The sequence below is a fragment of the Dysidea avara genome, chromosome 3 (genome assembly GCF_963678975.1).
Source record: "Dysidea avara chromosome 3, odDysAvar1.4, whole genome shotgun sequence".
NCBI classification, from domain to species: Eukaryota; Metazoa; Porifera; class Demospongiae; order Dictyoceratida; family Dysideidae; genus Dysidea; species Dysidea avara.
In genome coordinates, this window is record NC_089274.1 from 10,445,466 (window position 1) to 10,670,163 (window position 224,698).

Sequence of the window (224,698 nt, forward strand, 5' to 3'; positions counted from 1 at the left end):
TTGCTGCTTCTCAGGCTGGGTGGAGGAAAATAAAGACAGCCAATATTGAGAACCTGTGTACAAGAATGCAAGGGGAGATTTTATCCCCATTGTGCGTGAGACCTTAATTTGCATGGTGTCTGATCACCAATTGCCCTATATATAGTCATCCTTTTGAATTGCTGACAAAATCACTGTAAAAAATGGTCTACAACCAAAAGTTTAAGATGGTTGTGGCAAAAGCCTTAAGCCAACCAATGCTGCTGCCTAGAGAGTGAGATACAGCACACAAGCATGCTTGCATGGTCATGAATAGAAGAGCTATCTACAAATTGTAGAGATGGCTGATGTGGCTGTAGCCCTTGCTCCATTAGATTACCTAATTCACTTTAAGTACATACATCATCCTTGAAAACAACTTTTCAGCCACCCTCCTTCAACCAACTCTCACCTTATTAAGTTAAACCTCACCCAGGAAACAGTACTTGTAAAGTGGATGTATTGGAATTGAATGCAAGTAAGTTCCATTGGTGAGCTACAGCTATCTAAATAAGCATTTGTTAAATAGGTGATAAGACCAAACAGTCATGCACCTGTATCAATTCATTGCACTGATTGCAGATCACACTGAATAGGCATGAGTCATTCTCATGGATACAACTAATTTTGTGTACACCACAGATGTAGAGATACAAATTAGTGCCGCACAATACGCCAAGTAGTCACTATATCAAACCCTACTACCCCTGTACAGACAGGATGGGAATACCGGTATGGCAATTCCACAAAGCAAATTCCCCACTACCATATATGCAGGAAGTATGCCATTAGTTTAAAATGTTATTTAATCAGGAAAAATAGCATCAGCCAAAAGGCTGCTTTTCAGCTATACCTTGAGAGCACAATAAAACAATACAATGTAAGTACCTACTTACACAACAAACAAAATATCACAACATACAAAAAACTCTTTCACAGTTTTAGCACTGTACAGCGCTTTAGGTAGCCTGTTCCAAATGGCTGTGCCCCTGTATACCAGAGATTGTTTTCCATATTTAGTTCTAACATTGGGAACAAATAATCTGTGTAAATTTCTTCCAGAACAACCAGTAAAATCCACAGCATATGAAAAAATTCCATGTAAATAAGGAAGAGAAATCTTGTTGAGAATCTTGAAAACCTACAAAGCTGTATGAAAACTGCGCCTTTCAGTTAAAGATGATCGTAAGTTAAAGTTTATCAGAAGAAAGAAATGGTGACGTAAATTTAAAATGGAGTATTTCTAAATGATGAGTACCAGTAGAATTTGATGGTAACCAGTCCACACAGTATCACAATATCCAACACTGCATGGTAGAATATAAGATAAAGCAACTGTAGAACTCTAGAGGAAGCTGGCCTAACCCAATTTATAGCAAAAAGTTTCCTTCTAACTCCACCAAGAACATAGTGAAATGTTGATCTAAATATAGAAACCTAAATTGCATACATAGTTCTTTTTCAGATATGATGCTTATAGTGAAATAGAACATGCAGTTCTAGAGTCTGTAACTTAAGTAAGTTGGCATGAGTTTTGAACCTATAATGTTATTGGTATAGAGCCTTCTGACCTTCCGGCAGGTACCGTCAATACTGACTCCATTGCTGGGTGAAGATTTATTGGTATATATCGCCATCCTGACAATTTCATTCAGCAGGCACCAGCATATGAGCAACATCCTTTGTATAGATACTGATGTAATTGAAAGTCAATTCATTTCTGTACAACAGCCATTTAGTAGTAAATTTGCATCAAATATTCCACCTCTATAGAGTCTGATACAAATGGTGAAACAGAAATTCGATTTTTTGTATTCAACAAGGATGATAAGAATCTCCATATTGTCTGTGTCATTTGTATGTTGTAGTTCCCCAGTTTGTTACTGCATCTCCAAATGTATCAGATGATGAAGTCTATTGGTTTATAATGATGTTTGATAAACTTCTTGTTTCACTGTAATGTGCACAACAAAACAAATCCATGATTTTAAGAATAAAAGAGAATGACAATAGTTATGTAGTTTGTGTGGCCCTGAACAGGGGTGAATCTAGGATTTATAAAGGGGGGGGGGGGGGGGGGGGGGCTAACTCAAGGTACTAATCTCTTGGGTGGTCCCAGCATGCAAAGCATACTGGAACTAGGGGGTCTGGGGCATGCCCCCCCCAGGAAATTTTTGAAAAATAGATGCTAAATACTGCAATTTGGAGACATTTCCACATAAAATGCATATTTCTGCCTGTAGATATTTTATGTACTGCCTTTAGATATATATAGCTCTCTGCAGCATTTGCTAATGGAAAGTTTTGGGTAGGTTCAGACAACCAAGCACATGATGCACCCTCTCACAATTATGTGCATGATAGAATAATAATGTTGAAACTGGAAAATTTTGAAATTTGAATGATACAAGATTGAATCTGTGAACATTTTCAATGGAAATTGTCTACCTGAATTAAGTATACTGGTACTGGTAATACTACACAAGTAAATGAACAAGCCTTTTAAACAGACCAATGCACTTCATGTATAGGCGCAGGCAGATTTGGAAAAATTCCATAACAGAACCAACTTTATGCTTACACTGAATGTTCTATTAGAGTAGTTAGGTGACTGGTCTATTAGAGTATCTCAATCTTGTACACCTCCAATGCTGATCCGGATCCTTGTTGCATAACCTTTAGCATAAATCCACTGATAATGCCTTGGAAAGATGTTTATAAGAGTATTTGTATTATTAGTGATCATATAATTATGCTAAGACAAAATTTCATTATAATCCTCAGCATATTGATCAAGTAAAGCCTAAAAGCTAAGGTGGGGGGCTTCAGCCCTAAAGCCCACCCCCTAGATACGCCCCTGCTGAAGATGATGCCACTAGTACTTAAACCAGAAATGGATAATTTTTTTAAATAATAAAGTCCGATCTTCAAATGGTTTTCTGCATTTACCTAGGACTTTTTCGGTCAGGACCCTCAGTGAATGTTATCACATATCCTGCTAATTGTGGCAATTATGATGTTCAAAAATAAACTCCCAAATGAAAAAGTGACTGACCACTTTCATCTATTTTGTGCCAGAATTATAAAAGCTGAAACCGACTCAACCCAATATATAGAACTGTCCAGAGAAGATGACTTTAAAGCTCAAAAAGTGTTACGGAGAATCGAATCGAACCTTGAGACATTACAATCATTGGTGGTAATCACCTATAGATTTGGTATACACATCAAGAAGTTATTGAAACATGCCAACTTCACTTCATGTAGTGCACACCATGCAAGAAGGAATGAGTGCAATTCCAATTTGTTATTCTTGTGGCATTGCTCCCCCTGTGTTCGCTTTATTCGATATATATGAGGTTAGTTTATGACATGCTCAGAAATGTTCACCATGAACACAAGGCCCAATGCAGATTTTGACAGAATGTTTTGCTTTTCATGTTCAATTTTGCAGCTTAAGTATTGGCTGTTTTGTTCAAAAAGTAATACACTGGTTATAATGATGTTGAGCTACGTATGTACTGTATGTAGCTGTACTTGATATAATGCATATACATAATGTTACATAGTGTTTGGTAAGTGTATACACCACTAGGAACCCATATAAGTGCTATAATTTGTCTTGCAGTGCTAATGATGGGCTCCTCCAGGGGCGGATCTAGGAGGTGGGCTTTGGGGGCTGTTCACTTTTAGGCTTTACTTGATCAATATGCTGAGGATTATAATGAAATTTTGTCTTAGCATAATTATATGATCACTAATAATACAAATACTCATAAACCTACCTTATAAACATCTTACCAAGGCATTATTATCAGTGGATTTATGCTAAAGGTTATGCAACAAGAATTGGATGTGTACAAGATCGAGATACTCTAATAGAACAGTTGCCTAACTACTCTAATAGAACATTCAGTGTAAACATAAAACTTATGGAATTTTTTCCAAATCTGCCTGCGCCTATACATACAATGAAGTACATTGGTTTGTTTAAAAGGTTTGTTCATTTACTTGTGTAGTTATTACTGGTACTGGTATACTTAATTCAGGTACACAATTTCCATTGAAAATGTTCTCAGATTTAATTTCGAATTTCAAAATTTTCCAGTTTCAACATTATTATTATTCTATCTCATGCATGCAATTGTGAGGGGTACATCATGTACTTGGTTGTCTGAACCTTTCCATTAGCAAATGCTACAGAGAGCCATATATATCTAAAGGCAGTATATAAAATATCTACAGGCAGAAACATGCATTTTATGTGGAAATATCTCAAAATTGCAGTATTTTAGTGTCTATTTTTCAAAAACTTCCTGAGGGGTCATGCCCCCAGACCCCCCTAGTTCCAGCATGCTTCACACACCTCCACCCAAGAGATTAGTACCTTGAGTTAGCCCCCCTTTTATAAATCCTACTGTCCTCATGCCACTGACTTGCAGTTTTGGTCACAAGCACAAAACAGTAAAGTTGTGTATATACTCTGTAGATACATCTTTGCCAAGAAATAAAATAACGGCAACTGCCAATTGATGCTTCATATATGTATAAAAGCTTTCCTAATAAATATAACCAGCATGGGCTATAATTGTGGATGCTACATGTCTTGAGCATCAATGCTGTTCACTTCTCTGTATAGCTAGATGACCATATGGAGTGGTTATACATAAATGTAGGATCCAGATATATTATACTGTATAATACAGAGATGATGATTTATGTAAAATTCACGGATTTATGTAAAATCCACACTATACAATGATTAGTTATAGCTAATATTAAATGTGTTCATTTGTACTCATAGTCTGTAGAAGATGACATTTCAGAATCTTGTTCAGATAATTTACCTTCAGAAAAATGTTTGGGTACAATGTTTTTAGAAAAGTAATGTTCAATGTCTTCAAGTGACTTCCCTCTAGTCTCTGGTATGAAAACTAACACAAATATCACAGAAAGTGCACAAATTAAGGAAAAAGACCAGAATGCTCCCCAAGGTTCTATAAGTTTTTGATACTCTTTGAAGAATCCTGTCACTAGTGCAGCAAACACCCAACTAGCACCACCAGCTATACCCATACCAGTTCCACGAACACGTAGAGGGATTATCTCTGATAGCAGCAGCCAAGGTAAGCCACCCCATGCAATAGAAAATGACATCACGTATACTATTATACTAGCAATTGCTAGTGGGTTTAAGTTTTCTTTACAATCTGTACTGCCTGGTTTGCAGTAGGGCTCTGAGTTTAGGTAATAGAAAGCTCCCATTGCTCCACTACTGAGAAACATACCAAAGCCACCAGCAGCTAAGAGTATACGTCGACCAGCCAGATCAGCTAATACTACACCAATAAATGTTCCTAGTACTTCAGTTCCTCCGACAGCAAATGATGACAAAAGTGCAGCATTGTTTTTGTACTTTGTTAACTCAAAGATGTCTTCAGCGTAAAAGATAACAGCATTTATTCCACAAAACTGTTGGAAAAACATTATGAAAATTGACAAGACGAGCGGACGAACAGTCGAACTGGCACTGAATATCTTTAACAGTGTCATCCCACTAAGATGTTCTTCATTTTTTACTTGAATCTCAATCTCTGTTTGTTCACTAGAAACATCATAAGAACTTCCTCTAAAGGATAACAAACTGTCATGAGCTTTTCTGGCATGTCCATGTTTGATAAGCCACCTGGGGGTTTCCAATAGTGTCATAGACATAAACAAAAAGACAACTGTTATCCCAAGTTCCACTAATGCAAGCCAGTAGTAGTCTAATACACTGATACTGCCCAGACCATATACTGCAAATATTCCTATTGCAACTGATAATTGAGTTGTTGCTCCAAACAGACCGCGTAAATGACTTGGGGATATTTCTGCAATGTATATCTGTGTAGGGAGGAATAAACATGGTAATTACAATGAAAACTGAAGCATGAAAATTACATTACATTGTAGAAGATACCATTGCCAACATGCTTTAAAGCAGAAATATCAGTTATGAAATGTCTTGTGCTGGTGAGTGTGTAAATATAACACTGCTAGGCTTATGGACAACAATAAAAATTTGAGCCAGATTGAGCAGGCATTCCTGGTCTTATAGCCATATAAAAATAATTTAGGATTTATTTGCTGTGCAACATGTGTATTAATTCCAGCTCATCTCATCAAGCAGGTGTGTTGCATATAGATAAACATGCAGCCTTGTACATTATTAGACAGAGGTTCTGGTGCATCAATTAATAATTAATTAATACTTTAGAAACCACATTACAAACAATGAATGAAACAGCATGTGATTCAGTCTATGAAGAAAACGCTTAAATCACTTATATTGTGCTTGCGTGGGAGGATCAAAGCGATGCCACGTGTCGAATTGTCCATATAGTACTAATCAACTGCATAACTGTACTGTATGAGTCATACCAAGAGTATATAATAGAAACCAAGAGTATCGAACCGGTGTATTACCCAGTGATTAATCATTGCGTAAAGTAACACGAATATTTCAGTAATTGTTCATTTTCATTGCCATTAAGGGTTGCTGTGTTTAGCCCAGTTCAGTCACTAAACCAAGCAAAAACATGATATCGTTAAAGGGAATTAGCTAATGTTAAAGTTCTGGCACTGCCAAGCAGATCCCTGAAGGCGTGGCAACACGCTCGTTTGTGCAACCGTTGTTTTAGTGAGCTGGAGTGATCTTGGGTCCTTATTACACTTTCTTTGTACAATAACTGTTGAATACTTGGCTGAATAACACGGAAAACTGGTGAACAAAGACCCGTTGCCACACACGCATTTCAAATTACCATTTCACGTAAACAAACAATTACTGAAATATCCGTGTTACTTTACGCAATGATTAATCACTGGCTAATACACCGTTCGACACTCTTGGTTTCTATTATATACTCTTGGTCATACAGAACTGTTATGCAGCTAATTGGGCAAATACAGTACAGCTATGTGGAGAATTTATTTATGGAATGTTACGTAAATAACACACTATAAATTGTTAAAACCAGCCAAACTAATCCTACAAGTTCGTTCTATGGCTAGGAATAGATTGTATAAACACTTATTGATCGTCTGATCACAAAGCTTTTTAAACACGACTCCACTAAGACAGCACAATTGATCACGTGTGTGACATTGTAAATCGCTAAAATTAACCAAACTAATCCTATTAGTTCGTTCTACGACTAGAAATAGATGAGTTAACATTTACTGATATCCCGATCACCGAAAATCACAGCAGTTTGAGTACTAGAGAAAATCGCTCTGAGCCTGACGACCAGGAAGTACAGTATAACACTCAAAGCACCGCCTTGCTTGTGTGTATGAAAAAATACAGCACTCGGGGGTGTCTTGAGGCAAATATAGCACTCGGCTTCGCCTCGTGCTGTATTAACCTCTCGACACCCCCCCTCATACTGTAATTTCTGTACACACGCGCGGCGGTGCTTTAACTATAACCTAAGATATAGCCATGCTTACTTTTTCTAAACATGGAACCCATTATGACCCAAACAACTTCATTTGTGAGAGAAAGAAAGAAAAATGCATTCATAAGTTGGGTATACTTGTTTTTAAAACTTTTTGTAACATTATTCTGACTGGTGAACCCACACGTACTGCATTAGAATGGAAGGAATGACACCAGCTCATTGTTTTTGTCTGAATGTGCACCCCGACTATCAATTACTGAATTAGTTATATATTGGTTTCCAGCTTTGTTACACTGCATTACAAACAAAGAACACTAAAAGAAGGACTCTGCAATCAATCTGGAAAACTCGGACAATTCCTGTCAAATGTAGGAAAGCCATCACGTGGTGCTACCGTGAATCGACACCTCACACTGTCAGCAAAATAAATGGGACATAAAGGAGGACACAGGTAAGCCTGGATTGTATGTACTATGGTATGTCAAAAAGGCACCTGTTGGGCTGAAGCAACACCAAACAGTGCAAAATCAAGCCCGTAGCCTTAGCAGTTATCGAGTTAAGCTTTTCTGAAGGAACATGATCAGTCAGGCAGTTATTTGGTAGAAAATTCCACTAAATAAAAAAAATTAAAATTTTGTAGCAACTTTTTGGTAGTGTTTCAGGTCATACTGAAACTTTTTGTGCTTGGCTATACCTAACCAAGGCACCATGAAGGTATTGTGAGGCTGGTTTTAGGGTGATACTTTTGGCCAGAAAAACCCAACCTTTTATTATCCCTAATATACAGTACTACTGTACTGTATGATAGTGTCTTTGTTTCAATTATAACTTGGTCATATGTGACCACCTCAGTGAAAACCCGTCTAGTTAGTTTGCACAACTTCCAAATTTCTTTTATTTTCTCAGCATTATCTACATTGTTCAAGGAATGGTTCACCAAAGTTTCAGTCGATTTATGGTGAGTAGTTTTGGAATTATAGTGCTAGACAGTATGAAGAGCAACGAAACAGTGAATATACTAAAAATAAACTACAGGAGCTTACATCCACAGTCATAACTTCCGTTTGGATTAGTCTACAAAGTTGGGATTTGGTTTACAATGTTCACCATGAATTGGCAGATTGACCAAGGTTAACAAACGCATGTGACACGCAAATGATTGGGCTACAGGAATTAAACAAAGATTTTCAAACTCCTCACAAGTAGGCGAAAATAAGATGGTGTAGAGGTTTAATTGAATTGAGTCTTCCTTCTCTGAGTAATGGCTTGATTAAAACTTGTGTTGTAACATGTGTAATTTCACCAATTTTTTAAAATTACGTTTTTCTCCAAGCGCATGCCTGTGCAAACCAGACGGGTTTTCGCTGAGACAGTCACATATCTGAATCACATTCTCACTGTAGTTTGGATCAGCGGGTCATCCATGTAAGCAATTTTTGGTTTTGACTGTGAACACACAATAAACACTAGAAGCTTCATTTCAGGAAATTTTATATTCTTAGATGATTGAGCACTTGCAAAAACCATAAATCATGCACCTTTCTTTACTGTACAAACCTATTAACCATCTTAAAGCTCTGGAAATTCCGAACTATTTAATACGTATTTGTAGAGAAGCACCAGCAGCCTTAGACAATTTTACCACTATTAGAAGTTGCAAACATTAAACAGTTTTAATTTTCTTCAACCAGAAATACCTTTACCCCCACACATTATATCGATTCCTATTTTATTCAGAGTAGTCTACATGTGCCTATGCCACTTATCTAACTAAAATATTATTTCCTGGGACTAATATGTAATTTCCTCCTGGACACCATCAGCTGTACTGGTTGCCCTAGCAACAACTAATTATACAAACTAAACACTTTTATTTATCTGCTGAGAAAATCATTAGACACCAAAGGAATGCAGACAGACAGCTTTTCAGCCTTATATAACACAGTACATCTATAGTTAAAGCATATAATTTATTATAAGCAATAAGTATCTATAACTGCATGCTCTATAGCTCATTATGTTGAGCCACCTAATTTAATCTCGGTCCTTGCAAATACATAATATACCCACCGGTGCTGCCAGTGATGCAAATCCAGCTCCAAATCCAGTCACAAATCTCCCAGCAAACAGTAATGGTCTAAACAACACACCAGTAGTAGCAGTGGACAGGATGATCAACAACCATCCAATAGCTAATGGTAAACTGTTCACCATCAGAGCTGACTTGCGTCCAATGGAATCAGCTAACCAGCCAGCCACAGGTGCCCCAAACAGCGCACCAACGGGCATGATTGCCTGCAAAACCCCATTTTAATATTATACAGTACATGATCTACACTTACCCCGAATATGTCCTGGTAAATGGTTTCTGTGAACGATCGGTGTTCCTCAGTGTATCGCTGTAGATCAGTTAGTGCTGGGGAAGAGTAGGCTAATATATACCCAAAGCTGAACGAAGCCATTACAGCGACAGCAGTAGAGTAGCAAACTGGCCACACTCGTGATCTACGTCGTTCCAATAGCGGCTCACTCTCCGTGCTGATGTCCATTTCAAACGTCCCCCGGTTACTCGTTCCTTGTTCTTGCTTACTTCAAAAGGTCACAAGAAAGGGGGGCTTGGAGTTATGACGTCAAGTTGTAGTAACAGCTGCAAAGATCTCGTTTGAATCAATTGTGGGTTTGGATAATTTTTGTGCTTCGTTTCGTAGCTGTTGCAATTTGATCTGTTTAAATACTTTAACTACGACAAAAACACCGATAAATATTCAAGTTACAGAAATTAGATTGAAATTTAGCCCGGTGAAAGAACAGGCTTCCCGTGATAATTTCACTTGTGGGTTTGAATTTCGTGCAGAACACGTGTATCTATGGTCTAGCAGATTTGTTCACTTGTCACCGACTTACAGGTACTTTACATGTTTTGCCGTATTTGTGTAGTTCTGACCCATAATATCGTTATTTTGGTTACCTGGTTTGTTTGTAACATTTAGTGGTACTTCCTTTAGGCCACTCCAAGAAAATTCATTGTTTCCCATATCCCGCCCGCATGCAGATTCTCTTCCCGTATGGTCATTCATTATTGAACATTTTATTCATTATTTATCCTGTGATGCATAGCAGTATAACTAGTTTAGCATTCAGAAAGCCTATTTAGCTAGCTTTTCACTGTTCAGGTTCATATTTCTACTGTATTCTTACCTGTAAGTTAGTTCATATGAATTTCAAATTGAATATTGGATAATGAACTCCCGCCCACATGTTGTTGTTTTTTTTAGGTCAGTGAAATGGGAAACAAGGAATTTTCTTGGAGTGGCCTTGTACTGATTAGAACATTTCCTTAATTGTGGGCAGAGACGGTCATTCATTGTGGCTAAAACCTTGAGCACTAAAGCCCACTAAATGCAATGATGAAAAATTTTGTGAATATTGGAAAATCCATAAGGCGGAAATGGCTGTATAATGAAAGTTGTGGCTGCAATCTAGGAGTTGACCAAATATAATCTGTGTTAGGTTATTATTAAATCCCATTTGTTGTGTTAAAATACATACGTATGTGTGGAATGTATGAGCCAATGAAATGTATAGAAAAACAAATGGTTGTATTCACTGAACCGATTGTGCTTGTTTTGTTTGTTGCATTTGCTAGTCCCAGAATCAGAAAGCAGTGATACTCCAGTAATCTTGTGTTCTGGTGTTTGTCATTCATAGAGTTCAGGATGGTTTTGGCTATTTCCTTCAACTAAAAATAGTTCCGTAGAGCTGGTCTTTAAAATCACGTTTACTTCGTATTTCAATCTAGGAACATGTATTACCAAGACTCTGATAATAGTAGGGAGAGGGAGAGTGTCTAATGCTCTATATAAAACTACCAGATTTTAAAATACAAATACACCTCTGTAATAATCCCTTATCTTAGCCTGGCTAAAACTTGAACACAAACCACTATACAAATTAGCTCAGTGAAACTAGCTGGCCGGGTTGCCACAAGGTGTGTACTTTCAACTATATTTCATCTGACTGCTTCTTATGGTTGGCTTCTTCCATGTTAACTAGCCACAAACATGGCTAGCTCACTTACATTATGATAGTTGTTTACTGTTACCTTTCCTAATAACAAGAGTAAATTATTTGCTCTTGCTAATATGAACAGAGTAACTTCCTTTTTGTACTGTTACCTTTCCTAATATGTTTTCTGGATTATTGTACATGCTGTATACATACCATTCCATACAGAACATTCAACTACTCTAATAGAATGTACATCCAGCATTGAAATGGACGGGTAAAACAACTGGGATTTCAAATAAATCTTTATCACTGTCACCGATATGGAGGAAGCAATGGAGTATCATTTCCCCAGTATAATTCGTCTGTTAGATATAACCACCATTGGACCATATCTAGTAAAACATCACATCTTACAAATGGACGAGTATTACAATGACTACCATTGTGCATTAGCACATCATCAATCGGACAATGCTAAGTTACTGCCAAAGTTGGCCACAAAACTTAGAAAACATCCACAGGGATTTATTGATGCTCTAAAGGATTGTGTGGAACATGAAAATTGTGATGGTCACCGATCACTGCTTGATCAGTTGAATGGTCGTGTGCGAACCTCCCAGCAGGTAAGTGTTGTTAGGGGAACTTTTGGTGGGGTAACCGGAAACCTAAACTGTTCTAGTTGACAATCTCTAAAATAGGACTGTGCATTATTATCAAAACCTATATCTCAATCCAATGAAAACCATTTTGTCTCGATAATCAATATTATCTCTATAAGAAGTAATATTATGTGGCACTGTGTAGTAAGCATATTCTTACATTTTGTTAACTTAAAATCATGTGCTGGTCCTTCCCCAAATAGTTTCAACACCTTACTGGTAATTTGACTGCTGTTGAGGTACACAGTAGTTACAATTCATGATAGTACTGTAAAGTCACTGTCTTTTGATAGGTGCCTTTTTAATCTTCCTGTTCCTACATAGAGTTTTGTCATAAATGATACATATACAGGTCAGGAAGCAAGCTAAGTCTAGAAGACGATTCAACAGCCTCAGAACAACTAAAGTAAATGTATTATTCTTATGTTGTGTGCATGTGTGAGTGATTGTGTGTTCACAGATACAACGACAACAATCACATCATGGAGGATACTCAAGAACATCAGCAGTGTCTGTAAGACTGTCACTTCTTTGGTCGCTCCATGTATAACCGATCTTCATTGTATGTCACAGACACCAGTTAATAAACGTGAGCTGTACATTCTTGAGTCTGTATCAACCACTTCACAAGAGGAGGTAGACTTGTATGTTCTGTAGAAGTTGTGGTAGATATGTGACTGGGTTGTGAAAAGGTCTTTTAGCCTTTCCAATTTTCAGAGTTTTGACTAATGTCTTTTCATGGGTTTGACCTATCACCTTGACATTACACCAAGCAATATGTACAGTGTAGCCCAGTTTCAAGCTGGTACATGTAATTGGAAACACTATAAGACTCCTTTTTCACACTGGTCACATGTTATCATGAAGTATTTGTTTCAGTTGTTTGTGCTTCCCTGAAATGTGTTATGACCCCACAATTGTAGAATTATTTTTGTAAAATTTGTTCCTTTTTGTCGCTGTACATATAACACATCTACACGCTTAACAGCTGAAATGACCCACGCATTCGCACAAGCATTATTAGGCATTTACATAATGTACGATGGGTAAAATTCATATGAGTTATTAAAAATTATTTGAGCGCAGCATCAAAACGCTTGGTATTATCCTTGTTCACCAAAGCAAGTGGAGTTTAAAATTTTCTCATGTCAATTCACTTGAAGAAATGCAATATTTGAGCATTAGTCACATTGAATGTGCAACTTGCTATATCATCACTTTCTCACAGCTTTAACTAAGGATTATTGATGTGCAACTTACCCAGCAATGGATTCACTTGGTGTGGAATGTGCCATTATTAAGGTGGTGGTATACTGGAAACCCATTTAATGGGAAGCCTTATGAAGTGAAGCCATAATATTACCACAAGAATTTGCTTTATTAGATCACGCGATTACACTTAAAGCATGTGGCTTTGTTGTAAGAAGAAATTCATCGTTGTTTAATATGTAGTAGTAAAGAAGACATTCACAAAAGTAAGTAGTGTAGTATAGAAACTTAGTTTAAGGGGATTTGTATCCTTTGCGCAAAATTTTGGCGGCAAGCGTAATTTGTGGTTTTAGTATGGTATCCCAAATAGTGAGGACAGTTTTTCTGTGTCAGTTTTCTCTAGTATACTAATGAGTTAGACCTCTGTATTTGTGTTAGATGGTATAATATACGGCGTAGTGACCAGTAGTGTAAAGAAACGGCTTCTATTGCTGTAGTGAGTAATATTCGCGATGTTTTCACAACTTTGCTATGCCACAAAAATTATAATGGTTAATAACTCTTGTGTGTTGAAAGCTACCTAGTCTTCTCTGTTACTGGGCACTGGCTAGTAGCCTATACTAACATACAGTGTGGTGATCACAGATCTGTAGGTGCTCCCTTCGTTGAAATTTGATGCCAAGTGGTTATTTCGAAGGTGCATTTTACCCGTGGCGTAAATCGGTAAGTAAAGATCTCCTTCTCTGAACTTGTAGCCAGTAGTAGAGGGTACATTACTTCTTCAATTGCAATTTGACTTGTGTGTGTAACCTGTAAGGTCTGTGTGCTAGAACTAAATTTAAAAGAGTACCGTATGGAGGGAAACTTTGGCGTCATTAAAATCTGGTGAATTTGGCGGATGACCATGAATTCGCCAAATTTTCCCCATCCAAATATTTTGATGGCGAAGAAAATAGTAAACCAAACCTAGAACTACTTAATTTTCTACTCGACCAAAGGAAAAGTGGGCCAGGCATTACGCTAGAGCCAAGCCTGCCTCGTAGCTAGTTATTGTGCACGTGGTATCCTCAAGCTTCACCTCAAAACGGGCATGACAAGTAGCGAGTCCTACCATATTAAGTACGATATTCACTATTCCAGACGGTGTAGATCTACTGTCTATATATAGTATTATCTTTTAGTTGGTAGCTGACTCCAGGCGCCGAACTGCTGAGAGGTGTTGCACTCCAGTTCTCACTTCAAGCACAGCGATTAGTGATCTAATTAATTAAATAGGGTGTGTGCTTTGCTAAACAATTCGCCAAATTTTATTTCGCCAACAGTGATATTTTGCTTGATTCGCCAAATTTTCCCCCCTCCAAAGTTTCCCTCCGTACGGTATGCGTATTTTCAGAATTTCAATGGCTTCCAGTATACCGCCGCCTGAATTAAGTTATGGCTGTTGAAGCATCTGTGGTTTATTTTGACTATACAAATTGATTTCTGTGTTGTTAAATTGTCATATTGTAGTGGGGCTAAAGCTTCTACTTGGGTAATCTAGATAAAGGGAGTGGTGGCAAGGGGTGCTAGTAACCTCGGGGATAAAAAAAAAATTCATGTATCCGTAGCTCCATAGTAGTTGAATGGTATAATTAACCATTTCTACTGTGGAAGCTTCCTCAGGGTAAGGCATCTCCCATTCCTAATTTGAGTCAAATCTGTCCAGCTATCATTGGATATACACGTCTTCAAAGTTTCAGTTCTTCATATAGCCACGCAGTCTCGGACAATTCCTGTAGTAAAGGGGGAAAAGTTAAAAGGAATTAATCAAGGCCAACCATAAGCTGGCTTTGGAACTTGCAATTACAAAAAGAAGTGACATCCACACAAAAACAGCCAAGCTGTGAAAAATGGTGTGGCCTTAAAAAGCCTAGGCGAAAAAAAACAAAGGTGGCGGCCAACAAATGGCTGCAATGATGTTAATGCTAATGAATTTTAATAGTGTGCATTGTTATAATTTATTAGTGTTAACATCATTCACAGCTTGGCTGTTTTTGTGCAGATACAGTACACGTCAAAAATGTTCCCATTCCATTGCATTTCATGGCATTCTATGGTGATTGAGTGGTGTTCTGTCAATATTCCACTACCATTTCAATGCCATCCCGCTGTCGTTTCAACACCATTCCTCTGCCATTGCAACAGAGCAAAATGCTATCAAAATGGGAACTTTTTATGCACACTGTAGTATGTATGTATGTATGTATGTATGTAAATTACAGTAGTGTGCATATATCAGTGTGTATATTTATCAATAGAATATTGAAGATCACGTTTATTCAGAAATGGATCAGACATCAGTGAGTTGATTACCTATGTACACATATGATCTTCAGCTGTTTATTTGTTTGTTTGTTTTTTGTTTTTTTTCTCTTTCTTCATGTGTTTGGTGGTAAAGAATGCTCTCTAGTCACATTTTGTTGGTAGATGGGTGACATAAATGATTAGGCAGTTGCTCTGTTCCAAGATAGTGGTGTTGTGGATAATCTGCACCATGACAGAATTTTGGTAGCCAACTTGTTTTGAAGAATTGAAATTGGTGAATATTTCCAGACAGCATTTTAATACCCAAAACAGTAAAGTGGCTGACAGTTTGATTTTCAATGTCCACTTTCTCTTCTTATTATCAAGAATGCTTTCATCATGATGAATAGAATTGTTATAATATGGTAGAGACTATTTTGAAATGGATGAACTCTTCATCTAGCACATTGGTTCACATGATTTTATTATTACAGGCACCTGTAGGAAACTTAGAAGCTTACAAGATTGAACATGTGAATTACAAGGTTTGTTTCTTCTTTTGCTGTGCATGTGAAAATTGATGTATTATGTAGGACAAGATTTACAGCGAGCAACTAAGTCAGTCAAAATCAGTAAGTATAAATGTGTCATATGTGCAAATCATCAAAAAGTTAATAATAGTAGTGAGAGTGCTCAGTAGAAAAGATCATACATACGATAGTACTGTATAGTAGGGACCATACAGTAGGGACCACAAAGGTTTGGACGTGGCCCATAAATAAACACCACTTCAAAACCAGCCTCACTTTTCCCTGAAGACGATGAAACAGAAACGCTTTCAATAAGTTGCTATGAAATTTAATATATAAAATGGAATTTTCTAGTAACTGACTGACTGACTAATGCCTTCAGACAAGTGTAACTTGATAATGGCTAACTAAGGCTATGGGCTTGCTTTTTTTTTACTGTTTGACGTCGCTTTAGTCGGACACGTGCCTTTTGGCATATTGCAGTACGTACAATGCATTCTTCATGGACTTACCAGTGTCCTCCTTTGTGTCCCATTCATCTTTGCTGACAGCGAAAGGTATTGATTTGGCAGTAGCACATGATGGCTTCCCTTTGTAACGGAAATTGTCTGTATTTTTCAGAGTGGCTACTTTGATTGCAGAAGTGGTTTTCAAACGGTTCTTGATTCGTAATGGATTGAACATAGCTGACAATGAAGTGTATTGGATACCTAACTTTTCAGACGCCATTTCTTTTTGGTATGCATGGGTTCATCAGTCATAATACACAAAAAATCTTTAATTTTCAACTAGAGTAGGAACCATAGCACATCGACGAAAAGTATTGAAATAAGTTGGAGTATTGCATGATTTTAAATCACAGTAAAACAATAAGAAGTGTTATGTCCCTATAGTGTATTTCTGTTGTGGTATCTTAAGCGCAGTAGGGATATATCACTTCTTATTGTTTTACTGTGATGTATTTAATATTGTGCACTACTCCAGCTTGTTTCAGTACTTTTTAGTAATGTACTATGGTCCTACTTTAGTCGAAAATTTCAACAAAAAAAGTGTACTTAGAATATCAATAAAGTCGGTTTAAAAATGAAGTAGCATTCTAGTGATAAAAAGTAGTGAAACAAGACATGATGGCAGCTTAGGGCCTACTTTACATGCCAATTTAGGGATTTTTTTCACATTGCTACAATGTCAAATTGGGATTTTCCCTCATAGCTATGATCATCTCTTGTTTCGCTACTTTTTATCACTGAAACACTACTTCATTTTTAAATTAATAATTTTTATTGCACTAGTTGGTTATCCTTTTTTTAAATGAGCATTTCTATGGGTGCGCCACAATTACTTTGTAAGCCCAGCTTTGCTACTACTAATACTAATACTACAGTCCATCAAATTTTTTGTGGTGTCTAAATGCATTCCTTCAAGGGAAGTGTCAATACAGAAAATTAATGCCTTGGCATAGTTCCTGGCATGGAAAAGCAAAGCGCAGAGGTAGACATTCATCGGAATCACAAAAGGTGCATCCCACCTGTGAGTTTGTTGTTGTGGCATAAAATGGTTGTCTTGCCCTGCTTTATTTGGCTTCTAACCTTGCAACTGTGGTCACTTGTGGCAGGCAGACCAATTTGATGGTACACCTGTAAGTTTTTGATGCTATTTGATGTTGAATGGAGTAAGACTACGTATTCTGTAAGGGTGATTTTTGTTGCATATGATGTTTCTATGGTGTTTTTTAGATGCAGAATTTTTAGCAATGTGCGTCACTTTTAGGGGGAACCCTTTCAGTTTGTGGCTTAGTGTAGTTTATGAACTGGACTCACAGACTTGAGGCTTGAAACAGATTGTTATCATAAACCAGGCATTATGCTCTTGTTGTACTGCTGGAGTCCCTATTATCTGCTGACATCACTCTTCCTTATAAATTGTGAAGGTCACACATGTGCCAATTTATTAGAATAAATGCATTTGTGTGTCAGTAGTAACAGAGACTATTTACTGTAGATTTAGAACTTTAGCTCCTTTATTACTGCAGTACTTGTTGCTGAATCTTTGGGATTGACTAGGGCGTCACTATTCAGTGGACTGGACTACTGGACTGGAACACTGGACTGGACTACTGGACTGACATATTTTTGGTTTTTGCACATTCTATGGTTGGATTTACGGAGTCTTGCTAGTAAGAACTCTTTGGGCACCTGCAGCCCACTTCTAAACGCTTCTAAACACTGAAGACAAACAGTGGAATATGCGAAAACTGTCTCTTAATAATTTCGCTACTGTTCATTATGCCACTATACAACACTTATTCCTTACCTGGTGTGTAGTAATGCTGCAGGCAGTGCAGGGAATTCCGGCAGTGAATGTGACAGCAATAGTTAACCAGCAATCAACTAGCCAGTAGACAATATCCTTCAAGATATATCCTTAGAGCAAGCTTGAGGAGCAAGCTAGAGGAGCAAGCTAGTCTCATTAGTCTTGCTCTCACTAGTCTCGCTGTTTCAGTGTAGGGGCTTATCAAATAAAGATTATAAGCGCCCATGCTGAAAAATCTCTAATTGGTAAGCCCCTGCACTGACTAGAGAGGTCTGGCCATGCTGGCGAGACTAGCTTGCTCCTCAAGGATATCTCGAAAGGTTGTCTACTGGCTAGTTGATCGCTGGTTAACTATTGCTGTCATATTCAGTTCCCTGCACTGCCTGCAGCATTACTACACACCAGGTAAGGAATAAGTGTTGTATAGTGGCATAATGAACAGTAGCGAAAATATTAAGAGACAGTTTTCGCATATTCCACTGTTTGTCTTCAGTATTTAGAAGTGGGCTGCAGGTACCCAAAGGGTTCTTACTAGCAAGACTCAATAAAACCAACCTCAGAATGTGTAAAAACCAAAAATATGTCAGTCCAGTAGTCCAGTCCAGTGTTCCAGTCCAGTAGTCCAGTCCACTGAATAGTAACCCCCGGATTGACTATGTGTACATGGCCACTGATGTACGTAGTCATGCGTGTGTAGCCGGTTTAATTAGTTTGACTATAGCTAACTATGCATTTCCTATTATTAAGTTTATCTGAGCTTGTTGTTAATGGCCATGTACCACCCTACTAAGCCAGTAAGGACAGGCACACTTAATAACCTTCTGATCTAGAGCTATATGTGATTGTGCAACCGAAAATGACCTCAATATGAAATCATTTTATCATATCCATGAGAAGTATACATAGTGTAGAGCTAGAAAAATGTTTGGTGGCTGAAAGAAGGGCCTTAGGAACCATGTTTGTAATTCCCACGGTAGAATATTTTATAGCAATACTAAGGTGTCAGCATGTCTTTGAGATCATGAGATGTTGATCAACATGTGACCAACCTCCTACACCTATGGTCACATGTTTTATAGAATATTATATTAATTACAGGGGGTGTAGTAATAAAATTTGTGTTCTCACACACTAGGAACTGGTACATGGAGGTAGTCAACAGTCTCAACAACACTCCTATATTAATGGAGGGAATGAGGTGGAGTCAACTGATCATGATGTTGTGTCCACTTCATCTGATTCTAGTCATGAGGTACGTATGTAGCATGTATCCACTACATACGGTTTCACAAGTACCGTATATCAATTAAATTTGGCGGTGAACTAAATTTGGCGAATTGGCGATTTGTCATTAAACCGCCAAATTTAAATTTCGTCAATATTATTTTCAAACCTTGGGTCAAGCAGTTGTTGAAGCATAGATAGTATAGTCATAGGTATGACTATACTTGAAGTATGTTTTTGACATGGATACTGCTGAAACTGGTAAATTAGCGTGGTTCCACACATGCAAATGGAGGTGGCTTACTGACTAGACTAGAACTCATGCTCGATTAATGGGCATGGTTCCACGTAAGCTTGCAGACAGCAGCAGATATGAATTCATGCGCAGCCATTGATAAATGGGCGAGTATGCCTACAGACAGCAAATAATCCTGAAAGTGGATGTGGCCACGAAAGAAATTGGAGCAGTACAATAGGCGTCTATGGAAGCAGGACCCAGCACAGCATCGTACTTACGCCATTCGCCAATTTTTCAGTGAGAGAATTTCACCAAATTAAATTTTTGCCAACTGCAATTTGTATAGGTAATCACACACATTTGAGTGCAATTAGGGAATAATTGTACGAGTAACAGTCAAAATTGCACGAGGCGAAGCCGAGTGCAATTTTGGCTGTTACGAGTACAATTATTCCATAATTGCACGAAAATGCGTGTGATTGCCTACTAATCACATAGTGACCACCCTTCATGGTTTGTAGTACACATCTATCCAGTTCTGTCTGGCCATTAACTTCTACCAGGTGATTGCATCATCCTTCTTTGTATTACATCATTTGTTGTTGCACTTAAAAGGCTTCACGTGTCAGCAATTCTGATTGGCTACTCAAAATGTCTACATGTGTTGCACTTAAAAGGCTTCTATTGTCAGCTAATTTGATTGGCTATTCATTATATCACTTTCTTGTTGCACTTAAAAGGCTTCTGTTATTCTGCTATTTTATTGGCTACTTTACAGTGCAATTACAGAAACAAGGCTGTGCGATTTGGGATTAATTGCACTCCTACTATTGGGACTAATGTATGGGAAATTAAACCACTATGTGATTATGTAGCAAATCGCCAAATATTAGTTTCGTCATTATTTGTTGTCATATGGTATATAAATTTCAAGAGCCACTATTTTATAACTTCTTCTAAGCAGGTGACCAGAGGAGGTAGGAAGCATAATAAGCACTACGAAGAAAAAAAATCATGTTAATTGCATTCTTGAGATTGTATGGTGGGGTATAGTGTTGAAGGAGGGCAGCAACAATGAATGGTGACCGTGATACTTATTTCTAACCTTCTTGGTGGCGACCCATTGTTGCTATCGTTCGTCTGGAAGCTTTCTAGTCTTGTGTGATTGTGATGCCCGACTAGGGCGCACGCCACTACAGTCTTAGTGAAATACGCTGCATAGAATGATTTCTTGGGTGTTTATTCATACTGTGTTCTTAAATGGGACTCCTCTCTTTATTTTTCTAACTCATCAACAAACACATTTACTCCATCCGTGGCCTGGCACGAGATCTCGCATGATTTATACGTAGCCCAAGTTTATAAACTAACCTATTCAGTGGGGCTCAACAGGGCTTATTGTGCCAATCCCATGTACTTGTCATATTTCATCAACTGGGATGTATTTCAGCACCCAAAGAGGCCCAGTACACTTTTGAATACAAAACCATTGGGCTCACATGCACGTTTCCAACCTCCTCTTGATTGTGACCTCATTAACCCTAATTAGATTGTAGTAATGAATGTTATGACTGTTTCACTTGTTGCATGAATCGTTATAGAAACAATCACACACAACACCTTGTATTTTCATGTTTTAATGCCAAGTTTGATGTAAGTGTAACAACATTTTTGTTATGTACATTTCTACAGATTTTCGGCACCCCAGAGAATATGGATCACAAATCTGCCGATAACTCTTTTACAGTTCCGGTCCCAATTGATGTTACCTTTGAGAACAAATACAGTGAAATATCTGGTCAATTACAGAATAGTAGTGAAGTGAACATGTTCACTAGTCCACCACATGAAGAAGAGTGTGAAAAAAGATACAACCAATTGAAAAGTGAAACACAGAGTGAAGTAAATAAAATGGAACAAAAGTTTAGCATGGAAATTAAACAGTTAGAATCATATTTAAAATTGTACAAAGCTGAGGTGGAACAGTTACAATCACAAATACAATCTATCACCAGCGACCTCAGCTCTAACATGATAACAGACAGACATAGCCAATCTACAGATAGCAGTTGTGGCTCTAGTTTTGATATAAGTTTTGTACATAATATTAGCCACGGTACTTGTTACTGTTATGCGCAAGTAGGAGCTCATGTACATTGAAAAAAAAATTTTTTTTAATGTTTTATGACTGATGTGTACATGTGTAAGAATGCAGTACAAAACACTAAAAAATTATAAACTTGTCAAGGATGTATTATTACACATCAGTTTCAAAGTAGCCCAAGTTGGAAGGTACAAGTTTCTTCTCTCCATTATTTGGTGCAGTATATTCACGATCACGGGTAACTGGTGACACTGCAGGGGCTGTTGTGGTCTGTTGTTTCTTCTGCATGTCTTGTAGTGTTTGTTGTACAAAGTCACTCTGAAATAGAACATGGAGTACTTTTAAAGTTATGTTGTGCAAATTTTGACCCTACAAGTATGTAGTGGTGAGACAAGTCTTTGTAGTGTCACATTAATTTATTGTATCAAGCAAAAATATTATGAAGGATAAATAATAAGGATTTTATGAACATAATAACATGCATTTACACAATTGGTAGTTATCCCAGTTTTTACAGGCAGACTACAACAGTACAGAAAAGAAATCGAATAAGCAGATGTGACGTGTATTTATGTAGCCACCTAGGCCAGAGCACCTAGTGATATATGAATTAGTACATGCTAGGTTTGTGGGCTAGCCACTGTGTCAAATTGTGACCTGCTCTTTGTGGGGTTGTTTGGTTTGTGTGTATACCAGGGTTAAAATCAGGTTGGTCACCTGAGCCACATTTTGTCCAGGTCAAGTAGGTATTGTCTACTTCATAAAATGACCCAGGTGTGATAAAGATTAATTGGCAGAATGATGTGGATATAAGCAACATACTCGGAGTGTCATTCATGACTAATTGCTTTGAATAATATAAGCCTGAGCCTCTTGTACTTTTGAAATTGCTTATTATGCTATCAAGCAATTGTAATGTTCCAAAAGTTTCCAGATATGTGTGACTGGCTGAACAAAAGCTGGTCATTTTTGCACATTCCTCAAATTCCATTTTATTGCCTCTATGTTGTCTATAGTAACAAAGTAACTGTTATAGTGCTAGACAGTTGGAACAGTAAAACTTGATCTGTTTAAGAGTCTTGCTGTATGAACACGAAACAAAAAGACTACTGTCCGTGAAAAGGCGAATCCAATGACATTAGATTTTATTGATTTAAGTGCTGTTCCAGTGCATACCAAAGCGATTAAAACTTTTATGTGGCACACTTATTTTTTTTACCCAGTTTAAACCAAACATCCAAGCTGTGAAAAAGGTATAGCCCTTAGTGAAAAAAGACATTTGCTGCAATGATGTTAATGCCTATCATTTTTATGGACATTAACCCAAATCAGTTGCCACCTTTGATTTCAAACTCTGTTTTTTAATGGTGAATTCTTCTAAAGCCACTGAAAAATTATTCTATGATGATTAATCTACTTATACACCTAAGTGCTTTGCCTAGTAGGCATGGCAACTAAACATAATATGTGAATGAATTTGGCAAAACCTGGCTTTGATGCACTTTGATGCACAAAGCTTTGTTAGGAGATGGCGATTTTAAGTAATCATTGTGTAGTAACTTCCCAGTACCTACAGCTGTGCAAACAAAATTTGTACCAATTATTCATTTATTTACTAGCTATCACTGTGGATGTACAAGTTTCTGATACCCAAAATATTCCCTGTTTTGGGTGGCTTTTTTTGAGTGGGCAATAATATCACAGGTGGTAGTAATAGGGGCAGTGGGTGGGGGGTGGGCTTAATATAGGAGTGTAAAATGCAGCAAGAAGACGAATGGAATTCAGAGGCCAAGTTTGGGCCCTCCAGGGCCCTCCATGGCTCTTAAATCACTCCAAATTGATTGAGAATACTATTGGTGAGCTCTCTGTGAAATTCCAGCTCACTACACACCATTACAACAAAGCCATGGCCATTTAATGGCGCCAATCTTCCACTCGTGGCTTTGACAGGGTCGGAAGAAAGCTGCTGCAGAAACCAGACTTGCCAGTCTTGAACGAAATACAGAGTGGAATACGATAGTGTGTTAGACAAGCAATCCATTTCTAGTTAAATCGTAAGTTTGATTTTGTGTGTGTGGAAGCCGGGTTATATGAAATCCGGTCACATATTATTTTTATTAACAAAACTCAATTGTGTGATTGTTACAAGATCTGGATTACAGGGTCAATGGGCCAAACTTTAACTTATGGGGTCCCTCTTCCCTGCTGTCACTCAATTTTAACACCATGTACACTTTTAATATTTACTTAGTACATATGGTACTGCCCAAGCGCAACGCTGCACTTGCTTGTACACGTAAACGCAAGCAAAACAGTTGCCACACCCCTTAATTTGCAATTTTTAAAATCTTGAGTGAAATTGTACTATACAAAATTAATATTATACTCACCTGGATAATAGAATTGTCCACAGGATCATCCTCTTGTGCAGGATACATCTGACAATATGGGTCATCAACATTACTGATCTCAATGTACTCCTCTTTTTGTTGGCTGGTCAACATGATGTCCAAGTCATTTTGTAACTCAGGAAATTCTGGTCGTCCTTCTGGATAGTGTTGCCAACACTTCAGCATTATATCATACCTAAAGATGAGATGTGCTAACATACATACATACCAATCACAACACATACACATAACATACAATTCCTGAGAACAGTTTCTTGGACAGTTCAGTCTCTTCTTTGACATAAGATATGGCAGTATCTCTCCATTACCAAGTGAAGGGTAGGGATAACCACCTATAGAAGATCAATGATGTCACATGAGCTCAGTGTGTTGTGTGGTGGGGAATACTATCTGATATTTACAAAGCAGTCTAAACAATTAAATGTAGAAGAGACGCTTGATCCCAACTAATCAAGGGCATTATATATCACTTGTAAAACCACTTTTTGGAATGCACTTTTATGAAGCACTTCATATGTGTGTATGTGACCATGTGTGTATGTATCTGATGTGTACACAACTAGTGATTCATGCATTAAAATACTTGTCTCACTTTTGTACAGCATATAATAAACCTTGATGTCTGACCTCTAAATTTTTAAACATAACAGGGCTGATGGAAGCACTACGGCCACTGCCGTAGCAGATTTTCACATCCCAAGCCAGTCATGTGAGCGCATGCCTAGCTAAGCTAATATAGCTATAAGATAGCTCCGTATAGTAGTTACATCGTCATGACATACACTAATTTATATGTTTCTAGAGAGACACCAACCATTCTAACCTTTAATGCAGTAAAAGGATGTGCAGCCGACTTCACGTTACCACTTGTTTATCCTCTATTATATTCGTACGTCTAATGATCGAAGCACGTGATGACCAGTGCGGTGGATGTTCTTCCAGCTCTGCTGAGAGGTAGGTTATTATTATTATTGGGGGTACAGGCAAAAAGGCAAAGCCTGTAAAAACCTGATCAATTGTATAAACGAAATTAGACTTTACAACATATAGAAAGGTAGTGTGACAGCTAGGGAAGTTACAAAAGTCAGTGTATGTATGAAGTAATATCTTAAAATCAACTCTTAAAGTGCTAAAATTGCTTCAGAATGTGGTTTACAAACACTAAAAATTCGAAATTTTCCTGAGAGAGCATGCCCCCAGACCCCCCTAGAGGGGCATGCTTCACATGCCAGAGTGCTTCGCACACTCATCACAATCCCTGAATCAAAACCTGGCTTGTTGCCTGACCAGCCACTAAGAGCTTCCACCGGCCCTGCATAAAAATAACATTTTGTGTTCTTCAGGATAACAGTTTAGTATCTTTTACTGTGATTAGCTATCAGATCAGTTGCTACAGTAAGATTCTTTCCAATATATTACAGCCAAAACTTAGTAATACCCTACAACTTTTAAAACTTAAAACGAAGTCTCAAAGCCAACCATAAGCTGGCTTTGAGGCTTGCAATACAAAAAGTGATATCTATATCAAAATGGCCAAGCTGTGAAAAAAGGGTGTAGCCCTCCAAACATCATTAAAATTATTTACAGGGTGACTCGTTTGTAGCTAAATTCTTTACATGGTGACTTGATTGAAAAAGAAGAAATAGAAGATCAAGAAGGACATTACGATGAATTTAAAGGGCGCACATCTCATGATGGCTGGGTGGATTCAATCCAAAATTAGAATGAGAGGTGCCCAAAGTTTTTATAACAAACAAGGTTAATAAATGTTCGGGCACTATTGAGCTATGGATGGATACAAGAAAACGGCATTTTCTTGGTCCCTGTACAACAAGAAGCCACACTGGATCATGTGTCATGACTATAGCCTATTTTAATATTTCTGTAGCACTCACATTTTTTCTGAACACTTCTAATACAACACACATAGAATGTTCAAGAATTTCCACTGATAGATCTACGAGATTATAATTCTAGTGTATTAAACTAGAACTGTACAGTGGGAAATTTTTAAAAGGTCAAAAAAAAAAAATAAAAAAAAAAAGAATAATGCATTTGAAAATATTTTTTTTGTAATTTTGTGAATCTTTCTAGTTAATGGTGCGGCATGATAAAGAGGAACTTTTTAGAACTTTCAATCAAGAACCGTTTTTCGAAAACTTATCCTTTTGAAAATTACCTGTTATGTGGTATAAGGTAAAAAATTAAGTGAGACGAACAACAGACAGTGGAGGCGGAGTGATAAAGGGCTTAGACAAATAAGGGTGGAGTGTTCCCTGGTTGAAACCTGGACAAAACGTACAAAAGTTTTTCTGAAGCTTTTTGTGCCCATTTATCAATTCTCGGTGACTGTTCTATTAGAGTACATGCTGCAGGACACACTATCCTGTGTCCTGATACACACCTCTGAAAATGGTTCTGTAGCTAACTTCATTAGGCTACTCATGATGTACAATTATATCCACTCAAAAACAGCCAAGCTGTAAAAAAAGAGTGGCTAATTAACATCATTGCAGCCATTTCTTGGACGCCACCTTTGATTTCACAACTTTTTCACCCAGGCTTTTGAGGGCCGCACTCTTTTTTTACAGCTTGGCTGTTTTTGAGTGGATTTCACTTTTTTTTGTATTTTCAAAAACCAAATCCTGCACCTTTTTACTGGGATATGATTTCCAGGCTGTTGTATAGCACTTACTATGATGATTATGATGATGATGATTGGCGCAAGTCAGTCGAATTAGTCTGCTTGCAGACCGCCTGGGGGCGAAACTAAGTTAATACTACAAATATACCACTGATCGATACGAAAATGGCTCTGATTTGATGAAATAGCTACTAGATTGAACCTCAAAGTGTTGCAACAATAGTATGGTGCTAATGCTCTAATAGAGCGCACGTTTTTGTTTTTGCTGAAATCATCTAATAGAACGCACATAGAATGTTCTAGAACAATCTAGATTTTCTATTGGTAGATCGGTTTTACTTATTAAGCTAGAATTTTCATTTATAAGAAATTAAGTGAAGTGATCAGCCAAGATGGCAGTGGTTCAGTGGTTAAGGATGCAGGCGTTAGGTATGGAGTAGTGGTGTGCAATATCAGGATTTTCATTTCGATACGATATCGATACGATAATAAGGTAAATATTGAAATTTCGATTCGATTTTCGATAATTTTTAATTGTGTGGGTGGAGTAATTGCATGGGTGGCTGGTATTTATAAATATGCTTCAAATGCAATTTACACTGCAAAACTATTGCATAGAACTGGTAGACAAGCTTTTAAAGTGGCTAGATTGTACAGAACCAACCTTCATTTCTAGCATGATTGTGCAATCACACACTAAATGCTGTTGATTTATTGAAACATTCTTCGATATTTTGATAATTATCGAAACTTTTCGATAATATCGAAATCTACTAAAGTGGTATAGAAATCGATACGATAACGATATTGACAAATTATCACGATATCGATTTTTTTCGATATATCGCACACCACTAGTATGGAGGTCCTTTGGTTGGAACTCTGGTTATGATGAGTTCATTTTCCCCCGACATTTTTTATGTACCTTTTTTTTTTGCCCCCAGTGACTGCTCTATTAGAGTATCTCTATCCCACGATTTTACACTTGCTCGGTTTTTGCTTTATAACTTTGTAGCTGTAAGTCTGTTGCTGTTCTAACCACCAAAAAGGCACTCCTACGTGATCCGCCTATGTACACATGAATTTTCAAGTTATTCCCCTCCTCGGTTTACCCTGTAGCCGTGACAAAAGTTTCATCTTTTTTTACATGAATAAACGCTCATAACTCCTTGGATATTTATCAGATTCATAGCAAACTTTGCATGCAAATGTACCTTTATATGCTCTTTAATTGTGCCAAATATCGATACAATGAAGTTACAAGTTTGTGTTTTATAGCAATTTTTTGCAAATTGTGCGAAAAGAAACCAAAGCCCCCTACGGCGAAGAAAAAAAAAATGAAGAAATTAAAACAAAATTTTGGCCACTCATATCTCAGAAACAGCTACGGAGATTTCCTTCAACTTTGGTATGTGGCGTGGCCTACCTGGCGGGAATCTCTGTAGTGAACTAGTTCCAATCGGATAAGGGATCATGAAGCTACAAAGGTGTGAAAATCGTGATTTCTTTCTTCATGTGGTACATGAAGCAAAGTTTTGATAGAATTTATTTATAACTACCAAGCCATTGATTAATACCCCCAGTTCTTAGAGGTATGAAGAATACGAACAAGTAGCCTATGCCCCTATAGTATGCTGAAAGCAGACTAGCTTATACTAGACAATACATGAGGCACCACGACAGTGAAAGAGTGGTGGTCTGGCTATGCAAAAGTAGCCACAGTGATTTGTAGAGGTATCTAGTACAAATAAACATTGTGAGGTAAAGAAAAGATGGCAGTCTGGAAGTCTAATTAACACACAAGTTCTATTTAGAATAAAACATTCTGCTCACATGGGTGCATAAAGATGACACCTGGTGTGTAGGGCATGAACTTGGTATAAAAAGCTCATAGCAGTCATGTACTACGGCTATGTAACAAACAGCACATTTTATCTTTGCTTTAATATGCACAACCATTGACAACAACAACAACAGATGGTATCATACCTAATGTACAGATTTCCCATAGAGTGATTCCAAATGCCCACCTGTATAAAGCATGTTGTATCAGCACATACAATAGCAATAATATGTACACAGAGACAGTGTGTGATATGTAAACATTGCATTGTGCCAAAGTGCATGCATAATTTCATATTACAAGGAGACAAGCTGTTCTTATACTCTACTCACACATCAGATTGATGGGTGAATGTCCTATCTAAGATTGATTCTGGAGCCATCCAACGAATGGGCAACTTTCCATCAGTAGACTTTGTGTAAACTGAACTGTATGCCAGAGATCGGGCCAGGCCAAAATCAGAAACTTTCAGTCTCTTTCCTTCTCCAACTAAAACATTTCTACATGCCAAGTCGCGATGTATGATCTTCAAAGACTGGAGGTAACTCTGTGGGCAAAATGTTAAGCATAAACGCCACCAAAATTAATATAGATTGATCTACTTACTAACAAGGTTAGTAAAGGAATGCACATAATATAGTATGGTTGTGTGCTACATACATATGTCAGTGTGTAGATATACGCCCTCTCCAAAGTACTGTATTACCAACTTACTCCTTAGCCACATAATTATCACTGTTGGACAGAAGAAGTAAACATTAATTTTGCCATCATTACAATACAGGGAAATGGCTATATATTTGCTACACACATTACGCAAAAATATACTAAAGGTTGATGACTACTAAAACATTCTGTATTTGTATACGTACAATTAGACTCATACCATTCCACAGGCTATTTGCCATGCAAATTGGATCAAGTCAGTTGGTTCAAGGTTCCCCAGAGAAGCATATGGATCAAACACATCATCATCATTGTTAGGTGAGGAAACAGGATTGCCAGGCTGACCAACATATTCATTAGGCATCGTTTGTTGTTGTTGTTGTTGATTGCTTTCTGTGACTGCAGTATTCTGTAAAGAAAAGAAACAGTGATTTGTTATTGTGCACAAGTGGAACATTAGTTATCTAGATCCCAGTTCAGACAGAAATAGAAATTGTATTAGAATGGTTGGTTGTTCTATTAGAGTACACTGAATTTAGTATTGCATCATTCCTTACACAATTTCAATCCCCAATGAAACAGTACTGGTATTATAGTACTCACCTCATAAGGAACAACATCCTTTAGTTTACTATTTTGTTTACCAAGCTTGGCATAAATATATGTCCTTGTTCTGGCACGAATACTATGAGTCTAGATTCACATACATAGTACTAACACTTCTCCATAAAGAACACACTTCTTACAAGAGTCCTATTTGCCTTCAAATACTCCAACAGATTTCCATTGGGTACCAGTTCTAGTACCAGAGCTAATGGTTCTTGTACTGAACAACATCCTATCATGTTCACCACATAAGGGTTTTTTCCCGTTGACACTCGTTTCATCATTGCAATCTCTTGAAGAAACTCCTTTTTCATGGATTGGTCTGAATCATCTGTACAAACAATACATAATGCACTGTAATACAACAAACACTAGCATATATTTATATGTATATATAAACAATCATGTTCACATCATTGTAAGGTGAAGAATAAATGTGTAATAAGCATTACCATAATACTTTTTATCTACCTCTAAGTACTTTAACAGCAGCCAGAGTGGGTCCAGCTGATATTCTGGTTACAACAGCCTTGAACACTTCACCAAAGTTTCCTGATCCTAGTTGTTCTTGAAGTACCACCACATCTGGTGACAGCTCCCACTCATCAATTGGTAGTTCATCACCAATATCAAGATCAATAGGAGTACAAGCAGGTGGAGCATCAGTGTTAACATCATATACCTGTGATTTATAAAAGTACACTAAAAAATCATTTTAATGTTGCAATTATGTACATTTAACATCAAAGGCTTGGAATGACATACTTTAGTCAGTGAGCACCATCATGTTAAACTTAAATCTCTAAATGTTCTGTAATCATCACAATTTACTAAATCTCCCTCCAAAAACAGTTTGTTACACTGTTACCTCTGACCAAGGTATAGGCCGGTGGGGTGCACATGTTGTTGTATTACACAGGAATCAAGAAAACATGTGTAATACATTTGTAGCTAAGTCGTACTACAATGGTGATATACCATTTTACAGTAATACTCCCTCAGGGTGGGAAATTTTTGGCCTAACATTGGATTACATCATATCAATTCAGCTATATTAGATAAAGGATACACACTTTCTAAACACTAGTTAAAGCACCGTCGTACATACAATATGGAATCTGCCTCGTGCTATATTAGTCTCTCGCTCACACCCTCGTGCTTTTATTTTCATATTATACAGGTGTAGCGGTGCTTTAACTGGTTTAAAGTGCTGTCTTGTCATCTTGCTTGGAGCGTTCATTTCGTGAATTCGAACCGCGTCGGTTTTCAGCCATCAGACAATCAGTAAGTGTCTATGTAGTACAGTTGTGGTAGTAATACAAGCAAATAGTATCTTTTTGGCTACTTTTGGCGATTAGACATGTTACGCATGTGATCTTGTTTTTTGTATCAATTCTTTATTGTCCAAAACTGTACTTTATTGCGATGCAAATGGAAAATATAGCACACTTGAATGTGTTACGGAAAATAAAGCACTCTTTTCGCTTTGATCTCGCCAATGCAAAGTACTTTAAGTTCATCTTACATTCTTTGCATTTTGTTCTGATTACATAATTTCTTATCCTTTTTCACATACTTTAAAAACTTTCATACCTTGTGCATGTTTTAAGTGATTTTATTAGGTAACTAGTTGTGGATAGCCAAACCTACATTGTCTGAGAGGCTTTTAAATAGCTTAGAAACCAATGTTGACCCATTCTAAGTAATTTAGAAAATTTCCTAGGTTAAGAAAGAGTGAGAGAAAGTGGCAAACTGCATGTGCTAGCAGTGGGATTTATCCTTATATCGAGTTGATTGTGTCAGTGCTACTGCACTGGTGTGACATTCATAACTGTTACATGACTATAGTGCCCAGTATCAAATATGTAGTTGCTATTCCAGGCTAGAAAGATGCTTGTCTTTGTTCAGAAAGTAAGCTATTAAGTAATAAGCAAATGGTGAGTGCTAGCATCAAGGTAACTTCGAGTTTGTTGTCAGCGCCACACCGTGATGGACATTGGTATTGAACACATAGCTGAATCCAAACTTAACACTAATGATGCCTGTCTTGTCCAGAAAGTAAGCTAACAGTAAGGACATGTTGTTTTTGGCTTTGCTGATTTTCTTTGTTTGATGAATGTAGTAGGTTATATGCATATGTTTAAGGCATGTCAGAGAGATAGTACACAATTGATCTTGTTTCACTGATTTTGCAGGGGCGTAGCTAGAAATTTTAATTAGGTGAGGCAGGCCTTGCAATGCTTTATGATCGATGCATGCAATCTAGTGTGTAAGCACAATCAGTATAAGTAGCATGCTCCAGCTAAGGGGTCTGAATTTTTGAAAATTAAGAGTTACAAGATTGAATCTAGTCCTACTTATATGGTAATTGCAAAGAATGCACATTGTGATATTTTATGCATGTTGCTCAGACCTTGACTTGAGTAATATATATAGGCACTAGTAACATGTCAATCCAGGCAGTTTAAGTTATGCTCCCATGGGAAAGTGAGATTGATTGTGAGAGCTAACAATTTAAGTTTAATTTTTATTAAAACTATTATATTTACTTGACTGTTGTATTAGGGTGAGTTCTCTATTAGGGTAACTGCTCTATTAGAGTATATCGATCTTGCTTGACCAGGTTTTGAACAACTCAGTAGCTAACTCCCTAGAGCTGCCCCTGGATGGACTCTTACTATGTAGAATAAGTTGCATATAAATTTTGTTAATGCAAGCTTTCGATGTATCTAAAAGGTCCAATGTAGCTCTCAGTTCAGTGACTTCAGTCACCAATATTTGGTGAGGCAACTGCCTCACCTGCCTACATTGTAGCTACGCTTCTGTTTTGTCTTAGTCTATGGTGTAGAAAGGTGAAAATCCTATCCAACATCTATTCATGTCAAACACGATGATGCAATTTTCAACTCTGTACATTGTTGCATTTGTAAGCTACAACATTATTGTAAGCACCTGTAATTCATTTTCCCTATGCTTGCTGTACAAATTGATCTTTCTGTTGCACCTACTTTGTAGGGCTGTAAGCCTTAGCACAAGAGACATCACCAGTTGGCTAAGTAGATATAAATAATTACAAAATTTTACGTAATATTTCCTTTGATGTCTGAGGTTACTAAATCCAATAGAAACCTGTGGTGGGGTTACTAAATAGTGTGGTCTCTCCAGTAGTTATCTTCATTTCTGTTGGTCTACTGCAACGAAACTCAAGATATTCAGACTCCTATTGATAGCCAGGTTTTTACTGTTAGACCCTTTCTTTACAAAGAACAAAGCATTTTAAAATTTTATGGAATTTTTATAATATGCTTGTATTTTACTGATTGTAAACACTGTAAATTAGGCTTGCACGATTATGTCAGGTTTCTGCAGATCCAGTCACATTAATGCTACACTTACTTCATGATATTTGATCCTGTTCCTACGCCAGTAGACACAAAAGGCACATATGGTAACTAGAGCCAACACTACTAAAAATCCACCAATAGCCCCACAAACAATGGGTACTACAAGTGATGAATCAGATGAACTAGATGATAGAGTTGGTGTTGAAGACGGTAACACTGTTATTTCAGATACTACAACAGGATCACTCCACTGTCCTTCTGTTAGTGTTGTAACAGCTCTAACCTGTAAGTATGTACACATAAATATCACATACACATGTAATCACGGAATACTTTATGTACCTGGATAAATGGTTGGGCACTTCGACTGTGTATGTGATTCACGAAGGCAACAGGGTTATCCACCTAACAGACAATTATACATATGTGTGTACAGTACTACAGTAACTTATCATTGTAACACTTTGTAAGATGTGGTACATGTACACAATCACTAAGATTTTATTCTTAGGAGACATTTTCATAAAAAAACCAAACACAATAAATGCACATCACTTACAAATATGTGCACACCTCACGTTTTGTGTACTTGCTAATATCACTGATAGCTTCTGTTCCATCTAATTCATCACCCACATGACCAACTATTACAATGTATTTAGTTATGTCATGTTGATAAGTATTGTTTGGAGCTATCCAACTGATATTAGCAGAAAATGTAGTACTTGAGTTTGATGTGATGTTATAGGTAATTCCCAATGGCTTGGAGGCAGGACACACTACAAATATTACAAATATAAACATACATAAGATCAGAACAAATAAAGTGATCAGAACAAATACGTACGTACAATATAACATGGCACAGTATTTATTAAGTTCTAAGCAGGTTAGGTTATCCCTTCTATGTCAGATACATGTGTATGTGTGACTTACAAGTATATCAAGACACACAGTAGTGTGTTGCATGGCCAAGAAAGCCGGCACACTACACCGTGTATATATTTATAGAAAGAAAGAAAACACGATTTTCATGCACACATAACTCCATGACTTTTTCTTCCAAAGCACACCATTTTTGCATTTTAGCTCTCCAGCAGCATACAGCAAATTTGATTACATTTTTGTCAGCCATTTGTAAGATATGGACATTCAAAATTTCATTTTTTTCTTTTGTCTTTTTCTTCTTAAGCCATACAGGGGTCTATAAGGGCTTAGATTTCTTTTTCACGCACTTAAAAATTGCAAATGTGTAACTCAAATAAAGAGGGTATAATGGTGAATTCATGTACTATCTTTGCTATGAATCTGATAATTATACACGGTGTTAAGAATATTTATTTGCATAAAAAAACTGAATTTTGTCACAGCTACAGGGTAAACTGCAGATGGAAGCAACTTTAAATTTGGTGTGTATACAGGCTAGTCATCATTGCGGTGCCTGAAAAACAATGGAGTTACAGTTACAGAGTTACAAAGCAAAAACCAAACAAGTGTAAAATGATGGGGTCAAAATACTCTAATAGAGCAGTCATTGTGAGGTAAAAGTGCACAATAAAGTTGAAAGAAAATGTTACAAGGGTTTCAACCCGGATCTCCACACTTAACACCCAAATCCTTAACCATGAGCTACTGCTATCTTGCTAACTTAGGTTCTTCTTTATAAATGAAAATTCTAGTTTAAATCTGCTTATTAACAAACGCTTAAAATTTCATAGATCTACCAATGGAAGTTCTAGATTGTTCTACGTGTGTTTTATTTGAAGTCCTCAAAAATGTGTGCTCTATTAGAGTATAACAATAATATAACATGCAATACATTAATATTTCTGTCATATCATTGTGTTTGTATAGATAAACAGAAATGTACCAGTTTTGGGCAACTACAGGGTCTTCCCTAGTACCACTCTACTTTGTTCAAAATTACTTTGTTGTGGTAAAAAGGAATATGTAAAATTAAGAAAATGACTTTGATGTTGGTAGCAACTTAACAGTTTTACCACTCTACTTTGTTGCTGGGGAGAACTCTGTTAAGTCATTATTTAACTACTGTATAGTAAACTTGGGCTTAGCTTGTTACATAACTTTTGTAAGCTGAAAATGGCATCACATGTACATAAACATGTGACTAATATGTATAGCAAATACATAAGAACAGCTAGCTGTACCCGGTAAAGTTAGATTAAAAGAATCCTTCAACACATGATCAAATGGAGAAGAGTCTGCATCAACCTGCAAACAAGCGTGTAACATAATCCATATATACAACAGACACACATCCATAAACACATGCAATACCATACATGGAAATTTATTTCCTGTACACATATACTGTATAATACCTACTAACCAAAATTATTTCAAACAAATTTTCTATTGCCAAAACAATACACTTGTGGTCATTTTGTGAAGATTTTAATGATGTCAATGTGTTTATCAAACATGCATTGCATGACACTTTTAAAATGAACATTCCGCTCAAAAGTTGATTGCTTATCTGATTGTTGTACTTGAGCGAGTGACTGACAGCTCAATTAGAGTACAATATGACTCCAATTTCTGTGAAGTATGAACAATCAGCCAAGAAACTGTAAATATATTATTTGTGACTGGATCTACGAAAACCGTTCTTATCGCCCAAGACAGGAAGTTTGATTTTTTCACACAAACACAAAGCTTAATGAATGCACTATCAAGTTTCACTGCCACAGTCGACCAGAGTAAAGTGGTCTGCTTTTGCTGGCTGCTTTTCTAGAGCACAGTGGCGAGCCGTACGAGTGGTCTGGGGTCTTGATGGAGCCCTGGCCGACCAGGAGATGGCTGTGTGTGGCTGTACAGCTCTGTGGTGTTGGACAATGACCTGTGCTGTAAATTTCCTTTCATTTTAGCCAGTTCTGAGCCCTGAATGGCCTATAACTTGGCCTAATTCATCCTAGCACGTCTCTTTTCAATTTTTGAACACCATCTTTCCCTCCTTCCAGGGCCCCCGCCTCCCACCCCTTCTGGAGCTCGCCTGATACAGACAACCTCGGTTTAAAAACTATCTAAAATGGCGGGAAACTTAGCTGTTGACTACTTCTTCAGTGGATGATCAGGAAGGTAAGAAATTGTTGTGAAACGTGTGAAAATTTGGTATACGTAGCTACCACCATTGGCCAGCTACAACACACAGAACATTTAAAACCGACGTTTCTCGATACTTTTAAATGGGCGATAAGACCGGTTTTCCCAGAGACAGTCACATTTTATGAATTGCTGCAATTATGTGCAGTGTTTATTTTAGTTTCATTTTGGCTCAAACATTACATATTAATTATGCTGGCATAATGCTTGATGCTTATGCCAGTGCTAAAATGGTGCAAGCCTAGTAAAGAATAAATTACGCTCTTCAAAACATTAATTATATACGTATTGGGCCATGGGAATATTTACCATCAATCATTATTTCTACTGACATACATTAATCTCATGGTCTCCTGGATTCAGATTAAAATCTGTGATGTGACCAGAAAATGTTGTTGCCTCATTCTATAAAAAATAACATTGTAGTTAACAAGATGAGAGGTACTGTGGGGGTAGTTATATACATGAACACTCACACAAGTTGACACACAATCTGCATCACTTCCATTGGTCAGATTAGCAACAGTACAAGCTTCTTCACATGTGTATTTCTGTTAAAATAATAAATAACTACATGACATTACTACAATTATTTCATGATACAACACACAGAAATACCAGTGGCAGATCAGTAGGAGGGTGGAGGTGGTGGTCACAGACCCCACCTCTCTACTAAAGTGGGCCTTAGTTGTTAGTCATTGCCAGTTACAAAAAAAAAATGTTTTACTGAAAGAAAAATAGAACATTCCTTTTACCTCTCTTTATTGTACATGCGGTCACCTAAAGCTACTGGTCCAGCACCCCTTGCCTCTGAAGTAATAATTGCCTTGGTAAGGTTTGAACTCTTTCCTAGCATTTTAAGACTTCCACCATGGCATAAAGTCATTGCTGGGGAGTGATTACAACTGTATTTGTGATCACATACAACACAGAACTACAGCAGGTACACTGGACCCTTTCTTTAGAAAAGACTGGATCCACTACTGGATACAAGTACTATAAAGACACTTACCACATAATTTCGTCCACACTGACAAGTGTAATTTCTGATATCTGGAAAACTAGGCTTTGTTAATCTTGTCTAAACAAAATGTAACCAGAATTTTTAAAATCAACCGTGAAGTTATTTAGAGACTACATTGAGCTATAACTATCATGGCAAACATGATTCATAATTTAAATGCATTATAACAAGATTACATGGTAGTCTGTCGTGTGGTCCAAGAAGCTGGCACACCACACTAGTGTACTATTAACAGGAAGAATAAAATGTGATTTCACATACTATAGAGTCTGGTTGTTAGGCACATCCGCTTAATAAAACTTCCCAAAAAAATTATAATTAAAATGATTTGTTAAGCACATGTGTCAATATGAAAATAGTGTTTATAGATTACAGTATATTGTAGCTGGAGTAGTGTGGTTTGCAGTTAACATGTATACCAATATTTGGAGTTCAGTTTCTGTACAGATCCTACAAGTTCCATACAACATAAGACCGTTTTGCTTGGAAAGCATAGTAAAATTCATGGCCATGTACCAGGTAAAATTCGAGTCTCGCACAGTGGACAAACCTCTAGTATTTCTTCTCTTGTACAGTTACACAGCTTTATATTTGTCTGCAAGCACTTATCGAGGGTGGATCCAGGAACTGGCAAGGGGAGGGGCACAAACAGGCTAAGCTGTAGATGGATGGGAAGAACAGATTCTCTAGTTAGTTTCTCTATGTTTTAAGCAGGAATAATCACCTCTTTGTAAGGGCCTTACTGTTGGGGCTTTACAGATAATTGTCAAGTCTTTATAACTGTTTACAAGGCTTCAATGTTTTAGAGGTACTTAGTACACCTGAAAGACAGGTTGCTTGACAGTTGGTTTCAGGTGAGTCAGTTTGCAACAAATGGTAGTGATATATGTATATTTCTTCAATAATTGATTTTGGCCTGATAAGCTTTAGCATTTCAATCAAAAGAGCATGGCTCCTCTACAAGGAGGACGGGAGAGGGAATTTGCCCTAAATACCCCTTGCTGGATCTGCCATTGCTTATCAACCATAATTACATGCAAGAAACAAGTATGTAGACTTAATATATACATGTGCGTAACAACCAGACTCTGCTTGAGGTATACATAGCTCCAACATACCACGTTACTTTGTAGAATTTTTATACTAAGGCAGGTCACATACCAAATTAAGAAAAACTGTCCAGCCATACCCGAGATAAGTATGGGCAACCAAAGCCTTGTTTCTTCTTCTCTTTCTTTTTGCACACTTCACAAAATAGTCATAAAAACAAATAGGTCATCCAATCATGCTGAAATTTGGTACACATAAAGAGGAACTAAAGACAAGTTTTTGTGCAAATTAGGTACATATTAACAGAGTTATGTATGTAAGATGGATTGCTTTTAGGGTAAGCCAATGCAAGAAACAAGTTGCAATTCAGTCTGTAGATGAAGTAACTATTGGAATGCAAATGATTCATGGTTTGAAGAAATTGGGATAATAGCTATGGAGTTATAGCACAATCAAAAACCACAATTAAGTTTCATAAATAAAAAAATGAAGCCTTGCCATGCCTATTACACCAACCACAAATCAAGGGGGATGTCACTATAACAGCCACTGTACTTCAGTCTGGCAGTAAGTGTTGTAATGTTTCTACAAGAAATTGCCATATAAGTGCAAACAGTACAGTGCTACTGTTTAAGTAAGGATCCCCCCCGCCATCTTTAAAAATTGTCCTAGAATATGTTACGCAATAAAAATCACCTTTATGGAATAATATTAGTCCATCTAACATCAATTAGACAATGGCATGCAGCGTTTCGTTTGATGTGTGGAGGTCTCTTATTTGCGAAGAAACCTGGTATCAGGTGTCTTACTGGTAAGACACCCGACAGTTGTTTACAATCACAATGTGGCCTACAGTAATGCAATTAGCCTTTTGTGAACAATTAGTATTTTGCACATCAGTAAATACCAAGCGATTGTGAGCAGATTATTACAAAGAAATTACGCTCAGGTACGCTGTTATCGTGGGTAGCTCAGCGGATTTATAGACCATCGTGGTACAAGCCATTAATTCAGTTTGTGGCCTTCGCCATATTAAAGCACGCTCTGTAGACCATGCAAGACAGCTATGTTGGCACTGGCTATTCCCATTTGCTGCCATTCACACGTATCTATAATGCCTCAAACATACTTTTTATCAACTTTACAAACCTTCAGTTATTCGCGCTTCATGGCTTGCGTGCGAGCTTGCGCGACCTCACATCCTTTGCTCGCTGAAATACCCTAGGTGTTTACAATGAGAACTCTCTATACTAACTCACTGCTTCTATGCCATTGTCTAAAACACTTAGACACTCACAATAGGCCTCTTCGAGGATTTAAAAACCATCGGTGACGTCAATAATTACCTCGGCTGCGCCTCAGTAATTATTGACGTCACCTCAGGTTTTTAAATCCTCGAAGACACCTATTGCGAGTGTCTAACTATTACATACAGTATTAAAATTAAAAACAAAAAAAACACTTACAGGTGGCTGGGTATAGAACCTTTAAAAAATCATCAAAACTTGAATTTTGTCTGCCTTGAATTTTTGTCTGTCTGCCTGCCTGCCCACCTGCCTGATAACAGTCACAAGGCTGGAGGCCAAATGAAGCAGTGCATGGCTACCATTTTATGCTACAATAACTAAATCACCAGTGACATGTGCCTTTCAGGGTTCTGATGAGTGTGTGCCCTCTATGCCTTGTCTTTCCAATCAGGATGATCTTCGTCCTTCTCCATGCAATGAAACCATATTGAGGCTTTAATCTTCCCTATCAACACTTTCCTTGAGCAGCATATTTAGATGCTGCAAACCTATTTAAGCACTTACGTTTTGTAGATACCTGAACTTCAACACAGATTCAATACCACACCTATTAATGCGATCTTGGTTGATTAATAACGTTTGATCACCAACAAGACCACATATCTTAGCACTTGATCACAATGACACACCCCATTATTAATGGTTTAGCTGCATTCATGATTCTAGCACAGTCAAAATATGAAATAGTGACACAGTCCCTGGTAGGTGAAAGACTGACTTGAGATACTCTACTACAGCAGTCACCCTATAGACACAACTATGCACGAGCTATGCTGTACTAGTTTCATTGTTGACACTTTGACTTACTCATTTCAGTATTTCACAGCATGTGTTGTGCATACATAAATCAATGAAACTAGGCTGGAAAACTTCACCTTGCAAAGGATCTGAGCTTTAATAGCAAAACACTTCACACTTGAGCACTTTGTATACCAATGCTTGGTTAAACGCCATGGCATTTATTACTTAAATTCTAAAAATCGATGCAATGACTATTTGAATTTACCACCACTCGATGCTTTAAAATGATGTTGAAGCCCTTATTTTCAAAATCAATCACTGTACCACTCAAGTTGTGAGTAAATCTGGTATTGAATCTGGTAGTAAATCTATTATTGAAGGTGTGGCACTTAACCAAGTAAATACAGTATGTGTAATATCATACAAACACAGCAATAAGAAGGTATGTATATATCTTACAATGTTGAACGGCATCAAAAAGTCTCGACGTCTTGAACCAAGATGATTATCATCATCGAATACACGTATTTGCAGTCGTTCTATCTGCCCCAACACAATTGGGTCGTATCCCATAGAAACATTTACTACAAGCTGGTAAGTACAGTCTGGAAAACGAACTGTTTCAACATTGGTAAGTAAATCCGGTAACTTGTCCAGAGCACTACAACCTACAGGATACAAAAGGCTTGACAAATTTGTAATTATACAAAAATTGATGCAGTGACAATATACAGTAGAGCAATAAAAGGTGGTTAGCCAGTATTACACAATCACATTTCATAAGAACTCCAATCAGAAAACCATAGAAACACTGGCAGTTAAAATTTATGAATACAGATCATCACCTGGATATGGATTTACCTGTAATCCCTACTTTAGCAAAATTGGAAATATAACAAGTAGAATAAAAAATTAGAATGGATTAACCCTTAAACGCGCATAAGCCTATTTTATATATATAGGCAGATTACGCATGGTCTTGAAAACGCATAAGCCTATATATAGGCTTTTACGCATGGCTGTAAACAAAGCGCTGTAACTTTTGAAGCGTTTACCATATGGTTTTGTAACTTGTGCCATTCTACTCGTGATGTAATAAGCATTAAAATGATACCTAGGGGTTTACCCTACGACCAAAGCATTAGACCAAAAATCGCCGTGAAAATAATTTTCAATAACCACAAAAAATATATTACATACCTTTAGAAAATGATCCATAACTCCTTGACAGTTGGTCCGATTTGCTTCAAACAAGTACTATTCGAATGGTCATTCAATGGCGAATCAGGCCATATATAGCTCACGTGACTAAACCCACAATCGAAACTACGATTGAAGTGAAGAATGTGGCGCGAGACATCGATCTTCTTCGTTTTATAACAAGTAAGCCATTGTTGTTACAGTGCTTATTTAGCCTTCCCCAAGTAGACCAATAAATATGCTTTCTATTGATATATGGTTTTAGGCTAATAGATTTAGGAAAGGCTGTCTTACCTCACCATATAAGTTTGCTTTGTGTAAACACGCATTCCATAAATGTTCTGTGCGCATTCAGGACTAATTCCTTAAAAGTTTCATGCGCATTTAAGGGTTAAGGATCAAACAAAAAAGTAGTGAAATAAGGGAATAGCTAAACAGTAGTAAAACGAGAGGTTATCTATACCTGCAAGTATACTAATGGACATTTAATCGTCTATAAACATGACTGAATTATATCTGCAACCTCTCTTTTAGCTATTCCCTTGTGTCATTACTTTTTTCTTTGATCCATAATCCAATATAAAATTTCAAATTTTTCCCTCAACTTGTTTGTTTGCTTTCTTATAACATAATTATGACTACTGAACCCACGCTTCAAAAGAAAGAATGGTGCCAGGCATACCATAAAATTTTGTGTCTGAATGCATGCTCCAACAAACAATTACTGAAAAGTGAAGCAGCCATTATGCTTTATTTTCAGCTATGTTCCTCCCACTACAAAGTGTTACTAACAAAGAACAGTGCGAGAAGTGTCCCTGCAATCATTCCAGTTGCCATGGAAATACGGGTGATAAGCATGATAGCTAGTCAACACAGTCAAAGGAAGCCACATTGTGTTACTGTAAATCTACACTTTGCCGTGTTGTCAGCAAAAAGAACTGGGACACAAATGAGGACAAAGAGAAGTCCATGGTGTGTGTGTTGTATGTACTGTGGTTAACAAAAAGGCACGTCTTTGGATGAAGTGATGTCAAATGGTGAAGAAATCAAGCCATTGTCGAGTTATGCTTGTCTGCATGGAGACATCAGTTAGTCAGTTAGTCATAATAAAATTCTGTTAAATAAAAAATTTATAAAAAAATTGTTGGACAGGTTTAGGATTGCTTTGTGGACTTGGCTATGCCTAACCAATACTGTCAAGCTGTTATAAAGGAAAGACGAGGCTGTTTTTTGGTTAATAAAAAGTCCAAACTACTGTGATCCTTAATATACAGTACTACTGTACTGTATGATAAAATAGTTGCACAGAATAGCAATGCAATGTTAATACATATGATCCAAGTTTACAGAGTGGCTATTTGTATGACAGTGTCGTACAAATTTATTTCTTTTTGCTATTTGTATGGCAATCATCCATCATAACTCTAGAATTAAACATACTAGCTAGTTGTATGAAGGTAAACTCTTTAGTGAGATCAAGATGAACTAGGGTAGTCGGTAGCGGTATAGCAAAGTGGTACAACTCTAGTGTGACGTAGGTGGTCCTAGGTGCAATCAATCCCCCAAAGTGTTATGCTTTTTTGCTGGGGGCCTTTTTTGTCTAAGTTGATTTGATCTCTCATGACTGCTGTACAAAAGGCAATGGCCTTAATTGCAATGATCTCTAGTAACTTGTAATTTCTATTTTTCATTTACATTTGCTTGCATAAGAACATACGTACATGCTGTATTGACTAAAACACAGCAAGGCGTCGTATGGCTCAAGAAGCAACAAATCTGTTAATATGTTAGTGAGAAACATATTTTATGCATATGTATGTAGGTAGGCGATTCTGTGTTTCCTTTTTCCAAACAAGACACTTTTCACAGTTAATTAAAATAAGTATGCAATTAATCAACTCCAGCACTTATTGTGATATGAAATAATTGCAAAACTTAGAAAATAGTACATTCTTCTTATAACCTACTGCTAATAGATCATAACATTATTCAACTTTTAAAACAATTGCTATCAGCCTAGAACTAGTATCATAAGTCATGCTAGTGAAGGTAGCTTAACGACAGGTGCATATTGTAAAAAGGCACACAGCTAGCTCAGAATATAATATATAGCGTGTGATTACTGTCCAGTAATCACTTGCAATTGTAATTGTGGTCACAATCCCTCAGCTCTATTGTATTCACTATTTACAAACTGTACATTATGCTCAACAACTTACTTAGTAGTTTGGAATGATTTCGGAATTCATAGGTGGGTTCCCTACCACTTACCCGGATCTATGTAAATAAATACTCATAATAATTATATATCTATAGCAAATGTATTACAATTACATACATGAAACACTACAGGAGTTTCCTGATTTAATGGAAGCAGTTTAACAGCAGGTGAGTTAGACTGAAGTGTATAGTGTAGTTCATTCTATATAACAACAAGATCATACAATAATAACAGTGACAAGGGAAGCATACATGTGAATTGTTATATACAAAATTATGAGTGATGTGGTAGCCTATCATGCTGCAACTGGCTGTTAGCTGACAGTAATTACTTCACATACACTATACAACTCCTACAAAGCAAAGTTCTTTACATATGTGAGGACAAACCAATACACTTGTTTCTTATCTCAGGATTACATACAGGTGTATGTGATGCGCTGAACAAAAACTGGTTGCTTTCACAAAATTCTATTTTGCTCTATAAAAACAATATGAAATAAAAATAACTAGGTAAAATGTTGTGTGCCACATAAAAATTTACTCATGTTTTAATCACTTATTTACGCAGTGAAACAAAGCTCAAATCAATAACACCTAAACACCATCAGATTCATCTGTTTATGGAAAGAAAATCTTTGTTTTGTGTTATACAACAAAAGATACGTGAGTTACAGGTATGTATTTACAATGTTGTAGAAATAGAGTTTGTGTTTGTCATTCTTTTAATATTGAAATGGCCTTCTTCTTTGTGCACACAGAGGAATACAGGGGAATACTGTAGTTTGATGGATTTGCCAGTACATGGTAAACAGATTGAGTAAAGTCTCATCTTTGTAGCTTAACTGTTTCAATTGCAAGTTAGCTTGTTTCAATTGTGAATTATGATCAATTTAAGTGCCTGTGATTTATCAGCTATACTGTTGCTGTACAAATTGAATTTCTTGTTGTTCCAAATGTCTAGTCTATAATTTCAAGACTGTTCATCACAAAAGCCTGAAACTTTGGCAGTCCACTCCTTGGTCACTAGAGTAGCTCAGCCAGTCACATATGCACTGTATACAGCACACGTAGTGTATGATTATATCTAGAACACGCAGCGTACGTACAGTGACACTTGAAAATGTTACATTGTCTCCATGTAATCCATTCACTACAACTGCCAAGGAAATTTCAATCCCTGTAACTAAAAGACATAGAATAATGTATGGTGCATTGTCACCTGTACATATTTTATGTATGTGTACACTGTACAGTGGAACCCCAATTATCTGGATTCTCAGTTAACCAAACTATGGAAATGACTGCTCTATTAGAGTAGTTGAATAATATTTTACCAATGTTCTTTATGCTATTTTAAGGCTATTTATAGCTATTTATACACATTTTCAGATATATGGACTTTTCAGACTTATGGACCACCCCTGGTCCCAAGGTGACAGATAACTGAGGTTCCACTGTACCTAAGCATATTAATTAGACACTGTTTTTGAGATATAATTATAACCATGCAGTACCACACTGTATTACATAATAAATACCTAGTACATGTACGTATGTCCACTACACTGATAACATACCAACAGGTGACTCAAATCTCCAAGTGACGTAAGCATAGGTATGGTTTACATATCCTGGTCTTAGATCTAAACTATAACATATATTGAAATCAGTTGGTACTGGTAGACCTGTGTGAAGAGATATATGTGTAGATGGTTGTATATACGTAGGATCTCAATTATCTGAATATCAAAGGACATTTATTAGTATTGGAACAGATCAATTTCATGATTTAACCATTCAGATAATGGAGGTCACACTGTGTATATTTACTTAAACAATCATCAGTGGTAGGGGAAAACCCTGATACTCCATTCTTGTTAACAACAGCGTAACTCCAGGTAGACTGGTTGCAGTAGTGAAGATAATATGGCTGGAAAGAGTTATCATGTGATCTCTGAAAAAGAAAATGATACTTTATTCATAGCCACATAGTACATTAATTTTGATACACACATGATCACTTACAAACAACTATTGATTGTCACCAATTAAATCATAAGCTGTCTCATTAAAAAAGACGATAACTTTGAACGAAGGATATTCTATATTGTAAGAGATCAAGATACTCTTATAGAGCAGTCAGAAATTCTTATAGAGAAGTCAAGTTGCCTTTGACTAAATGTATGTATGTTGGTCTGTATTAAGCGGTCACTTGTCTAATACACATAACAGTCAGCCAAGAAATCACTGAATCACTGTATAAACATAATTTCATCTCTTATATAATGAGCAGTTAATAACTTGTTCAGCCAAACAATGTACATTAACATTTACACTTCCTGCCTTTCATTGAATACTATACACCACTAGTGCTACAATGTTTAAGTTTGATTAGGAATCATAGTCATATAAAAGTAGTGAAACAAGCAGGTCAGCTATACCTGCAGATATACTAGTGGACATTTAATCCCTAATTCAGTCTGTACCCATGACTGAATTAAGTTCCCTAGTATATCTGCAGGGCAGGTATAGGCGGCCTTTTTGTTTCACTGCTATGATCCCTAATCAAACTTACTTTATTGATGACTGGTGAAGCAGCACACAGTGTCAAGAGAAAGTATGGCACCAGACTTAGTGTTTTCATCCAAACATGTGTCCCAACCATCAGTTACTGAAAAAGCGAAGTAGCCCAAAAGTGTCTTTGAAGTGGCCAAAATTGCTTACAATAAATTGCAACAGAATTAGAAGAAAAAAATTTAACAATTTTCTACTGACTCAGTCTGACTGCCAGACTACATAATTAACTGCTTGCCTGACGCATTCAGACAAGTGTAACTCTATAACAGCTAAGGCTATGGGCTTAACTTTTTCACTGTTAGATATTGCTTCAGCCCAACAGGCATCTTTTGGAATACTGCATGCATCATGGACTTTACCTATAAAGTAAGCACCATTTTTTTCTTTAAATGCCGTATGCTCTGGTTCACCAGCCATACTGTGATATTGTTACAAAACAAACAAGTACAAGTGGAATTTTAGTTCAATTAGGGATCATAGAAATAAAGAAGTAGTGAGGTTGCCTACATCTGCAGATATACTAGTGGACTTTTAATCCTTAATTCACCCTGCATGGAGTAAGTGACCACTAGTGTATCTTCAGGTCTAGACAACCTTCCTTGTTTCACTACTTTTCATTTCTGTGGAACGTACCTTAAATTCCACTTTTCCTTATACCTGTAATAATAATAGTCAGAAATTTTGCTCTAAGGTAACCACTATACACAGGTTACACTGTATATAGGGTACATGCTGTAGTGATACCAGGGCCGCCCACCGGGGGGGGGGGGGGGGGGGGGGACTGGGGCATTTTGCCCTGGGCCCCAGCCTGAAAGGGGCCCCAGGAGGCCCCACAAAGGACCCCTTGAATACCTGTATAAAAGATTGATATACTCTAATAGAGCAGTCAGATTTAGATACTCTAATCGAGCAGTCACAGTATTCTTCAGAGGAGCAGTGTAGCAAGCTTATAAATAAGGAAATATGGTTGGTGAGGGGAGGGGTAGCTATTGTCATTATCAACATGTAATGACCTTTTTTTATTTTTTTTTTGGTCTTCAACTTACAGCTTGGGTGAAGTTGTGATTCAGAGTGGAAACCTCCTTGCGCCTGGGGTCCCACTTCAACTCTTTGCCCTGGGCACCTTAATTTCTCTGGGTGGCCCTGAGTGATACATATAAAGTGCAAGACAACTTTGCAAACACTTTGTTTGGATTACAACTATTAGTTCAAGCTGATGATAACCTTAAAATGTAACCGTATTACTAATAACCCACCTAGTTCACACAATTACACTTTCTAAATAAATGAAATTTTAATAGGTAAAATTACACGTGCTTCAAAGAAAATATGTTTTAAACTAAGAGAAGCAAGTCTCAAATCCATTAACTTATACACCATCTTATCTGCCTGCAGATCAAGAGTTTGAATATCTTTGATTTGTTCATAGGATATGCATGTCGTGTGTGTTTATTTACAAGGCAGTAGATGTAAACAGACATTTCCATAGATTTAAAACACCTACATACTTGCATATGCAAGTTGTTACAAATCCCAATGCTGTAGACAAACAAAATTTATGGATGCACCAGTATGGTATTGCTCAAATGTAATGTCGTCTTGTGCAAGCACAAGCGATTAAAAAATGAGCTAAGTAAAAGGCATGGCACTCGTTTTGCTTGTGAGTATTCATCCCAGGATACTTGCGAGCGAAATGGATGATGGATGCCACACCCTTTAACTAGCTCATTCTTTAACTGCTTGCACTCTCAAGAGACAACATTACATTTGAGAGGTACTGTAGTTTTCATCACTGTGCAAATCAATTTCTTTACTCTGCTTACTGTCTGTACTCACCATTAAAAAAACACTCTTGGACACTGTAGATAATGATGAGACAATAAAAATAAATTCAGAAATTGTGTAAGCTAGGCAGGTTTTTGCTGAGACTGTTGCAAATAACTTTGCTACTGTGTTTACTATCAGCAATGTAGTCAAGTTCCCCAGTCTATATTGGGAGTATTTAGATATACGTGTATAGTGGCTAAGTAATCGTGTGCACTGACATCAAAGATTTAAATGACATGATTCATCATTTTGGCCATAATTTACTAGGAATTCAGCTGTCAATGGGACATATTATGTACTGTAACTCTTAGCATTATGTACATACTGTACTGTGTTTACCTGCCAAAAATATGAAGTAATGTTTGTTGCAATAGTAGTGAGTTTAATAATAGTAGTTATGGTATCATCACTGACAACTTCAGATGGCAAATTCAGCTGATATAATCCAAAATTTACTGCGGTGTATGTAGCAGCATCTGATGGGGTGGGTGGAACAGGACCTGGAACAGTTTACCATACAAAACATTATACTGGAAGATATGTGAACACAAGAAAGGTGTAGATCACACAGTATATTAAGCATCATCAAGTAATTTAACTCATCTAAATTACCTACGTATATATGTGACCGGGTTTGTGAAAAAGTGTATTCCACACGTACATCTCTAAGCCTATGACTTGGAATACAATATTTCAATAAAGATAGTTGAAATTTTCCCCATCCATTAAGCTATGTTGTTGCTTACTATGCTGTCTCATTTTAAGTCAATGGCTTTTCTATCTGAAGGTGGAGACTCCTAATTGCAATTCCAGTCACAAAATCAATACACTTGCATGCATCATAGTGAAAGTGAATTTGATCAAACACATTGTTTCTATTGCACATTAAACTGATGTAGTATTTATGTAATATCTTGAGTATAAGAATTGTCATGTACACACTACAGTGGCATAGCTATCATTGAGACAATGCTAAAGTAAAAATTAAGAAAATGAATTTAACACTGTAAAAGAATGAGAGACTTTGGTCACCTACACTTGACTTTAATACAGCAGGTGGACGTGTCTTAAATTGTCTTCTAAATTTTCTGACTATACTTCCTTGCAATACTATATATATAATACACTGAACACACTAATCAGACACATCCATGTTTTTACCTGTAACATTTTGCAGGGCATTAAAGCCATCTTCACATGCCGTTTCAATAGATGTATTAGAGTTATTCTGAAACAAGACAACTGGTGTAAAGGAATACGTTCAGCACTGTATGTAGGTACATAATGGTCTCACGTAAACACTTTTGGTTAGTGCATGATACCCACAAAGCAGTGTGTACAATGTCATCAAAGAGACCACACACATGCACGCATGCACACACACACACATATAGATTGCTGATGCGTTTGAATGTGGGTCTGTCTCTATACACACAAGATAAAAATGTCAAGTTATAACAAAATACCGAATAATGACAGTGGAGAATTTGCTGAGAAAAAACAGAGTATAAAAGATGCTTTCCTTGCCTAACTACAAGGTACCTAATTCAAATACATGATTAAGAATTACATGATTACACAAACAGTATAATTAATTAGTAATCAGTGAACACTTCAGCTAGAATCATAACTGACATGGTAAGGATAGATACATGCCTATAATACACCACAGACAAACGTACACACATGAAATGTAAAATCAGATGTGGGAGTTGTGCCTGGTTAGCACAATAATCACATTCATGATATGCAACACAGCTACAGGGCATGGTAACATCCCACATGGTTAACCTATGAATCTAGTCTACATTCTGTGGTCCAGAGTGTAATATTCCCACACACTTATGACGGACAAGTACTGAAGCCACAACTTACACAATATTGAGATTCCATCAATGAATCATTAAATGCTGTATCTACACAACTTCTGGTACACTACAAATATACAAGACTATCAGATGTTATATAGTAATCTTAGCCAACCTGCTGTACTTCATAGAGGTGTCGATGAGGCCTCTGTGTAAAATAGGCACATTAAATGTATGTGATACTCCGTGTTACTATGATTATATATAAGTGGTCTGATTTTATGGAACATAATCATATGTTGCATATGGTTGCCACAGGTAACATGCCACACTATACATAATACTTGTCTTCATGAAGTTATATAATCTGGTCAACATTTCATCACATTGATATTATCTGTCTTTAGCTTTGCATAGTCACATCACTTACTTTTCTTTTGTGTGTGGGTGGGTCTGGTACAATAACAAAATAATATCACACAGTATACCAAAACTGTTGATTAATCTTGTTAATGTACATAAGTGTGGTAAAATGTTCATCTCCGAAACTTTGTAATAAAGCTACCTGCAAAAGCTGTGAAGCTTTGTTAAAGATGTAATAGCTATAGCCCCTGGTACAATGCTTAGGCAACAACTTTGTAAAGGTTTCCAAAGTTTTAAACCTTTGCCTTAGCCCTAACATGTGGTACCTATTATTATCAGTACTATGAGCTAGAGTTACAGGCATAATTTAGACCTAGATATATGTGTTACAAGTGTAACATAGTACATAACATACTAAACTCATGCACACAATTCTGTAAACATTAATACGTAATTATATTGTATCACGTGATTGTAATTTGCATTGTGTGAACACGTGTAAGATTAGTTGCTCTAAGATATTACAATGGTAGCAGAGGATGGGTGAACAGCACATCAGTTTACCGAAGCCCTTTTCGAGTGGAGACGCCAAGGTTCCAGAGATTTGAAATATTTTCTGCAGAAAATGGATGGAAGGCGGAAGACCAGGCAATTAAGCTATCAACATTGCTGGAGGGGGAAGCGCTCGCCATTTGGCTTGAGCTCACTACAGAGCAGCACTCTAACAAAATTCATCAGACCAGTTATACGTGACTGTATCACATTAATAACAGGATCTTCACATAGTCCATAAGGTAGTGGAACTCCGTTAAAGTACCATATACCCAGTGCAGTATTATTTTCAATATCAGTAGGTCCTAATCCTGATACACAACAAGCAATTAGACCCTCCATAGTGTTTCTAACTGGTATGAAAGATGTAGTTGGTGTCCAATGTGCCAGATCATTGCGGCTTGTCACAGCTTCTGGAGACCAGCTGCCTATTCTCAGACATATAAGAACACATGCTAAGCTGGGTGAGTTTAATGTTATGCATGATTTTGTGGTTGTAGATAGCCTAGTTACACCAGTGATCCTAGGATTGACTTCCTGCAACAAAATGGGCTGGTTTTGGATTTTACTTGTACACCAGTTATGGTTCGTAAAAGACTCTGCTATAGCTGCAGACCATGTTGCTGTGGCTCAAGTTATTCCTATTTTTGAGGATGTACATTTAAACCAGGCCCATTTGTGCATGATTCAATCCCATGTGGTAGATGAGTGTGCTATTCCTGACTATAAGGGTCCAGCAGAATTTGATACCCCTGAATGTGGCAACCCACAACTAGAAGACATTGTAAAGGAGTTTAAGGCTGTATTTTGCACTACCCCTGGCAAAACCAATGATGCATATCATTACATTCATACATCAGGTAACCCAGTAAGAGTTCCACTTTGACGTGTTCCTGCACACTACCGGACTAAAGTAATGCAACAGCTTGAGACAATGCTTGACCAGGGTATTATTACACATAGTAAAAGCCCTTGGATGGCCCCTGCAGTTTTGTACCCAAAAAGTCCGGTCAGCTTAGAATATGCGTCGACTACAGAGAACTCAACAAGCGTACTATCAAAGACTCGTATCCACTACCACTGCCAGACGAAGTGCAAGACAGGCTTGCTGGGTCCATTATATTCTCTACACTTGACTTGCACAGTGGATACTGGCAATTGCCAGTAAATCAAACAGATAGGGAGAAAACAGCTTTTTGCCCTGGCCCCAGTTTGGGACTGTATGAATTTTGCAGGATGCCCTTTGGGTTAACTGGAGCTCCAAGCTCCTTCCAGCATCTAATGAACAAGACTTTACAAGGGTTGCCATTCATTACTATTTACTTGGATGATATTTTGGTGCATTCAGACAGTGGAGAATCACATGCTCAACATCTAAGGGTGGTGTTTCAACATATTAGAGATGCAGGGTTAACACTTAGGGGTACTAAATGCCACATTGGGTTGTCCAGTGTACGCTATTTGGGACATGTGTTTTCAGCTCAGGGCATGTCTGCTGACCCCAGCAAGATCCAAGACATCACTGATTGGCCAGTTCCAACTAATGCAACTGAGGTTTGTCAGTTTCTAGGCCTGGCATCGTACTACAGATGATACATCCTTAATTTTTCTAATATTGCTGTACCACTTCACTTCCTAACCCAAAAGGATGTGCCATTTTCATGGGATTCCAAATGTGATGAGGCCTTCCAAGCTTTGAAAGCTCATTTAGTACAGGCCCCTGTTCTTGCATATCCTTGCTTTGACTCTACTGCTGATGAATTTGTCCTACAAACTGATGCCAGTGCAGTGGGACTAGGTGCATTATTAGAGTAAAATGGTCATGTTATAAGCTGTTCTCTTACATCGTCCGAACGTAATTACAGCGTGATACAGTGGGAATGCCTTGCTATTGTTTTTGGCCTGAAACAATCCTGCCATTATCTTTTGGGTAAGTCGTTTCAGCTTTACACAGACCATGCTCCCCTACAATGGTTAGCTGAGCAAAAGATGGAGGGCATGTTATTTCGCTGGGCTTTGGCCATGCAAGAATATACTTTTAAGATTATGTATTGTAAGGGCTCTGCTAATACCACTGCTGATGCACTGTCACGATTGCCATCAATTCCATGTGCTTTAACTGTTTTCTTACCATTACCAGAGTTGCTACAGGCCCAATTGCAGGATCCCACAATATCTCATGTACGTCATACTATTTTGCAGTCTTCCAATGTACCATCTGACAAGAGATTGAGCCAGCCTCCACTACGCAGATTCAAGCAACTCTGGAAGCAATTGCTTGTTGCAGATGGTGATACCTTGTGCCACAAATACTCACCTGGACCACTGGAGCCAGTTGTCACTGTACCTGTCCTTCCTCCAGCAAGAAGCTTTAAGGCTGAGTCATGATGTGCCTACGGCAGGCCATCAAGGGGTGGACAAAACCTTAGAGAAGTTGCACAAGAATGCCTACTGGGTCAACATGGCATGAGATGTTGAGCAATACTGTAGAAGCTGCACTACTTGTCAGCAGTCTAAGCTTAGCATGCCACCACGTGCCCCACTTCAAAACATCCCAATTGGTCGACCATGGCAAATGGTTGCTGTAGACATATTGCAAGTTCCCCTTTCTACCAATAATGATTGGTATTTACTTGTGCTGCAGGATTATTTTACTAAGTGGGATGGTGCTGTTCCTCTACCTGACCAAACAGCAAACCGCATTGTAACAGCACTAATAAAGTTTTTCTGCACGTATGGTCCACCACAAATAATTCATTCCGACCAAGGGTGCAATTTTGAGAGCACTATTCTCACGCAGGTCCTCCAGGCATTTGGTATCTGTAAGTCCCGTACCACCCACAGGGTGATGGAATGGTGGAACGCTTCAATAGGACGTTACTACAACTATTAAGGGCTTATGTTACTTCACAAAGTGACTGGGAAACCTACTTATCCCAGGTCCTATATGCCTACCGGACAGCACATCACAGCAGTACAGGAGTTTCTCCATACTTGCTCTTGTATGGTAGAGATCCACCAGCACTGCAAGGGGCCACCCAGCTTGCCTATGATTCTCTTTCTTACCCTGCTGTAATCCAGGCTAGATTAGCCGAATTACAGGATTTTGTTCATGCCAACACAGCACAAGCAGCTGCTAACCAAAAGTCCTCATATGACCAGCACACTAGTTCATCATCATTTAAACAAGGGGAACCTGTATGGCTATCGGTACCTGGCAAGTTGGAGCCTTGACGGGAGAGGGGATGGGTTGTCAAGTCATTAAAAAGTCTTGTTAATGTAGAGATTTGTGATGACAAGCAAACCAAGGTTGTACATACTAATAGACTGCGACACCGTTGTGTTCCAGGCACATTGGACACTGCCACTCAAGCTAACCAGAGGGATGATGGTGCTAAGAATGACTGGTCTCCACCAGCAATTGAACATTTGATTTTACCACCAGCCGAAGTTTTTCTGGATTCAACACCGCGCTACCCCCAAAGACATCACCGACCACCAGACAGATACCGCCCTTGATGTAATCGCTTGTGGACTAGCTTTATCTGAGAGGGGCAAGTGTAACATAGTACATAACACACTAGACTCATGCACACAACTCTGTAAACATTAATACATAATTATATTGTATCACATGATTGCAATTTGTGCGTATTTTCATTGTGTGAACACGTGTAAGATTAGTTGCTCTAAGATATTACACAAGTCTTTGCTGCATGTTATGAAAAATACAAGCTTTACATACAAAACACCCAAATATTATAGATGGTTGGTTACTTTTCTACTTAGCAAGGAATAGTATTAGATAGCAAACCTCTATATAATAGACATTTTGGGACTGTTGAAATTGTGTTGATATTATAAGGTGTCCTCTTTTAAGGTAAATGGAATTGGTAATGTCTGTAGAAACCACAGAAACTGTCCTTCATAGAGATGTTAAATTTACAGTGTCCCTTGAATTGGGGTCCTCAAGTGAAGTTTCATTGCACAAGTACACAGAAAAATTTGGAATTTTCAACTAGAGTAGGGACCATAGCACATCGATAAAAAGTATTGAAACAAGCTGGAGTAGTGCACAATATTAAATCACAGTATAACAATAAGAAGTGTTATATGCCTACTGTGCTCAAGATACCATAATGGAAATGCACAGAAGGGATATAACACTTCTTATTGTTTTACTGTGATTTAATATCGTGCACTACTCCAGCTTGTTTCAATACTTTTTATCGATGTGCTATGGTCCCTACTCTAGTTGAAAATTCCAAATTTTTCTGTGTACTTGTTTATTAACTTTTTTTGTAAATAATTATTATGACTGGTGAATCCACGCATACCGCATCTGAAATGGCGCTGTGTGCCACCAGCTATATCAATTATTGTCTGAAAAGTGAAGTATCCATTACGCTTCATTGTCAGCTATGTTAAACCCGTTACACAGCATTTCAGATCAAGAACTGTTCGAAAAGTGCCTCTGCAATCCATGCATACCGAAAGAAATGGTGCCGTGCGCCCCAGTTATATTAATTACCGTCTGAAAACTGAAGTATCCATTACGCCCAATCCATTACGCTTTGTTGTCTGCTATGTTCAACCCGTTACATAGCAGTACGAATCAAGAACTGTTTGAAAAGCACCTCTGCAATCAAAATAGCCACTACAGATGATTTCCGTTACGAAGGGAAGCCATCAAGTGCTACCATCAAATCAACACTTTTCGCTGTCAGCAAAGATGAATGGGACACAAAGAGGACACTGGTAAGTCCATGAAGAATGTATTGTACGTACTGCGGTATGCCAAAAGGCACCTCTCTGGCCGAAGTGACGTCGAACAGTGAAAAAATCAAGCCTGTAGCCTTAGCTGTTATCGAGTTATGCTTGTCTGAAGGCATCAGTCAGTCAGTCAGTCAGTCAGTAGAAAATTCCGTTATTATTTTTAAAATTCTGTAGCAACTTGTTGAAAGCATTTCGGGTCAATCTGAAAGCTTGTTTGGACTTAGTTTTACCCAACCAATACTGCCTCATTGTCATCAGGGAAAATTGAGGCTGTTTCTTTGGGTGATTTTATTTCGTGGACCACGCCTACTCCTTTGTGGTCCTTACTATACACTACTATTGTAGTGTATGATATTGCAAGTTGATTTTACCTGCCATGGTGGATATAGAAACTGATATAACTTTATGTGTATTTTGATGTTTGCTCCTGTATTTGTATCAGATGCCATGTTAATATAAATAGCTTGAGGTCAGGTGTACCATAAAAAAGTATCTTGGGTTAATGATCATCATTTCTTGGGTAGCTTGTACACTAGACAGTTACATATGTGAGTAGTTCAAGAAAAATCCAATATTATATTGCTGCATTTCAGGTAATATTTTATAAAATACAATCATAATTTAGTCCATGATGAATGTCATATCAACATAACGAATCATTTTGATAAGTTTTGTACATGGTGATGTCATAATGATGTTATAACAATTAAACTGCATTTTTTCAGATTTGTTTAAACAAAGTAATATTTGGATTTTACTTGTACCACCCACATATGTAAATGAAATTTATGTGAGGGAAGGTAAAAGGATGGTTGTTGACAAATTTATTCTCACTTCGCCAGGTCATTTTTTTTTGTGTATCAGCTGAATAGCATTGACATTCAAAATTCTGTTCAGACATCTCCAACATTAAACACGACTATGAAATTCTTAGACTTGTTTACAAGCGGTAAGTGTGTTGTCTATAATGCTAAGTCATAATTAACTCTTCTTGGTAGTGCTATGTAAGAAATGTTATCATTTAGAAAAGAAAGTGACAAATTTAAGGATTGAAATTTCCTTATCACGTGCTTAAGCATCTTATCAACATTACGTACCACTTACCCTTAGTCAGACAGTGGTTGGGCATGTCATTTTAAAGTTGTCCATAGAGTATACAGGGGAATTTGGGGAAACAGGGGAAACAATGGCTGTTGACAAGATTTTTGACTGATCAGTGGGACCAAGCAAAAGCTACAAAAAGGACAAAGTAGTTAAGCTGTTTTAATGCATACTTCAGAATCGAGGTTAAAATGTAAATTTTTGAAATGTTACAATTTTCAATAGTCTTTTTGATATGCTGAAATCTGGAACAAAACTAAGTGCTGTACTTATGTTCATCAGACTCAATATAATCACGAATGAAAAGGTTTACATGCCTACGTGTTTTATCTTGAGTGTGTGGATGGTAAAACGAAATAATGCCATGTAAAAATCTATATCACATTAGCTAATACAGTGTTCTAGTAGTAACTACACTGCTCAATTACCCACCCATCAATTACACGGTATGCTATTCATAGTCATACCCATTAACAAATTGTTTATACCAGTCCTAATACTGCATTTAACTAGACACTCGACTATACACAAGCACTTACACATAGTGAATAACATCTCGCGCTAGTCACGAGCACATTAAAGTCTTTGCTAGGTCTAGAATCATTAGCTTCCAACGCCCGACATGGCGTAACACAGTCACCCCTCGCTACGCTGACCGATGTAAACAGAAGTATACTGGTACGGATGAACAATGCCAATCTATAAAACATGTACACACTGGAGTTCTATTTACGATCTGAACTTACTCGTGCCTAGGCCACCAGGCAATTATACTTTCCCGCATCCTTTAATCATTTCAAGCGACACGTAAACTTTCCATAAAGGAACGCCTTTGGCTCAGGCACGTTGGCGTCACAATAAATGCCTACTTCATGACGTAAATTTGACGGGCGCCCCTTGGGCTAATGCCTGGATCTGCTGATCGTACGTACTAAGTCATTACCTCGAGACGAGCCTCAAGAGTAGATCCTAGCCGCAGGTGTACGTGTGTGTTCCAGAAACCCCTTCTAAATTTTTAACTTGTAGGCTTGCAACAGGAACTAATAGTTTGGCAGCACAAATTTATTTTACTTTAATCAGTATTGCTTTACAACACCAGATGCGAGATTACAATGGCTATGTACAAAAATAGTGTGGTGGTGTTGAGGGTCAGATGGTCACATGTGCCAACTGCCCAAACTAATTACTTATAATACTGGTTAATTACTTAACTACTGTACATGTAGACAACATACAAAGACACTTACTTAGGTACACAAATGATTAAAATTTACAATGCAGGAGAGTTTAGAGCACTAGCTAGTGGTCTTTTTTTTGTCTTTTTTTTTTGGTCTTCAACTTGCAGCATCTGAAAATTTCTAGATTCCGCCCCTGACTACACTATGTGACCAGCTATAAACCATATTTGACATTCAATGTGAAGCATATAATTATTCTGTGAATGCTATCCCACTAGGGACCTGTGAGAAGACTTAAAGCCTGTAAAGTCAGGAAGTCAGAAACATGTAATTGACAACAGTTTATACTAATGTTCAGATCTGTTGGTAGCTGGGAGCTGTACCTTGGAAAAATCCTGGATAGTCCCTGAGCCATATACATAGCTGTCTCTATTCTTATTGATTAGAAACTTTTGTCCTTAAAATTTTTGGCTATATAGCTAAACAGGACAAGGATATGATATAATGAAACATACAAACAACCAAATTTGTTCGCAGAAATGTGTGTATGTAAAAAAGTAAGGCCTGTCATTCCACTTCATTATTTATCATAAAATAGTTGACAAAAGATAATAGTATTCATACATATATATCTACTCCCTCAGTTATCGCTGTTGTGTAGATTGTGAACTTTAAAAATTAGTAGCAGTAGCCATAGCAAATAATGAACAGTGAACTGAGGCCACCTCTTCTGTTAAAAATTGAAGAAGCGGCTGCACCAGACTATAAGCTATGGTGACTAGTCAGTCAGTAGTTACATATCCAAATTTCTGATAATTTTAAGTTTAATAGTTTTGCATTTATATTAGCTACATATTCCATTAGCTATTATAAAAATGCTCTATTAGTTTTGACTGCTCTATTAGAATACATCTAACTCTTGGGGTATACCCTTGCTCTCCCTTAATCCATTTTTGAACAATCAAAGTAAGTTTCATATTATACTGTAGCTATATACTAACCTGCTTGCTCTGCTCCTATTTATTTTGCATATTTGTCCTGTCAAACTAAGTGTTCCTGCTGCAAATCCACAAGTTAAAAATTTAGAGGGAGTTTCTGCCTTTCTGGAACCCTATAATATGCATGCTCTGGGTCTGTTGTATGCTAAAGGTATGCTAGCATCCAGTGCTGGCACCCATACATCTTTGGCAAGGAAAAATGTAATTAATAATTAGATGTACAGAAAAACAACCAAGATATTGATTTACACAGTTTATACCAAAAGATGATCCTCTATGATGCGGAGATCAAGCATTCAACAGACTACTAGCACAGGCTTAAAGAATATGTTGTCACGCTGTATAGTAGCCATTTTGCATAGCTTTTGACTTCTTTACACACAAAAGAATGATACATGAAGCTAGCTGTCAAACAATCTCCTCTTCAACTTTTGGAGATGTTGCTCAAAAATTATTATTGCTTCATTTTTATACTTTATGTCACAAAGCCATCATGAATCGATCCCTTGTGCATGCCCAGTTAAGTATACAGGATAAAGATAAATCCATGATGCATAGTTGTACATACTGCAGTATGTCAAAAAGCAACTGTAGGGCTAAAGGTATCAGGCTGAAGCAGTAAAAAGAAATTATCAAACCCATAGCTGTAGCTGTGTTTGTTTGAAGGCTCAATCAGTCAGTCACTAAGTTAATCAATTAGTCAGTCAGTTTTGGATTGTACTGAGTGGGCTTGATAATACAAGGTACCATGAAGGTAGTGTAAGGCTGGTTTAAATTTTGTGGTAAAGTGCAAACCTTCATGATTTCTACTATACAGTTCTCCTGCATGTACTGTATATAGGCATTCCAGTATCCGAGATTTTTAAATAAAAAAATTCTCCGTATATTACCCAATAGAACCCTGGCACAAAATAACAACTCGTGTTTAACTTGGGATTGCTCCATCGTCCGACTCCAATGAGGATGAAAATCGCTGTGGGGTTTGTCCACATGCTGATCATCATGAAAATCTTAGTTTTATCGTGCGCGTTACCTATAAGTAAGTTTTGTGTTGTTTTGTAATCTTTTCAAGCCATGCAATGTATGTAGAATACTTTAAAACTTTTAAAACGTACTGTTGGGTGGAAGGTAGTCACTGGTGCTTACTTTAAAGTGTGTAGTTACTTCGCTCGGGTTAGCGATTTTCAGCTCCAGAACAATTTTCTGATGGCTGTGTCATCAGCTCAAAAGTATAAACCACTTCAAAGTCGGCCAACAATGCCATAATTGAAACCACAACTCCACCTTAGGTATTGTTGCATCATTGTGGTACCTCCACTGTAGTTGTTTACCTTTATAAGTTGTTAACTTGATGGTTTTACTTGAGATAGCCACTTGCCGCCTATGGGTATACACCATTGTATTGAGAAGTGTGCAGTGGATGTAACATATTTGCTCACCACAAAGCATACAAAGATCACTGAGATCCGATACTATCTGAAGTTACTCTCATTACATGTACAAACTTGCAGCTAGAAGCAACTATAGTTTCAAGATAGTCCAGATTGCTAGATGGCTTCCTGATTCAATTGTGCCATTTTCCCCTTTAAAATGTATGGGGAGCCCTGGAGAAAAAATGTACCTTTTTTCAGTTTTTAAGCACTGTGCATGCCAAAGTAGCTAATTCCAACCCAACAAACCATATATTTCTGAGATCAGCAATCAATACTCTATCTATTGAGCATATATATAAAAAACCCATTTTTCCAAAATTTAAAAATCGGGCTGGAATGCCTACTGTATGATTATATTACATCTATTTCTAAAATTTACAGTATTTACTCCTTAGAGTTAGAAAAGAGTATTGGATTTGTTGAACATGCAGCTATACACTTCAGAATGATTATTGTAAAGTGGCACCTTATTTTATAACAAATAGATTTGCTTCATTAACTTATGTACTGTACTGTACATGCTATTATATGCTTACTGTATGTATACATTTCATACAGAACATTCAAGTATACTCTATAATAGAACATACATTGAACATTGAAATGGACAGGTACATACCGTAATTTGCTTTTTTCCCGTTATAAAATAATTTTCGTTTGCAAAAACTTGTACGAAATTTTTAATAGAAGATCGAACTACTCTAATAGAACAGTCATTCACGTAAATCATACGAAAATATTTTTACAACGAAAATTTTTTGCACGAAAATAAAGCAAACTACGGTAAATCATGGCCAGGAAACAGAATTCCAAATAAATATATCATTTTCACTGATGAAGGAAGCACTGGAGTGCCACTTTCCCAGTATAATTCTTATATGTATTAGATATTGGATCATATCTAGTAAAACATCAACTGGACAAGTCAGTGTACATTTTATCAATCTGATGATGCTAAGTTACTGCCAAAGTTGGTCAATAAAACTTAGCACAGGGATTAATTATGGATGCTCTAAACTGTAGCCTAAAGGATTGTATAGAACATGAAATTTAAAATTGTGGTCACCGCAACCACTGCTTGATTAGATAAATGGTTATGTACAAACCTCTCAACAAGTAAATGTTGTTTGGGGGACTTTTGGCACAAAAACCTTTAAAACCATTCAGTTATTACTTTTAAATCTTTAGGTTGGCATTTTTGAAGCTGTTCTGTCATAAATGATTAATCTCAATTACCACATACAGTCGGCCATCCTATCATGCTGGTCTAAATATTTTACAGATAAAAGTTTGCTGTTTCTTTCAAAACCAGTTTGCTGTTTCTTTCAAAACCTTGACATACATACAACAAAAGAATAATACATTTACTTTAATAAGGCTGCTAAATCACAATCATCTTCTAGACTTAATTATGCTTGTTTCCTAACCAACCTGAATGGATGCATATAGTGCAAGCATTGTAAACAGGAAGGGTACAATGAGGCTGAAGCCAAGCATGATTTCCATTAGGCTCAAGAATTTACAGCTCATATTAACTGGTGTCTCAAACATACAATAGAGATCAGTCATACATGGAGCAACCAAAGAAGTGACGGTCTTACAGACACTACTGATTTTTCTTAAGTAACTTTCATAGCTGTTGTGGTTCCTTTGGCGCATGCCTAGACTGCATGTTGCGGGGGATCAAGGCCCCACTGGGTCAGGGATTTTTTTCTGCATTCTTCAACGTTTCAGTTACATGTTTCTGACTCCCTGTATTCATAAGCCTTCTCACAGGTCCCTAGTGGGATAGCATTCACAGATATTGTCATTTGTTGTTAGTGTATTTGTGTATACAAGATCACTCCACAAAGAGGAGGTAAACAGCCTCTGTATCAGACTGTATGTTCTGCTAGATATTATTCTGAAGTATCTGTTTCAATTGTTTGTGTGCTTTCCTGGAATGTGTTATGACTGCACAATTGTACATATATATACGTTGTACAAGTATTTTTATCACTATATGTACAGTGTGTATGACAACCCATCTACATATACATATATAGCAGTCTTGTGAATGCATCTCTATCTAAGCACGAGGTATAGATTCACATGCATGCATGTTTGCACAAGCAAAAGTAGAAGGCTCTCTTATTACTCACTTTTGATAAATGGTGAAGTACGTACATGTGAATTATTTGAGCACTTGTTTTACAGTGATGGAAGGTGGTGCATAGCATAAAAATCCTTGGTGTCATCAATATTGCTGGCCAAAATAAGAGGAGTTTGAAATTTTGTTTTTAATGTCATATGCCACGTTGGATGTGCATTCAAGTTTTTTCTCAGTTTTCAACTTAGTCTTGGTTATAGGAAGGAATTTTAATGCACAACTTACAAAGCAATGGATTCACCTACATGTTCATGGGAAATGTGTTGGTGTAAGTTTGAACTTTTGTACAATACTTTATAAGTAATGACTATCATCTGTTGCTTATTTTTATCAATATTACCACTGTATGAAATTGATCTCTCTCTGTTGATACAATACCACTTTATGGTGCTGTAGATTCTAAACTTTGATTCTTGTCTTCTTGGGCTGAAGTTTCAGTTGACCGCTATTTAGATACAAAATGTAGCAAATAAGAATTCAAAAGAAGTATGAACATGTGAGGATCGAGTTTTACAAACTGGTCACATTTCTAATTGTATGTATGCTCACTTCATAGTCTTAATGATACGTTCAATTATTAGTGCATATCTATCAATAGAATATTGAAAACCATGTGCTGGATTAGACATCAGCGAGTTGATAGCCTATTGAATCTTGCCAAGCCACCTGGATTTATTTATGTGTTGAAATATCAAGAGGTTGATCGATGGCATGATCAACCAACCTGAGGAAGCCTCCTACGCCTATGGTCACATGTTTTAAAATATTTTATAAACTGTTCCTTATGCATGTGCAAACTTTAATTTTGTGATGCATATTGAAACAATTCTGCAGACAACTCTTTTACAGTTCCAGTACTACTTGACATTTCCTTTGAGAACAAATGCAGTGAAATATCTGGTCAATTAGTGAAGTGATGAACATGTTCACTAATTCACCACATGAAGAAGAGCGTGAAAGAAGATACAACCAGTTGAAAAGTAAAACACAGAGTGAAATAAATAAAATTGCACAAAAAATTCCCGTGGGGTAGAATCTTATTTAGGGAGCTGGCTTGATGGTTATACAAAACTGAGGTCAGACAGTTCCAATCACAAATATAATCTATCACAAGTGATCTTAGTTCTAGCATAATAACACATAGGCATGGCCACTCTATACTGCATGGTTGTAGATATAGGTTTTGTATATGTACACAATATATGAACCCAAACAGCTTGTTACTGTTATGCACAAGTAGGAGCTCATGTACATTAAAAATATTACACGTATGCTTATTACTGATGTGCATATAAGAACGCAGTACAAAACACTAAAACTTATATACTCGTCAAGGATGTATCACACATCAGTTTCTAAGTAGCCAAAGTTGGAAGGTACAAGTTTCATCTCTCCATTATTTGGTGCAGTGTATTCATGGTCACTGGTAACTGGTGATACTGCAGGGGCTGCTGTGGTCTGCTGTTTCTGCATGTCTTGTAGTGTTTGTTGCATAAAGTCACTCTGAAATGGAAACAAGAGTTTTCTTAAAACTACGCTTGTATAAGTTACTCTGGTGTGTGAATAGTGTTGACAAACTTCATCATGGACAGTCAATATGCATTTTATGGGCAAAGTGGATTTCATAAATTCTATGTATGTAAAATTTCACAACTGATAACTATTACTACATGTATCCAAACAATATCCTTTTCAACATGGTTAATCTTAAACACTTGTGGTATACTAGTTGACTTTAATTGGATGGCAACAGTCCCAAAACTGATGGTACAAGCAAAAGATTGACATGAATTGTAGCACTATTAATTTTTCTCTTCAGTTAGTAGTGTACGTAGCCACACTCCATAACCAGATCTATGAGATAGTTACCATGGTAAGTATATACCCTTTAGTGTGGGCTTGCTACAGTATCAAGTTGTGTGAGTTTACATTGTTTTGTGTGCTGACTAGCTGAGTTGGTATCTGATGGGCTTGTCTCGTAGATTTGCTTGGGGGTAACAGTTATGTGACAAAATATAAGATCTACTAGTTCTCTCTCTTTTCTCCCTTAATTGCTCAAGCTTTCGTACAAAGATTGCATAGTAAGTATTATTTATGTTATTACATGCATTGTTAGCATTAACATCATTGCAGCTATTTCTTGGCCGCCACTTTAATTTCACAACTTTTTCACCCAGGCTTTTTAAGGCTACACCATTTTTTCACAGCTTGGCTGTTTTTTGTGTGGATTTCAATTCGTTTTGTACTTTATAAGGCCCCAAAACCAGCCTATGGCTGACCTTGGGGTTTGTTTTACTTACATTTCCTTTTTTTTTTCTATACAGGCACAATGATGGTTATTGAAGACAGACTTATAAATGTATTGTATTGCAGATATTTGGTAATATTATTGTAATACTCTTATAGAGTGCACAGTTTTTGAGGACTTCTAATAGGACATACATAGAATGTTCTTGTACTTCTATTGGTAGATCTATGAAATTACAAGCACTTATTTGTAAGTAGATTTAAACTAGAATTTTCAAATGATTTATAAAGCGAAAATTAAGTGAGGTGATCAGGTTCAGTGGTTAAGGATGCGAGTGTTAGGTATGAAGGTCCCTGGTTCGAACTCTGGTAAGTTTTTTTCAACATTTTTGCACCTTTTTACCTTGCGGTGACTGCTCTATTAGAGTATCTCAATCTCATGATTTTACACATGTTTGGTTTTTGCTTTATAACTTTGTAGCTGTAACTCTATTGCTGTAGTATAGTGTTTGCTATTATAGTGTTTGCGCATGCGCATGTTGTTAATTAAACAGAATACAGTCAATGAAATGGCGGATGAATCGTACCGTAGTCACATGGCGCCCAACGTGGGGCGGGCAGTCGTCTAAACTTTGAATTCCTTGGTGCCAGGTTAGAATAGGCACCCGGAAAGGTAACCCGCCCAGTAGTTTGAACAGTTGTTGTCGTTTCGTTGATTTAGAGATTTCATCCGTCACACTGCCATGCATGGCTGACCTGGAACGATTGAAGGCACGGAGAGCAGCTAATCGAGCCGTTGTCACAAGATTGATTAATGAAGCCACTCCTCTCTTTAAGGAAGAATTTACCGATCGTGTCAGAGTCCGTTTCAATACTATCAGTACGCAGCTGGCAGAGAAAATGGCATTATTGGAAACTTACAACCAGAGCATATTGGACAGTATCGAGGTAAATGATATCGAAGCAGATGTCTTAGAATCGGAGACTATAAGTGATAGAATTGTGCAAACAAGAGGTGAGATTGATGCGTATTTATCGAAGACAGCTGTTACGCACGTGACACACCCTGCGCCTATAACTAGTCCGCCACAAGAAATTAATAAGGAAGGCGCTTCTCTTCCTCCTTCGCTTGCTAGTGAAATCGAGTGTAATTCGTCATCTGTTAAGGATCCATCAGTGGCGAAGTTTGCTGGAGCAAGGCCTAAATTGCCGAAGCTGCATCTGCCGAAGTTCTAGGAAGACGTCACGAAATTCAAGAGCTTTTGGGATAGCTTCGATAGCGCCATTCATAGAAACCCTGACCTCTCTGAGATTGAGAAATTTAATTATTTGAAAGCGCTGTTAGACGGACCGGCAGCTACTACTATACAAGGACTTTCATTGTCCGAGGCTAACTACACAGCAGCTGTGGAGCTCATTAAGGAACGATACGATAATACTGCACATATGGATGAACTGATAAAGACACCAGCATGTAGTGGAGACAAGGCGGCACAAATCCGTGCTGTGTATGATAAGATCAATGTACATGTAAGAGGACTCGATTCGTTAGGCATTGGAACAGGGCAGTATGGTAGTGTATTAGTCCCTGTCATCATGGAAAAATTGCCACAGGATGTAAGACTCCAGATCGCAAGAGTTACCACAAGAGACGTGTGGGACATAGAGGAATTAATGCAAGTGATCAAGTCCGAGGTAGAAGCAAGAGAGATGACTGAGGGAATAAAGATAAATGAAACCAGGAAACTTGATAATCTTTCAAGGAAGAGTGCCATGCCCACAACTTCTTCTTTTCTTACTAAAGATGGAGGCTCTAATGAACGAAGATGCATTTATTGTAAGGCTGACCATTATTCCGCTAGTTGTTCAAAGATTGGTGAGCCAACAAGGCGTAAAGAAGTACTTAAGAAAGAAGGTAGATGCTTCCTCTGCCTTTCAATTGGGCACTGTGCCAATGATTGTGGTTCACACAGACGTTGTAGAAGATGTGGGAAAAGACACCATCAGTCGTTATGTGAAACAGCATCTATCCGTCCTGACAAGAGTACTGAAGTGTCCCCTGATAACAGTGGTTAAGATGTCATTGTTAATAACGTTTTAAGGAGTAAGTCCTGTGTTCTTCTACAGACCGCTCGTACTTATGCTTACACAGTTGAGGAGGAATTGATACCAGTTCGGGTACTCATGGACAATGGCAGTCAACGATCGTCTGTGTCACAACCGTTGAAATCAAGGCTTGGAGTAAATCCATTGAGAAGAGAACAGCTAACTCTGAACACATTTGGTAATGAGCATTTTAGTAAAAGAGAATGTGACTTGATTAGAGTTCGACTAGTAGGAAAGTATGGTGGAGATGTAGATATTGTGGCACTAAGCTTCCCAGCCATACGTCCACCTCTGCAAGGACGAATCGATATTGAACAACACCCACAATTGCTCGAATTGGAATTGGTTGATGTTTCTACTGATGAACACGTTTCTGATACGATTGATATGTTGATAGGGTCGGACCACTACTGGGATGTGGTTACTGGTGATATTGTTCGCAGTAGTGAGAAATTAGTAGCTGTGAGCAGCAAGTTTGGCTGGCTTTTGTCAGGTCCTATCCACTCTGTTGTGAAGGAGAATGACTATTCCATATCAAATTTAATCTTTGAAGGAAGTGAAGAAGTAGAGTCAATGAACCATGGCACTGACTTAACCAGAGAATTGCGGCGTTTTTGGGACACAGAAGCCATTGGCATCACAGAAACCGTTACTGACCTCGAAAAGGGCTCCTGCTTTACAGAAATAGCATGATTGGAGCATTGGTAGATACAAAGTGAAGTTGCCATGGAAGACTGATTGTAGACCTTTGTCAAGTGGATATGATATGTGTGTATCTAGGCTGCGACAGTTACAGTTGAGGTTAAACAGAAACAAGTCCTTGTTTGAAGATTATAATGGCATTATTGAAAGGCAGTTACAAGATTCAGTTGTCGAGAGAATTACTGGAGTTCGTGATTCTAAAAATTGCCACTATTTACCTCATCATGGTATAACACGAGAAGACAAAGAAACCACTAAGTTACATATAGTATTTGATGGTTCAGCCAAAGATGTCAAGACAGTGTATTCATTGAATGACTGTTTGGAGAAGGGACCTAACCGAATCCCTCACATATTTGATACATTGGTGAGGTACAGAAGGAATTCAATCGGACTCGTGGCTGACATTGAGAAAGCCTTTCATCAGATTGTTATTGTTGAGTCAGATCGTGACATGTTACATTTTTTGTGGTTCGATGACATCAACAAGGACAAGCCAGAGATAGTTCAGTTTAGATTCTGCAAGTTGGTATTCGGATTAACTCCAAGTCCTGCTATTCTTGCCGAGACAATTCAGCATCACCTGACACGTTACTTGTTAACTGAACCACATATGGCTGATTTGATGGCTGATTCATTTTACGTTGATGATTTTACTAGTGGAGCAAGTACCATTGAGGAAGGTATGGAGATCTATCAGAAGGCCAAGGCATTAATGAAGAGTGGAGGATTCAATTTGTGTAAATGGAAAACAAATTCTGTGCATTTGCAGAATAGAATTGACCAAGTAGAGTTTGACCCAGCATTAGATCAGAAACCTGAGCCAGACACGTTAGTGAAAATACTAGGATTGAGCTGGGATGTCAGCAGAGATGAGTTTTATTATGATCTCCAAGAAATGATTTCATTTGCCAAATCTTTACCCCCCACTAAATGTTCCGTTTTAAAGGTATCAGTCAAGCTGTTTGATCCCTTGGCACTACTTAGTCCATTTGTTATAAGTACTAAGGTATTGTTCCAACGGCTCTGTATTGACAAGATTGAATGGGATCAGGTTCTAGAAGGAGAATGGTTGAAGTGGTGGAATCAATTCTGTGGTGGATTCTAAGTGTTGTCAAGTGTCAAAATTCCCAGGTGCTATTACTTGCCAGATGAAACAATAGTTTTGAATCAGATCCATGGATTTTCAGATGCTTTTGAACGAGCATATGCTGCAGTTGTGTATCTCAGGTCAGTATATCGTAGTGGTAATATCAGTGTTTCTCTTGTAGTGTCTAAAACTCGGGTTGCTCCCTTGAAAAAGCAAACTATACCATGTCCTGAACTGCTTGGGGCTAACATTTTGGCTCATTTAGTGAATCGTGATGCAGGCAGCTTTGCAAGTGTAGAAGTATGTTGTTGGACGGATTCATTTACTGAACTGTGCTGGATACGAAACAGCAAAGCTTGGAGACAATATGTTCACCACAGAGTGCAAGAGATACGCAGACTGACTGGTCAGGGTATTTGGAGATTTTGTCCTGGGTCATACAACCCAGCTGACATACCCTCACGATCATGCTTGGGCCAGGAATTGATAAATAGTGAATTGTGGTGGAAGGGTCCAGAATTTCTTAGAAAACCACCTGAATTATGGCCAGACATGCCGATATGTTATCAATCTAATGTAGCTGATGACAAATTGGTACGAAACCCTCCACTGATCACACATGCTTTAGTTTCAGCTACAGGTAAACACCCGACTTGTACCGTTTCAGATGTTATTGACATAGCATGTTATAGCTCCAGAATCAAGGTTTTAAGAGTGACTGTGTGGGTTCTCAAGTTCATCCGTTTGCTCATGTCTAAAGAAAGGAATGTAGACATGAAGCTTGAAGCAAATGACCTTAAGGAGGCTGAGCGTTTGTGGATTAGAGACATTCAGAAGAAGTGTTTTGCGAGTGAGTACAGAGAACTAGCATCTGGAAGAAAGTGATATACAATGGCCAACTGAAACTGTTCATTAATGAGGACCATTTGATTTGCTGCCAGGGATGTTTAGACAATGCAGATTTGCCATTGCCCTGGAAGAACCCAGTTCTGTTGCCCACTAAACACTACTACACTCAACTTGTGGTGAGGGAAAAGCATTATTCTGTACATCACAATGGTGTTCAAGAAACACTCGCTGCTGTTCTGGAGGGATACTGGATTATACGTGGTCGAGAAACAGTTAAACAGATCATCCGAAGGTGTGTTGTTTGTCGAAGACATGAGGGCAAGCCGTACGCTACTCCAGCAGCGCCACCATTACCAAAGGAGCGAGTAAGTAATGGGCCACCATTTAGTAATATGGGCATTGATTTTGCTGGCCCTTTGTATGTAAGAGAAACAAGCACTTCAAATGATCAAATCAAAGTTTATGTTTGCCTGTATACATGCGCAAGTACCAGAGCAGTGCATCTTGAGTTGACTAAGGAGTTATCTGCTGTGGCTTTTCTGCAATCTTTCCGTAAGTTCTGTGCTCGTAGAGGAGTCCCAGCTGTCATAATGTCAGATAATGCCAAAACTTTCAAGCATTCGTCAAAGGAAATCAAGAAGATAGTGCGGTCAGATCAAGTTCGTGAGCACTTGACAAATTATAACACTGAATGGCAGTTTATTGCAGAGAAAGCCCCCTGGTGGGGAGGGTACTGGGAAAGAATGGTACAGAGCGTGAAACGCTGTTTAAGGAAAACAATTGGACGATCCTCTTTGACAATTGATGAAATGGGTACCGTACTTGTGGAAGTTGAAGCTACTATCAATAATAGACCCCTCACTTACATGTATAATGATTCAGAAGGAGTGTCATTTACCTTGACTCCGGCACACCTTATCTATGGCCGTAGATTAGTGACAAGACCAAGTGATCAATAGTTTGAAATAACTAGCACAGCTAAGAGCCTAACCAAAAGAGCGAAACACCAATTTTGGATATTGAGTAACTTTGTGAGAATGCGGCAGCGTGAGTACTTGATAAGTTTATATGAGAGAGCTTTGAACTCAGGAGGACGACACAATAACATCAAAGTTGGAGACGTAGTACTTTTGAGAGAAGTTTGCGCACTTTGGAAACTGGCTAAAATAGTGGAACCCATAATGGGAAGAGATGGACATATTCGCTCTGCTAACATACAACTGATGAGTAAGGATAAGGTGACCAAGCTGCGTAGACCTATTCAACATCTGATACCCCTTGAAGTTAACAAACTGGATTGATTTATTACGTTTTGAACAGATTTTGTTGTATGTATTAGGTTTATTATTTAGATTACCTGGGGTAATCAACCCCCCGGGAATGTAGTATAGTGTTTGCTATTATAGTGTTTGCGCATGCGCATGTTGTTAATTAAGCAGAATACAGTCAATGAAATGGCGGATAAATTGTACCGTAGTCACAATTGCCATTCAAATTATCAAAAAGCACTGCTACTGATGGTCACCCTATGTACACACGTTATTCCCATACTCATTTTACCCTGTAACTGTGACAAAAGTTTGATCTTTTTTACATGAATAAATATATACTCATAACTCCTTGGATATTCATCAGATTCACAGCAAACTTGGTACATTAATTCACCTTTATACATTCTACAGATCAAGGCATGCTTATGTTAAGACTGTACAGTAATTATTATTTATGTATTTAGCCTTCATGTAAAGATTGTACAGTAATTTCCTTTGGTAGATTTAGACTCAACTTCACATACATAAGTGTGCAAAGATAGGGGGTCTGGGACAAAGCTACTCCATGAAAAATACATGCTCTGAATTTGTGACTATTTTATACACATGGTCTGTTTCTGCTTCATTATGTATTCAGCTACACCTCCAACACAGTGCTGATTTTTAATGAGTGATAAAGTCTTCTAATTAGTGTATCAAACGGTATGATCATACCGTTTAAGTAGGAATCCAGGTGAAATTTTCGAAATTCCTCCTTTAAAAATCATCCTAGAGATATCTTACAAGACGAAAATCACCTTTACGGAATAGTACTAGTCCATATAATACATAAAACAGCATTAAATACAAAAAAACGCTTACAGGTGGCTGGATATAATTTTTTTTTTAAATTGCCAAAACTCAAATTTTAGCCTCACTGCCTCACTGACCAGTCGCAAGGCTACAGGCCAAATGAAGCGCACGGCCACCATTTTACGCCACAATAACAAACTCACCAGTGGGATGTGCCTTTTGGGGTTCCGACAAGTGTGTGCTCTCTGCGCCTTGTCTTTTCTTTTATCTTCAATCAGGCTGCTTGTCTTCTTCTTTATCCAACGAAACCATATTGAGGTGTTAATTTTCCGTATCAACACTTTCTTTAAGCAGCATAATAGACACCACAAGATTATTTAAGGCGCTTAGACTACTCCACTGTATGGAGGAATAGATTATATTCCTTACTGATATAATCTATGATGGAGGGTACTGTACGGAGGTACTGGTACTAGATAGCTTCACGATAGGTCACAAGATCACGCCCATTCTTCATTCTATGCATTATCGATCTATCGATTGAAACCACGATGACACACCCCTTTTGCACTAGCTGTATTTCAGTGACCACACACCTTAAATTTGGAAGGCTGACTCGACATACTCTATAATCGATCGAAACCACACCCTTTTTGGGCAAGCGCACATCTTGCAGGCTGCCTTGAGATACTCTAACACAGCAGCTACCCTAATAGAACAGTCACATGTTTATAACTACGTAGCTGTATGCCTTAACAAAAAAACTAAACAAACTAGTATATTAAAAATTATAAATTTAAAAATAAAGTAGGAATCCAAGTGATAAAAAGTAGTGAAACAAGAGAAGAACAATGGTAGCTATTACAGCATAGCTCGGTGGGAAATTCCTACTTTGGCATTGAACACAAATAATGGCTATATCATGCTAAAGTAGGGATTTCCCAGCTATGCTGTAATAGCTACCATTGTTCTTCTCTTGTTTCACTACTTTTTATCACTTGGATTCCTACTTTATTTTTAAATTTATAATTTTTGATATACTAGTATAAATACTACATCCAAGACCAACTTGGTATAAAATGACATAAATGAAATTACAAGATAATATCAATGGATGTAGAAAACCATGCTGAAATTGTTCACTGCTGAAATTGTTCATAATGTACAAATATTATACTCACCTGGATATTAGAATCATCCACAGGATCATCCTCTTGTGCAGGGTACATCTGACAATATGGGTCATCAACATTACTGATCTCTATGTACTGATCTTTTTGTTGGCTGGTCAACATGGCATCCAACTCTTTTTGTAACTCATGAAATTCTGGTCGTTCTTCTGGATAGTGTTGCCAACACTTCAGCATTATATCATACCTACAATTAATACCGGCAAGTTTTATACATGGGTTAGTACTTGTGGCACTCTTGTGACATTTTGTCTCATGTATGGTGCCACTGCAGTATTGTTTGCAAGCAGTGAATCTGAAGGTACAAATTACAAATTAATACCATGGTTTTTCAAATTACAAATTGTAACTGGGTATGTGGCAATGCCTCTGCACATATTAAGACACATATTTTACCACAAGACATTTAACTATGTACACTGCATTGCATGTTAACAACTGCACACATAACATACAATTCCTGAGAACAGTTTCTAGGACAGTTTAGTCTCTTCTTTGACATAAGATATGGTAGTATTTCTCCATTACCAAGTGAAGGGTAGGGATAACCACCTATAGAAGATCAATGATGTCACATGAGCTAATAGTGTGTTGTGTGATGGGGAATACATATCTAAGATATTAAAAATTATCCCTTTACAGTAACAGTAACTCTATACCAGGGCTAATTGTGAACTGTTCGACTATCTAACCTAACTTGTGAAGTTATCTGAGAAAAGAACAAGGTATTGTGTGTGTCTCTGTGCACGCAGAGAAGGTATAAAATCTTTGACAGTTCAGGCAGGCAGCAGTCAGTCAGTAGAAAATTATTTCAAACAATTTTTTTTTCAAATTCTGTAGCAACTTATACACTTTCTGTATGACAGGAAATTTTGATGAAAAAAAAGTTGACAAATTTGATAAATCAATCAAATTTGTCAAAGTCCATAGGCGCTCCTAAAAGTATGTGTGTAGATCATCGATTTCTTGACTTTCATCAATAGTAATTTTATTTGTCAAAACTGATTGATGGAGTGTGTGCATTCATCAAATTTTCCTTTTGTCACAATTTCCTATCATATGATAACCAAAACTGTCAAGGCACTATGATGGCTGGTTTCTAGTTAATATCTTTTTGAAGAAAGTCCTAATATACAATACTACTGTACCGTATCAAACCTCCCAGCAATGATACTAAACTCTAATCATAAATTGCTCCTCCCACACATGTGGCATGTGAACTAATATCTTCAAAAGGGAGTGGATGAATATGGATCAACTTGAATAGCAAAAAAACTTATCTTGGGGAAGGAAGACAGAAATGTCTAGCATGCACATGACTCACACCTACAATTCATGCATTAAAAAATTTGGTGTCATCTTTGTATATTGAAACCTTGATATCTGCATCTTAAACATTCTGTGTTTCCCAGCATAACAGTTTAGTATCTTTAGCTACAAAATGAAAGTTCCATAACTGTTTAAACTAAACTGTACTAGACTATTTACATCTTTGTCATAGAAATAGATAGCTATTCAACCATTGACAATAACAACAGATGGTATCATACCTAATGTACAGATTTCCCATAGAGTGATTCCAAATGCCCACCTGTATAAAACATGCTGTATCATTACACACAATAGCAATATGTGAAATTTTTTTGAGAATCATAGATGTTTGCACACACAATTGGAGTTAACTTTAGCAGATAGCCAAGTCACACCAATACACTATATATTTGCATGCCACTACTTTGCTCAGATTGTGTGTCAGCCACTGGGTACACTCTATATAACACCACATAAATGCAGCTGGAACATGAGGCTAGAGACATGGATATACTTTTGGTCAGCTCCTTAGATGTTTTCTACATGTGTTTCTTTCACTTTAAGGTGGGTCAGGTAGTGCTGAGGCTTGTGTGCTTGTACATTTATCTACCCACCACCTATGGTTGCATGCTTGTGTTATAGCTCATGTTGTGGCAAGGTAATACCAGTAACTAGCTTACTATGATTTAACACTATGGTTGGCCACATTCATGGTGAAAATTCCAAACACATAGCTTTAAGCCTCTTAAGCTAGACTACACTGAAACCAGTAAAAGTTCTCAATTTATCAAATGTGTGAACATCCAGTAGTTTTTTAAAACTTGGTTACATATGTAAAGTGTGTGGTATGTACGTATGTGTTGTACTGTGCCAATGTTCATGAGTAATTCAAAATCTACGCAATTTACAAAATAAACTCTATAACAATCAACTCACACATCAGATTGATGGGTGAATGTCCTATCTAAGATTGATTCTGGAGCCATCCAACGAATGGGTAACTTTCCATCAGTAGACTTTGTGTAAACTGAACTGTATGCCAGAGATCGGGCCAGGCCAAAATCAGATACTTTCAGTCTCTTTCCTTCTCCAACTAAAACATTTCTACATGCCAAGTCACGATGTATGATCTTCAATGACTGGAGGTAACTCTGTGAAGGGAACCAAGATGTACAGTATGCAGATATAGGTCAGGGTGGATGATGTACAAAATCTACAGATTGACATACTAGCAAGGCTGGGTATGTGGTATATGCCTGTATGCATCATCAATGAATTTACAGTATTATGTGCCATGAGTATATGTAAGCTTCTAATGGATTAGTGCTGTACTACAGATTTCCTGGCTTAGAATATGTGCACTTAATTGTACATTGTTTTCATATTTCAGAACCCATTTGCCTATACAATTACCTTTGCCACATACATATTCATTATCATCAACCAAAATATTTGACTAAAATTACTTTGTTACATGGCAGAGGAAATGGTTATTTATATAATGGTTGCACACATGCAGCAAAACACCATACAGCAGTGGTGGATCCAGGGAGGAGCACAGGGGGCACGTGCTCCCCCTCTTCCTTCATCCCTTTCAAAAAAAATTGCATGCAAGATTGAGATACTCTAATAGAGCAGTCAATCACTCTAATAAAGCAGTCACAGTGTTCGTCAGGCAGTGTAGCTTAACTATGAAGCTATGAATAAGGATCCGAATAAGGATCTTTATGTACTGTATACATTTGGTAAAGGACAGCTATTACTGCTGTGACCTTTTTTTTTTTGCTCTTCAACTTTTCAGGAAAGTGCACCCTCTTTTCCAAACTCTGGATCCACCCCTGTACAGTTATGTACTAATTTTATTCTTTAAAATCTTACCATTCCACAGGCTATTTGCCAAGCAAACTGGATCAAGTCAGTTGGTTCAAGGTTTCCCAGAGAAGCATACGGATCAAACATATCATCATCATCATTAACTGGTGTTAGAACAGGATCACCAGGCTGACCAACATATTCATTAACCATTGTTTGTTGTTGTTGATTGTTTTCTGCAACTACAGTATTCTGTAGAGAAAATAAATACATTTGGAGCTTCAGTGACCCTAGATCAGACTGAATGCAACAAATAAGAGTATATAGTTGAGAATATTTGTTTGATTTAGAAATGGCATCATATATTTTTATGCTATTAGATCACCATGCAATCCCTGAAGTACATACTGTATACCTGAAAATTTTCTTTGTATGTATATTTCACGGCCACATATTTTGTCAAGATTTAAATGTCATGGATGTCCCTTAGCCCAGGATTTTCGCATTTTAAATTTCAGGTGGAAATCAAAGATTTTGTACTTGACCGCATGGCTACGAAGGGTCAGGATTGATTTTATAAAGACCGATTAACCGATTGCTAAATGTCTGCACCAAGTAGGCAATCTCTGTGTGCAGCATAATCTAGTCTTGTAGTAAGTAGGCCAGTTTTTTCATGCCACTTTAATATTGGGAATATGTAATACTGTTTGCAAGCATACAAGGAGCCACGTAAATATATCAGTTGAAGTTTGCAAGTGCACATGTCGAGACACATAAATTTTCACTTGATAAAATTTCACAGTATATAATTTTACCAACTGTGAAATATTATTACGTACCACAAAAATTTCTAGGTATATGGTGTCACTGTGACAGCTATAACAGTTTGATTCAATACTATATTGAGCGCATGTACTCACCTCGTAAGGAACAATACCTTTTAGTTGTTTACTATTTCGACTAGTATAAATGTATGATCTTGTTCTGGCATGAATACAATGAGCCTAAATTCACATGCATATAAACAACATTATTCCATTAAAAACACACTTCTTACAATGGTCCTATTTGCTTTCAAATACTCCAGCAGATTTCCAATAGGTACTAGTTCCAGCACAAGAGCTAATGGTTCCTGTACTGAGCAACATCCTATCATGTTCACCACATAAGGGTTTTTCCCCATTGACACTCGTTTCATCATAGCAATCTCTTGAAGAAATTCCTTTTTCATAGAATGTTCTGATCCAGCTTTGTAAAATAATACACCATGTATGTAATACAGTGTGTAAGACATGCATTTGTGGACAATTGCAATTACCTTGTTCATGGTAAACTGCCAAATGGAACAGTACATTTATTAATGAAAACTGTAAACTATTAGTCATTCACAATGTTCCATCTGCCTTGCTAAACCAGATGCATGCCTACAGCTGGTCAAAGGCTGGTTGTGGATGCTCACCTGGGTCCTAAAATTGTATGTTTATTTGTTTGTATGTTTGTTTGTCTTTCTACACCCATGTGAGCAAAATGGAATATGTTAAAAGCAGTCTGTATGTGACCAGTATAAACCTTCCTGGAAGGTAAGCTTTTGCTTTGAGGTGGTTTATTTGTGCAATGGGTGAAGCGAGTTCCCAAAGACAATATGAATGCCTTTCACAATGGGATACTGAAAAATGGGCATATCTAGCTTTTTAGGCTACCAGAAACAACAAATTCCTTTGAGGCAAAATGGGCGTGCTCCATACTTATATGAATGAAAATAAGGGCAGTCTTGAGGCTTCAAATTGTGTGAGAAAACACAATAGACACACTATAAAACAGTCGAAAAGATACTACTGTGTGTAATTTGTGGTTTGTTTGAGTCATGCTTCCTTAGCAGTACATTATTTACAAATCTAATTAATCAATAACACCACTAACGTAAACTACATTATATACATGGTCGAATAATTATCTGTTTCGTTAGAATGACTGCATTGGTGCATGGTTTTTAGTAGTAGCACAACATCAACTTGTGTTCATTATGGCAGGGTGTGATATGTGCAGAGCAATTCTCTGCAGGTATGTACAATGATGCTCTGATTCAGGGAAATTTTGGCATGTCAAAATGACCTAAACCAATATGAATCCTTGTATTGGACATTTTAGAACAACCAATGACACATAGCAGCATACCACAGATTCTAGACAATACTTGGAAAGTGCAAGGAAGATTGATTCAAATGAGCTTGAGTAGAGGGTAAGGAAATTAACTTATTAATGGTTGCAACATTATTGATACTGAATATTGTGAGTTGAATGGTGGACATTGAAAGGATGAATGCACTTGGGGGTTCTGGTGTCTTGACCGATCCTCACCGTGTTAGTGTTACAAATGAAACTAGATTTAGCAGTACAGGAGTTAGTTTGTAAAATTTGCAATTTGTTGTGATTAGACAAAATGTGACTCACTGAGTGAAAACTTGCATGTTTCTTACAGTCCTTTTGATTGCTTCATTATTGTCTAGAAAGAAAAAAACCAATAGGCTGTTGGAATTTTAGCCTCATCTGTTGAATATTCTTGGAGCTATACTGATACTTGCTCTATAATTTTGTGCATGGCTATGGCTATATGTGACCCAGTCTGGGAAAAGCAGGCTTATTGCCTATTTTAAAGTATCAAGATATGCCAGTTTTAAGTATTTAGTGTGTTGTAGCTCGCCAATGGTTGAAGCTATGTGTACCAATTTTTCACACATTTTACACCAATTGCTTACCTTCCAGAGCATCCACTGTGCAAGTAGCTAGCAGCTAAGTTTCCACCATTTTAGATAGTTTTCGAACCAAGGTTGACTGTATTAGGCGAGCTCCAAATGGGGTGGGAGGCGGGGGCCTGGAAGGAGGGCCAGAGGCTGTTCAAAAAATTGAAGAAGAACGCGTAGGGATGAATTAGGCCAAGTTATGGGCTATTCAGGTATCAAAACTGGCTTAAATGAATGGGATCTTTTAGTCTTACTTTTATCCTTCCATATACTATAGTGACCATAGCACAGTATGACTTCAATCTTCAGGCATGCACGTTTCACAATGTTATTACACCAACATATTGGAATACACGTGTCTTGGTACCAGGCAGGTAGTTCAGTGATCTGTACTCCATTGTAAATGAGAAGTCACCTGCCACCAGGAGATGGACTGCTCGTAGAATGGTATGCACAAAGTGTATGCATGTATGAAAGTAGACTACTGTTGTAAGTAAATTAGTCTGGCTTAGCTGTGTGTAAGTGAATTAGAGCCATACCTTGGTGCTTGGTGTGCGTATATCAGTAGTAGGCCGGTGCAGCCAGAATGTATAAGTGGACAGCCCTTGTGTATAAGATTCATAATCGCTACAGATCATGACCTTACTCATGAGTATATATGATTAAAACCAAAATTGTAATACATATGTGAGAGTAGCTAGCTATTTAATATCGGCCATGAATTGACGAAAAAGTTCACAAACAAGTATAAGAAAAATAGGAATTTTAAACTACAGTAGGGACAGCGTAGTACCACTGCAATAAAAAGTACTGAAACAAGCTGGATTGGAGTAGTACGTAATATCCAGATACTGTAAAGCAATAAGAAGTGACTATCCCTACTGTGCATTTTGATTGTAGAATCTCTGTAGCACAGTAGGGATATTCACTTCTTGTTTTATAGCATCTGGACATTATGTACTACTCCGATCTAACTTGTTTCATTACTTTTATTGCAGCGGTACTACTAGCTCTAGTTTAAAATTCCTATTTTTCTTATATAAAAAGTCAATTCCTTCTGAGTTAGGTATGCATAACTGTATACTATTTGTCTATTAGGATTTTTATTTTTGCAGAGACTGTTCTATTAGTGTATATCAATTTTTTCATGCAAAATGTGATAAGCTGTAGTTGCTCAACTTAGCACCTAGAATATGATTTCCAGCCTGTTTTCACAAGGTTTGCTACCATAGCACTTATTAATTATTATGATGACAATTGGTGTGAGTGCGTAGTGTACTACCCTATTGGTCAGTACCAACATTTTTTGCTATAATATTGGTGATTTGATGGAATACTAGAGAAGTTACAATAGTATTGTACTACAGAGTTTATTTGCTTACTTTTGTAATACTCTAATAGAGCACACATTGTTTTGAGGAATACACATAGAATGTAGAACAATCTAGATTTTTCATTGGTAGATTGAAATTATAAACTTTACTACTGAGTAGATTTTAGCTAGAAAATCAAGCAAGATAAACAACCATGATAATAGTGGCTCAGTGGTTAAGGATTTGGGTGTTCAGTATGAGGTCCCTAGTTTAAATGCTGATAAGTTTTTTTCCACATTTTTCGTGCACCTTTTTTATCCCACTTCGACTGTTCTATTAGGGTATCTCAACCCTGTGATTTATTGTTTGGTTTTTGTTAAGTATAATAGCTGTCAATGCAATTTCTTTTAAAGCATTAAAAGTTTGAGCTATGATGGCTAACCTCTATGCATACCAATGTTTTAGTTATTCCCATAAGCAGTTTACCCTGTAGCTGTGACAACAAGTTGGCTTTTTCAATGCAAATAATTGTCTCTAGCTATGACTATTTATCAGATTTGCACCAAACTTGGTAATTGATTTTGCCGCAATACATTTTTAAAGCGCACAATACAATGATGCCAATACTTGTTTTGAAGATAATCATTTTGCTATCAACTGCATGCAAGGTAATAATAATTCATACACATACCTCTAAGAACTTTAACAGCAGCCAGAGTGGGTACAGCTGATGTTACAGTGGCCTTGTACACTTCACCGAAGTTTCCTGATCCTAGTTGTTCTTTAAGTACCACCACATCTGGTGACAGCTCCCACTCATCAATTGGCAGCTGTTCACCAAATTCAAGATCAATTGGAGTATATGGAGGTGGAGCATCAGTGTTAACAACATATTCCTGTGAATCAGACATGCTGCATGTTACTGAAGGTTAACAAAATACATATAGCTCAGGTTAAAGTAAGTTGCTTGCAGTAAATATTCCAGATCCTAGTTGTTGTGGTTTCTTTGGTACTTGCTAACACCCTATGATCAGGTCTGGTATGTTTTAGCACCTTATATATTTAAATGTCAAGATTACGACTTCGTGTGTTAACATGCTTTTGAGATCTCTAGTGGGATAGCACTTGCAAAGATAAACAAAGGCTTGGACTGGAATGAGATTATTTAAGTTTAGCCAAACTTATAACTTAAATGGTTGTAGTTACTCTCTGAAAATCAAGACACACAGTATGTCGTGCAGCCCAAGAAGCCGAGCTGAATATCAGTATGTAGCTGGAATAATCATCATAGAAAGTCCTTGCAGTAGTACAGAAGAATCGGATTACAAACCACTGAGTTATGATTTGAAAGGCAACTACGTGTAACAAATGCGAGATCAAGATTCTCTAATAGAACAGTCACCCTAATAAAGCATTCAGCTGCATTTATAATTTATTACATCGCATATTATTTTGTAGGGAATTCAGCTACAAACAAGTCACCCTGTAGTCAGATCAGCTAGAAGAAGGTACCTAATAGAGAGTTCAGCTACAAAGAAACCATCATGTAGAGAGTTCAGCTCAAACAAATCACCCTGTAGAGAATTCAGCTACAAACAAATTGCCCTGTAGAGAGATCAGAGCTAGAAGAATTTACCTTGTAGAGAGTTCAGTTACAAAGAAACGATCATGCAGAGAGTTCAGCTGCAAACAAATCACCCAGTAGAAAGTTCAGCTATGAACAGATCACCCTGTAGAGAGTTCAGTTAGAAACAAGTCATCCTGTAGAGAGATCAGCTAGAAGAAGTCACCTTGTAGAGAGTTCATCTACAAAGAAACCACCATGTAAGAGAGTTTAGCTGCAAACAAATCACCTGTAGAGAGATCAGCTAGAAACAAGTCACCCTGTAGAGAGTTCAGCTAGAAGAAGTTACATTGTAGAGAGTTCAGCTACAAAGAAACTACCATGTAGAGAGTTCAGCTGCAAAACAAATCGCACTGTAGAGAATTCAGCTACAAACAAATTACCCTGTAGAAAGCTCAGCTAGAAGAAGTTACCTTGTAGAGAGTTCAGCTACAAACAAATCACCCTGTAGAGCGTTCAGCTACAAACAAGTCATCTGGTAGAGAGATCAACTAGAAGGATCACCTTGTAGAGAGTTCAGCTACAAAGAAATCACCCTGCTTCATCTTTTCTTCTTCCTGTGGTAAAGAAAAAATGATAGGTTAAAAAGCCCTAAAGCCGGCCATAGGCCGGCTTTGGGATATACAAATACAAAAAGAAGTGAAATCTAATCCAAAACAGCCAAGCTGTAAAAAAAGAGTGCGGCCCTCAGAAAGGCTATGGTGAAAAAAGATAAGTGACACAAAATTCACCTGAATTGTCGTTATTAAAATTTTTACCATTAACCTACCATCACAGCCATTTCTTGGCCGCCACCTTGGATTTCACATCTTTTTTCACCATAGCCTTTCTGAGGGCTGCACTCTTTTTTTCCAGCTTGGTTGTTTTGGATTAGATTTAATAAACAAGAATTTATATTGCTGTGTAGTCACGTAAATCAACAACTTACATCATGATACTTGATCCTGTTCCTGCGCCAGTAGACATAAAAGGCAAATATGATAACTATGGCCAAAACCACAACAACACCAACTAGAATTCCAACAACAATAGGTACTGCAGATGACGATTCAGATGATGTCTGAGATGGTAACGATGGAATTTCAGATACTACAACAGGATCACTCCACTGTCCTTCTGTTAGTGTTGTTACAGCTCTAACCTGTAAGTACATGTACATTGTATAGTGTAGTACATACATGTAGACACACAGGTAAGTCAAGAGCACATGGTAGTGTATCATGCAGCCCCAAAAAGCCAGAATATTATTGAAAAGAAGAATAAAAATGCAATTTTCACGTATACATAGCTCTGTGTTCTGTTATCTTAATTTTTATAGCACCAGGTAGGGCAGACCATACACCAAATTTCAGCAAAATTGCTTTGGCATTCCAGAGATATGGAAGACCAAAAGTTTCAATCTTTTCTTATTTTCCTTCTCCACCTTTTGTGTGTTACAAAAATGCTATAAAACACTAATGCATCATTATAATTGATTATTCACATAAAAGACTGATTTTCTGTTATGCCTAAAGTGTAAATCACTTGACAAAACTAGTTGAAAATCAATCTGCAGATGGAGTGCTATTTCAATGCCAACTTTGTGTAGTTTGAAAGAAATCAGAAATATAGCCATGGAGTTATGATGTAAAAAAACCAAACATGTGTAATGATTACACGATTGAGTTTTGTAAACAAAAAAAACCATTTGATGTCATGCCTATGCCCAGGCAAATCAGATGAACTGAAAATTGATTTGTAGTTTCAGTTGAGATTATACTGTAGTCTTGCATGGCCAGACTATTTTGAGCTTAGATTATAAGTGCCCATGACTAGTGTAGTCATCTTATTACAAAGTCATCCAGCAAAGAGCATAAGTCTTCCTATAGAAGAGCTTGGCTACAAATAAGTCATAATCAAAATAAGTCACTCTGTAGAGAAATATGTAGTGAGTTCAGCTACATTACTGTAACCTTGTAAAGAGTTCAGCTATGCAACAAGTCACCATTTAGAAATTTCAGATATGTAACAACTAACACGTCATGCTGCAGAGAATTCAGCTACAGTGATGTTGCAAGTCACCCTGTAGAGAGTTCAGAGAGTTCAACAACAAACAAGTCATCCTACATAGAGTTTACCTACAAACAAGTCACCTTATAGAGAGTTCAGCTACAAATAAGTCATCTTGTAGAGAGTTAACAAGCAAACTTGCAGCTATACAAGCAAGCCATCTTGTAGAGAGTTCAGCTATATACCAACAGGTCACTCTGTAGTGAGTTCAGCTACAATTAAATCATCTTGTAGAGAGTTAACAAGCAAACTTGCAGCTACAAGCAAGCCACCTTGTAGAGAGTTCAGCTATATACTAACAGGTCACTCTGTAGTGAGTTCAGTTACAACAAGTCATCCTGTAGACAGGTTAGCTAGAAACAAGTCAGCTACACCCTATATGGTTTAGCTACATAACATTCTGCAGAGAATTCTATTAAGTTACCCTATTGCTATTTGATAATAGTTTATCAGAAATTTGACACATGGTCACATACAAATAGAAAATAAGTCTATGTGTTGTTCCTGGAAAAATACAAGTAAAGAGTAAGCCCTAAACATTGCAATTACAAAAACAAAATGATACCTATACCAAAACAGCCAAGCTGTACAAAACATTACCAGAAATTTAGTACATTTTTTGGTCGTGTGCATTAGTATAGACAACATTCATATAACACAATCACTTTTGAATGCGATGTTTTTAAAGTTATGCATATGTTGGAATAAATGTCTAATGATTGAAACCAACACATTCCAAAGAGTTTGAAGCCATTTAGTCCCTAACCACAATATTATCTTGCACTAACCTCAAAATTTGCTTCCCACACTTCAAAGCCATGCTGTGTATGTAGTGTGTGTGTGTGTGTGTGTGTGTGTGTGTGTGTGTGTGTGTGTGTGTGTGTGTGTGTGTGTGTGTGTGTGTGTGTGTGTGTGTGTGTGTGTGTGTGTGTCTATGGTTTAATCATGGCACATTTATACCTCATAAATTAGAGTGTTAACCACATCAAAGGGATACTCAAAATAACTGTTTGTGTGCTTTAACTTTCTCAGTTAAGGAACATTGTGTGAGATATTAACTGTTTGTTTCTTTTTTTTTTTCAATTTCTGTTGTAATTTACAAGTACATGTTCCTTTATAGCCTGCAGCTTGTCTATACAAAACCATTCATCCGGAAGCCACAAGTCACCGACTAAACTGATCATTGTTTATAATGTGCATGCATGTGTGTGTGTTATTGCATTTTTAAATTAATTGAGTTGATTGACTATAATGTAGTCTGTATCACAACGCGTACGCCATAAGTGTCTTGTCCTATAGGAAGCTGGTCTATCACATCATACTTCAGTCGTTTTGCTTTGCTATTATTGCTAGCATAACTAGTCGAGCAATTTTTGGTCCAAATTTACACCAGACTTAACCTTAGATGGGTACATTCTCAAAAAATCTTCTGTGGGGGCATGCCCCCAGACCCTCCTAGACGAGAGCATGCTTTAGCATGCTCTAGGTTTTGCACTGTGTATGTGCATGCTCAAAACTCCTTAGTTTAAAACAACATTCATCATAATCTGCTGATTTTATTACAAGCATTTTCTAGTTCGATGTACGTGATTTTAATATACCCTGAAAAGTAGACTATCTCATTTGGCACCAGTTTCAGCTAGCTACTACTTTCGTAGTTTACTTGCTGGAGAAAACAGAACACCTATAATTAGTTGGATTGAGCTTTCTAAGTAAGGTCAGTACTGGATTTGCCTATTAATGACGAATGACGTAGGCAATACGTGAAAGACTGAAGCAGTTTCTAATTTGTTGGAGCATCGCTGGACAGTTATGGACGGCCTGGAACCACAAGTAGATGGCTGTATTTAGCGAAGGTTTTAGCCTACGCGTTAATAATAAGGTGAAAATGATTGGTTACATACAGATTCAACTGACTTTGTAGGGTGAGTGTTTATTGTATGTTAAACCCATACATTTGGGCCTACTGAATCATAGTCTGTATTGCCACAAGCAGACGGACTTCAATCCTACCAAATGGGTCATTTAGCCTCTATTTATACATATTTCATTACCTTCACTACAAAGCGGACATTGTACACCGCTATTTGAGATGTATTGCCAATCCAACACTGTGTGTCAATTTAATTTTTAATCAGTAGGCTCATTCCTCAAATTTCTGGTATTGAGTGCATCTTCCCCTTAACAAATGAGTGGTAATATATATTTTTTTGTAAATCAAAGGTGGCAGCTAAGAAATGGTAGGTTAATAACAAAAAAAAACAATGACTGTGTGAATTGGGTATTAAAATTTAGTAGGAGGAGAAAACACAAATGACGCTGAATTGTCGCCATAACTTACCATCACAGTCAATTCTTGACCACCACCTTTGATTTCACAATTTTTTTTTTCATGCTGGCCTTTTTAAGGGGCACACTCTTTTTTACACCTTGGCTGTTATGATATAGAAATATGCTTTATGCACTGTACCTGGATAATAGGGTGGACATTTTGTTGACGTAGAAAGGGCTTCACAATAGTATCAGTATTATCCACCTACATACATATTAGACAGAAAATTTAAATCAATAATTATTTAACAAAAAAAATTAAGTGAGGAACCAAGCAATAAAAAGTAATGAAACAAGAGATATATGAATAATACTATAGCTTTGTGGTATAACCTTACATTGGTCAGCAACATTATTATATACAATTTGTTCAATGTCAATTGAAAGCAGATAAATTCCCACATAACTACGTATGTTGTAACATTGCAATATCATCAATCATATATTTTATTTTGTTACTCTTTTATGATTTGGATCCTAGTTCATTATGACCAGATTTGCAAAAAGGAGTCTTCCACAGACATGAAATTTACCAACTTTGACAATTCATAACTAATAGGTATAGACTTGAAATTTGGACACTAACAAAGCTCAATAGATAGAATTTCAGGTTCATATATTTCTTTATCACTAAGTTATGGTCTTCCTAGTTCATAAATTGGATGTGTGTGAAAGGTCGCTTTTTGCAAAACAAAGTAGTCTATAGTCTAGTTTGTCTAGTCTATTAATAGTCTAGTTTGTTCACCTTTTTTGCTATAGCATGGCTATCATTTACATTTGTAACTGACTGTTCTTTTAGTGTTTTCTGTCACAAATGTAATCGTTATAAGTACAGCTAGATAAATAAGGGTGTAAATCATTGACCTGTGGTCCTATTATTATGAGTGCAGCTTCCATCCAGTAATTATTCTAGCACTGTTAAAAAGGGATGAATCTTCCTATCCATAAAATTGACAACTACACTGTCCTTTTATTTCAAAATCACACACAAAAAATGTCAAATTGTCAATTTTAGACAGTTAAAATTCCCCTACTTTATAAAGTTGTCCATACATCTTTATACATATGTTCACTTAGATTCAATCTCAGATAGTTAATTTAAAAAATTACTAGGTTATGGTGCATATACAATTATCAAAAATTCCTACTTAGCCATTCATTATAGATAATTTGCTTTCAAAATGCACATGTACACGTGTGTGTAACTATCAAAACTATCCTCAAATTCAATCGCAAAAAGTGTACTTTTAAAACTTTCGTAGTCATATTCAAATATATAGAAATATACAACCAAATGAGAAATACCCTAATGTTTAATCCCAGAAAGCCTGATTTTAAAGTTTTTTTTGCTTTAAAACTGGTCTTATGACTGTCAAAATCTTAGACAATTTAGTATTTAAGTTCTTTTCTTGGGGACATCCACTTAATTAACTTGTGTTTGTACTGTAATATTGTGCAATTATGGTCACTATGATGTAACACAATTATTGTCTTGATTATTCAATAGAAAATGGCACAGCTGTACAATTAATGCATATGTTTTTATGAGTCTACTAATTAACATTTATATCATGAACCATGATAGTGGGTTCATAATAGGGATCGCCCATGTTTTTTGCAAAAACTCTAATAGAACACATGCCTAAAAATCACCTTGGAAGGCATCCTCCAACTCAAAACAACCCTCTGGTGGTTATTTGCAATTAGTGTTGGTCCACTAGTAAGTATCAAGTGAAAAGGAAACAGTATGTGTATTTGGGACAAAACTGAAATTTGTCATTTTGTTCATATTATTATCATGAACCATGATAGTGGGTTCATAATAGTGATCGCAAAAGAATTTTTGAAAATCCTAATAGAGCAGTTACCTAAAACCAGCCTTAGAAAGCAGACTCGAGCATAAAACAACACTCAGAAGGCTTATTATCAAATACTGAACTCAGACAAATGGTGATATAGCAGTAAAAATGGTCTAGACGAAATTTGGAAACATTCAAAAATTGCGAATTTTATGCGAATTGTTCATCATGAACCACGATAGTGGGTTCATAATAGGGATCGCCCATGTTTTTTGCAAAAACTCTAATAGAACGCATGCCTAAAAACTACCTTGGAAAGCATCCTTCAACTCAAAACCACCCTCTGGTGGTTATTTGCAATGAGTATTGGTCCACTAGTAAGTATCAAGTGAAAAAGAAACAGTATGTGTATTTGGGACTAAACTGAAATTTGCCGTTTTGTTCATATTATTATTATTATTATTCTTATTATTATTCATAATATTACTTTGTTTCACTCATGTACAGCAAAAGTTATCCACTTTTTTGCCCTAAAAACTATATAGCCATGCTTACTGAGTCCTTCCGCGTGTCCATGACCTATTAATAAGCCCGTATTCCACAGATCGCCAACCACCCTATACCTCGAAAATTTTCTAAGTTCTCTTCGCCATTACACTATTGGCAGCAGCTCCGTATACTAAAGAAGCCGTATAACAATAAAATTACAGGATTCCATTGTGTGAGCTTCTGTGGGTTTTGTTGCAGAGTTAATCAAGTACTCAACAACACTTCTTAGACTTAGAAGATCGCGCATAGCGTCTCTGCGTGGTGAGTATAGTCTACTTCTTCCTGTAAGCGCACGGTCGCAATTCACTACGAGCGACCATACAAGCGCTCTCTCAGAGACATAAAGAAGTGATAGCCCTGACACCAGAGATTATTCATTGTTATGAATATAGTTTCTATAAAACATATTTCCTTTCCACATAAAGCCTAAAGTTGGGTGGAGTTAGTATTAGTGTTAATTAAAATATTCGTGAGTGCCATAATTGTCTGACCACATTGTGTAAACAACATGGTTTCATGCTGTTGATAACCAATGGTTTACAATAGACATTGCAGCTATACACAGTACCTGACTGTTGTTATGAATGATGTGTGTGCATGCACATTAGCTTCAGACCTTCAGTGCTGGTCACTGTAAAGTGTTAATAACACATAACGTTTATGGGAAGTCATGCATTCATATACATTTCAACACAGCTAGATTTCTTCACTGTGGTATACTCAATGAATACAATACTCACATGAACAACAAACTCTAGCTACACAAACTATATTGTACGTAGCATTATATTATCATTTATACTACTGTGCACCAGTGAGCCAATGTTGTAGTCCATGCACCCATCGAAAATCTGTATATGATTCTTATTGTGTACGGTCTTGGCTGAAATAATAAATACACAGCCACTGACTATTTTAACTTATAATTATATGCTTGTCAGAGTTCCATGTCTTCAATTGTCTTATGACAGGTAGCTATAGCTCAGTATCATACCATTTGGTGTGTGCATATTCATGAACACTTCATTAGGATGCTAATGTGAGTAAGAGACTAGAGTCCTGACACATGTTGTAAGACAAGTTAGACAACAGCTGCTCACTGTTGTGTGTAATGTATAGTCTCGTCCACAGCCAAGAGCAGTCAGGTAAATACTCTAATAATGCAGTCAAGTGTGTCTGCTGATAACAACAAAGCTTACACTGAACTTGACAGCCACTAATTGTAAACTGCTCTACGTATATCTACAACAATTATCATTATCAGTAAAACAAATCCATTAGGGTTAATAAAAAGTACACAAACTAGATGAATTAAAATTGGAAATTTTAAAATGGGAATAGGGATCACTGAAAAAAGCCACCAAACAAGAAGGGATCGCTGGGGTGGTAATGCAAACCACAAATCCCTATTTTGACTCAGTTTTTTTTCAGCGATCCCTATTCCCATTTTAAAATTTCCAATTTTTATTCATCTAGTATATACAACATGCACATTAAATGGCACACTAATATGTACCTGATATATTGAGTACTTGTTAGTATCACTTAATAATATATGCTCCACTCCAACTAATTCATCACCCACGTGAGCGACTATTACGGTGTAACTAATTATATCACGTTGATATGTATTGTTTGGAGCTCTCCAACTGATATTGGCTGAAAACATAGTAGCTGAGACATTGATGATGTCATAGGTAATTCCCCATGGCTTGGAAGCAGGACACACTGTGTAGATACAATTACAGGTGTAAAAACACTGTACAAGTATACATGATTTTCATGGGTTGCAAACTTCCATTAAACTCATGAATGACTCTTAGTCTATATTTAATCATATATTTGTTATATAAGTGAATCCATTATCCATGTAAGATTAATTACTAATTTTCTATGGCTGGATCCTATTGACAGCCAATGCTTGGCTTACAATGCTGCAGGCAGCTATGGACTATGTATAAATGTTAATAGATGGCTAGCTACATAGATAGCTAAGATTTGTGCATCATTGTAGCTTTTTCCTAACAGATTACTAACCATACTGTTCACATGTGTTGAAGACTCTAGCTAGTGAGGATATTTTTGTGCTTCAATGATACATGGTGCCAACTACAAACTGAAGCATTGTGCATGTAAACAAAGAGACTATATACAAATAAACATGAACCACTATTAAGAGCAGTTTACAGTGACAAAAGCAGAACACATGCAGAGAAAGTATAACCATCGCTTACTGTAATTGTGCTGAACTAAAACACTAAAATGTGACATATGTTATACCACAGATTGTTTTCTGGTAGGATGTTTGATTACAGTAGATGATTTGAGCCTGGTGACTGTCCTATTAGAGTATTTTGATTTAGTGTTACATAGGAAATTGCTGTGAGTTAAAACAGTTGAGAATTTTGATGTGGTAAATCTTAATCCATACTCACACTTACTTGCACACACACATACTAATACAATTTTAGCCCTATGTATATAGTAAATATGTACATAGTAAAGTGGTAGCTTGATAACACACATAACACAGTTTATAAGTTTGTAGTAAACTTTACCTGTGAGATTAATAGTTGTCATGTTTTCCTCCAAATGATTGCCATTAACACTGAGATCGGCCTTGTCTGCGTCAACCTACAGTAACAAATAATAATAAGATATACAGACACAAATCTATGATGATTTGTATTAAAGCATTTGTGACCCATGACTGCTAAGTGAAAACCCAATTTGTTTAAATGCATGGAAAGTTGGAAATTAAATTAATGCTGCAGTACACAGTGAAACAATTGATAAAACTTATATCATGGCAAATGGGAACATCTTTGTTTCATAGTTATTAAGAAAAGTGGTGGATCCAAAGGGGGGCACAGGAGGTACATGTCCCCCCTCTCTTCCCAAAAAACATTATACAAGATCGAGATACTCTAATAGAGCAGGAGTAGTCAGTCAAATATTCACCATATACACTTTTGAGAATCATCCATAGTTACTGAGTATGAAAAAACAACCATCTGCAGCACTATCTTATGCATGGGCACGCTTAGCCAGGTAAGGATATTTGCAAATGAAATGCATATGGTCTTGTGTATGCCATTCTTTAGGTCCATAATAATTATAGCTCTACTTAGCTACTACTCATGGCTCTCACTTATCCCTTTACAACTGTTGATCAATGTAGTCCACTTAGAAAGCAGTATAGTGTACAATATAAGGGAAAATTATTGCTCGGACAGAATGGCCAATCAAAAGTAAATTTGATTGGCCATTTCTGAAATTGCATGGCCATAAGATAGAGGTGTATTATCCTGGTGTGTGAAACACACCCCGCAGTGCGAAGCACAAGCCTTCTAGGGAGTCTGTGGACATGCTCCCCCAAGGAAATTTTTGAAAAAGGATCACTCTGAGATTGAATCTGAAACCACTTTCAGCTACTTATTACTGAACTTTATGCACATACATTTTATAGAGAATTAATTGTGTTTATTAGTAATACATGTACAAAATTTGTATTGCTGCATACATATTTTACAAAAAAAACCTATGAATCAATGTATTGTACAGCCAGTTTGTAGACTTAGCTGGGCTAAATGATTTGTTACAAGTGGTGTTGAGTCAACACAGATTGAAATATAACTATCCAACTAGCTATTGTTAAAGTTTCTCTTGTGAATTGCAATACATCAAAACGTACTCTCGAACTTGCTGTGTGCAGAACACTTTTATCACCTGACTTTCATTCCACTCTCTCCAGCTTAATATTGTACCTCTACTTTGCAAATATTACTTTCTTTTCTCCTGGAAAGTGCCACTCGTGTAGTCAGTGTAGTGATCACTTCTTCACAACATCGACTGTAACCCACAATTGATAATTGGGGTAAACATGAGGTGTAGTGCTCTAGCTTACGCATGCACATCAAGTTGATGCTTCGACAGGATTAAGACTTCACGCAGTGATTAAATAGCTTTGGTAAGGAAAGGTAACAATACGATAATAATAATAACTATAATAATACCTGTTATAATGACTAATAATAAAGAATTACATTTGTGAAAAATTTGATCGGCACAAATGGCTGACCAACGGCTACATTGATTGGTCAACAGCATCAATTGGTCAGAAAATGGCTAATGGCTGACCATTATATTGTACTCTGCAGTATGATCTAGGTATTTGTGCATAAATCATTTTTTTTAGTCTTGAAATAGCTTTAGCTTCTGAGGGACTGTGCCCCGCTCCATATACCTACTACACTGGTGCACCCCTTGCCATATCCTGGATCCACCCCTGAAGGAGATGTGTATTTATTTGCATTGGTTCTTTATCATTGTCGTTTCTTAATTAATGTACTTGTAAGCATAGAGCTCATGGTGAATGCAATGAGATGAATACCAATCTGTAGACTATTGTACTCATGACTGATGATTAATCAATTAAGTGCCTAGAGTTTATTTTCAGGACAAACTGATATTATTTTGATTTTTCTGCTGTTTATGACACTATAACTCCAAAAGTACTCAAAAACAAGACTAATACTTACTATAAAACCAAGTTTTTGCTCAGCAGGTCATTCCCACTGAACCAGCTGAAAAATCTCATTGCTCCTTGTAGAAGCTATTGTTGTCAAGCTACAAGTTTTCTTAGTATAGCAAGCCTTAATCTACAGTTGTAACTTTGCACATGACCTGGTGTTAAGGTGGCACTGTGGTCTTCATTGATAATATATATAATTTAAACCTAAAAAGTGTAGCATGCAATCAGTTGGTGTATGTATACCTATTCCAAGCAAAAAATAACACCAGAAGAGATGTACTTCAGAAGTTACCTTTTCTTTTTATGTCAGTAAACCAACAGGCTGGTTGCACATACACATATATGGACCATCTTCATACCTCAGATCAAAGCCAGTGTATATATATATACCATGATCACGTGAAACTTCAAAGGCGCTGCTGGTTACCTATAGGGCATATACACCCCAACCCACAGGTGAGTATATATATACCTACCTGAGGTGAGTATATATATACTCACCCAGGTAAGTATATATACTCACCTGGGATGTCACGTGACACATTACTGTGTCACGATTATGGGCTGATATCCCGACGTGGGCGGGCGAACGACGCCCATGCTAGCATGACTAATCACCCAGATGACTCAGGCTAATAGCCTTCATCACGCTAGGTGATCAATCACCCCAGCCAGTAAGAGTCCAACCACTGGACTCATTTTATACCCATATCTAGCGACTTCGATGATGGGTGGCAGCAAGTAATGTTGCTCCTACGTTTGTTGATATGAACGGACAAGTCCTGGCGATATACGGAGATATGTTTACTAAGTCCCACAATCAATTTGATTCTTCATTGTGAGAGCTGAATTGTGAGAGGAACGTTTCCAGCGTGTCTACCATGCCAAATTATGGCGAATTAAGTGTAAGTATATACTTTAAGTTGGTTTGTGTGCATATGGGTTGTTAGTAAGTAATGTAGTGCGGATTAATTTAGAAACATGGTATATATCATATGAACCATGGCTCACTTCGGTGTATTGCACTTATATACACCCCTCCTCATCAGTCATCGGAAGTTTACTGTTGATAAGTGCAATACACCCCGTAGCCATGGTTTATATATTACATATCACATTTATACCACTAGTTCAGGAATGCTGATGAGAAATATACCACTTTATTATGGGTATTCAAAGGTGCCGCTCAGGATTTTTACATTGCATATTGCTTGGGTGATATCATGGGAACACATGGCTTTGATGCCCAAGATACAATATGCTTTGACCTATTATATTGAGGGACATGGAATGTTAAATTGTGGGTTTTGGTTTACAGGGGCTCAGTGTAGTTGCAAAGTTTTGACTAAATTTGTGCAATCTCTTATACAATAAAAAGCTTTGTATACCAAAGGTATTTGTGGTCAGAGCTATATCATGATATATTGCCCTGTACACAAAACAATATCATAATATCACCCAGTGGCTAGAGCAATATGTGAAACATAACTCTGTGGTTTCCTTTGATCTGAGGTGTCAAAGTGGTATATACTTGGGATTCACCTGATTTACATAATATGTACATATATATGTCCCTGCCCTTGGGCCTGCAGACCTTGGCTTGGGCATATGTATATCAGGCAAATTCCTTGTGGCTATTGTGCAACTATTAAATACATACAATTGGATATACGTACATACATACATACATACATACATACATACATACATACATACATACATACATACATACATACATACATACATACATACATACATACATACATACATACATACATACATACATAATACGTACATACATACATACATACAGTAGTAATCATGCTAACATACAATAATTTGATAAGTTTGTGGCTCCTGTACAATAATATCTCTAGTAGAAAAAGTTGTTGCCTCATTCTGCAATACAAAACATATATACATATTAGAGATATGTATGTATTTGTACATGCGTATATATATATATATATATCTATCTAAGTATACGTATATGATACGTACATAATACTTACATATTGCACAGTTCCTAAAAGTACAAAGTATATACCCCTGACTTTGATTAAAATAATGTAGTAAGTTACAGTTGCATAATTATTCCTCCAAATATGTACTTCTTTTCGTTGTGACCATGACATAATATTTGGTTTTATTGGCATCGCTATCTACGTACAACAGAGAAAAGCTTGTACTAATTTCTTGCTTCTTACTTACAGCCATATCCACCTGGGATGCTTACTTTTGGCACAAGGGTACCACTAATATAGAGTAATCAAATTTCATGGCTTTATACGATTGTCTGAGATATGTTCTAATATGGATGATTACTATGGAATCATAATTATTATAACCAGTTCATTGGTAATAATACACTTGTAGATACATTTACCATTGTACAGTATGAACAATAAATAATCATGCAGTACGGTAGTACTGTATAGAAGGAATCTTGCCTATTGATATTACCCAAAAACCAGCCACCATGACAGTTTATAGGTGTATTGGTTAAGCATAACCAAGCCCATAAATTTCTTCAGAGTGTCTCTAAATCCTACAAGCAATTTTCTACAAAATTTTACATTTACTGAATTTTCTACTAACTGACTGACTCACTGACTGCCTGACTGATTAACCAATGCCTCCAGTCAAGCACAATTCAATTATGGTTAAGGTTATAGGCTTAATGTCTTCACTGTTTGGTGCTATTTTGCCAAAGATGTGACTTTTGGAAACCACAGCAGCTACAATCCATGCTAATCATGGGCTTAGCATTGTCCTACCTTGTGTTTCTTTCTCCACTTCTTTATAGGTGTTGATTTGCAGTAACACATTATGTCTTCAGTGCTTTTAATTTTTGTAAATTGATTGCAGTGGACATACTATTCTTCATTTGTAACACTGTGTAACAGGTGGAACGTAGCTGAAACTGATAAGTAAAATGACCGCTTCATCATGTTTCAGCAATGCGGGAGACTGAATCATAGCTTTTGTAGTGATTACATATGTGCTTCTCATACTACTCTTTGATTGTAACCCTGCATAATGGGTGGGACATAGCTTAAAACAAAGCAAAATGGTCACTTTGTGTTTCAGTAATTGATAGTTAGGGCATGAATGAAATTAATTTTTACTATGCATCTGGTGCAACACTTTCCTTTTATATAATTAGTCAATCAGTTGAAAAATTCCACTAAATAAAGAAAGAAATTAAAGTTTTGTTGTATCCTATTGGAAACATTCTGTGGCTTTTGTAAAGTATCAATGCAGAAAATTAATGCCCTGGTATGGTTTCCTTGTATGAAGAAGACAATCATGTAATTGAAGATAAAAGGCAAAGCGCACACTTGTTGGATGGCACATGCCACCAGTGAGTTTGCTATTGTAGTGTGAAATAGTGGCTGTACACTGCTTTGTTTGGCCTCTAGCCTTGTGACTGTGGCCAGGCAGGCAAGCTGGCAGGAAATTCAGGTTTTTGTATTTTTAAAAATTCAATATCTGGTTGTCTGTGTTTTCTTGTTTTTAATGCTGGATTTGAAGTTAGGTGCACTAAGACTTTCGTGATTTTTGTAGTATATGATCGGATGTTTCTATGATGGATTTTAACTGCAGCATTTTGGGTGGTGCTCATCATATTAGAGGGTTAGGGGGAACCCTACTAAAAAGTACTACAGTATTGTCTGCTTATTGTAGTAAATCATGTTATGCAATAGTTAAATTTAGACTATGTATATGATGCACGATATTCTTAACACTGCTTTTAGTACACAAGTAACACAGTTGGAGACTTTTATGATGGTCAGTTCAGACAAACAGTCTTGTTACACAGATTGGACAGGTTTTGCTGTATGGTACATATTATGGCATGTAAGTCAATCACACCTACTTACACAAGTTGACACACACTCAGCAAGATTTCCACTGGCCATGTTCATAGCACTACAAGCTTCTTCACATGTGTACTTCTAATATAAGAATAAACACATTGTTAGTAGGTTATAATCTAATTAATTTGCTAAATATTTACTTTAAAAAATGCATCAACAAATGTATAAATTTTATTAAATTGGAAATTGAAGATGTACACCACACATTATTGTTTTTGTATCTCACTGACAATGTCCACAAATTATGTGTATGAATTGACACATACTACAGCCACCTAAGCCTACAATTTACAGCAGAATGCATGAAATATAATGGTGATACATGCAATTTTAAATTACATGAATGTCTATGAAGGAATGTGTCAATGACAAAAGTCATCACATTTGTTAAAGCGAGAGCAGATTGAATATAATGTTTTTATGTTAGTGCTCTAAAAATGTAAAAGATGTGCACTTGTTTACGTGCTCACATCAGAAGTACATTTTACTATCGTAGTTTTGTCTTAACCCTGAAGAACCCATAACATACACACAGAAAAGGATTCATTTGTTAAGTAGTAGGAATCTGTTGGTACAAGTTAGAACTACTTGTTGGTTTGCAATCACAAGTTAATGATTGATTAAGCACCTGAAAAAAATTTTTTTTTGTTGTTACCACTTTGTAAGTCAGTGTTTAGATCTGTAATTTCTTGCTTTTCGTCAACTTTAATTTGTCAAAGCTGGGTAATTGTGAATTCGTCAAATTTTCTTTTCGTCAATATTTCCTACTGTATGATACTTACTGTAGCTTCTAAATTTCTTGGCTGCTAGGTAACATTTCCTTGGGTATCTAACTATTTCCTGGAATTTGAATAATGCATGAAAGTGTGGTTGTTGTTTTTTGCAGATCCAGCCACACACAAGTTACCACAGCACATTATATTTATAGAATTTGGTGTCTGTACTTTAGCTGCCTTATCCTTGCACCTTATGTAATTTACTGGCATACTACGTACATACACTTACAGTGCAATAGTACTACAATTGTCATCATAATTATGATATACCATATATGTGACTGAATTTGACAAAACAAGGCTTCGACGCACAAAGCTTTGTTAGGAGATATGGCGATTTTAAGGAATCATTGTGTAATAACTTCCCAGTGCCTACAGCTGTGCAAACAAAATTTGCACCAATTGTTCATCTGTTCACTAGCTATCACTGAGTGGGTGTATACATTTCTGATACCCAAAATTTACCCTGTTTTGAGCAGCTTTTTTCGAGCGGGTTATAATATCACAGATGGTAGTAATAGGGTGGGAGGGTGGGGGTGGACGGTGGTCTTAATATACGGGTATAAAATGGAGTAAGAAGACGATTGGAATCCAGAGGCCAAGTTTGGGCTCTCCATGGCCCTCCATGGCCCTCAAATTACTCCAAATTGACTGAGAACACTATTGGCGAGCTCTCTGTGAAGTCCCAGCTCACTACACACCATTATCACAAAGCCATGGCCATTTAATGGTGCCAATCTCACACTCGTGGCTTTGACAGGGTCGGAAGAAAGCTGCTACAGAAACCAGACTTGTCAGTGCTGAAGGAAGTACAGTGTGAAATATGATAGTGTATTAGACCAGCAATCCATTTCTGGTAAAATCGTAAGTTTGATCTTGTGTGTGTGGAAGCCTGGTTTTGTGAAATCCGGTCACATATACATACATACACACATACACACATACACACACACATACATACATACGCACATACATACATACACACACACACACACATACATACATACATACATACATACATACATACATACATACATACATACATACATACATACATACATACATACATATATACATACATACTGTACATTTGTACACATACATACACTTATATGTACGTACCACATAATCTTGTTTACACTGACAAGTGTAATTCCTGATGTCCGGGTAGCTGGGTCTTATCATATTGAGTGCTGTCTATAACAATACGAATCAAAACATTTTACAGAATTGCTTCAGAGAGGAAGGTTAACTAATAAATCCACAAAAGAACGAAGAATTATTATGTGATATTACATAATCTGCTAATGTAATCATACAGTATGTTAGGAACCATGGAGGGTTGCATTTTTCACAATAAATAATACCTGGAAGCTAGCCTAACACTATCTTTGGTTAAGTATAATCAAGCTCAAAGGTGCTTTCTGTTCAACCCAAAGCACTACCAACAGATTGCGATGAAGTTCAATATTTTTCAGTAGAATTTTCTACTGACTTCAAACAAGCTGGTGTAACTCATTATTGGCTGAGGCAACATACCAACTTGATTTTGTCCCAGCTACGTAGATGTTGCTTCAGCCTGACAGGTATCTATTAGACACATGCATGGCTGTGACACTCCTGGTTTGTTCTAATGGCAATTCTAAAATGCACAAGCTGGAAGCAGAAATTTTAAGTATACACACTTAACAAATGCAAGCATGCCATGTACCCTTAACAGGAAATATACATGTAACACTGGAGTTGTGGTACTACTTTCTCATCCATCAATTTGGGTATATTTTAATGAAGTTTAAAGACTTTAAACATAGTTAATGGTAGGAGCAAACACCATACACACCTTTGCTAGCAAAAGGAAAGCATTATCTAGAAACAGCATTATCTAGAAACAGCATTATTTGGAGTAACAACGCATGTGCTGCAAGTAACGTACACGTGGTCAGTTCATCACCTTTTATCTCTATTCAACACTAAATAAAAGAGCTGCATCCAGCCATCAGTGGTACAAAAATATCATTGTTGCAGCATGAAAAAGGGAAGTGTGGGTGGGGGTGAGAAACTATGTAATAAGTAATATTACACTTAAAGCATTTTGTGTCGTTTTGAAGACATATTTGGGCATGATTATTGTATACTGCTAAGGCAATATCAGTCTGGTAGTAACACAAACCATGGTGATTCCAAATATTTAGTACTATTGAACAAATAATTTCCTCACATGGATGGCACCAGCAAAGCAACTTACAATGTTGAATGGCATTGTATAAACGTGTGGTTTATCTGGATTCTCAGCGTATATTTCTAGTCGCTGAATCTGCTCCAGTACAATTGGGTCATATCCCACTGAAACATTGACAACAAGCTGGTAAGAACAATTTGGAAGACGATTTCTTTCAACACTGACAGAAAAGTTTGGTAGCTTATCCGAGCAATCTGTGGTACAGTATATAAACTAAGAATACACCCACCCACATACATGCACACCTGTTAGTTACTTACATACACAATATTTTGATCAGCTATAGAAAATGTATTTATAATTTAATAACAGATACATATTCATACATTTGCTGATGGTTGGCTTCTCGTGTTAGAGACTGTACACTGCATGATGCTTAATAGTATTTTGGATTTGGTTGTGAAAGAATTGGAATTGTGGTCTTAGTTGATTTTGTCTATCCATGATGTATCAGAATACATCACTCACTCAGCTACAGTACATACGTAGTTAGTCAACTGTTTGAAAATTTTACAAAGTTTACTGATCACATACAAAACAGCCTAGCTGTAAAAGGGTATAATAGAATAACTTGCTGCAACAAAAAAAGTTATGATATCAGAGTGAAGCAATATGTGAAGTACTCCAATAGCAATACAAACCAGATTTTGTACAAACAGGCTATAAAAATGCAAAAAGAGTCTGGGAAAATCAGATGACCTTTCTGACACAACTGCCATGTGTCACAATGATTCAATTAATGTTCATTTTTATTAATACTCTGTCATGGAATTTCTTTACAGGCTGAGTCATGTAGCTGCGGTCATCCTTGCAGAGTGATCTGGGAAGCAGTTTAGAATGATATATATATAAGGAAACACTAGTCATGATTATTATCCATAAGGCTTAATGCATTTCATGGAAGTTACTCACGAACTGGGCTCATAAATGTGACTTACAGACTGGATTTCGAACAGGAATAATCCAGGCATTATCTAGCTTTGTACAGCTGGAGACACCATTGCCAAGTTACAACCGCTTGCTTTTCTTAAAAAAATCACATGCACAAATTTATTTAGAACACGTAAGAAACATATGCATAGTGGTGGAGGCTATTGTTATAGTGTAAATTCAATTCCTTCATTGCTCCAGTAACACTGAAGATTAGGCTTCGGTGATGGAACTGAAAGTAACTTAGTTATGTATCTACGTACTTATCACTCATACCACACACCTACTCAGTATTAATTACTAAGTTTATACCTAACTATGTACATATATACCCACTATAATTATGCCTTTCAAGAGCTATTAATAGTCATTATCATCTTACTAAGCTATAGTATAAGGAAGAGAAAGATCAGCAGTTGTTGCTTAATAATTGGTGTCTCCAGCAATACAAGAACTATGTAGATAATACTTGGATTATTGTTAAGAGTTTATTCCAAGCCCAGTCCATCAGTTTAGTCCATCAGTTCAGTGTGTGAGCCGGTCCAGTTTGTTAGTCCAGTCCGCATGATATAATTCTGCCTACTGATAACGATGTTCTGGAAACATTGTATGCCATTTGATGAACATATACACATACACAATCAATTTAGGACAAACAAGAAGCAGTGTCTAATGAAGAATACAAAGTACTTGGTAACACACAGCAACTTACTGAGCTGCTCGAATTTACTTCGGAATGTTTTATTCACAGACTCATATGAAATCTGCATGGATAATCAAATGAATGGAAATTATATAACAATCTACATCACATACTGTAAAGTCTATAAAGAAGGCTTCATCTGAAAGAAGCAAGGTTGAGTTAGATTGTAGTGTATATTGTATTTTATCCTGCAGAACAAGATAAATGACATAGGTTAGTATGTACATTACATTAATAAATATTTATTGTTAATTAATCATTGTAAAATATAATCATGTGTAAGAGTTCTATAATACACAAGTACACAGAAAAATTTGGAATTTTCAACTAGAGTAGGGACCATAGCACATCGAAAAAAGTACTGAAACAAGTTGCAGTAGTCCATGATATAAATCACAGTAAAACAATAAGAAGTGTTATATCCCTACTGTGCTTCTGTGTACTTGTTTGTTAACATTTTTTGTAAATAATTATTATGACTGGTGAACCCACGCGTTTTCCGCATCTGAAATGCCACCACACGCCCCAATTATCGTCTGAAAAGTGAAGTATCCATTACGCTTCGTTGTCAGCTTTGTTCAACCTGTTACACAGCATTTCGAATCAAGAACTGTTTGAAAAGCACCTCTGCAATCCATGCATACCGAAAGAGATGGTGCCACGCGCGCCCCGGTTATATCAATCATCGTCTGAAAAGTGAAGTATCCATTACGCTTTGTTGTCGGCTATGTTCAACCTGTTACACACCAGTACGAATCAGGAACTGTTTGAAAAGCACCTCTACTATCAAAATAGCCACTATGACAAATACGGACAATTTCCGTTTCCGTTCTTGTTTCCGTTACGAAGGGAAGCCATTTCGGGCTAATGCCAAATCGACACTTTCGCTGTCAGTAAAGATGAATGGGACACAAAGGAGGACACTGGTAAGTCCATGAAGAATGCATTGTACGTACTGCTGTATGCCAAAAGGCACCTGTCGGGCCAAAGTGACGTCGAACAGTGAAAAAATCAAGCCCGTAGCGTTAGCCGTTATTGAGTTATGCTTGTCTGAAGGCATCAGGCAGTCAGCCAGTCAGTAGAAAATTCTGTTGAATAAAAAAAAAATTTAAATTCCGTAGCAACTTGTTGAAAGCATTTCGAGTCGATCTGAAAGCATTTTTGGGCTTAGTTTTACCTAACCAATACTGCCTCATCGTCGTCTGGGAAAATTAAGGCTGTTTTTTTGGGTGATGTTATTTCGTGGGCCACGCCTACTCCTTTGTGGTCCCTGCTATACACTACTATCATAGTGTATGATTATGATATAACATAGTGTTGTTCCAGTATCAGCTGGTTATTACAGCTCTAGTTTCAGTTAATCTTTATTAAAAAATACAGTTCCAATTCTAGTTCTGGAAGCATAAACCTTTAGGATTACAGTTCTAGTTCCAGTTTTGGAACCATAACCTTTAGAATTACAGTTCTAGTTCCAGTTCTGGAACCATAACCTTTAGAATTACAGTTCTGGTTCCAGTTCAGGACCATGACATTTAGAATCATTCTACAATTTCTATAACAACATTTATTTTAACTTAAGTATTAGCTACCAAAAGCCCATACTGAATTATGTACATAGACACTCATTAATAAGTTATATGCTAATGTTACCGGATTTAATCGTTTCATGTTATGTAGCTAATTATTAGACAAACAATTATATAACACCACTATTTCAAGTCCTTTGAGGTAACTAATGAGTCTGAATGGTGGCATGGTACAAAAAGACCTGTGATAGCTAATTATCAAACACTGCACATTGCAGACATAACAATATGACTGATCCAGCATTGTATTTGGCATTCTCTAGTTGATCAGTTGTTTCAAGCAGTATTTTAGTACATGCATACATGGTTTAATGCATACAGCTTTTTCATGAAGCTATATACTAGTCTACATTGTGCATTTTTGTCAGCAGAAAAAATTCTGATCTTGTAAAGAGCATAAAATCTAATTGGCAAAAAAAACTGTAGGGTTATATGACCAATTCCAGTTCCAGTACTTGATAAAATTTCTTTATAGTTCTAGTTTTAGTTTTGAGGAAAGCAAGATTATATTTCTAGTTCTAGTTCCAGCCTTAAGAAAAGTAAAATTATTGTTCCAGTTCCAGTTCTAGTTCTAGAACTGAAACTGGAATAAAAAGGGCTGGAACTGGAATTATTTTAGTTCCAATACTGAGTACTGGAACAACACTAATATAACAGCAGCAGTTGTTTTGGTGCAATGTTATTGTACGTATAAATCATTTGTGCCTGCGCTTGTTTTCAATAGCCACTCCAAATACTAGAGGTGCAAATATTAGTACACAGCATTTCATCTCTGTTGAGATGTAACCAGACTCATCAGCAGAATATTCCATATTTACGTACTTGTCCTACAGAAGGTGGTTATCTCCCTAGTAAGGAACGCAACATCTCACTATTACTACTACTTTTTTGTACAGTACTACTTCTTTGTTGAAGAGAAAACCAAGTAGGGATGTGCTCGACTAATTTCAGTAATAATGATGGGGTAAAAGAACTGAGCATCATTCCAGCATTTCGATGCAGTTTTTCAGCATAATTACACAGATTGAGATACTCTAATAGAGCAGTCACTTACTCTAATAGAATGATCGGCATAGAACAGTTCAATACACATTTACTAGTCACTAAGCACCTTGCTAGCAAAATAAAGCAATAGCTTTCCAACAAATTCATACAACCAGATTTAACAGTTTTTATTGCTTCAAAGTCTTGCTTGCTATGCAATTTAATTACGCAAGTGAAGAAAGAATTGCAATAATTTTGAGAATCAAGACACACGGTAGTGTGTTGTGTGGCCAAAAAAGTCGGTGTGCCACACTGTGAGTATATTTACAGGAAGAAACAAAATGCAATTTTCACACATATGTGCTCCCTTCTTGAATTGGAATCATTTTTATACTGCTCCACCTTCAGCACCCCGTGTATCACGATTGCCTTATGCAATCATGAAATGTGAGCCTTCAAATTCGGCTTCATTTATTTTTGTTTAAGGGGCTCGGGGGGCTTAGATTATTCTTTTTGCACACTTTACAAACACCATTATAAAATGCAAATGCGTACCTCAACTTTCTTGAACTTTGGTGCACTGTAAGAACATATTATGGTACAATCACATACCAAGTTTGGTGCAATTCTGATAAACTATGGACAATTATTGCATTAAAAAGGCTGACTTGTTGTCATGCCTACAGGGTAAACTGCTTATGGGAATAACTTACAATTTGGTATTTGTATACGTAGGTTAACCATCATAACTAAAAACTTTTGTCGTTTAAAAGAAATTGAATTTACAGAGTTTCAAGGTAAAAAAACCAAAGAACTATAAATCACAGGGTCGAAATACTCTAATAGAACAGTCACCACAGGGTAAAAAAGATGCATGAATAATGTTGAAAAGAAAAACTTACCAGCGTTTCAACCAGGGACCTCCATAGTGAGCACCTAAATCCTTAACCACTGAGCCACTGCTATCACAGCTGTTCACCTCACTTAACCTCTACTTTATAATAAAAATTCTAGCTAAAATCTAGCTACTCAATATTATAGAAAAAGTAGATAACTCATATATACCGGATCACCAATGAAAAATCTAGATTGCAATCCTCGAAAAAATTGTGCTCTAACAGAGTATTATAAAAGCAATAAATTAAACTCTGCAATACAATACTGGTTTCATTGTAACTTCTTTCATTGTAACTTCTTTAGTATTCCATTGAATCAAAGTCAATATTATAGCCATTTTGGTACTGATCGGTAGGGTAGTATATACACTACCATTAAAACCTATTTGCGCCAATCATCATAATCATAATCATCACAATGAGTGCTTTGCTAGTGAAAACTTGCGATAACAGGCTAGAAATCTATTTGCTTTTTTAAAAATTGAGCAACTGCAAATTATCACATTTTGCATGAAAAATCGAGATACTTTAATAGAACAGTCACAGCAAATTCCTTGTATGCCTCACGTAAGTTAAAGGATTTTAGTTTGTTATAAAGCACTATTGCATAAAAATACAGGCATGTAACGGGCTGGGCCCCCCACTACAATGCAACAAGTTTCCTTCACTACAATTCTTATTAACGCATCTCAATACTTGTAAATATATGCGTACATAACACATGACATACACTATAGTGATATACACAGTACAGCATGATTCTCCAACTTTGTTACATCATTCCCTCCTTCAGGAAGCTTGGTCCTCCAACCTTAACTCATTAGTGTCCACATCTGTTAGACATGCATGTACCTTCATTACACTGCTCAGCAATGCCTCTTCTAATGTTCTTGATAGCACTTCCACTACATTCATTCACCAATGTTCTTGCATATTTGTCACAACCCCAGCATCTCCAACATAAATCTCCCTTCAGTCCTTGCTCAATTGTTACCACAATCATCACAACACTTCACATGTTTACCACAGTTATGCAATAGTAAAAACTGACTAATCACTAAGTACTCATTAGTAGGAACCACAGACTCCACACTTGGTGCACAGACCCCCTTAACAACCGCACCATTTATTGAGGATTAAATTACACATATGTGCTCATATATATATATATATATATATATATGTAATAGTTATACCATGGCTGCGAGGGATTTTGCTGATATATACACCCAAAGCCCGAGGGCCACAGGCCCGAGGGCTGCGGGTGTATATGTCAGCAAAATCCCAAGCAGCCATGGTACAAGTGATATATATCACTTGGGGCACACTAATAGGTGAAAGAACTAACGAGAACTCATCCCATTTGTTTTTTACAGTAGCATCTGAAGATCGATTGTGGTTTTAATAGCGTGGGCTAATAGCCATCAAAACGTTGTCCATACGTTAAAATGTCATTAATACGTTGCTATGCTTCAACACACAATGTTAGAAAACTTGCGATTGTGGGATGGAGTTTACATTGTTATCATTTTTGTACTAAGTTAAGCCAACTAACTTCGCTATTGGGACAGTAAGTAAGTTATTATATTAAGTTAAGTACTTAGAACTGTAAGTTACTAACCTATTTCAACGTAGCAGTAGTAGCTTTGCTGTTCCATGGTCTGTTCAAAGGCTGATACGCGGTGGGTAGAAATACGCATCCACAATTGCCCAAACAATTATTTTGTGCCTTCATTATCCTTTAGTAACAACCAACTACTCTATCTTAGCCTATGTACTAAGCTTAGCAACCTCTACAAAAACGAATCCCACAATACAAAGCTCTATGTCGCTCAATATAACGAGTCAAAGCGCATCAATTCTTTGAACTGGCTGGGTATCAAAGTCATTGGCAAACCACTTTCCCATGATATTGCCCGGGCAATATCTTGATATTGCCCAGGCAATATGTGAGTTAAACACCAAGCGGCGCCTTTGAACGCCCACGCTAAAGTGGTATATATATATATATATATACATATACAAGTATTAAAAAAAATTAGAAATTTTCAAGTAGAGTAAAAAAGTACTGAAACAAGTGCATTAGTAGGGTCAAAAACTGTGGTTTCGTGACCAACCTCTAGCTAACAAAGTTTGATGGTTTAATATTGTACTTTAGGGTATTTTAAACAAAATGAGTTCCCACGCCGCTTTTTAAAGTCTGGGGAAAGTTCAGTAGAGCCAAAAGTCTAAAATGACTACTAGCTGACATGCGCAAAAAAATGATAAAAATTCAAATAGATGTTCTTTTTAGACTACTTTGGGATCAAAGAATACATTTCTGATGTTATTTTTGTGATTGGATGTTCCTATAACCAAGAAATTTAAGTTTGGTAGCTACCAGAACAAACAACTAGCTAGCTGTTTACTGTGATCAAGCCTTGTTTTTTCAGCTCCACAGTCAGCAGTACTTTTCTTGACAGTGCACAACCTCCTTGACAGAGTTAGCTGACTAAACTAGCTGACTGTCAACTCTTTGCAATGAGAAGCAATTAATAGCTGATACCAAAAATTGTCAACAACATTGGTCAATTTCAAGCTGCTCAGGTGAATAGAAAGCAACTCTCTCAAAAGTACGAGGAATATACTCCAGCACGTATGCACAGAGATGGGCAAGCTTTACAAGATCTAACATCATGCTTCAACATTGCTTTCCATTTAATCCATCACCACCTGCTCTAAGAACCTTACAATTAGCTATTCTAGCTACACCTGAGCTCATTTGAGCCTTCAAGAAGGCCAAGCAAGATGGGAAGACCCAGCCGGCAAAAAAAGTTCCATGGATGAGCACATTTATTCTAAAGAAAAATCCATCCATGATCGCATAAAACGTAATTTGCACTCACCTTTATAGGGATTTCATCAAGAAAAGTCTCTGAAAAGACACTAAAAATAAAACGAGGAGAAATGAATAGCAGGACACTAGCATCCATGTTGATGTCAGTGGTCTACTGTCTCTACCTGAGCTCATGAAACATCGTATATCTGAAGAATACCTAACACTGTTTAATCCCAATGGTACTTTCAAAAAGACTCAAACTTCTGCAAAAGTTAGCATTACAGCCCCTTGATGTCAACTCTTACACAGCATTAGTGGATATGATGTAGTGCCTAGCATCACCTATGGGTCAAGGGTGATGGGTCTCCATACACTTGGGGTGACAACACCAACAAAATAGGGTCTGTGATCCTGGCACAGCATGTCAGTGTTACCACCATCATCTGCATCAATGATCCCCATGACTATGCTGAGTCCACCAAAGATGATGAGGGCGAATTGCACATTCAGAATCAAGGTCCCATACCCATTGCATATATGAAGCCAGCTAATCTGTTTCCCATGGCCTGCAAATTCAAGACAATTCTCTGCACTGCTGGCAATAAGAAACGCCTCCAGGCTCTAATCAAAACTCATCAACTCTCAGAACTGTCTAAGTCTATCAGTCAGGAACTAGTCAACTCAGTGGGTGAGGACTGTGTGAGTCTGTCAACTGGTGACACCAAAGAAAGCCTGAGCTTTAGCCAGGGTGAGGCTGACACAATTATGCTATCTGTTTATGCAGCTCTAAGATTGATATCACCTGGCTATAGCAATCTCATAGTAATTGATGCAGAAGATACAGATATGTACATTTAGGCTGTAGCCATTTCACATGACATTCCAGGTATTATAATATCTCTAAGAAGCAGTTTTTTTTCTGCAGAGGCATGTGTACTGAAGATTTTGCCAAATCTCATACATTTTCATGTCTTGACTGGCTGTGATGCCAACAGCTGTTTTTCTGGGCACAGCAAGATATCCCTCTATGAGAAATTGTCAAAAAGTACTGAGGTCCGTAGCCTCATCTCAAAGTGTAAAGAAGGCATTCTGCTGAGTGATGATGTCTTGAATGACCTAAAGTCCTTTGTTATCTGCTACATCTATGGAGACACACAAAATTCCTCTCTGAATCTAGCCCTTGCAACTAAGTGGAAAAGACTAAGAAAAAATCTTCCATGCGTTTGCTTTCTGATGATGACAATCTTGAGCAGCATATCAGTTGTGCCAACTTTTTAGCCTACATTCAGTGCCACCCTGACTTGAGAAGACATCCCTCTCCTATAGGTCACGGTTGGGAATTGGTGAATGGCTGTTGCAGACCAGTGCGCCACACAAACCTGCCCTTCCAATTTCACTTCCAGTCCCATCATTGCAACAGGATGGCTATGACTCTGCCAATTCAGAGCTGAATCTGCCAATTCAGAGCTGAATCTGAAACTGCATATGAATCTGATTTTGATACTGAACCTGAATCATCAAGGAGTCATTGGATGAACCTTGAATTAGACTTAACACACTATTTATATGCATTACATCTCATTGAACAAAATTCTTAAAATTTTACATTAACAGAATACCCAATCACAAAAATAACATCAGAAATGGATTCCTTGACCCCAAATTAGTCTAAAAAGACCCTTTATTTGAATTTTTATCATTATTTTATTTTTGCGCATGTCAGCTAGTAGCCATTTTGGACTTTTGGCTCTACCACAACTGATATGCTGCTCAAGATTGTCATCATCAGGAAGCAAACGCATGGAAGATTTTTTCTTAGTCTTTTCCACTTAGTTGCAAGGGCTAGATTCAGAGAGGAATTTTGTGTGTCTCCATAGATGTAGCAGATAACAAAGGACTTTAGGTCATTCAAGACATCATCACTCAGCAGAATTCCTTCTTTACACTTTGAGATGAGGCTACGGGCCTCAGTACTTTTTGACAATTTCTCATAGAGGGATATCTTGCTGTGCCCAGAAAAACAGCTGTTGGCATCCTTTCCCCGGACTTTAAAAAGCGGTATGGGAGCTCATTTTGTTTAAAATACCAAAGTACAACATTAAACCATCAAACTTTGTTAGCCAAAGGTTGGTCACAAAACCACAACTTTTGACCCTACTACATAGGGGTAGTAAACAATACTAAAATACAGTTAAATAATAAGACGTGTTATATCCCTACTGAGCCTACTCTACTTGTAAATTTCTAATTTTTTAAAATACTTGTTTATTTGCTTTTTATGGAACATGATTATAACTTAAGCCTAATGGTCATATAACTTTGTGTTTACTCTCTATATTATGTACTTTTGATAACATGTATTGTTTCCCCACTTTCTCTTCTATAAGCCCTACTCTACCTTTTACACATTCGTTAGCTATAACTTTGTTAACAATCATGTTACCAAATAAGCTATGCTTTCTTTGTACCTGTCATAGGTTAGCTATACAGTACACATTGATCATTGTAGTGGGAATATTGTGGAACACAATAAGTAATTGCTGCACATAAGGACAATGCTACTGGAGCGACTGACAACTGACAGGGAATTGTGACAAAACATAATATACAGGGTTTCTATGAGATTATGCATTTAATACATTATTATTCATGCATTTAATTAGAAGTTTTGTATATGCATTTTTACACTTAATAGTGTTAACAGCTTTAGATACACACACACAATTATGTAACAACAGGGTTTAGCAAGATTAATACTGTAATAGTGAAGAATCTGTTCGTCACAAAGAAATGCGTTTAAAAATGCAAGCAGTTAAACCTAGCTGCTTAACTTTGCTAACAACAAACACACTAATACTATAACAACTGTCTGTGCAACTGTGGTCCAACAATGTTAAGATGATCTTGTGGTACTGGGCCCTTCAGGACTTGGATGATGATGACAATCCCCTTTTCCCCTAGTAATAGTTTTCCCCCTGTAGCTAGCTGTAGTTTATGTAGTTGTGTAATAATTGTTTGTAATTGTAATACTAATACTATAAACAAGATGTCTTACGCGTGTATTTTGTTTAGCAAGATTAATACTGTAATAGCGAAGAATGTGTTAGTCACAAAGAAATGCATTTAGAAACGCAAGCAGTTAAACTTAGCTGCTAAACAACAAACACATTAATACTAAACAAGATTTTTATGCATGTATTTTGTTGACGACATACAATAGGTCCCGAGATAGGTCCTGTATAAACCAAACATCAAATCACAAACGTATTCTAAAAAGTTTGGTGCGATAATACATGCATTCACAATGATTATGGAAGTCCTATTGATATGGAAGCTCTACTGATGAGCAATGGCCACGATAAAGAAGGATCAAAGGAAAATCAGTAAGCAATAGCGCATACATTGTAGGATATTTAAAATACTAAAAGTTTCATCTCCATGAAATTCGAAGCATTTCCGCCAAAGAAGTAAGGCTGTAGTTGTAGCCAATTTTTCGCTACGCTTGAACGTATCAGGCAGGCTGGCAGGCAGTGAGGCAGTAGAAAATCCGTGAAAATAATTTCTAAAAAAAATTCTTAGCACCTAATCGAAAATGCTTCTGGTCGTTCTGAAGGCATGTTTGGGCATGGTTATACCTGACCAATACTGTCAAGTGGCCGTGAAGGGTTTGCAAAGATGATTTTGGCTGGATTTATTATTGTAGACCACGCCCATACATTCGTTGTCCCTACCATAGTACTATCGTACTGTATGATATACATTTAGTTACCTAGCTATCCACCCTTCCACTGCACCAAGCTCTACATTGCTTACTCTTTTTTCTAATGCTAATCACATAACATTTTTCCACAAAGCCAGTAGTGTACATGACAGTACACAAGTTCAACAATCATGCAACAAGAACACAATGACACCACAATAGCAAATGAGATTATATGTACATGAAATCATGCATGACATGACAATATATAGATCATATATGATATAGAGAGGATGAGTTTGGATGAATAATGGGTAACTGAGGAAATCATGGGGAGGGCAGTAAGTTCTTCCATATATAGGGTAGATGAATGAACATAGCATTTGCAAGTGATGATAGCAAACTGCTAAGACACATAAAATCGCAGCAATTGATCACTAGCAACCAAAATGACAGACAAAGCTATGTCATGAACATTAATATTGGCATCAATTGATAAAGCATTACAGCTACATTACTAGCATCTAATTTACCTGCCCTCAATCCTCAGTCACCACCTAGCTAAGATAAATAATATATAATAAGTAAAAAAAGTTATTGTAATAACAAATTGTATACCTTATACGTAGTGTACAAGCAGCCGTGCCTATATGTGCACATATATCTAATTTATATCCAAATAGTGGGTGGGTGGGTAGGAACTTTTCTTTAATTAGGCCATTTACCTTTCGAGAACGTGGTGTGTCATGTTACCTCAAAAAACCTATTAAACCAGTTTGTCGATTACACAACACTTGAAACCATTTCAACATCACTTCACGTGCTTAGATCATAGTGCACCCTTGGGTCATAATTTGCACTTATGTCAGAGCAATTGTGCAAGTTCTTATAGTGCTACATCTGCAGCATGCATGTTAACTTCAATTTATTGTGATGCAATAAATTACATTAAACGTCTTCTCTCTAAGACTTTTAGTCTAACCGCCACCCCTTCACAGTCGTCTCTTACGGCTGCGCGAATGACGAGAATTGGTCCACAACTCAGTCTAGTTACTCCACGTAGCTTCTGGTCCTCCTGTGATCCAAAGAAAAACGCCTGGCCTCCTGCTGCCTAGTTGTCACGGCGAGTCTTGGTCTCCCCCGTCCGGCCTCCTCACTAGGGGGAAATCTTGCTCCAGGACCCTCAGCTTTCCTCTCGTCTGGTCTTTTGCACCAGGAGTAGCTCTCTCGACCATTCTAGTCGTTCGTCTCACGAAGTTCACAGTACTGGCAAACACAGAAGTGCCAACTGGACTCACAACTCTGAAGCTGTAACAATTCCACCGTCCAGTTTAAATGTCAGTAAGACCTCCAATGTAACAGGCTGGGGGCCCCACTACAGCACAAGGACAGGCCACGTGTTTCCTTTGCTACAATTCTTATTAATGCATCTCAATACTTCTACACGCATGCGTACATAACACATGACATACACTATAGTGATATACACAGTACGGCCTGGTTCTTCAACTCTGTTACAGGCACTACAACTTTATATAGCCACGAACAAGCAAGCATAAAATAATATCAGCATAAATTGGCTTTGGTATCATATGAGTACCGTATAGTAAAAAACTTTGGCGGTAAAAATTTTTGACAAATTTGGTGAATAGCATTCAATTTGCCAAAGTTGTTTTTGCCAATTATTTTAGATGATCACACGAGCACATTGAGTCTCGCACTAGAGCTTGTGATGAAGGTCAACTTGTATATACCACCATGCAATAAAGATCGAGCTGACTGGAGATCTTGATCTTCCGGCCTAGGAATGTGTCCCACAGTTGGAAGCACTCGTAAAAAAATTGAGATAGTATTTCCAACCGGCTCCCCGTTCACATGTCAGTTAGTTTGTAGTCTCGTGATGGATTTGGCCAAATATTTTGATATACGTGATAACCTCTGCTACTGGAGTTCACTGAGAAGCAAACTATGATACGGTCGCTCTCGGCATTGCACAACTCTTGGCATCGCAGGAGATAAAGAAGCACGCCTTTGCTAGCACGTTGTTAGATCAGTAGCTACAAAAGTACTGTTACAATAGCAATGCTAGCTACCTATACACTTACACTTGCTACACTACTTAACTACTGATGAGTTGACTGACACCTTGTCGTTTTATCCTTACCGAGATCCTTATGTCACTGCATCTTAAAATTCTTTGTGTAAAACAAAACCTCAAAGCCAGCTTATGGTTGAATTTGGCTTATATATTTAAAATAAGTAAAATCCATGCAAAAACAGCCAAACTGTATAAAAATGTGGCCTTCAAAAAGCCTGGGTGAAAATGTTGTGAAATCAAAGGTGGCAGCCATTTCACAATAATGTTAATTTTAACAATGGCTTTATTTATTATCCTTAAGATTATTGCAGCCATTTCTTACATGCCACCTTCGATTTCACAACTTTTTCTACCCAGGATTTTTGAAGGCCGCACCCTTTTTATACAGCTTGACTATTTTTACATGGATAATCAGTACATTTTGGGAAAAATAAAAGCATATTGATAACTTATTTGAAGAAATTTGGAATAGAATAATGATGAAAATTGGGAGCACAATTCCACAAGCCTACCTACTAGGAAGCTGACAATTCAAGCATTTAGAGTAAACCTCAGCTGAATAAGAAAAAGATACGGCAAACATGTGTGATTGGCCACAAAACCAAGAGAAAAAATACATCATCAATAAGCACGAAAATCATGCTCCTATTTGTACTACTACTACTGCTAATTAAAAAATAATATTGATAAAAGTAATAATATCGTACAGTGTGGTAGTACTGATTGTCCCAAACATAATGGTGCTTCTTAAAATGATGCCACCGAAAATCATAATAGAAATACTTTGTGCAACTAAAGCACTTTCATGAAGATCTTGTAACATTCTTAACATCTGTTGAAAAGCCTTTTAAACTAAAATTCAAAATTTGGTCTGTCAGTCTGCCTGCCTGCCTGCCAGCCAGACCACAGGTTCAAGACTAGTACTAAACAATGCATCATATGTACAACAACCATTTTATGCCACAATACTTAGCTCATCTTTACTTATTTAACTCATCCTTATCTTTAATCATGCTGGTTGTCATTTTCATCTTCATACATATCAAAGTGTAAAATTTCACTCCATATTAGATACTACAAAATTACTTAAAGCACTCATGCTGCTGTATTAGATACCTAGTAGATATGTACCTGTAGCTGCATGATAGGATCAACCATGCACCTTTTGCAATCTAATTGGACCAAGCACACCATTGGTAAGATGGTTGCATGATGACTATGCCTCTTGAAATAATGTATAGGCCTGAGGTTCACTCAAGATACTCTAATAAAGCAGTCACCCGAATACTTGTGTGGTTGAGCTCTCTACATTAGATTGCGGCATAATAAAGTGACTTATTATGTAGCTGAATGTTCTAACAGGGTGACCGCACCACTAGAGTAACTTGATAATGTACTTGCTTCTTTTGTTTTATAACTCAATCTGATTTCTTGTAAACCACTGAGAGGCGTTTCTAAAATACTTAATCTACCCATCGCCTATTTTCAGCTCATTCCATTAACTGGTTTGCCTGGTAGGTATGGCCAGTAATAATTTTTTTATTAACAAAGCTCGATCACTCATTTTTTACACATGGTTGGTTATACCTCCATGACCGTTAACACAATTTCTTTCAAATCACACCCATACCAAGTCACCCACAGGTTTGCACTACAATTTGCCATAATTATGTTATTAAAAAGTAAACAAACTAGTAGTAGGAATTTTATGTTGGATACAAGAAAATTAGAAATTCAAGAAAATTAAACGAGGGAATAGTAAAAAGTGGTGAAACAAGGAAGGTTGACAGTATGGCAGGAAATTTTGATGGAAGGAAAATCTGACAAATCCAAACTTCATCAGCTTTGATGAATTAAATGTTGGCAAAATCAAGAAATCATAGATCTAAGCACATATTGTTAGAGGCATCTATAGACATTTGACAAATTATAAGTAGATGAATTTACCTGATTCATCAAATTCGTCAACCCTTTCTTTTGTCAAAATTTCCTGTCGTACAGTACAGAACAATTTCTAGTTATTCATTCAAGCAATTTACCTGTGACCATGACAAAAAATCCTTTTGCATTCTTCAAAAAATTGTGAATAACTCCATTGTACTTTGACTGTAATGTGCTGCATTATGCTCTTACTTCCCTCCAAATTTGAACACACAAGTTATAAAGTGGTGGAGGGAAAAATATAAATAAACTAGGATGAATTTTGAAGGTGCCTATCTTAGTGATGGCAGGGCGGATTCAGCTGAAATTTGAAACAGAAGGAGCCACACCAAGAGAGCTTTTACAGCAAAAATGGTTAATCTTTTATTCAGGAACTATTAAGCTATGTATGTGTGAAAATGGCATTTACTTGGTTAACATACACACCTGTCTGTCGTGTATCTGCACTGATTGTACTTGGTGCACGACACACCATCGTGTGTCCTGATACGATACCATTGTTCATATGTTATCTTGTTTCACTACTTTTTAAATATCTGTTCATATTTTTGTACAAGTCACCCTGTAAAGTGTTCAGTCACTGTACATTTGTACATAACAATTCACTCTGCAGAGTTCAGAAATTAAAAGTCACCTTGTAGAGAGTTCAGCTACAGGTCACCCTGTAGAGAGATTGGGTTACCATGTACACTATGATCCAGCTACAAGTCACTCTGTAGAGAGTTCATGCAGCTACAAAGTCACCACGTAGCAATTTCAACTACGAACAAGACACCTGGTAGAGAGTTCAGTTACAGGCAGTCCTCAAAAACACAGTGTGAAAAATGTTGTGAAATCAAAGGTGGCAGCTAAGAATGGCTACAATGATGCTAATGCCAATCATTTTTAATGTATATAGTATCATTGTAGTCATTTTTTTGGCTGCCAACTTTGATTCCACAACCTTTCACCCTGGCAGGCCACACCAGCTTGGCTGTTTTAGTATAGATTACACAATAGCTCTGTGGGAAAACACTTCTTTGACATTGAAAAAAATTTATTTATTTATTAATTGTTATGACATACCAATGTAGAGATTTCCTAAAGAGCTAAGTTTGTAATACCATTATTTATCTCTTGTTTCACTACTTTTTATGGCTTGGGTTATGGCTTATTCATTTAAAAGTAGCAAATATACTATTATTATATAAATTAAAATTTGTTGTAAAGATTGCAAACTGCCTAGTCCAGTCATAGACTAGGCAGTATATATGTATAACACGCATACACATAATTAACACATACAGAATGTATACATACAGTAACATTTCGAAGAACTGCCAGGTCCACTGGATCAACCACTGATTCGTCATCTCTACCCACATCAACATTCAAACTCATATCAGTTCCTGCCACTAAACAGAACACACATTAAATTACACAAAATTCGTTATGTAGGATAAATTATACTAAAAACACATGGAAAAGCTTTAGAGTTCAATGTGCAGTTATTTCTTTAAAGACTTACATAGTGTGCCTTAAGTTATGCTGCATTTAAAATACCTAGCTATTTCTTTTTTGGTGTTGTTTTGTACCATAGTATCAAGAGAGTTCATACATATGTAATACACATTTGTAAGAAGGTTGGAGAGTGTCAAACATATCATGTTGTGTAACACCAGTAAATTATCATATACTCTTGTCTTGGGTTCAATTTGTAACTGATTACAAATGACAGGATTACTGATGAGAGATGGTATGTAGCTTTGCAGACCTGAGACATTGCCAAGAGTTCTATAGAGATAATTCGATTTATTAATTGTAGGTGGGGATTTATGTAATAAAAAGTAGTAAAACAAGAGATGAATGATGTTATTACAACATACGTAGAAATGTCTAAATTGGAATGTTACCACCATCTGTTCAATGCCAAAGTTGGGATTTTACCACATACATTGTGATACCATTACTGATCAACTGTTTCACTGCTTTTTATTGCTGGATTTCTACTTTAGTTTTGAATTAATAATTTTTAATTCCACTATTAATTTCTTGATATATCCATAGCTACATACATGATACATCCATAGCTACATACATGATACACATGTGTGGTTGTTCTATTAGAGTGACTGCTTTATTAGCGGGTCTCTATCTTTATGTAAGTACACATAGATCAAGGGGCATGGTTGTTTTCTATAGCAAAACTGCAGCTGATAGATATAAATGCATCTACCATGCTCTACATACATTAACGAAAATGAATAGCAGCCTTGAGGCTTTGTTGAGGGAGTTTGCAGAAACAAAAAATAAACAGTTGAAAAGATACATTTGTTTGTAATTGTTATTGTAAATGAGTTTGTTAGAATAATGTTTCCTTAGCAGCATTTAGCAATGTAATGAATTACAAAATCCAAAATTACAACAACATAATTAATGGATAATTTTGTATATAGCAGATAAAACACCCATCACAGCGGAAAGAAGTTCTCAACAAAATACTTTACTCAGGTGTTGTTTTGTTAGAAAATAATTTGAGTGTATGTATTTCGAAGATCATGCATAAGACTTTCTTGAAGTTCAAGGAGTTATAATTAGTACTCATATACTGTTTTGTGCTATTGGCAAGATTTAGTTTTGAATTGTGTGGGGATGCCAACTGAAATACATCAAATCGGACAATAAATGATGTACGCAAGTTATCTAGTGGATGATAAAAAATATCAACTGTCGATAATTGATACTTAATTTACACCACTGTCTTTGACTGGATATACATACGTATACTACAGAGAAGCATTACTGCCTGGGAAGTTGATATGCTGTGGACACCTAGAGTAATAGATTGCCTATCGTTGGTTATAAAAGTTTTGTAAATCAAGACACACGGTAGTGTGTCGTGCGGCCCAAGAAGCCGGCGCACCACACCTTGAGTATATTTACAGGAAGAAAGTAAACACGATTTTCACACCTTTGTAGCTCCGTGATTCCCTATCCTATTAAAACCAAAGTTGCTACAGAAATGCCGGCGTGGTAGGGGAGTCCACATACCAAATTTGAAGAAAATCGCTCCAGCCATTTCTGAGATACGAGCGGCCAAAGTTTGGGTTTTTTTTCTTCGTTTTTTTCGTCTTCTTCTTTTCGCACACTTTGCAAAATCCGCAATAAAACACGAATGCGTGCTTGGATCTGGCTGAAATTTGGCACACTTAAAGGGCTCCTTAAGGCGAATCTCAGTACCAAGTTTGGTAGGAATCCGATGAACATTCACCGAGTTATGACCGATTATTTGCATAAAATAAGGTCGAAGGTCTGTCACGCCCACAGGGTAAACCGCTTGAAGGAATGAGCTGAAAATTGCTATGTAGATGGAGTAACTATCGTAGGAGTGCCTTTGTGTGGTTTGAAAGGAATCCAGTTAAAGGCCATCGAGATATGACACAAAACCCAATCTATGTCACAATTACGCGATCGACTTTTATGAATAAAAAACTATTAGTTTTCACGCCTACCAGGCAAACCGCTTAGAACAGTGAGCTGAAAATCGGTGTGTAGCTGGAATAATTATCATAGAAAGTCCTTGCAGTAGTACAGAAGAATCGGATTACAAACCACTGAGTTATGATTCCAAAGCCAACTACGCGTAGCATATGTGAGATCGAGATACTCTAATAGAACAGTCACCCTAATAAAGCATTCAGCTACGTTTATAACTTACTCCATTATAGAATTATATGGCATTGCAAGTTATTCTGTAGGGAGTTCAGCTACAAACAGTTAATCTTATAGACAATTCAGCTACAAGCAAGTCATCCTGTAGAGAGTTCAGCTACAATTATGTTGCTGTAGAGATTCAGAACATTATAAGTCACACTGAAGAGAATTCAACTATAAACAAGTCACCTTGTAGAGAGTTCAGCTACAACAAGTCACTCTGTAGAGAATTCAACTACAAACAAGTCACTGCGTAAAGAGTTCAGCTACAAAAAAGCTACCTAGTAGAGAGTTCATCTAGGTCAGCTACAAACAAGTCACTCTGTAGTACAAACAAGTCACCGTGGAGAGAGAGTTCAGCAACCAATCAAAAAACCACCATGTAAAAGAGTTCAGCTATACAAACAAGATATAACTCTATAGAGAGATCAGGTAGAAACTTAACAGATCACACTGTAGAGAGTTCAGCTAGAAACAAGTCATCCAGACTGAGTAGAGAGATAAACTAGAAAACATCAGAGTTCAAATCACACTGCAGATAGTTCAGCTACAAACAAATCACCCTATAGAGAGATCAGCTAGAAGAAGTCACCTTGTAAAGAGTTCAGCTACAAAGAAACTACCATGTAGAGAATTCAGCTATATGAACAGATCATCCTGTCGAGAGTTCAGCTAGAAACAAGTCATCCTGTAGAGAGATCAACTAGAAGAAGTTACCTTGTAGAGAGTTCAGCTACAAAGAAACAACCATGTAAAAAGTTCAGCTGCAAACAAATCAAACTGTACAGAGTTCAGCTACAAACAAATCACCCTGTAGAGAGATCAGCTAGAAACAAGTCACCCTGTAGAGAAATCAACTAGGAGAAGTTACCTTGTAGAGAGTTCAGCTCCAAAGAAACAACCATGTAGAAAGTTCAGCTGCAAACAAATCAAACTGTACAGAGTTCAGCTACAAACAAATCACCCTGTAGAGAGATCAGCTAGAAACAAGTCACCCTGTAGAGAAATCAACTAGGAGAAGTTACCTTGTAGAGAGTTCAGCTCCAAACAAACCATCTTGTAGAGACTTCAGCTGCAAACAAATCACCCTGTAGTGAGTTCAGCTACGAAAGGATCACCCTGTAGAGAGTTCAGCTAGAAACAAGTCATCCTGTAGAGAGATCAGCTAGAAGAAGCTACCTTGTAGAGAGTTCAGCTACAAAGAAACCACCATGAGAGTTCAGCTGCAAACAAATCGAACTGTAGAGAGTTTAGCTACCAACAAATCACCATGTAGAGAGTTCAGCTAGAAACAAGTTATCCTGTAAAGAGATCAGCTAGAAGAGGTTACCTTGCAGAGTGTTCAGTTATGAACAAACCATCATGTAGAAAGTTTAGCTGCAAACGAATCACCCTGCAGAGAGTTCAGCTATGAGAAGATCACCCTATAGAGAGTTCAGCTAGAAGAAGTCACCTTGTAGAGAATTCAGCTGCAAAGAAACCACCATGTAGATAGTTCAGCTGTAAACAAATCATCCTGTAGAGAGTTCAGCTATGAACAGATCACCCGGTAGAGTTCAGCTAGAAACAAGTCACCCTGCAGAGAGATCAGCTAGAAACAAGTCATCCTGTAGAGAGATCAGCTAGAACAAGTCACTTTGTATGTAGAAAGTTCAGCCACAAAAAAAAATCACCCTGTAGAGAGGTCAGCTACAAACAAATCTCCCTGTAGAGAGATCAGCTAGAAGAAGTTACCTTGTAGAGAGTCCAGCTACAAAGAAACCATCATGTAAAGAGTTCAGCTGCAAACAAATCACCTGTAGAGAGTTCAGCTACAAACAAATCTCCCTGTAGAGAGATCAGCTAGAAGAAGTTTCCTTGTAGAGAGTTCAGCTACGAACAAATCACCCTGTAGAAAGATCAGCTAGAAGAAGTTACCTTGTGGAGAGTTCAGCTACAAAGAAACCATCATGTAGAGAGTTCAGCTGCAAACAAATCACCTGTAGAGAGTTCAGCTACAAACAAATCACCCTCTAGAAAGATCAGTTAAAAGAAGTCACCCTGTAGAGAGTTCAGTTACAAAGAAACCACCATGTAGAGACAAACTAGTGACCTTGTAGAGACATCGGTTACCTTGTAGAGAGTTCAGCTACAAAGAAACTATCATGTAGAGAGTTCAGCTGCAAACAAATCACCTGTAGAGAGTTCAGCTACAAACAAATCTCCCTATAGAAAGGTCAGCTAGAAGAAGTCACCTTGTAGAGAGTTCAGCTACAAAGAACCACCATGTAGAGAGTTCAGCTGCAAACAAATCACCTGTAGAGAGTTCAGCTACAAACAAATCTCCCTGTAGAGAGATCAGCTAGAAGAAGTTTCCTTGTAGAGAGTTCAGCTACAAACAAATCACCCTGTAGAAAGATCAGCTAGAAGAAGTTACCTTGTAGAGAGTTCAGCTACAAAGAAACCATCATGTAGAGAGTTCAGCTTCAAACAAATCACCTGTAGAGAGTTCAGCTACAAACAAATCTCTCTGTAGAGAGATCAGCTAGAAGAAATTACCTTGTAGAGAGTTCAGCTACAAAGAAGCCATCATGTAGAGAGTTCAACTGCAAACAAATCACCTGTAGAGAGCTCAGCTACAAACAAATCTCTCTGTAGAGAGATCAGCTAGAAGAAATTATCTTGTAGAGAGTTCAGCTACAAAGAAACCATCATGTAGAGAGTTCAGCTGCAAACAAATCACCTGTAGAGAGTTCAGCTACAAACAAATCTCCCTGTAGAGAGATCAGCTAGAAGAAGTTTCCTTGTAGAGAGTTCAGCTACAAACAAATCACCCTGTAGAAAGATCAGCTAGAAGAAGTTACCTTGTAGAGAGTTCAGCTACAAAGAAACCATCATGTAGAGAGTTCAGCTTCAAACAAATCACCTGTAGAGAGTTCAGCTACAAACAAATCTCTCTGTAGAGAGATCAGCTAGAAGAAATTACCTTGTAGAGAGTTCAGCTACAAAGAAGCCATCATGTAGAGAGTTCAACTGCAAACAAATCACCTGTAGAGAGCTCAGCTACAAACAAATCTCTCTGTAGAGAGATCAGCTAGAAGAAATTATCTTGTAGAGAGTTCAGCTACAAAGAAACCATCATGTAGAGAGTTCAGCTGCAAACAAATCACCTGTAGAGAGTTCAGCTACAAACAAATCTCCCTGTAGAAAGGTCAGCTAGAAGAAGTCACCTTGTAGAGAGTTTAGCTACAAAGAACCATCATGTAGAGAGTTCAGCTGCAAACAAATCACCTGTAGAGAGTTCAGCTACAAACAAATCTCCCTGTAGAGAGATCAGCTAGAAGAAGTTACCTTGTGGAGAGTTCGGCTACAAAGAAACCATCATGTAGAGAGTTAAGCTGCAAATAAATCACCTGTAGAGAGTTCAGCTACAAACAAATCTCTCTGTAGAGAGATCAGCTAGAAGAAGTTACCTTGTAGAGAGTTCAGCTACAAAGAAACCATCATGTAGAGAGTTCAGCTGCAAACAAATCACCTGTATAGAGTTCAGCTACAAACAAATCTCCCTGTAGAGAGATCAGCTAGAAGAAGTTTCCTTGTAGAGAGTTCAGCTACGAACAAATCACCCTGTAGAAAGATCAGCTAGAAGAAGTTACCTTGTGGAGAGTTCAGCTACAAAGAAACCATCATGTAGAGAGTTCAGCTGCAAACAAATCACCTGTAGAGAGTTCAGCTACAAACAAATCTCCCTGTAGAGAGATCAGCTAGAAGAAATTACCTTGTAGAGAGTTCAGTTACAAAGAAACCACCATGTAGAGAGTTCAGCTGCAAAGAAATCACCCTGTAGAAAATTCAGCCACAAACAAATTGCCCTGTAGAGAGATCAGTTAGTAGAAGTTACCTTGTAGAGAGTTCAGCTACAAAGAAACTATTGTGTAAAGAGCTCAGCTGCAAACAAATCACTTGCACAGAATTCAGCTACAAACAAACCACCCTGTAGAGAGATGAGCTAGAAGAAGTTACTTGTAGATTGTTCAGCTACAAACAATTCACCCTGTAGAGAGAGCAGCAAGAAGAAGTCACTTTGTAGAGTGTTCAGTTACAAAGAAACCACCATGGAGAGTTCTGTAATAAGTATATGTATTATATGTATAATTTGTACATCTACTGATAAAATCAGAAATATTTTAAGTACATCTGCTTCATCTTTTCTTCTTCCTGTGGAAAAGAAAAAAAGACAGGTTAAAAAAGTCCCAAAGCCGGCCTATGGCCAGTTTTGGGGTATACAAATACAAAAAGAAGTGAAATCTAATCCAAAACAGTCAAACTGTAAAAAAAGTGTGCGGCCCTCAAAAAGGCTATGGTGAAAAAAGATGTGAAATCCAAGGTAGCAGCCAAGAAATGGCTGTGATGGTAGGTTAATGGTTAAAATTTTAATAACGGCAATTTAGGTGAATTTTTTGCCAATACCAAGCGGCACAAAAATTCACCTGAATTGTCGTTATTAAAATTTTTACCGTTAACCTACCATCACAGCCATTTCTTGGCCGCCACCTTGGATTTCACATCTTTTTTCACCATAGCCTTTTTGAGGGCCGCACACTTTTTTACAGCTTGACTGTTTTGGATTAGATATATATTTAAATGACAATCCTGTAGGTTGACATACAATGAGGCTGATAATTGATTGTTTGCTCTATATGGATGCAAAACTGTGAACATGTTACACATAAGTATAAGAAAAATAGGAACTTTTATTTGCTAGGGATCATAGAAAACATAAGGAAACAAGGGAGATCTCCTACACCTGCAGTTATAGTAGTGGACATTTAATCCCTAATTCAGTCATGGCTGAATTAGGCACAAGTATACCTGCAAAGTAGGTGACCTCCCTTGTTTCTCTACCTTTTACTCACATCCCTAATTCAGTGCCTGAAATTACAGTCAGACGTCAGACAATTTCTGACTATTTTCAGCATTTGTCTGACCAAATGTTGTGTTAATCTGACATAATGTCAGCACCAGCTAAATTGTATCAAAATATTTTGTGTGCCTCTGCAGCTGGTTATGTAGCTAGTCAATATCCAACGCTTTGTAGCTTTTGCATACAACAGTTATCATTAACACTTTGCATTTCATAAATGACAGTACTCTATACACATGTATATCTGTGCAGATTTTTTATGTCAAACCAAGGTGAAATATGTTTGACCATTTTTTAAATTGTTCTGACATTTTGACAGGACATTGTAAAGTTGTAATTTCAGGCTCTGCTAATTGAACTTAAAATTCCAAATTTCCTTGTGCTTGTTTGTTTACTTTTTTGATGGTGAACCCACACATACCACATCAAAAGAAAGAATGATGCTAGAGTTAATGTTTTCATCTGAATGCTTGCACTAACTATCAACTACTGACTCAGAAATGTAATTTATTGCAACGCAATAAATTGAAGTTAACATGCCTTGGTGTGGGCGTAGAATGAATACAGTGCAAATCTACGTACCATACCATAGTAAATGAAGCCAGCATCCTTTAGTGATAAACTAGCCTTTCGAGTAAAGTAATTAAATTCAGCAACACAGAATCCTTGAGTTGACTGTAAGGTCCATTAGAGAGGCATTGTATATTAGCAGTGCTAGCACCACAAACTGAAATCAATACTTGTTTCAGGTAAAAGTTGAACCAATCTTGTAGGATACATGAAACGTAATGATGTCATAATGATTCATTGTAATAAACTGGTTTGACAGGTTTGAGATCACGAGACCATGCCATAGTGCATGGTGTGTTGGCAGACAGAAAAACATTGTCCTTGGTATCACTGGAGAGTCGCTACTACTCAGGGTCGATTTGGAGCAGAGTTGGTGAAGTCTAGCGGAGGAGGCATGGCGATAAACCTGGATCAAACGGACATTGTGGACACTCGGCTGCGTGAAGGACGAGCAGGCAGAGCCTTCTACTGATTCCATGAATGTTGAATAGGATTTTCTCAGTTAGGCGATGGATACCGTTGATGATTCCCGGTGAGTCCGTTCCATTATAAAACTTTTATATAATTGTCACGTGCTGTTGCGGTTACGAAGTGTTAAACTATCAGTATTGTGAAATCGAAAACAAGCTGGCGTCTAGTTTGACACAACATGTTGTTGTGGTTAAGCGTTTTCAACAAATTTAGTGTTATTGTAGTGTAGTGCAGAGCTGTCTTACCACTGCTGGAAAAATAAGGCCGTTCCTCGGCCGCCCACGCATTTAACAAGCAAAAGTCTCCCATATGCACATATTGGTATTTATCTACACTGGTTGTAGATGTGTAGTTCAGCATACCATTCATAGTAAATTTGAAGATATAGACTATTGTTATCTTCCACAAGCCTACAGCCAGGCTTATCTACAGCCAGGCATATGGCTATGTTCATCATGGTCTGAATCTTTCTTAACTTTCCACATGGTAGGCAAGCACCTATATCAGTCCACTAGCACAATTTTGTTGTTATCTCATTTCTGTCATCTCACGGTTTTGTGACCAATGTTGTGACTGACCAACACTAATGCAAGGACTGTTGTTACCTCATTGTAGGGTTGGTTACTGAGGGTTAAGGATGGTGTTATCGGGCACTTTAATACTAAACAGTGGCTTCGATGAATATCGAAAGCTAGGCAGCTTGTATTTGCTTTATGGCTTATTCAGCATGATATTTGCATGTGTGTTATTTGCATGCGTGTTATTGCATGCGTGTTATTTGCATGCGTGTTATTTGCATGCGTGTTATTTGCATGCGTGTTATTGCATGCGTGTTATTTGCATGCGTGTTATTGCATGAGTGATATTTGCATGCGTGTTATTTGCGTGCGTGTTATTGCATGCATGTTATTTGCATGCGTGTTATTTGCATGCGTGTTATTTACATGCGTGTTATTTGCATGTGTGTTATTTGCATGCGTGTTATTGCATGCGTGTTATTTGCATGCGTGTTATTTGCATGCGTGTTATTTGCATGCGTGTTATTTGCATGCGTGTTATTGCATGCGTGTTATTTGCATGCGTGTTATTGCATGAGTGATATTTGCATGCGTGTTATTTGCGTGCGTGTTATTGCATGCATGTTATTTGCATGCGTGTTATTTGCATGCGTGTTATTTACATGCGTGTTATTTGCATGTGTGTTGTTTGCATGCGTGTTATTGCATGCGTGTTATTTGCATGCGTGTTATTTGCATGCGTGTTATTTGCATGCGTGATATTTGCATGAGTGTTATTGCATGCGTGATATTGCAGGAATGTTATAATCACAAGATATTATGGCTGCTGCTTGCCTCTTCACTTATACCTACGTTATTACGTTATTACCGTTGTTATTACATATTTAGCTTAATCTGTGATAGCAAGTATTTGGTGTTTTACAGGATACAAAAACTTGATAGTTTGTGCATTCAACTTCCTTATGTGTAACTGCTATGCCATCCAATGCCCTCAGTTCCCAACTTTTGTACATCATAGCACACATTCTTCACACATTCTTCATACATTTCAGCATACAGTCTGCGTGATCACAGGACATCATGTAGTATTATTAAATATTTCAATATGCAATTACAACCGGAAAACCTGTTGTCTCTCTGCCATCAGTGCTAACAGGTACAGCAGCCTGTTGTCAGTCCTGTCTGCCCCTGTGACTGATGAAGGCTGATTATATCCTACACCAGCTGTCCTAAGGGATGCTTATGGACCATCGGGGTATGCTTTTAGGCTCCCTGTCATTCCTGCTAGCATCGGCGTCTCACTACATTCATTCCCTGATATTTATCAAGCTTAAGAGATCGGGATGCTTTTGATAGAACAGTTGAACTACATTAGGGTAAACAAATGAATATCTCTCAGTCATTTATCCTCAATAAAGCATGCAAGGTGTTTGCAAGAGCATTGCTATTCCTCCTTCTAATGCAGATAAACCATGCATTCACGAGGCATGGTTTACTTGATTCATGTTTAGGAAGTATAGTACTATTGCATTGGGAAAACATTTATTAATTGCACATACTCACAGTAAATATTTGTTACTTGTACATACACTTACTTGCATCACTATGTGGACTCCACGGTGCGGTTAGGTAGGTCAGTTACGTGGTGCTTTGGATTGTCTGTGCTGAATTTTCTCACTTTCACTAAACACACAACTGATTGACGCTGTCTTTGCATGTGTGGTTCACTCGTACCTCTTCTCCTAGTGTCTCTCAGCATGATGCACCAGGTCAGTACCCACAGATTTCGCTCATTAAATTATGTGTAAAATTTTCTTTTTTTGTGAGCTATGGTGCGTGTTTGTTCCTGTGGCTTCTTCCGGTATTGTTGTTGCGGGCGTGTCGCTGCATGTGTGGCATTGTAGGTGTTTGTTGCATGCATGTTGCTGCGGGTGTGTCATTGCATGCATGTTGTTACGTGTGGACTGTCGTGCTGCATGTTGCTGCATTTGCATTGGCATGCGTGGTGTTCTGCTTTTAGCCATATGAGTATGATCTGCTCGCTTCCATACATACAAGGCTATGAATTACATCATTAGGACATCAATATTTGGTCCTGCTTGTGGGGGTCTCTGGCTGTTTGCTTGCGTTTTGCTACATCCTACCAGGCAATGTAATCCCATTGTATTTTGTCAATTGTTGCAATAGCGATACATTTACTACAGTTTGTTCCCACATATAAATATATTGTTTCTGGCTGCCTGTGTGCTGCATGCGCATGGTCGGCAGCTGTGTTTCTGGGCTGGGTGGATGACTTGGCTTTCTGCTCTTTGTGTTGCCGATTTGCTTTTGTTGTTTGTGGCCTTCTCTAGTGCACGATATGTGTTTGAGCTGAGGGCTACTTTCATTTCACATGAATCGCATCCTGCTGCAGCAAGCGTCATTACTTATGACTGTTGCATGTTCCTGATGCGCATGGTTTCACCATGCGTGTTTTATAGGTGTTTGCCCATTGGATATATATGGTACAGTGTTGCTATAACAGGGTGCTAGGGAATTGAGGAAGTTTGGGGAGAAATTGGGTGGATGAAGTGTTAATTATCTGTGCATGGCCAAACCAAACCAATTACGCTAAATTTAACTTATATGATTATTCATTGGTTGCTGCTATCACGTTGTGTTGTTATGCATATATGATGCGTTGCTGCAATCTTGTACTAATTGGAACACATATTTGCTTCGCAGTCAACTGTAAATCCAGTTATGCCATATCCACAATGTTTGTCTACGTGGCTTGTGCAAAAGTTATTACACCCTACACTAACAATTTCCTCAGTTGCCCTTTCCCCAAAGTACTTGTGTATAGATATCTGTATGAATGTTATTTGTGTTTTGTGCTGTTATGTATATTTATGGAAAGGTGCAATGTTATGTGTTAGATATTTGCATGAGTGTTTGTTTGTTTGGTGTTGTTGCGTACACGTTATGGCTTTGTGGAAAATGTTATTGTGGTTAGAACTAGGAAGAAGTAGGCAATAGAGCTAGGTGCGGTGGAAGGGTGGTGTGTATAGCTAGGAAAACATATATAGTCATGTCTATTTTGTATGCACACATACTAAATACATGGTAAGTGCTGATTGCATTCCGGGTGTGTGCACTGCTCGAATATGCCGAGTGCACACTGCCCTGGGGTGTTTCCACACCAATCAGCATGTTAAGTGGCCATTACACTTCGTTTTCAGCCCATTACATGGCATTACAAATAAAGAACAGTAGAAATGCCTCTGCAACCAACCCAGTTATCACAGAACATACAGATGATTCCCATTTATAAACAGTATAGCAGGGAAGCCATCACATGCAGCTATGACAAATTAACACCTTGGTCTGTCAGCAAAAGAAATGGGACACAAAGGAGGACAAAGGAAAGCTCATGATGCATGCATTATACATATTGCGGTATGCCAAAAGGCACCAGTTGGGTTGAACAGACATTAAATAGTAAAAAAAATCTGTCCCATAGCCTTAGCCATTATCAAGTTACAATTGCATTAGTAAGTCAGTCAGCAGAAAATTTAACTTTTTAAAATTTGTAGCAATCTATTGGAAGCATTATGGATTGTACTGAAAGTACACTTTTGGGCTTAGTTATACCTAACCAATACTGGCAAGGCACCATGAAGGTATTGTGAAGCTGGTTTTGGGAAGATATTTTTTATGGTCAGAAAAGTCCAAATCTTCATGATCCCTAATATACATTGTATGATTGTGTGATACATACCAATAGGTGACTCAATCCTCCAGGTAGCATAAGCATAAACATGATTTTCATATCCTGGCCTTAGATCTAAACTATAACATACACTGAAATCAGTAGGTACTGGTAGACCTGTGGGTACATACATAGTATGGTGGATTACAGCAGGTAACATTCTATGTTACACATGCTTACTTAGACAGTCACTGGTAGTAGGGGAGAACTCTGATATATTATTCTTGTTGACAATTGCATAACTCCATGTTGATTGGTTGCAATAATGAAAAGAAGTTGGACGGATGCTTGGTACAGAAGAGGGTCTCTGTAAATAAAACAGATGACACAGTATAATATACCAAAACATATGTATTTAATCATTCCTGTCTATATCATGTGTCATGTGGCCAAGAAAGCCGGCACGTCACACACAGTAGTGTGTCGTGCAGCCAAGAATGTCTGCATGCTATACCGTGCGTATATTTACAAGAAGAAACAAAATGCTATTTTTATGCAAATGTAGCTCTGTGCTCTCTTCTCGATTTGAAATCATTTTCATATTGCAAACGCCATCTACCTTCAGCACCCCACACACCAAAAATACAAGTCTTCAAAATATGGCTTAATTTCATTTGGCTCGATTTTCTTGAGCTTTGGTACACTTTAAGAACGTATTATTGTGACACAATCACGTACCAAACTTGGTGCAAATCTGATTAATAGTCATAGAGCTATGGACGATAATTTGCATTTAAAAAGCCAACTTTTATCATGCCTACAGGGTAAACCGCTTACGGGAATACCTTGAAAATTGGTATGCATATAGGTTGATCATCATATCTCAAACCCTTTGTAGTTAAAAGAAATCGCATTGACAGCTACAAATTTACAAGGAAAAAATAAAATAACTGTAAATTGCAGGGTCAAAATACTCTAATAGAACATTCACCGTGGGGTAAAATAGGTGCATGAAAAATTTTACCACCGTTTGAACCAGGGACCTCTATACTGAACACCCAAATCCTTAACCACTGAGCCACTGTTATTATGGCCACTTAATTTCTACTTTGTAAATGAAAATTCTATAGAAAAAATCTACTCAATAGTGGAGTCAGTGGAAAATCTAGAACATTCTACATGTGTTTTATTAGAAATCCTCAAAAATTGTGTGCTTTCATTTCAAATAAACTCAATACTATTGCAACTTCTCTAGTACTTCATCAAATCAAACACCATTTTGGTACAGATTGGCAGGGTAGTACACTATTGGTAAGACCTATTGGCACCAATTGTCATCATCATAATAAGTGCTATGCTAATAAAATTTGTGACAACAAGCTGGAAATCGTATTATAGCACAAATTTTAATAATTGAGCAGTCACATCAAATTGAGATACTCTAATAGAACAGTAACTGCAAAATCTTAATAGACAAATACGTAGTACAGTCATGTATACCTAACTAAAGAATTTACATTGTTATCAACACTACTGCAAATAAATACAGGCACTATAATACAACTTTATATAACCATGAGCAAGCAAGCTCAAAATTTATCAGTATAAATAGGCTTTGGTATTGGAACGGTAAGTATTGGTAGAGCACTAGTTTGTCTTATATCATCTTCACTGAAGAAAAACAATGATTTGTGTAAAACAAATCACTAATCCAATTTATGGTTGACTTTGAGGTGCATACTTAAAGTACAAAAAAGTGAAATCCATGCAAAAAAAAACAGCCAAGCTGTATAAAAAAGTGGGGCCTTCAAAAAGCCAGAGTGAAAAAGTTGTGAAATCAAAGGTGGTGGCCATGTAATGGCTGCAATGATGTTGATGATAATGAATTTTAATAATGGTTTGTGCACTATTAAAATTAACATCATTAAATGGCTGCCACCTTCGATTTCACAATTTTTTTCACCCAGGCTTTTTGAAGGCTACACCCTTTTTATACAGCTTAGCTATTTTTGCATGGATTTCACTTCTTTTTGTACTTTAAATATATATACCCCAAAGCTAACCATAAACTGGCTTTGAGGTTTGTTTTTACACAAATCATTGTAACAGTTCTTATCTACAGATGCAATGACAATGATATAAGGCAAACTAGTGCTCTACCAATACAGAAAAATACCTACTGATACACCAAAGAATCTATGTTAATATTTTATGATTGCATTAGACAATCTTGCTTAAATTTGGTATGTAGGGTGCTGAAGGTGTTTGCGATATAATAATGAATCCCAATTCGAGAAGGAAGCATGGAGCTACGTATGCATGAACATCACGTTTTGTTTCTTCCTGTAAATATACTCACTGTGTGGCACGCCGGCTTTCTTGGCAGCACGCGCACTACCATGTATCTTGATTAGCAGCTTCATGGTTGTTAGAAATTGCAACAGTTCGAAAAAGTTCATTGATTGAGTCCAATGAGGCTAAAGGAGTTACTCCAGCTTTCTTGTGAGAATACATTTGTGCAGTGATTCTAGGTGAAGATATTGGTATAGAGATCGAAAACACCAAGTAAACCAGACATGCAGGTTCATTCTTATGTTTCCTGTGTGTTGTCAGATCCTCATCCAAATTGGTCTTTTCAAAGGTTCTTTTAGCTGTCTTTGAACTTAAATGTACATCATTTTGATTTTTAGACATGATTGCTTTAAGTGGGATGAAGGTGTCAAGACACTCAATGAGAATACCATAAAAAAGAACTCCACTTGTCATTAATGTCATCAGAAATAGATATGACATGCCAAGGAGTAGAATGTAAAAGCAATCCCAATTATACTTCCTAAATGTATGAATTTGACATACTCTTGGTGAAATCTGTATTGGTAAATAATCACAATTATCTACTTGAATGTGACGATCACTTACAATACAAGTCACTCAAAGCAGTAGCTGCATCCACATGCTTACATCATCCTTAAAATAAGGGTTTGCTTAGTAGTGATGGTTTGGTCAATCAGAATAGAACTATTGCCTAGTAACATAACTTGGTTCTGTGAGTAGCTGGAACACAGGCAAAATACTAAGGTAATGAGCCTTTAATGCAGAGTCCGCTAACAGGTTAATTCTGAGTTCACCAGCAATTTTTAATTATTTTAGTGTTTAGCATAATCAGTAAGTGATAATACAAGTCACTCAAAACAGTAGTTGGGTATGTTGATGGTGAGTGCTAAAGTAAAATAATGTGACTTGTATGTAGCAAAACAGTAGGTAACATTTTTAACACTGAGCAGTTCTTTGCTATATCTTTACATGCATCAGATTGCTCGGGTTGTAAAATATATGATTTAACATACAAAATCCTGGAAGGTTGAGATGGATAAATGGGTCTTTTCAGTGAATGTAAACAAAAATTTAAAAACCTGACATACTACATTATGGTGAATACCTCCTGGAGACATCAAGGGTGGAAGGCCCACAATCAATTTCTGAATGAAAACTCAATTGCCTGTGGTATAGTAGTGCAAACAAACAAGCAAGGGAAAACCCATGCAAAATCAGTTTAGGATTGATGCTCATTGTATGTTGTTGGTGTGATCCTTGCACACCAAATAATTGCATGTATCCACTTATCACATGAGCCACATAGCAGCAGGAGCTCATTTAGTCTAGAGGACAATGAACTTGATGAGCTCCTGATACAGTCTATGGATTATTAGAGTTACTATTTCAGTTTTGAATGTAAATTCCACATGGAAATTCGGTAGGACATTTCACAGGGCCTGGAGTACAGTGTAATCATCACACAATAGTAGAGAGCAAGCTGAAGGAAAACATCAAGTTATTTTTGGAGAACCATGGAGGTGGAAAACTTCCCAACAGAATAATCCATCACAAAATTCAACAGTCAGTGGTCCATTATCACAAGTGACTCTGCCAAAGGACAGCCTAACTGATCTCTATACTAAAAGGAACAAGTTGAGTGCTGACAACTGCTGCAACCATTTCCCACACATTTTTATAAATCTACAATCGATAATTGACATAAACCAAGTGCAGTGATTGAATAGAGTTGATAACGAAAGATATCACAACTCATGTTACAAAGGCCATAATACCATAAAGCCATAATACCATAAGGTCAAAGGCTATGATCAAAACACATGGTAGTGTGTCGTGCTGCCAAGAAAGTCAACATGCCACATTGTGAGTATATTCATAGGATGAAAATGCAATTTTCATGCATATGTAACTCCATGTTCTCTTCTCGAATTGGAATCATGAGACTCTATAGATCTGCACATGACCATTGCAATTTCATTGGCTGTATGTAGTCTAAAGATGCAAATCATCTAAAACAATTACTATATGAATAAAAACTATACAAACTAGATGAATTAAAAAATGGAAATTTCTAAAGGGGAGAGGGATTGCTGAAAAAGCCACAAAACATCACTGGGATGGTAATGTAAACCACAAATCCCTATTTTGACTCAATTGGAAAGTATGAATGTAGTTAAAATTTAGAAAGAGTGAGTCATAATAAATTGTGGTTTACATTATTTAGTGGCTTTTTTCAGCGGTCCCTTATTCCCTTTCTAATTTCCATTTTTAAAATTCATCTAGTAAGAATTTACATACCTGCCAAAAATATGAAGTAGTATTTGTTGCATCAGTAGTGAGTTTTACAATGTAGCTTATGTTGCCATTGTTGACAGCCCCAGTTATGCCGTATATCCCTGGTCGTACTGCACTGTATGTAGCCCCATCTAATGGAGCGGGGGGAGGATTACCTAAAAAAAAACAAGTTGGCATAACCAAGTTGATTTTCTAAAAACCATGCAGCTACCCAGTTAATAGTACCACTTGCTAAATAGAGCAATATATAAAATTTAGCTTACAAAAATACATACAATGGTACTATTTATGCACAATACTAACAATTAATTTAGAATTTCATGAAATTCATAATTAATTAATTAATGTGCATTTTTATTATGTTACTAAGCACTGCTAAGGTAACATAACAACTGCTTTATACCACAAATTATACATAAAACCAATTTCTAATTGTTTTGATAGTTTGTCTATCATGATAGATGACATGGCCATTTTGGATTACACTATTCAGAGGCCAGTTAGGTTTTTCGGTTGTCAATGCATATATGTGATTTGGTCTGACAAAACCAGTCGTATAGTCCATAAAATTTTATTACTATTTTAAAGTTTGCAGTTTAATAACTTACTTTAGTGAAATGACCCACTTAGGGTCCTGTAACAGGGTTAGATGACTGGAAATGGTACTACAAAAATTATCGAAACCTACAATCATCTCTTTAGAAAAGCAGCCTTAATAGCATATGATTAATGCTTTTCATATAATATAGCCCAGCCACCCATGCTTTAAACCTATATACCACTTGGGCGTGTTCACCTAATATTTGAAAAGACAAGCCTCATTTTGTTCAAACAATAGCATCTGAATATTGATCATATACTGTGACCAGCCTAATAATATATACCTGTGTCCTTGGGCCTGCCACCTCTGGCTTGTGCATATATCGAGCAAATCCCTGGTATAACTATATATTAAGTATGTAAATAATTGTTGACCCCTCTGAGTATTTGTGTAGTTCTAAGTAAAATGTTTGCCACATTTGAGTCGCATCAGCACTTTCATGCTGCCTCTTTAGCGCATAACTAGTAGCAATACCAGCTCTATTGTAAACATTACATACCTTCATTTTCTGTGAACACGTCCAGGTGGTTTACATTGTGATTTATAGCCATGGGAATACCTACTGTATTGCTTCAATTTGCTAATATGTAACACACAAGACAGATGCACAGGCAAAGAAACACTATGGAATAAGCTGCCCACCTATGACTGTGTTATACTTTTAAGAGCAACTAGACAATCTATACATGTGCTGTAAACAATGGGCCTGATGTTTGGGGATTAAGTCAGCAAGAAATACAGACAGACACACAGACAGTATTTCAGCTTTACGTAATATAGGTAGCAAAATTAAAACAAAAGCATTAATAAAAACACTAATACATACATACTGTAATACACAATAACATGTATTCTAACCTGTAGCATTTTGCAGAGCATTAAAGCCGTCAATACATGCTGATGAATTTTCCTGAAATATGACAAAAAACCAATACCAAACATGCTAGTAATTAAGACTAAATCATATTATTTTGTCCCTGCTCATAATTTTAATGGAAAAAATAGCCTCAGGAACTATACAATGTCTATCTTACGAATCCAATCTACACTATGTGGTGAAGAAATACTTGACATGCCCACCCACACTTAGTATTAAACATGAAATCACAACTTACACAATGCTGAGATGCTGTCTGATTTACTTCACTTGATGCAGTAAAAGTACAGCTGCGGAAGCACTGTGTGTTTATGATCATTTAATGCTAAAAATTAACAAGTATGTATAATTACCTTCATTATATCCACTATATCTGTCTGCATAACTGCCTATATAGAATATACAAATACAATAAAAATTAGCATAATAATATTGGTGATTATGTAGCTTGTATTATGTATCTATTACAAGCATTAGATTGTCAACTTTAATTCATGCATGTACTTAATGGATTAATTCAACTCAAACTCTGACACATCACAGTACAAAAGAACATACATAAAGCTTCAATGGCTTTAGTGATCAAATTTGTCTTTAAAAACCAATCACCATCTTTTATATCATTGACCTGATATTAAAGCAGCGTAATTTAACCTGTCAACCTTTGTAGCCAGCTAGTTATAACATTTCACATTTTATTGGCTACTCATAGCACTTGCTGAGCCAACATTTTGTTGCATTCACCCACATGACAAGTTATTTTATAATATATAATATATATAGTTGGAGATTTAAATATGGCACAAAGAGATTTAATTGAATGTACTATGACTAGACAGTTTATGCTCCTGGTCCTTCACTTTAGTGGAGCTGTTTTAGCACTTTGGCATTTACAAGAAGACAGATTATAAAGTTACTTAGTTTTTCTGGACTAGATGGAATATCAACAATTAGTACTTAAATACATATCGTGACTTAGTTTTTGACTACTACAGTATCATCACGAAGATCAAAATGTACATTACAGTATTCAGGAGAATTGGAACTGAGGAAAGGGCATGGCCCTTACACTATTTGTAAAAGTGAGTTTTGGCCTCCACACTTTGTAGTCAAGTAGCTCAGATCAAAAAATTCAGTTTACTATTGCTACATACACACAAAATATGAGAAGCCATGCAACCATCATGCGACGGTCTCTTGTGGCTGTACCAGAGCATCCAAGTCATCACACCTGTAATTTTAGTTCTGTTTAGCCCTGGCATTTGATACCTGTTGTTAAAAAATTCTCAGTTTGTGAAGTTTAAACAGTGCAATGGAGTGCTGTGTCCATGACATTACATGATGACAAAGATTTTATCTTGAAGATGACAACAGATAATGATGGTGGTTGTGCAAGTGTACTACACTGGAGCTGCTAACTATAGACGATTAGACCAATTTGAAAGATGATGTATAACACTTCAGTTTAATTTATCCAGTAAAAGTAGACAAGCCCAAGCAAACAGTACAATATGTAGTAGTAAAGAGAAGGGAAAAAGATTGATTGATTTTTTGCTTAACCTCATGGTATAGTCAGGAAAAGCCGAATACAACCACTAGACAACCAGGTTTTACATACGATAATACAAAACCAGCTAGTAGATTCATCATGATTAGAAGTACCACTTGTGGCTGCATATTACTTAGCCTCCACTGGAAATCTTTATCATTTGATATTCTTTAGATGTCAGTTGAATCTTTCAATGCCTTAGTCACAGTTAGCACATCTACAATGATTGTAAAATAGGAGCATTTGTATTACTGATGTTTAAGGAAATATGATCATGTTTCAGGGCTTTATTGTCAATTAAACTGGTTGCCTGTTCAAATTAAATAAGTTCAAAGGCCATGTTTCATTACTATTACAATAACAGTAAGCCCTCTTGGTTCTCAATCCGCTAATCCTATTTGGACCACAAGATAGTTATTACACACACTGCGAGGACAGCTTTGCTACACTACAAACTTGTCATCTCTCCTCTCTCAAAAAGTTCTTCCATCCATTTTCACTTCTTGTTATACAGAATTCTCCCAATGAATATTAATTATACTCGCAGACTTTGGACTAGCCTTTCTTCCATGCTGGAGTATACATATACAATTACACAACTACAACAATGATTACAAGTACATAAACAAAATGATATACAAAAAAGAGGAAACAAACAAACAAAAACAATACAACTAACATGTATACAATGAAGAAATTACACGAAAATCAATTTAATTAGTGATCAAAAAATCAAACAAACTGTTCATAAAATCAAATGGAGTAGATTCTGCTAAATTGACCAGAAGACTATTCCACCATGTAGTTGCCTTTCCTCTAAAAAATTCTTTGAAGAAGATAATAAATGCTGGCAAACTAGGCAAAGTTCTAGTACAATATCGGTGTTGAGTGCCAAACTGAATATTTGGATTCAATAATAAGCAGCGATCCTTAAGAAACTACTTATGCATTGTAAGTATAGGTTTGGGTATTGAATGGTAGATTTAAATGGTAGCCATCCAAGTCTGGAATGCTGGACAGAAACACAATCATGTTTTCGCAAACCAAGCACAATATTGACAGCTCTATTGTGAATATGGTGCAGCCAACTAATCAAATGCTGACTGAATGGAGGACCCCACACAGGCAGAGCATAATTCAATTGTGAGAAAACCAAGGAGTCCTCCAGCATCTGTAAAATATGTACAGGAAGCTCCTTCTCAGTGATGACACTTACAGATAGTAAGCCATATTCTTGCAGACTTTGAAATTTCCATGTAAGTTTGTAATCAATCACCAGTCCCAAATATTTCTGTTTTGTAACAGCCTTCAAAGAAACACCATCCAAAGAAACTGCAGGAGCATCAGCACACTCTCATCCATGTACCCCAAACCACATAACACTTGACTTAACAACATTAAATTTCATTTTACTGCTTTTATTGCTTTTACTGCTTTGCTTTCATTCACACACTACTCAACTGAGGATCCCATTTTAAAATGTCTGTCGAAAATAATTCACAGCTTTATGATATTCACCAGAACATATTAATGTAGTGTCATCAGACTGTAGTAAACTGCTATGTGTGACTAGCAATGGCATCTCATTGATGTATACACAAGAAATAGTAATGGGCCAAGTGCATGACCCTGTAGAATGCCACCCTTTACAGAAGACCAAGATGACATCATGTCCTTATGTTGGCCATGTTGCATACAATGAGAAAGATAATCGGTGAACTAGGTCAGTTTAATGTCACAAATACCTAAGTCACATGATCTAGTAAGTCGAGTGTTTTTCTGAGATCCAGAAAAACAGAACATACTACTTGCCAGCATTCAAAGTGTGATTGAGTCCATTGCAAATAAGAGAATCTTGTCAGTAGATCTATCTGCACGATATGTGCTATTAACTCAGGAGTTGGAACTGCTCAAAATAAATACTTAGTTGGGAGGCAACTAGTTTCTCTAGTATCTTAGCAAGAATGGGGACAACAGAAATCACTCTGAAGTTTGAAGATCAAGACACACAGTAGTGTGTCATGCGGCCAAGAAAGTCGGCGACCACATCGTGAGTATATTAATAGGAAAAAGAAAACAGCTTTTTCATGTGTGCATAGCTCCATGGCCCCTTCTCCAAACCACATCATTTTCACATTATAACTGTCCCCCAAGTAGAGTACACTACACAGCAAATATGATTAGATTCGCAACAGCCATTTGAGAGATACGGGCAAGTTTTGTTTTAATTTTTTTTTTCTTCTTATGCCATACGGGTGCTTCGATTTCTTTTCGCACTTCGCAAAAATTGTTATAAAATGCAAACATGTACCTCGATTGCCTTGATCTTTGGCACAAATGAAGAGCATGTAACAGTGGATTCATGTACCAAGTTTGTTGTGAATCTGAGGAATATTCAAGGAGTTGGGAGCATTTATTTACGTAAAAAAAGATCAAACTTCTGTCACGGCTACAGGGTAAACTGAGAATAGAAATAACTTGAAAATTGGTGTGTAGATAGGCAGATCATCATAGCAGTGCCTTTTGATAGTTTGAATAGTAATAGAGTTACAGAAACAAAGTTATAAAGTAAAACCAAGCAAGTGTAAAATCGTGGGATCAAGATACACTAATATAGCAGTCACCAGGGGTAAAAAAGTGTGCAAAAAGCATTAAAAAAACAAAAACAAACTTACCAGAGTTTGAACCAGGGACCTCCATACCTAACACCTGCATCCTTAACCACTGAACCACTGCTACCTTGACTGATCACCTCACTTAATTTCTGTTTTATAAATGAAATTTCTAGTTGAAATCTGCTTATAATCAAATATTTGTATATTCATAGATCTACCAATAGAAGTACTAGATTGTTCTAGAACATTCTATGTATGTTCCATTAGAAGTCCTCAAAAAATGTGCACTCTATTAGAGTATTACAATAATATTATCAAATATAAAATTTTATCATGCAATGAAATCTATACATATAAAGCTGAAAAGCCGTCTGTCCGTCTACAATTCCGATGACGTCCAACGATTTTCTCGCTAGCTGATGCACGTATCAGAGCATTTTTGTGCCAAACTAAGTGCTCATCATCTAAGAATTACCTCGCTTTTAAATGAAGCTTCTAACCGCCGTCGTTCATCATTTACAGCGCGATTAGTGCAAGGGTGCAGACAAAAATTTGCTCGAATTCTTTCTGTAAACTGCATGCAAACCACAAGTAAACACCTATTCCATTCAACTTAAGCATGCCTTTATAAACAACTTTTAAAGACTCTGTTACCACAAGTGACATTTAATCCATGTCGTAGAGCGTTAGGCTGGAAACTGGTAGGATGGGTTTCAAATCCCAGTTGTATCACTTCTTTTTTCTTTCTCCAAACCTTTTGGTTACAACTTTTCTTCACCAACTTTTTTGCTACAACTTTTTTTTTCATTTTGGCAGCCTTTTTGGTAACAGGTTTTTCTCACTCTACAGTGAAGGCTGTGTATTAGGGACTGACCAAAAGTGTCCTGATTATCAAGGTTTCCTGAATTTTCAGTTCAGTTACATGCTAAGGGATACTTTAGGAGCATTACCAAGTGTCCAGATTATGTAGGTGTCCTTATTTTCAAGTGTCCTGATTAACAGGTTCCATTGTATTGGTTGATATTAGTTTGTGGTAGCTAATTTACTGCACAAAAGTGATGACAATAGGTGATAAAAGTCAGTGGTAGCTTACTCATACAGTACTGTAAATGTAGGGATTGTGGAGGTTAGAGATGATGACAATAGGTTGTAGTGTAGTAAAGGGAACAGGAGGGAATGTTGTAGTATTGTTAACATATAAAGCTCAGCCTGCACTGTAGGCATATACTGCACCCTACATTATGTAGTTTCTTTTTGTTGTCAGTAAGTTAAATGTCATATGTATGGCATACATGACAGGTACTATATATACTAATATCACATAATATGTAGTTTTCGCCTGTGTGGTAGACATAATATTATAGGTATGGACAGGTAGTACAATATTACAGTTGTATTTGCTTATGTAGCTACACACATCTTTCCTGTTTATATGCTCACATCATTCCAGTGTACTTGCAGGATGGCCTAATGGTATTTAATGGTCTTTAAAAGTGACATTCATTATACATGCAACATAGTTACATGAATTTTAATGCATCGTTTCCTTACATGATGTGCATGCCCACAATATAATGCGCAATATGGGGCAGGCACCAATAGGGCAGGTACCAATAAATAATGTCTTTTGTGGTCAATCTTTTATCAAATGATGTCCACATTGTTCACACCTATGTGCTATAAGCATACATATTACTACAGTAGCTTAGCTACTGCAATTCTGCAGGTTCAGGGGTACCTGCGTGCTTCCCATGATTTTGGCAAGATGTTGGTATTAAAAATGTTACCACCATGCATGCTGCAGGGCATGAATGGCACTGATGTTTAATGCTTGGTTGTTATTATAAAGTGATCCCTGCATGTAGGGCAGGTACCAATGCCAGTACATTAATAAGTCTGTCTTCAATAATCATCATTGTATCTACATAGAAAAGAAGATATGTGAGCAAAAACAAACCTCAAAGTCAGCCATAGGCTAGTTTTGGGGCCTTATAAAGTACAAAAAGTAAAATTCACAAGAAAACAGCCATGGTGTGAAAAATGGTGTGGCTTTAAAAATCCTGGGTGAAAAAAGTTGTGAAATCAAAGGTGATGGCCAAGAAATGGCTGTAATGATGTTAATGTTTAAAAAATTAATAATGGCTGTGTACATTGTTAAAATTTATTAGCATTAACATCATTGCAGCCATTTCTTGGCTGCCACCTTTGATTTAGCAACTTTTCTCACCCAGGATTTTAAGGCCGCACCATTTTTTCACAGCTTGGCTGTTTTTGCATGGATCATCTCTACAACCAGATTTATAGACAACTACAACATAGCTCGATCCACAATGTAAGGATGCACTATATAGTTTAGTTGGAAGCTCAGTAATCTCAGTTTAGACTTTCTTTGAAAACGTGCTGAGTGACTATTTGGTCCAGTAGACTTACAGATGTTAAGGTGCTGGAGCATATGGTATACAGTATTCAGAGCAAATCGCAGAAAATTTGAAGTAGATGGAGTCTTAAATTGTTCAGCTGTCTGGTGAGCTTCAGAAACCAACAGTTTGTCAAGAGAAATGGAGAAATAGAACTGCCTATACCAGAATCACAAGTCTTAGGTCTACCTATAATATTATTGACACTACTCCATAGCTGGCTGGATAGATGTTGAATGGACTTTAACTGTTTTACCAGTAGTGTTTGTAAGTAATGAAGTTTTGCTCCATGAATAGATATCTTTAGCCTGTTCTTAAGCAGTTTGTATGGCACACTAAACAGACAGGACTAATAAAAGTGCCACATATCATCTAGATCATCAAAGACATCCATAACATGCCATGGAGTAGAAACAAGGCATGCTCTAATCACATCATCGGGTAAATATAAGCACTTTACACGTCAGAATCCAAGAATTGCATCAAGTGGTCACTCATACCAATTGATTGATGTACAGAATTGACCTAAATATTGGGAGTAGTAAAGACATGGCAGTGGCATAGCTACCATTGAGGCAACCGAGGCAGCTGCCTCGGTAAAAAAAATGCTCAACAATTCAGGCTGAGCACTGAGCAGGCCTGAGTTTTGGCACCTTGAATATTCTACTCAAATGTTACTATACAGCATTACTGTACCACACACAATAGATCTATGGCTGTAGTACTAAGCAGGCCGGAGCCCATGGTGACACAGTCCTGGACCACTTTTCAGCTACTTGAATTTGTATTCGGAAAAAGATAGAGATACTCTAATATAGCAGTCATCGTAATATACTCTAATAGAGCATTCAGTGTAAATTATAGCCAGTACTCTTACACTGCTTGGTCTAAATCATTTACATTGTTAATTTTCTTTAAATTACTTTTCAAAAGTGTTCCAATGAATTAACTGCATGGCATTGCATAAAGCCCATTGATCATGCATGTATATCATGAAAGTAGCCTCCACATGCCATTTCAAAGCATATATTTTCAAAAATTTCCTCAAAGGAGCATGCCCCCAGACTCCCTAGCTTGACACATGCAGTTGATTATTTCATGGAAGAGATATCTCTGACTTAAATATCATATCGGATCAATAAAAAGTATAGTGTGCATGACTATGACCTCTGTTGCAGTCCATGGATGGGCTGACCACTCAAAATATCTCCAGAGTAAGTCAGTTTTTTTTTGTGTTGAGTACAATTAAACTAGTCTAATAATTGAAGCATGGTATACTGTTGCATTAACTAAGCTGGAGCATGACATGTAGAAAAGTACTCAGAGTCTTTTGAAACAATTTCTTCCATCCAACCAGAGAATCAACCTGCAAATGCTGTACCACCCATGCTTGAAAGTGTTTGTGAATCAGTTGAGTCACAAGCAGACCCTCTCAATTACGTCAATGTATAACTTACTTTGCCTCGGTAAAAATTTTTTTCCGGCTACGCCACTGCATGGTCAATAAGAGTGGCAGATGTTGTAGTAACTCTGAGATGATTATACGATATATATGTTGAGTTAAATTATTATCGCTCGGAATAAGCAACAGTAATGGTAGCAGCAGAGAGTAAGTCAATGTTTATATCTCCAGCTATGATGATGTGGTTAAAATACAATGAAAGTTCAGTAACAACATGCTGTAATCCATCCAATCCAGCACAAATACCGGAAGATGGTGAATGGTATACTGACACAACTCACAATTGGAGAGTAAAAAGTCCACAAAACACGTGATTAATTGGGATGGCCTTATCTGGGATTCTGAAAATGTAAGTTGACAATGGTGAATGTGGTGTGTTATTCATACATTTTGGCGGACTACCTGCAAGGACAAACATCCCAGTATAGGTACAACGTGGACAAGAGAGATGGGATGATATATCAATACATTGCAGTATCACAATATGTAAGAGAGTGATACAGGTAGTGATACACTTTTTCAGACAGTTTGTGTGGGACATTGTTAAAGTTTTGTAAAAGCAGTCTGTAATCCAGATTCTGAGTCCTTCATCACACTGAGAATTGGCGTTTGTTTCATCATAGAGTCTACAAAGCAATCTCATTGGCTCTACCAACATTCCAGCAGTGATCACAGAATGCGTGCAACGGTGACCAGATGGTTTATTTTCTTCCCCCACACAAACTGTCTGACATGCGAGACACACAAACGTCTGGCACACAAGACTAGTTATACCACTCCCCCACACATAAAGAAACCCGCAAACACACACACACAAAAGAAAAGCATTACTATGCCATACTTGTCAATATTGCAGCTATGTATCAGCTATAGAAGGCACAAGACAGCTAACTATCACCACTTAATTAGCTGACTCAATGACTATAACTTGTATTTAGGATACATGGTTACTACAACACTATATACATACACATGTACTGCATGGTTGATAAGACAAATGGTAGTTATACAATGGAAATTATACCAAGAGAGAGTTGTTATGCAAATCATACACAATCCTAAGATAAACAAGCAGTGTCAAGTAGACAGGTTCACTTGTATGTTTTACATTCAATGTAGTAATGTTGCACCAATATGAGATTCCGATAACCAATATTGGAAAATATTTTCAAGTCGATAAATGTAGCTGATCTGATATAGCACGGCATATCTATTTTGTAGCAATTTTTACTAGAAATTTGATTGCGAAGGATCAATTTAGCTTGTTTATAGTGGCAGTATTGCTACAACAACAGCTGACAGTATTGCTACAACAACAGCTGACAGTATACTGAAGCAGTAAAAACAACATTGTAATACAGGAAAATGCAACTCTATGCATTTGTATAAACATCATTTGGTACACATGAGCGTGCATTTCTAAATACATACATATTATCTGTATCTGCTGCTAGTTTCATAGTGTTGCCGATCTGATACCCATATAAAATAAATAAATAAATAAAATTAAAAAAAAAACAAAAAAAAAAACAGCAGATACATGGTTATTCTGATAATTGATCCGATTATTGGTGCAGCACTACAATGTAGCAATGGCTACAACCAGTTTCCCAAATATGTGCTAATAAATACCCGAGTCTCCAGTAGTCCAATCCACTGAGTCATTGTATACAACCCTATGAATGGGACCCTGCTAGAGCCGGCATGGGTGTTGATCAAGTTGATTAGTGATGGTTAACTTTGGCCCCCATAATACTTGATTTATGTATTATCAACAGACAGCTCTACAGGCTACACAAAGGCCATGCAAAGGCGTACACACTGCAATGTTTCCTTACACAAACAGCACATACGAAGCAAATAATAAGTGTACTTACACTACATTAGCTAATACAAGAAACTTAATTAGCACTGCCTAACGGGAAGTGTTGGGAATAACGCATTACAAAAGTAACGCGTTACGTAATAGTTATTATATTTTGTGATTTCAAGTAATATAACACGCTACTGTTCATAGTCTAGTAATATAACTTAAGTTGCTTTCAGGGGACCCATTGTTCGTTATATTAGTAACGAAAGTAACGTATTATTACATAACGCATTACTATTACAGTTCATTAGCGATGTGTAATGGTAGTCATAACACATTACCAGGTCCATTACTAACCAATTAGTGTTACTCAGCAGCTTAGTAGCTGCAATAATCTACTGTCCCGATACCCTATAATAAAATTATCCACACCTCAGACAACTGGTCATGTGATTTGCCAGCAATGTTTAGGTATGGCTGAAGTGGTAAAAACAATGAACATCTCTACACAGGTGCAAGAAGCCAGTAGCCATATTTACAGGAGTGTTTACTATATGCTAGCTCAGTAACTAACATGTAAGCCATGTGTAGAAAGGTGTATGGTCAGAGCAAAAGTAACTTAATGTAATATATTAAGTTACTTTTCATTTGGAGTAATATGTAACTGTAACTTATCACATTGCCCAAAAGTAAAGAGTAATATGTTACATTGACAAAGTAACTTTCTCAACACTGCTAACGGGTAGGTAAAAACAGTGGACCTGGGGACCAAGGACCCAAGGAAATCCAACTCTTCTTGGAACTTTTTACACTTCACAGTATTCTATACTTGTACTAGGTACCTCTGTAAGCAGTCTTGCATGGCCAATCCACTTTTTCTCCCCTCGTGGTGTCTCGCACCATGTTTACACTAATTAGAAATTATAAGTGCCTCTAAAAAGTGTCTGAAGCTGACTGCGTTTAGAGTAGGTGCTGGTGTTATGGGTCAGGGGGTATTGTGGGTCACATAGCTTAAAATAAATTTACAGGTTTTTGCAATTGAATTCGTCGCCTTTGCGATTGAATTCGTCCCGTTTGCAATTGAATTCGTCGGTATTGCAATTGAATTCGTCCCGTTTGCAATTGAATTCGTCGGTTTTGCAGTTGAATTAGTCGGTTTTGCAATAGAATTCGTCGCGTTTGCATTACAATTCGTCATAAACAAAACGGCTCCAAGAAACCAACCCGTTCATTAAGAGATGAACTATTTATGCCTTGGAGAGTTACACTTGAGACACTAGAAAGTAATTGGAGCTGGTAGTACGCGAAGTTGATAGCTGTCTGACAAGTTAATTACAGGTTTTTGCAATTGAATTCGTCGCCTTTGCGATTGAATTCGTCCCGTTTGCAATTGAATTCGTCGGTATTGCAATTGAAATCGTCCCGTTTGCAATTGAATCCGTCGGTTTTGCAATTGAATTCGTCGGTTTTGCAGTTGAATTAGTCGGTTTTGCAATAGAATTCGTCGCGTTTGCATTACAATTCGTCATAAACAAAACGGCTCCAAGAAACCAACCCGTTCATTAAGAGATGAACTATTTATGCCTTGGAGAGTTACACTTGAGACACTAGAAAGTAATTGAAGCTGGTAGTACGCGAAGTTGATAGCTGTCTGACAAGTTAATTAACTTGCTCGCGAGTGACCACACCCATCGCGAATGGCGTAGTAGAGTTTGGAATGTTGCTGGATAGGCTGTAGAGGAAGAATTATTGCCTTATAAAGAGTTGTTTACTACTGTTGTACTTGAACAAGTTCTTGTAGCAGCTGCTACATCATGTTTTCGTGTTTCCTCCAGCTGCCATTCTTGTTACGGACGAATTTAACTGCAAAAGCGACGAATTCAATTGCAAAAGCGACGAATTCAATTGCAAACGGGACGAATTCAATTGCAAAGCCGACGAATTCAATTGCAAACGGGACGAATTCAATTGCAAAGCCGACGAATTCAATTGCAAACGGGACGAATTCAATTGCAAAAGCGACGAACTCAATTGCAAACGGGACGAATTCAATTGCAAAGTCGCCGAATTCAATTGCAAAAACCTGTAACTTGCTCGCGAGTGACCACACCCATCGCGAATGGCGTAGTAGAGTTTGGAATGTTGCTGGATAGGCTGTAGAGGAAGAATTATTGCCTTATAAAGAGTTGTTTACTACTGTTGTACTTGAACAAGTTCTTGTAGCAGCTGCTACATCATGTTTTCGTGTTTCCTCCAGCTGCCATTCTTGTTACGGACGAATTTAACTGCAAAAGCGACGAATTCAATTGCAAAACCGACGAATTCAATTGCAAAACCGACGAATTCAATTGCAAAACCGACGAATTCAATTGCAAACGGGACGAATTCAATTGCAAAAGCGACGAACTCAATTGCAAAACCGACGAATTCAATTGCAAACGGGACGAATTCAATTGCAAAAGCGACGAACTCAATTGCAAACAGGACGAATTCAATTGCAAAGTCGCCGAATTCAATTGCAAAAACCTGTAATAGGTTGAATCATACATATTTAAGATGAAAGGGACACTACCACTTTAGATCAACATAAAAAGTGATTATAAGCTAATCATAAATCCAATTAAGAGGTTACACAGGATTTTAAAGTATGTCACTATAGAAATACCCTTCTAGGGGTATTGGGGTCAGGGGGTATTGTGGGTCACATAGCATAAAATAAATTTAATAGGTTGAATCATGCATGTTTAAGATGAAAGGGACACTACCACTTTAGATCTACATAAAAAGTGATTATAAGCTAACCACAAATCCAATTAAGAGGTTACACAGGACTTTAAAGTATGTCACTATAGAAATGCCCTTCCAGATTAGTTACCTGTACCTCTTACCATGTAGTAAGCAGGACAAAGCCATGAAGTCTACGTACTAACGTAACTAAGGTGTTTTGACAATCTTTAGAGTTACTGCAAATGTTTCCATAACATTTACCATAATTCAACATGAAATGATGTATGAACATGGTGACTCATAATACCCCCATATGAATCGTAATACCAACACTTACATGGCTTCAGTGAAAAGATCAAGTGCCCATTACATGGTAAGTTAATTTTTTGAAATTTTAGGACAATAGTTACAACTTTCCCTACAAGTAGCTAGTATGAAATATTGGGGTTACTGTATTAGGTGATAGCGGTGCTTGGAACTTAAGTGACTCATAATTACCACAGCCACTCTATAGGCCACTGCCTGCTGCACAGTAAGCATACTAGTCTATTATGCCGCCTAGCTACTAGAGTAGTTTAGGAACATTGTGCTAATGCATCATGAAGTATATGAAGAGCTGCTGGAACTTGCTTAGCTGGTAATTGTTCGCCTGCTGCACATTGAGCATGCTACTCTATTATGTCACCTAGCTACTAAAAATTAGAAACATTGTACAAACAAACTCTGGGAAAATAGCTAGCGAGTGACCTATAATTAATGCAGTCAACTTCAAACACTTTTTCAGAGGCGCTTAGTTATAATTTCTATTGATGTAAACATCGTGTGAGACGCCGCGAGGGTGGAAAAAGTGGATTGGCCATGCAAGACTGCTTGCAGAGGTACCCAGTACAAGTATAGAATACTGTGACGTGTAAAAAGTTCCAAGAAGAGTTGGATTTCCGTGGGTTCCCGGGTCCACTATTTTTACCTACCCCTCAGCAATGGCGGATCCAGGATGGGGCATTTGGGGCAAATGCCCCCCCCCATCCCTCACCTTGTGGAGGAGCCAGCCATACTTCGGATTAAAATGGCTACTAAACTTGATGTCAGGCCAAGAAACTCATGAAAATATACACATTTTACTAGCATTTATTACAAATTCCGAGACAAATTCACTTTAAACCAAAGTCAAACTAGCTGTGAAATTGTCACACAGCACCTTCGTACGCACTAAGCACCTCTAAAAATAATTATCGTGTTGCAGTTGTTTAAGATACTCAGAGCCTTTAACACAGCTTTTAAGACCTCACAACCATCTGAAAAGACCAAAATGGCAAAAATCAACAGTGAGACACTACCAAGAGGTGATTATTTGCTGCTTCAAAAATGCAGCACTGAACTAGAAAATCTGGCTCTCCCCAACGACTTACAACTTCGTATGTTTGTGCCCCTCCCCTTGCCAACTCCTGGATCCGCCCCTGCTCAGTACGTGGCTTGGAATTAAAATAAAAAATGTTTTGGCGGCGGGATATATAGCCACGCTTAGCTAACATGTTTTTATTTTTACTTTAGAGGGCGCAAATGATATCACACAAAATTACTGCGGTGCTTGTATTAATGTACACAAATCCTTATTATTATATTTATTATTATTATATTTTATTACTGTGCAAGACCTCAAAATAGAGTATAAAAGCACACAGTAGTTATAAATTAAGTAAGGATTTAAAATGTTCTACACTTACACATATTGAATAACATCTTGCCCTTATCACGAGCGTGTTTAAATCTGTTTGGTTCGCCGTGTAAGTCGATCCTAGACACTGCGTAGTACAATCACCTCTGACAGATACAAACAGAACTATGTTGACGTAAATCAGTGATATGAACCTGTTAGACACACAACCGAACCATATGAACCCCCACTCTGCGGTGCTCATTTTCCTGTATCGCGCTTACACCGAATGGCAACATAGATAATGTATGTCACATGGATTGGAAACGCCCATATTATTTACATAGTGACGTCATGGGCGATCCTTGTTTCGCTGCGCGTAAACTTTATGGCCTGGACAGGTGGAAGATTTCACTGTTCTTGTAACCAGCAAATTAGTGTTTGTTGTTTACAGCTGGGTTAGTTGCCACCTACACTAATTGGAGGCTGGACTGGATAGGGCCGCTGGAGAGTAGTAAACAACAGCGTAAGAAAATTCAGGTTCAAAGGTGAAATATGGTGTTTCAAAATGGTTGTGCAAATTTCCTGAAGAAACAGAAAGTGTAGCATTGTTTCTTTGCTGCTGTTTACACTACTTGTAGCAGGTAGAGTGTAATAGGCTAGCTCGATATTCACTGCTTCGCTGTATATTTCCACTGCTTCGATAAAACTTCAGAAAACAGGCAGTACTTTGTGCTATTGTTTAGCTCAAGCTGAGCAGTACTGTAGCTTAAAATTTATTTCAATGTATCACACATTTCTTTGGCTGTGTAAATGCGGTGTCGAGAAATTGGCTAATAGTACTGCTGTTGAATTATTAGTTGGTGCGTACCTACCATTGTCACCTGTCGCAAACAATATTTCTCCCAGTACCCACAGACACACTGTGTTCTTGTTCAGTACACAATGCAACACAATAAACAATGTAAAAGGAATGTCCACGCCTTCGAACCGGCCTTCAAACAAGCAAGAGAAAGCCAAACAGCCATTCAACAAATTTCCCAATGTATTGGCGCACCGTAACTAGGATAGGAAAATAATTTAACGGGCGTTTCCAATCCATTAGGAACGCATACATTATCTATGATGGCAAGTTCGGTTAAAACTCACGTGATTGATATCTACTGACTCAGCAAGTACAGCTGAGCCGCCCTGGCACCCCTTCGAAAAGTAATTTAATTTTCGAAGGGGCGGGCAAAGCCAGACTGGTCGCTGTTGCTGTACAGTTGACTCAGTCAGTTTAGTTATAGTTAAATCAAGAGTTCATAATATTTATATGGGGGAGAGTGTCCAACTGGAGTACATTCAGCAAACACACCTCTGCAAGTAACACCTCAGGCTTCTCTTATGCACTTGTCAATTTCATGCCCCACCCCCCCGGCGTCCCCACACCCCAGGTGGGGATTTGACATTGCTTCTTGTCCCCACCCCTGGGGCAATTGACAGTTGTTAAATTCACTGACCGATTTTCGGTAGTTGCATTTCTAAGTAATAAAATCGCACTTGCTATAATTTTACTAGCTAGCTACAGGGCAGGTTTATTACTAGTCGCATACACGAAATATTTGCTTAGTCATCCTTGGGGTGTTGTCAAATCCCTTACTATGGGGGTGGGAACATAGTGGGGATTTGACAGCCGATTTTGCCCCAGTAGTGGGGAATTTGACACCACGATTTGTCAAATCCCCTGTATTCCCCCACCCTCCCCGGGGGTGGGGAGGGGATGAAATTGATAAGTGCATTAGAAGAAATGTTTGACCTTATCAACACCATGCAATCATCATCTATCAACAGTTCCCTCTTATCAGTAGAATCAGGCTAGAGGTGTACATATGATCGAAAATGAACTTGTAGCAGTGTATTTGTACAGGCTATACTGCATGGCAGTTATAGAAATATTATGAACTCTTGATTAAACTCCACCATGGTAGGATATCGTTGTTATCAACCTGAGGTGAAACCGAAGTGTTGATAACTAGATATCCTATGAGTGTAGGTGGGGTTTAACTAGCTATCCCACACTTTCAAGTAGTCAAGTTCATAAACAATGTGTTAATAAGCATGTCAGTTGTGTATGGCTTAATTGTTTGCTGAATATGTAGTTTTTTGTAATGATATGGCCTTGAGTATGGCTTCAATTTTTTGCTGAACATGTAGTTTTATAGTGTGTATGGCTTCAAATTTTGCTGAACTTGTGAGGGCATGCCAACTTGTAGATTTTATGGTGTGCATGGCTTCAATTTGCTTTGATTACACTTCTTTTAACTTATAATGTGTAATTTCCATATATGTACTGGGGTTTAATTACCATGTATTGGGTTTAACTACCATATACTCCTAGTTGTTTACTTAGATGTATGGCTTCAGTGGGATAAAATTATTTTTATTCAATAGTCTACTGTGAAACTTCACAAATAGAAGGTTATACACTGTTAAAGTTTAGCCATTAATTGCAAAGTAGCTAATGATCACGTAGTGTGGATTTGAACTGGTCAAGTGTCAGCGATTCAAAAATGTAACTAGGTAGTAAGTTCCATTGTCTTGATGTAGAAGGTATTTTTGTTTGCTTTGTGGTGTTACACACCAAGGGTCTGATGGTAACAAATATGTCCAACAGCCATTTTGTACATTATGTTACTATACTTATTTACTTATATAGCTAGCTATACACATACATACAGTTCTACAGATAGTTCAAATTTGAGGTGGGTGGACATGACTGATTGTGTATAGCTGATCTCTCTGCAGGTTGGTTTGTTTGTAGTCGATCTCTCCACAGGGTAATTTGTTTGTAGCTGAACTGTCTATAAAGTGATTTGTTTGCAGCTGATCTCTCTGCAGGTTGATTTGTTTTAGCTGAACTCTCTACAAGCTGATTTGTTTCTAGCTGATCTCTCTGCAGGTTGATTTGTTTCTAGCTGATCTCTCTACACGTTGATTTGTTTGTTGCTGATTGCTCTAAAGGTTGATTTGTTTGTAGCTGAATTCTCTACAAAGTGTTTTGTTTGTAGCTGATCTCTCTACAGGGTAATTTGTTTGTAGCTGAACTCTCTCCACAGTGACTTGTGTGTAGCTGAATTCTCTAGAGAGTGACTTAATTGTAGCTGAACTCTCTACAGGGTGCATAACTTGTTTATAGCTGAACTCTCTTCAGTGTGACTTGTAATGTTCTGAATCTCTACAGTGATATATTTGTAGCTTAACTCTCCACAGCAGGGGCGGATCTAGGATTTATAAAGGGGGGGGGCTAACTCAAGGTACTAATCTCTTGGGTAGAGGTGTGCGAAGCAAGCACACTTCCCAGCATGCAAAGCATGCTGGAACTAGGGGGGTCTGGGGGCATGCCCCCCCCAGGAAAATTTTGAAAAATAGATGCTAAAATACTGCAAATGGAGACATTTCCACATAAAATTCATAATATTTTCTGCCTGTAGATATTTTATATACTGCCTTTAGATTATAGGTATACATGGCTCTCTGAAGCATTTTGGTAATGGAAAAGTTTGGGTAAGTACAGACAACCAAGTACATGATGCACTCCTCTCACAATTGCACAACACTGAATATGTGCATGTTAGAATAAGAATGTTGAAAGTGGAAAATTTTGAAATTTGAACAATACAAGATTGAATCAGAGCATTTTCAATGGAAATTGTGTACCTGAATTAAGTATTGTCATACATATTAACTACACAAGTAGATGAATGAAGCCCTTTAAACACACCAATGCACTTCATTGTATGTATAGGCGCAGGCAGATTTGGAAAAAGTCCATAACAGAACCAACTACATGTTTCCAGTGAATGTTCTATTAGAGTAGTTAGCTGACTGCTCTATTAGAGTATCTCGATCTTGTACACCTCCAATGCTGATCCAGGTCCTTGTTGCATAAACTTTAGCATAAATCCACTGATAATACCTTGGAAAGATGTTTATAAGGTGGTTTTTATGAGTATTTGTATTATTAGTGATCATATAATTATGCTAAGACAAAATTTCATTATAATACTCAGCATATTGATCAAGTAAAGCCTAAATATGAAGGGAGGGCTTCAGCCCCCAAAGCCCCCCCCCCCCCCCCCCCTGGATCCGCCCCTGCACAGGGTGACTTGCTTCCAGTTGAACTGTCTATAAGAGTAACTGTTTGCAGCTGAACTCCCTACAGAATAACTTGCAATGTAATGGAACTCTATAATGGAGTAAGCTGAATGCTCTATTAGGGTGACTGTTCTATTAGAGTATCTCGATCTTGCATTTGCTACACGGAGTTGGCTTTCGAATCATAACTCAGTGGTTTGTAATCCGATTCTTCTGTACTATTGTAAGGACTTTCTAGGATGAGTATTCCAGCTACAGACCGATTTTCAGCTCACTGCTCTAAGCGGTTTGCCTGGTAGACGTGCAAATTCTTGGTATTTTTATTCACGAATCTCGATCGCGCAATTGTTACACACCTTCGGTTTCGTGTCATATCTCCGTGATCTTTACTTCGATTGCTTTCAAACCACCAAAAGGTACTCCTACAATAGTTGATCTATCCACAAACCGATTTTCAGCTCATTCCATGAAGCGGTTTACCCTGTAGGCGTGACAACAAATCGATCTTGTTTTACGCGAATAATTGGTCATAAATCCTGAATTTTTCAACGGATTTGCACCAAATTTGATAATAGGATTCGCCATTGGACTCCCTTTCTCTGTGCCAAATTTCAAGGCAATCGGAGTACGCGCTTGAATTTTATAGCAATTTGTGCAAGTTTGCGAAAAGACGAAGAGAAAAAAAAACGAAGAAAAAATCCGAAACTTTGGCTGCTCGTATCTCGGAAATGGCTTGAGCGATTTCCTTCAAATTTGGAATGTGGACTCCCATAGCTGGCGGACAACTCTGCAGCAAATCTGGTTCCAATCGGATAAGGTATCACCGAGATACAAAGGTGTGAAAATGACGTTTTCTTTCTTCTTGTCAATAATTATACTCACTGTGTCGCGCGCCGGCTTCTTAATTGGGCCGCACGACATATCGTGTGTCTTGACACTTATATAACCACACCTGTGGTGGTACGACTCTGTACATAACTGATACTGTCAGTGGCGTAGCTACCATTGAGGCAACCGAGGCAGCTGCCTTGGTAAAAATGCTCAACAACAGGCTGAGCAGGCCTGAGTTTTGGCACCCCCGGATTTTCTACTCAAACGTTACTAGACAGCAGTACTGTACCCCAGTAGCTGAAAAGTGGTTCAGCACCATGAGAGGCACCATGTCACCATAGGCTCCAGCCCTCCTTAGTAGAATACTACAGCCATAGCAGGGGTGGATCCAGAGTTTGGAAAGAGGGGGGCACCTTGCTGAAAAACAGTTGAAGACCAAAAAAAAAAAAAAAAAGGTCACAAAAATAATAGCTAGTTATCCTTTACCAAATATATCACGTCTGTTACGTAAAATATTTATAGCTTCATAGGTAAGCTACACTGCCTCATGAACATTATGACTGCTTTATTAGAGTAATCGACTGCTCTATTAGAGTATCTCGATCTTGTATGCAATTTCTTGAAGTGAGGCGGGGGGGGATTTGCCTTGGATGGGATCCGCCATTGCATAGATTCTATTTTGTGTGGCTTGAATTTGTAAAAGATCGAGATACTCTAATAGAGCAGTCATCTAATATACTCTAATAGAACATTCAATACAGATTATAGCCACTGTTCTCATTACACTGCTTGATCATTTCTATTTATGTAAATTGTTTTCACATTACTTTTCAAAAGTTCCAATGAGTTAACTGCATGGCATTACATTGAGCTAATTGATCATGCATATCATGCATTTGCAGTTACAATCAAAAAGAATAACCTGCTCTACATGCCTTTTCAAAGCATATACGAAATTTTCCTTAAGGGAGCATTCCCCTAGACTTCCTAATTTGACATGCTTAGCACATGCAGTTGAACATCACATGAAAGAGATAATTATCTCAGACTTAAACATCACATCAGATCAATAAAAAGTAGTATTCATGACTATGACAGTTCATGGATGGCCTGACCGCTCAAAATTTCTCCGGAGTACGTTATGTTGCATGCAATTAAACTAGTCTAATAATTGAAGCATGGTATACTGTAGCATTAACTATGCTGGAGCATTAAAGAGATAACCATCATTAGTAATAAGATGATAGATACAATACATTATTAGTCCTCAGTCTCATGTGACCACAGTCAGACCAAGCAAAATGAGATCTTGTGGGCATGGCAAGGAGTGTGTACATGTAAAAAAAATAATAACAACAACAGCAACAACAATGATTACAAGAAAAAATTAAGTTAAGTGCTTGGTTGACCAGTCACTACAATTCCTGGCCAAGAAAATCTTTTGTGAACATGTCATACATTAACGAGCAGCATTGTTGAGGATCTGTTGGATGGAAGATTTGGTGGCTACAGAAAGTTGTACAAAGTCAATGAAGTTCTTGATGTTCTGAATGGAAGAAGGTAGGTAGTGACCTAGCACACTAATTTCAACAGTTTCATAGTAGTTTGGGATCTGTAAGTGATCAAATTCCGAAAGCAGTTGATGATAGTTTTTTTTGTTTTCTGGACGTAGCAGATTGAATGCTGTGTTTTGAGTCCTGAGGGTAGGTTAGTTCAAGTAAAGCAACAGAGGGTTTGCCTGAGTTATATACAATGATATCTAGCCTGTGAGGTGTGATTAGTAAGGTTACTTATGACATGTAGAAAAATGCCCAGAGTCTTCTGAAACGGTTCAGTTTTTTCTTCATCCAACCTGTAAATTCTGTACCACCCATGCTTAAAAGTATTTGTGAATCAGTTGAGTCAGAAATAGACCCTCTCAATTTGGTTAATGTATAAACTTTGCCTCAGTAAAAATTTTTCCTGGCTACGCCACTGACTGTACACCATGGTATAGAACTGTTATGCTACAGTTTATGACTACACTTACCATAATACACAGGAAAAAAATCACGATTCCAATTGTTAGAAGTATAAAAGGAATTTTGAAAAGTGGAATAAGATTTATGATGTGATTTCACACATTCTGTGAAATTCTTACCTAAACAGAAACGAGTCTCTTAACAAACACCTAAATCGACCAACAATTATTTACCTGAGTAGATTATTGTAAATAAACTCTTGTCTCCTTTGTGAATAACTCAGAGATCACAAGTAGATAAGCTAAAGACACCGTAAGGGCTATAATTCTACTGATTTTGATCACTACCAGGTACTGTTTCACTATAAATTACTATCTATACCAAAACAGCCAAATTGTGAACGAAGAGTACAGCCCCCAGAAAAAGATTTACGGTAGTGAGTAAAAAGCATGCTCTATCCATGGAGAGTGTGACATGTCACTTTTTAATAAGCAACCTTCTGACACATTTTTTTTATACTGGAGGCCCTCTATAAAATTTTAATAATGACAATTCAGATTAATTTGATGCCCAATCCTAGTGAAACTTGGAGAAGACAACATAAATTCACTTGAATTGTCATCATGAAAATTTCTGCCATCAACTTACCATCACATGCAGCCATTTCTTGGCCACCACTAATAATATTGCTTTTTAAAGTTGTAAAATAATTTTTGTATGCAAACTTGCACGAAAATTTCTTACATGAAAATTGTACATAAGATTGAATTACTCTAATAGAGCAGTCATTCATGTAAATCATATGAAAATATTTAACATGAAAATTTTTGTACTGCGGTTGGCAAAAGGCATGTATTGGGATGAAGCGATGTTGAACAGTGAAGAAATCTCTTATCTCTCTGTAGAATTATGGTTGGCTGGAGACATCAGTCAGTCAGTCAAGCAGTTAGTAGAAATTTCTGCTAAATTCGTACCTTCACAAAAAGGCTATGTATCCAATGCCATTTTAAAACAACCTTATCACTACTAGATGCCTGCAAACTAAAAACATGAGAGTTCAAGTTAGACAAGATATTTCAAACAGCAACTAGACTTGAAACAAAGTATATTGTGATTTATAATCCTTCACATATTATGATCATAAACTGATAGCTCAAGCAGATCTATCAAGATACATAACTATTTTATAAAGCAGTCACCCTAATAAAACAATCATGTATGGTACTCTAGCCACATTACATAGCTACCTTTGCAAATGGGAAACAATTATAACCATGCAATAAAAAATTTCTTACATAATTTTCATGCACAAGATCACCTTCTTTACTGAAAGTACATGTGGTACTTTGCTGCTGTAGCACCTTAAGTAATAACTAGAGTCATGAAACTGCCTGGATGATTGATACTGTTCTGAAGCCAGTTAAGTAAATTAAAAAAAAGTTGTTATTTAGTCCTGGTACTAGCTCACACATGGAGTTGCTTGTACAGCAACTTCAAGTAAATAATCAATAAAACAGAATTCTTTGTCAAAGCGAAAAGTAAGGATCCATATGCTAAAAACAAATGTAGTAAAACAAGAGACATGACATAACTAGCTATGTACACGTGTATGTACTATTTAATAAATCATGTTAAAACATCACTTACAATATGCAATAGTGTGGCTAATAGGCAAGTATGAAACTTTCTTTCAATTCACCAAACTTTAATCCTACCATACTTCTACTGTTTTAAATACAAAATATGGTACATTATAATTATTCATTGTGTGGTTGCTTTAATTTATTATAACTTTAAAATGAAGTAGGAGAGCATGCAGTATATTCAGGAAGCAACATACAGTATTCTGTTACAAATGTACAATGTACGTATGCTAGTAAAATGCAATACAAAAATACTACAGAATGATATAGAAATTGTCAATAAGCTTAAACATCGGTTTCAGCATAAGAAGGTATTAGTTTCAATCCTCCACTCTTTGGCTCAGAGTACCCATGTTCTGGTGGTGATGACGTCGCTGTGGTCTGTTGTTTCTTCTGCATGTCTTGTAGTGTTCGTTGTACAAAGTCACTCTGAAATGACAGATAGTAGTCATTAAGGTTGAACTGTGAACTACTTTCTATTACATTAAAGAGTTAATAATAATTATATTAGTAACTGTGGTTTAGTGTGGTTGTCAAATTATTGTTTAAATGAATATTTCTATTGACCAATGAACCAATGTGTGCTTTTTTAACGAGCTGCAGTAGGCCACAGCTTGCTTGGCCACATGCAGAGCATGTACCTGGTTACTGAAAAAAATTGTGTATCTTCATGTGTGTCTGTCCAACACATAAGCAAAATATGTATTTAATCTTTTCAATGATCTACAAGAATCCCACATGTTTGTACAAGCCTAATTTTATATAGAACGCATTAAACACAACAAGTAAATATGTGACCGGATTTGACAAAACCAGGCTTCCACACACATCCAATTCTTTGACTCTTATCATTTGTAACCTGACAACTCAGTATGCTTTTGACCTACAATTTTCACACAATGCTTTCATTGCATTATACAATAACAGGACCAAATCTGTTACCAATAGCATACTGCTACATTGAGTTATGGTCCTTTAAAGTCATAAATCTGGATGTGTGTGGAAGCCTGGTTGTGTCAAATCTGGTCACATATATAAAATACATGTTTTGTGATGAAGGAAGTTGCTTACAGCAAAACCTTGATATCATTGTATTCTTTAAAGCAAGAAGAGTTTGCTTTGTAAGCTAGGAGATGCAAGATATGGACATCGACCTGTGTTTTATTTTTTGCCTTCGCCTTGGTTATAGGTAGAACGTAGCAATTGATTTGCCTGTTTATGGAACATGATGATTTAAGTTACAGTACATTCCTGTATAGGATTGCATTCGTAATTTATGCATGAACAGCATCTGTAGTTTATTTTCTGTATTATCCCTGTACAAATCAACCTTTCCATTGCTAGGGATGTAGTTTCTTGGATTGAAAATTAGTTATAAGCCTTTGGGAGGCTGTTCAGTACTAGTATCTTAAACAGTCGATTCAGTGGTGGCGATTCATTCACTGGAGAAGCACTCAAGCATCTGTTTTACATATCTTCTAAAACTTTTACTCTATCTTTAACACATGCTAATTTAAATCTCAGATCTGAAAAGCAAGAAAGTTGTAAGAGATGCTCAACATTTCCATCCAGTAAGTATATCTCCACTCCATATTCATTCTCATCCTTTCTTTTATTCCTTTGTTAATTTTACTTATCAACCAATGCTTCTGTGGTGAGGTGGTTTACTGAAATTGTTTTTGTAAAAGCGCGTGCACGCATGTGTGTGTGTGGGACCAAGAAACGATGGTATGATGGTGTGTTGTCTGATCTGAAAGCCAACACTATTGATGACTGCTCTATGCCAAGATAGGTCTCAGTGGACTAAATTATGTAATGCTTAAGTATGTAAAGTGGCACAGTCAAGGAGACACTTGTGCTGCAAACTCGTTCCCACAAGACAATACTTACAACTGTTTCTGTGGTTGACAGTTCCACCATCAGGGGGATTTGACACGACATCGTCACTACTGTGGTCTGTGTGAAGACAACAGCTTGTCACTGGTCCCTACCTAGGGCCCCACTATCGCTGAGCAACTTCAGTGGGCGGCATCAAGGGGTGAAGAGAGGTGTGTGCGTGCGTACCTATCTACCTATCTATGTTTGTTCGTATGCACCCATGTGAGCAAAATTGTTAAATGGTAAAAGCAGCTTGCACGTAAGAAGTAAAAGCAAATTGAAGTCTGCATTAAACTTAGTAAACTTTGGTCTCAAGTAGATTCTTTTTGGCGGTTTAAAGTATGGGTGTGGTGACTCTCCTTAGACTTTGTGAATAACCTTTCCTTCAAGTTTTACAGGCGTTTAACAACTAAAAAACAATGTAGCAGGCCTTGTAGACTACTAGGAATAGCCTATCCCTTCGAGTTGAAAGTGGGTGTTTCCCCAACGTATGCGAACGAAATTGGAGAGCAGCTTTGAGGCTTTGTCAATAGAATCTGTGAGAAAAAACATGATAGCTAAACTTTAGAAGATACTGCTGTGTGTAACATGTTGTTAAAAGTGTTACCTAGCAATGCATAGCAAACGTAATTGAAGAATTACAAAAATTCATGAATTACAAAATGTGAACTTACATTAATGTAATTAATTGATGTATTATAACTAAATAGTTATACATATTTGGTTAATTCCAAATGAAGTTAGCTAGCTGCATGGCGCCTGGTTTATACAAATAGCACAACATCAACTTGTTTGCCTTATTATATAATAACTTCACTCAGGTAACAATATATATAGTTGTTGAGTTCCTTAGTTTATTTATATAGGTTACTAAGTAGTCCAGCGTATTGGATACTATGATTAGAGGTGTACCGATAATCGGATCGGCTATAATATCGGTACACCTCTAACTATGATGTGATTCAACAATCCAGTCACTGGTGAACTTGGCACTTAATGCGTTATGTAAGTATGCATTTTAAGTATGCAAATGTTTGTCACTACATTTCTTGCTGTTATTGTGTAATATATCAAGACTATCATGCAGTCAAATACACTACTAAGAATGGTCATACATTGCAAATTATCATGTCAAGCAGATGTACATAATATGTAAAGCAATGCTAAAGACTTCATTAATTGTAAAATGTCACACAGTAAATTACTGCCTGGTCAATTGTTGGTCCAGGGGTGGTGGAGCAGGCCGAAGAGTGGGGGGGCCAACTTTGACAATGAAATTTTCCCAATGCAATTTGAAGCACACAACAGTTTGGGAGTCTGGGAGCTTGAAAATTTTCATACTTTAGAAGCGAGAGTTAGGCAGAGTGCCTATTTTAGACTATTTTGTTATGCTTTTAGCAAAGGTAAAGGTGACTGCTCTATTAGAGTAACTTGATCTTTTCTGGCAAGCATTGTCCAAGTGGGGGGAGGGGGGCTATAGCTCCCATGTTTCTACTGCCTATGTGTTAAGGAATTTTTTCTGTAGTATTATTTGTTTGGTTCTGCAGAATATGGCTGCTGATGATGTGGCCATACTCGTGAAAATTCAATGAACTGTGGTACAGTGGTATGGAAAACACATCTGCACTTGTAGTGTTTGCCATGTTGGTATAGCAAGGTGGACATGAGATGGCCACTAAGCAAGATAACAATCTTTCATTATAATATAATAGTTTCCAACTCAAAGAACTTGTCTATTCTAAAGAGAAAGAATTTGCATGATTTCATACATAGTAAACAGCACTAGTCTACGGGAAGCATCTGGTCATCCCAGAAATGGGACTTCTATGAGCATGTCCATTCGGATATTGCTTTGAAGTGCATAAAACAATTCGGCAAAATTTTATTCCACGAGTGAGTTATGATGCCATACCACCAAGCCATTAATAGGTTAAATGACAGCACTCACTTGTACATTAGCATTCTCTGAATCAGCTTCTGCTTGTGCAGGGTACATCTGACAATATGGCTCATCAACATTATTGATCTCAATGTACTCCTCCTTTTGTTGGCTGGTCAACATGATGTCCAACTCTTTTTGTAACTCAGGAAATTCTAGTCGATGTTCTGGATAGTGTTGCCAACACTTCAGCATTATTTCATACCTACAACACATGAACGTATTGCATATGAACAGGTATGCATTATACTACACATTACATTATACTACACATTAGCAACCTAACAATGCAAGTAGTAATTTCTGCAACTATTTAAAAAAATATACATCTACCCAGGTGGAATCCAAGCACACATACAAAGTATTGTGTAGTATTTTATGTCTGCATGTATGTACAGTACATACATTCTTACGTACGTATGCATGTACGAACATATGTATTTGTAACACATGCGTATTCATGTACAATGTAGACAATATAAATGTTTCTAGAACGTACAATTCTTGAGAACAATTTTTTGGACAATTCAGTCTCTTCTTTGTCATAAGAAATGGCAGTATTTCTCCATTACCAAGTGAAGGGTAGGGATAACCACCTGAGAATAAGACAACATAACTACATACATTACATCTAAACAGTGTTACCAGTACCATACCTAAAGTGCAGATTTCCCAAAGAGTAATGCCAAATGCCCATCTGTAAATATTAACAGTAAGCACAAAAGTATAATGTGGTAACTTACTATGTAAAACTAACATGTAACACATGTATATTTCAGGTCTCAAAACTGGCTAAAATAGCACCACAGAGCTGTACAGCCACTTTATAGCCATCCATATTTGGTCAGAGCTCCATTAAAGCTTGATACCGTTCGTATAGCTTGTCACTGAGCTTGGAAAAAACAGCCAGCAAAAGCAAACCACCCAAGCCTGGTTGATTTTGACAGTATAGTGTATTCATGTAGCTTTGTGCTTGTGGCAAAAAATCAAACTTGCTGTCATGGGCAATAAAACCAGTTTTACCAGACCCATTGACATATGTAATCGTTGCAGCAAAAACTTGCCTAGTTTGCACAAGCATGCACTTTGAGAAAAGTAAAATTAAAAAAACATTGATGAATTTATATACCTGCTATAACAAAAAACTATGCAGGTTTTTATCGAATCATTACTCAAGGAAGCAAGTCTCAAATCTTATACACCATCATCTTTGCCTACTCATGGAGAGTGTAAATATCTTTGTATTGTTTCAGTAGCCCAACAAGTCATGTGCATTTGTTTACGATGCAGTAAATGTAAACAAAATTGTTGTTATTTCTTCTGTATGTATATGTGCAAGTGACTATTGGGATAAAACTACACTTTGATTGATTTCCAATTCATGGTTAACATTATAAACTAAATACCAATTCTATATATAGACTAATTCCAATTCTATATATAGACTACTCCAAAAGCAGTAATAGCTGTAGATTGAAGCACCTGCAGTTTATTATAGTTGCTGTAAAATTTGATTTCTTTGCTCTTCCTACTGTCTACGTGTTACTCACCATGATAGGGTAACCCGGACATTGTACATGATGCTCAGAAAATGTGTAAGTTGTGCAAACTATAGGTGGGTCTTTGCTGAGATGGTCACATGTACGCATTCTGTATACACACTATTTACTAAATTTTATCAGCACTCACACATCAGATTGATGAGTGAATGTCCTATCCAAGATTGATTCTGGAGCCATCCAACGAATGGGCAACTTTCCATCAGTAGACTTTGTGTAAACTGAACTGTATGCCAGAGATCGGGCCAGGCCAAAATCAGATACTTTCAGTCTCTTTCCTTCTCCAACTAAAACATTTCTACATGCCAAGTCACGATGTATGATCTTCAATGACTGGAGGTAACTCTGTTAAAAAATGTGCACAAATGAAACCATGCATGCTTGTTTGCTTGTTACCAATATACATACGTATCATAAATTTGTAAACCCAACAGTACATGTAGGAGTTAACCATACCACGTTCATTGGTATGTATCACTGAGTTGACCGACGTGAAAATGGCTTGGTGAAGTTTTGCAATTATACTTAAATGGAGAATTATGCAACATATTACTAAAAGATCATAAGAAAACCCTTTGTTTGGCTTTCTTTTGTAAGTGTTTTTAATAAGCAAGACAGACATTTAAATATAGCTCCAAAACTTTTGAGTGTAATTTAGAATTATGATGACCTCAACTATCTGTTATAAATACTGTCATTATTAAACAGTACAGTAGTACCGTTAAAGTAGGGATGGCATCAAAAGTGACACGTGCCACCAGAAATGCCACATTTAAAAATTATCCTTGAGACATCTTATGCAACAAAAACCACCTTTACAGAATAATACTAATCTATCTAACATGAAATATAGTATTAAAATCAAGAAAACACCTTCAGGCAGCCGGATATACCCCAAAACTTGAAATTTCGTCTGCTTCACTCGCTCACTCGCTCACTCACTCACTCACTCACTCACTCACTCACTCTCTCTCTCAATTACTCACCACGGTCGCATGCCCAGAGAACAAACAAAGCAGCACATGGCCACCATTTTATACCACAATAACAAACTCACTGGTGGAATGTGGCTTTTGGGGTTCTGACGAGTGTGCTCCGTCTGCGCCTTGTCTTTCCTTTATCTTCAATCAGGTTGGTTGTCTTCTTCTTCAAGCATTGAAACCATATCGAGGTGTCAATTTTCTGCATCAACACTTTCCCTGAGCAGCATATCTAGACACCACAAAATTGTTTCAGAAGGCGCTAACGCTGCTGAAAGAAGTACTGGACACCCAGTCGTAAACTAAACATAGTCTAGTGTTATATGTGATACTTAAAGGCTACTGGTACAGCAAATAAGTTGTCACTTCGACTTTTGCCAACACCTGGACTGCGATTGACAAAGAGATTTATTATAGATGGACTAATGCTCGACAGTTTGTTCCTTCGAACACACCAACTCAGCTACTTGCCGGACGAGATCTCTGTGTGTGTCTGTGTGATTGGCTACTAAATACTCAAGTGGATAGTTTGGCGGACAAGAAGATTTTATTACTTCCTGGTACCGAGACAAAATGGACCAGTTTGTTTGAACAACTTCCGGCCTGGGTGAATAGAACAACCATCTCTCAGACTGAGACAGTTCATAGATCTGAGCGCCACTGCTACTACGACCTGAGGTAAGTGAGTTATGCACGGTACTATGGGCCTATGCACTTCCAATTTTGGCACAGCATGTACTTTAATAAACCGTTCAGGAACTTGATACCAATACAGTTTATAGCTATGTCACCTCGTAGTTAGATATTATATGCCTCATATACAGTTGTTATGTGTGTGTTTCTTATTACTACAGATAGCTATTATAGTATTGAGTTTACCTATGGTATGTCATGCCCTCTAAAGAAAGGAATAAACAGAAAAGGGATAGAACGTACTCGAACTGATCGATCAACTGATAGGAAAGAATATTTTATATTTTCATAATTATTACGATAGTGATCTAAGCCTTGGCCAGCAGAAGTCAGCAGTCCTCCTACCATAAGAATGTTGAAAAGAACAGGGAGGCTGCTGCTGTAAGATCTAAAAGTCTTATGATAAGAATGTTGAAAAGAGCAGGGAAGGTCCTGTTGCTCTTCCTAGTTACAAACAGTATATAATAAAGGTTAATATCTTTCATTCATAATCACGGATTAGTACACTTATAGCTACAGCTAACTATATAGCTGAGCTAAAAGACCCAACAAACTATATATCAAAAAAATTTGAATTTAAAAATGAAGTAGGGATCTTATGCTACAAAAACCACTGAAATGAGGATTTTAAGCTACAATCGTGACATCAAATCACAATCAAACAATACAACCACTGATCTCTACTGCGGTGAGGTGCCAACATCTATATCTAAGTTTCATTATGGCACCTCACCACAGTAGGGATCAGTGGTTGTATTGTTTGGATGTCATGATTGTAGCTTAACAATCCTTGCTTTAGTGGTTATTTGAATTCAAATTTTTTGATATATACTAGTATTATACATACCATACTAGTATTATACATACCATACTAGTATTATACATACCATTCCACAGGCTATTTGCCAAGCAAACTGGATCAAGTCAGTGGGATGAAGGTTACCCAATGAAGCATATGGATCAAACACATCATCGTCATCATCGTCTTCTCCCGTAAGAGATAATTTTCTCCAAGGTGAAGCCACTGATATGGCAGGAGGAGGACCACCAGGCTGATGAACATACTCATTAGCTACAGTTTTGTTCAGATGGCCATCAGCAGCAGCAGTTGCAGAATTCTATACAAAAATGTTATAGAAACCACCAAAGTATGTACATGAGCTACGTGCATTGCTTACCTCATAGGGAATTTCTTTTAGATCGCTGCTTCGTCTACGAAACTGAGAATAAACATATGATTTTGTTCTGGCACGAGTACTGTGACCCTATAGATTAACAAACATAATATACATGTCATTCTTTTTGAAACTTCTTACAATAGTCCTATTTGCCTTCAAATATTCCAACAGATTTCCAATGGGTACCAGCTCCAGCACCAGAGCTAATGGTTCTTGTACTGAACAACATCCTATCATGTTCACCACATAAGGGTTTTTCCCTGTTGAAACTCGTTTCATCATAGCAATCTCTTGAAGAAACTCCATTTTCATAGAATGTTCTGAATCGGCTATAATAAAAAAACATCTACATGAATTAACAATAAACTGGCACTGGACCATATAAGGCTTTACAGCACTTGTGCTGTAATGCCTTAACAAATAAAAAAACAATAGTCTAACATCAATAGCACAATAAAAGTCAAATAAAATATAAACCAAATATGGATATTTAGCCAGTTACTGGTCACGGTACAAATATTCATTTAGCCATCCATTTGTTGCATAAACATTAGTAATTCGTCACTATAGTTAAGAAACGAGGGGTCTGCAACTCCTTTGAAATCTCGTACATTTTCTTTGACATCTTGTTGAAAAAACCTCAAAAAAAAATCTTAGCTGATTTTGAAACCTGTTGCATATTTAGCATTACATTACTATGCCTCACATTAGTCCGGAACTCTCATATGGCTTCCAGAGATTTCAAACTCTGAAGTCTTTACCTGTAAAGTTTCTGTACATTTCTGGATACTAAGCATCTTGTGAACGGATACCACAATTTTTTTTGCTCTGAAATCTTGAATTTCTACTATAAAATCTTTGAAATCTTGGGAAAGGTTAAAGATTTGAAATCTCGTACAGGATTTTTATGAACTGCGGAGCCTTCATTAAGAAACAAGGTTGTAGGATTACAAACAGCACTTTAGATTAGGAACAACACTCCTAGGATTTGGAGCAGTGCTCTTAGGATTAGGAAGACACAAAACTAGGATTAGGGCATTGCTTTTAGCCGATACGTAGGTTAGGGTCCTAGGATTAGGAGCAGTGCTTTTAGCATTAGGAAGATTTACAACTAGGATTAGGGCATTGTTTTAAGGGTTAGGGTATGGGTTAGACTATAACAGTATTTTATATCATACGGTATAATAGTTACTGTATAGTAGGGACCACAAAGGAGTAGGCGTGGCCTACGAAATAACATCACCCAAAAAACAGCCTCAATTTTCCCAGACGACGATGAGGCAGAATTGGTTAGGTAAAACTAAGCCCAAACAAGCTTTCAGATTGACCCGAAACACTTTCAACAAGTTGCTATGGAATTAAAATTTTTTTTTTATTCAACAGAATTTTCTACTAACTGACTGACTGATGCCTTCAGACAAGCGTAATTCGATAATGGCAAAGGCTATGAGCTTGATTTTTTCACTGTTCAACGTTGCTTTGTCCCGAGAGGTGCCTTTTGGCATACTGCAGTACGTACAATGCATTCTTCATGGACTTACCAGTGTCCTCCTTTGTGTCCCATTCATCTTTGCTGACAGCGAAAGGTGTCAATTTAGCAGTAGCACATGACGGCTTCCCTTCGAAATGGAAATCGTCCATCTTTTTCATAGTGGCTATTTTGATTGCAGAGGTGCTTTTCAAACAGTTCTTGATTTGTACTGCTGTGTAACGGGTTGAACATAGCCGACAGCGAAGTGCAATGGATACTTCACTTTTCAGACATTAATTAATATAAATAGGACGCGTGGCACGATTTCTTTCTTTTGGTATGCATGAATTGCAGAGGTGCTTTACGAAAAGTTCTTGATTCGAGATGCTGTGACCACTTTTCAGCTACTTGATTTAGTGAAAAGATTGAGATACTCTAATTGAGTAGTCAACAAAATATACTCTAATAGAACAGTCATTGTAATACTCTAATAAAGCATTTGGTATTGAGTATAACTTATAGTGTTAACTGCCTTAAAATTACCCAGCGAGTCATCTGCATGGCACACTACATTGAACTAATTGATCATGCATGTCATGCATTAGCATGTAGTTACAATCTAAAACTAAACTTTCACGTTGAGAAATTTTGTATACATCATGAAAATAAAATTAGCTACTAGCTACAGTGTACGTATAATAGTCAGATATAAAACTCAATTAATTGGTAATGTAGTACAAAATTACCATTGATGCTAACAAAATGAAGAGACTTTGCATGTAAAATAGCCTCCAGATTCCATTTCAGAGCACCTATTTTAAAGTTTCCCTGGGGAAGCATGCTCCCTGACCCCTCTCGCTTAGCATGCTGTGTGTGCTTATAGCATATGCAGTTAAGTAACACACCAAAGCAGATAATCTCTGATTTACAAATCATATTAGATCAATAAAAACTGAGTAGTGTGCATGACTATGACCTTCATTGCAGTCCATGGATGGCTGGACCACTCAAAATCTCTAGGCTCCGGCCCTGCAATGGGTTGAACATAGCTGACAATGAAGCGCAATGTATAGCTCACTTTTCAGACGATAAGGGGTTGGGGAGCGCGGCACCATTTCAGATGTGGTATGTATGGCTTCACCAGTCATTATAAAAATTATTTACAAAAAAAGTTGAACAAGTACACGATTCAGCACAGTAGGGATAAAAAACTTATTATTTTTTTACTGTGATTTAATATCATGCACTACTCTAACTTGTTTCAGTACTTTTTATTGATGTGCTATGGTCCCTACTCTAGTTGAAAATTCCAAATTTTTCCGTGTACTTGTTTGATTTAAATAGTACAGAAATAATAGGAGTAGCCAGCAAGTACCAGTGGTACAGTGATAGGGCACAGTATTCTGAACCTTAAGGTCCGTTGTTCAAATCTCAGTTGTATTACAGACTTTATTATTCTATGTTTCTCATACCTTTTCGTATCACCTTTTTCTTCTTCTAAGTTTCTAAATTAAATTGCAATGACCAGCTAATTACCAACAGCCTTCATTTTATATGTTAATAGAAGCATGTAAGAGGGTGTGTACAATGTATAGGAAAACAAAGAGTTAACAAGGAAAAGTTTTATTAAACTCTAGCCTTATCTATGCTCTGGCTTGTATGTATGTTAATGCACTATTGAGCATACTGGACTATTTACAATACACTACGTTGACAAACGACAAGCACCTTGTTACAAGTAAAACAAGCAAAGATACATTCTGGAGGCTGCACACTGAGGTTTACATATTAAAAGCAAGTACAATGGCACATAATTACCTTTAAGCACTTTAACAGCAGCCAGTGTAGGGCCAGCTGATACACAGGTGACAATAGCCTTGTATACTTCACCAAAATTTCCTGATCCAAGTTGCTCTTGAAGTACAACCAGATCTGGAGACAGCTCCCATTCATCAACAGGAAGAACAGACTCAGCATCTTCAGGTGAATATGGGGGAGGCTCCTCATCATAACCAGCGAATTCCTAAGTAATAATTATTAAATGAAAATGTGCAATCAAAACTGATTTCATAAGATCACATGGTTCACAATACAGAAAAATACATAATACAACTACAGTGTGCAGTATATATTTGCAATACAGTAATTAATTTAACTTAGCTGAGAATAATATAACTGCACTTTACATTACTTATATCCATGCTCCAGATGTCACCACAATTTTAAACACTTATAATTAACTATGTAATTTAAGTAGTTAGTAATAATTGTATGTTGCTATGGCTGTTGGTTGCTACCAACAGACCTTTGTTGCTTTCATACCATAAAGCCTAAAAAAAATTACCCTATAATTTTATGTATGTACATACCTGAAAAAAAAAAAAAAAGACTACCGAATAAGAGTAATTCATAGTGTATGTTCTATTAGGACAAGTGTACATTTTATTAGGGTAGTTGAACAGAAATTGATCGTTAGTAGCCACCCACGTAAGAAAATAAAGTACAACTGTAAAAATCATGAATGAAAGTGATACCAAACAAGGTAATATACTGATTTCCTGCTGTTGTTATATGAAAGGTATTTTGTTTTCATAATAATTATTATTTATATGGACATGTAATACTTTCACACCTCAGATCAAAGGAACCGCCCAGGCTACATTTCGTATGTAGCCCTATGTAGCCGGTCTACAACTGGGCAGTAATTATATAGACGTTGATGCTAAAATCGATTGTGGGGATTGATCAACACTCCCGCACGACTTGGATTTCGCTATGAAAACCACTCAGACGGAAAGCATTTTGTTATCCTCGCCATCCTACGAGTTGAAAAATGTTGGGCTAAGGTGATAACTAGTGCTATTGCTTATTCACCGATGGTTTCCGCACATTTTCGAATATGGACACGCCCCCATCACGAAGCTACCACTCTACAAGCAAGCTTACCTGTCTAGGCCTTTAGTGAACTGTGTAGGTTTTCCATAAACGATTCAATAGCACTGATTAAAACATTAAACTTGTGCAATGGAAATTCTCCGTGATATCTCTAGGATATGTCCGTTTATTATAACCAAACATAACCAGAACGTACAAGCTGCTGACCCATAATTGAAAATTTTAGGTATGCATATATAATACATCCAGTGGCTGCAATCGTATTGGCTCGGGTGATTGATCACCCTGTGCAGGCTATCAGCCTAAAAAGTGTAAGCTGTAACACGGGCATTCAGGCTTTGCCTGATATGTATTCCCTCATGCCCATGTTACAACTATTACATGTCATCAATCATCACCTGATAACACTGCAATCAATCTGCTATATATACTAGGGCTTACTACTAAATTGAGGACTCCTTGCAGGGAAAGGGAATCACAAGGCAGTGCTGGAAAAACTCCACAAAGGAAAATGACCCAGGTATAAAGTGTGGTATCAAATTATTTTATATGCAGGACATTGCTCTAAGCAAGTAAATATTACATTTTGTTTTAATGTTTAGTAAGATGTATGCTTAGGTTTTCTGGAGATTGAACAGAATTTGGCATATGTACAAGCCATAAGCTGAACTTAAGGATAACCAGAAAGCTAGGAGAAGGGTATATCGTACACAATTAAAGAATGGAAGAACCATGGAATGCCATGGAATCAGCAATGTGGAGAAGGATGTGGAGTGTTGATAGCTGGGTAATAGAAATGTTTCAGAAAGATGAAGTTTTCTAATGTACAGGTTTTTTTTGCATGTGATCTAAACATACATTTTAAAATAGAATCTAAACATACATTTTAAAATAGAAGACCTTGATTCCATGTTGCAATAACAGATCTCTTTGGTTGATTCTGTTCTATAAGAACGCATATCCATTTCCAAAAAGCAATATTCTTGGTGCAGGTAATGTAGATAAACACAGCATATGAGTGTGGATAAACAGCGCCAAAGTCTGCCTTGTTTTCAAATTCTGGCTGTGCTTTTTCAAATTCTGGCTGTGCTAGAGAAGTCTGCATTACCATTTTCAGCATATTTTCTGATCGAGTAGTTGAGAAATGAGTCAGAAATTAGTAGTGGTAAAAATAATTTTTGTGATTAACAATGTGCATTGATGGTAACACAATTTCCAATAGAAGCTTTTCCAAATTCTGTATATTGATGAAATACTGTCAATACTAGAGCATCATCATCAGTACGTATGTACCAGTTGTTAACAATGGATGAGCAAAAACATATTCTCCAACTCCTTTTTTGTGATCAACTCACAGCTGTATGGGCTAAAAACTAGCCAAGGGATCACTGCTTTAAGAAAGCTTATACTCCATTTGTGAGGACTGGCATGAGGTTAGCAGTCTTGAATGATGGTCTTTTTTACTTTAATTAAAGGTGCAATAAGGGAACCAGAATCTTGCACTGCTGGAAAGTGTGCTACTATACTTTAACCATTGCAACTATACTGCGTAAGCATTTTGAACACTAGCTACTGTCAATGTTCTAGCAATTCATGCAGCATGAAGATGTGGAGTTATTTAGTAAACACTAGAAGCTAAGCGGGTGACAAAATTCCTCCTGATTGCAGAACGAACACCTTAACAGGTCACCTAAGGAAGCTGTTTTGGTCTTGGTGAAAACAAACTGTTTTGCAATGTGGACAAAATTTAAGAACAAATTTGATCAACAGAATAACCTCCATGTGGAATCATTGATTCACAGACAGCCTTCTTCGCCAAAAGATGAAAAACTAAATATACATTTGTGACAATTCACATTCTAGTAACTTGTACAGTGAATTATACTGATAGTAGTTGCACAAAATATCATGTATCAGTTAAACGTACCTGTAGCTACTTGAGATTGGCTCTGAAGTAATGACAGCCAATACTCTTCTAAAGGTGCCTACAGAACTTCTTGCTGCTGCTTTGGCAAAAGATGGTGGATAGCAGACTCGAAAATAGTCTACAGAAACTGGTTGACAATGGTGCTTGCATCAAAAGCTTGTGATCACTACATTTGGTGCACAAGTCTAACCACACACAACACAATAGCTGTAGTCAGGGATTGGCTTAAGACAAGTATGTGCCACTACTATCAAACTCATTCATTAATGCTTCTTACCTGCATTGTTTATCACTGTAGCAGTACTCCTTTATCGATACGAAATTAAAGGAGTATTCAGCCTAGTGAACTGTGCTAGAATATGAGCTTTGTCATTTCATGTAAATATAAGCAGAAAACAATTCACATGTTACATCTCCGTCAGTAAACAAGCTTCCATTAAGACCAATAGGGGTGCAACAATATATTGATATATTGCAATATTTTCTATCACAATACAATACAATATGTGTGATGAAACATATCAATATATTGCTGTATTACAATATATTGCATAATATTGCAGGATTGTAATGGGCTATGGCTTGTGGATAATTAGCCTATTCAGCTATCACCCTCCTGGGGACGTCTGGATTCAGTGGAATGGAATGGTGGACTGGAATGGTGGACTGGAATGGAATGGTGGACTGGAATGGAATGGTGGAATGGAACGGTACTTTGGTAATTTCAATTGGTGGTCACCTCTTCACCTTCTAACAAAGACTACCTCTTTATAAAGACCGTTTTACTTTAATGTTTAAATTGCTGCTATCTTGTTGTTTTAGAGTGTATCCCCATATAATGGTCTTATTGATCAGTTGTGTGCCACATGCCTAGAAAAGTCAGAGTGATATCTGATTTGTAATACAGCAATATACCCCATGCAAAAACAGTTTGGCTGTACAAAAATGACGTCCTCATCAAACTAAAAGTAACTAACAACTAAAGGAGCTAATATCTGGGTGAGGCCAAGAAATACTGGCAAATAACTCACTAAAATTTGGTCCTTTATCATTTACTTGTACAGTCTTGCTGCATTCCTAATTGATTCCCTGTAACTCTAATTGGCTAGTAATTTAGCCGCCTTTTTTCACCTCTACAACACCGGACTATTGAGAAAGGTACCAATTTAATAGCCTATTAGATTTACAGGGAATTAATTAGGAATACAGTCAGACTGCACAAGTCAATGATAAAGGACCAAGATTATTGTAAATTATACTTAGTTGCCAGTATATATTAACATTCATTTCTTGGCCTCACCAGATATTAGCTCCTTTAGTTGCCAGTTGCTTTTAGTTATGTGGACACATCTTTTTTTGTATAGCCAAACTGTTTTTGTATGGGGTATATAGCTATCACTGTATTGTATCATAAATCAGATATCACTGGCTTTTGTAGAGATAACATGTGGCACACAATTCATCAAAAAGACTGTCTTATAGGGCTCTAAAACAACAATTCAGATATTAAAGTAAAACAGTCTTTGTAAAGAGGTGATCTTTGTTAGAAGGTGGTCTTTTTAAGGTGACCACTAATTGAAATTACCTAAATACCGTTCCATTCCACCATTCCATTCCACTGAATCCAGATGCCTCCCTCCGGGAGGGCGGGCATCAAAGCCGCCAGAATGTAATTGTTGATGTTTTAGAAGCTACATATCCTAAACAAACAGTGCTGGTTGTAGTACTGCCTACTTGTACTGTAATACCTATTTAATAACTGTTGGCCATTATAAGCAGCTTTTGACTGGTGGGTGTACACCACATGACACTAATGCTATCTGCTGTAACTTATGAAGCTTAAATCCATGAGTTATTTACACAAGTATAGCACTTCAACATCACCAAAGGCCCTAATCCAAATATTACAATACAGCAATATATTGCAATATTTTTTAAGGCAATACGTAATATGGTATTTACCTATATTGCTGCATCCCTAAAGAACAAGTTGATTAGCAAGGCATTCATGCTCTCATACAACAAAATACATTTTACAAAATATACATTTTCAGCAGCTATTCCAAGTTGTTGAATACCTGATACAATTGGATATAAAAGTGTGGTAGAGCTTTCAGACTTCCTCTCCACAGTGTATCTAATTTACAACTTTCTGGGTACCTTTGTAATAGCACTGAATTTGAGCATGCATAGACTACATATCTTCAATAACCTTCCAACAACTAACAATGACTGTATTGACTGTCACCTACCTTCAAATATGTGACCAGATTTTACAAAACCGATTCAAATCGCACATCAGGCAAAATCAAACTAACACCACCAGTGGATAGCTGCACTATCGTACTAGTAGTTTTGACACTCGGTACCAATCAAACTACTCGAGGCTGGTTTCAACAGACACCTTTTCTGGGGGTGTGTGTAGAACTCGAATGGTGGTTTTAGGCCTTGTGAAGGACCTGGCTTGGCAAGAATCAGTGGTTTACTGGCGGACAGCCTGAAAATGTTGGCCAGACGTTTTTTGTGGATTTTACTACATATCAACCACTAAAGAGCCAGCACAGCCCTGTAATCTCGTCTCTGGACTCCAATCGTGGTCTGCCTCCATTTTGAGGTCTAACCCTTGCCCACCCCGCCACCCCTTTGTGAGCACTCGTGATACTACTTCGCTCGTCCAACAGCTCAGATTTTCTATCTTATTTGGCGGGAAACTCTACAAGCAGCTACAAGTACTGGAAGTGGTCTGAAAGGTAACAGATTGATGCATCTTTAGAGTAAATTTCATACGCGTGCTTGCTATCCTTGGAGAGTTATGCTGGCTTGAATTCTTTATCTCGAAACTTCTAATGTGCGATTTGGATTGTTTTTCCAAAATCCAGTCACATATGGTGTCAATTGTTGACACAACTGCATTAGTGCTGCTATCAAATGCCATGAGTCCCATTTCATTGTAGCGATTCATGAACGGTTTTCGTGACAAAGCAGCCTGATGACTTGGCTATATCTGTTCGAAATTGGATTGAAACACATGGTAGAATGTACATAGTCGTTATGGCTATGATGTTCCCATAGTATTTAGGAGACATAGTTACAGCGAATACTGTCAGTATTAACAACTCACCAAGTATCAATGCATTAAGTTTCATACACTGCCTGTGCTACAAGATTTTCTACTTAGTCTAGAGCGAAACAGTTCTCTTAATGCAGAAAACATTCAGGGGTTAAGTACAGCAACTCCATGAATAACACCAGAATTACAAACTAAAATTTTCCTATTAGTAAGCACTTCAGTCCTCATTGCTCAAACTTTGTTATTTGATTGTTCATATAGGCAAGTAAAGGACTAACAACAATGGCTGTACTACTTCTCCCAATAAATTGTTGACTCTGGCAACTCGTTTCTTCAACATTTCTTCTATTTACTTTTTGGCATCTTCAAAGATTGTCAAATACATAAGGGAGTGTAGCATAGCAAAGAGACTGGTTGAAATACATCATGACCATGTACAAACTCTCTTATAGCTAGCTCTCTATTGGTTGTCAGCCAGTTTATCTTAGCCCAACTGTACATATGCTCTGAATATTGTGTTGTTCAAACAAAACACACTAACAACAATCATTGGCAATGCACATTTCTTCCAGACAATTTTCACATGATCCAGGTCTCACAAAGAGAGGTTACAGAACCTGAAGTTCGACAACAACCCCAGTGCCGCAAGGCGAGATTAGGATAGTTTAGGAATTTGGTTCCCAGTTGACATCAGATACCCATTGATGATACAACTGGGTGGACTTCTTCCCCAGTTGACACCAGACCACCAGGTCTACATTTAACAGCTGGATAGACTAGAGCAATGTGAGTAAAGCTTCTGAGAGGAGTAATTTGAACATGTGTGATAATTGGCATGGAATCAGTCTGTTGGATGTAGCTGGTAAGCTGCTCGGTAAAATTCTTCAGGAGAGACTACAATTTATTGCTGAGAGTGTACTTTCTGACTTCCAGTATGGATTTTGGAGGTATTGATATGATCCTTGTTGCAAGGTAGGTTGTGGAGAAGGAAAGGGAGCACAACTGCCTTCTTTCTACAATCTTTTTTGACCTAAAGAAGGCATAATATGACTCAGTTCCTGCTGCTTGTAGTACGTATTAGAAAATTATGGAGTTTCTCTTGCTTTGTTATTCACTATTCATTGTTCATTCTTTTGACAAGGATATGAGGGCTTCTGTTCATGTCAAGAAGCAATATGTTTGAGGTACGCAGTGGTGTACAACAGGGTTGCACTATCGCTCCTCTACTTTGTACCTTTGAGGATTGGTGTAGACAGTGTTCTCAAGCTGGTGTGTCTTCTTATATTATTATTTACTTGCAAGTTGATTTTTGGAGGCCATACAGCTTAATCTTGTTTGGTACCAACCCGAATCTAAGTTTGCTGATGATGCTGCACCTTATGCCTCATTAAGTGATGTTATACAAGAAGTTGTTTCTTTTTTATTTGTGTGGTGAAAAGGTTGGAGTCTGACAGCGAGTTTGATCAAATCCAAAGGCATGGATGGTAGCAGGAATTTGGGCTGACATTTCTGTGTTGTTTCTGATCTCTGTGGAGGGGGGTAATGTAGACTTGGTAGAGAACTTCCAGTACTTGGGAAGCATCATTAGTAATGATAAAGAGTTGTATACTGAGTTGCCTGGGTAGTTGGCAAAGATGTTTGGATGCCTCCGTCAGTCCATATTTGCCATTAAATCTTCGTCAACTGGTGCTCGTAGGCGTGTTTACCTTGTGGGGGCTACCTTGTTGTACGGAAGCAAAGCCTGGGCTGTGAAGGCTGGGAGACTGGAAATGTTTGGGGATTTTAGGGGTTACTTGACATCAACAGTGGAGGGATCACATCTCGTCTGAGCAGTTGGCGGTGGAATTCGAGATGTCTGATGGTGTTGGTATGTTACTGGTGCCATGCTGTCTGCACTGGTTGGGTCATATGGCGAGGATAAGCGATGGCCATTTGCCCAAGCAGATGTTATTGCATAAACATACTCACACTACACATACGCACACTACATATACACACATGTACCACACGCGTGCACGCATACACACATATCACACACATATCACACACACAGCACACCACAATATACACACGCACACACATATGCATACACATGCATGCATGCACACACGCACACACACATTTTACACGAACATCTCCACACACGCATGCACACAACACGTGTAAGCATACACACACGTACACACCATACACACATACTACACACAATCATTAATCCACACATACGGTATGATCATATATCTTGATCCTGTTCTTGTAGCGACAGATTACATAGACAGCTGCTATTGTAGCCAGAATCACCACACCAATACCAACTACAACTCCAGCAACAATGGCTGCTACAGGTGTAGATGATTCAGCTTCTGACATTTCTGGTGAGGATGTTGGATTAGGTACTACAACAGGATCACTCCATTCTCCATCGGCTAGTGTTGTGTAAGCCCTAACCTGTAAGTAGAATAGTATTGCTGTTACACGGTCAAACATCTATACTCAGTACCTGGATGGTGATATTGGAATAGGGTTGGAGTATGTTGTATTCCACATTGGTATTCAAGCTGACAGGATTTTCTACATTCTATTTAAACAGAGAATAATTCACAACATACACACAAAGAATATTAGCACAATGAACTATGTAGCCTAAAGAATGATGCCTATCATTTTCACTTAATGACATTACAAACTTGTAACCACTGTTACAAAATTGTCCCATTAAGCAATATAGACTACAATAAGAAAAAAAGTAGTGCAGAAAGTAAAGTAGAAGAGAAATACAAGAAATAGGAGTTACTTTCCTATGTGATACATAACTTACAACAAAACAAACGAGAGCAAATAACTTACATATTTTCTGACAGATTGTATTCCATCCAGGTCCTCCCCTTCAATATCAATACTCACAACATATCTGATTATTTCACGTTGATAGGTATTGTTTGGAGCTCTCCAACTGATATTGGCAGAAAACTTAGTAGCTGAAATTTCCATGATATCGTACATAATCCCCCACGGCTTGGAAGCAGGACACACTAAATCAGACAAACATGATATTTCTGAAATAGTCACAAAATACCTAAATTGGTGAGATCTATGGTAATGGACAGACACAAAAACAATAAGCCATGCATCTACACCTGCCCATGACAAGTTATGGGCATGCTCCTGATTTCTTACCATCATTATAATTATGTATCTAATTGATTATTTTGTTGGCAATAATCAACATCGTCTAATTTTTTGTTAATTAGTGACAATCGAAATTGTAAATTATCGTGTAATAATCATGATAATCAATGAATTTTTTAAAGCAATAACCATTCATCTTAATACAGTTGAATAGTTTAGTGTTTTTGTTACAGTGATTAAGTGGACAATAATTGTGATAATTGTGATAACGGCTCATGATAATAATCGTATGGCAGAAATGTCAATACCGTCCATCCCTAATGTATACGTACATAAAATAGATCAGGGGCAGCGGAGAAGGAGGGGCTGCACCACCTGGGACTTAGCCCCCCTAAAATCCTAAAATCATCTGTAGCTGTAATTTGAGATACTCTAATAGAGCAGTCACAGTATTTTTAGAGGAGCAGTGTAGTAGGCTATGTGTGGAGTTGAGATATAGTCTAGTTGGCAGAGGGTAACTATTGCCAGCAGGTAGTGACCTCTTTTTTTTTTTGGGGGGGGGGGGGGGGGGTGGGGTAGGTGTCTTCGACTTACAACTAGCCCCAAGCTAGACCCCCCAGCCCCCTCTAAATAAAGGTGTTTCTGCCACTTCTGTAATGGATGCAGAATTGTTAAAAGATAGGAAGCATATGGACTGTGAGGTGACAATGTATAAACACTCACATACCTGTTAGATTTAGTTTAAAGTCTTTCTCTGGTAATTGGTTTCCATGGATACTATCAAATGCCTCGTCTGCATCAATCTGTGTTTGCATAACATGTGAGTGTACTTAGGAGAAGTGCAAATAAACAAAGGTTATAGCAAACCATCTAACAAAACATACAGTAAATAATGCTATGTACTGTATAGTGTAGCCTCTGGAAGAATCCAAGCAAAGATGGATATTGAGAGACATACAAAGGAGTACAATTAGTCATAGGGAATAGTCTTGTGCCAAGAAAAAGGACTAAACTGTCATTTTGTTGTTTCACATGTAGTAAATCTGCTTTGCTTTGAGGTCACAAATGCATAAGGTGCCTAGGCAAACTAAGGTAGCATGTACAGTATGACAGCAGATTATCTCCATGTAGTTCAGGCAATGTGTATACACTGTAGATACATATAGTATGCATGTACATACACAATTCCATACAAACATACACGGATATTATATAACTCTTCACGTGGTTGCAGTGGATCTCGTGAGTAGGTCACGGACAAGGTTGTCACTTCATTCTATAAAAAAAATGAATATACAACATATTGTACACTACACATGCATATGTGTACTGCTCTCTCTATAAGGACATGTACATAGTTGCAAAGGCATTTCATAAAAGATAGAACACAGCTATATCCTGAGTGTTACGCTCCTTTGCACCTTGTGGCGCTTATGAGCTCCTGGTGATACAAATGACTTGCAGTAACATATTAATACACTATAGTCATAAATTGCATGTTTATAAATTTTCTGTGTAGTGACACTTCATTTATAATAGGACCAACCACAGCATAATAAAATCACCTTCAATGTTAAGATCAAAGCACACAATTTCACGTATACTCAGGTGGCCTTACAAAAGTGCATAAGTGAGACATGATTGTAGCCCACATACATACAGTAAGTGAGATACACAAGTCACCATGACACTAGGGAATGCTACATGTACATATACATGCAGCAATTGCATACTGTATTTACTTAGTTAAATACGGTGACATTTATTACCTTAGTTCCAAAAAAAGTGATGCTACGACTATTCAAACTCTCAATGTTTGAAAACAATGTTAAGCCCTTATTTTTAAAATAAATATTGGCAGCATTCAAGTGTGGCTACTATTGAAGGTGCAATATTTAACCAAGGAAATGTGGTAATTATCATGTCAAAACAAATACACATGTGGACATACGTACACCCAGTTGTAAGTAACACACAATAACTTACACATAATGACACACACTCAGCAAGATCTGCACCAGTCATGTTCATAGTACTACAAGCTTCTTCACATGTGTACTTCTATTATAAGGAGCAATACAAACTAAAACCACTACATCTTTTAATGATTGCATTAATAATACAGTATAATAGTACTGTACTTTACAGTAGGGGTCAAGATGGTTTGCACTTCCTGCCAAAACATTTACAGAAAAGCCAGCCTCACTTTTCCTTCATGACAACTTGAAAGTATTCGCTAGGAATAATTGAGCCAAAAACATGTGCTCAGAGTGACCTGAATAAAAAAAGCTTACAACAGGTGCCTTTGAATTTTAAAATTTCTTATGACTAACTACATGATAATGCCTTCAGCCAAGTTGGTTGTGATGCATAAGTTATAGATTTCCTTTCGTCCATTTTTGTGTCCCATTTTCTCCACTATCACAAACACTGTAGGTGTTAAAATTCATGGGTACCATGTCACTGGCTTCCTATCAGGTTTTTAATAGGAACTGTCTGTACTTTTCATAGAGTCTGGTTGATTGCAGGTGCACTTCTCTAACTGTTCTGTTCGTACATACCTTTTTGTAAATGAACAGAACATACATTGTAGCTTAAATTGGAAAAAAAAAATGGCCACATACTTTTCCAGCAATTGATAGTCACGGGGCGTGTATTCAGATGTGAAACAAATTTCATGCATGCATGTTTGGCACCAGTCAGTTTGATGTGGCTTGTGTGAGTTCACCAAACATAAATTACACACTGTAGGCATGTTACAGCACAATTTACGCATTTTACAAGTACAGGGAATAATTCATGTAGTGATCATAGAAACAAAAAGTAACATGCAACTGCAAGAGTGGGATTAGACATAGTTATGACTAAAGTAGGATTTAATGTCCACCAGTATACGTACGTGTGTAGATCCATATGTACTGTATGTAGGTGACCCTCCTTGTATCATTGCCTTTTATTTCTACGTATGATTCCTACTGGAAGTTAAAATTCCTCTGCATTCACATAAAATATACATACATACATAAATACATACATACATACATACATACATACACACATACATACATACATACATACACACACACACACACTGTCACTGTACTACGGGTGCTGCAAGTACAGTGCTTACCACATAATTTAGTTCACACTGACAAGTGTAATTTCTGATAGCTGGATAGCTGGGTCTTATCAGTGTTGACTAAGGAATTGTAAACATATACAGTTCTGTAGTTGCAAAACAGCATAAACATTTGATGCCATCTATGATCAGTGATGCATGTACAAAGAAAGGTGTCACTTTCAAGACACATGTTAGTAGTGTGTCATGCGGCCCAAGAAGCCAGTGCACTATATACACCAGTGTGTTATCAACAATAATGTGTAGTAAATAACACCTAGCTATAGCAGTCCAGTGAGGCCACACACTAGCAAAATTGTCACAGGCATTCCTGAGGTAAGAGGCTTCAAAATTCAATGTGTAAGTTTTATTCACACATTAAAGAAAATAATTTTAAATGCATTATTTGATTACTAATATGCTTAAAAAGGGCACAAAAAAAATCAGGTTTGGTATAAATATGATTAAGGTGGCAGTCAAGCGGTTGCGAGCAGGCGCCTACAATTGTAATGATTTTTTAAACTACTGTATCTTTGTCTCCATTCAGGTTTTAAGGAACACAACCAGAGTGAAGATTAAGAAGACACAACCCCATGCCCTAGCATCGTAAAGAAGGCCTAATTCTATTCACAGCGATATTATAAGTAGTGTTGCCACGATATATCAATACATCGATAGTATCGATATAACACTTAGGTGATATGATATGATATGTGTGATAGCTTATATCGATTGTGGTATTTAGTATTTACAATTATTTACCAATTACATAATGTATTTATAATTATCTAATTGATAAACACGTGCTCAGCTTATTCTGGAATGTTCGGTCAAGATGGCGACTGCCGAATCGACACCTAATGTGGAAAGACTGGTACCGCTTCCCAATGAGAAGAGTTTGGTATGGCAGTACTTTGGTTTTGTTGCTAACGCTTCGAAGAAGATTACAGATAAAAAGAAAGTGTACTGTAAGCTGTGCGACCCCCCTCTTGCCCTTTCTTACTCAACAGATACGTCTAATTTAACCTACCACGTAGAGAGAAAACACCCAGAAGAACACAGAAAAGTGATTGCTGCTCAAGGAAAGAAGATACAAACACTATCGAAAACACTGACTATGGCTACGCCTTTTCTGTCGATCAATGACTCGAAACATGCTAGCCCCAAGCCTTACGATAGAGCCAGTAAGCGAGCGAAGCAATTAGTAAATGCAACAACACAATTTATAAGCTTGGGCCTTCAACCCATCAGAGTTGTTGATGAACCAAGCTTTAGAAATTTGCTTTCAACAGCGGATCCTAGGTTTGAGTTGCCACACCAAACACACTTTAGCACTAAAGTGATCCCAGACCTCTACTATTCAGTGTGTGGACAAATAGAGGCTCAGCTAGCATCTGTTGATTACTGCACAATCACCACAGACCTATGGACTTCAAGTCATCAGCACCGTTCCTACATTTCACTTACCATTCATTTCGTTGATTCATGTGAATTTGTCCTGAAGTCACTATGTTTACAGACACTAGAGGTTCCGAAAGAACACACAGCTATTTCACTTCAGCAAGTTTTGTCATCGATGTTTAAAGATTGGGCATTTCATCAAAGGTGTTTGGAGCAACTACTGATAATGGTCAAAACATGGTCAATGCCATCGAATTACTAGGCTTAGAACATTTTCCGTGCTTGGCCCATACTCTCCAGTTGGCCATTAAGAAAGTCTTTATTATTCCACGGGTGAACACAGCAATTGCTAGGTGCAAAAAGCTAGTTGAACATTTTAACAAATTGACCAAAGAAACATACCGTCTTCGTGAAAAACAAAAGATGCTTCAAATTGAGGAACACAATTTAATTCAAGAATGTCCAACTTGATGGGGGAGTACGTTGGCCATGTTGCAATGTGTTTCAGAGCAGCGAGCTGCTATTGCAGCTGTTTTGATTGAGGGAAAAGTCCAATACTTGATGCCAGAAGGTGAGGAATGGACTATAATAGTTTCATCAAAATTTTGGAGCCTTTTCAAAAGACCACTGAAGTGATGTCAAAAGAAAAGTTTTCTACCATCAGCAGTGTAAGGCCATTGCTATATACTAGAGAAAACCTTAAAAGATCACTTCAGATGATACAGATGTAACTAAATCTATTCATGGCAAACTTGGTATGTGAATTCACCTTAATACGCTCTTCATTTCTCTCAAAGATCTAGGCAATTGAGTCACATTTATATAATGGAAGTTCTAGATTGTTCTAGAACATTCTCTGCATGTTCTATTAAAAATTTGTGCTGTATTGGAGTATTACAATAATATTTCCAAACGTCACACAGTGCGATAGTACTGTATATTAGAGATCACAGATGTTTGGGTCTTTCTGGCCAAAAAAATCAAGCTTCACAATACCATCCTGGCACCTTGGCAGTATTGGTGAGGTATAACCAAGTCCAAAAGTGCATTCAGTATGACCCTAAGGGCTTCTAATAGATTGTTACAAAATTTAAAAAAATATATTGAATGCAATTTTCTACTGACTAACTGCTTGCCTGCCTGGGCAGGAAAGCGTAACTCAATAATGGCTTAGGGCTCACAAACTACTAGAGAAAACTATGGGCTTTATTTTTTTGCTGTTTGACATTGTTCGTTCCGAGATGTGCCTTTTGTCATACCACAGTATGTAAAATACATGCATCATTGACTTAACTTTGTCCTCCTTTGTGTCCCATTTCTTTATGCTGACTGCCCAAGCTGTTAGTTTGTGGTAGTGCATGGCATTCCTATGTTTGTAAACAGAAATCGTTTATATTTTCTGTGGTGACTGGATTGATTGCAGCTGCACTTCTGATAATGTCCTTCGTTTGTAACACTGTGTAACAGGCTGAAAAATAGGTGAAAGTGAAGTGTAATGACCACATCACTATTGAGTCAGTAATTAATATTTAAGGTGTCTGTATTTTTTGTGGTGACTGAATTGAATGCAGAGGTGCTTCTGGCTGTTCTTTGTTTATAGCACTGTGTAACAGGCTGAATGTAGCTGAAAGTGAAGTGTAATGACAACTTCACTTTTGAGTTAACTGAATGGCTTATGCCATTTTCATGGTGGATAATCTATCTACAGACTGATTTTAAACTCATTCCCATAAGCTGTTTATCCTGTAGGCCTGAAAACAAATACAGTCAAATTACTTGCCAGGTAGTATGCAGTTCATGTAGCTGTCCAAATTGACATGAGCTACTAAAGTCCCCACCCCCATCTTTTTAGACACTTCACTAAAATTGCTATAAAGCACAAACACATAATCAAATCACTTTGAAATGATAAACACTTTAATGGAAAACATTCACAGAGTTCAAATAACTCATCCTATTGGAAGATGGAGAACTAAAGCTACATATACACGAAAACTACATTTATGTTAATAACACACCAATGTGGAAGACTGGCTTTCTTAACTTCACAAAACACGGTTGTGTATGACTGTCTAACTACTCACTGATGGTGGGGCAGCACATTACAATACTAACAATCACTTACGTTGCTAAAGGGTCTGAATTCACTTTGGTCACCATGACTTTCTTGGTCAGTTGTTACATGTATATTCAGATGTTCTACTTGTTCGAGTACAATTGGGTCATATCCTACTGAGACATTGACTACAAACCGGTAAGTACAGTCTGGAAGACGGATTTCCTTAACACTGACAGAATAACTTGGTAGCTTATCCATTTCACCACAGCCTGTGTAGTACATAAATGATACATGAACTCATAAATAATATATGAACTACCATTAATACTGTATGTGGTAGACTAGTGGAATAAAATTATGACAATCAGAACTGGGCAGTAACAGATTTTTAAACCAGGCGTGCGCCCACAGCCAGCCAAAAACCAGCTGTGGGCACATCCAGGTCTCAAGGAGAGAGGTTGCAGAAACTGAAGTTTCACAACAACCCCTAAATGGGACAAGGACAGTTGGGTATTTGCTTTCCCAGTAAACACCATGTACCCATTGATGTTACAGCTGGGGGGGAATGCTTCTCCAGTTGACACCAGGCCCCCAACGGTGTAGACTGGAGTAATGTGAGTAAAGTTTCTCGCTCAAGGAAACAACAAAAACAACATCAAGTTGGCATAACTGGGCATCAAACCCGTAACCTTTTGATACCCTGTTATGCTGCCACTGCACAGAACCAGTATAAACTTTCCAGGTAGGTAAGCTTTCACCTTGAGGTGGTTTATTTGTGCCAGGTTGAAAAACGTTCTTGAAGACAATATAAACTCCTTTCACAAAAAGCTCTATGGCATAAAACAAGGCAAATCTAGCCTAGTAGCCTACCAGAAATAACGAATCCCTTTGACGAGAAAGAACCTCAAGACTTTGTCTTAACAATTCCCCTGAGATATGTAGCACAATGGACATACAGTACATACTATAAAACAGATACTTCTGTTTGTAATTTGCAGTTTGGGTATCATTATTGAGCATTGAATTTGGAATCTTGTATCACTTCGGCTGTTATGTTTCCCTCTACTCAAACACACATACACAACACACACATACACAACACACACAGACAACTACACACAGCCACATACACAAACTTCTGTCGTACACAGTCCACTTGCTACTAATAACACATTATTGAAAAACTTACTAAGTTGTTGTAAACGATCATCAAATGGAAACATCTCACTCCCTATTGTGACCTACGTAAGTGATTAAGTTGATATACTTAAAACGTGTACACCAGTAAACATCATCATCACTCACAAAGAATCTTATTTGAGCAACTAAAGGAATCGACATTACTGAAGGTGAGCTTGATTGTATTGTATAGCTCATTTCATCCTAGAGAACAGGAAAATGATTACACACAAACAAATACATACATACATGATCCTGTTTACTTAAATTAAAATTATTCAGTTGTCAAAATAAAATTCTTTAGCATACAAAATCATTTTTGCTAAGAACACTTCAGCTTGATAACAAGCAAATATCTTAAGAGTATAGGGTCGGTGGGTCAGCATATAATAAATACATTAACGTAAATCAGGACAAAACGAGTAAAAATAAATAACTAAATACAAGAAATGGGCATGGTCTCCATGAAATAGCAGCTTGACAGTTGTTTGTAGTCATAGAGTGCATTTGAGTTAGGTGTTGTATAGGTAACAACATTGGGAGAATATGAGGCTTGTGCTCAGACTTTATAAATAAATACTAAATCACTAATGAAAATTAATTTTAATTTTTCAATTTATGACAAAAAATGAGTAGGTTGAGCCTGTGAAACAACTGAGTTGGCCAATCAAGGAAATGACACCACCAGCCCATTCACCAATTACTCTATTAAAACATTCTACTTTTAACAATTTAATTGAATAACCATGTTTACACTTCAGATAGCCACTGAATGATAGTGAAAGGAACAATACAATGATAATATACATTATACGTACATACCACAATGTTAAGTAGAGTTACATCGATCAATCGATTGCCGTTCACTATGACATCCAGAGTTACACTGAGTCCTGAGACTATATGTAAACACATAAATTAGCTACAGCAAGTAATGAAATTTACATCAGGGTTGAACGTGGGTCAGTACTGCTGAAATGAATATTACGACCCAGATACAGAGGCATGTGTTAAGATCTAGATTGTACATAGACAATAAATGGTGTAATTTTGGTCACATCTTCGCACGCAAGGACCTAAGCTCTGCTAGTGAGAGATAGACTACATGCTATAGTAGTTGGCCCTGCAGTTATAGCATAACTGTATACGTATATCTGTATACATAGATGCCCTGGTGTTTATTTCTTTTAATCCATTCGTCAACCAGCTGAAAAATATTGTTGTTCTTTGTAGCAGCTGCTGTCAACAGCTCACAGGTTTCATTAGTCGTAGTAAGCCTTGTTCCACAAATTAAAACAATGCAATATCATACGTTTAAGTAGTGCCTCCTGGCCTTAATGTAGGACCTGGTGTTTATTTAAGCCTAGCTTTAATACAGATATATACAGTATATGGTAATTATACATCAAACAAACACAGCAGTTTATATAAACACACATAATCAACTATCGATAAGTGGACATGGCTCCACTTAAGTCTACGGACAGCAACCCACAATTGTGAGAAGTGGAAATGGCTCAAAGTATGCAAAACAAAATCCTGATAGTAGGCGTGGCTCTATGTATGTCCACAGACACTAACATACATTCCAATAAGAAAGTGCGGCTCATGTAATATGTATACTTCCAACTTGTTAATTTATGTATAGGCACATGTGATCTGATCTGAGTCACACCTGGATATTCTATAAAGGGGATGAGATCCAGACAAAATGTGACCCAAACGACCTAATGACCTGACCCAGTTTCAACCCTAATCTTTGGAAGTAAATCATACGTAGTAACATTGTCATTAAGTCAACAGTAGTGTGTTGAAATGATATTCGATGTTTTCCATTCAATAATGCCAAGAGCCCTAAAACATTATTAATCTTGATAATGTATAAGCTCATCATTGACCAGGTGTGCACAAACTATATCCTAAAATCCAGCCTGCTTCTACTAAAGTACAAAACGTACTCATGAGAAACGTGGGCTGTTAAAATAAGTATCTTGACTTAGGTAACGGATTTGTTTGCTATAGACATACCAAAAGGTGACTCAATCCTCCAGGTAGCATAAGCATAAATATGATTTTCATATTCTGGTCTTAGATCTAAACTGTAACATATATTGAAATCAGTAGGTACTGGTAGACCTGTGTATAATACAGTGGATTAGATGGCATCCTCTATAGTAGATGGCTACATACTTAAACAGACAGCAGTAGCAGGGGAAAACCCTGATATTCCATTCTTGTTGACAACAGCATAACTCCATGTAGATGGGTTGCAGTAATGAAGAGATCTTACGTTGAATGGTTGACTAAGCTGTCTCTGTACAATATATACATTTGCCATTAATACAACTCACTAAACAAACTTACAATACCATCCTGGTTAGAGTTGTACACAATATACCCACTACCATACTGCATGATATAAAATACCATATAATGGGAATGATTCGTAGAAGAAAACATTTGTGAATGATCTACTATTTCCTCATTCGTAAGAAAACAATCACGATTTATTGCATAAAGTAATAATTATAATTGAGAGTGCACCTACAATGGATCAATCATGGAGAGGGAATGCACAACTATATGGCTCGTCTCTGACGTATTGCAGACTACGTGTACTAGTGGCAACGCATGATCGCTGCTTCGTTGGAGAAATAGGCATTCACGATAATGAGCGTGGACGATAGGCATGCCTAGCCTTGGGGGTGGCACTAAAACCGAGGCTACAAGACACACCATACTGACACAGTGAATCGCTGGGCTGTAATTATATTTGTCCCATTTCACTTGTATGAGTAGTACAGATTTTTTTCACTGTCACTGAAGTTTGCATCTCTGTTTGAATTATTACATGGTCTTGTGTCTCACTGGCTATACCATCACACATTTTAGCAGTTTATTTCAAGTAGCTCCCCACTTATGCACTTGTTATATGAATGCTGTATCAACTGATCCATGAGAAAAGTGTTTTTAGTTGTAGGAAAAAATTTGCAAGAAAACATTCATGAATGCATCTAAAATTGCAAAATTCGCAATGTTTTCTTCCCCGAATCATTCCCATTATACGGTAAATTTTATACCTAGTTAATTAATTCCTTATTTAGCAAGGGATAATATGAATTAAATACTCTCAAAGCAGGAATTACATAGCTGGATATACAAATATCCACCTCTATCACTCAGTTACAGAGTTAAAATGTGACTGAAGTAGAGAAAGGCTATAAGTGCAAGACTGATGTGTTCTTTTTAAAGCAGTGATGGTTATGGTATCCCCTCTACTAGCATTAAAAATCGTATTCTTGCGTACATATATATGATCTGCACATACATTTGAATACATACGTATATCCTAATGAACTTACCACCCAAAAATAAGATGTAGTATTTGTTACATCAGTGGTGAGTTGGACAACATAAGTTATTGAGCTATTGTCATCATGTAGTACATTACTAAGGGAATATAGCCCTGTTAATGACGTCAGTGCATAGGTGGCTTCCTCTGATGGGGCAAGTGGAGGAAGATCTAACATAAACAATATACAGTAACACCAAAGTAACACAACACAGGTGTATACTATCACCCCATTCCATTTGCACTACCTTGTAACACCCCCCTCCTGGTACAGCAGTGTGGCACAAAATAAACTGCAGTGTTAATCAATTGAGCTCGCCCAACATGGCACGGTAAGAGGTGGGCTGGCATGGGCTGTCCCAGGTTCAGGCCAGTCAACAATAATAATTGCTTCTATTGGCCACACAGCAGATGTTCACTCTAAAAGTATGGTACAGTACACACAAAAAGTAATGAGGAAGTCACAAGGCTTTGTGAATGTTTCTGAATAGGTCGCCAACAGATTTCAAATTCATGAAAGGTTTATAACGTGCTCATAGACTGTGTGTTTTGGTGGGGTTCACGAAGCCACACATATAAAACCTCTAACAAGAAACAGGATCAATTAGTGGTCATTTAATGCAATCTGTTTGTCTGTCCACAACACATTTGGAGCAAAGCACAACCTATTTGTGGGGGTTTAGAAAACCCGGACTGGACAGGACCAGACCAAGTCAATTCTTCGAGTAAGCCAATTCACACAATAGCTATAACATACAATTCACGCAATAGCTAGCTATAATATACACTCTTCGCCTTGTAGCCACTCTGCCAAGAACACAATTAGCTAGCTACGATGGCTTAGACTGCAACAGCGATTGCGCACGAAACTTCATCCATGACAAAACAACCACACTAAGCTATTAAACTACTTTCTACTACATTTCACAACACAATCACTACAAAGCTACAAGCTATTTCTGCTGTACTCAACTGTTACACACACGAGTAACCGCCCGAATTTATTAGAGCCATGATATACAAAGCGAAAGGAACTAAGACAACAGCAAGCCTTCAAACTTATTTAAAGGATGACTGGATAAACTAAGAAAGGTAAGCTAGTGTGACACATAGCCCAGCCCTACTTGTTCACTGTCTCAGAAGATTTATCTGTTGCTAGGTTATCTATTACATCTTCATGAAAAGACTACTACTACCTTCTTGTTCATCATGTCTCTTCTCTTCATCTCTTGAGAGCAAGATATTGCTGGATCTCAGTTATCAGTAACTCCTTTCCTATCTAACAAACAATGGGAATGATCTTGTATACTAATTGCATAGTAAACTATCACACCCTTAGGGCAATTCTTCCAACATTTTATGAGCTGTCACTTTCTTTGCATCATGTGGTCACATGACTCCAACTATATAAAAGGATCCACACCATGACTGAGCCTCCTATTGAAAAACCACAAGAGGAGAGTGCAATGAAAAGGAAGGACAATACTTAAAATAGGTATCATAACAACAATTCCAAAAGGTGGGATGGAGAGTGAAGGGCAGGCTGGAAGCAGAATGGCTACTAGAGTTGCTGTACAAGCTACACCACCTTGTTGCTGTTAGAATTGTTCTGGTCACAAAAAGGAAACAAAGTTAGTGTGTGCAAGGCTATTCTGCTAGATCCAGATGCTGATGTGGCACAGACAAAGGTAAGTACTACTTTACAGGTCATATTCTATTTGATTATTTGAGACCAGCTATACGTAGCTGTCACAATGCTGTGTAATGCATACATAGGTAAAGCAAAAAAAGACAGCTTACTTCCAAGAAGAAAGATTCTGTTGACCCAGATGCAGATATTGCTGCAGACAATGGTAAATACTACCTTTACAGTACATGTGACTATAGCTAGCATGCAGTAGTTGCTATGTAATGCATACACAGGTAAACGGAAAAAATGAAAGCTAACTTCAAGAGTCTGTGGAGGCACACAAAGATCAAGATAGCAAAGAAAGGTAAGTCTATATTATACATCTTCAAATAAGCTGCTTATTTTGTTAAACTACGCTTTCTTATTTAGGTAAAAGCAAACAGACATCTGATAGTATACGTAATTCAAATCAGAGGGCAAAACAGTCAAAAGAATAGTATGGGAGGCAATGAGCAATGATATATAGAGTAGTGAATAATTTATTCACTTTTGTGTATATAGCCAAGAACATAACCAACCTATTCAAACAACAAGAACAAGTAATCCCCTTACTGTCAACAGTAAAGTTATAAGCAGAAAATCCATCAATGGCACAGATGACTCTACTGCAATTTCCAACACAGGTAGCACCATTGCAACCAATGACACCACTGCAACTTCCTATACACCATTGCAACAGAAAACGTCACTAGAACTTCCAGCACAGATGATGTCACTGCAACAGACAACATCACTACCATCACCAACACAGACAACACCACTGCAGCTTCCAACACAGGCAACACCACTACCACCTCCACCACAAACGACACCATTACCACCTCCAACACAGATGACACCACTACCACTTTCACCACACACAACACCAATACACTATTGCAGCAGTTGACACTAGCACCTCCGATGCAGACAACACCATTGCAACATCAGACAGACATCATTATACCTTCCAACACAGATAAGTCTATCAATGCCTCAAAAGCAGCTGGCTTCATTTAAAGGAAATACTTATTACCAGCAAGGACAGAGTAATGCATTATCTGATCAACACTTTTTACTCTGATGATGTATTATCACCATCATCATCATCAGTACCATCATGTCATAATCAGTGACGCCATCTTCAGTTTTCCATCATGGGTTTTTGTCTGATTCTGGACATTCATCAAGCACTCCATAGCTTTAGCAACAGAGTGCCTCTTTGGTAAAGAGGAACTAATGAGTTGCAATTTAAGCAACAGAGTGCCTCTTTGGTAAAGAGGAACTAATGAGTTGCAATTTAAGTGCAAGAAAGAACACAATAACCTTAGATAAGCAGAAAATGGATTATATAAAGATGATGATTGTTCAATCTTGAGTGCCTAATAAATCACCAGTGGTTTTTGAACATCACTGGGCTCTTTGCAGATCATCCACATCAAAGCCATGCCAAGGCCTGAGAACCCATGGAAAAGAGAGTTGTAGATGCTCCATTTACCGGTGGTCAATATCACTCTTGTAGTTGTTTAAAATTGCTTTCTGAAAAATGCATGTGTTTGACATATGCATTCACATTTTCCATTCTGCATCAAAAAACATTGCTACCTTATCTTCAAGAGAAATTCCTACCATCACTCACTCATCATTTTATGCAAGACAACGGCCCCAAGCATTGTTCTAGTACTGCTCAACAGTTCTACAGTAGAGTTGGCATTAATTGGTGGAGCACCCCAGCTGAGTCTCCAGATGCTAATCCCATAGAGAATCTGCCTTTGTGATCCAACATTATGCTTTATGCATGATTTCATAAAAAGTAAATTTAAATTATTCCAGCAATTATTTATCTAACAGTCCTTTTGTGGCAATACTTGAAATGGATATCACTTTCATGCTTAGTCACGTATTAGACAAAACTATTTAGCCAATTACATGTGCTACATCACTTGTTAATCATGCCCAAATAGCTTCCACTTGCTATCGTTACTGTGCTTTACTTGCACTAAGAGTATCACATGATGTGCATTAAAAGTTGCGCATGTTCCACCTAGCTATGTACATATATACTAGCTGTACAAGTTATAGTGTGGCATGAAACGTTTTACTCACATAGGAGAATCTTGCAATAGAGTGTAGCATCCATGATGCCTTCAAAGCTGCAGACATTTATGGTTTTGCGCCTTTGGCACTTATAAGCTCCTGGTGGCACCCTTCTTGCTTATGCCAGCCCACACATGTACCTTTTTCAGATGTTTTGGGTGAGGCTTTAAACGTGGCTTTCCCTTATCTTTTGACAACAGAACTGATGGTGAGTATCAAGCTGCACTGTACATGTAGTCTCATTGCTCCAAATGACATCTTCAAATCATCATGTACAGTAGATGTTTGTTCTGATATAGCCACATCATGAGATTTTAGAAATGTTTTGCTGATGTCTCCTAGCATCTTCAAAGTAGTTACTGTTAGGTTATTCTGCATTGCTAAGATAACGCATTCACTACTGCACTCTTCCAAGCTACACCTGTCATCTGATTTTATTTCATTTCACCATTTCATTCTGGGTTTTATAACTTGTCATCAGTCAGGTGTACTACATGTAATAGTTGTAACATGGGCATGAGGGCATACCGTATAGTGGAAAATTTTCAAAAGGTTAAATATTTGAAAAATTCGAAAATAACAATGTGTTTTCGAAAATAATTTTTCAAAAATAGTACATCCCGGCTTTGAAATGACAATCAAAGAAAGTATAGCTAGGTATATATAAATGTTTTTTGCGAGTGCACGTATGCATAGTTTCTACTAATATCAGTTAGCTGTAGACCTAATGTATTACAGCTAGGCACTGGGCCACACACAAGTAGCTAGCCATATAGCTATAGCTACCATGCACGCGTATATGAGCGAGCACAAATGACACCACGAGTCTTGAAGCCTATAAGAGCTCGAGAGACCAGAAATTACTAGGAAAGACTATAATTATCAGCAAACATCTATATGGGCTGAAAAACGCCATGTACTTAGCTATGGCTCAATCCGCAGCTTGATCCGCAGGCCTCTGAGGCGAAGTCTGCCAAACAACATGGTTCAACCTACGAATTAAGGAAGATCCTAGGGTAGCTAGACGAGATTCTATCAAAGCCAGATTGGGCATTTATCTAGCTATACTGAACAATCAAAGCAGCAAATTCTAGCTATGTATGTGATGAATGCAACCATGCACTGTTAGCTTCCTCCGTGAGTTAATTATCTACGGTGCGGCACGGTAAAGAGGCATTGTTTCAAAAATATTTTTTCGAATTTCCAATCAAGCACTCTTTTTCGAAAATTTAATCCTTCGAAAATTTCCCGCTATACGGTATCATATAAGGCAAAGCCCGAATGCCTCATGTTACAGCTAATATGTAACACTTATTAGGCTGATAGCCTGTACAGGGCGATCAATCACCCAAGCCAATACGAGTGCAGCCACTGGCTGTATTATATATGCATGCCTATAAGTTTTGATTATGGGTCAGCAGCCAGTATGTTCTGGTTACATTTGGTTACGATGAACGGACATATCCCAGAGATATCACGGAGAAATTCAGTTACGCGAGTTTATTGTTTTAATCAGTGCTATTGAATCGTTTATGGAAAAAGGACGGAGTTCACTAAAGGCCCAGACAGGTAAGCTTCCTTGTAGAGTGGTTATTCCGTGCAGAATGGTAGCTTTGTGATGGGGGCTGCGACTGTATTCGAAAACGTGAGGAAACGATCGATGAATAAGCTATAGCGCTAGTTTTCACCTTAGCCCAACTTTTTTCAACTAGTAGGATGGAGAGGATAACAAAACACTCTCTGTCTGAGTGGTCTGAGTGGCGAAATCCAAGTCGTGCATCCTAATCACGTGAGTATTAATCGATCCCCACAATCGATTTCGGCCTCAACGTCTGTAACTATTCACTGCCCAGTTTTAGCCCGGTCCACATTTCGTAATGCAGCCCGGTTACAGTAGCTGGGCTACATATGAAATGTAGCCCAGGCGGCTCCTTTGATCTGAGGTGTGAAAGTGATACATAGTTACATAAACCCCAACAAAACCATTTGTAACCATGACCATATATGGTCTTGCAAAAGAAAACTACCAATGCAGAGATGGGATGATACATGATTTGACAGTATCAAACAGCATCAATACGTTACCCCAAAATTATCATGATACAACAATATATTGTGATACTTATATGTCAAATTTCTTCTGTAATCAACTCTGTTGCAATGCTGACTCAATAATCTGGCATCTACTGTATGTACAGTGCAATATTTTGAAAAGTTTATGCTAAACACATCTATTTTTGTAAAGCTCAAGTCAATGCACCAAATATATTGGGATACATGATGTATCGATATATCAAAAATTGTATTCACACTTGTAATATGGTGATGTATTGATATCATCCACCGTGTTGCCCCCTTCTTTAATGTATGTACAATTTTATATGTATTTACTCACCCGTTTGATTTTGTAATGCTTTAAAACCATCCAGACATGCTGTAGAATTAGCCTGGAATAAGATAAAAACATGGATAATAAAATTCACTGTACAGCATAAACACTGATCTATATAAAGCAGGATTTTGTATACTCTCTTAATGCACACCGTGACCATTTTACATGTCACGGCTATTGGTAAAACAATTAACTATGGAACTCCATTTGCACCTGTTAAAAATACATTGGCGTTCCCTTTAGTATTACGATTGTTTCGTGCTAGTTGACTATTTGCCTCTCTGTGCCCAACATTTGGTGCATATCAGTAGATTTGTCATGAGATGCATACAAACTAGCAGCATTGCAGGAGCTGTACAATACTCACCAGTGCAGGATAGTAGACTGAGGTGGGCATGTAGCATGCTTGTTTGGGGATAAGTATAATGTGCTTGACACCAGCAAGTTGAAGGTTCTCTAACTTCGCACTGGCCCCTCTGTTAGCCATTTCCAATACAGTTACAATATTGTTTATAATAATATGGAAAATTTGGTTGAATGACCATGAATTACCCCATCCAAATATTTTGAATAGCCACTCCTTGTAGTCAGTATGTAGTAAAGTTTAATTTACAACATACATGAACCTGCTGCCAATGGAACCAAGCAGTCCTTGAGAAAATCTGAGGGCTACTGAATCATCGAGCCAGAATTCTGTAAGTGCTGTTGATTACTGAAGTAGGTGGTGCATGTAGTAAATTCGAACCTTGGGAACCCATAAAACAACATGAGTGCTACCATACGTATCCACTGTGCACTATTCCAGAGGGTGGACTATAGTCTGATCTTGTACTTGATTGCTGTACAGTCTTGTATATTAGATGCTCGATTAGACATCACGCCAACACTGTACCAGATACAATATGTACTTACCACTCAAACACGTCGTCTCGCGAGAATGCAAGCAATTAAAAACTTGCTAATTAAAGGGTGTGGCACCTGTTTCACTCACGAGTATTCATCTCAAACGAAACAGGACAAACACTCGTAAACGAAAACTGGTGCCACACCTATTAATAAGCAAGTTTTATAATTGCTCGCATTTTTATGAGACGATGTTGCATTTGAGCGGTACTGTATAGTGATCAGTACACTTTGCTAATAATTCGTCAATTTTATTTTTCCAGTTGTAATATTTTGCTTGATTCCCTCCACCTAAGTTTCCCTCCCTACAATATATTTCTTCTATTGAAGCAGCTTACAATACATGGTATACCATACATGGAATCATAAAAAGAAAAACCTGTGTAATATAATCATAATCATTAGGTGTGAAGAGTAAAAGATAAACTGATAGGTTGCACTTGATAGTTCATGTGCAATATTTCAGTTTACCATATATGGTTCAAAACCATACTAACAACATTCCTACGTTGATGGTAGCAGGCCAAGTGCTTATGGGCTCCTGGTGGCAGCCATCTGGTCTGTTGACAAGCCTTATAAGGCAGTATGATTGCCAGTCATAACAAACTAGAAAGATTACATACGTAATTACCCCACCATTCAGTAATCTACAGGGAGTTCTAAGATTTCCTCTGGGTGTGAATTCAGCTATCTATTTGAAAAAAAAATGTTATTTATAAAATAAGCTTGTTGTCATCGCGACAATTACATGTGACAGACAGATGTGTTAGTCTATGTACATACATGTAGTTCATTAACTTATAAGTTACCATAATTTTTCCCAACCAAGAGCCCAGGGTAGAGTCAATCCTTTCAGACCCTTACACAGTAAATTATTGTCATATACAAGAAAGCATCTGGTAATAGTACAGTGTACTGCTTGTGTTAGCCTGGAAAACAATACAGATGTAGTGTGGAAGTGACCAAATGAAGGTTTTGTGAGGGTACTGCAATACGTATAACAGAATACAACAAGAGGTTTGAAGACTATAATCTTTCCGTTGACACCACAAATGTCTGATAGGAGATCTTATTAGACTGAACACTAAACCTCATGAGGTGTACTATGTGTAATAAACATTGCAAGGTACTAGGATTTAAAAAAAAAATTATTATACAAGATCATCATGTTTACTGGGAATGAACCATTGATCTAACATCTGTTATTAGGCCTCAGATTTACTGTAAGTACACAACGTTAAACATAGCAATGCCATAAACACTTACATACCACAAACTTACACAATATTCAGATGCTGTCTGAGTGACTTCATTTAATGATGTACCAGTACAACTTTGAAAGCACTACATTAATGTGATTATTATAATAGAATAAACAAACTAGCTTGATATGCTTACCGGTGGTAAACTAGTTTGAATCAGGAGCTTTGTGACATGAAAAATATATACATATAAAAATCATGTAACAGCTTTATGTAATTATTCATAATTCCAATTTTACTATAAGCAAATTAAATTACTACACAAGTGCTTGGCAAAGTCATCATGCAATCAATTACCTGGTGAATCAAGTTTAGTCTGATAGTAGCCGACTTTGCCAAACTTTAGTCTCATTAACTTTCAATTTTTATATACATGTGCGTGAAGACAAGGTTGGAAAACATTTGTACGTAGGTTCTTAAATTTGAATAATAATAATAATAATGAATTTTAAAATGAAACAATTTATAATGTTTTGCATTTCATACCAAAGCTGTTCTTACACATTTCAACAAGTTCCTTTTCAGCTAAAAAGAATTTTTTTTAATTGAGTAGTCAACAAAGCCACCCTAGACACTATGTTACACTGTACAGTCAATTTCAGACCGCAATATTCAACAATTTGCATTGGTCACACCGAACTATTTCAAGCAGTTTGGCAATCATATGTACAGCCAACTTCAGGTTGCCTGAGAAAAGCGATTGAACAATTCACACACATGATTAGTGAACATCATTATGTGAACGTTTACATGCAGGTTTAAATGTGCGAATAACTAGCTCAGCAGCCACCCATATAGAAAGGTCATTCCTCAACTTTAAATTTAACTGGTGAGACATTTACACACTACTTCAGCTGTCTAAAGTAGCCACCTGCCTATTAAGGCCAAGAAATTCTGATTTAGGTAGGTTCGCCTGTGGATTTAAGCATGCACACATTTCAAAATAAGTACAGAAAACCAGACAAGTGGTTTGTGGCTGTACACCCAGTTTTGCACACATGGCATAAAGGTACACAGTAAAAAACAACACATTAACTGTTACTAGGTGTGTTATAACCACTGCGTTCTTGTCAAGCTAATGTTCAATACATCGATGCAAATGTATGTAGTTTCGGATTTTCTCTTATCAATTAGATATTATAAATGACCCACCTGAAAAGAGTCTGTTCATCTGACCAATTTTGCTCTAAAATCGACAACTTATGTCATTAGCTATTTGATACGATAACCGACTTCTAAGTGGCCTGGTTACTAAGTAGTTCTGTGTATTGGATGGTTAGAGTATGATGTGATTCGACAATTCAGCCAGTGATCCCTGCCGTGAATGGGTTAATCAGTACTTCATGCCATAGGAGGCTTCTTCGTACCACTTAGCATGTCAATTTCTCAGAACAAAAATGGAATGGGCAGACGACCAGACCCTTTCTGGCAGGGGGAGGGGAGGACATAACAATCTCTACTCGATAACCAGGGTCTGGGTACGACAGTGCATGTACATGTTCACTCACACAGTATGAATAACATCTTGCACGTATCACGGCTGTACGAAAGTCTAATTCGTTCTCACTATCAATACTATTCGTTGGTGGTCGACAAGAGAAAACGCAATCACCTTGCACCACGTGGACCCATCCTAACAGCACTATACTGGCGAGGATCAGTGACAGTAACCTGAAACATACAATACAATCACTCTATCTATCGGTACTTCACTCACTTGGGATCACGATTGAGGTTCCACTTCATTGTTTCTTCCAGTGTCGCGTGATCCGCCAGATGGTGTTTTCCCGCATTCTTTGATGACCTAATCAAATCTATGGGCAAGAAGTCTGGCGCCGTCCATAATTGTGTGTACGGTTATTTATATTATGAAGTATACCAGCTATGTAACTACCTAGACACTGCTAGAGAGTGTGCAGCGTGAATTTTGTTATAGTTACACGGGTAGACTCTACTCAGCAAACGAAACCTGGATAGCAGAGAGTCACGCAAGGTGTCAAACACCATTATTACATGCTGCATGCTTTCAAAATACATTGTGTGGGCTCAGAGAGAATAAACGTCTTAATGATTAAGACAAAATATACATTACAAGCATACAGAGGCCTAGACACAGGGGTACCGTGTGCTGATGGATCAGTACAGGAGCCCTGGCAAGACTTACATTAACTAAAAGTAAATTAAATTACAATATACCAAAAAAAAAAAAAAATCTATATCTACATATATGTAATACTTAAAGTTTACCTAAGGTGGTCTAAAAGATCTCAACCCGGGGAGGCTCTAGAATTAAAAATTCTGTAAGAACATGACACAGCAATGCTAGCTGCCTGCTCAAACAAGGATCTTATGGTTTTCTTTGGCACTTCACAAGCAGTAACCATTTGAGCAATCTTTTCTGACAAAAAGTGGCCTAAACAACCAATTTCAATGGGAACAAGATTGACAGTTACCCCAGAAAGTTGGAGGTCATATTGCAAGGAGCTATATCGATCTTCCTTTCTAGCTCTAGCAGCAAGAAGATGTTGCTGGGTATTAGTTGGTACTGTCAATTTGAACAAACAAATGGAATCATTAGAAACCAATACCAAGTCAGGCCTGCTGAGGGTGGAGGAAAGATTGGTTGGGATGGTACTAGGGGGGCTGGAACTAGCTAGATAACCTGGAAGGTCAGCGTAAAGTTTGAATGTTTCAGGTAAATACTGTTGGAGCCCATGAACAAGGACCTGTAAAACTGAATCATGTCTCCAGGTATACCTGCCTTGATCTAGAGCAGCAGGACAGCCGGTCAAAATATGGTTTGTTGTGGGTTGAGGAGCTTGACAAAGAGCACATCTAGGATCAGTAATGATGTTCCATCTGGCCAGGTTCATAGGGGATGGTAGAGTGTCACAACCAGCACGTAGCAGGAAGGACAGCTGTTTTTCAGGGAGGCCATACATCAATCTCTTCCACAGAGGGCAAGCTTGCTCCAGAGTTACAATATATAAAAATTTATTTTGAACAGTTAATGGTTCCAGTTTTGATTTCCAATATTCAATGTGAGCAGAACGTAAGTTGTGGCGAGTAATTGTCACCATGACAATCTATTGAAATAGTTCCAGTCAACAGTGTAGGGTCATTGTCGAGAACCAGACACTATAGCATAATTGTATTTAGCCTTTAGGATATTATTTAGGCTACTTTGTGTGTATTTAGGTTTTGTCATGCGCATGCGTTTGGTTGATGTAATAATCCAATATGACGAGCATGTGGTGCCACGAGGCGAGTTATTAGTCCATTGCTCTGACGTCGCGGACCCTACGAACCCCGCTGATACCATACAGTCATAGCTAGCTTTTGCACCAGTAGTGTAAGTGCATAGATTAGCTACACTGCATGATGTTCATATTGTACGCATTAGTGTATCCAGGAGGTCATAATAACATAAGAATGTAGGTGATGTGTTTGTACAAGTGAATGTTCTAATTTACATAAGTATGAGACATTATTATTATATGAACAGTAGCTAAATTGAAACAGACCCTATAGACACTGCATGGCCATACAGCAGTGTACATAGGTGGTGGAGACAGGGGCCATGGCCTCCCCACTTTTATGGGGCAATGTTTGCAAGAAAATATCTAGATACTCTAATAGAGCAGTCACAGTATTCAGATAATTTTTTTTTAGTCTTCAGCTTACAGCTGGCCTAGCCCCCTCACTCTTTGGCCTGCTCCACCACCCCTGGCAGTGTATAGCTATGTGTACTGAATACAAGAAAACTGAACCTGCAAACAACAATATAAACTCTTACAATATATTCCAGTACAATAATGATGTTCCCATAAAAGCTGCAGTAACCATAACCCATGCATGCATGGGTTAGGGATAATGACACTGACACATATTCAAGCTATACAAATTTGAAGTTGATAAGTTTGTCATGCACTCCTAACTGTATCACTGCTTTCCTTACCTCATGGTATAGCTAGCTATATTGGTGGCTGAACACTGATGCAGCCGTTAAGCAACTTAGTAACTACATAGCTAGGATAGTTGCATTCTGAATTGTGCGAGGTGATGAGATAATTACCCAATTCAGCCATCAGTTTAGTTACAAGCCATCATTCTATAGAGACTATTTATCTATTACAAACATCCAATATTGGTATATATTTTGTGCACTCATGTTATTTTCAATGAATAAATAACAGCAGTTTGGATATTATAAGTAATTGGTATGAGTACTGAGTGTGTGTGCATGCCTGCATGCATATGTGTGTATGTGTGTATTTTTGGGGTTCAGTGCTTTTAAGTGCTGTATGCATGTCATTGCCTCGGTGTGGTTGAACCCTGGGTAATAGTAGTGCTGCTTACTACTGGTTAAAGTTGACACAGGGAATTTATGTTTGTATGTGGAGTCCAGGACGCTGTCTGATGGTATCACTCAGGCTTCTTCCCTGCTGAGGATTTGCACACCACACAAGATCCAAACACTAGCTTGTGCACTCAGAGTGAAAAGATTATCAACTTGTCGACTTGGCACTTGCAACAGATATACACTCAACAGTAGACACTGAATTCTGTGCCATCAGCTAAGTGAACAATGGATTGCGCTATGTGATTTCAATACTTGTCGAGATGATCAGTGGGATGGAGTGAGAGGATCTTATGATTTTGGAGAACTATGTAAATGATGTTGGTAGAGTGAACTGCTTACCTTTTCAAGTAGCCATGAAGGTATGGTGTGTAACACTTGGTTGCAGAGGAAAAATATTCATAAGCAGATCAGTTTGGCAACACCTGAAGTCTGGAGATGGCATTGTATAGACATCTTGAAACACCAGAAAGACAGATGTAATTGCTTTGGATGTATCAGTGAAAAGAGGAGCAGTATGCAACATCCACTGACCACACTTTGGTGGTTTGTGTGAAATTTGAATGGAAAGGTATACGTAGAAGACATGAGTCCAAGGTAGAGTTACTCTGACACTTGTCTAAATATGATATCATTACAGCCCCAACCCTTCCTAAAACTACACTGTGATTCAGGGAACAACTTCTCGGCAAGCTCTTGCAACTACTGGTTCTGGACAACTCTAGCTACCACCTTGCCAACCATACACCTCTAATAAAAATAGCCCTCTCCAGTTCCCTTCTTGGGGATGGGTATCATTGAAGATGGTATCAACCCATTTTTGTGTGACCCGTTGTTCCTCCCACACAGCCCTAAGTTAGTTGGTTAGCAAATTACAAAACTCTTCATTATTAATCCCCATCTTAACCATCTGAGGTAAGATCCCTGAGCTACCTGTGCCTTCCTATTCTTTACCTTAGCAAGAGCAGGAGCTACATCTCATACCGGTCTCTGATCCACAAGACCCGGATCAAAATGGCTACAAATGTTGAGGACTGATGCAAAGTGTTTCCTCCAACAAGTGTGCTGATAAGATAGATCACAACACGGACTTCCATTCTCATCATTTAGTGGTTAATAAGATGGAATCAACCCCCTTCTTCAATATTGCAAGTCTCTGATTGATATATCACAGTTAAGGTGTGGTGTTAGTGATGATTGTGACAGTGAGGTATCAATGAGTGTGAAGAGGTGTTGAAGAGAGCACATGTACAGAATTTGCATGCTAGCATGATAAGTTATGAGAAAAATTACCAACCTGATTGATTTAGAGACTCGTACTTTAAACCCATTCCTCCAATATAGAAATGAATAACACACTTAGCTGGCTACTGGTATAGAGAAGATCATGTAAAGTATAAACAAACAAGAGTAGAGGCAAGAAGAATGATTAGCTGTGGAACATTGGACAAAGTAGTTTTTCATATTCAAGAAAGACTTACAATTGCAATTCAGTGCCCCATGAAGCTCTTTGGAAGGTACACTACTTAAGAATGTAGTCAATTATTGATTAACATTGTGAGGTCCTTTCATGAGAACATGACTGTTCATGTTCAGATTAGTGAATGAGGCAGGGATGTACTATTGCCCCTATAGTTATTTGAGTGTCAGTTTGCAGACAATGTGACATTATTAGCCACATCACGTGCTGGAGCTGAAGAGGCCATATATATCATTCTACTGCAGCTGGTCTTGAATTGTCAAGTTTCTGCTAATGGTGGCTGGGCATAGTATAACAGAAGAACATAAGTAACAAATACTACATCTGGTGAGTGTGTATCTGAATTTGTATATCTTAGCTCTCAAATAACTTCAGATGGGAAGCTGGACACATGGGGTAGAAAAACATGTAACTGCTACATCCAAAGCATCTGGTGCATTATGCTAAGTATTTTTTTCAAGACAGAAACCTGTCAGTTACGACTAAGAGGTTTGTTTATCAGGCATGCATACTAAGCATACTATTTATTTTTATTTATTATTTATTTTACAGCACAAGTGCTGAAGGTCTGTAGGACACCTGGTCCTACACTGTATATGGAGGAGAGTGTTGGGCACTGTACAAGCAACACCTGATTTGTCTGAACTATTTTCACCATTGATTATCAGGGATAGATCCAGGGGGGGTGTTCCCCCCCATTCGGAATTTTTAATAGTGTTGCTCATTGAGGCACCTTAGACACAATTCAAACATTTTTGATGCAGTTTATGACTATGTATAATGTAATAAATCTAAGTCTAGCAAATTGTTTCCCATATATAGGCATAGGGGACTAGGTGGGTTAGAGTACCCTCTACATTTAGAAATTGAGTTACTCTAATAGAACAGCCATTTACTCTAATAAAGCAGTCAAGAGTAGCATAATTATAAAACACCGCTTGTCATTTTAAACAACTAAAAGACCTGTTCTAAATTGAGTTACTGACTCAATCCACACCTTAGTGACTGTAGAAATTCGCTGGAGATGAAAAATCATCATGTGCAGCTGCATATCAAATTCCAGGATTACCTACATGTTTAAATATTTTGTGATGCCTGTGTAGGGGACTAATTCTGTTAGCTTGGTAATACTTAAAAACATTCCATTCAACTTAATTTCAGCCAAAATTAGCACCAAAATCATTTGTAAAAGGTCATTTTTTCAAACATTTCTTATAGACTTTATGGCTACCATCAGCCCAGTAGCATTCATGCTTCCAGCATTGATAAACATTTACATATTTTAGTCAAAATTGCCACCATATTCAATATCAGAAAGTTGATTTTTCAATTGAGGAAACCTAACACTATACTAGCTAATTCTTTCTATAGCTCAGTATATAGCTACTATTGGCATTCATATTTCCAGTGTTGAACTCAGCAACGTTCAGTCATAATTGCCACCAAATATAATCTCAGAATGTTAATTTCCTTAGGAAGCAGCCTAGGCTTTTACACTAAACTAATTTTAAACTCAGTAGCTATACTATTAACATTCATACTTCCAGCATTGAACTATCAACAACTTTCAGTCAAAATTACCACCAAGTTCAATCTCAGAATGTTAAATTTAAAAAATTTCCTGGTCTGGGGGGAATGCCCCCAGACCCTCCTAGAAAGCTCATGCTTCACATTTGGCAGAGTATACTGTGGAGTGACTTTCTACCTGGGTGCCCCCTTATCAAAATCCTGGATCCTTCCCTGATTATTAGGACCATCCTTGGGATAGGCAGGAAGAAGCAGTGCCTGGGAGGGTTATATCAGTTTGGAGACAGTTTGTCAGGTGTGGGGTGATTCTGAGACCATCACTGAGAAGCTGATTAGGTGAAGTTAGAATGGCTGAAGCATTTTATCAAGAATGGGGGAACACAGAACCCCTAACAGAACATTGTTTGGATGGTTGGCTCAAAAAACAGCCACCTGGTGGGCTGCAAAAGAGATGGAGGGACATTGTGAAGGCAGACCTTAAGGTGACAGGACTATTGGATACTTTGTACACCTCAGCACTTCACAGGGATCAGTGGGACAATCTGTACAATGAAAAGATGCACAACAGTCAACATCATTTGAGAGTAGCTTTACCAACAGTGCAGTGTACAGTGTGCGCCAGAACCTAGCAGGATATTACAAGAAATAAATGCATTGGAGAGAGTTCAGTGCATCAACAACAGGGTGCTCCACAATGTTCTATTAAGTGGAGGGTGGTCTTGCTGTACATACCTGTCATGAACTGAATTCAACACTGTAATATATCACAGAACATGTACCTACCTCATCAATGAACACCAAAGTACATTGTTCTGTATGTGAAAGATCTTTGAACGACATAGTGCCTAAAATGATGCAAATGTCTGACAGAACGATCACTTCCAGTTGAAGAATGACAAGGAGCCATTCAATGTTTGTTGTGTCACCATTGGTTCCATAGTAAAGGAGGACTAACTTAGTAGGGCAGCTTAGCAAAATTTTTGTTACAGAGTGGATAAAAGCACCATTTTTGGTATACAAGTTCTTTATGATATACGTATCAATATTAGAAGGGGTGCCCACCATACCTAATTATGTGTGGGCTGAAAACTAAATGGCAAAGTAGCCCTAATATATACTACATTCACAGTATATCATACACTTGAATCAGAGTGAAATACACTTATGTATGTAGATTTCCTATTAGATATATTTTTCATTCAATATGTACAGACTTATGAATTAGCAAATCGCACTGTATTTTGCATGTGTGCAATTTGAGTAGCCTTCTTAGACCAGTTAGTGGCCATTAATATCTATGTTTAAGATGCATGTTCACAACCGCACTGTGATCAACTCATCAACAGGCATTTGGAGTACGTAATACACAATTTTTGTCCTAAGCTACAGTGTATAGCTCATGCATACAGTGCAGTTAGGAGATGACTGTTAATATTAGACCCAGAGAAGACTACTCATTGCAAATAACATACGTGCAAAAGATAACTTACACTACAATTTACTGATAAGTTTGTACATACTGAATGCCAAATATAATTCAATTAAAATAGGAAAACTAACTCCACATTCAAGAGTACGGTGTACCATTAACGTACTATGCTGGGGCTACATGATGCCATTTTGTTTTCAACCCACACGTAATTGTGACCGAATTTTGGAAAATCACCCTTATGGTCGCGCCCGAAACAATTAGAATTTTTGAAACTAGCATGGTGCTGTTAATAGCAGAAAACACTTTTTAAATATTTCTAAATTTTTTCTTGTAATTCAAGGCATATATGCTACCCTTAAATGGGCAGGAATTAAACTTGTAATGCTGTATTTCAGAGCTAAATATTTAATGTGTCAAATGTGCCCATAAGGGGGATTTTCCAAAATTCGGTCACAATTAAGTTTTATACATCATTCCCAGCACCTTTTAAAGTTTCGACCAATGTAAAAGATTTGTAAGTAGTATTGTCTTTATGATAAGCTAGTTTAAAAGTGTAAGGGTATAGATTGCTCAATTCATTTGCTGAACAACCTACCCTTGCATCTTTAAACTTATGTTACATAATCTCACCAGCCAGCCTGTATTTCTTTTGTCATTTGGTCAGGAACCAAATCCTTTTTCCCGACTAAATGACAAATGAAAAAAATACAGGCTGGCTGGCAAAACTACTTTGAACTAGCTCATCATAAATAAAGACAATACTAAATCTTTCACATTGCTGAAAATTTTAAAAGGTGCTGGGAAAGATACACAAGGATCTATACGTGCAGCTTTCTTGGATGGCTACTATAACACACTTGCCACCAACCATACATTCTTTGAAAACAAATTAGATTATGGGAAAGAATCTGTAACATACAGGCTTTTTTTCAAAATTGCCTTAATATTTTAGAGAATGTGTTCAGCACCAACACCTAAGCAAATAATTTATATCAATGTTTGAGCCACAATTGGCTATAGATGCACTATACTACAATGTGACTTTTCAAGCATTTGCTTTGCATAGGTCTGCAAACCTTTCCTGTCTGCTTGCTGTATTATTATCATGTGGCATATTAAGTGCCACAGAGCCACCACCACTTTAGAATAGATCATCGTGATACAATGTTCAGTAGTACACTAGTTTGCATGGAGGATCATAAGCTCTGACGTAACCACAGGGACAATTCAGTCTATTAACTACTTTGCATTTCAAGTACCTCTACTATAACCAGGTACAAAGATTTGTTAGGTGAGATATACAGTATGTTTCTGCATGCATCTTTTTGAATCTTGGGTTGCCTTGTGGACTGTCTATTCAAGTGACACCCTATTGTGTCATCTAAAATTGCATGGTGGTAAAGTTGCGTTTTGTATAGTCATAACAAGGTGGACCAACTCCTGGAGGTTGTAATCAATTGCTACACTATCTATGACATGCAGTAGCTGGATGAGCATTTAAAAACTCAAAAAAATGCTTACAAACTAGACTCCCCAGCATAATAGGTTTCTATATCATCAATGTAATTATGTCACATATAAATGTTAGTTGGAACTACACCAAGATGTAAGCTGTTATGATATGTTGTCCTACAATGAGATTGGAAAGTTTAAGGACAAACAGGTCAAAAATTAGAATTACTGTACACTAAATAAACAACTTAAGAGAAGCCAAAGAAAGTGTTGCTTTCTTATCACCATACTCTTAACATAGCGAAGTTTGAATAATACAGCAGATTTGGGTGCCATTCTGGGGTCTGGGGTCATCTTCCCCAGGAGATATTTACAATATATCTGATAGTGGTTGACTGCTCTATTAGAGTATTTAGATTCTTTGCTACAAGCAGTGACCAATAATCATGGGGGCATGGCACCCCTTCTAAAAAGCTTCAAAAAGCCTTCAGAATGATTTCCTTTAAAAAATTGATACTAAGTTACTCTACTACTGTTCACAAGTGAAAAGCTGACAAGGCAGCTTCTTCATACAGTTGTGTGAAGACCATGTCACCTTTATGGCAGTGGAAGAGGAGAAGGAGGAGAGTATGCATGTGTGTGTGTGTGTGTGTGTGTGCGTGCGTGCGTGTGTGTGTGTGTGTGTGTGTGTGTGTGTGTGTGTGTGTGTGTGTGTGTGTGTATACCACTTTAGTGGTGTGGCGTGTGGTGTTTACCAGACAGGGTCAGGGTGCCCTTGAGTTGGCTTTGCAAGCCGACAACAGTGCTTACATTATGCATGTACAGTTAATACATCACATTGAGGATGGACTTAGTAGAGTCTCAAGTCCTCTGTGGCCCATCCACCATCCATTCATTAGCCTGGCCTAAATAAATTGCTTGTAATTATGCTACCTAGCGTCCCTTGGCTAGACAGGTGGGCGTCTCCCATGAGGGCAGGGGCCAGAGCAAAGAAGATTCCATGACAAGCAGTCAAGAAATGTGTGTTTGTGTGTGTGTGTGGGGGGGGGGGGGGGGGGGGGGTGAATTGCACATGGGTGAAGTGTCAACGCTTGCATTTAACACCTTTGAAATTTTAACAAGGTTTCTGTTTGTATAGTTTCACACTTATGGTATGGATACAAAAAGTTATTATTGCCAATTTATAAAAAAATTTGACTACATCCCATGTAGTTATACAAAATAATTAGTGAAGCAGGCAACTCCATCATCAAATCCACTCCACAATCATAAGCATGTCCTTCATAACAATAGAGATTAGTAGAACATGTAAAAGCAAAGATGTAGTCATGTATACACTTAATAACACACACTTAACTAGCCTTTTGTGGTAATGGAAATTCTACCTTTGAAATCATCATATCCACACGTCAACTATGCAGTACCTCCGATAGTCCATTATTTTTGTCTCAAGATTTATATTATTTACATACAAATTTAAGTTGTTGTCATTATAGGCACCGGCCTACTATGCTAGCATAACTTAAAACATACATTGCATCAAGCATAATGCTAGCATAGTAGGTAGAATAATTATGTATGTTATGCAACTTGTGCTGTAAGTGCTGGCTATAAATTAAAAATGCCTGTTATAGAAAAAGATGGATATACTCTAATAGAACAGTCAACAACTGGTTGACTGGTCGACATAATTATGTCATGTATATTAAAGCTGCTAAAGAAACAGTTTACCCAAGGGCAACAATCTTTTTACCTTTGATTACAAAGTTGGAAGTTATTGTTATCTATTATCTATTAGAAAAATGGAAAGTAGGCAAAAAGGTTGAGCATACGTAATCATAGGCGGCGGAAAGGGGGGGGGGGGGGGGCTAGGGGGCTAAAGCCCCCCCCTCAGAATGATATCACACCGAAATTATCTTTCTTGGATTGGGGCTGAAAACCGTGATAAAGATCGAGATACTCTAATAGAGCAGTCACTCTAATAAAGTAGTCAGTGTGTAGCGAGCTATGTAAGGATTTTTATGTAGTTTATCAGCTAGAAATGGTAGCTGGTGAGGTGGAAAGCTCTTGTCAGTTGGTTGTGACCTTTTTTTTTTTTTTTTTTTTGGTCTCACTTTACCAAACTATAGAAATAAGTCTGGGTCAGCTCAGCGGAGCCCCCCCTCATATCAACTACTTCCTCCGCCGCTGTACGTAATTAAGACATAATAGGCAAAATACTTGAGCACTACATGTAGCAGAGTATAAAAAATAGCACTATTATTATTATTAGAGCTTTACAGTGGCCAGCACTGAAGGTCTGACAGCAACATGTGCTGCAGTCTTTGGGTTACCTAACCTAACAAACAGAAACTAGAGACTTAATTAAACATTACTTGACCAGCAGCTAACAATAAGGTGAAACAGAAAATGGGACAAAGAAAGGGAAAATCCCTCCTACCCCAGGATTTGAATTGCTGGCCACCCAATATCTGGTCAGATGCCACACTCAGCACTTCTCCAGGAAGAATGGATTTTCTTCATTTAAACCTAAGTATTTATTATGATTATTATTGGAGCTTTGTTGTGATACAATGCTAGTGCTAGCCAACACTATATTCATGTTCTGTGTCCTACTAAGGACTCCAATAGACTGGTAGTGTATAAAACTGGTGTGAACATTGGGCATGTGGGCACAAACTACATCCCATCAAATAACAGATCATATCCCAGTATTGGAGTAGAATATCTGCACTTGTATTATAAAGTCAATTTAGATGTTTAATTAATGGTGAAAATTATAGCATAACAATATAAAACATTGTGAATCATAAAAGCTTGAAAAATAGTCAAATTTTATGTGCCCACATGTCCTATTTTGCAGACCCAGTCACAATTTGTACTGTTTAACAAGTGATTGTCTTATTACATTTTCAACCCACACAGCAAGTGATTGTCTTATTACATTTTCCACTCACATAATATATAGTTATCATACATAAATAAAGTACTGCATGAATGCAAATGAGCATATTACATTATTCTCCAGGATATATGTACATTGTTTGTTTTCTCAACACAGAAGCTTATATACTAACAGACTAAGGTGTGGATGTTATCCTAATAATAAATGCCATGATCATCATAAGCAGTTGTTGCATACTGCTTAATAACAATGTGTGCATCATCCTGCTGGATGTAAGGAAGTTTCTCTATCAATACTTTTCATTGATTTGTAAGATTCCAAAGGCTTTGTAGCCTGCATGTGATTGTATGTTTATATACAACATTCTAAACTTTATATTACTCTTCAACATGTTTGCAAACAGTGTACATACAAATTAACATAGCTACTAGTATCTTATTTGAGGGTGTTCTGTAAGTAAACATTGTTATAGCTCTATAAACATGTCTCTAAGTAAATATAGCGAGGGTGTGCATACTGCAGGTAGCTGCGGCTTTGTTCTAGCAGATCTGTTACTGAGGGGTCTGACACCAACTAAAATCTCATACTTTTGAAAGCATTTGGAACACTACAGTATGTGGAATCCCATGTGGGATCTGAATCTTCAAAATCATTAGATTGGATAATGTTAATTTTATATACGTACATACGTACTTCTATACTAGTTAATTTGATAGGATTTTAGTGGGTTCACTTCGTTTGTATTAGATGGCATATAGTCATTATCTGTTGTGCATGCATGTCCCATGTGTATATGTAACTATTTAGCGTAAAAAGGAGTTTAATAATGAATAATGAATATACATACATGTGTAACAGAGCATGCATGATTATTTACTACATCAACACACATACATTTCTTCTTTTTCTTGAACACTTGCACTTTAGTATGTTTCAGTAGCAATGCAGCAGGCCATGGTGTATGGCAAGGATGTTCATAATAATGTAAGAAATTAATTGTTTTGTGGTGCAAATGCATTTTCATAAGTCATTATAATATAGCCTGCATAGAGATACAATGATTCAATATTGATAATGCATGGGTATACCATGCAAATTATATGCATTACTAAAAGTGTGCTCAAACTATATAATTTAAAGAAAATCATGATGACAATAATGTATACTGCTAAGACGTCCAACACCAAATTTTGAACTTGAAAATCTTCTCAATCCCATGATTGATAGATTCCAGATACTGATTGTGAACCAAGATTCCAGCTTGCAATTATGGATATTTGGGATTTTATAGCTGATTTCAAATACTTTATGCATTGTATAAAACTGCCTGCATCAGAGAGGTGCTATCACAACTGCAAATTTAGGCACCATGCAGTTTTTATCACTATGTCCAGAAATTCACATGCAAACCACTGCATATTTTAATGATATAACAATCAACTTTCTTGGTTGTTGTAGGTATGTAATTGTATATACACCTTACTGATAAAAGTAATTGATCTCAGTGTAAAGTTTGGTAGCGCTTCTGCTTTGCAAGGTCAAACCTGTTTATATAAAAGGTATATCATGATTTTGTGTATATAGTACATACAATGTGTAGAAGGATGCTACTATGAAGAATTCATATAAATTCAAGCAAAGCAGGTCAAGATTGATTGTATAAGCAGTACACATCTAGCATGTCGCAGATTGTCGCTACATTGTTTAGCTCTATATATTAATGCATTATATTATTCATCACAGAAAATTGAATGTAATTACTCTGGGGGAATGTATCATTTGTGATCTAATACTATGTACCTAAATACTTGCATGTACAGGTTTGATTTTTGTAACATGAGATACCATCACAACATGCATTTATACCCACCAGAGTGGATGAGTTGTGTGTATCGTGCATGTGTGCATGAGTGTGTTAGCTAGTGTGTACCATGTGTTAAATATGTTTCTGTTTATTTATAATCCCATCATAGAATGGTAGTGCATGGGTGCAAAACTGGCTGCTGTGCAGGAAGACTTCTCAATGTTTTGAGTGGTAATAGAAGGTTTGTTTATGTTGACCTGAGTTCCAAATACCAGGTGTGTTAATGTTTAGGTCAACTACCAGCTGCACCCTTAAACTCAGACTCTCAAGCATATATAGAAATCTTTCACTAACTTCATCTGCTGGTTCATTTCTGCTGGATGTAATTACAAGCCAAACAATATCACATTATTGTCAGTACACATAGTCAGGATAGATGGTATAGCTAGTTGATGGTAATAGCTATTGATGGATACTGAGTTTGCTATCATAACTCCCACCATGTGGGCAAGAAGTTACTACACAATATGTAAAGTAAATAATTCTACATAATATTCTAATGCAAGCAAATTTAAGCCACTGGGCAGCATGGTAATGTATGTAATGATCATATCCACATATGCCCATAAATCACACATTAGTTACGTAAAAGAGTACACATGTCATGAACTTGCTATATAGTAGATGCTAGCCAATTAATAATAAGTCTTGCCTACTTCCTGTGTGCATGAAGAATTACGTACATCATGGCAAAATCCTTTTTCAGAAAATCATATATTAATTTTGTAATGTATGCATTATTTCTGAATGTACCACTTTCACACCTCAGATCAAAGGAAAGCCAGTGCATATATCACAAATTGCACTGACTCAAAATGTTAACAAGATATACACACTGCTTTAATGAGATGTACGCACTGGTACCAGTGCATATATCTCGTTAAACACTGCCTTAACGAGATATACGCACTACTACAGTGCGTATATCAGTGCGTATATCTTGTTAACTCGAGACATTGCACACCTAATAGGAGTGTACACTATATCCAGCTATGCAATTTGATGTTATACTTTATCTCTCTTCTCATACATAGGGAAGCAAGCAAGCTGTGATTGTGGGATTCCGGCAATTTTAATACAACAACAGTAGTTTGTTTTTTGCTTTTGTAAATGTAGTAATTAAAGTAACGTAATTAACACTAGTCTCTTAACATTGCTATATTAGCAAAAGTAAACTCAAACTATTGTTTGATGTATTAAAATTGAATCCCACAATCACAGCTTACTTGGTTCCCTATATAAGAGAAGGGTATAGCAACTAAAGATTTTGCCAATTATGCGAGTCTGCATGCTAAAGTAGAACATATTAGTTTTACCACGGGCACTCATTCTTTGCCTGTATATACGCACTTGCCCTCGGGTCTGCAGCCCTCAGGCTGTGTGTATATATCAGGCAAAGCACTCGTGCCCATGGTATAACTATTACATATACACAATGCTATGATTTAATATTATAGCAACTTGACAGAAGGATAATAAGAAAGATGTACTGTACATGGTATATGTAGCTATGTGTGTTTTAATTTTAACAGTACTATACAAACATGAGTGACCAGGTCAGCAAAATATGACATGTGTATTTACCTACTTTTTCAGATTTTCATGACACATAACTTTTTATTCTGTGATGCTATAGTTATGCAGTTTTCAACCCTTATTAAACATTTAATTGGCTTTTTAATACAAGGTACAAAATGTCATGCAATATTCTATTCCAGAACAGAGATTGACCTGTGGGTGTAGTTTGTACCCACTTGCCCTACTTTGCAGGCGTGGCCACATATAGTGTTTGTAAAAGTGTGCTCCATACATTATGACCAAAGCAACTCCAGGGCCTCTATGATGTAAGCTCTAACAGCATTGCATTATGTCAATAAGTTCTTAATGTACAAAATGTCAGCTTTAAGAGACTTTTTTTGCAAATATTGCTACCGGCTGATTCAATTTAAGACTACCAGTATGTAAAAGTTTTTAACATACGTAGGAGATTTCCAGAAACTAAATAATAGGGCATGGTATATATATTTTGCAGAGGTTCAAGATTCTGATTGAGATACTAATAGAGCACTTGACCTCTCTAATAAAACAGTTACATTTTAAAATTGACTATAGGTACTTAATTTACAGTGTTGGGGTAAAGTAACACGTTACGTAATAATTATTACTCTTGTGGTAACGAAGTAATATAACGGAATATGCTGTAAAAACAGGTAATATAACTTAAGTTACTTTATTTGCAAATGTAACGCATTACTAAGTAATGAACATGAAGTTACTGTAATGTGTCTAATATTACGTAATATTATTACTTTAAGTAACCAAGTTACTAATGTTGTTAGTAATCCACTGAGTAACACCTAGCCACTACGAAGTAACGAAGCCTACTGAATGAAGCTTATTCACCAGCTTCTTGCTTATAACCAAGATTTGCACATTGTCCAACAACGCAATCATGTCATGTGATAAAGTGGTAGTTTCACACGTGACAGCTTAAGGCTGTGGACACAAAGTAATATATATTATTATAGTTACTTTATTATATGGGTAATATGTAACTGTAACTAAATAGTTCAGTTGTAAATAATATGTAATATGTAACATATGGAAACAATTTTGCGACATCAGTGAATGTTCTATTAGAGTATGTAAATACAGTCTTCATGGATTTCATTGATACACATAACACCTTCAGAATGGTTGTGTGTATAGACACTTAGTAAAGTGCTATATGGACCAATGAATTTGCTTTAATAATGAATAACATTTCAGAAACCAAATATGTCATACCTGTCTCATTGAGTGGTATGAATATACTTAACAGTTGTAAGGATTTCATTACCTGAATAAGTAAGTAGCTGACCACTAAAGAAGGCAATACAGAGCAACTGATTTTAAGTACAATTGTTTCTGATATACGATAACAAATATTTTTAAAGTTCTCTAATAAAGCAGTCGGCCAGGTTTGGATTTAATTTTTTTACAGTAAACAGTGATCGCTTGAAGAAAAATTGAATGGTTTGCATTGAAAACAAAATTATTGTTAAAGAAAATTAATGCAACATAGAAAAGGTTTACTGTCACTTACAATTATTGCCATATGAATATAATTTGCACTTGTAGGGATTTCATTGGTTAGATAGGCAATCGATCAACAACTAAAGATGTTGGTATACATCAATCATCTCTCAGTATAGCTATCTCTGTTATATGACAGAAAGATTTTCAAGCACTCTAATAAAGGCAGTCTATCATTTTTTTGTATTAAATTGTTCCATATGATGAGTTACATTTGAAAAGTAACTGTCCATGCTGGTGCTAACTTCTGCTGGCACATTGCGTAGTCTGATCTGGTAGTTGACATTTCATATGCTAAGAACTACTAGCTTTGCACATTAAGTAGTTTTAAATTAAATCTGATAGCAATTTTGTGAAAAGGTCTTTACAAGCTGAGATTATCGTATAGCAAGAAATCATTGACATAATATAATGCTGCTTGTACTTGCATTGCTTCTGCTGGCACAGTTGGAGCAGGCTAAAAAGTAAAGGGGTGATATGTGTTGGACTTTGTTTTCATTTTGCTGTTACAGGTAAATTATTAGGTAAATTAATAATTTACCTGTAATAGCAAAGTGAAAACAATAATTTACCTGTAACAGCAAAGTGAAAACAAAGTCCAACACATTATATCTGTTGCATGCATGATTCAAACTTCACATTGACCCACCCCTTTACTCTTTGGCCTGCTCCAACTGTGCCAGCAGAAGCAATGCAAGTACAAGCAGCACTATATTGTGTCAATGATTTCTTGCTATATGATAATGTCAGCTTGTAAAGACCTTTTCACAAAATTGCTATCAGATTCAATTTAAAACCACTTAATGTGCAAGCTAGTAGTTCTTAGCATATGAAATGTCAACTACCAGATCAGACTATGCAATGTGCCAGCAGAAGCTAGTACAAGCAGCACAGTATGTCAGTAAGTTCTTAATGTACTTATGAACTTAATATTTTTAATTGCTAGTTGCCAGATTCAGACTATGTATAATATACAAAAAATTTCAGTTAGCCGAGGAGCATACATGGCCAGCATGCATTTTATGCTATGAGTGCAGCAGGAAGTTTGGAAACTGGTTACTGAGCTGTCTATGATGAGCTGCATTGGTAGGTTACAAGTTATATCTCCAATTTAAAAATCGTGTCTACTGCTTCTACACTCCTTGGGTTTCATGCATACAGGAGTACACCTCATAACTTGTAATTGCATTTTTAGTTTTAAATAATTGCAAATAATTGCATTTTTGGTTTTGGTGTAACGTTTTTGGTATGATTGCATTTTTGGTGCACACTGAACGCTTGCAACATTTTGTCATAGCTGCTGGTGTTACTACTGAAGTTAAACTGAAAGCTATATTGCTAAGTACTTATGGTGCATACACCTACAGGCTAATCCACTCTCTAGCTCCTACTGACCCCAACGACTGATGACTCCCTATCTGATTTGATTAAACTGATTTTCAGCCAAAACCGTCAGTGACAGTACAGAGTTTCAACTCATTTTCATAAATGTGGGGAATCAGTTGCAGCCTATTAGCTGAACCCAAAAACAAAATTCAGAACACTGTAATTATATATGATGGCAAACTCATGGAGATGATTAGAGATCAGCTTGTCTGTATCATCAATGCTGGACTGTCGCATCCAGTGACATTTACTGGCTGAGTTGTACTTGACCTAATATAAAAACTTATGACCTAGTACAAGCAATGGAGACTGCAGAACAAAATACCACTGATCTTCGATTCACCAAACAGTACCTAAATCCTCCACTACACAAATACCTATTTATTATAATTATCTGCTACAATACCATTGCAGAGAAAGTCACTAGGCTCCAGACTGTCAGTACAAAGACTCTGTTTGCCACTCCTGGAAAAAGGACACCTACATAACAAAAGTATGCAGAAACAAAAACCAAGGACTCAAAGAAGCCACAAACTGGATGAGGGGAAAGATAATGATGAGTACAACATGTTTACTGTTAACTCAACCACCAATCAACTCTTGGCACTCCCTGTTGCCTTGAATGGTGCTAACCTGACCATGGAGATTGACACTGGTGCTGTTAAGTCTGTGATGAATGGAAACACATTTACTTAATTGTAGCCCAACCACAAGGTACCTCCTGTGAAGCCAACCAGTACTACACTGAAAACATATACTGATAAGAGAATTAAACAAGTTGGGTGTTATTTCTGGTTCTGTAGAAGATAATAAACAAAAATAGCAGTATGATTGGGTTTGGGTGTGATTGGTTTTTGTCTAGTCTGGGTACAGCTCCATAGAGTACATCAGTGTTTCAGATGAACACGGCTAAGTGATCGTGTTGCACCTGCTCCTCTTTCTGATAATCAACCACATACTGATGACTGGGCAGATGAATTTTAACTGTTCTTTGTGTACTTGCAGAGCTCCAGCTCATTTCACAGCCCCTAATTACTTCTTACTGTTTTCTCTTCTTAGGAGGAGGAAGTGCATGTGATATACGTTCTTATTGTGCATGGATAAATATAATAACACATTGATTCCACTCAGTCTCTTAGTATAGATGGAATGATGGATTCCTGTATTTTTCCCTGATATACTTCCTTTGTCTAAAGTTCTTGAAAACCCTCCTTAGGATTTCCTTGGCAATTTTCTAACACCCTACATAGTAGTGTTGTTTTAGTTAACCAAAACTAAAACTAAAAGTGGTTTTAGTTGAGGCTTTTACTTTTAGTTATCTGAAATTAAAACTAAAACTGAAGGTTTTATGATTTTTCAAAAGACTAAAACTATAACTCAATTTTTACATTGAAACTAGTACTGAAACTAATAATATTAGTAAATGTTTACAAGTAACTGAAACTAAAACTAAAAGTACTTACCACGAATACAATTAACCAAAACTAAAACTAAAAGTATAACTATAAAACTTGCTGCTTGTTTAAAACTAAAACTAAAAGTACTTTGCTATGGCATTATATAATTATTGTAGTAACACTTGAACACATATAGCTAATTATTCACTATACATATACTATCAATATGAAAGCAAATAAAGTGCTTTGCTATGAAGATATCTCCACTTTAATGCTAAAAAGTTACTACTATGATGTTTTCAAGCAGAATGTAGCTAACTTAAATTATCACAGAATTTAAAATCATAGTGTATATTAGAGGTTTGGGTTTTTCTGACCAAAAAATATCACCCTAAAACCAGATTCATAATACCATCTGGCACCTTGGCAGTATTGGTTAGGTGTTACCAAACTTCAAAAGTGCCTCCAATATGACCCTAATTAAATGCTTCCAATAGATTGTTACAAAATTAATTTTAGAAATTTTCTACTAACTAGCTACCTGATACCTTCAGGCAAGCGTAATTCAATAATGGCTAAGGATAAGGGTATAGGCTTGATTTCATCACCATTATTTTGATGTCACTTCGTCCCAAGACGTTCCTTTTGGCATACCACAGTATGTACAATGCACACATCATGGACTTACCTTTGTTCTCATTTGTGTCCCATTTCTTTTTGCTGACAGTCCAAGGGTGTCAATTCACAATAGCACAATACATACGTCAGTATGTTTGTAAATGGGAAATGTCTGTATAGGCACTTCTAATACTGTTCTTCATTCGTAATGCTGTGAAATTAGGTGAAAGCAAAGCGTATAATGGCCACTTCACTTTTGAGTCAGTAATAATTTGATAGTTGGGGTTTGCAAATCGTCGGTATTTTTATGGTGACTGGATTGATTGCAGAGGTGCTTCTCCTACTGTTCTTAATTTGTAGCATTGTGTAATGGGCTGCATAATGGCCGCTTCACTTTTAAGTCAGGTGCACGTTCAGATGAAAATCGCACTTCCTCTGGTGCCATCCTTTCTTTTGAAACAGTATCAACTATAATAATGTTACAAAAAAGTAAACAAACAAGTTTAAGGTTGATTAGTGATACTGATAGAAAAAGTAGGAAAACAAGGGAGGTTGCCTACACCTGCAGATATACTAGTGAACATTTAATCCCTAATTCAGTCATGGGTATAGACTGAAGTGGGGATTAAATGTTTACTAATATAATATAATGTCACAGCTTAGACAACTTCCCTCTTATTTCCTTTTTCTATGATCCCTAATCAACCTTAAAATTCCTAATCTTTCCTTAAACTTAATTGTAATACTAGCTCTTTATAGTGAAATCACACGCACTGTATTACACTTGTTCTTTGAAAAAGAATCATGTACATTCATTATTACAGAACCAAACATGGTGAGTTGAAATGTGCATTAAATTATTGAAGGATAGCATGCATGCACTCACTGCTAAATTGGTCCTCATATTTACTGCAATTGTTTTGACACTTGATCATTTTGATTTTGGTACCTTGTTGCATTGGTCTTGTGTTTACCATGTTTATCTTGGCACCTTAATTGTCACATTGTGTATCTTGTATTATTTAAGTGCTAATGGAAAAGAAAAGAATATAATTATGCTTTTCAATTTGCAGCTATAAATGCATGTATACCCACATGGCTTTGGGATTTAGAATTTATAGGGAAGATTTATATGTAAATTGAATTTTAGTTGGATTGATGCAAAGCCCAAATTTTCATTATCCTTACTATACTACTATCATAACGCTCTTGAAATGTAACATCTAAAACTATAAATAAAATGTATTAAAGATGGCAACTAAAACTATGAAAATCTAGCATCTAAAACTACAAATATAACTAAAATTAATGATGGTAACTAAAACTAAAACTTTAACTAAAACGTTTTTCTATTTACAACTATAACTAAAACTAAACTGAGTCAAATGCATTACTAAAACATAGCAAACTAGTGTTAGACAGGAACACATAATTATGGCACAAAATATCACGGTACCTCTGAAATAATATTAATTTAGGTTTGTCCACCATGTCTTGGTCATGTGCTAGTATTATACAGTTGGGCACTATTTCTTATGATGAATATGGCCAGCTTACTGTAAAAAATTGCACTGCTGAGTTAAACTTATTAAGCTACGTAGTTGGTTGCATTCATGAGAAAATTTCGGCTTCACAAATTTTGGCCATGGCAAGCTTCACTGGATTGAAGTCTTTAAAATCTTACTGCTTCCAATCTATTTATGTGCATATTAAAATGATTTTCCAGAATTTGGTTCAGTACAATAATATTGGGTTATAATTAGCTACAGATTAGAGTTTTGAAATGCTAATATGTTTTAGTGCTTATTTTCTAGTAATCCTTAAAGTCCTAATGCAATGTTTAGGTATTGCCAATATCTAAACATTGCAATACGTAGGACTTCATATTGCACTGATTTAATGATCTATGCACATACTAATTTGAGGCAATAATTTCCAATCTAAACAACACTTTCAATGTAAATTTCCACTGCAATCAAAGCCACATGTTTTCATATTATGTAGAACATCTTCCATCATTATCACAATAGTATGGCATTATTTTATATGTGTCAAAATTGATAATTTTTTGCAACTAGATATACACTGTAAATTTCTATATTTAGGTGCTAATTTTGTTTAGGTTCATGCACATACAAAGTTTATTTCTGTTGTGTAATAATTTTCTTATTTCTCTGCATTCATACAAGTGCCTATGTACAGCTCTCACGATCAACCACTTTCTGAATGATTAATTCCATTGGCATCTCAACTGAAAGCCTGTATCTCAGTGTTCTATCCACTATGGAGTTGTATCCTCTGGTACTCTATCTGCATGTTATGTCTTCCGTATCTGCTGTGTCCACTGTGTGTTATGTTTACTGTGTTTGCTGTGTCTGTTGTGTTCAATATGTCTGTTGTGTCCTCTGTGTTGACTGTGTCTGCCATGTCCACAGTGGACACCACAGACTCCATTGTGTCCACTGCCTCTGTGTCTGTTCACTCTGTTGTACACTATGGACAATGGACATGGCAGACACAGGAACACAGCAGACACAACAAACACAGAGAGATGTTGGACACTACAAACACAGCAAACGTAACACATACAGTTGACAAAGTATATACACTGGACACAGTAGATACAGTGGACGCAACAGATACAGAACAGTAGTGGACACAGAAGATAACAGAGAATAGTCATTCAGGAAGTGGTTGATCATGTGGTCCACATGTTCCATTAGGCGCTTGTATGAATTCAGAGAATATTACATCACACAAAATAGAATACAATAACAAATGTTATAGTTGTAAGTATACACACATGAACTTAAACAAAAATAACAATATAAAAAATTACAGATAGGAACTATATTCTTTCAAAAATCATAATTTAAAAAAAATCATAAAATCATAGAATCATAGTTGTTACTTAGTATTTCCTTTTTCCGGGTAGTATACTCTATAAACTGTAACTTCAGTAATGTCCTTGAAACCATATACATGTAGCCATGTATATGGTTTAGGACATTACAGTTTACAGAGCTCACTACCAGGAAGAGCAAGTAATGGTATATGTCATACTTGTTGCATTGCAATTACTTATAGACATCAAAGCAAATCTCAAACTTGGTGCTAGCTAAGCTTACTTATTTCAAAGTTTTGATTTCTGATGCGGGATACTGAATGATGGAGTGATTGAATATTTAAACATGCCACTGCTTATAGAAGATGGTTTGCAAGTTTGCAAGTTGGTTTGCTAGCGTGTATTTGTTAACACACCTGATGGAATCCCTTTGATTCACACACACACACACTGTACTCCTCTTCTCTGTTATTAGCTATAAACTCTTGATTATAAGCTAAACACATTCCGGCACCACTATAAATAAGGTAACTGACAAGGAATTCTGGTGTATAGTTGGTGTTGGAACCCAGATTTGTTAATACTCCACACCATTGATGTGCAAACAGCGATCACGCAATCTCTACTCATGGCAGAAGAAGTGCTAATTGGAATTACTCATACTGGGATGCAGCCAGGCTGCTTGATACAACTAAATACTGGAATAGCAATAGAAATACAGCAACTAACCTCACTAGGACAGATGCAGGTGCATTTAGCACCTAGCATCTGGCAATGTCCTGGGCTGCCCTGTTTATCCCCAAACTATGCATTGCTCTAATGCATGCATGCCTTGTATAGCGATAGTGCATGCAAGCCAAGCAGACATAGGATGTTAACAATAGTTAGTAAAAGTGGGACCCCCTCACAACCTTTCTATAATTATAGCTCTATATTTATTTTTTTGTAAAGTAGTTGGCCCAGTCTATTCCTGATTATGTCACTTGGTATGAAATGAATCTGATTGCCTCTGGCAGAAGCTATTTAAAATAGTAACTTATATCAATAGTTAATAATAATGGTTGTATGTACTGTAATGATATGTGAACTCAGAAGTATCAAATGATATAGCTAATTGATGTCATGACTTTAAAAGGACACATGTGTACGTAATAGGGAGGAAGATGCATAACCACAGACAATCAAAATTAAATCAAGGAAACCTCAAGGAAAAGTCACAACAGTGTAACTAAGGTGTACATTATGTGTGTTGATTTGTGACTGGCCATGGAAACCTTATGCAATTAAACTGTAGTTCTTCTGTTTTCCAACAAGACAGTGTCAGTCAATATAGTTGGTTTCTAAATATGTGTAAAGCTGTGTACTGCTTCTGCACATTTGTGTGATAGAGTCACAGCTGAGCATTAGTAAAGGAGAGTAGTTTCCCAATGTAATTCACCTTTTTCACTTCATAAAATATTTTGGTGTACATGTTATGTGTGCATCATGCAGTCACTTCATGACTACTCCATTAAGAAATATTGTGACTTGATCATCATTGCATTAGTCTAACATCATTCCTACCTCAGACTGACATCACTAGCTATCTATTGAATTCACAACAATGCACA

At 37.2% G+C, this 224,698-nt stretch overlaps 5 protein-coding genes across 7 annotated transcripts; 1 reads left to right on the plus strand and 4 right to left on the minus strand.

Annotated features, from left to right (window-relative positions):
• Positions 1-4,586: 4,586 nt before the first annotated feature.
• On the minus strand, positions 4,587-10,132 carry LOC136249311 (solute carrier family 2, facilitated glucose transporter member 8-like). Its single transcript, XM_066041271.1, has 3 exons — positions 9,806-10,132; positions 9,534-9,758; positions 4,587-5,904 (listed from the first exon to the last, which is right to left on the minus strand). The coding sequence occupies exons 1-3, from the start codon at positions 10,010-10,012 to the stop codon at positions 4,807-4,809; spliced, it is 1,530 nt and encodes a 509-aa protein (XP_065897343.1). The 5' UTR covers positions 10,013-10,132; the 3' UTR covers positions 4,587-4,806.
• Positions 10,090-22,189, plus strand: LOC136249312 (uncharacterized). 2 transcript variants are annotated; one of them, XM_066041273.1, is made up of 10 exons: positions 10,090-10,369; positions 11,718-12,094; positions 12,483-12,536; positions 12,591-12,644; positions 12,704-12,766; positions 15,637-15,678; positions 16,117-16,167; positions 16,216-16,254; positions 19,601-19,717; positions 21,620-22,189. In XM_066041273.1, exons 2-10 carry the CDS (start codon positions 11,792-11,794, stop codon positions 22,085-22,087), a joined length of 1,191 nt encoding a protein of 396 aa, XP_065897345.1. In that variant the 5' UTR covers positions 10,090-10,369; positions 11,718-11,791; the 3' UTR covers positions 22,088-22,189. The 2 variants fall into 2 exon arrangements, with proteins under 2 accessions (XP_065897345.1, XP_065897344.1); XM_066041272.1 differs by having other exon boundaries at positions 10,091-10,369; positions 11,697-12,094.
• On the minus strand, positions 22,078-58,105 carry LOC136249310 (uncharacterized). The gene is made up of 28 exons (XM_066041270.1): positions 57,964-58,105; positions 57,757-57,916; positions 50,601-50,633; positions 50,493-50,552; positions 49,779-49,845; positions 48,957-49,117; positions 46,044-46,167; positions 45,791-45,898; positions 45,320-45,396; positions 44,329-44,412; positions 44,210-44,267; positions 41,250-41,458; positions 37,681-37,749; positions 37,145-37,219; positions 37,005-37,073; positions 35,714-35,777; positions 34,119-34,324; positions 33,888-33,950; positions 33,598-33,828; positions 30,673-30,883; positions 30,342-30,532; positions 30,199-30,288; positions 29,816-30,004; positions 29,262-29,476; positions 29,076-29,116; positions 24,678-24,774; positions 24,422-24,617; positions 22,078-22,349 (listed from the first exon to the last, which is right to left on the minus strand). The coding sequence occupies exons 1-28, from the start codon at positions 57,999-58,001 to the stop codon at positions 22,185-22,187; spliced, it is 3,351 nt and encodes a 1,116-aa protein (XP_065897342.1). The 5' UTR covers positions 58,002-58,105; the 3' UTR covers positions 22,078-22,184.
• Positions 58,106-64,062: 5,957 nt separating this feature from the next.
• Positions 64,063-150,339, minus strand: LOC136249314 (uncharacterized). Of its 2 annotated transcripts, XM_066041274.1 has the most exons (27): positions 150,095-150,339; positions 136,144-136,179; positions 136,029-136,091; positions 135,772-135,823; positions 134,316-134,467; positions 129,924-130,050; positions 129,753-129,860; positions 117,137-117,231; positions 101,928-102,002; positions 101,824-101,875; positions 100,188-100,375; positions 99,065-99,139; positions 97,170-97,244; positions 95,119-95,184; positions 91,310-91,385; positions 90,268-90,479; positions 86,543-86,608; positions 82,952-83,164; positions 81,091-81,295; positions 77,403-77,593; positions 77,266-77,349; positions 76,412-76,597; positions 75,470-75,684; positions 74,773-74,813; positions 73,678-73,774; positions 73,214-73,409; positions 64,063-64,478 (listed from the first exon to the last, which is right to left on the minus strand). In XM_066041274.1, exons 1-27 carry the CDS (start codon positions 150,287-150,289, stop codon positions 64,317-64,319), a joined length of 3,303 nt encoding a protein of 1,100 aa, XP_065897346.1. In that variant the 5' UTR covers positions 150,290-150,339; the 3' UTR covers positions 64,063-64,316. The 2 variants fall into 2 exon arrangements, with proteins under 2 accessions (XP_065897346.1, XP_065897347.1); XM_066041275.1 differs by lacking the exon at positions 101,928-102,002.
• An 8,378-nt stretch (positions 150,340-158,717) lies between these two features.
• On the minus strand, positions 158,718-200,542 carry LOC136249315 (uncharacterized). Its single transcript, XM_066041276.1, has 28 exons — positions 200,465-200,542; positions 200,256-200,418; positions 198,884-198,910; positions 198,767-198,829; positions 196,586-196,637; positions 190,435-190,595; positions 189,263-189,386; positions 189,101-189,208; positions 187,895-187,971; positions 187,199-187,276; positions 187,083-187,134; positions 185,960-186,162; positions 182,446-182,514; positions 181,302-181,376; positions 180,517-180,591; positions 180,043-180,118; positions 179,034-179,218; positions 178,687-178,764; positions 178,413-178,634; positions 170,113-170,317; positions 166,962-167,152; positions 166,824-166,910; positions 166,533-166,763; positions 164,103-164,317; positions 163,070-163,110; positions 162,913-163,009; positions 162,423-162,618; positions 158,718-159,025 (listed from the first exon to the last, which is right to left on the minus strand). The coding sequence occupies exons 1-28, from the start codon at positions 200,491-200,493 to the stop codon at positions 158,882-158,884; spliced, it is 3,324 nt and encodes a 1,107-aa protein (XP_065897348.1). The 5' UTR covers positions 200,494-200,542; the 3' UTR covers positions 158,718-158,881.
• Between the last annotated feature and the right edge of the window lie 24,156 nt (positions 200,543-224,698).

Bases quoted from the DNA above. Each gene is read 5' to 3' on its own strand.
- LOC136249311 (XM_066041271.1), bottom strand. From the start codon at position 10,012: ATGGACATCAGCACGGAGAGTGAGCCGCTATTGGAACGACGTAGATCA. The intron at 9,759-9,805 runs GTAAGTGTAGAT...GGGGTTTTGCAG, and splicing joins TTTACCAGGACATATTCGGG to GCAATCATGCCCGTTGGTGC. The intron at 5,905-9,533 runs GTGGGTATATTA...CTCCCTACACAG, and splicing joins TTGCATCACTGGCAGCACCG to ATATACATTGCAGAAATATC.
- LOC136249312 (XM_066041273.1), top strand. From the start codon at position 11,792: ATGGAGGAAGCAATGGAGTATCATTTCCCCAGTATAATTCGTCTGTTA. The intron at 12,537-12,590 runs GTAAATGTATTA...GTGTGTTCACAG, and splicing joins ACAGCCTCAGAACAACTAAA to ATACAACGACAACAATCACA. The intron at 12,767-15,636 runs GTAGACTTGTAT...ATTTATCAATAG, and splicing joins CAACCACTTCACAAGAGGAG to AATATTGAAGATCACGTTTA.
- LOC136249310 (XM_066041270.1), bottom strand. From the start codon at position 58,001: ATGCGGGAAAGTATAATTGCCTGGTGGCCTAGGCACGA. The intron at 44,413-45,319 runs GTACGTACGCTG...GTTGTTATATAG, and splicing joins TAACATTTTCAAGTGTCACT to AATGAACTACACTATACACT. The intron at 29,117-29,261 runs GTGAGTAGAGTA...TGCTTTATACAG, and splicing joins TTCACCCATCAATCTGATGT to GTGGGCATTTGGAATCACTC.
- LOC136249314 (XM_066041274.1), bottom strand. From the start codon at position 150,289: ATGAGCACCGCAGAGTGGGGGTTCATATGGTTCGGTTGTGTGTCTAAC. The intron at 135,824-136,028 runs GTAAGTTGTGAT...GTCATATTTCAG, and splicing joins AGACAGCATCTCAGCATTGT to GAAAATTCATCAGCATGTAT. The intron at 64,479-73,213 runs GTGAGTATAATA...TTTCCATTTCAG, and splicing joins TGGATGATTCTAATATCCAG to AGTGACTTTATGCAACAAAC.
- LOC136249315 (XM_066041276.1), bottom strand. From the start codon at position 200,493: ATGAAGTGGAACCTCAATCGTGATCCCAA. The intron at 200,419-200,464 runs GTGAGTGAAGTA...TGTATGTTTCAG, and splicing joins AACCTCAATCGTGATCCCAA to GTTACTGTCACTGATCCTCG. The intron at 180,592-181,301 runs GTAAGTTATTGT...TTTTTTTTATAG, and splicing joins CTGAGTGTGTGTCATTATGT to AATGAAGTGACAACCTTGTC.